General features: G+C 41.6%; 6 protein-coding genes across 10 annotated transcripts in view; 2 read left to right on the forward strand and 4 right to left on the reverse strand.

The window, feature by feature from the left end:
* slc16a10 (solute carrier family 16 member 10) overlaps positions 1 to 2063 on the forward strand; it is a 27747-nt gene extending 25684 nt beyond the window's left edge. The window contains exon 6 of the mRNA XM_085381434.1: positions 1142 to 2063. Within this exon, the coding sequence (XP_085237560.1) occupies positions 1142 to 1371 (230 nt within the window). The 3' untranslated portion in view covers positions 1372 to 2063. The remainder of the gene's footprint in view (positions 1 to 1141) is intronic.
* Positions 2064 to 6518: 4455 nt separating this feature from the next.
* slc60a2b (solute carrier family 60 member 2b) lies at positions 6519 to 17890 on the forward strand. The gene is made up of 4 exons (XM_085381621.1): positions 6519 to 7606; positions 11278 to 11446; positions 11532 to 11648; positions 13396 to 17890. The coding sequence occupies exons 1-4, from the start codon at positions 7328 to 7330 to the stop codon at positions 14646 to 14648; spliced, it is 1818 nt and encodes a 605-aa protein (XP_085237747.1). The 5' UTR covers positions 6519 to 7327; the 3' UTR covers positions 14649 to 17890.
* Positions 17891 to 17986: 96 nt separating this feature from the next.
* On the reverse strand, positions 17987 to 113260 carry rev3l (REV3 like, DNA directed polymerase zeta catalytic subunit). 2 transcript variants are annotated; one of them, XM_085381619.1, is made up of 32 exons: positions 112592 to 113260; positions 67241 to 67430; positions 66733 to 66807; positions 62463 to 62623; positions 59476 to 59608; positions 59194 to 59288; positions 57816 to 57917; positions 55856 to 55940; positions 45266 to 45408; positions 43883 to 44011; positions 43076 to 43313; positions 42685 to 42827; positions 37746 to 41517; positions 35091 to 36001; positions 34851 to 34936; positions 34524 to 34649; positions 33754 to 33946; positions 33531 to 33642; positions 33241 to 33356; positions 31402 to 31520; positions 30475 to 30593; positions 30169 to 30310; positions 28413 to 28657; positions 27828 to 27936; positions 27171 to 27377; positions 26856 to 26965; positions 21858 to 21972; positions 21554 to 21691; positions 21128 to 21318; positions 20410 to 20656; positions 19458 to 19673; positions 17987 to 19051 (listed from the first exon to the last, which is right to left on the reverse strand). In XM_085381619.1, exons 1-32 carry the CDS (start codon positions 112728 to 112730, stop codon positions 18911 to 18913), a joined length of 9048 nt encoding a protein of 3015 aa, XP_085237745.1. In that variant the 5' UTR covers positions 112731 to 113260; the 3' UTR covers positions 17987 to 18910. The 2 variants fall into 2 exon arrangements, with proteins under 2 accessions (XP_085237745.1, XP_085237746.1); XM_085381620.1 differs by lacking the exons at positions 66733 to 66807; positions 67241 to 67430; positions 112592 to 113260 and adding an exon at positions 66009 to 66184.
* Positions 113261 to 119325: 6065 nt separating this feature from the next.
* Positions 119326 to 124291, reverse strand: traf3ip2a (TRAF3 interacting protein 2a). The gene is made up of 11 exons (XM_085383054.1): positions 124195 to 124291; positions 123931 to 124037; positions 123705 to 123760; positions 123177 to 123608; positions 122253 to 122394; positions 121956 to 122140; positions 121749 to 121837; positions 121603 to 121671; positions 121409 to 121513; positions 120995 to 121069; positions 119326 to 120682 (listed from the first exon to the last, which is right to left on the reverse strand). Exons 3-11 carry the CDS (start codon positions 123718 to 123720, stop codon positions 120536 to 120538), a joined length of 1260 nt encoding a protein of 419 aa, XP_085239180.1. The 5' UTR covers positions 123721 to 123760; positions 123931 to 124037; positions 124195 to 124291; the 3' UTR covers positions 119326 to 120535.
* A 2052-nt stretch (positions 124292 to 126343) lies between these two features.
* LOC146652964 (putative G protein-coupled receptor 139) lies at positions 126344 to 128103 on the reverse strand. The gene is made up of 2 exons (XM_085381426.1): positions 128025 to 128103; positions 126344 to 127412 (listed from the first exon to the last, which is right to left on the reverse strand). Exons 1-2 carry the CDS (start codon positions 128101 to 128103, stop codon positions 126403 to 126405), a joined length of 1089 nt encoding a protein of 362 aa, XP_085237552.1. The 3' UTR covers positions 126344 to 126402.
* A 4218-nt stretch (positions 128104 to 132321) lies between these two features.
* fynb (FYN proto-oncogene, Src family tyrosine kinase b) lies at positions 132322 to 219401 on the reverse strand. Of its 4 annotated transcripts, XM_085383196.1 has the most exons (14): positions 219251 to 219401; positions 200705 to 200773; positions 168149 to 168405; positions 161180 to 161276; positions 155906 to 156004; positions 151336 to 151439; positions 150878 to 151027; positions 144593 to 144757; positions 144103 to 144258; positions 142759 to 142938; positions 138517 to 138593; positions 137454 to 137607; positions 135917 to 136048; positions 132322 to 133912 (listed from the first exon to the last, which is right to left on the reverse strand). In XM_085383196.1, the coding sequence occupies exons 3-14, from the start codon at positions 168393 to 168395 to the stop codon at positions 133704 to 133706; spliced, it is 1770 nt and encodes a 589-aa protein (XP_085239322.1). In that variant the 5' UTR covers positions 168396 to 168405; positions 200705 to 200773; positions 219251 to 219401; the 3' UTR covers positions 132322 to 133703. The 4 variants fall into 4 exon arrangements, with proteins under 4 accessions (XP_085239322.1, XP_085239321.1, XP_085239319.1 ...); XM_085383195.1 differs by lacking the exon at positions 144593 to 144757; XM_085383193.1 differs by lacking the exon at positions 144103 to 144258 and having other exon boundaries at positions 144593 to 144835.
* Positions 219402 to 223111: the final 3710 nt, after the last annotated feature.

The following is a 223111-nucleotide window of genomic DNA, read 5'->3' on the forward strand; positions in this document are numbered from 1 at the left end:
CGTATGCACTTATCTACACAGGGAAGAGGTGGCAGCAGGATGCATTATCAGACAAGCCAACAGAGGACATGGGACTCCTGGGCCAATTTTCTGCTGGAAACAGTTACGTGGGAGTTGCATTCCCAAGAGCATCTCTTAATATCACTGACCCCTTAAGGAGGATAATGCATTCCACCATTGGGAACATTGCTAAGAGTTCATAGTGTTCAGTTAATCTTCAGATTCCCCAGATGCTCAATCATGAGCACGATTGAGCATCTGTAGGATGCCCGATAGCTATGCTTTGAAAGGTGTGAGACATGCACACTGCTAGGCAGGTGGTTTCAGTATTGTGACTAATCAGTGTATGTTGTATGTGTATGTTTCTAGCTGACGCTGTTTACATGTGGATTTTAAAAAATGCGAGAGTTCTTCAGTGCTGAATGCCAAAGGTTCACCAAAGGTTTACTGCTAGCATGTGCATTTACTCATGTGAGCTTCATGTGCAGAGGGCTTCCTGGAAGACAATCAGTTGTTTTCAGTTTTCAGTTTTCAGTTTTATTTGTCATATGCAAGTTAGCACAAGGTCAACATTGCAATGAAATGTGTTTGACGAGCAGCAGTCACTCAGCAGCATGGTAAAAACTGTTTTTGAGTCTTGTAGTCCGAGCAGACAGGCTCCTGTAACATCTGCCAGATGGTAACAAAGAGAACAGCTGATGTGCTGGGTGGCTGTGGTCCTTGATGATGCTGTGTGCTTTACGGAAGCATCGCTGGAGATAAATGTCCTGAATGGCAGGAAGCCTCGTGCCAGTGATGTGCTCTGCTGCCTTCACCACCCTCTGCAGTGATTTACGGCTGCTGGCAGAGCAGCTTCTGTGTGTGTGTGTGTGTGTGTGTGTGTGTGTGTGTGTGTGTGTGTGTGTGTGTGTGTGTGTGTGTGGTAGAGCTGGAAGCCATCTTTATTAGGAGAGTTTACATATGTAAAGAAGCCATACAGGTGACAAAAGTCAATGACATCTTGGTCAGCACCAGCTGTTAATCTTGCGATGTTTAGGAGTTCTGACACTTGTGTTTCTCTTTGTATTTGGATGTGATCGTAAACATTGACCTTTAGCTGTGTTTATTTGACCGTTACCCCCCCCCCTTTATCTGGTTGCAGGCTATCTGAGGGACAAAATGGGATATTACGACATGGCCTTCTACCTAGCAGGAGTCCCACCGATCATTGGCGGGGCCTTGCTGTGTCTGATACCCTGGGTGGAAGCCAAGCACAAGAGAAGAGAGAAAAAGCAGGCCGTGAAAGGGGAGCAGGACGCTGACCAGAAGATGATGAATCATGAAAAGGCTCAAGAAGTTGTGCAACACAAAGCAGGAGAGTCTGTCCTCTAAATACCCCTAGAGAGAGACTGACAGAGAGGTGCAGGGGGTCAGACTGAGGCTGCTGCTGCTCATTGATAGTATTAAGATACTCTGTGCATATCTGTGTTTATGTGAAGACTGTTTTAAGTAGGAAAAAATGCCAAAGTGTTCAAACATATCAGAGTCATATGTTGAAGCTGAACGTAAATGTGATCCTGAAGAACTATGCATCAGACTGAACTAATCTTACATCAGACAAGCTTGAAATTGTAGCTGAAAATGGGGAAAACTGGACATTTATTTTTTTGTCACAATAAGAGTTAGGCATGCAGTACTGTGTCCAAGATCAACTCCGTCAGCAGCCATTCTCACTGGGCTTACTCTAATCTTAACATTGACTTTTCATCACTATCATACAGTTTTAGACATACAGTTAAAACATGTTGTATAGTATAACATACAGAAAAACATAGGAAACAATTTATGGTGTTAATTTACATTTTTGTATAAGTTCATAGTGAACCAGTCTGCCAAAGATTTATATTTAACCCTGCCATCTTTATGTCCTCCAGTATGCTATGTAATCTGTTTTAGGGGTGCACTGATACAGTGGTCGGGGTTGGTTGATACCAGCATTTCTGCAAATAAATTGGCATATACTGATGTCCTGCCTAAAAGTTAACAAAAGCTGAAAAAAAAAAACCCTGACACAAATGAAATAATATGCTATATTTGTTTTCCTGGACCAAACCGGGAACTAGATAACAACAAAAACTAATACAAATACTGTTATCTGCAGGCTTCCAGATGCTCTTTAAGACATCAATATCTGTATCAGTACCAGTATCTGTATTACCGTTGATATTTGTACTGGTATTGGTCCTTTTGACAGTCAGTGCATCCCTAATCAATGATTGGTGTTTAAAAAGACACACAGTAACTATCGGCTCAGAGAAGTGCTCTAAAAAGTCTAGGTTTTTCTGTCTGACTCTGGAATCTGAGCTGTAAAGGTGCTTGTAAGGATGCAGCTTTGGGAAGCACAATAAAATATGTCCTGTCAGAGATGCTGACCCAGCTTCCCTTCCGAGGTTGGATCTAGGAAATCTGATCATTTAAAGGCTGTTTAACTCACCAAGCAGAGCTTGGCACCCAAAAGCTCTAAGTTCACCTCACTGAGCCCGTAATTCTTTCCCTTGAAAAATTCAAAATAAACTGCACAATACATTTTTTAAATACCAGAGGTAGCAAATATATGGTACAAATTAAAAGTCATATAAGATAATTAAAATGTACTTAATTTTTAAACAAATTTGTCTGATGGTTCAGTAAACAAGAATTTTCTGCAATTATTTTATATTTCAGGCTTTAAGGGGTTAAGGTTATTATCCACTCTTGATCCCATGCTGTGGAGCATCCCAGAATTTATGCTGCCTGTGTTTCCAAAATTACCACTATTGAATTATCAATGATCACATTATACAAACATGAAAGCATAGAGAGGGTTCTATAAAGCCCCCTGCAACTGTGTCATCAGTTAATCTGGTACTGTGACTGATTCATTCAAAGAGGCTGCTTTAAATCAAACCTCCTCAGTGTTTTAGATGTTATATTTAAAGAAATAGTTTTAGAAAGTAAATATGTGGCAACTGGTTATCCTAAAAAAGGCACAGAGACTGGAAGCAAGCAGAAAATATTAGTCTGGAGTAGGAAAAATAGGACTTCTAGCCACTGTGAAAGTTCACTTATCATCAAGTCATATCTGTTTAAAACTTTGTTGACTGCTTTCAGCCTATCAGCACATAAGAAGACATTCACCACTTACATTAGCCATGCGTATCTGATGTACTGCATCAGTTTGTTGATTACTTTGCTCTTTCAAAGACAGCGGGATGAAGAGCTGAACTGAACTCTAGGTCACTGGCCAAGTTAGGGCATGAGTGGGTTTTGTTTTAGCAACATGCTGAGTGAGCACATTCAAAGAAATTGGAAGATGTTACCTTTTAATTGAATCCTCACCCCTTTGTTAAAGCCTACTGCCAGATGGGGACCGTTTTTGTTCATTTTCTTGTAATTTTCTCTCACATTTGAGTTCATACTTAAATTGTGCAGCATTCATTAACAGTTGACCTGGTTCATGTCAGATGATCTCTTAAATGGCCCAAAACCCCACAAAACATTGTGCATTTTCCTTCACCTCTGTATGATTTACTCACTCTACTGAATCATTTCAGAGACGCCTCTGTTTGAACTGTGGACGTGAGTCTAACTAATAATTGACTATGTGACCATCAGTCCCATTAATTATTAACTCTGTCCAGTTCAATGACATTCAGTAGAAAGGTATCTGTTTTGTGTTTTATTTATTTTTCACTTCTGGAGACTTTCATGTTGTTAAAAGCCTTAAATGAACTGACTGAAGACCAAACTGTGCACAAATGCAAATGTCTGAAAGTGTGTTTGCTTGCCCTCATTCGCCTCCCCAAAGCCCCCTATGTAGTGCCAGTGAACCAAGTGATGTCACCCATCACTGACTGTGGTGGACTGCATATTTGGAAAACTCACGCTGCCGGGGAAATGAATCTCCATCATAGAAATGCTGTGGGTCAGTGTTTTTTTTTTCCTCTGCAGACCTGTGACCCGCTACCTCAGATGATAGCAGAGCTCTGCTCCTTGTCTGTACTGTCCTGTCACCGTGAATACGTCTTAACTTTGCTCTTTAATGAAAAACATGTTGCCATTATTTTATTTTATTTTAATGCACAAAGTGACTGAAATCTTCAGCATTTCCAATACTATGCTTAAATCCCATGTCTTATCCTTATGATGTGCATGACTCTTTATGGTGGAGTGCCATCATAGTGCTATTCATTTGTGAGAGCCTCGAGTAATTTCTCATTGCCATATATGAATATGAATGCTTTGTTGTATGTATTCATTGCACTCTATTCGCGCTTTTACTTGTTTTTTGTAGCTGTTCGGTCATATGTGCCTCTAGAAATGATATGTGCCAACCAAAGAGATGCTTTGTTTTAAATTGCATGATTTATTTTTACTTGGTGATTACTATAGACCAAAATCGTTGAGACAATCTGCTGAAGTTAACACACCAAAGCCTAACAGTATTTAGTTGCTGTTATTTTGCCATCTAATCCAGCCACTGGCTTTATTTGCTGCATCTTTACTGCTTCCGTCCTTTTCCATGTATTCTCCCCAAAAAGTGTTCTTAAATATGAATGTGTCTACATTTCCTCTGTTGCAGGATGTGTTGTGAACAACAGTATATGCAATGTATGTAAACACAATTAATTTTAATCATTTTAAAAACAGTAAAAATATTTACTTTTAAGTTATCTGGGTTTTTTTTAATTTATGCCTATAGATCATAGAAAACACTGAAGTTCATTTAATCAAGATGTAAAATCAAGTGCAGTAAAACTGAACATGAACAAAAACACTTTATACCTTTGAACCTGTGAGACACTGACATGCCACTCCTTCACAGTTTTTCTCTAATAATCTTTATCTTCTTTTGACCCATGTGTGAGCGTGTGTGATTAGATGATTTGTCTAGATTTAGTCCTTCTGCACTTTTATTAGGTTATGGATCTCAGTAAAGGAACCAGGATTTCTTAACAGTCAGAAAGCACTGCCTGGGGGTGGGGAACACGTACTGATGTGGAGCTAATGAATGTCCTATATGTAGGAACCCTGGCGTCATTGTTGCCCAGGTTAGGACACATGAAACAAATGTAAATATTTGTCTGGACTGTTATTATTTAGTATCAGGCTCCCTGAAAAGCCTTCAAATGATCTAAAATACCGCAGCATGAGACCAGGTAGAAATATCACATTTGCCATATCGACTTCTCCTTATTGAGTCCATGTTAAACCTAGAATTGAATTTAAAATCCTCATTCTACTTTACAAAGTCATGAATGATCATGTCCCTTCATATCATATAGGCATCACAGTAACATATTATCCCAACAGTGTTCACCTGATTCAGTCAGGATTTAGAGTTCATCACAGCACAGGAACAGCACCAGTGTAGGTTACTCATAATCTTTTTATGGCCTCTGACGGTGGACTCTGTGCAGCATTCTATGCAGGGTCAGCATCGGAGCATATGGGCAACTCTGATAGAGGATTTGATACCAATCACTTTGCTATTCTATAAAAAAACAAAGCCATAAAAGGAGACTGAAAATTCATATCACAGCAAGTAAGAACCACCGTAGGTTCCCAACAGCTAGCACAGCAGACAGTGCTTGCGGTGCTCTTTATTTTTTCCTACAGTGCTTAGTCCTTGTTGTGCATCGTGTGTGTCCAGTGTGTTTTTGCAGCTGCTCTCCTTCTTGTTGCAAGCTCCTCTCTGAATGGTCCCAGCATGCTTCTGCATGAATGGGCGGAACTGATCAGAAAATATGTGACAAGTGTTCCAGACCTGCTCCCACAAAACCACACCATGCTGCCACATGAAGTACACCGCAAAACCTTTAAGATTTACATTTAAGATTGACCCCTGTATGTTTTCTTCTATGCTTACTTGTTACGTCAAGGCCAAACTACTGCAATTTCTTATTAGAACCTCTCTTATAGGTGTTCAGGCTCCAACATACCACAGTGAGAGTGCTACGTGAGGTATTTTAATTAGAAGAAGTTAATTTAAAGTGGAGTATTTTACTAAATAACTACAATTTCACAAGTATCTGTAATAGCTTTAACATTTATCTGAGAGCTATTGTTACCAATACCTTTGAAATTAAAAGACATTCTTCTTCTCGTTCTTAAGGAAATATAAGATTGTATAAATTGTAGTTCATAAATAAGGTCAAATATAATATTTATATGCACTAATGCATTGGCATTAGCAGTTATTCTACATAGCTGAGAATTTACGAAAGAATATTGGACTTGAAATGTTTAAGGGAGAAAAGGGGATTTTTAAAATTCAGGTCTTTGAAGTCAGTTCAGTTTTATTTATATAGCACCAAATCACAACAACATTTGCCCCAAGGAGCTTTATATAGTAAAGGAAACACCATACAGTAATACACAGAAAATCTCAACAATCATATGACCCCCTATGAGCAAGCGCTTTAGGGACAGTGGGAAGGAAAAACTCAATTTTAACAGGAAAAACCCTCCAGCAGAACTAGGCTGAGGGAGGATTGAGTGAAGAAGAAACACACAGTGCATCGTGGGATGCCCCCAGCAGCCTGGACCTATTGCAACTTTGCTGCCAAGTAATTAAAGTTCTTACACGCTTTGGTTTTTATTTGTGCTCAGCCAGTTTACTTGGTACAAACTCTAGATGGCGCCATGTGCTTTCACTACAGCCAGGCAGAAAAGGCTTCTAACTACGACTATGACAGGACACCGGCAGCCCTGGATCATTTGGTGCTCTTGAGCTGTGAACAGCCAGTAGAAACAGAGGTCTTACTCTGCCATGATTTCAGGGTACTGAAAAGCTCATAAACAAAGCGAAGCGATCGCCTGTTTTGGCACATGGCATTCTGGGTTTTGCATCGGTCCCAGGTCCATTGATTTGCAATAATACGAAAACGCACAGGTGAAAGTGATAACATTACAAAACAGTGCTTGCTGATTAATATAATTAAAGTAAAAAAAAAATTCAGGTTATTCAAAAGGAAGGTGTCTCTTTACACACGGAGTGAGCAACAATCCTAATAGATGATCTTTGCAAACCTTCAGCAGCCATACAGGCAGCAGCTGTTGACATATGGAGGGATTCCACAGCTGCAGCGGTGGTACCCTGCGGTCACCGTCGCATTAAAGATGTCCGACTCAAAAAATCCGTGTATTTAATAACCAACTGCGGCCTTCAAACACGAGGCGCCAGAACGGGAGGAGATAAAAGACTCGCTTTATTATCTGTAGTCAGTCAGCAGTTGTGCGGCGTTGTGACAGCTCACCATCACTCCCAGCAACACACTCTCTCTCTCTCGGTGCTAGACCGACAGCTATGTCTACGTCCGTCACGCGTGACACCGATATTAAAAAGAAGCACGTCCATTTCGCCAGTATGGAGGAGGACGACAACGACGACAAGGAGGAGGACACCCTGTTTGACAAGAGGAAGGACACTGGGCGAGAAATGAAGAACGCATTAAAGGGGGCGAAGAGAAAGACCACACAAAACAGCGACGACCGGGTGGAGGTGGTTGGCGGAGGAAGGGGCGGCCAAGGAGCAGCCGGCCGCTGGATGGTTACGCTCGCGCTCTGTGCATCTTGCCTGGGCTTGGTAAATAGTTAGGAGTGGGAAGTTAGCTTAAACCTGCCGGTTCATTAACCCTCTGATGCATAGTGGTCATGGAGTGGACAGCTACTAAAACGTACATATCTCTTTAATGCATTGGTTTCTATGGTGGAACTGCATATTAGCCTTTAGAGTGCTCTCTGCTGCCATGCTCCATTGAGGTCAATTCAGTGTTCAGTTAGTGCAACTGCAAGTAAATTTCCTCTGAATCAAAGATGGCAGACAAACTGTCACCCCTGCCGACCACTGCTGGCATATCCTGTCAATCCTTCTATGCTAAAAGAGCCCAACAGGTAAAAAAAATATGATGATATGCAGTAACATCTAGGGAAGGATATTATCTGTTTGGAATAAGAAATTGTTATGTCTAATATGTAGAAAACTACGATTAACCATGTGTCCACTGTAGTGGACATCATGCATTACCCACTATATTTTTTTAACATAAGTCATAAATTGTCTCACTGTTTTTTGGGACTGTTTTGGTTATAAGTAAGCATATAATTGTTACATTTATAAGCTACTCATTTAAAATATATATTTCTGTGCAGATCAGCTGTAGTTTGAGTTACTATAATAATTACTTTATCATATTTTGTAGACTTCAAATGCAGCAAAGAATAAGGCAGCGTACAGAATAGTCCAGGAAATTCCATCCAGCTCCAGTGATGATGATTTCATTGATGAGTGCAGTGATGAGGAGTTCAGTGATAAGTCCAGTGATGATGAGAGTGGCTGCCAGAGCAGAACAGAGACATAGGAACTACGGACAGCCTAGGTGTGATGAACACAGAAGTGTTTGGAGATGCAGAGACTAAGATGTCAGTTTGTGTTTTCTTCCAGCATGCTACTAAGGGCTTGGTAATACTGTCCTGCATCGTTATAGAACTGTGTAGACTCAAAAATGTTTCTCTTGTTGGAGATAGTTTGCCATATTCAGGTGTAGGATTCACAGCTAGGACTGTTGATTGGTTTTGTTATTTACGTCTAAACATTGGGGCCTTATGAGTTGAAAGTTCCAAAAAAATTGCTGAGATGTTTTTCAAAGGATACAAGCAAACAAGTGTTTGTATATTTACAATAGAACACAAGGTAATTAATTTTTATAGTAAATTCACAGTATTTCATGCTAAGTGCTCAGGCGCATGTAGTCCACTGGAGTGGACAAGTTTATAACTTTATAAAAAAAACATATTTTTGGGAAAAAAAGAGTTGAATATTTTTTTTCATGTCCTGAGAAGAATAAAAGCACTTAAGAAAAAAATCTTGACCAAGGCTTTCATAATTCATGCATCAGAGGGTTAAACAATTCTCTGACTTTTCTCATTCCTTTAAAAAGGAAATGAATTGGAAAATTTTAAATAAATAAATATAATGTGGTAACTGAATAGATTTATTAAGTTGGTTGGGATATCTACAACAGTTAACTAGTTGGCTAGCTAGGGTTGTATTAATGTTATCCGTTAGCATATAGCCATAAACCGCTAGCTTATCACGGCTGTCCAATATTCATTTGCGTTCTTTGGAATTTCTACTGAAGTCTACTCCAGGAAATGAATTTGAAATGTCAGAAGATCTGCAGTTACTTATATAGTGCCATAATATAGTAGATTTTTGGCCTGTTATGGTTCTGTCGAGCGTTGTAAACGAAGGAGACCTTTCAATTTAAGTCGTACTTTGTGTCCTTAGGTTGTTTTTGACTGGCCCCACATGTCGGTTGCCTTTATAGTTGTTATAAAGGTGCAACAGAATGTGAATCTACGTACACAAGGTGGTCACATGTGCTTGTAACTATTGAATAGTAAGCAATATTACGGTTGTAATAGTTCAGTGAATGCAGCAGTATCCTGCACAACCGGATTTTCATAGTTGTAAATCTCGCTCTTCAACCATTTATTCCGCATCAGATTAGTGAAATCCACCTGCACACACTGGACGACTTTCTCCTGCATTAACCTTTTCTCCCCCCATTGGGCCTGGGGAAGAACATTCAAGTTTTGTTGTTTCAGCATCAGATTATCCTGTTAAAAAAGTGGGGAAATGGAAACTTTTATTACAGTTATTTAAGGATTGATATCAATCAGCTCTGATTGATGCCAGTGTCAGCTCTGCAGTTTTTGTTGTCACTGAGTGTGAACTCAGTGTAGAGAACAAAAAACTTGGAGGCTCTGTGAGCAAAAGCTCCACTTCACTTTTTTGTGTGATGCGAAGCAGTTAGATAAGCATGCTGGCACTGGTAAAAGGAACGGATAAACTCTGAGGATTATGATTCCAATGTTCAGTTTAGATTAGATTAGCCTTTGTTGTCTCCCTTCGAAGAAATTTTGCTTTGTCATTCAAGAAAAACCATCACATAAATTAATCGTCATACCATTTCACATGCACACACTTACAGTTTACTTATTACTATTCAAGGTTCAAGGTTCTTTATTTGTCACATGCATAGTTATACAAGTATAACACACAGTGAAATGTAGCCTGACACGCTCCTCGACATGTGCAAAAAAATTGGGGGGGGGGGGGGGGGGGGTGTAGAGGAAGAACATTATATATATATATATATATATATATATATATATATATATATATATATATATACACACATTGGGTGAATGTGCAGTAGTAGCAATTCAATGGTTTGACAAATTGGAGCACTAAAGAAAATATAAATATAATTTGAACAACTCACAATTTGGTACCCTGTACCTTTTACCTGATAGTATTAGCTTTATATTCTCTAGGTTTTTGTGTAAACCGTGTGATTTATATCTCTAGGAATTTTACAGGCCACACTTTATTGCAGTTTCCTCTGATAGCACCTGGGGGAAAATGGAGGGAGCATGCCAGTGGTCTTTCCAGCCCTTTGCATCAAATTTTGAACCTTTGATCTGAGCTGACACACAGGTTACTAAACTGTGTAGTATTGCCAGAACAGATAGCAGATTCAGTAGTTAGCATATAAAATAAGTAAAGCTTTCATCCACCCCAGGGAGTTTAGAAAGTGTAAACTCTGGAAGACTAGTTCTGGCACTAATGAATCTAGTATACATGAGAGTCAAGGTGCGTGAACGAGTAGAACTGACATTTAACTGTTTTTGTGTTTTCATTAGAAAAGCCAGGTGCTGTCTAGTTATACAGGAGTTCACCTTCATCTATAGCATGGTGTTTAACAGTATGTGAGGGAGTGTAGTCTTAAATCATGAGCTTAGGTCCACAAACAGTAATTGTGCATAAGCTTAACTATTCTCTAAATGTTTATATTATATTAGTTATAGTAGTTAAACAATTATATGCAAATTAGCAGGGATCAAAAAAAAGTTTAGATTCGTTTAAATTTGTAAAAATTTTTCAGTCTTAATTTTTCTCAACAGAAATCCTAAAATAAACATTTGTGCAGTATGTGTTGATACGTTGCCACCTCTGTCTTCACCTCGTGTCTTGTTGCTGACAAAAACACAGGAGGAGGAGGTAAAGTTTTCATTGGGGGTGAGCAGAATGCACAGGGTTGGAAATGTTAGTTTAGTTCTCCTAGATCCTGATGCGATCATTTGTCATTGATCTCTCAAGGAGATGAGACAAGTAGGACAATGGAGGGAGAGGAGTGGGTCCAACAACAACAGTCGTGGCTTGCTCTAAGCTTTGTCTTATTTTCTTAGGGGATGTGTATCTCAGTTCTTGGCCCCACACTGGAAGACTTGGCTGCAAATGTGAACCAGGATATCGGCAACATCTCCTACATCTTTGTTGGCCGCTCTGCAGGCTACGCCGGCGGATCCCTATTAGGAGGCATTCTGTTTGACTGCATGAACCCCCATCTCCTGCTAGGTACCTTTCTAGCTTGTTGTTCTTGCCAGCCGGCCTTTACAGTCATTTTATGAGATTGATTTTGCCTCCTGTGGTAATCTTCTAGGTTTGTCCATGCTGCTCACGGCTTCTGGAATGTGTGCCATCCCTTACTGTAAGCAGGCTCTGCTCCTCACTGTGTTCATGTCCAGCATTGGGATATCCATGGGTGTTATAGATACAGGTAAGTAAACTATTGATATTCACTGTATCAGTGAAAGTTCAATGATTTTAACGGTCAGCCTCAGCTGATGAGTTTGTGCAGGGCTCAGAGCCACAAGTGGCTGTTTTTACCTCTTTTTCTCATCATTCTCTCGCCTGCTGTGGTGATGCATGTTTAAATGAGGGCATGGCTTAGCTGCAGCAGAGTGAATAAACAGTAGTGGAGTCCTGTTTGTAACATTGAGGGAGATGGTATGAGTAATTCAGTGCAATAGACATGGGCTGCTGGGAACTTCCCATGATATGATATGACATTCCTTTTGGCTCTCGGAGGAGGCGGACACACTTTTTCTCCTCTCTCTTATCTTCCCTGCTTAGTTCTTATGTCCTTGTCTAGTCTCGTGTTTTTTGTATTACTTTCCCTGGAACACTCTCTCACAGTCTGTTTCTAAAACCTAAAGAGAATTATGGATTTGATCAACTGGTCTCTGAATGCTATTGACACCCTTGTTGCTTTTCTGTGTTTATTGTGCTATGGTGTGTTGATATCTGTGCATTCCTGTATTATCCTTTTGTGTTACACATTTCGATGTTTTTTTTGCTCGCTACCTAGCCTGACCTGTCTCCCCAATGTGATGTTTGTGTATTGTATGTACGGTCGGCAAGGTCTGTCATCTCGGTTGTGGGCAAAAGACCAAATAAAGGCTATCTCATCTCATCTCATATACTGAGCATTTATTCTCAACTTGATTCTTTTCACTCTACATGTGTTTATCCACCACTTTAGATTTAAAGCTTCAAACCACATTACCAACTCGTCCACAGCGTGCCTTTCCTGTCTCCCTCTGTTCATCCCTAACTGGTGGCCAGTTTTTCCTTCCGACTGTTCCCAAGTGCTTTGTCATTAATGTTGTCTCATTGTGAGGTTTTATCTCTAACGTTGTAGGCTCTTTACCCTAAAATACAATGTGCTTTGAGTTGACTGTTGCTGTGTATTGGTGCATACGTAAATAAAATTGAATGAAAGTGAAACCGTGGAGAGAACAGGGCACCAGTGACAGACCTGCTAGTTCTGGTGTTCTGTGGTTCAGCTGTAAGAACAAAGGTCTCACTGAGGGACAGTGGGCCCTCATAGAGTTTGTTTCCAAAAGGTTGTTCAGAAACATGCACAAGTAGCATGCCGAAGGTAATTTGTAGCACTCTGGCAGTGCTTCTCCTGATCCTCCTCTCAAAAAACGAACAGATACTTGTCCTGCTGTTGGGTTAATGCTCTTCGAAGGCCCCTTTCAACTCTGCTTGTGTAACGTCTCCTCTCCTCTATACTCTTGACACTGTGCTGGCACACACAGCAAACCTTTCCTTTTCGGGGTGTTGTCTGGTTGTTGCTTCTTCAGTGCACCTCTTTTCACTTTGATGTGCACCAGAAGAAGTGAAATGAATTCATAGTGAATTATGTTTCCTTCCTGCAAATTGACCTATAAAGACCTTACAAAGACATTTACAAACTGTTTTGAAATCTTGTAAATCTTGCATGTAGTTAGTGCACCACGTGGTATTAGGCCTGTAGAATAATCCTTCATCTGCTTTTGCTAACAGTGGTAGCTTATTCTTAACATCATAAGAATGGAAACTTGCCGATGGAGTTATTTGGAGTCATTCCTTGTTTTGTCTGATTGTGATTCTTCTGTTAATCTTTTTTTTCTAGTTTAGCCAAAGCAAAGTGATGCTTGTGTCTCCATTCTTAACTATGTGTTTCTCCTGTGTGTCAGGTGGTAACGTGCTCATACTGGACACGTGGGGTGAGCAGTCGGGGCCTCACTTGCAAGCGCTGCACTTCAGTTTTGCCGCTGGGGCCTTTGTGTCTCCTATCATAGCCAAGCTGGTGTTTGGGACTGACTGGAAGGGCACTGAGGCCATAGCACCAACCAAGAGTACGCCTTCCACAGAGCCCCAGGTGACCAAAACCGTCAACACTCAGGGAGTCTCGCACAGTACCCTCAACTCCACCTGGGCCTACATCGTGATCGGTGCTTTTGTCTTTCTCATGTCCTTCCTCTTCTTCATCCTTTATTCTCGCTGCAGCGTGTCACGTGCAAAACCCCGCTCGGCCTCAGGAAAGCCCCTGGTGGCCAAATATCATGTGGCTCTTACAGCCCTCCTTTTCCTCTTCTTCTTTGCCTACGTCGGTGCTGAAGTAGCATATGGCTCCTTCATCTTTACCTTTGCTAAGGAGTACATCCACATGGCTGAGGCGAAGGCAGCTGGGCTAAACTCCCTGTTCTGGGGGTCATTTGCAGCGTGCCGTGGGTTAGCCATCTTCTTTGCAGCCTGCATGTACCCGGGAAACATGATCCTGCTCAGCCTGTTGGGCACCGCTATCTCCTCTCTTCTGCTCTGCTTCTTCAACAAGAAAGAGGAGGTCCTGTGGGTGTGCACTGCTATCTATGGGGCTTCCATGGCTGCCATTTTCCCAAGCGGCATCTCGTGGGTGGAGCAGTACACCACAGTAACGGGGCGCACAGCGGCAGTTTTCGTGGTGGGTGCAGCGCTGGGCGAGATGGTGCTGCCAGCACTCATAGGCTTCCTGCTCGAGAGGTTTCCAAAGCACCCGCTGCTCATGTACCTGTCACTCGTCACTGCCATCTTCACCTCCATCCTCTTTCCAGTCATGTACAAGCTGGCCTCGGTGAATGATGAAATTGAAAGCAGTGAATCCCAACGGGCACTGCTGGACTCAGGAGCTGATGAAGATGAGGATGAGGAAGAGCAGGATAATGAGGCCGATCAGTTGAACGACGCAGACTTTGAGGTCATTGAAATGGACGATACATCAAATTTTATGAATTCACCAAGCAAGATGTCCTCTCCCCCTGATGTCATGGCTCTAACAGACAGCCCCACTGCCCAAACCACACTGGTGTCAGAGCCTGCAGGCGCCACTTTCTCAGAGAGCATCTCTTTGGTAGGACACTCACCAAGACAGAACCTGCTGCTCTCTTTGGACCAAGAGAAGGGAGACTGAGAATGTCGGCTCAGTGACACGCCTCAACTGTCCATTTGCTGTCCAAGACCTGGAAACTCCAACATAGTTACTGTTTGTACTCTAGTAAAGGAAGCACTGACTAAGCAGTGCAGCTTATAAATCATACACACGCTTCCGCAGCTCAACTCAGTGCATCTTTTAAAGCTTTTGGACATCTGCTGGACAGTGAAGGATCAGATGTTGAAGTATTGCTATTTTCTTATAAATCATTTGACACTGTGTTCAATATTGTTGTGTCCTTATCCCCTCTGTAGTTAGGTAAAAGGTAAGGCTAGAATGAAAGTAAGAAATAGATCAGATATCAGCCTGATCCTGACCCAACGAACTTCACTGGGATCGTTGGCAACAGGTCAATCTATTCAGTTCAATTCTATGTTCTGTGTTTACTATGCCTTCCATCAGCAGTAGAGCACTGATTACAAACGGGAGAGCTAACATTTTGGTAACATAACATGAAGCCAAAAGCCAAGGGACAACAAGTTGTTATACTTCTTACATTTTGAATGTTTTTATGTTTGCAGTGTTTTTTGACTACAGCTAAGACTTCTCTGTCAGCTTCTTTCTTTGAGTTACTGGTATCACATTGGAGCTAGACAAACATGGATTGATGCATCGCTAGAATTCAGTGCCTTGTTTGAGGACGTGAGGAGAGTGGATGAGCTGAACCAGGGACAGACAGCTAGCCACCCCCTTAAAATAAAATCTTGCACTGCAAATACACTATATTGCCAAAAGTATTCACTCACCCTTCTAAATCATTACATTCAGGTGTTCCAATCACTTTCATGAGCACAGGTATATAAAATCAAGCTCCTAGGCATGCAGACTGCTTTTATAAACATTTGTGAGAGAATGGCTTGCTCTCAGGAGCTCAGTGACTTCAAATATGGTACTGTGATAAGATGCCACCTGTGCAAAGTCCAGTCAGGAAATTCTGTCACCATTAAATGTTCCACAAAATGAAAGTGATTGCGATTGACAGCAGCTCAGCCACATAAAATAACAGACTGGGGTCAGCAACTTTGTGCACAGTAGGGCTGAACGATATATCGCATTTGCGATAATATCGCGACATGATCAAGTGCAATTTTCTAACCGCAAAGGCTGCGATTATACTGCGATTATAAGGCTGTCCAAATTACTACCATATCCCAGAATTCATAGCGCGGCCCAGCCAAACTCCAGTTTCCAGCAATGGCGGCCGCTACTAAGTTTTAAAATTACTCATACTAATCTTTCTGGGTCACAAAATAAACTTTTAACATATTTTCAGGCGAGAAAGTAGTTGTGTAAACATCAAATATCTGCTCGGTTTATCAAGATATCCCATATTTGCAAAAGTGCTTCGACGTTTTCAGAGGCGTCTGCTACCCACCAGCTCGACAGCTAGCCGGGAGCTCGAGGATTACTGATGCGGCCGAGAACGGCACAACTCCCGGCACATCATTTTCAGATCACCGCGGAGTTTCGCTGCTCGGGTTAAACGTGATATATAAGTCACTTAGACAACCTAAAAATGTTATTGTTGGGCTTTTTTCAGTGTTTTGTTTGTTCGTGAGTAAATCGGTTTGGCTGAGATTAAAGTTATTAGATTAGATAAAATAAAACTTTATTAATCCCCCGGGTGGGTTCCTCCTTGGTTTTCACACAGCTGACTAAACGTCAAACAGAAAACTTATTAAACAGAAGTATGAGACAGTCGAGAATTTACACCAGTGTCTGGTTATATTTTAGATAGCAAGAAGCAGACGGCCGAGTTTATTAAACTCCACCGAGACAGCGGTGACGCTAATCAGAACTAGCCTTCTGATTAGCTAATCAGAAGGCTAGACCGTCCAATTTCACGCCTTTAAACTTTAAAGGCGTGTTTGTGTGTGTGTTTATACAATTGCTATTATGTTTGCACTTTATGTGTAATGTTACTGACTGCAGAGATCAGTAAGATGTGTGTATTTTTTATTTATTAGTTTTATTTATTTAATATTATTTTTTAATTGAATGACTGTCTAGTAGTTCACAGATGTCGAAAAACTGAGTGTGGTAAAGCCACTGATTTTTTTTTATGTATATTTCTGCAATCTGCACATTGTACTGACTTTCATTTTAATGTTTACACCAGGGTTCCTTGTCAGCACTTTATGCTCAGATGTTTGTAAGCTAAAAATAAACTATTGTGTATGTTAAAATATACTGTTGTGATTGAAGAAGTTAAATAAAAATGTCAGTCATCAATTCATGCATCACCTCATGTCATCATAACAGAGGTCTGTCTTCCAGGAAAGAACAGTTTAAAATTAATGTAATATAGTATTGGCCATACTATATGATGTATTGCTTGTCTTTGTTTAATAATACAGAAGACAAAGACCTTAAAAAATAATCGCATATCGCATCGCAATCGCAATATTGGGGCAAAAAATCGCAATTAGATTATTTTCCATAATCGTTCAGCCCTAGTGCACAGTCAATCACTGCAGACTTCTAAACTTCATGTGGCCTTCAGATTAGCTCAAGAACAGAGTACAGAAGGTTACAGAATTGCAAAGTGCAATGCAAAGCATCATATGCAGTGGTGCAAACTGCATATGATGCCACTGAACTCTAGAGAAGTGGAGAGGTGTTCTCTGCAATGACGAATCATGTCTACATCTGGCAATCTGATGGAGGAGTTCGAGTTGGCAGCTGCTAGAACAGTACTTGTTTGACTGCATTGCACTAAGTGTAAATTTTTTTTAATGGGCTTGGGCTTGCTCCCTTAGTTCCAGAGAAAGGGACTCTTGATAATTCAGCACACCGAGACAATTTCATGCTTCCATTTTTGTGGGAGCAATTTGGGGATGGCCCTTTCCTATTCCAGCACAACTGTTTCTAAAGACATGGACGAGGAAGTTTGGTGTGGAAAAACTGGACTGGCCTGCACAGAGTCCTACACCTCAGCCTGACAGAACACCTTTGGGATGAATTAGAGCATCCCAACATTGGTGTCTGACCTCACAAATGCACTTCTGGAAGAACACTTCTAAACCTCGTAGAAAGCCTTCCAGAAAAGTTGAAGCTGTTATAGCTAAACATGGAATGTCACTCAAGCTCATATGTGTGTGTGAAGGCAGACGAGTAAAGACTTTTGGCAATCTAGTGTGTGTGTGTGATGAGCTGAGCTGTACAGTGTATGCAGCTGTTTTCTGTTGCACTTTTGTGAAAACTGGATTTTTTTTTTCTTCTTTTTGGTCTTGTGCTGTAATGGGTCATGTCACTGTGATTCCTCTGATTTTTTCTTTTTAAGCTCCTGATTTAGTGAAAGAAAGAAGGCATCTTCATACATTGATTTTTTTATTTTATTATATCAATCTCAAACCTTCACCCACAGCAATGTCCATTAAAAACAAACAAAAAGGATCTCCTTCATTATAAGTTTTTACATTTTTACAAATCCACAGATCCTGTGTACGGCTGCATGGAGTGGGAGGGTTAAAGATCAAATTTTAATGTAGTTTGAAGACGGTTCGCACAGTAAAATTGGAAACGTACACAAAACCATATATCCACAAGGAAATAATAGACTCTTCATGGCATAAATTACCAAATACAGTATTGCAGCAGTCCCACATTTAAAACTAAAAAAATGGAGAGCTTTCCAGTTCCCATACTCTGTAGTATGAACTGTCAAATCTGCCAAAACAGACAAGGTTAAAGAAACAGAAAAATGGCACCTTCAAAAAGAACGCATCAAACTGCTTTGATTGTGTTCATGGTTGGAGCTGTAGTTGGTTAATGCACAGTGAGATTGGAGATGGATCTGTACAGGAACTATTTACAAAAAGACTGCAGTCAGTATAAAAAGGAGAAAAAGTCAATTAGTGGTTTGGGTGTAGTTCGTCTCTGAATTTATAAGATCTTTAAAAACCAGTTACAGTGAATACACAATACGACACATGTTCCATGATTGGACTGCACTCAGTCCCGCAACAGGCCGTCTGTTGCCGTGTCATCAAAAAGATCAGCTTCATTCGGCCCATAGCAGCTAATGGAGATGGCAGCAAACGAACACACGGCCTCTTCCACTGGAGGCATGAAGTAAACAGTCTCCATACTCAGAGAAATACTTTGAGACAAAATGAGAAAACCCGTCAGGGCTCAATCAAAGCACCATTTAAACTTTTACAACCAAATGGACAAACACTAAGATGGAAGGCCAGGAATTAGCACCAAATCAGTGGGTGGCTCCGGGACTCGGGAGCCAATCAGAACTGCTCCAGCAGCTGACGGAGGTAGGGGGCCTTGGAAAGTTGTCTGTTTACCCGGGACAGCTTGTAGAGGACGAGACAGTCGAGGGACACGCAGGGAACCTGCCGCTCAGCACTGCCACTGCAGTTCCTACAGATCTGTATGCAAACAGAAACACAAGCACACAGTGATCACACAAGGATGAGCTCTGGTATGGACACCACTCACAAACATGTCACTACTAGTCTGACCAGAGAAAAACTGTGGAGTCCGACATTGTTTAAGCAAAACTGCACACCAACTCAACCCGAGTGATTGCTGCCACCAGGCATCATAACTGCTGACGTCAATTGCTGTCTTAATAAATCTAGATTTATCGCCAGAAAGCAGTTTCCGTGTTCCTTCAGTGTCGCCTGCTTTGAGTCGTATCAATTGGGTAAATGTTTAAAGACAGTGCGACAAAAGCAGGAAGAAATAAATACCTGTAATCACAGAAGTTAATGGTCCAATTATTATTCAAAACCTTAACAGGAGCTCATATTCTGTGTGTCCTCAACTTCTCACCTTCAGCAACTGCTCTTGCTGACTCTCCCACTGCCTCATGTCCTGGTAGAGTGTAACAGCGACTCGCTGAGGTTCAGCACGACACCGTGAGCACACACCCAGCTGGGTCAGCTCATCACACACAGGGCAGTGAAGCGTGGTGAAGTACTGGGAAATTGTCCCCTTCCTCCCCGCTTCCTCCCCACCCACCACGGAGGAGCAGGATGCCTTCTGGATCTGGAGAGAAAAGAGCGATGTAGCTGAAAACACACGTTTGATTGATCACTGCTGCTGGACTATATGCAGACACATGGAGTTAACATGCACAGCATCTTCATGGACATAAAACAGTGTGAACTACGTGATCATGATACTTTTCAGGTTTGTTAAGAAGCCTACCGAATATCATTAGATGCTGAAGGATCAGAGATCAAAGATTCAATTTTTTTAATACAAATACACACATTCAGGATTTTGTGTGTGACTCTGTTTTCACTGGGAAAAAACAAAGACATAAAAGGAGTCAGTGGCACTGGAGCAGCAACCATTTATGTATCTGACTGTGATTAGTAGCTATGCCAGCAGATGGCGTGTGCACTCTGTCAGACTTCAGGAAAGAAACAAAGACTGAGGCAGCAGCGCTGCAGCTTGACTCATTTAGTCATCAGCAGGAAGCAGAAGAGATCTCTCTTCATCCTTTGTTCTCTCTAAATGACAGACTGCTTTTATTTTGACAAGAGTGGAAGCAGAGGGTGACCTCTTTGACTTGCCACAGTCAGTCAAAGGAAGATACCAATTAATCTAATTCATCCTCCAAACTCAGTATTAAGTTGATTGTGTGTCTTTATGATGTTCCTGGTTCTTTTTTTTGTTTTGAAGGGTTTCTTATCTCCACTGCTGCTGCTCTGCTTCTAAATGGCAGCGGTGAGACAAAAACATCACAATGGCCTGTATGTCTGCAAGTTGTCCTCACCCTGGGGAGCTCCTGGTACCAGCTGAACACGTCGACTCCGATCAGCTGGAACATACGGGCCAGTGGCGGCAGGATCTGCTTAGTGATGTAGTAGGTGGCATTGAGGCGCAGGGTGGGGTCCTGCAGCACCTCGGTGGGCCGGCGGACCAGCTGGATGAGGGGCACGCCGGGTGTGCCGTACACAATGACATAGGGCACCCGCTCACTCACGCGTGGCTCCAGCCTTCGGTCATAGGCCATCATCCGTCTGAGGCGAAGCAGAACAAAAATGAAGTGACAGCAGATGATGCAGTTATTGTTTACATCACACAGCCAACATGTTCACATTAGCAGCGAGAACGTGTGCTGGTGCTCTGAGAGAGAAAACACAAAATAAAGCAGATGAACTGAAGCAGGGCTCATAAATGCTTCTTCCTTGTGCATCTAAAAATCACTTTTTTTTTGTCCTCCACTCGTTAAAAAACAGGTTGCCTAGCAACACTCAGGTACTGTACAGGCTAGTGCAGCCAGACAATGAACACAGTGAGGGAGGACTAATTGGATTCACGCTGGGTACTGTAACTGTAGCTGACAGCAAGCTCTTACTCACCATCCTGTTCTCTGCTGCACGCACACACAGACACACACAGAGCCAACCAGCAAACATTTATCCAAGCCACACTCCTGACTTCTCCTGTACTGTGACCACACACACACACACACACACACACACACACACCTGGTGAGTTCCAGCGCAGGGATGCAAGCTCCAGGTCTGTACGAGCCGCTGCCCCGGTACTCCTTGGCGAAGGTCAGATCCTGCATGCTTGCCCGGCCATCCAGAATCTTCATACACTGACGCTGCACAAACTGCTTCACCTGGCTAATGTCACGTGTCTCAAACAGCAGCTTGATGGAACGCTCCAGAATCTAAGGAGCACATGAGTAAAAGAACACAGGTATAAGAGGATGAAGATAAAATGATTTACTGGTAATCTAAGAGAGGTGTTGATGCTGTTTAATGTGCAAGCGGAAGGAGACGACCTTTTCCCTGACTGACACATGCAAAGCGGTCTGAGTAAACGGGAGCAGGAACAAGAGTGGCATGCCTGCGATTGGTGCACAACACAGTGAAAATGAGGGGAAAACATGGTTTGCCTGTTACCTTGGAAACAGCAGGGCAGCCGTCGCGGCGCACCGTCTCAATCCCTTTGGCATCAAACACGGGCTCCTTTTGGTCAAGGCTCTCATACATGTAGCCCACGTAACGCTTCTTTGTCTGCAGAACGCAGGGCAAGTACACCTGAGAGAGACACACACACACACACACACACACACACATAAATAACTACATCTAATGTGTGGAGATGGAAAAATCACAGTGAACAGATGTTAGAGAGAAGCCGCTACCTTGTCTTATTCGCTCCCTTTGTGTGTGTGTGTGTGTGTGTGTGTGTGTGTGTATCTACCTTCTCAAACTTGAGCTTGATCGGCTTGGGGTTGGTTGCAGTCACTGCTTCTGCAATCTCTTTGCCGATCTTGAAAGCCTGCTCTTTGGTGGCTCCTTTCAGTAAAACAAACATGCTGCCAAACACACAAAAACACACAAGGCTCATTACTAATTCTTATCAAACAACCCACACTACATACTACAGTGGTAAACGATACGCTCTCAGAGGCTTCGCGTTTGGCTCTGTGCTTGAACACATCCCATGTGGACGAGCGAGTCTGGAGGAAAGTGTGTCCCATATATGCAAAGCATGCTGCAGTTTAAAACTTTATGCTTCTTCTTCTATTTGAGACTCTGCAGGTCAGAAACAATCCAATTCCCTGTCTGCCAAACACAGCGGCAGCTCTTCTTTAACGGACTGTCAGAAATGAAAGCTGTTAGCTAATTGGTGCAAGTGTTCATGAGAACACGGCCCAAGTAGACTCAGACTTACACATCATCACAGCGTAGTGACACACAACAAAGCTGCTGGTCATGAATGGGAGATGCTGTATAAGGAAAAAAATATTGATAAAGCTTATGAGATTTTTTTAGGAAAATTTAAACTGTTATATAATAGTCATTGCCCAGTAAAGAAATATAGTAAAAAACAAAAATATGCAGAGTGCCCATGGATTACAAAAGGATTGCAAAATGCATGTAAGAAGAAAAATGCCTTATACAGAGAATTTATAATGAACAGAAGTACAGAAGCTGAAAATAAATACAAGAAATATAAAAATAAATTAACGAGTATTTTAAGGTCATGTAAAAAGGAATACTATGAAAAATTACTGATTATGAATAAAAATAATATTAAAGGGATCTGGAAAACATTAAATACCATCATCAAAAAGGGCTCGGGGGAGGCAGACTATCCTTCGTATTTCACAAATAATGATAGAAACATTACTAATATGAGCGATGTGGTAAATGATTTCAACAAATTCTTTGTAAGTGTTGGGCCAGACTTGGCTGAAACAATTCCTGATATGACAGATTCGGTAGAGAAAGAAACTAGACTCATTGACCGCAATCCTCATTCAATGTTCTTAACGGTGGTGGAAGAAATGGAAATCATTGATATTGTTGGGAAATCACAAACAAAAAACTCTACAGACTCTGACGACATTGATATGGAAATCGTTAAGAGAGTGATAGAGGGCATTTCCAAACCCTTAACACACATTTGCAATTTGTCCTTACAAACTGGTACATTCCCAAAACAAATGAAAACAGCTAAAGTAACACCACTGTTTAAAAATGGTGACAGACACCAATTCACAAATTATAGGCCTGTCTCTCTACTTTCTCAATTTTCAAAAATACTGGAAAAAGTCTTTAGTAATAGACTTGACAAATTTATAGATAAACACAAAATAATAATGGATAGTCAGTATGGTTTCAGATCAAATAGATCAACATCATTGGCATTAATGGAACTGATCGAAAATATCACCAACAATATAGATAAAAGACAATGTATAGTTAGTGTATTCATTGACCTAAAAAAAGCTTTTGACACAATTAATCATGACATATTACTTGATAAACTGGAGTACTACGGCATTAGAGGAGTGGTGTTAGAATGGGTAAAGAGTTATTTGAGAGACAGGCAGCAATTTGTGAAAATTGGGGAATATCAATCAGAGTGTATGGACATTGTTTGTGGAGTTCCGCAGGGGTCAGTATTGGGACCAAAGCTGTTTATCCTCTATATCAATGATATATGCAGAACATCAGATATACTACAGTTTATTCTATTTGCAGATGATACAAATATTTTTTGTACTGGAGAGAACTTACAGCAGCTTTTGGAAATTGTCACACAAGAAATGATTAAACTGAAAACATGGTTTGATAGAAATAAGCTATCATTAAATTTGGAAAAAACTACATTTATGTTATTCGGAAATTGTAAAAAAGATGCAGGAGCAAAATTATTAGTAAACAATGTTGAAATAGAGCAAGTTTCGGATACAAAATTTCTGGGTGTGATAATAGATAACAAAATCTGCTGGAAACCTCACATAAAGCATATACAAGCCAAACTGTCAAGAAGCATCTCCGTACTAAGTAAAGTTAAATATTTTTTGCCTTCCAAATCACTCCGGGTACTTTATTGTTCACTTATATTGCCATATTTGGAATACTGTGTGGAAATTTGGGGAAACACATATAAAACTGCACTTCAACCAATATGTAAAATTCAAAAAAAAAGCAATCAGGATGATTAATAAAGCAGGATTTAGAGACCATACTAACATCATGTTTTTGAAATTAAAAATACTGAAGTTTATGGATCTTATAAAATATAAAACTGCAAAAATTATGTACAAGGCCAGATACAATATGTTACCAGGAAATATACAGAGGATGTTCTATGACAGAGAAGGAGACTATGAATTGAGGGGGAAATTGAATCTAAGGATTCTTAAAGCACGGTCAAAGGTTAAAACCTTTTGTGTCACTATTTATGGGGTAAAACTGTGGAATAGTTTTACTATAGATCTACAGCAATGCTCAGGAATTAGTAAGTTCATGAAAATACTTCGAAAACTGATTTTGGAAGAATATGATACCGATAAAGATGATCACCCATTGTATGTATAAAAATATCAAATTATATCCAAATTATATCAATCACGGTAGCCAAGTTTATATAGGTTCTCCTCATGTATCGTGTGGAGTATGTGATGATGGGAATTAGGTGAATTATGTGGGATCAATAAGATGTTGAGTAGGGGTAGGAATTAATAAGTATGTTCATACTTCTTCCTACTCCTTTTCAGACCAAACATTGTTACATTATGTCAGACGATTTTGTTTTATTTCATTATATATTTTTTGTTTATCTGAACACATACGTGTGTGTGTGTGTGTATATATCTACATATATATTCGTATCTGTAAATGAAAATATATGTAGTGTGTATATATTGTTTTATATGTCTGAAACAAATAAAGATACAATACAATACAATACAATGTTCACACTCGAGTGAAGTTATGAATTTGTCAGTAAAGTTGTGCAACCTGTAAACCTGCCTGTTGTGCAGATAATGGAACAGTGACTGCAGGTTTCCCATGTGAGGACACAAACACTGATCAGGCCTAACATGATTACCACTGACAGTGAATAACACTTTGTACAGGTCTTACCAAGGGCATGCGTACTATTTATTTACTAGGGGTGCAACGATATTCGTATCGATATTGAACCGTTCGATACAGTGCTTTTGGTTCGGTACGCATATGTATCGAACAATACAAAATTTTTAATTTATTTTATCAACTTTCCTTCTGACGATGCTGTCTGTGTTGAGCGCTTAGTGGATCTGCGTTCGACTACTCCACCTAGGCTGCCCTGTGGAGCGCAGATCCACTGAGCGCTCAACACAGACAGCATCGTCAGAAGGAAGAGCGCAGGGCAAGCTAGCGAGACAGAAGTTAAGCTCTCCTTGCAACATTCAGATCTGGCGTTTGGAATTATTTTGGTTTTCATGTGACGTATGACCCTGAAGGTAAGTGAGTCATGGACTCAAGTAAAACAGTATGTTGGATGTGCCATGCAATGCTCAATTACATGGGTGGGAACTAGTGTGTTAGCGCAGTTAGCTCGTTAACGTGTTGGCCGTCTAGCCCCATGCGATCAGGGGTAGCTCGTTAACGGAGATTTGCCGTGTTATGGCGTTATGGTCATTTCAACGAGATTAACCTGAAAGCACTAGTGGGAACACAACGAATATGACTGCACATTTACACCGACATCATCCTAGTGCAAAGACAAGTGGAAGCAGACAAAAACAACAAGCATGCATGCTACAAACTTTACCCGGGTCATTTAGACAGCTGTTAGCACATGATTCTCCTTATGGAGACCTGATATGTTTAATGTGCTGCTGAGAATATAGCCCAGAAGAAGCGGATAGTATAGGTTTTATTTTGGAAAGAGACATTTCTCTGTAATAAACTCTCTTTTCCAAAGATGAGTGATTCCTCAATCAGATACAGGGCTCGCAATATCGCTAGCCCGACGTCCCGGAGCTAGCGATTTTTTCAGTCGGGCTACCAAAATCTATCTCTGCCCTGCCCATCGGGCTTTTGTAGGAAGGAAAAATATATGTCAATGCTTTTGCATTCTTTCAGAAATGTAGCTGGGTAATTATGTCATTGGCATCGGTGAGCCACTGTCAATATGTGACATATTGAAATCGCGTTTGAATTTGCGCTTGTTTTTTTGCTTTCACTTTGCAATCGCGCGAACTGTGTATAGAGAGCGACAGCACTGATCTGTGAGTGATGATAATTTGTGCACCAATTCCTCTGACATAGTCTTATCAATCGTTGGCTTACTATGCAAACCTGACAAGTGAAATCTCCCGCAGCAAGCTTAAACATGTGAGAGGTTGATCGCGCAGAGAATCGGTGAGCTTATGTGAGTGCGTGTGTAAAAGCAGCAGGATATATATTTGACTACGATGACCTGGATGACTGAGGACCTTCACAGACAGATATATATTTTAGTTCTGCTGAGCCAAATAAGACAGGTCAGGGTGAAGAAGTGACAGCCAAAGAAAAGCTTACCACAAAACGGAGAAGTTATGACAAATCAGACTATAAGGCAAAAAGAAAGTGCAGCTTTATGGTTTCATGGACAAAAGAATTTCTGTGGCTGCGATATGATGAGCTAAATAACCAGGGCTGCACATAAGTGGTCCGCAGGTGCGCATTCGCTGTCAAAATAAAAAACACGCACAAGGGTGAGGGTTAAATTTAAAAACTGTACTTTTGAGTTAAAATATATATTTATAATTTTAATAAATGACAAATTAAAAAGGCATGAACATTTTTTTGGATCGAAAAAATATCAAACCGTGACACCAAAGTATCGAACCGAACCGTGAATTTTGTGTATCGTTGCACCCCTATTATTTACATCTGAGAAAAAGTCAAAAAGTCTTGTAAAATTGCTTACCTGTCAGTGTCTCCGTACACAACACGCGCTCCCCATTTCTTCGTGTCATTGACCATCCTGATGGCTCTCTCCAGGGTCTCTCTGGCTTTGTGGACAATGCTGTCTCCAACCTGGACACAGCAGATTTAATAAATATTGGAGCAAAGGGGTTACGACTACATTCACAGCAACACTGACTCAAGGTAAAGGCCCTACAATAATACAGAGAAAATAGTTTGATTGACAAAGCAACAACAACTATTTTCATGGATTATAGTGGTATCGTACTGGGAGTGCACAGTGCAGAGACCATATAGCAGCTGCTGCTGAGCCTACCTCCACACTGGGCATGCGCCCAGAGTAGTTAGCAGCGGTGTATCCAAAGGTGACGTTGGCGATGAGCTTGAGTCCGAGCTGCCGTGCGTCCAGCAGCTTCGTCAGGGATTTGTCCTGCTTGTAGGTTTTCATGGACTGCTTCACCATGATCCTTGTGTTGAGGATTTCCTCCAGCATCATGGGCAGGACACCTTTACGCACTGAAGACTAGAACAAATAAAACACAGATCATTTAAAACACAGATTTTTTTTTTTTTTTTTTTACAATGAAGAAACATAAAGTAGGGTTGCACCAAAACTCTAAGAAGGACCTAAAATGGGCCTGATCTGCAGCATGGGGAAGCGCTGTAACTTAGAACGTAAAAAGCAATTTAGAAGTTTAGCTTTAGGCCCACAATATCTCTCAGTGTAAATAACAAAAATAAAGATGTTCCTGATCTACTGTGAAAGCTGCTTAAGTAGCACAACAGGGTAAAAACGGGCAATGTGGAGCAATCAGGCAGTGAATGAATGGAAGCACAGAGATCACAAAGTGGGTTTTCTTAGGAGGCACTGGCCCTTCACAGCAACTAATGAGACAATCCATCACAACGCCAACACTAAGAGCTTGGTGAGGTCTCGTCAGAGACAACGGTCATGATGATGAGGTTGCTGTACCTTAACGAAGGCGATGCCACCAGGCGACACGGTGATGTCGTTGCGGAGCTGGTAGAGGAGCTCGGGAGGGACTCGCAGGGAGGTGCAGCCAAACTTAAACTCATCAGGCCTGAGACAGAATGTGAACAAGAACACCAGTTCAATCACTTAACATTATTCTTGCAATGTGAATATTACTGTCTGGAAAGACAGCGTCAGGTATAAGTGAGAAAAATGCCCGTGTAGAAATCTGAACTGCACCCCACTGAGCTGTCTCTGCTGAGGATGAAGCCTGTGCACGCCTGCCACAAACCACTCTTTTTGTGTTACTTCAATGTAGCAGACATATGCATGTGGAAAGAAGTGTTCATGGCTCCTTGCTGTTGCTATGCAACCACACAAATCTCACTGAAAACCTGAACTCAGTCTTAAGTTGCGCTGCTCGCCGCCCTGAGCTGTGAACAACATGCCGAGCTCTCAGCGTGCCTGTTCCATTAAAAATAATGAGGGGAGGAAGCCGCTGCCAGAGGGAGATTTTCCTGGCAGGCGTGCAGTCTGAGCGAGTTCTCTACATGCTGTAGCTGTGTGGGCCTGTCATGTCCTTACGTTCCCAGGTTGTCCACATGGCCGAGGCAGGTGGAGAAACAGTAGTTGTATGCGATGACAATGGAAGGGTAGAGCGACTGGAAGTCCAGCACAACCACCGAGTTGCTGTAAAAACGGGACTCGGGCTCCATCACCAGAGGGATGCACTGTGGAGCCCTCTGCTGGGCACGCTGCTGTATGCTGGGCGTCACTGGGACGTAGTTTAGGGGCTTGGCCACACGCAGCATCATGGACTCCACACGGTACTAAAGACAAGAGGAGGAAACAAAGTTTGACTTATTATTCCTTTTGTTCCTTCACACATCCAACTGGAATTTTTACCACCTGCAAACAAAACTCTTAATGACGTCTTAATGACAATCTCATCTGGAGCACGCTCGGTGTGTTTAAGTAACTCAGAGTTTTTAGGGTTTTTTTACTTTTTAGTTCATATTTGGCAGGTGGAAGCAGCAGCATTGGGAAACATACAAAAAGCTGCAATCAAGTCAAACAGATTTCAGCTGCATTCAGTCTGTACAGGAAGTCAGAGAATCACTCATACCCTGCTGGAGCTGATTCAGATTTAGGAAGGTGTTATCAGACCCCAGTATCAGGTTGTATTCAATCCGCAGTTGTTAAAATGTTTTACGGGCGCAGCATCATCCCTGTTTGCAGAGCAGATGTATCTGTCTCTCTAATAAGTAATATTTTTGTGTTAGTTAATATTTAAATCAAATTGTCTGTGTAACTTCTCAGTCATCCGTCATGGTCACCTTGAGAAATCGAGGAGGCGGCAGTTGGATGTTTCACCCTTCATCCAAGAGGATGCTTCATTTCATTTAAATCAAAACAGTCCAAGATTATAGGGCTTTGAAATCATGTGTAGGCAGTGATCTCTTCAACTAGAAAACATCAACATCAGCCACACATTTACTGTGTTAACAGATTAAATGTCATACTGTTTAGTCAACCTCTGAGGCAAACAGCTGTGACACCAGTTGAGAGCCTAGACAGTTTCCCATTGTGCTCTGAGGCTGTAACTGCATGATGTTAGCGCACGTCAGCATCAGTGTGCACAGAAATCTGTGCAGCAGTAAGCAGTGATCAAACCAGCACAGGCGGGGCTCGTCTACAGTGAGCTCAACGCTAAACCAGCAGAGCAGAAAAACACCTCCAAAACTGGATGAGAATTACTGGACAATTTTAAAATTACACACACACACACACACACACACACACACACGATCCATTGTTAACATCCAAATGCTGATGAGTGTAACTCTAGCACTGCAACATGATTTCATCCCACTTTCTTACCGCACACTCGTCAGCATTTTTCGATGTGAAGACGGTCATCAGCTGTACGACCCACTTTGTTACCCACTGACAGATTTCAGGCTGCACCACACAGAACTGGGTTTTTAAAATGTTCTCATACATTTTCACCAACATGGTTAAAACCCTGCTCACACGGCACTGAGACAGAAGCATGCTCTAAACTTTTCTCACCCCATGACTGAACCTGAGGTTTCAAAACAAAAAAAAAAAATCTGCAGTTATCTCACACAGAGAACATCAAAGGGACTTCATCTACCTGAACAGTCAACTATTAACTAACCAGGAAGGATAGACTGACCTCGGTCGATTTGAGCCGGTCGAACTGAACCACAAACTTGGATTTTCCATAGAAATGCCCTGCCTGTGTCTCCTACCAAGCTATTTGAGGACTGAACTAAAAATTATTGGGAATTGTTTGTGAGTGTGTGTGTGTGCATGCCTGTGATCCTCGGGTCAGAACGTGGAAAAACTGAATTCCAAACAGCCTGGCCAGCTCGCTGGTTCTGCCAATGATGTCATGTTGCTGCAGGAGCTGCATGCAGCCACGCACACGGCTCACGTAGTGATCCACCATCTTCCACCTAGAGCAACACAAACAGGATAATCATATAAGCCAGAGTTACAGAGCTGGCTTCAAGGGAAGAGTCAATTATGAGAAATTTACAACCATCTCTTTGTACTACATCTTTTAATTTCATGTAAGGTAATGTCCAAAAAGCTGGTTGTGTTTGACCCCGGCACAAACCTGTACAAGTCTGTGTTGTGGTCAAACCAGTCAGAGAGAGTGCGGGGACTGTAGAGAGGGAAGCGCTGGTGGAGCACATGGAAGGCCACGTTTTCAAAAGTGTAGTTGTTTAACGTCACCTGGAGGAGGAAAGAAAAAACATTTTCTAGTTCTATTTTTCAAAACTGCCTCTCTCTGACGTTTACACAATTTATGGATCAGAATCAAATAATAGCAATAACAGAACGCAAGGAAAAGAGTAGCACAAAGGGTTAACGTTTCCTCGCTTCAACTAAAACTCTGAATCTTTTACAAGAGATGTGTTAGCTTACTTAAATGTATACAAGTGTCTACATGTGACCACTAATCACACATTGTAGTCTTTTTGTGGATGAGCTGTAGAGATCTCTCTCTCTCTCTCTTTCTCTCTCTCTCGATATATAGATATATCTATATCTATAGATATATCTATATCTATAGATATAGATATAGATATATCTATAGATATAGATATATCTATAGATATAGATATATCTATATCTATATATCCTAGCTGACTGAGGGAATCCCCGTGTATTCTTGGTGAGAGAAAAAAAAAGTAGTTTTAATCCAAAAGCAGCAGAGCACACAGCATAAAGCTGCAAAACAACTGGACCAGTTCAGACAGCAGCAGCTCACAGTAAACAGAATCAAACAACAGGACAGAGAAAACTGGAGTCACAGGGGTTGAGGGAATGTAAAGACAATAATAACTACTTGATGATAACATTTTTTATTTGTTAATACGAGAGCTTCACTTTATATGAAACTATGAAAAAAATAAGAGTCACAGAAAAAGCAGCAGCAGAAAAAGTAAAGTGGGGAGAGCCGTGCTGGAAAAACAAGTGGAAAGACAGAAAGTAGGTCACGAGCTACAAAGCTGTGAGGAGGTCATGCCAGGACACCTGCCTCAGTTTTCATCACCCTCCACAGGTTAAGGGTGATGCGCCCGATGATGTTGATCTCTGTCATGGTGTCGGCTCCGTACTCATCCCTCTCTGCAGCAAAGCGGTTCTCTTTGGAGTCACCTGAGGACACGCACAGAGCCAGACAGGCAGCCGATTACAGAGGAGGGAAGCCGCCAGAGGCTCTCCATTCAGCTCGAGTACACAAACACACACACACACTCAAAGGGAATCACACATTCACACACTTATACAGGCAAACACATACACATACATGCTGTATCAAGACTCAGTCACAGGCACACCACAAAAATGGGGCTACACGTTTGCACTTATATTATCTACAATGTGTACCTACATTATGCACCAGATCCAGCACACACACCATGTACTGGCTTTCATTAGCCAAACTCACACTGTCAGATTCAATAACAGGGATGCACAGTAAAGTACTGCACGTGTTTAATATGTGGCTGCACATTTAGTGCCAGCTGCTAATTGTGGATCAACCCTGATGAGTCACAAGCACATTTTAAGAGGGAATTTCACACCTAGTGAGACAGGAAGATGGGAAGATGTATTCGCCCCCTTTGTCACTTTAGTTTTTTCCATATTTGTCACGTTCCGGACTGTCTAACATTAAAATCTGACAAAGACAACCTGACTAAATCCAAAATGCAGTTTTTAAATGATAGTGTCATGCATTAAGGGAAAATGTTCTCGAAGCCTACCTGCCCCCATGCCAAAAATAAACCTTTAATTCAGCCTCATTTGAGGGTTTTGGAAAATGAATGGCCCGTTTAAAGCCACGGCAAAGCATCTGAATTTGAATAGAAATCTGAATTGTGACTATGCCACGCCAAAACTTCCACTACACGTTTTTCTTCAGAGGCATTTCAGATCATTCTCCTCATATGTAACATCACTGGAGCTTCGTGCAATGAATTGATGGTTGGACATTCTCCTTTAGGATATTCTGTTGAGAGCAGAGCTCATGGTTCCATCGATTACAGAAAGTCTCAGCAAAGCAGCTCAAGACCATCACACTACCACTGATGACACGATGTTCTCGTAACAGCCAACTCCAGATGTAACAGGACTCAACAAGTTCAACTCTTCTTCCTTCAATCCACAGAATATTTTGCAGAGAATTTTGGAATCATTGAGATGTTTTTTTGCAAAATGAGACTAGTGTTTATGTTCTTTTTGGTCAGCAGATGGATCTCTCCCTTTATTATTGAGTCATGAACACTAAACTGACAGTTTTTGAGGCAAGTGAGTCTCACTGTCGTGTCCCATGGACACCGCCTTTCACTGGAGTCAAAAGCCTCAGAAGTGTCTTTGCTTACTCTCTTCATAGGTTGTGCACATTTGTCTGCCAGGGTCTGGCTGCCCACATGGAGGGGGGAGACCTTTCGGCAGAAGTGACCATAACTGTGCACTACTGTGTAACCCCGGCTAACCACCTGTACTGAATTATCTGATCTAGCTCCCTATGACTTCATCCACTTCCTTAAAAAAAGTAATCAAATTGAAGAAAGAAACATCTTTGGCCAAAAGTATGGATCAGAGCTGCATGAGAAGACAATCTTAAATTACAATCAGGTATGGTTTTTGATTTTATTCACCTACTTTCAGACTCACTTCTTCAGTGTGCCTGAGGGTGTAGAGGTTAAGTCGTCACTGTTTGTGTCTAAATCGAACATGCAGAGCTACCTGCTGAAAGCTACCAGCGGCTGAAAGTAGCTTCCTCTCAAAACCCCCAAATCTTTACTTCTGCGTCCCCTGAACTGCCGTACTGGGTACCACAGCAGGGACTACTTTCAGTGGCTCCTGGCTGTACCTGGCACTCGTGACAGCTGCTGGCACAGATCCACTCCAAGTGCTGAGGACCGCTGAAGGAGGTAGCCCCAAGAATGCAACTGCACCTCGTAGCCCACCAAGATGTCCGGGTCAAATCTGACAGAACAGACCGTGTTAGCAGATGGAGATCATTTCTCAAAACAAATCCCACCCCCACCCCTGTAGGAGGTGTAAAATCTACAATGAAGGCAAATTTAAATGATAGTAATGATGCACTACAGTTGCAGCAACTCTGCCCTTGGTTCCCTTTCATAAAACAGTTGCACACACCTCCTCATGATGGTGACCAACACGTCAAACAGCATCTTCTCATCAGCAGCGTATGTCACTTGCAGCCCAGAAACACCTGATCTGACCAGCAACGGCGTTCTTCCTCTGGATCCTGCGGGAGCGATTAGAAACAGAAAAAAAAAAACAGCCAATTATCTAGTGGCTTTAAAACTAGTGATCGAACCTTATGTTCTCGGAGGAAAACACCGCTCGCGTGCTTCACCTTGGCCGGAACCTGGATGGTCTTTATCTACCACGATGGCCCCTGTGAGCTGGGTGTTGTCTACATCAGGCAGGGGGGTATCTGAACTGAAGCAGTAGAATAAGGCACATATGGGGTCAAACTCGGGGTCAGGTTCGAGGTCACGGCGGGTTCTTGCATGAAGCTCCATGGTCATCAGTGTCAGGTGCTGGACCTGAAGATGGAGGCGGAAACAAATACATTTGAGGTTTAATAGACTAAAAGCAGCACATCCTGTCACCCTCTGCCTGTTAAACCACAGTCTTTTATTTCGTATTTAGCTCAATCATTAATATAAATAAATAAACCATCCACTCTAACAGAAATTACAGTATTCAAGAGATATTAAAGAGGCCTGAAACCATGAAAACATGACAAACCTCTCTTTGAATTTAATGAGATCTACGTGTGCTGGCAGTGATCTCAGTTACGTTCAGGCCTTTTTGGAAAAAGCTTGAACTTAATCAAATCTGTGCATACATTCAAAACACCTGTACTCAGGCCTACATTCAAAGCTGGGTGTGTCTTGGTTTTATTTAGTTGTTTTGTGTAAAGCATATCGATTTGGCGATAGGACAGTCAAAGTCGAAAGCAGGATGTTGTGATGATACTTGGGGAAATAAATCCTTCTTCCCAATCAGGTGGACACTTCCTCTTAAAAACAAAACAAAGCAAAACCAACATCTAACCAGAACAAAGCCATTTATTCATCGACTTGGAAAAGAGCTACAGGTTAGTTGCCCTAGACTTACCTCATGCAGAGCTTTGGCATCCTGTAGGTTCTGCATGCTGACTTTAAAGCCGTAGGAGTTGGCTATACTTGGCCCTTCGATCTGAGAGTTATCTTTCTTTGGCACATTCAAAGCAGCAAACTGATTCTGTGGGGGATAAAAAAAACATGACAAGAAAAGTTGGAATCAGGAGGAAATCACAGGCACATCAAACGATCAGCGACCTGAGAGACAGGACTGCTACATGCAATGTTCTGGAGTGATACTAAATAGTTGACTTTCTGACCCGTGCGGCTTGTAGTTTTTGTTTTAAAAGTCTAAAAAGAAAAATCACAATCAGTTTTTGACCTTCATCTGCGTGGTCAGTAACACTCTTCTCAGGGGGTCTGCCTGGCTCCGCCTCCTCTGCTGAAGTCTCTGAGAAACAGGATCCTCTGCAGCGGGAATTAGACCAGAGAAGGAGTGAATAACAGTGAATATTAATAACAGAAACTCCATGCTGAATTTTCCCAAGTTAGGATTTACCGCAATTCTTTCTAACAGTTGATGGTGTCACAACATCAAAGGAGACAGATGCACATTCCTTACCCTGAGATATGGGTGTGCTGCACACTGGATCCAGATCTTCTTTGCTTCTCCATCGCCTCCTCAAGAAAGGGGTGCTGTGAATGAGCTGGGGACTGGTTCTCCTCTCATCCCTGTCACTGACAGCGAGAGGTGAGGGACTGTGGTTCCCTCTTAGCAGCTCTGGGGAATTACAGCGCATAGGTGATAGCGGTTCTGGAGAGTCTTCACCTGGCTTGTTCTCACTGAGCTGTCCTTGGCCAGAGGGGCTTGGTTGATGGGACTGCTGCCATGTAGGCAGCTCTGGGGACTCTGGACAGGTGGTTTTATCATCATCATCCTCTTTATTTTTGTCCTCCTGTTCAAGACAGACACTGCCTTTATCTGAAACTGGACTTGCTTCTGTGGATTTACACCTCAATCTTGTATTCTCCAGCGGAGACAGGATTAAAGACAGGCTCTGTTTCTTTCTCCTTTGAGTTCTGGTACAGGAAAAGTTACCACAGAGCTCAACCTTCAAGCTTCTGTCAGCAGCTGGCAATTCGCTTCTCTCTGAGCTCCCATGTTCCTCCACCTCCAGACCAGCCCTTTCTGTCTTCAGCACCTCACACTCTCTCCTGCCTTTTTGTAGACTCTCATACTGCTTTCTAGCTTTTAGCCACACCTGCACACGCTTGCGGCTTGGTGGGTTTTTGCAGGGCAAAAGCACCACCTTCTTATCGCTGGATGAGGATAGGTCACCCTCTGCCTTTTGTTTATTTGTCTCTGAAGCCTCTGCTCCTTGACAAGATGAGATAACGGTGGTGGCGGGGTGCGTCATGGCCGAGAAGGCCGTCTTCCAGAAATGGAGGCCTTCCAGAGACAGGTCTCCACCAAACTCTGCAAGTTCCCGAGCTAGCCGAGTGCCCACTGTTAGCTTACGGCCACCGACCTCCCTGGAGAAAAGACGAGGAAAGGATCAGTACACTCATTTCCATTTGAATTACAATAAATCATCATGTAGACAGTATAAAACAGAGCCAGATCAGTGGATTTCTTTTTGAACATACGGAAATTTCAGACATTTAATGATAAAGGATTGAGTTTGCTGTAGTCTAAAACAAATGCTAAAACTCTTTCCTCACTGGACATCTATTCTCTTATCTGACAACCTTCCTTTTATTTATTGCAGTACTTTGTCGATTAAGATGTTTTACAACCCAATTAAAAAGCCTGTGAGGGAAGCTAAAAAAATCCCACAAACAAATATAAAACCTTACCAACCATCACAATCAGTTAGATCATAGGTGTCAAACTCTGGCCCGCAGCCTAATTACATTTGGCCCACAAAGCCATACCAAATTACTATTAGAGCTGGCCTACTGGTATTATACAGCTAATATATATATTAGGGGTGCAACGATACTCGATATTGAACCGTTCGATACAGTGCTTTCGGTTCGGTACGCATATGTATCGAACAATACAAAATTTTTAATTTATTTTATCAACTTTCCTTCTGTCGATGCTGTCAGTGGATCTGCGCTCGACAGTGCAGCCTAGGCGGAGTCGTCGAACGCAGATTCACTGAGCGCAGGGCAAGCTAGCAGACAGAAGTTAAGCTCTCCTTGCAACATGGCAAATTGAACCTCCCCCACCCTCATTCAGATCTGGTGTTTGGAACTATTTTGGTTTTCATGTGACGTATGACCCCGAAGGTAAGCGCGTCATGGACAAAAGTAAAACAGTATGTTGGATGTGCCATGCAATGCTCAATTACATTGGTGGGAACTAGTGTGTTAGCGCAGTTAGCTCGTTAACGTGTTGACGCCGTCCAGCCCCATGCACAGGGCGATCAGGGGTAGCTCGTTAACGGAGATTTTCCGTGTTGTGCCGTTAACGTCATTTCAACGAGATTAACGCTGACAGCACTAGTGGGAACACAACGAATATGACTGCACATTTACTCCGACATCATCCTGGTGCAAAGACAAGTGGAAGCAGACAAAAACAACAAGCAAGCATGCTACTAACTTTACCCGAGTCATTTAGACAGCCATTAGCACATGATTCTCCTTATGGGGACCTGATATGTTTAATATGCTGCTGAGAATATAGCCCAGAAGAAGCGCATAGTATAGCTTTCATTTTGGAAAGAGACATTTCTCTGTAATAAACTCTCTTTTCCAAAGATGAGTGATTCCTCAATCAGATTTTTTTTTTATTATTATTACTTTGTTTCAGCAACATTAAATTTAAAAACTGTACTTTTGAGTTAAAATATATATTTATAATTTTAATAAATGACAAATTAAAAAAGGCATGAACATTTTTTTGGATCGAAAAAATATCGAACCGTGACACCAAAGTATCGAACCGAACCGTGAATTTTGTGTATCGTTGCACCCCTAATATATATTGTTTAGTATTAAGCTTTGCTTGTTCCATATTCAGCTTTTCAGCAAAACTTGTTTAAGTCCATAAGAAAAGTTTAATTCTTATATCTGGAGGAAGATTTTTTTTCAATAAATATTAATGTTAGCCTGCGACAGTTTTAAATTTTGGCCCACTGTGCATTTGAGTTTGACACCCCTGAGTTAGATTCTGGCTCTTATGTGAAAACTTTACTAATACATTTATTTTGTTATATTTAGTAAATAATGCATGCTAGATGATGGTTACTGTTGCTGTTACTCTTACATTGGCTTCCCTGGGGCATCAGAGGGGTCACTGCAGAAAGGCTCCAGGAAGGTGGCCTCTGACATCTCCAGGTCCAGAAGAGTGCTGAGGATCTCCTCTCGGCTGGGAGGGGACATGAGGGGCTTGAGAATGTGGGCTCCTCCGGCCGCTGTCCCTCGCTGCAGCTGGCTTGCCCTCACCTGTGATAGCGAGCTGATGGAGCGTGGAGAGCTGCTGGGGGTGGTGGATGTTAGTCCGTCAATGCCCTCCGGCAGCTCACCTGTTGGTGAGCCCTCGTGGTCGACGAATGAAGCGGAGCTTAAAGGCAGTGAGTCGAAAACTGAAAAGAGCAGCTCTTTCCTCTCACAGTGAAAGTCTTGAAAGGGGCTGAGCGTGTGGGCTTTACCTAAAGAGAAGTCCCACTCTCTGCTCTTGAGGGACGTGAGGCTTGATGTAGGCTCGCGGTTCGTATGCCCATCTAAAAGGTCGGGGCTGTCCGGCCTTGCTCTGTTGCAGTCAGAGCCCCTTTGAAGATCCTCCCCAGAACAAAGCAGCCTGTCAAGTTTCTTTTCGGAGTCCGGCGCCTGAGCAGATACAGAATCCTGGCTGATGTCACTCAGGAATTTGACCGGTAAATTTTTATCAGTCACGACAAACTGACTGCCACTGTACGGACTGGAGAACTCTGTTTGATCGATAGCATTTATATCAAATGTGTAGTTGTGCGGGAGCTCTGGTGACAAGCTGTCCTCTATGAAATTGCATCTGTCCAGTCCCGGGTCTGACAGGAAGAGGGGACATTCATCTGACATGCTTCCCTCCTGCTTTACTGACAGTTTTGGCTGAGTACTGCTTGTCTTGCCTTTCCTGTTTCTCGGCCCCTTTTCTTTTGCTGTGGTAGATTTTGGGGCCCTGGGTTTCCGAGAAGTGAGGGTGGGGGCTTTTCTGGATTTAGTGGGTTTAGTGGTGGGAATTAGAAGTGCTGCCGCCTGGGCTATGGCTGTAGAGTGGCTTGCTGTACCAACCACTTGTATGGGAAGGGGCTGTCCCTTCTGCCTCGTCTGAAGAAGCTTCTTGAGGACAGCCAAGCCAGATGGGGTCTCAGAGAGAGGGGGGATCTCCCCGTTCTTGGGGCCTGAGTGTGGGAGACCTTCTTTTAGCTGGGCATCTTTATTGTGTTCCTGTACTGGAGGCAGAAAGTCTGTGCAATAATCCTGTGAATCCTCTGCCTTTACCACGGTGGTCTGACAAGCTTGCTGCTTCGTCTGAGCAGGTGCCGAAATGCTTTGGTTGACCTCCATGATGGAAGTCTCACAGTCTTCAACCTTTGGCTTGATAAACTTGGTTACTGAGTTCCTTTCTGGTGTAGATGGAGTCTGGGACGTGCTCTGGCTGTCTTTGCCCACCTGCTGTTGAAATGGAGGAACCTCTTGTGAAGAGTTCTCAGAAGGAGGCAACTCATCCTCTGGGAAAAGGAGTTGGGAGCTCTCTTTACTTAAGTCATGGCTTTTGGGTTCCTCTGTTTTCTTTTTACGAGACCTTCTAGGTCTTGTAGTGCTTGTAGAACTGTTGACAGCCCCTCCAGCTTTGATCCTCTGCCTCGAAATAGCAGGATTACCTTGTTTTGCCTTCTCAGTTTTAGGCTTTTCTGCAGACTTACTTGTTTTCCTTTTAGCATCTGACAGTCTCTTGGGTTTGGCAGTTTGACACTTACTACATGCTCCTTTGGCTGTAGACGATCTATGTGGCTTTTGGAAAGCAGAACTAAGACATGGGTCAATGTGTGGATTTATCAGCTCTTTTGAACTCCTGGTATTCATGAGGGGGTCACTTGGGGACCAACAGCGTGGAGGCGTTGAGTCTCTCGGGCTTTGGGATCTATCTGAGAGGTAGCCCAACTCTACCATGACATCTGAATAGTCAACATCATAGTCATGTGCCAACTCACAGTAACATGGTCTAGGGGGTGGCAGAGATGGCAGGACTGGGGCTTTTTTGCGGCCTTTTGGCCTCTGAACCCTTTCACCCTGTCTGATCAGAGGTTTGGAGGAGTTGTTGATAGTCTTTTTATTTGTGGAGTTAACCTTTGCCTTTCTTTTGGGATGTTTTTTGGCTTTTGGTTCAGTCACGGGAAACTTAACAGCAGTGGATTCTGGTACCTTGGGCCAGAAATCCTTGAGAGGAGCCAGTTTTTTATAGTGCTCTAGCTTGTCTGGCGTCAACACCACCAACTGCTCAGCTGCATTCACTTTGGACATCTTCACCAGCATGTTTTTCTCTCCCTTGAACCTGTTAATAATAATGTACTTTATAATAATAGGAGGTTCCTTCTTGCGTCTTCTCTGATACTTTACTTCTTGCCCACCTGAGACATCATTGTCCTTAAGTCGTTCTTTGACAGAAGCTAGGTTTTTAGAACGAGTAGCACTTGAGTGTTCCCCATCCTCTGAATCATATTTCATCTTCCGTTTGGTCCTCAGGGTGTATTTACTACCTGGCAGTGCTGACGGTTTAGTACAGGTGACTTTGGCAGACAAATCTTGCAGTGGGCTTACCACATCCTCAGTAGAGTCTTTAGTTTCCTCAGAAAAATAGGAATTGGTAGCAGAGCTGGAGACAAGGGGCTCTGGCTGTGGTTCTGCTTGTTCACCTATGGACCGCTCCTCACTTTCAGACTCATTTTTCACAATCGTTTCCTCTTTGATCAACTCGGCCTCTTGTAAATCCTGATGATCCTCAGAAATCAGCATTTCAGTGTCCGTAGTCACAGGACTAGCAGGTGTTACTGAGGTGATGCCGGTGCTAATCTGGCCATCAGAGGTAGAGCTTTGGACCATCTTTAATTTGTTCCTAGGTCCTGTCATACCTAGCCTTTTTTTGTTCATCTTTAGCTTAGACCTGCGAGGTTGGGCCTGTTCTACTTTACTGCAGGTGTCAGCCATTTTCTTGTTCCCAGGTTTCTTTCTGCTGAGGCAGTTGGAGAGAATGACACTGGGGAAAAACTTGTAGTGTGCCTCCTGCTGGGCAACAATAGTCCTCTCAGTCTTATTTTCCTGATAGTCCTCGTACCTGATTTTCAGCTCACCGACATCTCCTTCCTCGCCGTCTTTACCAATTTCGTCCTCATGAGGATCAAGAAACTCGTCCTCCTTCAAGGTCGATGGGGCTGATGTGATGCTCCTCAGAAGGGGGCTTTTATTGTCTTTTGTGTTCAGTTCCAGGTCAGTCTTAGCTGAGCAGTTTCTCAGCTCAGAATAACAGAGAGAAAAGCCCCTGTGGTTCTGAAGAATGGACAGACGGTTTGTTTCTACATTCTTTATACTGCTGTACTTCTTCCTGTCCTTGGCGACCTTTCCATTACCAAATGGGAAACTTTCAATATCCGTCTTATCCAAAGCTATCGAAGCTTTCTTATCGTAGGTGTACAAAGGTCGTAGTTCTTCTTTGTCCATGCAGATGGGAGACACCTCAGGGTGATTGGCTAATATGCAGGGAATAGGGTGCTTGACTGGCTGGATGTAGGGGATTTCTTTATTCACCTTGAACCCTGTCAAACATTCACTACTGCTGTCCTGACTGCTTTTTAACTGAAAGTGCTTGTCAAGCGGCTGCTCCGTGTCCAACACGTGAACTGGTATGTGCTCGGGATGCTTGCACTCCAAAAGGATCTTAGCTGTAGATGGTGGCTCAAGGTGGACCGTCTCCCCTGGGATGGGATTTCTTTTGCCCAACATCTTTTCAGTGGCCGTAAGCGAAGACTGCGTCATTGAGCCACTATCTGTTAAGGAGGAATCTATGGATACAGCATGTGAGAAGAAGAGGCATATCAGTTAGTATCCACAGCTGCAAGAAATTAACCTGAAATTCATCTGATCAGACAGCGCAATCACCCATGAATCTTAGCCCAAAACCCCAGGGTGAGATCGATCACTATTTTGATATATTTAAATTAGTGCTGTCAGCGTTAATCTCGTTAAAAGGACGTTAACGCCATAACCGCATTAACACGGCAATTCTCCGTTAACGAGTTAACGTGGATCACCCCAAACGTTTCACTAATGCGGCATCAACGCATTAGCACCATGCAGCCCTGCACACGTGTTAACCTGCTAACCGAGATTTGCCGCGTTAATGGCGTTAACGTCATTTTAATGCTATTAACGCTGACAGCACTAATTTAAATTTTAAAAAGTCAAACTACTACAATATTTCTATGCCATTATAACATGTTGAATGCCAAAATTCATAATTTAAGCTCAATAAGAAAGTGACCATCGCTCTACATAAGACACAGGGCAACTAGAACATCACTAACATGTGCATCAGCAGGAAGCTTGTCCCTCATTCTCTGCTCTGGCTCTTCTGATAATGTAGTTGTTCTGCTTTTGGCCCAGTTGAGCTACTGATAAAGTCATCTAATGCAGGTGGGGTGATAAATAACAGCTCAAATATGGTCATGCTATGGACTGATAATACTTCTATGTGAATATATGCAGACAGATCTTATATCTATAATGAGTTATTAAATATATAAAAACAATTCATAATAAGTATAAAGCATATGATATTCTTCTCGACGGTATACATTTCTCCTGTTTGTTATTTATTCCTGCACAGCTGGCGTGAAGTACCCATATTTTGTTGTCCATGTACAATGAGTCTATTACCAGTCTATGAAGTTGTAGTCATCTTTCCAAACACACATGCGCGCTCTAAAAACGGAACAGTTAATTAACCCCAGAGAGTCAGTTTTTACCCCCGAGTCTGGCATCAAATTGTAGCCTGTCAGGTCATAGAGCCAAAACTAAAAATCATACTAACTTTGTCTTCTGTAGCAGCTATCAGATCCCGTCTCCTGACATACTTGACAGAGCGTGAATCAGTGGGGGGTGTCAGATGGGCATCAAAGCAAGCTGACACTTCATGCTTTATCAGTACATCTCATCATAGGACAACTCACCGCTGCTCTCGTCTGCGGCGCCATCGAGCTGCGGGATGGACAGGTTAGCGAACATAGAGTTGTTTCCACTCCACTCCATGTCTTCGTCAGAGGACTCCTGCTGGGCATCACTGAAGCAGTTTTCTGTCTCCTTCATGCAGGGTCTGTGCACACACACACCAACGACAGGAACCGTATTATTAAAGAAAAATGCCCAGGCAGAGCTCACTGGGGATGACTCACAGATCGTGTACAGCGATCGCTCACCTATTTATTTAAGATACAACCAGAAACAAAAAAGGTGTAGCTTACACTTGTACTTATTACTAAAAAATGAAAACATTTTGATGCACAACATACTCTAAAACTGATGGTTATACTTTTGCCTTCAACCATGCAGAGATAAACATGCCTCTGAGAGGAAGCACTCTCAGTAGGGTTGCTGTCCCAACGCTGTGACATTATAACACTGAGTTCTGCCTCTTCCTTGTCCAGTTCTGGGCCTGCTTCCTCTTCATCACTGTTGCAGTTGTAGTTCGTGACACCGGGGAGTGAGCGGGACTGGGAATTCTGCCTAGCGGGTGTCCTGCAGAAACCATCGTCCTCCAGGCCTGCCAGCAAGTCAATGATGGCTTGGTCCCGGCTGCTGTCTGCATGGAGGACAAAATAAAGCACACAGACAATATCAGACAGCTGTACGCAATAACTTTCTCTCCAGATCAGCCAGTTAATCAAAGCTAGAAATGTCGTCTGCTTACAAACTTTTATTCACAAGTTTTTGGCCACCAACTTAGAAGAATTTAAAATGTAGAAGAGAACAAGAAGAAACTAAAGATGCTTTTTACTAAAGAAAACAACACTTGGACAGCTGTTAAGCATTGAGGTCAATATTTTCTCCTTTCAGGGTGTAGTGGCAGCCAAGTGGACAAGAACCAGATGTATATGGAGGAAAGAATCCACTAAATATCAGAAAATATGGATGGAAAGGGGAAAAAAGTGGCTTTTACAACAGGACAACAATCCAAAACAGCCATAAAAATCCATTTCAGAAGCTTCTGGAGTCAAAGTCACATGACCCGACCACTGAATCGGCATCTTTGAAATGCTGTTTGCGGAAGACGGCCTTAAAATTATCACCTAAAAATCACAGTTTAATCATGGGAAGCAAAATCGAGCATAGAAAATTAAAAACGTGCACGAATGAAAGAGGCTGTGTTACCTAACAGGGTCGAGTGGTTGGATGTCTGGGAGAGTGGGAGGAAAGACTGACTGTTCTCCAGGAGAGTCAGGATGGCCTCCTCATCAACGACAGCCTCCTCTGGGACTTTCCCACTGCTCCTCACATAGTCTGTGGGCAGCAGCAGAGAAGATGGAAACTACCGTTAGCCATACTTCGATGTCACACTTTGCTAACAACAGTTTCACCGAGATACCATATTAAAGCAGCACAGTTCAGCATTAGCTCGGTGACTACCATCTTTGGCAGTTTCTAGAGTACCAGTGAAACGTTTGGACACACAAGCACAGAGATTTCCTGCACATTAGCCCAATGTCAGTCTCACATCGTCACTCCTTCAACTCCCGGACTTGGGAAGGAGCGACAGGGTGATGAAACAAGTACTTCTCCTGCCAAACACACAGGCAGAATGAGAGAAGAAACAAATGCATGTCACAAGGGAAACCTAGTCCAACTAGGGCTTAAATTCTATGAAGGAAAAGGAAGTGTAGGATGCTAGTACGTAAAATCCAGAACTTCTTCATCTCCTATAGTGAATCAGACTACTTACAAGATGATATTAAAAGGGGATTTCTCTTCTGTTTTGTTCTCAGATTTAATAAGCTTATAATAATAATAATAATAATAATAATAATAATAATAATAATAATGGATTGCATTTATATAGCGCTTTTCGGGGCCCTCAAAGCGCTTTACAATTATAACAACTTTCATTTCTGATATTGGCTTTAAAGCCAGACAAAACAAATGTAAGAAAGAAATGTCGCTGTACATTGTTTTATGTGCACAAAAACTTATTCAACTTCCTAAAAAGTCAGTTTATTCAATTATATAACCCTTGATAACTACCCAAGAAAGAATAGAATAGAATTCAACTTTATTGTCATTGCACATGCACAGGTACAGGGCAACGAAATGCAGTTTGCATCCATCCAGAAGTGCTTTAGTGATATAGATATATTACAATATATATTAGCAATAATATAGATATGTGAGTATATTACAGAAATGGGTCTATTATGGTATGTTATAATGTACACGGTATGAAGTATGTTGTGAATATTCTGTAACTATAAGTATGTACAGGCTGTAGTGAGTATAAGCTATGTTCTCACTACAGCCTGTACAAAGAAATGACTTCCATTATCAAAGATACAACAGTATCTGGTTTAACCCACTTCATGCCACCAAATTACTGATGAGCCACCAAATAAAAAGTGTAAAACACCAAATCAGAACATAGCTTTGGTCTTTATTGGTTTCATAGCAGGTCAAACTATCCCATCGTGATAACTCTATATGATATAACTCAAAGCAAAATCTGCTGTTGCCGGTCTGTGAAACATCTACTGCAACTGTCCTCACCTGGCTGTGAACCCCTGTGCACCTCCACAGCGTTAGCAGGGGTACACGGCAGCCCGTCTGGGGTCAGGGGGTCAAAATGAAGTGTTAGTTCACCGGGGAAATCTTCTTGGTTCTCCCCATCACAAGCACACAGATCTTGTGTCCTGAGGAGATAAACAGACATCAAGTTTTACTTTTTACCAAAACATTTAACAGTGTTGACTGCATGGCTGTTAGCTGAATTAGAAAGCTGAGCACCTTGTGCAGCAGCCATGTTTTATTAGCATCTCTTTACAGCGGGTCTTAATCAGAGAAAGTGCTCGGTTTAGTGGGTGAAAGCTGTGTGTGGGACTGCACAAGTGTGCAGAGTGTCTCTTGTCTGGCAACTGTGTGAGGAAGTATATGGGTGTGTACAGCTAAGTGGTGTGTGTGTCTGTGTGTTGGCAGAGGGAATATGAATGGAAAACGGGCAGGCAGCCAACTGGGCTTTGTATCCCTCCGGATCGCCCTCAGCCACAAGCTGCCTATCACGCCCCCTTAATCGTGCTGCCCCTGCTGCATCGCCTGGCAACTCACCACTTAGTGACTCTGAAATATTGAAACAAAGACGAGGCGGGCGGCCGCCACTCGCACGTGGAACAGATTTCACAGGAGTGGTTTTGAGGAAGAAAAAAAACGAATTCCATTTTAGGCACTGCTCTGGAGGAGGTCTTTCAGATCTGGTGAAGATGGTAGACTAGAGTCTGAAGCCTGGCCACGAGTCTGACCATGTAAAAAGCCCTCAGGATACTAAACTGTTGCTCCTGTGACTGCACGGACGACTTCTGTAGCACAAGTTCAAGCTTCTTTAAACCTTCTGATGCAATATGTAGAAAAGCACGGGACTGACAGGTGAAGCTGGAGAACACCATGACTGAGCCCAGTCACGGCTCAGGGAAGAACACAAACACTCGTGTGGGAAGATGGCCAGACAGAGACAAATAAACAGCAAACACATCAGACAGAATAGTAGACTATGAATCACAGCCTTGTGGACACCCTCTAACTCACTTTAAATGATGAATGAGCAGCAGCGGCAGGCAGGAGGCTGATAAATGATGAATGGTTTTCAGACAACATGGCTGTAAAATGAAATCTACTCCAGACTCAGAGTTTAGGTTGAGATTGAGGGAGGTTTCATGACAGAGACTTCGTTCTGCTGGTGCTGTATGATGAAGAGCCTCCCGAGAGTCAGCGTGCACGTGCTACTGTCTGGTTGTTCTTAATTAGTCTGCCAGCTAACGACTTTAGAGGGAGCCAGGGAGGGAGCCTGGCAAGCGTCAGGAGATTTCTGCAATGATGAACACATTTTGCCACCAAGCCACGCCCTCTCAGAGTTTGAATGATGAGAAAGAGAAAGGAACGATAACTAGAAAGTCTTGTTAGCAGATATGTGCCTTTGTAAGTATATACTGAAATACAGACTCTGAGCCATTTGATGAGCCGTTAACAAGATTTAACTTAAGACTACTTGTTACATTAAAACTACCAGACCACACAGCTTAATCTCTGATTCAGATGTTCTTCATCTTACAAGTGTATAAAATCAAGCACCACATCTGTGATTGTTCTAAAGACTGAATTCAGGTGTGATACTGTAATAGTTTTTGAAACATCTTCTCTCGTCATTACTCCATGACCAGCTGGAAGTGGTATTATAGCAAAGTGGAACCACAGCAACTCCAGTTGCAGACCATATAAGTAAAGAATGGGGATGCCAAGCCCTGAAGCAATAAGGACTACAAATCGCCATCGCTCTGAAACTTAATAACGGCAGAGTTCCAAACCTCTTCCATCAACATTAGCACAAACACTGCACTGGGAGCTCCAGTGTGGGTTTCCATGGCAAAGCAGCTCCTCTAGGTGTAATATGTAGATGCACATATGATTTGCACCTTTGACTGTAATTTTCTATCTGCTGCCTCAAGACAAAAGTGTGCAGTTACACTAATTGTTAAGATAATACCATGCTGAGTGATGAAGAGCCACAACTGGCCACAGATACACCGATGAGGCATCACAAGTAAGAGCTGTGTTGTGAAGTTCAAATGACACAGAGGCTCTGAGGCTGACACTGCGATTAATACACGGGAGTCAGAAAAATAAAAAAAATGTAGAACTACATCTGCTGATGCTAATTTGAACAAACAGATTTGCTTCAGATGGCTTTGTTTAACACTTTATCTAACTGACAGTTAATGTCCCCACATCTTTATGCATTAACCCCAGGCCGTGTGGGGTAATCAAGTCTGAGCACTGTCCAAAGGTTCTCTTCCTGTCACGTGGCACACAGCAGAAAATGCTCCAAATTCTTCAGTGGGTTTAGATAACAAATGGTAAATGGCCTGTATTTGTATAGCGCTTTACTAGTCCCTAAGGACCCCAAAGCGCTTTACACAACCAGTCATCCACCCATTCACACACTGGTGATGGCAAGCTACATCGTAGCCACAGCCACCCTGGGGCGCACTGACAGAGGCGAGGCTGCCGGACACTGGCGCCACCGGGCCCTCTGACCACCACCAGTAGGCAACAGGTGAAGTGTCTTGCCCAAGGACACAACGACCAAGACTGTCCAAGCTGGGGCTCGAACCGGCAGCCTTCCGATTACAAGGCGAACTCCCAACTCTTGAGCCACGATCGCCCCAGATAACAATATGGCACCAGCATAGACAGGAGGCTAGAAATAAGACATCCAATTGACTTGGAGTAAATTCCCCATACCAATACCTGACTGTTAGGATGGCCTATAGGAGCTGGGTTCAAAGAGGAGGATTGAGGCAGAGATGAAGTGCAGACAAACCTGTTGGTGTTTATTCACCAACATTAAAATTCCAAAAAAAAGAGTGTAGGCCAGGGGTGGGACATGGTTCCTGTAACAGCCTCTGATGTTAACTAGCAGCCTTTTATAGACTGCGGCTAATTGGTCCTCAAGTCATACAATGATCTGGGGTTCCATCCATCCATTCTCTTCCACTTATCATTTTTCAGGGTTGCAGGTGGACTGGAGTCTATCCCAGCTGTCTTAGGCCGAGAGGCAAGGTATACCCTGGACAGGTCACCAGTATGTCGCAGGACTAACACACAGACACAGACAACAGTTACTCTCACAGTCACGCCTATGGGTAATTTAGAGTTACCAGTTAACCTAACTGCGCTAACTGCATGTCTTTGGACTGTGTGAGGAAGCCTGAGTACCTGGAAAGAACCCATCCAAACACGGGGAAAACATGCAAACACCACACCGAAAGACCCCGGCCAGGTGGTGGAATTGAACTCAGGAGCTTCTTGCTGTGAGGCAACAGTGCTAACTGTCTTACGTAATAACCTTTATTGATATCAAATCAATATTGTAGACATAATTAACATAATTGCAATTAGTAAATAAAATATTTCCCACTTGGCCTAACGACTACAATCTACAATAAACTAATATAGCTATGGGTAGCACCAGGAACCTTTAAAACGGCACTCGAGATGCCTGAGGACTCTTGTGGCTGGCACACCATCAAAAGAAAACAAAGGTAAGACAATCTCATCCAAAATGTAAGTGTTAAAGTACTGGTTTCCACCAGCTTAACCAAACATTCTATACTAATTGAAATCTCTTTTCCTAGGCAGACATTAAACGGTACCAGCTGGAAGACTGCCCACAAGGAAAACCAATAAAAACAAACTTTTGTATGAGTGCCCTTTCCTGTAATATAAATATTAAAATTACTCATGTTTATACAGTTAAGTAATGAAGATGACCTTCATTACACTGACCTATTCTCACATGACCTTGTATGAAGAGCGTGGCAGAACAGGGTAAAGGTTAATCGAGTGGGAGGACATTTCCAACCAAAATGAGGTTTAAAGAGCTATATATAGAATCGGATATAAAAGCCCTCCCATGGAGGAGAAGGCTGGAATCCAAAATCAGGGAAGCCCAGAAGGTCACTTGCCTACCAGAGAGTGTCATGAGAGACTGGTTCTGGATGAATAAGAGGTACAAAAATGTGTCCATAACTGAGGCTGTAGAAACTGCCAAAACAAAGGTTCACAGCTGAAGAATTGGACAAAATCCCTGAATTAAAAGAAAACCATGAGTAAAGGGAAATAAGATGTTTCCAAAAAGCAGCAATATTAGCAGTACATAGTAGAGTAAAGGAGAGCCAACAGACAGGAAGTGATAGGCTGCGTGAGAGTATTAACAGAAAGGGTGACTGAGACAGCCAGGTATTGGGAAAGAAGCCAGGCAACTCTGTGTGTGTGCGCTCCATCACTTAAGACGAGGCCGACTCTACACCGAAGGTCTGCGCTGCTCCCCCCTCCCTTTTGTTCCTGTCTGATATCAGGGGTTGGTGAATGGAAGCCATCTGGATGTGATGCAGCAACACACACACACACACACACACACACACACACACACACACAGTCGAGTCAACTGTACTTTATTTATAACAGGAAATACTTTCTAGCTGTACATCTGGCGATTGTTTCACCATCCCCCTCCCTTTTTTTCTCCACTACATCTGTTGCAATTTCACTTTCCCCATTTTATCCAATCTCTGATTTTACTGCTTCGCTCTCTGCCCTGAGAAGAAAAACACTGAGGCAGAAAGAAAATGAGGACACACAACAACTTCATTACAGCTCAATACAAAGAACTAAAAAACAAGAACAACTTGTTATTGATGTGGGCTGCCAGACTATGGGAGACTTTGCTCTCTAAGGCTGGGAGCATTTTGTCCCCATTTTCAAACACTGTTACTCTCTTGCATAAACTCCAACTCTGTGACAGTTACTCCAAATTTCATGACGGATCAGGGCTCTAGAGTGCGACCAATTTGGTCGCAAATGCGACCAAATTTTTCAGTGGTGCGACTAAAAATAAATATTTGGTTGCACAGGTGCGACCAACTGTTCCGGTAACAAAAAAAAAATCTCTGTAACTCTCCGTGTGGTCAACAACAGACACACATTATGCCCCTATCGTGGACTAAACCAATCAGAGATAGTCAGGGGCGGGACCTCTCTGATTGGCCGTGGTCCAGTTGAAAGTGCAGGTGGAAGAGAGAGGTGAGTAGCTTGAATAAAGCGATATCAATTCATTAACGGATTCCACACAAAGACCTAAACACGGAGCGGACCCAACACATCAGAATCAGCTTCGTCTTTCTCGGCTTTCTCACCCGACGGCCTGAACACGGACACGCTGTCGGAGCTTAGCGATTCTTCGGGTCCGCGCTGTGTTTACGTCTTTTTGCGCTGATTCTGAGCTGCAGGTTTTGCCTCTCTCCAACCAAAATTCACCGAGCCTGCAGCAAAAGAAGCAGCAAACTGCGCTTCACATTTGATCAATGTCGTCATGAATTCCCTCTGACTTTTGCTGTTTTGCTTCCACCACGATAAAAATCACACTTCCTGCACAGCTCTCTCTCTCTCTGTACTTCAGGAACAGTTTCCCGTCTCAAATCTGTTTTCTGCATTATTCATTCGCTTATTACCCACCAGTCTACCGTTGTTTACAGCGCTTTTTCTTTTTTCACTTAAATGACCTCGGACAAGAAAGCCTAATTTCTGCTGTTCAATACTGAAGAAATTTAAATTTCTTAAAATTATGCAAAATTGCAGAATATTTTTAAGGTTATCTGCTATAAAAAGCCAGACCAGGAAAATCTCCTTCATGTTTTCCTGTGTTTTATTCTCAGTTACTTTCACACAAAGGCATCTGCTGTGATTTTCACAATTCTGATGAAGTCTCATGTGTATCAGTACTGATAAATGATCAGAATTATAATATTTCTGACTGTCTGAGGCTAAATTGAATCAAATCAGGACTTTGAGAACCGGAATTGAATGGATTATAGAAATCAGTGATGATACTCAGCCCTAGTGAGCAGCCTAGGCCTGAGAGAAGTGGATGTAGCTGTGGGTAATAAGAAAAGATGAAAAGAACTATTGATAACTTTTTTGTTAAGTTAAGGCCTGATCTGTCTGAAATTCATAGCCAGTGCTCTGACACGGTGCCATCAATATTTGAATGCTGAAAAAGCACAGTGTATCCAGAAAACACATTATATGCTGCAATAAATGCACTGCCCAAGTGTCCCCTCTCCCCACGGCCTTTCAGCAGCAGACAGCAGCAAACAGGTCGTCAGAGGAGGCCAAGATGATGATTAAGTTTTTAACATTTTCTACAATATTGACAAAGCACTTTAAGCACAAGTTTGTTAGTTAATAATTTAGAAATTAATATTGTCTGTATGGACTTCCCCCCCCCCAAAGAAAGTGCATATGTAAAACTGCGGTGTTAAGCGATGCGGTTGAAAAATTTGAGTGCGCCTAACTTTTGTGCCGGTACGCCTAAATTTTTAAAGTTAGGCGTACCGGTGCGCCCATGTCAAAAAGTTAGTCTAGAGCCCTGCGGATATGGGACATTGACTTTCAGTTATTAAATTTTTAATAATGACAATAAGACAAACAAACAACAAACCATAACCTAACATGAAAAGAATAAAGTCAAAATAAGCACTCTCACACTAGGAAAATGAGATAAACAAATAAAAGAAAGGCAAACAAAATAGTTGTGCAAGAGAAAATCATGTTGGAACACTGTGCATGCCCACACTGACTTCAAAGGCCCTTTAGAACTGTCATGCCACAACAAAATTAGGACATCTGTGTTGAATCTGGCAAAGAGCGAGTAATGCATCATACAGATCAGATGTGATCTTGGCCATTTCACCATAGACCTCAAACTTGCAGACAGTGAATACCAATTTCTGTTCCAAACTTTAAATGCAGGTTTTGTGTAAAGGGGGTCATAACACAAGTGATGCAAATTACCAAGAGTCCCGTTTCCAAGCCTGAAGGCAGTGCATCACGTGAGAAGGGACACAATGCCTTTTTTCCTCTAGCACCTAATCGTTTCGCCACAACTCTGTTTCGGTTGTTTTTCATTACAATTCAATACCATCTCAACATGGGTGGGCAAGGTGGCCTCAAAGTCCAGTGATGTCATTTGCTTTTGACACAAATAACACAACAATAGTCTAACTCCCTCTTGGACTGTCATCAGGCACAAAAAAGTCTGCACCTCATTGTTAGAACATGGTGTTGGTTTTGTGTGTCGCCTTTTCCAGGATTCAAAAATGGTTGACTTGATTCTCGTGAAAGAGTTGCTTTCATAATTTATCCAGTGATATCACATTTGTGGCTCGGCTGAGCTCACTTGGAACCCCGGCCAAACTGGTACTAAAAAAATAAAATAAAAATGTACATCTACCTATTGGAAAACAGAAAAACCAAGTTGAGCCTAGTAGGTGTTAGTGGAGAAAGGCACATATTGGATATTAACAGGGTTGTGCATCATGAAAACACCACTGCTTGTTTCTACAGTAGTAACAGACCGTTGACCTCTGACATCAACAAGGCAACCAGAAGAACTATTTCTAGAACTTTGGGATACAATAGGCTCGCTCATGCTCGGCTCATTTAATTTTGCAATCCGGAACGGGTCTTTCCATAGAGACCAGAAAACAGCACTTATTACCCTTCTCTTAAAAAAGGGAAAGGACCCTCTTGAGTGCTCTAGTTTCAGACCGATATCTCTGCTCACAACTGATCTTAAAGTATTTGCAAAAGCTCTCGCATTGCGCCTGGAAAGAGTTATCCATGTTTTGGTCAATGCAGACCAGACAGGATTTATCCGAGGGCGGCTTGCATCTGATAACATAAGACGGCTGTTGCACATCATAGATGCCGCTAACAGCTATCAAAATCCATGTGCAGTATTTTCACTTGATGCAGAAAAAGCCTTTGATAGGCTAGAGTGGGACTATATGTGGATGGTATTAAAACACTTTGGGTTTAAGCAGAAATTTGTTGCTATGATTCAAACACTATATCACTCACCTCTTGCTAGTGTCTTAACAGGGGACCTGGTCTCTCCCCCTTTCACGCTGCAGCGTGGAACGAGGCAGGGTTGCCCTCTCTCTCCTCTCCTGTTCTGCCTCTCTCTAGAGCCCTTAGCACAAGCCATTAGACAGTCCACGATTTCTCCCATAAGAATTGGTGGTCATAATCATATCATATCTCTATATGCGGATGATATTATTCTGTTTTTGGACAACTATGAGACGTCCATCCATCCATTGATTAAAAACTTTGACCATTTCAGCTCTCTATCTGGCTACAAAATAAACTGGTCGAAATCTGCTTTGATGCCTTTGAACGATAAAGCTACGAAAGTTTCCTTACCCAGTTGTGTTCAGATCAAAAGCACTTTTACTTATCTGGGCATTTCAATTCATAATAGTATTCCAAAGATAATCAAGGAGAATTTTACTACTATGCTAAATAAGATCAAATCCGACTTTCAAAGATGGGACAATTTAAAAACTTCGCTTCAGGGTAGAATCAACACAGTAAAGATGAACATACTGCCACGGCTTAATTTCCTTTTTTTTATGTTGCCACTTTCTCCTCCTCTAACTTATTTTAAAGACATACACTCTGCGGTGTCTAAATTTATTTGGAATGGCAAAAGGCCTAGGATACGTTTGTCAACATTGCAGCGGCCCAAATTGTTTGGTGGCCTGGCAGTACCAAACTTTGAGTTTTATTACTGGTCATTCCAAATCAGGGCGCTTAGTACGTGGGTCAACCCAGAGACTACTACTGCATGGAAAATGATCGAATCCGCCAAGGCAGCACCGCATAGACTACAAGATCTTCTGTTTGCTAATGTTCCCGCCAATACGCTCTACAACAACAACGAATTTGGACCTATTATTGCCAACTCTATACAGGTATGGAGGAAGATAGAAAGGTGGCTGGGTGCTCCAGTTAAATTTTGTAAAAGCTCACCACTCTGGCATAATTTAAAATTACTATGTGGCAGCCGACCATTTGTTCAACCCTCTTGGTTCTCACTCGGGATAAACCTTTTTGATGATCTATTCAACGCCCAAGGCCTTTGCTCATTTCAGGACTTAAGGACACGTTTTTCTCTTCCTGCATCTTCTTACTTTGTATATCTGCAGCTCAGATCAGCTTTAAAAGCATACGGTGTCCCCTGGGACTCTCCTCTTCCCTCTCATCCCATGTTGGACTGGATCCTGCCTAAATCTGGCAGACCCTCTGTTTCCAAAATCTACAACAAATTAGCTGAACATGGTATGAAGTCCCTGCCCATTGAATCTATTTGGGTCAGGGAACTGGGAGAACTACAGGTTAATATAGACTGGGATACAGTGTGGTCTAATCTGAGTTTGACTTCTAAGAACCTGGCGCATCAATTAATTCATTTCAAAACCATACACAGAACATACATTACGCCCTATAGGAGGTTCCAGATGAAACTACAGGCTACATATTACTGTCACATCTGCAATGATTCATCACCTGGCACGTTTTTGCACATGTTTTGGGACTGTCCTGTGGTATCCGATTTTTGGGTCTTTGTGAACTCTGTGTTATCTGAGGTACTGGAAGTTTTTTATGTTCCCAATCCTGGTCTTTGTCTCCTTAATGATACCTCTGAAATCTCCTTAAAACAAATGCAATGCAAAATGTTGTTCGCTGGATTTACATCCGCAAAGAAGACTATTACAAAGCAATGGTTCTGTCCTGACATTTGTATGGAATCATTCTGGAGACGATGTCTTATCCGTGTTATTGGTTTTGAACATACCACAGCAAAATTAAATAAAGCTCGACCCACGACTGTTGACGCTTGGAAAATCTTCTCATCCAGAGTTATCTCCTGGAAGAGGCAATAATTGGTTTTAACTTTGTGTTTTTGTGTCTTTTCTTTGCTGTCCCTATGCCTTGTTTGCTAATGTTTGCTTTGCTACTGCAGTTTACAGTTGTGCTGTATATGTCTGTACCCCCCCAAACCCCGTTTTAAATCAATAAAATGTTGATCACAAAAAAACAAGGCAACCAGAGAACTGCCACTCATTGGACAGTTTCTTGTTTTCAGATCATTCTCTGTAAACCCTAGAGAGTTTCTGAAATACTTAGACCAGCCTGGCTGCCAAGAGCAACCACATCACTTAAAAGCCCATCTTCCTTGTTCTGATGCCCAGTTTGAATTTCAGCAGTTCAGCTATGCCTGCATGCAACAAGGCGCTTTATATTGTACGGTAAAAATGCTACAATAATACAGAGAAACCCCATTAATCAGACAACCCTCTAGGCGCAAGTCCTTTGTGATAGTGGGAAGAAAAAAAAAACTCCCTTTTAGCAGGAAGAAACCTCTGGCAGAACCAGGCTCAGGGAGGGGCAGCCATGTGCCATGCCCGGTTGTGAGTGAGGGGAGTGAGAGGAGTGAGACGTGACAAAAGGCTGCCATGTGATTGGCCATATGAGCTGTACAGGTGTACCTAACACCGGTACAAAATATACACAAAGTGCTACAGCACTTCTAAGCGAAGTGGAAGCGTTAATAAACGGTTAATATGTGATGTGATTATGAATTTTCTTCGTGAACAATCTTAAGGATCAAGATTCGTGCAGTCTTTCAGATATCATGTACCCTGGCACTACCAAGATAAATCAAAGGAAGGAGAATGAACTTACACATCAAACTCGTTCTCCTTGAGGATCTCCTCGACTCTCTTCATGAAGATTTTCTCACTCTCTGATGAGGTGACAAACCCACGATCTGGAACACATCAGACAAGCAATTTCAACACTGCACTTTCTGGCGCTTAGAAACATTCTTCAGACATAGAATTCTTCGCTACAATTAAAACATTGTGGTCAGTAATAGCTGTTAAGCATGCTGCTGTTTGGCTGGGTAATTTTACTGTCAGTCTGTAATAAACTGTGACCTTAATTCTGCATACCATAGTCTTTTGTCTTTGCACATTGTAAATTGTTTTGTAGGAGCTATAATTCATGGACATTATCTCAGTTCTTCTCTCTTCACTTTTCAAGCTTGGGAACCCCGTGTGCTTATGTGCTTGGGTGTAGGCCTGAGAAACTTTTTGTCACAGTGCAGCCATGCTCTGATTATTTGGCAGCCTATTTCCATGACAGCTGTGTGTGTGTGTGTGTGTGTGTGTGTGTGTGTGTGTGTGTGTGTGTGTGTGTGTGTGTGTGTGTGTGTGTGTGTGTGTGTGTGTTTCGGGGAGAATCAGACTTTGGCAAGATTCAAAGGGTTTGCAGTTTAAAGACAGTGCTTTCCCACCGATCATATGGACAGCTCTTTGAATTATAACTCTGACTTGTGGAGGTAATGGAAAATTCTAACAAAACTAAGACAGATGCCACAGTTGGACAAAGAGAAGCATAACATGATAGAAGAACACAGTGAGCCACAGTCTACACTGCCTCCAGACATTCTCAAAACTCTTTCACAGTAACCAGAAACACTGGCGCCACTGAAATGAGACTCCCCGCACATTAGAACCGAAGAATTTTGCATCCAAATCAACGTTTCAAAACATCTCCTCTCCTCTGAATTGAGAAATTCAAAAGTTAATTTACAATTTGTCATGTTGGTCAAACCATTCCTGAGCAGTATGAACAAAGCACATTTTCCTGCTGAAACCTCTGCATCAATTAGATTAGCGTCGGTGAAATGATGTAGGTGGCCTGTAACTATGTTTAGTAAGTATTACGCTGCAGAGCATCATACTGGCCTTCTTTAAAAGCGAATCATGCAGGCCAGCTCTTCTTTCCAGATAAATGAGACGTGCGCCCGGCCTTTGGCATAACGTCGAAGAAAATGTGATTCACCAGACCAGGCTGCATTCTCCTGCTGCTTCGTGGGTCACTTCTGACGCTCGCTTTGCAGCTGCTGAGGGCAGTAGCCAGCATGGGTACTGTGTCACATGGCCAAAGTCTGTGGCTATGCAGCTCCATAAACATTAAGCTGTGATACGCTGTGTTCTTACACTGTTCCAGCATAGGCACTGTTTACGCTTTCAGCACTAGCAATTCTGGGGGATGGAAGAATCGCCAAAAAAGGGCAATTCCTCAAGAAGTAGATCAGATGCTGGGTGCAGCATGGGTGATTTTCTTTTTAAAACTAATCCAACTGAATACTGATAAGGTGTGGCTGTTGTTATTGACAAGTGTGCCAACAGAAGTCTGTCTAGCCAAAAGCTCTCTGCCAATTCCATTTGCTGGACCTCTACATCACATTTGTTCTTTCGATGCCTGATAATGGAATCACCTGACAAACAACACAGCCTGCTTTGTTTCATGAAAATATGTTTTACTTTGCACTAATGAGCAGATTTGTGTCCCTGTGCATTGCACGCGTTCAGTTTATGAGCCTCGCTTGATAACCAAGCCTGCTAGCTCCAAAAACAGTCACTTCTGGCTCCAAACAACCAATGGGAATGACCCAAATGGTGAAACTGAAGAGTTAAGAAATGAATGGGTGACAGCATAGTGACTATGACCATCTTTTATATACAGTTAACCATACTCATACATTTTCCATTATTCCCAGATCGCAGAGAAATTAAACAGAAAACCATAGACTGACTTAGACAAAGCTAAGATTTTCCATGGTGAATGCCTGTACCTTGTGACTCGGGGGTTTCAATCTGGGAGGGCTGGTTCTTCTCTCTCCTCTGCTTCTCATCCTCCCAGATGGCCTGCAGGCCAGGATTCCTGCCAATTTGATCTGGAAAAAAATGGAGAATTAAGCACAAAAATACTCAAACTCTGTACCCTCAAACACGGTGTTTATATAAAGCTGTGCTTAACAACATCAACTCATAAAGTTGTTTTTAACTGCAAGAACTACTGCATAGTTTTTTGCACATGTTTCCACAGCAGGACTTCTGCTCTGTCTGTATAGCAGTCATTACACAGTCATGCAGCTCCAACACCGCAATTAAAGAAATAATGTGGAAAGAAGATGAGGTGCAGAGTCATTATTTCATCCAAAACCTGCAGCCTTAAAATAGGAAGCAGGAAGAACAAAAGCAGTGGGCATCTTTACACACACATATCACAATAACAGCTTTATCAACACACAGATAACTTGCACCTGACAATACACATCCTACACATCCCACAGACCAGTTATTATATACCAATATTATGTTAATAGGGTGAAGCAGTGATTCTCTGGATAATTTTTCCAGAGAATGGTTAACCTCACCTCCAAGCCCCACTCTCTCTTTAACCCTTACATCTAAACTTATCAGTTCTCATTCAGTCACATTGTTAGGACTTTCCACAGAACTTTCTGAAATCTTCTAGTCCTAATCTGCCTAATCTTTGCTGTTTTTAAGACACAAGCAAAGCTTAGAAGGAATCTTCTAGCTCCCAGGAAAATAAAGTTCCTGAGAAAAAGCCCTGGCTTTACAAACTGTAATAGTTCATAAGTGCAGAACACACGCACTTGTTGTCTATCACGGCCTCTCTTTTCACTTTAAGACAGATTCTTTGTGTGGTTTAAGCTTGTTAGGTCCCATCTGATTTCAATGATAAAACTCAAAGCATCTTTACAGCCCAGATGGAAGGACTGCTTTTAAGACAACACAACGTTCAGCAAAACTGGCACCGCTCAGATTGTAAGTGCAAGAATGACCTCTCTTTCTTTCTTTCACACGCTAAAACAACAGATCCAGATGTGTGCGATTAAAACAAATCTTTCAGGAACAAAAGCTGCATCTGCTCTGGCACTACATTACTTTGCCAGATGACAGCATCTGTCTTTATTGTCCCTGGTTCGTTTTAACCCTCTATCCCATCCTCTGTACGTCTAGCTGCTCCCCTGTGATTGGACGGATTAGGTCAGATCCACGATGTTTGTATTTGGGGCTGATAACAGATTCGATGTGTGGCAGCCGTCAGAGCAGTCCGTCACTCTTCTGTGCTTTAACTTGAATTTCACATTCCCCCACCCGTTGCTTTCTTAAGTTTGTGGCTACAATACTGAGTGAACTTACTTTCGATTTCGAGGCGGTTGAGAACATCCACAGCAACAGCATCAACCTCCAGCTCACAGGTGCTCTGCCTCTCCACCTCATCCAGGACTAAAGAGCTACAGTCAGTGAACATAAAAAAAAAAAAAAAAAAAAAAAGGGGGGGGGGGGAATAAATGAATAAAAACAAGCTACCATTTTGGTTTTCAATTATCTTTACGGAGAACTAATATCCACTGCAGCTCGGACATAAGCCAAAAACAGTGCATTCAGATTCTGCTTAGACTAAGATGTGGCGAGACTCGCCTGGGTATGGCGTTCTCCTCCCAGCGGACGAATGTGCCTCCTATGGTGCTGTCGTTGAGCTTGGACGTACAGGGAGCCTTCCAGGGGCTGATGCTCCTGAACGCCGATCCTTCTGGGTCTGCCTTTGCTTCATCTGTTAACCATATACAGAGATATACATAAGAGGCACATGAGAGGATCACAGTAACGGTATTTGGATAACCACAGGGTTTTCATTTCATGCAGATTGATTAACTGCTCAGTGCTGCCATTTCTTAGCAATTAAACTGCGATCCACACTGTTAGAGAATCTGAGGTATAATGAATCATGATTATCCTCCTTTCTTTAATGCAGCAAAGGTAAGCACAATAAAACATTGTTTTGTTACATGGAGAGTTCTTTTGGTACCTGTGACACTTTTTAATCTCAGTATTTAGGAGGCCAGAGTGTTCAAGTTGTTGAATGGACTTCAAAACACATTAAGGGTTTCATTTATCTTGAATTGGCCCATTTTACCAGCTCAGTCTATTATTATTCTGCTGCTTGATCCCAGATTAGGAACTTCCTTTCAAGTTGGACATTGAGGGGAGCAGAAAATGTAAACTGGTGTACCCATTATTGGAGCATTTTGGTTTCTTTGTTGTAAGGGGAACACTGGAGCCCTTTTCCATTGATTGCATCAGTGTAGAGGTGGATCAAACACGGGAACTGTGCTTTTGTTGGAGGACAGTCAGGCGTGAGGACTTCTATAAAAGAACTTTATTAAAAGAACAAGTGTGGAATTTCCTGTCTGGAGTCTTTAATGGCCTCACAAGTGAAGGTGGTCCTGCTGGGCGGGATGCTCTCTGGGAGTGTGGAGAGAGGTCTGATTGGGCACGACGACCAGAAGGCTGAGTTTAGGCCTAAACTCAGATCAAACAGAGTTGGCAATCAGGGGTTTTAGTGCCTACGAGGGGCGAGAGGAGTTGGGTAAGATTCACCAAAGATCTGAAGAGAAACCCCCAGCGTGACACTACCACTGTGAGGTCCAAGACACTGCTGAGCTTCAAGCCCACACACTACCACCTCTCTCCAGGGGTTACGTGAAGCAGATCAATACAGAGATATCAAGAGTTCAGCTCACTGTAGCACAAATCATAGATACATGTAGGTCCACAAGCTTTGGAGAATGACACATTTTTTTGGTTCTTCAGACTTTATTTGTTTATATACCGCTTTGTATTTGATGACTAGATATTATTCAGCTCCTGCTCTCTTCCACAGTGTCTCTTCTGTCCCGTCTCCCTCCTCTCACCCCGAACCTGTTGCAGCAGATGACCGCTGTTTTGCAAGCCTGGTCACACCACAGGTTTCTTTTTGTTAAAAGGGAATTTTTCCTTCCCTTGCTGCCAACACAAATACAGGGCTATAAAAATTAAGCTAATGAAATTTCTAAAGCTTGCAGTTCTTCTAATGACCACTAGAGACTGAGTCAATCCCCATAGACACCCATGTAAAGTTATCAAACTTTACAGCATTAAAAGCTTTTGAGAAGCCAGTATAATATTTTATAATCTGGGTGAAAGCTGTAGCTAGCAGCCCTCTGTGCTTCATTTTTAATATGTGAAATTCTATTTCATTAGTCAGTTAGCAATAATTAGCACGTATGTGTGTCTCTGTGATGCACCTGTACATTTTATGGATGTAGCTTGATAAGATAACTAGCAGTAGCTGAAGACGTAGGTCACCACCTTGTCATCCAAATAGTCACTTCTGGCTCCCAAAATATATAAATAAAAAGATTTATGTTAAAAAAACCAAAATCATGGTGGCAGTGAAAATTCTCACCCCGAGTTGTCCGATGCAGACTGCAGAACCCAACAGGAAACTGGTTCTTATGTTATCTAAATTAAACAGCCACATCAGTCAGCTGTGTACTTCTCTGCTAAGCGGATAATGGCAAAAGTAAACTACAAACTTGATGGTAGCCGGTGAAGAAAAAGGAGGAAATACTGTTTTTCACATTGGTCAAACGCCACTTCATGTGTAAGAAGACACAAAGAAAGACAGAAGCAATGAACATCATTCAAACCTGTTGTAATTCTACAGGGTAAATGGTTTATTTTTATAGAGCTGCTTGCAGTGTGGCTAATATTAGATAAAGACAGCATGAAAAGTGTCTCCCATGTTTTGCTTGTTCACAGACTGTCACATCCAACTTCTGCTATGTATTCACCTTATAAATCAAACAGGAGCCAAAACCTAGAGCAGCTGCAGCAGGTGTCTAATCTGTTACTCTGTAGATGTGACACGGCTCCACAGGCTACAGGGAGCTCAGACAAATAAAATGAAGAGTCTGAGACTGCGGGCTACTGATCCCCAGTATCTGCTTGCCATTCCTGTCCTCATACTTTTCCACTTGTTACTTTCATATGGAGGTATGCGTCCTCTGTATTTCACCTTTGGCCATTAACGAAAGGAACAAGACAGAAAGAAAGACAAAGAGGTCAGAAAAAGAAAGTTCAGAGAGAAAGAGAGAGAAAAGAGCAAAGACCACAAGACAAAACATGAAGGGAAACGTGAGGACAACATTAGGGATGAAAACAGAGAAAAAGACAACAGAGGCATCCTGAGGCTGAGGGGAGATCAAGACTAATTCAATATGACATAAGGCATGGCAACCCTTCCCTGGCCTGCTCTCATCCCTGCCGAGCAATGAGGGAACAATCAAGTAATGAGTTAAAAAAAAAAAAAAAAAAAAAAAAAGGCACTGCCAACTGATATAAAAAAAAAAAAAAAAAAAAAGAGCAGCCTGTCCTGCATCCTAAAGTACACAAGGGTAAGTGTCAGATTAAATCTATGGGTTTTTCCAAGTATGAGGAAAATGTTTATCGGTCAGTACTACAATCAGATGCTAAAATTAGATTTTGATGACAAGGCACGAAGAAAAAACTGACAGAAAACTCAAACAAAAAAAGAGAAGAAGACAAGATCGGAAATCTGTGCTCTCCCTGTCCAAATCCCTTACCTTTTTTCTGGCTGCTTCGAAACTTGACAGCTGCCAGGTTAACCAGGTTCATGCCGTACAGGTTGTAGTCTATGAAAAGCTGCAGCAGGTAGGGGATGTGGCCCTCATGAGGCTGGTAACTCTTGTTCATCACGGCTCCGCTTTGCAGCAGCTCGCACACTCTGCAGCAAACACAGATTGCTCCATTTAAAATAAAAAGATACATGTGCCACTTGGTGTTTAAAGAAAAAACATTCAACCGCTTACACACAACTGAACAAATGCTCCCCCAGCTCGAGAGAAAGCGTTTTTGGTGGAGACCAGACACAACTGCGGTCTGCCTTGAAATCAAGGATTGCTACAAGTTGTATCTGATAAAGTTTTCTCAGCAAAGCTTAATCATTTTGTTCCTTTTTGCTCTGAGGGCATGCTCTGAGGATGAGAGAGAGATCACAGAGATGTCATACCACATTTTTATCAAGCTGCACAGCAGAGGCCAAAATGTCAAGGACTGGCTCATATCTACATTACCCCACTGTGAAATTAGGAATGTTTAACTACACAAGCTTCAGAAAATCAAGCACATTGATGTTTGAGACAGGCTCCAAGTACATGTAAAGTGGGGCTAGTAAATTCAGTTTCACTTAGGCCCAGAATTTTAGTTTATTGGCATGCTTTAATTTAATATAAAATGTCTACATCTTCATATACTTTAGTCCACATACAGCCCCAAGAAAAGTTTAAATGTTTAGAAGTTTTACCATTCAGTCATACGAAGACAGAGAATTACTGATTTGTCTATACAAAGGCTTCCATACAGGCCCCTCTTACATAGTCTGAATATGACAACTACTGGAAATACTGGGTAGTTAATCTAATCAAACTTTACTTAATCAGTGAGTGAAACTCTTGAGATTTACAATCTCTTTTCCAAGAGTGTCCGGGGCTAACATCGGCAGCATTAAACTTGCATGTTTTCCAAAGGCAGGAGAAACAACAGTTCTTAGAGAAAATGGGGGAACATGCAGACTCCACATACAGGGAGTGCAGAATTATTAGGCAAATGAGTATTTTGTCCACATCATCCTCTTCATGCATGTTGTCTTACTCCAAGCTGTATAGGCTCGAAAGCCTACTACCAATTAAGCATATTAGGTGATGTGCATCTCTGTAATGAGAAGGGGTGTGGTCTAATGACATCAACACCCTATATCAGGTGTGCATAATTATTAGGCAACGTTCTTTCCTTTGGCAAAATGGGTCAAAAGAAGGACTTGACAGGCTCAGAAAAGTCAAAAATAGTGAGATATCTTGCAGAGGGATGCAGCAGTCTCAAAATTGCAAAGCTTCTGAAGCGTGATCATCGAACAATCAAGCGTTTCATTCAAAATAGTCAACAGGGTCGCAAGAAGCGTGTGGAAAAACCAAGGCGCAAAATAACTGCCCATGAACTGAGAAAAGTCAAGCGTGCAGCTGCCAAGATGCCACTTGCCACCAGTTTGGCCATATTTCAGAGCTGCAACATCACTGGAGTGCCCAAAAGCACAAGGTGTGCAATACTCAGAGACATGGCCAAGGTAAGAAAGGCTGAAAGACGACCACCACTGAACAAGATACACAAGCTGAAACGTCAAGACTGGGCCAACAAATATCTCAAGACTGATTTTTCTAAGGTTTTATGGACTGATGAAATGAGAGTGAGTCTTGATGGGCCAGATGGATGGGCCCGTGGCTGGATTGGTAAAGGGCAGAGAGCTCCAGTCCGACTCAGACGCCAGCAAGGTGGAGGTGGAGTACTGGTTTGGGCTGGTATCATCAAAGATGAGCTTGTGGGGCCTTTTCGGGTTGAGGATGGAGTCAAGCTCAACTCCCAGTCCTACTGCCAGTTTCTGGAAGACACCTTCTTCAAGCAGTGGTACAGGAAGAAGTCTGCATCCTTCAAGAAAAACATGATTTTCATGCAGGACAATGCTCCATCACACGCGTCCAAGTACTCCACAGCGTGGCTGGCAAGAAAGGGTATAAAAGAAGAAAAACTAATGACATGGCCTCCTTGTTCACCTGATCTGAACCCCATTGAGAACCTGTGGTCCATCATCAAATGTGAGATTTACAAGGAGGGAAAACAGTGTCTGGGAGGCTGTGGTTGCTGCTGCACGCAATGTTGATGGTGAACAGATCAAAACACTGACAGAATCCATGGATGGCAGGCTTTTGAGTGTCCTTGCAAAGAAAGGTGGCTATATTGGTCGCTGATTTGTTTTTGTTTTGTTTTTGAATGTCAGAAATGTATATTTGTGAATGTGGAGATGTTATATTGGTTTCACTGGTAAAAATAAATAATTGAAATGGGTATATATTTGTTTTTTGTTAAGTTGCCTAATAATTATGCACAGTAATAGTCACCTGCACACACAGATATCCCCCTAAAATAGCTAAAACTAAAAACAAACTAAAAACTACTTCCAAAAACATTCAGCTTTGATATTAATGAGTTTTTTGGGTTCATTGAGAACATGGTTGTTGTTCAATAATAAAATTATTCCTCAAAAATACAACTTGCCTAATAATTCTGCACTCCCTGTACAAAGACCCCAAGTGGGTTTGAACCCAGGATGAACGCTAAGCCAGTGGTTCCCAAACTTTTTTCGCTAGGCCCCTCTTTGTTTTACAAGAAAAATGCTCGCCCCCCCGCGCGTGAGCGCACACGCACGCACAAACACATCCTCCAACCACACACGCCCATATTTTGCTCCATTGCGGTTTATTTCACACCTCAAACATTTAGTAAACAATTAAGCAAATACAAGTAAACTGCAATAAATTACAGGTAGTAAGAAAATAAACTACTAACTCTTTTACGCTACGTCCGCACCTACACGGGTATTTTTGAAAACGCAGCTGTTTCTATGCGTTTGGACCTTTCGTCCACACGTAAACGGCGTTTCGAATCACCAAAAACTGAGATTTTTTAAAACTCCTTTTTTTGCCTTTACGTGTGGACGAGGAATACAGAGTTCGTCACGCAACGTTAAAGGTATGTGCCTTTTTTCACGTCACGCTGTGCGCCACGTTATTGTTTACATGACATGAATTGCAGAATGGCAGATAGTCAGATTAACAGTATTTTGTCTCTATCTTCAGGTTTTACACGCTTACACATGAAGTTACTGTCCCTCCATTTAGAAAGGCAGAGGCGTCATGGTGTAATTTGTTTTTTTTCCTGTGTAATAATATTCAACATTGCTATCAATACATTTTTCAAAAAATGTCTCTCTGTGCAAAATGGGTTTAAAAACAAAAACATAAACAGCTGTGGGATCCTGTTTGTCCGCGATTTGAACCGGGGGAACAAATCATGGCAGGATCAGCCTGATATTATTTGTATCCCACTGTAACTTTACTGTATAAAGAGCTAACATCTCCAAAATGTCAGGAGTAGTTAGTCATTACAACAAGTGTTTGTGAACTAAAAATCAAGAATGTGGGACACTGTTTGTCCCTGATTTGGAGAGCCCAGTGCGTGCTCTCGACGAAGGGAAAACCAATTCTGCAGGGGAGACCTACCTTGGCACTTGTGCAGGTGAAGCCAAAGGGCAGATATGCTTCACCATATTTTCTAGTCTTTGGCTTAGAATGAAGTTGGTTTGGAAACATATTCAGCAATGCTTCATCTCCTGCTTTGCGTTTGTGGAGGCGCCCCGTGCTAGCAGCGTCCAAGCGTTGTTTTTTGTCGTTGTTTTTTTCCCCCCTTTCATACCGCGCCGGCCCCACACTTTGGGAAGGTCTGGTATAGCCTAAATATATATATTCACATCCAAACATACATGTAATTACAAATAAAATTTGCAGTTTCACCTTAAAAAAAATTTATTTTGACATCTGGCAAAAATGCAACCAAACCTTAAACATACTTACACACATACAAGGCCAGTCTACTTTTCCACCTTCCTTCCTTCCTTCACCCCACCCCTCCCCTCCCAGCGATACATCATTCGTTCCTCCAGCCTGTCCCTCTCTCTCTAACAGAGTTACTCGCTCTCTGCCAAGCCTCAAATCAGTAGCTCCACTCACACTTTCAACACCAACACTGATCACTCTGGCAAATAATTCACAGTCTTCCCGTGTGCTTTCATGCATGGACACACACTCAGCCAATCAATGAGTACAGCTGAATACGCAGCGATCGATTTCAGTTTAGTAAGCTGGCAGACTCGTGCGCACAGTGTGGCATTCAAACAACAGGAGGCTGGGATGATCTCTGCTCACATTAAACTGCTTCGATCCTTACCTCTTGACCATCTGAGGATTGTATAAATAGATCTTCATAAAGAGCTTCTCCTTGGCGTGATAACCATAGTAAGGCCTGAAAGAAAAGAAGAAGAAAAAAAAAAAAAAGGCATTCAATATGTAAACCTGCATCACATACACATGTTAAAGTAATGTATACATACACATATAGACAGGTCACAGAAAGTAAAGGTTCTCTGGTGCACAGTGGTGCTTGTCCATGCAGAGCTCTAAAAGCTAAAACCACAATCTTAAAGTGGACTCTGAACCTGACGAGAGTCTGAGTAACTGAATTAGCAATAATGTGACATGAAAACTTAGAATACGTATATCTGAAACTGAGTGTTTAGAGAAGTCTTAAGTCACAATTGTTGGCTCACACACCCTTTGTTGTTTCAGAAAGGCTGTGTTTAACAACAACCTTTACCAAAGTGTGCAGTCAAGCTGCTTTCTGAAGCAAATCTCAGCTCAGTTGTGTCGGTACAACACAGCAAACACAAGTTACTTACATGCCGGAGACCAGCACCACCTTGAAGACATGTTGGTTGTTGGAGGTGGGGTTTCCCATGGCGACGTTGAGGGCCCTGTCGATGCTGAAGGCCACTTGCCGCAGGTAGCGCTCTGGCTGCTGCCCATAGTTGTCGTACGGCACGTAGATGTAGGGGAACACACCGTGGAGGTGGAGACACGTCTTCTGGCCTGCAACGCAATAAGAAACTCTATTAAAGCAGGATTACAATTAATTATCATGTTTTCCAAGTCTCTTACATCGAAATGCACATCAGACTATAATGTAAGCTGCTGATCATTAGAAATACGTTCTGTACAGCTCATCTCTCTTCTGGGAATCCGAAGATCAGTGTCCAATCAGTGCCAGCGCTCAATTGTGGTGATGGTGTTTATGCAAGCTCTTATTCTTAGCAGTTGCACTGCTTCATTACAGCTGATAATTGTATCATTTAAGAAAATGTTGGGATAAAACCAAAGACAGTATAAAACTTGGACAAAGCTTCTAGCAAAAAAAAAAAAAATTAAGCCAATGTGGAATTGCCTTAAATCTCCTATCTGAAGGCCACCAGACAGTGAGAGCTGTGGTTGTAAAAACACTTCCAGTAATATTGGAGTCTAAGGGAAAACAGCTTTAAGTACTGACATATGTAAACATTTTCCTTGTCAGTTTATTAAATCCAGCTAATTAGCTGAAAAACTCCACAGAAAAAGACAGGAAAAGTGTGGGAGGAGTGCAGCACAGAGGTCGATGTGAAGTTAGGAATACTGCAGCTCTGTGCCGGCTGACCCAACGGTGTGACACAACGCTGCTCCATCATTGACAAGCACACTGAAGTTATCAGAGGTGATCTGTACTGCAGATGCTCCGATTCATTCTCTCGCTGCGATTATCAGCCTGGGCCAGAGCTTTTATCTGCTGTCTTAAGCCTCACGTAGAGAATAAGAACAGCAGTGTGAAAATTAACTTACAACGAAGGCAGAGGGTGGTAAGGCTCATCCATGCCAAGCCTCTTTCTGTCTGCTTATCTTGCATCACTGACAGGCTGACAGGCAGTTGGACAGGAGGAGGCAGCATTGAGCAAGAGCTTGACTCTTGCCCAGACGTGTCTGCACATGCCCAGAGACTTCCCCACAATCATCACAGGGAGAACAGAGGAGAGTGAAAAGGGGAGCTTCTGGCATTCTTCCTCTACCCCACACACATATACCCACAGCTTGCCAAGTCTCCATCCTCATTCTGTGTTTGACAGATGCTGTGTATGATGCAGTGCCGCAGTCCTCGGGGCACCATTGTCGAGACCCCCCAAGATGGCACCTCAAAAAAAAAAAAAAAAAAAAAAAAAAAAAAAGCAAAAGAAATATTCCCAGCATTTTCTGCACCAAGATACATGTCAGGGCATCTGAACAGGAAAGGGAGGGTGATGCAAGATGGAACGTGGTGCTGAAAGACAATGAGATCCTCAGAACATGCCAGAATCAGGCATCTACTGTGCTGGAGCTCATACAAGCAGAGCTACTCATAGTGACAGGAGATATGGATGTGTTTACAATGATGCTTGTAAGCCCGCACTGTTTCCCATTAACAATGATTAGATACGCAACAATTATTGGATTTATCAATTACTTGATTGCTAGAAATACTTAAACAAAACTGTGCCTGTGAGGCACTGATTGTCAAAGTCTTTTCGTAAGCAGAAAGTCAAACAGCTGATTTTGGACTGTACATTACTGCTCTTTATTAGGCAAAGCAAAAAATTTGAAAAACGTTTGTTTGAAGGACATGGCGGTGAGCTGGTATGACATGGGCATTGTCAAACTGGAACACTGTCTACAAATAATGCATCGGCCGAAATGGCAATAATGTAGAAAAATAAATAATTCTTCAACATTTGAAATGATGTCAATATTATAAAAAATAAACAGTTGTTTGTATTTCTTTCTTTTTTTTTTCTTTTTTTTTTAAGGAGAGTAAGTAAGTAAGTAAGTAAAATTTATTTATATAGCACATTTCACAGATAAAAATCACAAAGTGCTTTACAGTAAGATCAGACATACAAGTAAAAATTAATTAAATTAATTAAAAGCCCGTTTGTATAAAAATGTCTTCAGCTGCTTTTTAAAGGAGTCAGTAGAGTCTAGACAGCGTAAAGACAACGGCAGAGAGTTCCACAGCCTAGGTGCCAGTGCCTGAAAAGCTCGATCCCCACGTGTTTTAAATCTAGAGCTTACTTTTGGGATTACCCTGTAATAATCCAAGTGCTAGAACTGCAGTTTGTGTCATGGCTGTTTGAGAATCGATCAAAGACTCCCATATTAAATGCCATTAAGTCCATCTTTTATATAAAGTATATGCTCGGCGCTAACTCTGTACTTATATTCAGGTGATTCTGTCAGCTACCTTAAGTAGAAGTGAAAAGGACATGGAGCAAATATTTGTATATATGAGACGTGAGCATAACACAGGAAGACATAAAGAAGTCACTGATTCCACAGATCACCATGATCACGGTTAGAATCGTAATAACAAATTTTTGTGATCTTGAAACTCAAAATAAAAAGGGAAAAAAAAAAAAAAAAAAAAAAAAAAAGGAGAAGCAAAATTATATTTTCATCCAAGGAATGAAAATTTCACTGAATAAGACAATCAGCTGATCACTAGTGAAAATGTGGATTGGTGGCTCGTGGCATGCAGACAGACTGTGAGATCGGGAAGTCCCAGTCTTGTTTGTACCATGTGTTTGTGTGTCTACACTAAACACTGCTAAGGTTTGTGTAAGTGTGCCTACTCTGGAGTCACAAAGGCTGGCGACCACTTCTGCGCCGAGGGAGTGGTGAGAGCGGCGTGTCTGTCCTCAGCCTGCCGAGTCAACATGGAGTCTCTCTCACACACACACACACACACACACACACACACACACACACACACACACACACACACACACACACACACACACACACACACACACACACACACAGTCTCTGTATAAGCAGCCAATGCCGACTTTTGCTGCAGTTGCTAGGCAACGGTGACAGCAAAGCAAAAGCCCCTGACGGGCAGCAGGGGAGATAAACAAGTGATTCTTTCCACCCAGCTGGTCAGGCCACAGAAAGAGACAGAAGGAGAAGGAGTGAGAGTGTGTCTAAAAAAGCAGAAAGAGAAGAGCTGACAGGCATGAGGTGTGTGTCTGCATGAGAGGAAAGAGGGGGGGGACAAACACCAGGAAAATAAAAAACAAAACAAAAAAGAATAAAATGAAACAGAAGGACAGAAACTAAGATGAGAAACAAAAAATGTATTTGTCAATGGAAAATTGTACGAATTTACGATAACGATATAACTGACGATATAATTGACACTAGACAAAATACTTTACAACTCCACAACTTTATTAGTGCAAAAAACCCATCAATGTATTTTCACTTAAACAAGCAGCTGTTTTTTATGTGCATTAAAGTTATATAAAAATGTAACAGTGCAAATGCAAAATTCTTGCTGACAGTTTAACCAAAAGGCATTTCCAGTGGAAATTGGCCGACAAATCTTCAGCATAACCATGTATAATATCCACAAAACTTAAAAAGAGGTTATACACACAATACGGTAATATTATGTTGAAGCACAGTATGTATCACTCCGCAAGGCTCCTCCTTATGATAGCCGTAATGCTCTGACAATCCATCAAGCGGTGCGGGTTTGTAGCTTAGCAAAGTCGTACTACAACATTTGCCAGATTTTCGAGTGCCATGTACCCCATAAAATAGTTTCAAGGTCAGTAAACAACCAGAATTCCTACATAAGGCACACGGGATTATAAAGGGCACTGTCGATTTTCAGAAAAATCAAAGGATTGATTTTAGGTGCACTGTATTTTCCAAAAAACACGGTAATAACGACGGCCCGCTAGCATGCTCAACCAAAAATAGTGCTTTGTTGTGTATCTGACGGACGAAAGCCAAACCAGTTCCACACCACTGAAGTTTTCGCATTTTTACAAACCAATTCTGGTTCATCGGTTTCATTCAACGATCCGCTTTCGCCCTTCTAATTCTTCGTCGCCACCGTGCTTTTCCCGCCATGTGCGTATGAAAACAAAGGCACTGCGCATGCGCGTTTTACCCATATTCTATCGCGATATTTCATTTTCGTATTGTTGCCCAACATTATACCGGTATTACCGTGAACGGTATGATACGGCCCAGCCCTAATTAGAAGTGCAGGTTTTCAGGAGCTGAAGAAAAATAAGAACAACAGGAAGTAGAGGGAGTGGGGACTGAGCAGGGTTTCAAAGAGGAAAAACATCTGACTCCTTTGTGCATTTAACTAAGAACTTTTTCTTCCTCGATCCATCCTGTTAAGCTGAGGTAAATTTCTGCAGACATACTGTCGGTACATTGAAGTGCTCATCCAATTAAGGCATCAGAAAGAACAAAACCTGCGCACGGCTAATCTACATCTGTCAATCAGGCATCACAAAAATCACTTCATCCTCAGGATTCACCACACTTTTTCTCTGATTTCCATAAAATAAGAAAGTGCTCTGGCTTAATTCCAATGTAAATTGTTCTTTCTGACATTGCTTCTATCTGCAAAGGCAAGCCACGAAGAGAACAAGAGAAGAAGGAAGAGTTTGTAGTTTTCCAGGTGCCTGAACATCTTTCATTACACTTCCCACATTACAGAGACAAACAGTCTGTCTTTCTGTCATATCTGACTTATTCATTTTTCTCCCGATAAACACAGCTGCTGTTTTTAATGGACACCTGATTCCTCCCACTCAGGCCAGCCTGTGAAGAAGAGCTCGTCTAGGCTTGTTAGCTTTGAAATGTCAGAAAAATATTTGTGTTAACCTCAAGATGAAAGAGCCTGACGTGACCAAACCCCAAAGGTATACAACCTGATATACTGAAAAGATAGAAAAATTATGAAGTTTGTTTTCATTACTGGTGAAGTGACAGCTCCCACACATCTCAGCTGTTCCCAGCCAAATGTGCCGTTTCCCATCTCCCTTCCTGCTGAGGAATTGTGAATGAGAACAGTAGGGAGGGAGGGGCTGTGACAGCTCTTGGGTGTTATCTTTGGGGCAGGAGTGCTGAGACAGTGAGACAGCACTCTGCCAATGGCCTTCCTCCACTCGAGCTCTTCTCCCCCTCCTCCAACCTCCTTGTGGTAACTGAAGCTCTATGACTCAGCACTGGCACAGAAGCCCCAGACTACTGCTGGGACAGTAAAATGACTACCAAGCAGTTCAGCTATAAAAACCAGCCAGTAAGTGAGTCTGAGACAGCGGAGCAGCCAAGTGTTGTTAACCACCCTGGGACAAAGACAGACAGATATTCTAACAAATAAAAAGACAGCGCTATGTGCTATTAAGTAATTTATTTATTTTTTTACTATTTTGGTTTATTGTTTATAAAGGATTCAAGCAACAAGCTCCCTATGGAGAAGTTAAAGTAGATCATTTATAAGTTGTGACAAAAAATGGTTTAAGGCTTTGTTCACAATACCATTTAAACGTTTCCACACATGAACTCCAGAAAATGTCAGGACCACAGAGAGCAACCTCCAGGGTTAAAAAAGAAAAACGACGTGCCAAAACCTGCAGTTCCTTGTGTGGCCACTAGAGACTGGCTCCAAAAGAGTAAGTGCCCCTAGACATTCATTTTAAAATGCTGTGTTTATAGCCTGGTAAAAAAATAAATAAATAAATGAAAACAGGTCCTGTAATGTCATTGACATTAGCAGTGAAATGGGGGGTTTGAAGTACTAATGCTTGTTGCTGTATATAGGAACTTGCTGGTAGGGCTGCTCAATTAATCGAATTTGAATCACGATTACGATCTGGGCTTTCAATGATCATTAAAAATGACTGAGCCGATTATTAGCCCCTCCCTCGTGCTTTACTCTCGCGCTGCTCCGTGTGGCAAATCGAGCGCACCTCTCTGCATTTCGAACAGCGTCACAACAATTAAGAAGAGGACCCGAGGGAAGCTCGGAAAGCTAAGCAGAAGTTATGTGGAGAGGAGAGTGACTGCCGTTGGTGGTGTGGAAACATTATGGGTTCGCGGAGTCAGACGTGGATCAAGTAGACACAGTGTGTAAACTTTGCTATGGTGTAGCTGCACCAGAGCAACACTGCAAAGTTCACTAAACATAGATGTTTACATTTTTTATTTATTTCTTATATTGCAAACATTTGCACTGCTATCAGTATTTGCACACTATTTTATATTATTTTTTAAAGTCATTATCCAATACATTGTTATTGTTAACCCTTTAAAGCCGGTCAGAGCTGCACGCTCCGTTTTGTGTAACTATTTTTAAATCCCTATAGAACCGGAACCGCGTAAGCTAGCGCAATAATTTTTTTTGCATATGAAACCAGAGGAGTTGTACTTGCATCTCATGCCATCAGCTTGTCCTCGGTCACGGTTTCCTTCCACATAAAGCTTTGCAAAAATTGCATAAAAAGCGCTTGCAGGAACAAAAACATAATATTCCAGAAACACGCTTTGCCGATCCGATCAGCTGTTTGTAACACTTCCCACACTGAAACAGACGTCAGAGCGAACTATCGCATGTCCGCCATTTTCGCGGAAAATAGTTTTTTACTTGTAGGCCTTAAAAGCCTATACTGGTGTTTTTATAAGTCATGTTTGACTTTTCTGAATAGTTTCTGGGATGCTTAGAACTCGAATTGCACTGCTGGAAATGGTTTATTTTGATGCACCTGCTGTTTTCTTTGCAAATTTGCATCATAGGATTGTTTTTTTTTTCCTGCAGTATATAAAAATTGCTGCATCTCCAAAATAAAACTATGAAGACACTCAAAATAAATTTCCTGTTGTTGTAAACTATTTTTTGCAACTTTTTTGTATTTAAAGTTTTGAGGGATAAATCTCTTAAAATTTCTCCAAGTAGAAATATATGTAAAAAAACAAAAACGATTTTCAATTTTTTTGTAGTTTATTGCACTTTTTTTGCAATTAATGTAGTTACTATGGACTTAATGCATACATATTAAAATATGGGCTATAATAGTTGTATTGATGTATAGCAACTTGAAATGCTCCCACAAATTGCACTACAACATGTAAAAAAATAATATAAGCTCTGGCGGACTTGGTTCTATGGTAGGTCTTAAAGGGTTAAATAAATATCGTCAAATAATCGAGATCTCAATTTCAGTGAAAATAATCGTGATTATAATTTTTGCCATAATCGAGCAGCCCGACTTGCTGGTTAAAGAACATTTATCTAGAGCCCACAGCTCTAGCTCTAACAGGGTTAACTGATGGCACGACCATAGCTGGACTGGCCATCGGGCATACCGGGCATTTGCTCGGTGGGCCGATGGTGAATTTTCATTTTTATGGGCCAATGTTTTTTTTTGTTTTTTTTTGTAACGGTATAAACAATGAAAGGTGGTGGATTGGCCAGATGCTGGCTGATGTCTAAAAATAACTCAGTTGTTTGGTGGTGGTTATGGCGGAGCTTCCACAGATTCAGTAACATTAGTAAGTGGTGGAGGCCAGCAGGTGGATGAGGGAAAGGGGAGGCAGGAGGAGGAAAGACCCGAGGCGGGGCCGGTCCGAGTGTCAGGTGAACTGAACTTCAGGTAAGAATTTATGACCTGCAGTCTAAACTAACCAAGTTTAGGTGGAGTTTATTTTCGTTGTGCTAACTTTTTATAGTCAGTTACAATAACTCGTACTGCGTACTAGATAGCATGACGGAGTTTCTATACAGCTGGGTGGGTGCTATGATTTTACTGATAGTGAACTTTATTTTATTCATAAGGTTAATTATTAGAGTTGCCAACCGTCCCGTAAAAACGGAATCGTCCCGTATTCAGAGAAAATATTACACGTTTCGTATTGAGCTGAAAAGAAACACGATTTGTCCCGTACTTCAGCTAGAATAGAAAAAAAAAAAAAAAAAAAAAAAGACAAAGCTGGACTTATTCTGTCGTTACGCTGCAGCTGCCTCTTCTTCTCTCATTCTCCCCCTCTCTCTCCTGTTTCTACTTCAATCATGAAACTGATCAATGATCAGCTGATCGGCTTTTCTCTCGTTTGTTTATCGCTCACTTTGCGCCAGAAAGCGGAAACCAGCGGATGTCGCGCTAAACAACAGCAGCACGTTTAAGCTTGATCAGCTGTTGTTAGAATTTATTTAATATTAATTTCTACTATCAGCTGATGTTTGCTGGAGCCACAGCTGCAAAAAAGCTGCTGGTCATGATATGGTTTGGTTATCTGGTGAGAGGGAAACATGAAGATGAAACCAGGAGATGTCCTTACTGGATCATCAGAGCTGAACAGGTGATGGAGAAACAGGTTTACCTTTTAGGTGACATGAATGAGTTGAAGGGAAGTTATGAACTGTTTCTGAGAGACAAATAACACCAGGATCCTTTTCTATGTAGCTGACAGCTGGTAACTTGTGCAGGGGCGGGTCTAGCAAAGTTTTGCCAGGGGGGAAAGGGGGGGGGGGGGCACAAAAAATACTTTCTTATTTTCATTTAATTATCCACCTGCTCATTAAAGATTTCTGGTTTGATTAGAAAAGAAAACATTGGTCCACACACCTGAAAGTCCCAAAAATGCATTGTGAATTCTGTCTCGACTCTTCGGATGTATCCGTGTATTTCCACGGTGCTGATGCTGTGCTGAGCGGAAAGCTCCTGAAGCTTTTGAAGTGTCGGAATGTGGAAAGCTAACAACGTCCCCCTCACCAGTAGACTAAATTATTTTTAGCCAATTACAAGTTGAATCTGGTAGTTGGGGTTGTTAGCTAAGATACCATCATTAAGAAGCGGCACAACTAATATGTCTATGCGAGCTGATTTGCGATGTACACTGCTGGCGTGGCCTTTTTTTTTTTTTTTTTTAATGCACCGTCTCAGATTAATTCACTGCGTGTCGTGCTCAGGGCATTTTGGCTAAAGACCGGCCCACCAGGTATTAAAGCCATAAAGCCTTTGAATGAAAACAAACACTGTTGTGACAGTGATGTACAATCTTGTTGGTATATGTATGATTTCTATACATTTTATGTCAGATAAAAACTTTGTTTGTAAGCTTCAGAAAATTATTTAACAAAAGCCAGACATTTTAAGTTAATGCAACATTGAAGCAGCTGGAATCCATAGCTGTGCGTGTTCATGGAGCTTGCATTTTCACATCACTACCTGACAAGTTTGACTGTCTTCAGAACATTGCAGAGGCCTTATTGACAGTATTTGGCTCTACACATCTGTGTGAGCAGATTTTCTCTCACATGAAGAGTTTCCTCAGGTAGCCGTCTGAATGCTGGACCAGAGATCAGATTAACATGTGTATTAACAAACATGCCATATTGGCTCAGTTTATTTTTCTTATCATTGTTGTGAGGAGACCATAAATAGCATTTGCATTTTCTGTTGTACAGTTCATTTGCTGTTATGGAGTTCTTGTTATGGATAAAAAGTGTATTTTTTTTGTTTCAAAATAGCTGATAACTATTCGCTGATAGCTGCCAACATCTGCAAACAAATATAATTCTATAAAGTCGTTCTATATAGTGTGTAACTCTTCATATAGAGCGTTATTAAATTTATTGCTAATGCAATCATATGGCAAACTGACTTCTGAGGAAATTTTAGATGGCACTTGCCATCAGAAAGGTTGCCTACCCCTGGCTTAAAACAACAAACAATGCTTGTTATGGCGTTTTAAAGCATCAAATTTCCCTCCCTTGTTACAACCATCATATCTTTAAGCTCCAAATACACAGTGTCTGCTGCAGCAGAGAAGCAAAAAGACACTTAATAATAATAATAATAATAATAATAATAATAATAATAATATCATCATCCTCTATGAAAGGTGAGCTTTGCTGAGTACAGGTCCCATTTTCCAGGAACTCCCCGGGGAGCTCACTTGTCTTTGCCTTGGTGGCATCAGCCATTTTAGCAAACCTGGTTTTCCATTTTAAGATAAAACCTCTTCTCACCCATACTCTGGTATTCGTCTCCTTTTTTATGTTGCGGCTTTGAGCCGGGTCGTCACACACATATACATTTATACACCTGAAAGCTCTCTACAACCCAGTTATGTTTAAATCCATAAAAAAAATAAAATAGTCATATTCAAAACATTGCTCTAAGTTATGTCACGAGAATGTCAATCCTTTCCCCCCCCTTCCCTCTCCTACCCAGTTTGCGGGTACAGCTAGCCTCCTGCTGTAATTAAACAGTCAGCTGCCACCGGGAGGAGTGGAAGAAGACGTTAATAAAAGCACTGCTAGTATTAATTAAAAAGGCCCAATGAGAACTGTGTGAAATCTAGGACTGAGTAGCCACTCCCACTGCCTGCATAGAAAATGTCAGAACAGCAGAATACGATGGAGGAAGAAGATTATGACAGACAAAATAGTGATGATAATTCCCACGCCTTTAGGAACTTTAATCGAGGTGCATCTGTGCAACGGTTTTTACCTAAACCTGACAACAGGGTACGTGAGGGCAAAGCACACACGCAGTCTTGAGAGAATTAAAAATAAACAGAATAAAACGCAAGTTAATCTGATGCACACAAACATGTTGGCAGAGTCACCCTCTGGCTCACTGAGCAGCCTGGCAGAGTGCCAAACAAATGAGACAGAGGTAGAGGAGGTGTGTGGAAGGAAAGGACAGAACCAAGCAAAGCAAGTCTGTGGTACAAAGGACACTTACTGCTTAATGCTGGGTCTAAAAATGTGCTGTGAATGGCTTTGTTTTTATTTGGAAGAAGGACATTTTGAGAAAGAGACCGATCATAACAAGAGTCCAAAAAGAAGACTGAGAAAGATTGTGAAGACAAGTATGACCAGTTTACTCTTTGCTACGCAGGTGTCTTGTAAAAGAAAGACCAACAAAGAGGAATGTAGATTCCTTGTCAGAAAGATGAAGCCAATGCGCTCGTGCTGCAAGTGTTCATTCTCAGCCCCCAGTTTTAAACAAAAACAATGATAACACAGCAGCGGTGATGACGCTGGCACAGTTTAATGTGGAGTCGGAGCCGTTACTGTTACTGAAACTGTGAGCTCAGGTTGAGTGAAAGAAACTATTAGGGTTCAAAACAGCAACACTGTTCCATTAAAACATTTATTGGGAAAAAGCTAGGAGGATTTTTACATCAAAGCATGGGAAGAAAAGCAAACTTCGTAGCTGCTCCATCCATCACACTTTGTTTTACACAGACTCATACTAATCATGCTACCACTAGAATTCCTACTATAGAAGATTAAATGGTTCCACCAATCAGGGAATCACCACGTCGTATGCGTTCAAGTTACTGAACCCCCATTCTCTGACAGAAAGTCAATTTCACTTTCTGACAAAAAGTAGCTGCTGTTATAATAACTTTGATTTCCTGTAAATGGCTGCTTCCAAAGAGCACTTCCTGATATAGCTCCACTTTGTAAGATTTCATGAGTTGCAGACATGAATGCACTCACACATCTCCATCAAACTGCAGAAATGGCTTAAGCAATCCAATTTTAATATTTCTGGAGGACAACAATGATGCAGAATCAGCTGCACATGAACAGAGTCACACAGACATAGATGATCGACAACCTGCTGGGACACTGTGGTTGCTAGGGAAAACAGTGTATTCCACGACTAGTTCGTGAGTAGTTGCCGTTCAAATTAAAAACTCAATAGGATTTATTATATGGAGTTTCATCTATTGAGGATGCCCTCTTACAGTTGATTTTACATCCAAGAGGTTTTGTATCTGGCATTGTTCATTGTGGCATGGTTTACAGAATTTGTGTTGCCTGAATATTTTTTCAATTCATTCTTTCTGTTGTGACTGAAATTTACATCTTAAAACCATTTATACTCAGATGGAACAGTTTGATCTTGAACAGGGCCTGTTATATAAGACTAAATGTTTAATAAGGTTCATGGTTGGTAGAGACCACAGGTTGGTTTTGAAGTTTTCAGCTGCTCCTTCTTAAAAAGGATAATCATATGCCCAGCTAGTTCATTGTTTTGAGTAAGGGAGTGGTGACTTGTGGGTTTAAATGTTTTCATGTGTTAATGTTTCTTTGTTTTGCCCTATTAGTGGTTGCCATGGGCTCAGTACAGCAAACTCCCTCTTACTTTTTGTACTGATCTGATACAAATGACATATGGAACAAACAAATTTATTAAATATGGTTAACATATAAATCACAAGCTAAAATGAAGTAATTTTAGAGATTAAAATAGCTTCCTGCTTAAAACCTATGTTAAAAACAGCTATTTGACAGAAGAGATGACTGAGTAAATTGCAACATACAATAACTATTTTTCTAGAGTGATCTGGCAACATGGGATGCTAATAATGCTTGTCATGAGGCCTTGACTGTGGTGATAGAGGTGGGTCTAGTGGCTATACAACTTAGTGACCAAGAGCATAGAATACCCCTGTACGCCGGCGACAGTTTTTCCTAACAAACTTAAAATTTAAAGTCTTAAAATTACCCTTGATAGTAAAATATTTATCCCAGGGACCTAGGAGCATTGATTTGTGAGGTCAGGGAGACATCAGACAGATGACTGCCTACATCAATGTATAATCATGTGGGTCAGAGCTACTACAAATCTTCCAGTAAAACTGTTCTTATATTCTGTTTTTATATTCTTTATATTATACACTCAAAGGAAAAATGGGAAACCTTGTCCTTAGAAAATACTTTCGACATATGGTACAAAGTGGCATATTAAAGCTACTTCCTCCGTATCATCTTACTACCCTATATGCTGTAATGAATCCTTTAGGGCTGGAAGGACAGATTGTGGCTTCAAAATCTGGGTGGCATTGGGTGACAAACATTTTCTCAAGTATCTGCAATTAAAAATGTCAAATTCTTAAAATACAGACGTATAGCATCTAATATCTGAGCTATCACTATCCCACCTTGAAAACCTTATTGTTGATAAGGAAATTTAGATTTCTTTAGTTTATACAGCATTGCTGTTGCATGAGAGCAAATCCACTATTGACATGTTAGAAGCACAGAGAAAGGATGTTCAAGCAAATACAGATGAAAAGAAGTGAGGAAAGGCATGCCTAAAAGTCCCAAAACAAAAACAATCAATCCATACAATAATGAAGATGTTAAAATACAAACGGTGATGAGGACCTATATCACCCCAACCAAGTTTAACTGATGGTCTCCTGATATTTGTGACACATGTATCAAGTGTTTGGAGGGAAAACAGCACTATTTCAACAATATTGGAAAACTTTTCAAATTATGTCAGACATGCTAAATCTAGAGATTCCTTATCAAGCAAAAATGAATGTATTGGCATCTACCCCAAAAAGGTACTTTTGTTTGTGTTTTAATATCTCTTGTACATTCAGGTTTTTCCACTTAATTGTACATTTTATTGTCAATTGGGGTCCATTTGCAATGTTTAAAATAAAAACAAAAAACAAAAACAGTATAGGTTGCAATACATATAGACATAACAGTAAGAAAGACAGACTGCCTGTACCTGTAACTACAGTGACTACCTATACCATAGCTACATCAAAACATATATTTGTCAACCCAATATGTTTTTTTTTCAGGAACTTTCCTTTCTCATATGCTGGAAATATCAGAAAAACACAAACAGCCTCTACACCCACACATAAATTCTTCTACAATATTAGATTGTTTGTGCCTTACCCCCACAAAATGAATAAATATATTTAGTTCAACACAGAAATAGCCACTATGCATGACAAACATAGCCAAACAATGACTTCTTAGTCAGCATAGCAGCCCTGACTAGGGATGGGTACTGGTACCGGTTCTGACATAAACGGTAGTAACCAGACCGAAAAGCAGCGCACATTTTTTTTCTTGAGATGTCATACACTTTGGATTCTAGCCAATTATTTTACCTTTCCAAGGATAGTAGGCGGACCCACCCAGGTACGTACATTCTTTTAGAGCAGAGCTACAGATTAAAAACGCCCAAGACGGAGCGCTCGAAAGTCTGGCTGTACTTCACAGCAAAAGATGCAAACTCAGCAGCCTGCAACAAGTGCTTTAAGGTGATACTGTGCAAAGGAGGTAACACCTCGAATCTGATGAAACACCTGGCAACGCATAGCGCTTTTTTAAGCCGAGAAATGCACCGTATTTTATAGCTTGCTGCAAGACCAAGCACCGAGCACATCTACTGCGGGTGTGGTGCCTGTTATCGGACCCAGAGTTAGCAACATCCCCCAAGAACTCGGAGAGTAGAGTCCTGGCCCCTAGCCCTGCCAGTGTAGCAGAAATGATGACGCATGATGACGGCAGCAGCAGCTGTTCTTCTCTGCGTGAGTAGCTTAATGTTGTTCGTGTGTAATTTATGTTGAGTAGGCTAACCACGTTATTACATTAATGCATGTAAGGTGAACTAGCAAACACCGTCGTAGTTACATGCGGCTGTCTTCTTGTGTGATAGAGTGATACCATATATGCCCTATAGCTGCAAAAAAGGCTAACATTGTTATCTTTTTACAAGAAAAACAGCCAAACATGAGAGGTTTTAGGACAAAGTTTGTGTTTTCCATTGTTTAAGCACCGGTTCCAACCAAAGGAGGTATGTTGTATCAACAGAAAAGGCTAACTTGGTTATCATTTTGCAGAAAAAAAAGAATTCTAAAAATAAAAACATAAGAGGTTTTTGGACAACGTTTGTGTTCTCCATTCTTTAAGCACCGGTTCAAGCACCGCTTAAGCACCGGCACCGTTTCAAAAGTACGAGTTTGGCACTGGTATCGGATAAAACCTAAACGATACCCATCCCTAGCCCTGACACCAACTTTCATGGTCACTGCCATTGTTCTAATCAATTAACAGCTGTCATTAAGTGTAGTTATGCCCCTGTATGATGTTGGGGGTCATTCTGAATTGATTCCAGGAAACATTAGTGGAGCACAGCACCTATACTGCGATGCTTTAAATAAGCCTTTGTGTAAATTCACTGAGGAATAGTGAAATATCAGTCAAATATGCACACAGCCACACAGTGTAGCTTGATGCTAGGGGTGTGTGTGTAGGAGGAGAGCAATAAGAGGAAGGGGAGTGAACAGAGGAGGGTGACGACCTGCTAAATCACAGCCTTTCTAATAGATTCATTCGCAATCTTGTGCTCCTTAAATTAACTCCTGGAGAGAACAGAGGGGATGTATTACACAGATGAGCAGCAGCGCCATGTCCCCGATAATTCCCCAATATAAACTTTCACATGATATAAAAAATGTCATATTTTTTGTGTTAAAACTGTGTGTTAAAACTCCTGAGTACACAAATAAGGCCAGGCATGTCTGAAAACAAGATTTGCTTGTAAGCCTCTGATCATTATTTAGTATCTAAAAACAAACAAACAAAAAAACTTCAAAAACCTCCAAAGCAACACAGTACTTGGCAAAATATGCAAACATGTTGATGTGTTTCAAACTCTTTCTATAGTTTAATGTAGGCTCTTTCTAGAAACACACTGGAAAGGTAAATGAAGACAACTGCCAAGAACAAAGAACGGCCGCACACTGAAAAGATCTGTCAAAGGGATGTGGTTTATCGATTACAATGTTTCCTTTTTATCTTATCTTCATTAAGTAACAAAGAGACACACATATCAAGAAATTTAACACAGGAGTCGATGCTGAGTCAAAACAGTTTGCCACATACTAAACAAATACTTATAGTACAGCAAGGATCGGAAATGTTGGGATTTTATCTGCACTGCGACCACGGCTGATGTTGCGTACTGATACCAAGACTTTTTGTATTCGTACTGATGGTATTTTGTATGTTTTGGAATAAGATATAACATTAGTTCTGCCTACATTTGAAGTGACACATTTCATATCCAGTATGGTTCAGACATACTGGATATAGGATTTCTAAGACTGATACCGATATTTGGTGATTAAAAAAATGTCACTACTCCCATAAATCGGCTAAGTTTTTTTCCCCCACATACGATTGTTAAAATGGCTAACCACTGAGGCTGCCATGGAAATATTAAGCTGTCTGCATGTGATTCACTCTGAGTGGTTTTGGTATTTTGCGAATGCATAATTAATCCACCCTCTGAACCAGAAAACCTTCTGCGCTGATCACGCGTGTTTATCTGCTACCAGATAAGGAAAAATATGGCGCCATCGTTTGGATTTCACAAGGAGGATGTTGAACAAAATCTGGTAATTTGCAAAACATGCCATAAAACTATTGCCGCTAAAGGTAGCAGTACCACGAAATTAGTCCATCAGCTTAAAAGTCATCCACTGCAAAATAAAGACTTTCTTAAACTCCACATGTCAACATCTTCCCACACACACACACACACACACACACACAAAAAAAAACTTTAAATAAACCAGCTGTGATACGAGCTACAACGCCTACTGGCGAGAGAAACAGAAAAACGGCACAGTAATTCCATGTTATTGTTTATTGAACGTGAAGCACATTTATGGTTTCTTTGCAGCTGGTTCAGTAAACTTCGGTCAGAGCGTGACAACACTTGCAGTTTTAGCCGTTTGCTTGGTTCCATGAAGTTGAGTGAGTTTGTGGCTTCGTTGGTTGTGTTTAGGCACATTTGGCAAAATTATGTAACTGCTCTTTAATTGTTTGTCGTTTTTGCTGTTTGGTGGTTGTAGAAATGGTTTATATGTGCTTTTAGCTGAGGTTTCTGTGGATACCACACATGCCGATATTTACATAAACTCACAGAGGCTTAAACTGCAGCTCACCCCGTTTGCCCCCAGTACCGGAGATGCTAAGGCTCAAGACATTTTGTGATATATATTGTATCGCAATATAGCAAAAACATATTGCGACATTAGATATTCCTCATATCACCCAGCCCTAATTTCGACTACTTTTTTTTCCATCTCATTGATGTTGAAGATGCAACCTCCGAAATTACAAATGCCTAAACATTAGCAAATAGCCAATATCAGACTATAATATTGGCCAGTCGATAAATTAGTTGGGTATAATAAAACAGATGCGGTATTAAGAATACACATAAGTGACTCTATTTTTAAAAGTTTTTCTTCATAGTCTCTTCAGCAACTGTGTTAGTGTTTGCAATTAACGGAAGTAAAGATGAACACTGGAGGCTTTTAAACTCTCCACATCCAGTTTTCATTACAAGACTTTTAGAGGAAATGCTATAAGTGCACAATACAGACTTTTGAATGGTACTTGTGCCACATGCAACATCAATTAAAAGCTGAACATCAAAGAGTGCTGGCTCAACAATGCACTTGCACAAACACAATAATGCTTAAAAGAACAAAAAAAACCACAAGTAATCAATGTCAGAGATTCATTCCCACTTACGACACATTATGTTAACACAATCTTCCTCTTACTGTTATCTACTGCTAGCTAGTTTATTGTGACGGTGCTGTTTTTTATTATGTTGCTCTTTTTTTTTTTTTTTTGTTTGCTTTCTCTTCTGTTTTTTTTTCTCCATACAGGTGATCCAGGTGTTTTGTTTGTTTTTCTTTCTTTCTTTCTTCCCCCTTTCTCACCGTCTCTTCTCCCCTTTGGTTTTCTTTCTCTCCCTCTCTTTCTTTCTCCCTGTCCTATCCCCCAGTCATGTCTGTCCCGTTTGCAGCAACCGAAAATAAAATAAATTCATAATTATGGTAAATGGTAAATGGCCTGTATTTATATAGCGCTTTATATTATTATAATAAAGGTCAATCAAATGGACCAAGGCCATGATGATCCACTTGGTAAAATAAATCCGCTTGGCATCTTTCTTGGCCTTAAGACAACAATTCTGATGGCTAAAGATCCAAACGGGACACACAAAAAAAAAAAAAAAAAAACCCACAATAGGGCTGGGCGATATGGCCTAAAATCAATATCACGATAAATTGAGCAGTTAACCTCGATAACGATAAATGGACGATAACCACCCCAAGTGCCAAAAAAAAAAAAAACGTTTGTTTTTTTGTTTTTTTTTTTCATTTGATGGGGCTGTGGCAGGCAGCATAGTTCCTCCAGTTATTTTGATAATATTATTCCCCCTAGACCTATTCATTGCAATTATATTATTACCACTTTAAAGGACTGTAAAATGTCACTGAAAATAAATGAAGACAATAGTAGTAAGTACTTTTAGTGGTTAAGATTTATTAACTGAACAAAATAAAAAGTGTAGGATACAATATGTAACCATGCTCTCTAAAAAATGTGTATCCCTTGTAAACAAAATAGTTTAATAATAAATATGTTTCACATTGGCTATTCACAAAGTAAACAATGATTGTGCAAATGTAATGCCATCATGGACAAAGGCCTATCTCTGCTAAGGCCTTGAGGTACTATAACTTGTAAACAAATAATGTCACAAACACAAATGTCAATTGAACACAGAAAAAACTATAATAAATACTAAGCACTGCCATGTGACTAGTGAAAACTATAAACTCTTAAACAAAAACTTGTGCTGCAGGTGGTGGAAGAGGTTGGTTGTGTTACCTTGACTTGACGCAACAGTCTTTTTGCAGAGTTTACATTTAACAATTTTTTGATCAATATCATCCTTGTTGAATCCAAAATGTTGCCAAACGATTGATGATGCATTTTTTTTTGTTAACAAGCGTCTCCTCTTCCTCCTCCACCAGCTCTACCTCCGTCGCTGCTGCTTCAACATTTAAATCGTCCTCCATTTGTTCACCCGTGTCTCGTCTTGTTATGCTGGGCTTACACTGTGCGATTTTTGGCCCATTTTGAGCCGATTTTTGAGTCGTGCGACCGTTTTGGCGATCGGCCCGATTTTGGCCTTCATCGTGCGTCATGCATCGTATAGTATACGTGGGGTAACGAGAAGCGATTGACACCTCACGACGAGCTCCCGATCATCAATCGCTTGGTCGCGAGGATTCACGACCGTCGTGAGGGTGTCACCGCAGTTTGTCACACTGCGCACGCGCAAACACAAATGTCAGCGAAAAAGACGGCGCAGCACGACAGTGCAGCGTGTGATCTGGACACAAGCGACGGAGGCACAACTTGTAGAACTTTGGAAAGCTCATCCGAGCCTTTTCGATGTGGCCTAACAAAATGATCACGACCACAACAACCGTGAAAATAGTTGGATCTACACTGCTGCTCAATCACAGCTGCCTGATCAATGTTTTTCATTAGCAATTTAGCAAAGTTGATGGTGGTGGTGTGCGTGTCTGTGTGAGTGAAAGACAGAGAGGGAGAGCGAGCGACAGAATTTCTGTTATAACCTTCATTTTATGGACGCACAGTGTGAGCACTCAGGTCGTATCAGAGCATCGGGCCGTATAGTGTGAGACCCTGCATCGTGACCTATGAACTTCTAACCCCTGCGAGTCAACCGTACAGTTTGAGCAGGAGCTGAATCGCGCGACTGAAAAAAATCGCACAGTGTCTGCCCAGCTTAACAGGTAGTAGAGTCATGTGACTCCACCCCGTCAAGTCTGTAACGTAGCACAGCGTCTTAAAGGGACATGAACATCGCCAACCTGCACATGCCTTTTCTTTTTTTTAAAATACCGAATTTACCGACATGGGCAAAATGACGTCGATGAGAGTCATAAATTTCGGTAACGGTAAATTTTTGATATATCGCCCAGCCCTACCCCACAATCTTCTTCATTACGAAAAATACCACAAATGAGGCAAGAGCCATTGTTGTTTTTTTAAAGACAAGAAATAATGTAGAAAAAAAAAATGCTGTACAATGGCAAGCTTGGGCTGCAGCAGTGATACAGTGTTGGATAGTAAATACAAGAATTTGGTGCAGGACTGAAGAAGGACATTTCCCACATGCTTGATGAATTACAGAGTTTAACAGCAAACAGATAATGCATAAGGGATACTTTAAAATCATGCATACAAAAAAAATGTGTAGTCCCACGCAAGCTCAATACTTTACAGTTACTCCTCTAAAACCAAATGAGGTGCCCAGTGGGTGGCCATTCACGTACTTAATTCAAGTGGTCGGAAGAAAGTACACGCTACTCTAATTTCACTACTAATTATGGTTGTGGAATTGCCAAAGTGGGAGTGAAAAGCATCATGTAGCCAAGGGGCAAATTCTAAAAAACTTGGCAGGATTATTCCAAGGAGGAGATGAAATGATGCTCTTCACAGTGTAGATGTTCTGCTTTTGTGGCAAAAAGAGATCAGTCAACTGCTATCGTGAAAACACTGGTTAAAACACAAACAGGAGGAATCCAAAATGGTAGCGTTGACAGGAAACGAGTAGCTATACAAATAGTGAACACAGCAAATCCATCATCTTTAACCTGTGTGTGGTGACTTTTGAAGATGATGTGCATCTGTTATTATAACTGCAGCAACTGATGCTGCATGCTACACGGCAACTAAAATTGTCATTTGGAGCTGAGATGAGGCTGTAACAGCATCAACCATTTTGCCTGGTGCGATGGCTACAGTGTGTTTGGTGTTAAGTCAGTGAGGAAGGCCGACATCCTTATTGGGTTAGCTGGATTGTCCTCTCTAGGAAGTGAATAAGGGTGAGCTCATATGGACAAACAACTGTAGCCCAAGTGGACCCAACATTACAGCACTGACCAGTATAGTCTGGTACCAGATGAGACTAAGTGTTTGGGACTCCAGTTCCAGATACTTCCCTTGGACTTTCAGGCTGATGAGCACCATCTACCTATTATTCTATATAATTATTCTGATTTTAAAAATGCAATGGCAGTTACCTGTTGGTGGTAAGACTTAACAACTCCCTTGCACTTTCTCTCTCTTTACACACTGAACTGATGTTTGCTGTACATCAATTAAAAGCTAAACATCAAGTTTTCATTGACATTGCAGATCAGAATATACATCAGAACAGACCAGGCACAAAAGCCGGGCCCCTTACTTTTCTTCATCTGTAACTCATCAATTTTGCACATGAACCTTTGAGGGGGGAGTATCAATCACTCCTTCATTCTGTATCACTATTCAGTCAGAACAAACTCTACTGACTCTGAATCCACTCAGACTTAACAGAGCCTGATAAAACAATGACATCTCACTGCATTGTTCTCTGGGAGAATGCAAAAACACCAGTCTGTAAAGATCCACGCACTCTCTATTCCAGGTTCACATTGAAGGCTTCAACTGGCCACTTTAGTGTTTTTATCAAGTCAATATTTAGTGGATAAAAAAAAAAAAAAAAAAAGAACAATGGACATTTTTTTTATGTTGGCGCAAATAAGAGTAATTTCCTTATACTACAGCTGCACAATTATAACTTACTAACAAAGTATCTCTCAAACAATTTATGTTGTAGTCTGGAGTGCTGCTAAGAGATCGTCCAGCTGGCTGGGTGAGGCTCCCTCTTTGGCTGTGTCTGGGCTTTATTAACGGGACAAATAAGCAGGCCCTCCCCCGCTGCTGTACAGCCAGGACTGTCATGGCTGTATGCCTGAGCAACAAGCCAGGGTTAGAGGAGAGAGGACTTGCTGGCCTGGTTAGTCCCGAACAAGCTGTGTAAGGCCTGCTTACAGAGCTGAAAAAGTGGCAATAGGATTTATGCTGTGAACTATTCATGACTCACTGCCCATCTTAGTTTGGACCTGAAACTGCAGAAAAACCTGAGTAAAATCAGTGTCATTTTAAACTTAACCCCAATTTTAGTGCGTCTCATTTCCCAAATGTAGTCAAATGTATTTATGACGGTGAAGCAGGTGAACACCATCCAATCCATTATTCCTGGATCCCAGTTTCGTGACTGAAAGCAGATTCGGCTTTGTATTTCTCTTTAATGACCACTTTGTAAGCAGCATGTCCCCATCACTCTGCTGGAAGACGGATGCAGATGCCTCAATTTGAGCCAAGCCGAGCAGACAGACGGCACACCAGAGCTGGTCATCTGAGCAGACAGGTTGAGTCTTACCAGATGGTGACTTGGAAGGTGCTTCATGCAAGACCTTCGTGAAGCAGACAAAACAAGGCTACACTGATCTTTACAAATATGAACAAGGAAATTGTTGGCCCACATATGATCAGATTGCCCAGACCGGCCTTCCTGTCATTCATTTATGATATGATTCCTGTGTGCCTGGCCTGGCTGGTGAAAACAGAGCAGATGGAGGCAGCAGACTCCACAGATTTGGACTGGGTAACAGATGGATCAAAAGCAGGATGGACAACTTGAACAATGCCACAAAAAACAGGAGAATGATGGGCTTCTCTTCTGGCAATAAAGTCAAAATGTGCAATCTTTAAACAGCCATAATGTGTAGCATACAGGGACTGTGAATGAAATCCCCATCAAAGTAGACAAAGACTGAATGCCCAATTTATGTCAAGCTCTAAACAAGTGTGCATAACACAGTACTGAACGCCTACCCCACAATCCTGAAGGTGAAGTGAAGTCTAATTAGGTGATTACTACTTTTCTCCTCTATGCCTGTATGTGTTCAAATCTGTTTTTTATATGTATAAAAAGGAACTAGTTCACTTGATTGCAGAGTTGCCCAGCTGTAGTTCAATCCGGTCTTTAAGTCTGACATCATTAGCCGTGACTGGGCCCAAACTCCGCTGCAGGTCCCCAAGTCACACAATCACTGCGGCATCACTGAGAGTTAAAAACTGTCTAAATCCTTTCACCTGTAATAAAATGATCAGCGTTGCTGCTCTACCAGGTGTAACAATTAAGTTTACCACCCAGGCATCTATGAAAAACGAATTTATGAAATTTAACGGAGTTAGACGTTAGCAGGAAGTTAGCTCGCTAGATTCCATCTAAATATAATATAGCATGTTCTGACAGAGATTTCCAAAACAAATTAAGACGTACAGCTCTACTGCCATTTCCATAAATGAAGACAGGAAAGTAAACAGCAGTGACATTTGTAGGGTTACTGAAGTTTGGCTAACTGTTATGTAATGATGTGCTACGTGATCACTAGCGACACAGCTATGTTAGCATAATATTAACAGTGAAGCTGGATGAACGCTAACTTTTTTTCCATTCAATAAAAGTTAACGCAAGGGTTCCCGAAGGTTCGGGACAAATCCAATCGTATGGCAGGATACTGTAAACAGACCAAACTTCAGTCGGGAGAATAACTGAGATAATCCATCCACAATACGAGGTTAGTTATTAATACAGTGGGGCAAAAAAGTATTTAGTCAGCCACCGATTGTGCAAGTTCCCCCACTTAAAATGATGACAGAGGTCAGTAATTTGCACCAGAGGTACACTTCAACTGTGAGAGACAGAATGTGAAAAAAAAATCCATGAATTCACATGGTAGGATTTGTAAAGAATTTATTCGTAAATTAGGGTGGAAAATAAGTATTTGGTCACCTCAAACAAGGAAAATCTCTGGCTCTCACAGACCTGTAACGTCTTCTGTAAGACGCTTTTCTGTCCCCCACTCGTTACCTGTATGAATGGCACCTGTTTGAACTCATCATCTGTATAAAAGACACCTGTCCACAGCCTCAAACAGTCAGACTCCAAACTCCGCCATGGCCAAGACCAAAGAGCTTTCGAAGGACACCAGGAAAAGTATTGTAGACCTGCACCAGACTGGGAAGAGTGAATCTACAATAGGCAAGCAGCTTGGTGTGAAAAAATCAACTGTGGGAGCAATCATCAGAAAATGGAAGACATACAAGACCACTGATAATCTCCCTCGATCTGGGGCTCCACGCAAGATCTCATCCCGTGGGGTCAAAATGATCATGAGAACGGTGAGCTTTGATCCCAGAACCACACGGGGGGACCTGGTGAATGACCTGCAGAGAGCTGGGACCAAAGTAACAAAGGTCACCATCAGTAACACACTACAACGGCAGGGAATCAAATCCCGCAGTGCCAGACGTGTTCCGCTGCTGAAGCCAGTGCATGTCCAGGCCCGTCTGAAGTTTGCCAGAGAGCACATGGATGATACAGCAGAGGATTGGGAGAATGTCATGTGGTCAGATGAAACCAAAGTAGAACTTTTTGGTATAAACTCAACTCGTCGTGTTTGGAGGAAGAAGAATACTGAGTTGCATCCCAAGAACACCATACCTACTGTGAAGCATGGGGGTGGAAACATCATGCTATGGGGCTGTTTTTCTGCCAAGGGGACAGGACGACTGATCCGTGTTAAGGACAGAATGAATGGGGCCATGTATCGTGAGATTTTGAGCCAAAACCTCCTTCCATCAGTGAGAACTTTGAAGATGAAACGAGGCTGGGTCTTCCAACATGACAATGATCCAAAACACACCGCCCGGGCAACAAAGGAGTGGCTCCGTAAGAAGCATTTGAAAGTCCTGGAGTGGCCTAGCCAGTCTCCAGACCTCAACCCCATAGAAAATCTGTGGCGGGAGTTGAAAGTCCGTGTTGCTTGGCGACAGCCCCAAAACATCACTGCTCTCGAGAAGATCTGCATGGAGGAATGGGCCAAAATACCAGCTACTGTGTGTGCAAACCTGGTAAAGACCTATAGTAAACGTTTGACCTCTGTTATTGCCAACAAAGGTTATGTTACAAAGTATTGAGTTGTATTTTTGTTATTGACCAAATACTTATTTTCCACCCTGATTTACGAATAAATTCTTTACAAATCCTACCATGTGGATTCATGGATTTTTTTTTTCACATTCTGTCTCTCACAGTTGAAGTGTACCTCTGGTGCAAATTACTGACCTCTGTCATCATTTTAGGTGGGGGAACTTGCACAATCGGTGGCTGACTAAATACTTTTTTGCCCCACTGTATACTGCTGCATGGCCTGGGCTGGAATTACATCGTAAGGTTTTAAAAACTGAGCTTTAAAATGATTAGCGGTAATAAAAACCGAGAGAGGCCGACAGTGATCACTGACTGTTTTTAGGGGCTTGTTGAGATTAAATAGAACAAGATACAAAGCATTAAAACATGTAAAAAAAACAAAACAAAAAAGCCTTATTAAACGAGTAGTTTGGGCCCGGAAGCAGGATTTATCACGTCATCACTTAAAGGCCGGATACAGTAAACTTGTGGGATACACCATCAGTGTGACATGTTTAAATTGGTCAGCTTGCTGAAGGTTGACAGCAGCCGTCCCACTTTCTGTCCCGGTGAGGGCTAGGGCTGCCACAAACGATTATTTTGATAGTCGACTAGTCACCGATTATTTATGCGATTAGTCGACTAATCAGATCATCATCCACTGGACGTAAAACTACAGCTTATTGCACCAGCAGCATCTGCTCTTATATAACTATCATTAGCTTACAGCTTTAAGCTTTTAAGGTGCTAACTAAAAATAAAGACAAGATGATAGTTTATTGAATTTTAATGAAATTTGCAGATTGTTTCGGTGAAGATTAATAAACTCCTTGCTATCTAAAATATAACAGGACAACGGAGTATATTCTGGAACATCTCACACTTCTGATAATCAGCTGTCTGCTTGACGTTTATTCAGCTGTGTAAAAACTATAACTTTAATCTCAGCCAAACCGATTTACTCAGGAACAAATAAAATACTAAAAAAAAAAAAAAAAAAAAAAAAAAAAAAAAAAAAAAAAAAAAAAAAAAAAAAAAAAAAGCCAAACAACAACATTTTTAATTTATCTAAGTGACTCATATATGTTTAACCTGAGCAGTGAAAGACAGCGGTGGGTTTGAAAATGATTTGCCGGGAGTCCGATGTTCTCACGGGCTCTAGTGAACCTTGCCCCTGGCTAGCTATCGAGCTAGTGGGTAACAGACGTCTCTGAAAACGTCGGAGCGCTTTTGAAAATATGTGGTGTCTTGATAAACTGAGCAGATATTTCAGGTTTATACAGTTACGTTCTCGCCTGAAAATATGTTAAACGTTTATTTTGTGACCCAGAAAGAATAATAAGAGTAATATTAAAACTAACTAGCTGCCGCCATTGTTGGAAACTGAGCTGGGCCGCGCTATGAATTCTGGGACACAGCTGCTTCTTCTTCTTCTTATTCGGGGTTTAACGGCAGCTGGCATCCTTGTACATGCAGTGCTGCCATCTTCTGTTTCAGTCCGTTATTACACTCTTAAATCCTGCTACTTATTCCTGCGTCTTTTGGGATCTTACAAAGCTTCAAACGACGCGTCGACTATTAAATCAGTCGTCGACGATTTTGATAGTCGACGTAATCGTGACTAGTCGACAAATCGTGGCAGCCCTAGTGAGGGCATAGTGTGTGAGTGTGTGTATTTATTGTGTACTACCTGTGAGGTCAGTACACAAACCGACACATGCCGTGGCTTGGCTGAGGCATGGGACTGGGACAGATACATGAAAATGTGTTTGGTGCATTGAGATGGGTTTTTACTCTGTGACAGCGATCTTTGACAGCCAAAGTGCATCATTCACATTAATCTATGGGAAGAGTATGTATGCGGCGAGTGAGACATGACCTGCATGAGAAGCACAGCGCGGTCTAATAAAAGGACGCAGGCTGATATCAAAACAGACATGACAGTTTGAAACTGTGGCTATGGGTCAGCACACTAGCCATTCCTCCCGTGCTTGAGGCTACCTTGACTCACTGCAGTTCACAGCTGATACATGTTGATGCTAAAAAAGAAAAATATCATCTCAGATCAGGTTTTCAGATGAACTTTCCAAATGTTGCCACAATCTCTATCTGTGCCATCTGAAAATCCTTAACTTCCTGAAATTATGTTTCACAGAAATATTCCACAGGCTCTTACACTAATAGCAGTGCACTTATGTTTTGCTGTCACAAAATCTAACAAAAAAAAAAAAATCTGTGGCTTTGCAGCACTCAGTCTGGTACCAGCAAAGTACAAGCAAAACGAGTAATGAAGTTCAGTCCTAAGAAAGAGCGTGTGTGCTCAGTAGGGATGCCACGATTAGTCGACTAGTCACGATTATGTCAACTATCAAAATCGTCGACGACTGATTTAATAGTCGACGCGTCGTTTGAAGCTTTGTAAGATCACAAAAGACGCAGGAATAAGTAGTAGGATTTAAGAGTGTAATAACGGACTGAAACAGAAGATGGCAGCACTGCAAGTACAAGGATGCCAGCTGCCGTTAAACCCCGAAGAAGAAGAAGCTGTGTCCCAGAATTCTTAGCGCGGCCCAGCTCAGTTTCCAACAATGGCGGCAGCTAGTTAGTTTTAATATTACTCTTATTATTCTTTCTGGGTCACAAAATAAACGTTTAACATATTTTCAGGCGAGAACGTAACTGTATAAACCTGAAATATCTGCTCAGTTTATCAAGACACCACATATTTTCAAAAGCGCTCCGACGTTTTCAGAGACGTCTGTTACCCACTAGCTCGATAGCTAGCCAGGGGCAAGGTTCACTAGAGCCCGTGAGAACATCGGACTCCCGGCAAATCATTTTCAAACCCACCGCTGTCTTTCACTGCTCAGGTTAAACATATACAAGTCACTTAGATAACTTACAAATGTTATTGTTTGGCTTTTTTAGTATTTTATTTGTTCCTGAGTAAATCGGTTTGGCTGAGATTAAAGTTATAGTTTTTACTAGAGATGGACTGATCCGATATTACGTATCGGTATCGGTCCGATACTGGCGTAAATTACTGGATCGGATATCGGAGAGAAATAAAAAATGTAATCGATCCATTAAATATCAAAAAAAAAAGCACCTCACAAAACTTGCGAAACGGCGTAACTCGGCTCATAACCGTAGCACTCGGAGCAGTATGCCTCACGTGATAGAGCGGCTGTGTGCATTTGTAGCCTCGCTACCAATCCGGCATTTCATCTTCGAGGAAGTTATCCCAGAGAGAAGTAAAGCAAGTGTGTAAGTTCATCTCTGAATGTTTGTAAAGCATTCCCATGTTAAGCTTAACAATCGATATATGGAGCGACTGCCTCTCTCTCTCTCGTGCTGGTACTTCAGTCGTGAAAATGCTTAATGATCAGCTGATCGGCTTTTCTGTCGCGAGTCCGTCTCTCTTCTTTGTTTTTTTGCCCACTTCGCACCAGAAAGAGGAAACCAGCAGCTGAACAACAGCAGCACGTTTAGGCTTGATAAGCTGTTGTTAGAATTTATTTAATATTACTTTCTACACCAGGATCCTTTTCTACGTAGCTGACGGCTGGTAACTGTGCAGGGGCGGATCTAGCAAAGTTTAGCCAGGGGGGCCAATAGGGCATTAACAGGGAAAAGGGGGCACAAAGACATACTTTTCTTTCTTATTCTCATTTAAAATGTCTAATAAATAAAAGCTTTTAGTAAATAATTATCTGAATCTTAAACCCAAAGTTTTAATCTGATGTAAAATGTATAGAATTCCATTACTGTATATAGTAACTATTAAGTCCAATATACCCTAGTAAGCTATAGTACTTTTTCCTTTGGAAAGATACCATCTGTGCAGTCTGCAATTCTGTTGAAGAAAGATGTTGAATCTATTTAATTATTGTAGAAAAATATTTTTTTTCTGTGTGTTTTTTTCACACTGCATCAAATTAAAGTTGATTACGTTGATCAAGCATCATGAGGTGGAGGGTGGTTCCCTATTTTTTATTTATTTTTTTTTTTTGCTGGGAGTTTGCAACCCTATTAGTTAGGTTGCTTAATATTTCTGCTAAGTACTCTTTAAAATACCAGAATAGGGAGGATGGTGTAGGTTTAAGTTTATTAGATTGATCAGTGTTGCTGAACTATGAAATATTTTGGGTGCAGTGTATTTTTTATTTTTTTTTTTAAAACAGAATAGCTTTAGTGTTGTTGTTTATTTAAACTTGAGTATGAACTTATACAAAATGCAGCAAGACATTAAAAAAACAGTTTTATTAATTAAGAAACACACTGTATCGGATTTGTATCGGCAGATATCCAAATTTATGATATCGGTATCGGACATAAAAAAGTGGAATCGTGCCATCTCTAGTTTTTACACAGCTGAATAAACATCAAGCAGACAATTCATTATCAGAAGTGTGAGATGCTCGAGAATATACTCCGGTGTCCCGTTATATTTTAGATATCAAGGAGTTTATTAAACTTCACCAAAACAATCTGCAAATTTCATTAAAATTTAAGAAACTATCATCTTGGCTTTATTTTTAGTTAGCACATACCGTGAACACTTAAAGCTGTAAGCTAATGATAGTTATATAAGAGCAGATGCATGCTGGTGCAATAAGCTGTACATTTTACATCCAATGGATGCATGATCTGAATAGTCGACTAATCGCAAAAATAATCGATGACTAGTCGACTATCAAAATAATCGTTTGTGGCAGCTTGTTACGTTCCCCTGAGGGGTCTAGGCGGCTAGAGCTGTAACACAGCCCTAGTGCTCAGTCAACTTTCCTGGGATAAAAGAAAAAGACGGGGGGGGGGGGGGGGGGGGAATCAGTTCACGTCAAAGAGTTCACAGCCTGCATGTCTCTAGTCACCTGAGTCAGAGGAAGGGCAGCGAAGACATGAATCAGTAACAATCAATGTAGAGAGGAGGTCCATCGCAGAGAACAATGTGCAGAGAGATGCTTTTCTTGTGGCTCTTATGGAGCTTACTGTCAGAGCAATTGATAAAAATCAATTCCATTTATGACAGCTGACATACATCTGGTAAGGATCCACTGTTATTAAGAAATTAAAGCAAATAATACCAACAAAATAAACAACAAGCATGTCATAAATTATCAGAAACTGCCATGAGCAGGTGAAATGTCTGATACAAAAAATTACAAACATTTTAGAAAACCACTTGAAACTTTTAGAACTAATATGGATACAGCCGGAGGGCCGAGAGAGGCCAAAGAAAAACTAGAGTGTGGACAGAAACAGACAAGAGACAGAGAGAAAAACAGTGCAAAGAGAGTAAAAGTGAGAGTCAGAAGAAGAAAAAAAAGAAAGAAAAAAAAGAGTAATCAGAAAGGGGGGTGCAAAGAGAAAAGAGCAGTCCATCCAGTGGGAGAGTAATTAGCAGGCTGAGAGTTTACAGGAAGAACCCTGTGAACTACGACACTTTATTCCCACATATCCTCAGCTGAACTCCTCCTCAAAACAGAGAGAAAGGGAGGAGGGGAAAAAGCAGATCTCTTTGGCGAGAGCACTGTGCATAAATATGGGGAGCATGAGCGTAGGCCATGTAGGAGAAAGCACAGCCCTGGGGGAGGGCTGTGCTGGGATCAGGGAGCCCTGACTCCTGGAGCAAAACAAGAGGAGGAAGAGGAGGAGGGGGTGAAAATGTAGGAGCAGTATAGTGCAATTAGGCTGCACCAGCATGCAATGCTTAATAAAGAAAAAAAAGTTATGCAACAGAGGAGAATTGAAATCCAATTAAAACCTGGCTTCACTGCACACAATCAATCATAGAGCAGAGAATTTATATTTATTTTTCCACTCATGTTCCCTGTCAAAGCAGCTACCCCACACCCCACTTCCACAATGAGAGGTGCAAAAACTACAAGAAAAACTTTTATTTGTCTGTTCTGTAGTCTTAACTAGACATGTGATGTTGATTACTGATACATATTTTGTATTTGACTCTTGCTTTTTGTTTTGGGTTTCTTTACGTAAAGCATGAAGTCCAAGTAAAGCCCACTGACCCCTCTCAATTAGCTCCTGCCAATTTAGATCTCCACCACTTTATGCTCAAGCAAGCGTGTGAGGCAACGAGATGAAAAGAGGTGGTGGCTGTTGAAGGGAGAGTGAGATTTAAAGTTGTGTGTGTGAAGCTTTGAGTTCCGGAGGACAATGGAAAGGGGATGGGAGAGTTGACAGGGTGAGAGAAAAGGCCAAACTTGCTCTGGTTGTAAACACTGCCTCCGTGTGTGAGGTGAAGCGGCTCTCCCTCAGCGCCACTCCAGGACAATCTGAGAGCAGAGAGAGAGGAGGTGGGAAGGACAGCGGGCAGAAATGAGAGGAAACGCTGATGTGATTCAGGCAGAGAGTGAAAACCCTCGAAATTAGGAGAGCACATCGAGGAAAACAAAAGAATGTAAGGGGCAGCAGTAGAGGGAGGAGGAGGAGAGCAAGAGGACAACAGAGAGTCAGGAACCATGACAAGTGGAGGGGAAATCCTCAGAGCGCCTGCAGCTATCAGGACACACATGGAAAGATATTCTCATTCTCTCACACACACACACACACACACACACACACACGCGCAAAACATAACAGCAAGCACAACTCTTTGAAGGTGAACACAAAGACAGTTGGGTTGCAGCCACTATATGCAACTATTTAACACAACTCTAAACGAAGAGTGAATCATTAGGGGATATCTACTATGTAAGGACCTACGTGTTGCATTTTACAGGCTGAAAGAAATAGTCAGGTGCAGTTTTTGGCTTTTTGACCTGAAACCATCTTTACATGAATTACATGTGAAATACTCAGCCTGCATAGAGTGTGCAGGAGGAAGCATACGCTACACCCACTATGTTGCTGTTAAACAATGGGTGTAGTGGGATGGACACAAATGGCCATTATGGGGACTTTGTACTAGAAAGCTGACAAGTTAAAGACCATTTAATGTGTGCTTTGACATTTGCATTCTCACATAGAACTCCACCAGGTGACGTTTAGAAAAGTTCAGACCTGTAGTAACTGTGAGGAAATGGCTTTATGGTGACAAGAAGGCTTCTGAACGCTGCACAGCAGTCTCTCGTCCTACTGACAGCCCAAAAGAATGTGATTCCTCCTAAACCAGTGTGTCACTTTTTGCTTTCCACAAAAGGTTGAACTAATTAGGATCGAGAACATTTAGAGATCTCATTCAGTATATTTTGGGACTTTAGACTACATCGCCACCTACCTTCTAAACACGTAAACGTAAAACGGCAAAGTGTTGTTCTAGAAACAAGTCTTGTTATTCAGCAGAAGTCATGTCAGGCACTTTGGCTACGTTCACACTGCAGGCGAAAGCGCATTAAATCCGACTTTTTTGACCCTATGCGACCCATATCCAATCATGGTATGACAGTTTGAACAGCACAAATCTATTTGATATTTTCAAATCCGACCTAAGTCACTTTCGTATGTGGTGCTGAATCCGATACATATCTGATGTTTTAGAAAGCGACTGCTGTTAGAATGGTCATTGAATCAGTCTTTTACGTCACTGACACAAGACAGACGCCAATTATCTGCGCCGGAGAAGACAAACGAGAAAGCATGGTGGCCATTGTTAAAGCACGGGCGTTTGCTGTCACATTTTATTTGTAGTGTGAAAAACCAGACAAAAAAAAAAAAAAAAAAAAAAAAAAATCGGATTTGATCAAAAAAATCGGAATTGAGCATTAAAACCTGCAGTGTGAACATAGCCTTATTTGGACAATCGTTTCGAAACGTCCACTACCAAAACTCATGCACAGAACTGCAGGTCAAATCTCATTTAAAAATAAAAACCAACAGTTTCAGAAACGTCTGCTGACTCATGCAGGCTTTTTTCCCCGTTTTAAATTATATGCCTTTCACCATCTTTGCTGTTGTGGAGTTCGACCAAAGACTTCAGTGCAGGTTTCTTAAAATGCCGTGTCTCTCTTCTAACATTCTTGCTGTTAATCTTATTTGGGCTGTGGTCAGCTTATGCAGCTGAACACTGCAGCTGCACAACCCCTGTGTGTGTCCAGAGAGGCTCACTTATCAAAAGGGCAGCAATCTCAAACCAGACAACTGAAATGATTTCCAAGCACTGCCTGCCCTTAAACCTCACTCATTTATATCCAGTGTAATGAATAGGGTGAAAAATGTATTGATTACTGAAGAAAAAGAAAAATTCAGACAGCGGATGAATTGAGGGCTGCACCAAGTCGTAGTATATGATCAATTTTGACTATTTTGAATGGTTTTAAACATGCAAAGCTACTTTAATAGACTAATAATAAAAATGTTGCAGCTGGATATGACGAGTTTAACAAAACAATAAAATATGAAAAGAAATCAAAATGAGACTCCATTTCAGGGAAATGGGAGAAATCCTATAAACAGTCGGATTACAGTAGGGCTGAACGATATATCGCATTTGCGATAATATCGCGACATGATCAAGTGCAATTTTCTAACCGCAAAGGCTGCGATTATACTGCGATTATAAGGCTGTCCAAATTACTACCATATCCCAGAATTCATAGCGCGGCCCAGCCAAACTCCAGTTTCCAGCAATGGCGGCCGCTACTAAGTTTTAAAATTACTCATACTAATCTTTCTGGGTCACAAAATAAACTTTTAACATATTTTCAGGCGAGAAAGTAGTTGTGTAAACATCAAATATCTGCTCGGTTTATCAAGATATCCCATATTTGCAAAAGTGCTTCGACGTTTTCAGAGGCGTCTGCTACCCACCAGCTCGACAGCTAGCCGGGAGCTCGAGGGTTACTGATGCGGCCGAGAACGGCACAACTCCCGGCACATCATTTTCAGATCACCGCGGAGTTTCGCTGCTCGGGTTAAACGTGATATATAAGTCACTTAGACACCTAAAAATGTTATTGTTGGGCTTTTTTCAGTGTTTTGTTTGTTCGTGAGTAAATCGGTTTGGCTGAGATTAAAGTTATTAGATTAGATAAAATAAAACTTTATTAATCCCCCGGGTGGGTTCCTCCTTTGTTTTCACACAGCTGACTAAACGTCAAACAGAAAACTTATTAAACAGAAGTATGAGACAGTCGAGAATTTACACCAGTGTCTGGTTATATTTTAGATAGCAAGAAGCAGACGGCCGAGTTTATTAAACTCCACCGAGACAGCGGTGACGCTAATCAGAACTAGCCTTCTGATTAGCTAATCAGAAGGCTAGACCGTCCAATTTCACGCCTTTAAACTTTAAAGGCGTGTTTGTGTGTGTGTTTATACAATTGCTATTATGTTTGCACTTTATGTGTAATGTTACTGACTGCAGAGATCAGTAAGATGTGTGTATTTTTTATTTATTAGTTTTATTTATTTAATATTATTTTTTAATTGAATGACTGTCTAGTAGTTCACAGATGTCGAAAAACTGAGTGTGGTAAAGCCACTGATTTTTTTTATGTATATTTCTGCAATCTGCACATTGTACTGACTTTCATTTTAATGTTTACACCAGGGTTCCTTGTCAGCACTTTATGCTCAGATGTTTGTAAGCTAAAAATAAACTATTGTGTATGTTAAAATATACTGTTGTGATTGAAGAAGTTAAATAAAAATGTCAGTCATCAATTCATGCATCACCTCATGTCATCATAACAGAGGTCTGTCTTCCAGGAAAGAACAGTTTAAAATTAATGTAATATAGTATTGGCCATACTATATGATGTATTGCTTGTCTTTGTTTAATAATACAGAAGACAAAGACCTTAAAAAATAATCGCATATCGCATCGCAATCGCAATATTGGGGCAAAAAAATCGCAATTAGATTATTTTCCATAATCATTCAGCCCTAGATTACAGCGAGAACTGCAGAGAGATGCTACAGATTTCATAATGAGTCTGGGGAGAACTGGCTAGAGCCCAGTGGTTGCCACGGTGCTAGAGGATGCTGTTTGCGTGTGTCCAGAGCAGCTCGGTTATCAGAGGGCAGCAATCTCTCGCCAGACAACTGGAGTGATTTCCAAGCGCTGCTTGCCCTCCTTTTCTCAGCTCTGACGAAATTTGATATTCACAGCATGTCTTGCTCTTGCCACACATCACGAGAAGCAGGGACGGCAGCTCAGCTGCTGCATTGGGCGAGCAAGGCTCATAAATGCCTATTCTCTCTCTTTCCTCCCCTCTCTTCCTCTCAGCGCCATCCCCCTCTCCTCCCACTCGCTCGACATACACAGGGACAGCCATAACGACACATGCAAACACACCAAATTGCAGCTGAGCTATTGCTATGATGGCAACAGATTACAGTCAGAGAACAGAGAGCAGGTCTAGACACAAAACCTTTTGTTCCTCGAGGAACTAAGTTCTCAGATGGGAGGCTGTGTGTGTCTGCCACAAATGCAGAACCACCTCACAAACTGGAGACACTCAGCATGCACTTAGAAAGAGTTGATGACCAGTTAAACAACAGCAACCAGAATGTTGTCTAGTCACACAGAGACAGGGCTCAGTCACATTGCAAACACACATGCCCTTACATATGTACATACAAGCTAGGCTATTTTTAGAGCTTGGCTTGCAAAACGTCCCTCCCCCCTCCCCTTTTTAATAAGCCTGCCCTCAAAATGACTGTGCAGTGCTATGGAATTAAAAATTGATCAAAAAGAACCCTTTCAGTTGGAGCTGTGCAGTTGTGTATGAAAAAGACTGCAAGACTGGTTTTTGTTTTTGTTTGCTCAGTGTTGTTTGTTCAGTGAGTGGCCACCAGTGGATGGATATCAGCTGAATAGATAAAGCTGCATTAAGTCGTAGCATTTGCACATTTCACAGAACCGTTTTTATATATGTAAACACAAGAATTAATTCACATTAGCTAACTGAATGGCTCAAGGTTTTGCCTTAAAATTTCCTGGTGTTTAAGATCAGGGTAAACTTGGTCTTGTCTGTCGGCACATAAGAGTGGCTGTAAAAAACAAACAAACAAAAAAGCCCAAATGTACAAACTCTAAATCTGTTGGAAACACTGAATTGAATCCAGTCTGAGTTGTATAAAAACTAGCATCAACCAAAACAACACAATTGGCTTACTGACATTGCAGAAGAATTTAGTTGTTTATATCCTTCCATCCCATCTCACTGGACCCGATCTAGGACTCTTGGCAGAGAAGTATACTGCATTACGTGATCCCAAAGCCAAACTATAATTCAATTACTACAGACAAACAGACAAAAAAAAAATCCTGTAAATTCTATCACTGAACAGAAGGTGTAATAAGAAAGCTTACACGCTGAAGCAACAGGAGGCTACTCCACCCCGAGCTGCAGATATACCCATCGCTACTGGTACAAACTTATCTGCTTTATTTGACTTTGTAAGTGCACGTGCGTACACCCAACCAACACACACATACGCACGCCTCATTAATATCAATGCTGAATGGCATAGCATGGTAGGTTCAAAGCATTCCTCCCTCCCCCCACCAGCAGTGATTCAAGCTTTCTTCGGCCTGCCAAATTCTTTCACTCTTTTTCAACAAGGTCTTAATCTGCCTTGAAATGCTGCAGAGTTCTCTTGCAGTAGTGCCAGTGGCCCTGAGGGAACACAGAGTGGGAAGTCTCCCACTCTCACAGGCTGGGTGCACAAAGCAGGGCCCACCCTCTCTCTCCCTCCCCTCCTTTGAGGGGACAATGGTGCAGGGAAAGAGGAAGAGACCGACGCTGAACCGAGGGCCTAAAATGACCCAACAACACGTGCCAACGTGGTCCCTTTTCAGACCACACAGAACCACATTAAAGAAACGACCTGCTTTGAAAAAGAAGACATGGTGCCATACTGAAGAACTTGCCCTTCTTTTGCACTTTACATTAAATGTTGTTTTTTCTTTCTCCATAGAGCCAAACTGAGAGGCGACGACTGCCTGTGAGCCTACCTCTCCTGCCTCTCTAGTAGGTATCCATCTCGTCACAGAGCTAAATCACATTACCTCGCTGGCAAAGCCATCTGGCAGCTTGTGCAGCTACAGAAAAACAACAACAGCAGCACCACCAAGGCCTCGCACTGTCACAGCCTGCGTGCCCTACTGACTTGGACAACAGACAGGCCGAGTGTTCTGATAAGAAATCAGATTGAAGAAAAAAAATTGCTAAAACACCTTTACAGAGAGCACAACAAACAGGGAAATGCACAGAAAGACATTTTTACTTGGTGCTGACTGCTTGCCTTTACAATTTTAACAATCTGTGCTGCAGATGTGCTAATATTCTATAACTTACAAAAATCAAACATGAGACAATTGGAATAAAGTGATTACTTCTTAGCTTTCCTTATTGCTAAGAAGCCATCTTTTTGGCTTGTATAAATCATACATGGGTCTCCCCCGACATAACAGCAAGCTTCCTGCAATTTAGAAGCACATTATCTTTCCATATCTCTCTTTTAGTTGAATTACAGAGAACCTCCTTAAAACGTTGCTCAAATAATGCATGCTGTAATGGTACAGCCCTTGTCAGGAATGTTAGAAGGCAGTCAACATGTGTGTATTCCATCTGTGTTAACTTTGGCAGTGCTGCTGGCTTCACTGGTTAGAGAATGAGAGGAGACAGCAAAACAAAGCTTTCCAAGTGCTTACTGTACTGCTGCATACATGTCTGTGGGAATGACACTGAGTTACAGTGGCAGCCGAGCAGGTGCTTTAAACTCACCGTGAAGGAGCACACGCTGAAGATAGATTCTTTTCAGTGGATCGATGCAGCATTGTGAAAAGAATATTAGGGGGAGGGGTGGCAGGGTCAGACTTGAACAATAGGAACTACAGTACTGATCTAACCTGTGGGGCGAAAAAGAGATATCCAGCAGCTCTGGGTGTTAATGTAAAGTCACCTCTACTACCTCAGCATGAATCGAGGTGAAAGGGAACAGAATGTGTTGGGGACAAAGTATGCTGCAGTGTCAGGCTTGTGCCCTCGACAGTGATGAGTTCGGTTACCCACAGAGAAGCCGGAGGGAGCTATTACAGCCATCAATCAGGTTGTCGCAGCAGCAGCAACAGCAGCAAGGACACTGAGGGAGCCTCTGTACACTCACAGCTCCTTCAAGACAAAAGCAGACCAAGCTGAGGAAACCCCTCATCCAGATCCTCACCAACTGAACCACTCACTGCAAGTCACACCTCGACTTTCTCTTCTCCATATTCCCTGTCTTGTTGCTCTACTGTCCTGCCAATCAAGGCACAAAAACCACCGCCTGTCACCGTGTAGTCACGACTGACTGCGGCTGGTTACTACAACTACTCTGATAATCTTTGTCGAGTTCCAAGTACACTGCAAAGAATTTCAACCCCAGGGGCATTTCAGATGTTTACTACTCTGAAGTGAATGCTTGGAACTTTCTTTGGTTAATTAAGTTGCATGAATTGTATTTGTTTAGTGTTTTCTGGAATCACATAGAAATTAAAGGCTGACACAGCATCGTGGTCGTGTTACATTCATAACCATAAAACAGTTATTTTGGTCAATTTAATGTGTGAGCCATATGCTGGATTAGATGCGGTGCCTTCCACTTATTGAGCATTTTAAAAAAATTAAAAGGATCTGGAAAATTGCCAAATGTGAATTACACTCGAGCAGTAACACATCACAAAGTTGAATGACTTCATCACCTCTGGCTAGATGTTCCTCATTAGCTGCATCTATCCAGCCTTTCTGTCTGTATTCCACCACAAAGACCAGCTGTGGTACTCTGGCATTCAGACAGAGACAAACTCTCCTCCGTATCCATATGTGACGCTCACAGGCCTATGTGAACTGGAGTCAGAGGACTTTGCCTAGGGCTGTGCGATATGACGAAAATCTTATATCCCGATAACGATATAAATAACAAAAATTTAACATTTTCTGTAAAATCTGTGAATCTCAGGCACCTCGTCTTGAGTGAAGCGTTTCCAGCTGGGCGTCGTGTACCTGGAGTCGAGTGTTTTAACCAATGCATGAAACTATACATTTTTAGACATAAGTTGTAACAGCCGCCGTTTTCTTTGTGAGTATTTATAACACGGCGTGATGCAGGGAAAAGCCTGTTCTAATGTTTGAGTCTAAGGTTTATTTTTTAGCACATGACGGCTCTTTTTTGCTTCTCATCCATAAATACTCCGCATACTCTTTCACGTGATTCAGTTTATTTTGAAAAGTCCCAACAGGATCTTGAGCTTTATTGTGAAAGGTTTATGTGGAAAATAAACAAGCGGACACGCGATGGTTTTACCGTCGTTGTTGCTAATGACAACGCATAAAAACAACCGCCTGCCCGTCCATATTTTGGTTATATTAAATACAAGAGAAAGAGAGAACTTTAAGAAATTAATATAGCCACTACAGTGACCATCAAAACGATGAAAAAAAAATATTGCCGTAAACAGTTTATTTTGCGACACCACGAATTAAACGATAGATGTTTTTATATCGTCATCAGATATATATCGTTATATCGAACAGCCTTAACTTTGCCTGTTTACTTATTAAAGCTCTTCATCGTGGCTCCCCTGGCTGCTGGTTAAGTCCCTCTGAAACCAGACAGCACACCCCAGAGAGGATGTCAGTAGGCCGCTTCAATGGAGATGTTACAAAAATGGTAGTACTACCAGCAGACCATGAGTACAGAGCGACTGCTAGTGTGGTGACTTGCCTCTGGAGTGAACTGGAAATGTGCTACAACTAATGTGCATGTGCACTAGGGCTGCCACGATTTGTCGACTAGTCACGATTACGTCGACTATCAAAATCGTCGACGACTGATTTAATAGTCGACGCGTCGTTTGAAACTTTGTACGATCACAAAAGACGCAGGAATAAGTGGCAGGATTTAAGAGTGTAATAACGGACTGAAACAGAAGATGGCAGCATTGCATGTACAAGGATGTCAGCTACCGTTAAACCCCGAAGAAGAAGAAGCAGCTGTGTCCCAGAATTCATAGCGCGGCCCAGCGCAGTTTACAACAATGGCGGCAGCTAGTTAGTTTTAATGTTACTCTTATTATTCTTTCTGGGTCACAAAATAAACGTTTAACATATTTTCAGGCGAGAATGTAGCTGTGTAAACTTCAAATATCTGCTCAGTTTATCAGGACACCACATATTTTCAAAAGCGCTCCGACGTTTTCGGAGACGTCTGTTACCCACTAGCTCGTTAGCGAGCCGGGGGTTAGGCTCACTAGCGCCGTGAGAACACCGGACTCCCCGCAAATCGTTTTCAAACCCACCGCCGTCTTTCGCTACTCAGGTTAAATATATATGAGTCACTTAGATAACTTAAAATGTTATTGTTTGGCTTTTTTTTTTAGTATTTTATTTGTTCCTGAGTAAATCAGTTTGTCTGAGATTAAAGTTATAGTTTTTACACAGCTGAATAAACGTCAAGCAGACAGCTGATTATCAGAAGTGTGAGATGCTCCAGAATATACTCCAGTGTCCTGTTATATTTTAGATAGCAAGGAGTTTATTAAACTTCACTGAAACAATCTGCAAATTTCATTAAAATTGAATAAACTATCATCTTGTCTTTATTTTTAGTTAGCACAGACCTTAAACACTTAAAGCTGTAAGCTAATGATAGTTATATAAGAGCAGATGCTGCTGGTGCAATAAGCTGTAGTTTTACGTCTAATGGATGATGATCTGATTAGTCGACTAATCGCAAAAATAATCGGTGACTAGTCGACTATCAAAATAATCGTTTGTGGCAGCCCTAATGTGCACACAAACAAACACACACATTCGTTAGTATACGAGAGACATTTTCCAACAACTGTTAAATCATCTACAACCATAGATGGACAGATATGGAACAATTATAAATGCAAATCTGTCCTCAGAGAAGTTAGTCCTGGTTACAGCCCTAGCAGTGAGTTAAGAGTGAAAGCCAATGAAACAAACACAGGAGGCTGGGCTTTGTCACTTCATATCAAGGGCAGGCATGGAGCAAATCTTTGGAAACAGTCACATTCACTTCAATAAAGAATGACACGGGGGGGGGGGGGGGGGGGGGGGGGGGGGGGGGAGTCCTGAGTATTGTGATTATGAAGTCAATGTTGTGGAAACATTTGACGTCAGATACGCGATCAGAAGAGTCAATAAGTCAAACCAAAATATATAACTTCTAAAAGCATTAGTCATTAGGGGTGGGGGAAAAAATCGATACTGTGTAGTATCGTGATATTTTGTTTGCTAATAATGTAGCGATACAGGGACAGCAGAAATCGATATTTTGTTACAAAAAAAGTTTTTGTGGACTGGAACTCTGACTTCAGAGCATGTTGATCCTTTTTCTGAGCAAGAATCCTGACATTCCTTCACTGTCCAAATGTGTTTAACTTGTTTTTTGGCAGCAATAAACATGACAGTTTACTTATTTTAATTTAAGACATGTTTTATTTTAATTAAGTTTAAAACTTTTTTATTTAATGTAAAATTATATTTTATTTTAATTTACTTTCAAGTTCTTCAGTTGCTGAATGGGCTGCATAGTTTTCATAAATTGCATAGTTCAGAATAGCTATAATTGTACCAGATGGTTGCATTCAGTTAAGTTGGACTAGACTGTAATACAAACCGTTCAGTTTGTCAACAATAAAACTGATTGAAATGAGAGAAAGACTGAGTGTGAGACTTTGATATTAGATAAAATGAATATTGATAAAGTTTACCTTTATGTACAGAATCTGAATATCGCAAAATATTTAAAAAATTGCAATAATATCGTATCGTGGGATGTATGGTGATTCCCACCTCTATTAGTCATACAGGATTTATAGATTAAAAATAATAACATACCTTTTTCTTAAAACATTAAGTCACTGTACATGCTCTCCAAACATACTGGTAAAAAGTAACTGCCAGTACTGCTAAAAAAAAAAAAAAAACCAAAAAACCCAAACACCTCCTTTGTCCTCTGCATGTAGAACATCAAGTATTTAATTGATTTTCAAATGAACAGTAACTCTGTGTCCCCACATCGAAAATACTCTAAAATGTTTCTTCCTCTATTGAAGATTCAAAAAAACCCTGACAAGAAGCCGGGCCTCATCTGAAGGGAAGGAAGAAAAAAAAAAAACATCACAGGAGGAGGATTAGTGCAGAGCAGCCTTCGGTCTTCTTTTGTGTTTCTACTCTATCACTATGGTAAACCTGCACTTAAACTTAAACAAAAGTGTAAAATCAGTGGGGGAAAAGAACGAAAGGCAACTCCAGAGAAAACCTGTCAACAACTAAACATCTTAATCATACGATAAGTGAACCCTGGTTCGACAGAAAGACAGGAGAGTAAACAGTAAAGGGAACAATGACCTTCTGTTTAATGAGCCAGTCTCCTTTCTAGTCTGCCTATTATCCTATTAATGGATCAGGAGGAATTCCTTCAGATGGTATTAAGGGTTCCCCTGGAGAGTGCTAAACCTGGGAAGGAAAGGGCCAGAGTAGAAAAAGAGGCCCTCATTTTTACCACCCTCTGGGCTTCAATGCTTGGCCCTCTCATTCAGGTCAATTGGTCATGCACTTTCTCCCCCTCTCCGCTCTCATGCGTACCCAACAAACACTCTAGTGTACACATCCAAGCGATGAACCAAAACAGCGTGCCTCCTGTTGCCACGAGGACCAGGCCCCGTCAGCGTATCTAGATCTAGCTTGTCAGCTTCAAGCCTGGAGATGCATGCCCTTAAAAGGTTTCCGGCACCTCAACAGCACCAATAACTTTTATAACGAAAGGATTCCTTGTATTGTCTTCCTCTTGAGCTAAACCAAAGATGGGCATGCATGTACAGTATGTGTGCTGCAGAGGCAGGACAGTCTCTGAATGCTAACAAAGAGTGGGGAGGGGGAAAAAAGCAGGAAACTTGGCATCAAATTACACAGTGGGAGTGTGCGTTGCTTAGGTCAGGGAAGGACAGGAAATATGAGGCCTGGGGTTGTGGAAAGAGCCACGTGGTGTGGATGCGCTGTTGACCGCTTACACCAGAGTAAACACGCTAATGATAAAGGCACATGAACAGTCTGAGGAGTCAACGCAATGAAACCATAAAAGGCAAAGTGAAATCTGAAGAAGAAAAAAAAAAAAAAAAAAACTTTCTAGTAGGTGTGGCTTGTTTCTAAGCTGCAGGAAAGGAAGAAAGAAAGAGATCCCTCTCCACTTCAATGCTTTCCAGATGGTGATGTAATTTTAAATCTGAAAATGTGGCCACACAACTGATACATAAACTGAACGAGAGAGGGATCCGACTATGAGAATCTGCAGGGCATCGACCGCAATGCACAGACTGCAGACAAGATACTCTGTCATTACTGCAAGTGGAAACAACACAGAGCCCGATATTCAAACTGCAGATACAACACGCACAGCAGAGAAACGAGGCTTGTTCGTGTGCTGCTGAACCTGTAAGGACTCAATCAATGAAAGCTCTTAATGCTCCACTGGGATCCTCGCTTTTGTTTCACTGCTGCATACTCAAGAATGTTAACCAATCAGATAGGATCAGAGGCATAGGCATTTAGACAAGTGTGTTGGCAAACACACGTGGGTCAAACCAACCGTATCGACAAACCATCATTGTTATGACAATTATGTAGCTGGCTCTTTTTCACTGCAGACATTTGTGCATGTCAGAGCAGGAAAAACACAAGTGGAATGTGGCTGGATATTATTCAGCTGAGTGACCTGCACCAGTGCACTTGTGTTTGCTACAGGTTTTTTGGCAAATAAGAAAAAAAGAAAAAAAAAAAACTGTACCATTTAGTTGTTTTAGTGTACACCTCCCTTCAGATGCATACTTTTGCACACGTGTGTAGCCTCCTAAATCTTCCAACACCAAAAACATTAATATATTAGTTACTGTCAACCACATTTTATTAAGAGGCCATCAAATTATGATGACTTCTTACAGCCCAAGGTAACAAAGACTTATCTGACAGGAAGCCTAGATTATGCGGTTCACTATCACAGTTCATATCAAACAGAAAGGGGAAATAAAATTGTTTGACAAAAAAATGTTTAAAAATTACTTAAATGAACCATTAACGTTCAAACAATGGATCTGCTTATCACTATCATTACTACTACTACACTTTGAGACGAGAAAAAGGTATTAATTAATAACATACAGAGAACAGCCACAACAACTGCTTTGACTTTGTGCCACTAAAATAGCTCTTCCCTCCATAACGTACACAAGACGTCTGGGTGTCAGGCACTGAAACATTGGAAGCAAATTTTCTGGATTCTGTGGTTTGCTACGCGTAGAACATCCATGGAACGGGCTTGTTCTCTGGTGGAAGTTGATTTGGATAAGGATTTGGGGAGTTCAGGGGCCGGGTCAACACACTGGTCTCTTCATGTTTGTTGTGCAGATAACGGTCCTGCTGGAGGATACCACTGGTGGATAGAAGTCACATTATCTGAGGCAAGTTGGGTGGTAAAAATCAAACTACCGTCCACATGACTGGCAGGATGCAGGGTTTCCCAGCAAAACAATGAATGTTATCCACACCACCAGTCACTTCAGGTTTTAATATTGGACCTTATCATTCACACTAAAATTCACCTAACAAGCCATCACTGCAGTTTCTGGGTCTGTATACTCAATTTGCATGAGAAGCAATGCATGTGAACGTGCAGACCTGAACACAAACAGGGCCAAACCACAGCAGACACCTTCCTCACCATGACCCGCTGTCCCCCCCCCCCCCCCCCCCCCCCCCCCGTAAAGCCTTTAATCCTCACTGAGGGCACATCCTGCTGGACGCTGCTCCAGGTCATCCTGCGACCCAGGAGCACTGATTGGGCGAGGGGGCAAGTGTAACTCACCATTTCTCCCCCACTGGGGACAAACCTTGCTAAGAATATCTATAGTCACTACACTGCAATGTGTCTTCACCCATCAAACAAGGTTGAAAAGAGGGCACAGTGATTGCCGGAGGATTTGGCACAGGTTGCTAATGCTATGCCATTGTACAGGAAAACCATTCTTTTGTTTTGTGGGGATTAAAGTGGCCAGAATGCCTGGCTGTAATGGCTTTACCGAAGAGCAGGGCATGTGGCACAGTTCAGAAAAAACACACATCTACAATAAATATCTGCAACACATTTGTCCTGTATATTTTATCTAAAGCAGCACCTGCAAGCCACGATAGTTACTCCACATACTGTAGGGGTCTTGTCCAGGCTTGTAGCGCTGAACATTACACACTCACACAATGCATGTTCCGTTTTGTATACAATGACAACCTCTGTTGTCAAGGCTATCAATGTAAAGTCACGACTGCCCTGCTTTATCAACACATGATACAGTAATTATTCTATACATTTTTCTTCCACCATATAATACTGTCACCCATTTTACAGTTAGGCAACAAAATGGTGTTATCCTTTCAACCCCCCCAATAAAATAAATAAATATATATATCTGCATGCCAGCCACACTCCACAGGTTGCCATAAATACAATAAAAGCATCGCAGGGGAAAGGTACCAGTTTCCCTGAATGCCACATGTGGCAGACAGAGACACAAGGTGTCCGCCACCGCACCACGATGGAGCGAAAACAAAGCACAGCGGAGGGCTCCCACTGCTGCAACAGGGCTGCATGCCGCGTTGGTAAAACGTGTCAACACCCTACAACATCTTCCTGTCACATACATAAAACACCCGTTAGGTTTCCTCGGAACAATACAGCGCGGATGTGTTTGTGCGCGCGTGTCCAAACAGCAGCAGCAGCGAAGGCAACAAACCTGTGACACGCCGCGTGCAGCAAGCTTTAGCTTACTGAAGAGTCAACGAGAATAAAACACAGGACAAGGCTAACCTGCTGGTGTTGCTCCAAATATCCGCACCACCGGCACTTTCTTCACATCGCTCTCCCTGAATTCAGAATAGCAGACGTCCAGGTCTTTAATGGGACTTGTCAGGTAGTAGTCTGCGGTGACGATTCGTACAGCAAACATGACTGCCGCGTCCGTCAAATAAGCCAAAAAACTTTAGCTGCTAGGAGTCCACAAGATGCAGGGACCACGGTGGCCAGTCGATACCAGCCGAAGACTGCTGCTGTCACGGCGGTAACACAACGGCAGAGCGGAGGTAAAGCCCAGTTGTGTCCCATGGAAGAAGGGAAAAAAAGAAGAACGGGAAAAAACGCGAACAAAGATTCCCGTTGGCTACAACGCTTCCCGAGGTGCCGTCGCCGTTAATGTCCAGCTGCAGCCACGGGGAGCTAAACTCGACGGTGGCGGGTTGTTAACAGGCGCTCCGCAGCTGTCAGCTTCATGTTTTTAGTAGTGATTGCGGCTGTCCCGTGATTTTAGCTATCTCTGTGGTGTTGTAAGCCAGGAGGACATTCCTTCCAGTATGTAACGTTATCTCTCGAAATCACCCCTCAGAACTAGTCCCAGCCAGTCCGCTTTTCTCAGGTAGACCCTCAGTCTTCCTCTTGCTCCCTCTTCTTCCATATCAGGCTAGCCCGCGTTAGCTAACCTTTCACAAAGCTACTCAAAATCCAAAGAGTTGTACTTCCGTGTGCACACTTCAGAATAAAATGATTTTTGACTAGTCCAGCGCAGTGATACAAGACACTGGAGTGAGAACGACCATTTTATTTTGAAAGGCTCAGCCATGGCATACGTTGTTTATGGGCTACGTAACTGGGAGGCATATATACTTGGTTTTTTGGACCATCTCTCCGGCTAAGCGCATTAGGCCACAAAGCTGCATCTGTTTGGAAATTCCCATCATTCAAATAAGATTATTCCGCCAGCAGGAGACAGAATGTGCTATCCCTCAGCTTCTTAGTGTGTAATGGTTGCAGAAACCTTCAGGTTAGAACGTTTTATGTGGCGAGTTGTCCTAAAAATACCCTAAATACCCGAAATAAGCATGTCACAAATCAAATGCACGAAGTCACCGGTTCTATCCTGTTACATCCCGATTGGCATTTTTTTAAATAATATAAATATGAAAATAGACGCAATTTTTGCTAATACAGATCCAAGATTCAATATTTGTTTTTACAATATAAGTGACAGGAATTAATTTTTTTTGAGCTCGCATTGTTAGGTGAAACCTTTCACCTAACACTGCAGAGTACTTAGCACCACAAACAAACATTGGCAAGAGCATTGTTATTATAGGTGTTATATCATTACACTGTGTAGGTATGTGTGAATTAGGGGAAAGGGTAATATCCTATTTATCTTATTGTGAGGAAGGAAAATTATCCTAATAAGACGAGGATGATGATTACATGTCCTGTCTGTGAAGCATTTTTGAGACTTTACATGGTACATTGACCTGTACAAGTCCAATTGACTTGACTTGACTTTAAGTTATAAGGGGTAGGAGGAAGTATATTTCTGAGTCACATGAGAACAATGAGCATATGAAGTTATAGCTTATGAAATGTCTCTTCTTTTCTTTTATTCCAAACAGCAAAGAAGAAGAAGAAGACGTCTTGCTTAAAGCTGATTCATTTCATGTCAAAATATTTGTTTATACAGTAGTATTTTAAAACTATGAATGTAGCTTATGGCTGTGAAATAAGAAACCAATGTTGGTGTTCACATGTTCTTTATAATGGTCTGGAAATAGCGCATTGATCAAATACCTTCAATTCTTGGGAAATGTTTCAGAATTACAGCAGATCTCAGGATCAGCGGATGCTTCTCTGCTTTATTGCCTATTAGGCTTGTCCTTGTTCCTTATGGTATCAACAGCATCCTGTTGTTGCAACACCTCGAAACAAGTTGTTTTTTTGGGTTTTTTTTTTACTTTTAATGCACTTTCTATGATTTAGTGTGACCAGCACTCACGGGTGCTTTTTATGGATGCCTATAACAAATCTCCAAGCTCTTCATCATTCTGCTCAGATTCCTCGAACAGCCAGTACATGGCAGGCAGCAGTGCTGGATGTGCTGAGCTCACTGCTTTCTCCTCTCCAGTGACAGAGCCATAACCCTCTACAAACAGCTGGTTCGGTCCAGTTCATGCTGGGGACACGGCAGTCAACGACTCCCCGATGATAAAAATGTTTCATTAGCATTTTCATCAGCACACGCTCCAGCAGACAAAGGGAGCCTCTGTCTGCTGGAGTGTGCGCTGACCTTGAGTAAGAGCCTGGCCCTCTTAATGAACCAATCGGCAGTCGTATGCTTGCATTTTCCAGCAGCATGCCCGAGGTCTGAGAGCACTTATCAAACAAATCCAAAAATATTATGGATGCCATATTTAATGTAGTGTTTGGTGGGAGCTTTTAGCTAAAGTGCTTTACAGTGCTAAGTGCATACATTTTTAGTATGGATGAGCCCAGTGGGAGCAGAGCCTAAAACTTCCTGCTTCATAGGCAATCTGTTCTTAAGGATTTGTTCTCCTCAGTGAAGGAGAGGAGGGAAACGAGTGACATCCTTGAGCTGTTTCATATGTCTGCCATCAAGGACCTTGAGCTCTTACGTATTCTTCTGTCAAATCGACGTGTAACAGTTATAACTTTGAACGTGCTTTAATGGAAGTGGGTTTGTACATAGATCATAAATTTGGTTCTTTTGCCTTGTATCTCCAAAACTTGATGTTAAACAATTCTCACTATCACAGACTTTATTTCTTCCATTACTGTCAGTTCTTTTGCACCAATCTCTACCCTTTCAACATCAGTCTAAGGTAGAGCCATCTCAAGTAGAACACAGGAAGACCTTTATTTCTCACCTGGTTTTAGATGTGTTAGTGTGAGACAAGTTGGTTCAGGTCCTTCTGATATCAGCCTGCTTTGCGTCTCCTGTTTGGCGATGTCACCTTCTTACATGCGCATGTCCCACCTGTTCTCATGTAAGTGAATAATCAGTGGAATTTACCATCTCCGATTTGTTCAAATCTAGCAACATTTGTGGATATGTTCAGATTTGGTGTGTGTTCAAAATGTGTTGCACATTTCTCTGTTAGGCGATGAGTCTGAAGAATCATGTCAGGTTTTATTTGTTTCTGATGTTTTCTCTGTGCCTTCTGTGTTTATTAGGGTTATTCTTTATGTGCCAGGGTTCTCTGTTTGGTTATGTCCATGTTTTGCTTTGAAGATTAGTTCTAATGTGTCTCCTTGTAGTTTTACTTCCTGCTTACCTTGCATGCCCACTTTTGTCTTTGTCTGCCCCGCTATCATTAGTTCCACTTGTGTTTGATGGGCTTCACCTCTGTCTAATGCTATATAGTCCTGCCTTTCCCTTTGTCAGTGCATCTGTTTGTGCGCCATGTGTTCTTGTAGCATTTGTCATGCATTTAGTCTGGGATTGCTGTTTTCCTTTAGGCTATGTGTGTCTGGATTTTAATCAGCCTCTTTGTCCTGCATTTGGACTGTGTGTTTCAGTGCTTCCTGGAACTGAGATAACAATATTGAGTATGTGTGGAGGTTACTGAGATTACTGTGAAACATTCACTGGTTGCATGAGCTCATTCTTTAATGTAATGTTTTAGGGGGAAAAAAATCAATAGATAGATGTGTGTGTGTGTGTGTGTATATATATATATATATATATATATATATATATATATATATATATATATATATATATATATATATATATGAGAGAGAGAGATGGATATATATTGGAAGGGTAGCTTAATGGTCAAAGTTTTGTTGATGAAATTGTTTTTATTTTTAATTGTTGCACAGGTCATGTTCTTGCCATTTCACCTAACGTGGGCAAATACACATTAGTGTTTTGCCCACATTATCCTGGGAAGGGTTTGGATCTTGGGTTTTACAGCATTCCCAATAATGGTAACACTTGAGGAAAAGCATTTTTCATGAACAGTCTCTTCTAAGAATTCTGTAAAATTTGCAAAAAGCAGGCAATGCAGGCAAAAGACTGACAGACCTCTCATTGAACATATTAATGTCATTTTGATTCCCCATAGTGCTTTTCTGTAAGATTCTCATGTATTAGATGTAACTTCATGCCGTTTAGGAAGAATACGTGCGTTTGGCTGCTTTGGATCCACCAGATAAGACTGAGTGGAGTGGTGTGCAGGTCCTGAAACAATAACAAACAGTGGATTTATTGGTTCTGGCTGCAGCTCTGTTTACACGCAGGCACCTCATGCAGGAGCTGATAAAAGCTTGGACATCAGCAGAGTTCCCCACAGAGACGCACACATATGTGAGCAACATTTTTTTTTTCCTTTTCTGTCAGGTTTGGTAAACAGGCTGTGCACACTGACAGAGTAAAATGAAGTTCAGAGTGAAAATCTGGCAGTTAAAGGTGCCCCACACAATGCTGGCTTATCAGGGAGTCAGTGGTGGAACATATGGACCGGATGTTTTTACCAGACTTCCTGGGCCCCTGTCTACATGTTTTATCACACTGATGCTTTATGACCGACATTTTTTTTCTTTTTTGTAATCTGTTCAAAGTGAAAGGTGACCCCAGTTTAAAAATAAATAAATATACATTTTTACATGTATTTTTTAAATAAAAAAATAATAAAACAATGTATAATTGGAGAAGACATTGGCGCTTTCACCATGAACAGATGACTGATGCTGGGTGTTATTGTTTGGTACATGCTGCCATCTTCTGGTTCTTCCAGTTAGCCTTTGCATTACACCAAAGTACTTGGACCGTCTACATAACCATCCAGGGTCACCGTAGACTTTGCGGTACTGCAGACTCGACCTCTGCGAGCATGTGGCTATCTGGAAATGTGCTGTTTACTTTAAATAAGCGCAAATAAATAAGAACAACAGATTCAAATTGTCCTGTGTTCATAATCTCATTTTCTATTTCAGAATTGCAACATTTTAAATAATACTTTTCAAAAACCTGCATTATATATTTATAGCAAATTTGTGTTGAATTGAGAAGACAATTATCCTGTAATTAACATTGTTTCAGTGCATCTGCGAGCATCTCCGCTTTACCTCTCCAACTTTGTCTCCAACCTACTCAACCTGATCCGTCCCTCTCATATACTCATTTCTAATCCCATTGATTCTTGTCACTCCCAATGAAAATCTTAGTATAGTCAACTCAGTACCACCTCCATCCCCTGTCTTTATGTTAGTGCAAACACGTCCAAACCATACATTTTAACAGGTCTCATTATTATCATGTAAACATTTTTCAGTCTCGCTGCTATCCCTCTGTCACCGATCCCACCCTGACACCCCTTGCTTTGGCTCTCAAACTTAAATGTATCCACCTTCACTACCTCCTGTCACGATGAGTTGTGTGGCTGTTAGTGGCTGGACCCACGTGCAGGACTCGGAGACAAAACATTAACTTAAACGGCAGCTTTATTTGCTGGTGAGACAAACTTGGCGATACATAAACAACAACTTAAACTAACTAGACTGGAGACGCAAATGACTCTAACCTGAAGGCAGACAACGACGAACACGCACACAACAAACATGGAGGGAAAAACACAGAGCTAAAATACATACTGAGGTGATTAGGGAATGTGAAACAGGAGGGAGACACAGCTGGGAGAAATTGGGGCTAACAAGACAGGAGGAGCAAAGCTGGACATACTGACATAAGACACAATCTTTCAAAATAAAACAGGAAACAATACACAAGGACGCAGACTAAGAAACACAGACTTAACACAGGCAGACCTAAACATAAACCAGAATAAGCCGGAACATAGAACATCATCATCAAATATATCAAGAAAATAACCAAAAATACAAAATCAAACTAAAACATGAAAACTCAAAATACTGGGTCAAAACGCCCAGAACTGTGACACCTCCGCTCCGTGTAGCTTCACTGTTACACTTCTCTCCCTCTCAGCTGCATGATTTCTGTCTTGCTTTTATTCAGTTTAATTGCTTTTCTCTAGTGCATACCTCCACCTCTCCCAGACATTACCTACAAACATCATAGTCCACGGAGACTCCTGTCTGACCTCATCTATCAGCCTGTCCATCACCACTGCAAACAAGGAGGGTTCAGAGCTGATCCCTGATGTAATTCCACCCCCAACTCGAACCCATCTGGCACTCATACCGCACACCTTACCATTGTTTTACCGTCTTCATAAATGTTGTGCGCCATCTTTACATACTTCTGTCACTCCTGACCTCCTGACTGAAAGTAAATGTTATGTGTGTAATGCACTTTCTTGGCAGGAAACCACACTCAGGCTTGTTGATGATCCCCTCTCTTCTTAACTTAGTTTCAACAACGCTTTCACATAGCTTCATGGCAGGGCTCAACAACTTTATCCCTGCATAGCTTGAAAATCAGTACCAGTTCTTCCCCATTCCTCAGACATGCTCTCATGCTGAACACAGATTGTGTTAAGTAGTCTTGTTTAAATCACTTTCCATCTCTTGTAGACATCTCAGCACTTCTACAGGTATTTGGACCAAATGCATTTTTATTCATCTCCCTTATTTCCTCCTTACTAATTCTCTGCACTTCCTTGATTCTCTTTCCTCAATCCACACTCCTTCTCTAATTTTCTACATTATTTCCTTGAAAGCTGTGCCATGTAAAATATATATTAAAAACTGCATGGTTTGGTGGTAATGAATGAAGACAAGACAACATCAAATATTGAAACAGAATTTTTTTACTGTACATTTCTAAAAACAACACACTGTGTTTACTGGGGGAGACCCAGGAGTACATGTTGCTGTGAAAGCAAAATATTTTACAATCTTTGCTTAATGAAGGATTTCAACTGCTCAACAGTTCAGGCATTGGTGCTATGCGGACCAATGCCCTCCATACCATCATACGTGCTGGCATTTGAACTGCATGCTGATAACAAGCAGGATGTTCACTCTCATCTTTACTCCAGAGGGTAGAAGTATTCCTGGATCATAGTGGTGGTCTGTGCGTTTGCGTGGTTTTTGAACGTGCATTTGTAAATGCAGTCAGATATCACATCCACGGACTCTTTCAGAACAAATCCTTAGCCCATGCAGTCTACCGCTGAATCACGTCTTGAAAATCATAGCCGCTCAATATCAATTTTCAGCTTTTTCTATTATGTACAGAAATATGTTAGTGATACTTATTTACTCTAGATCATGAATTCTCTAAATGCTTTGCAATTTTACATCCAGAATTTTTTTTTTTTTTTTTTTTTTTTTTTTTTTTTTTACAGTCCTACTTAGCACTCCTTTTTTGGTTGATTTTCTATATCTCTCTATCTCTATATAGTTTTTTTTATCATTAGTAGTAGTAGTGGCCTGCGTTGCCTTGTGAGCTGAAAGATATTTAAAATAAACACACTTCTCAAAATATACTAATGCTTCTCAGTTTTGAGATTACTCTTAAAGCACTGTACCTGCCCAGCACTTAACTGTACACTGTTAGGAAAAAAATAGATTAGATAAATAATTATGTGGCTGAATATCCAGATATTTGTAAGTGTTGGTGAAGACTAAGCCAGATCTTTCACATGCACAAAATCACAACTTCAGATATGTACTAATGTTTCTAATATAATAAGCTAGAAAAAAGCCTTTCTGCCTTCTCGTAGACAAATATTGGTTAAATTCATTTGAAGTGTATATTAAGGAAAGAATAAGAAACCAAAATGAAACCTACAAAGTAGCAGCAAAAGCTCTGATTGGCCAGTGTAAAAGCAGATTTGTCGGAAATAAACAAGTACGTTTAATCTACCTGTAAAGGTTAAACGTGCCACTTCATTGATTGTTTATAACTGAACACTGTTAAAGATCAGTAAATCTGGGGTAAAGTAAACAATTTTAACTATGCCACATATTTTGTCCCCAGTCCTCTTTTTACTGCTCTCAGACAGGACGGAACGTGAGGGTGAGGTCAGCACTCCGGTGTGGGATGATGTAGCGCTCCTCCCTCAAGAGACGCAGAAGCAAATCCTGGGTGTCCTGGGGCCAACGGTAGATTCTGGTACTCTGAAGCCAGCTGGGTACATGAGCCTGTAAGAGGATACGAGGGGTAGCCGTGGGTTAACATGCACAGTCAATGTACGTAATCCTCTGGATTCATGGGCCTTTTACCTGGAACCTAACTGCCCTCATCTCTTTCCTGTTTATAGTCTACGCAAAGCTGTAAACTTTATTTGTCCTTTTCTTTTCAATCAGTTTTATTGGAGGGTTTTATTTCCTCACATAGGTTTTACTTATGCTTCCAATGCGGGGTGATGGTGAGTGGTTTATTAAAGGGTCAGTTCACACAAATCACAAAGACATGCCCGTCCGTCCCCCCAATCATGTGTTGATCAGTCTTACCTTGGCTGCATTGGGAAACATCACAGGAACCAGTCTGAAGTTCAGGCAGCCTTGCTGGATGTACTCATTTTGAATCTGTGCCATTGTGAAAGGATAGTCAGTGATAGAACTAAACAAAGGCTTCACTCATGAGTTCAACCAAAATGTATTTTCCTTGTCACCTAACATTGACACAATTACACATTGTGATTGATGCTCTGACAGAAAGCAGAAGAATTTGACTGCACTCTGCTCTGGCACACTAACACAGTGAGGAATCTGGGAGGAACGGCTGTTTTCAGTTCCTGGGAGGTATTTCCTCATTCTTCCATGCAATTGAAATGTGAGAGGAGGTACTATAATGATACAGAAAAGCCACAAGAGGGAGACATTGTGAGAAAATATTTGCTTCTCAGTTCCTAAGAGGCCATTTACCTGGTTGTGGATGTACTTTGTGTGTAGGCCATGCTCATCGACTCCATCTCCTTCCACATCCGCTTTGTACTTGGGGCTGATGGCCACAATGATCAGCACTGATTTCTGTCAAAACAATCCTCACTGTCAATTTTTCAGCACAGCTGTGATAAGAGTTGAAGAATTGCCTAATCAAACTCAGCCGTCACACTTACATCATTCAGAAAACGGTCCATCCATTGGTTGATACCCATGCTTCGGATTGAACTGTCAAACATGTCGAGCTGAGGAAAGGCAGAGCGAGTGAGAACATTTGAAGTGGAGTGAGCATCTGCGGGAAATCAAAGGCTGATGGACTTACTGAGGGTCTAAAGCCTTGGTCCACGAGAAATTTAACAAACATGAACATTTCCTTGGCTATGTCCACTGAATATGTGATAAAAACTCTTCCTGTCAATGAGGGAGGGGAAAAACAGAAAACAAAAAACCCATCAGTCATTATCCTGAACAGAAGGGAAACATGAAACAGAAGGGAATGATGCATGCTTTGGCACATGGTGGGACTTACTGCACTCCTCAGGAAGACTGATGGTCCTCCTGATCTCCTTCGTGCCTGATCCTGCGCCTGCAAGGTCAGAGCAACCCACGCTGACCTCATGCATCACGTCTAGAGGAGGTGTTGCATAGGGAGGCGCAGAACCACAGTGACCATTAAGAGCACCTTTAAGTTGCTGCCCATTTTGAGAGAGATTCCTGTGGAGGGAAATGATGAGAAATAACCACAGAGTGACTCACAACATACGGTATTGGGGAAAGTATTCCACCAGTGAACCAATGCTGGAATTAGTAGATCATAATGACAAACATTTTCTGGTGAGGTTGAGGCTCCTGGTGTCGGGCTGCTGGGTAACCCGGGTCTTGATGACAATAATTATCGCGTCCGCGCAGGTTTGCTGGAGGCCAGCACGCGCGCTGTTTCAGACAGCTTCCCTGCATTGGCATGTGGCCTGCAGACAGACACAGAGGAGCAGACATAAGTTCCTCTTTCAGATGGTTTAGCAGAAATGAGATGCAGATTGTCCTGCTTCTGGAATGCAATAGCACATTTACTGTTTGTTCTTGAGTGCTAAAATTATGGTTTTAAATGATTGCTGCCTACAACCAATTTTTTTCAGTGACATTCAATATCATATGTCAAATTCATAGTCACAATATGACCAATTATAGTTATCATTTGTTATGGGACACTCGATGTTTCCATGTTATTGAGCGCCAGCCGCAAAGTAAAGATGTCTTAAAGTGGGCATGAGTTTGGTGTTTTAGTGTCCTATGACACAGTATCAACAAACAGGGCTGAAAAAGGAAGCTAAAAGCTACAGTTCACCAGCTTGTCAGTCCCTATAGAATCCCATTTTAAAATGCTTAACATTTTTACAGCCTGTTACAATGTGGCACAACAGCGCTGACTTCTGTGTGAATTTGTTTTCCTGCTCACCTGGTTGGATTTTTTTTTTTTCTTCACAGGCCTAAAGTTGTGGGTGTGATTGTTTATGCTGAAAGGTTTCAGTAAACAGTAGAGAAACCTATGGATTACGTATTTTTTTGTTTTCCACGTAAATCTGTGGACTCCAAACATGTCAGCAAAAACTGAGACATTGTAAGGGATTAAGGTACAGATTATTTTTCCTTTAATTTGTGACCTCTTTTACGGTGTTCTGTGTAAATATTGGATAATTTTTCAGATCTACTTAAATGAAACAATCCAGTGGTAATTCACTGACATACTCACATGGCATATGTGGAATTGGCATTTTAACATAGTTGATGCTGTTGAAGTCCGATTTGAGCGGTTGGGGGGGCTCCAAGTACTCTGCATTGTCCACAGAGTGGCTCCGGTGCTGGCTTGAAGGGCCTATGGGGTCTTGCTTATACTGCACTTTCTGTCTTAGGCTAACATGCCAAAAATCTTCCATGAATGGGGCATTCACGTGTCCCGAGAGTGGTGCTGCTGGGGAGTTAATGCGAAACTGGTGCTTATACTGGTTCTCAGGGAATTTACTCAAGCCCACTTGTTGTGCTGCCCGCTGTGGAGGCTCAAATTCACGGGCCTCTAGCCTTTTGACGGTCTCTGTGTGTGCGTTACACTGTTCACATGGGGGGAGCCGTTCCAAGTCCAGAGTCTCACCCATTTCAACAGGAATGCTATGATGGGGACAAGGCCCTGAAAGCAAGAAGGAAAAGATCAACAGGTTTTTACTCACTTCACTTAAAATGGCATTTTTGGCAAGCTGATAGCTCTGTGTCTGTGCCTTCCTACCTTTATAAGGGTCCATTTTTTAATTTTATTTTACCAATTAAAAGTGTCTTTGGCCTCTGTGGTGAAAATGAAAGCAGTGTTAAAATAATCTGTTGCAACATGGCACCTTAAAGACAGACACACAAAAACACACGCACGCACATACACACACACACAGCAAAACGCCCTACATAAAATCAACATGGCGGTTACAAACCGAGACTAGAACCACAGGGAAAAGCATTACCCTTAATATGGCAAACGCTTCTCGGTAGAAGTATTCATGTGTTCTTTTATTTTTCACACTGAAACAAGTGAAAACGGAGGATCTCTACAGGTGGGTTGAAGCGTAACCTGATCGTGACAAACAAGTACAAAGGTCAGAATCATTCATCAAAAGCAATGCCAGGTATTTCTTTTTAAACAATAACTAAAAAAAAAAGAGTCAAAAGTTAACATGGTGTTTGACATTACAAGTTAAAGAACAAAGCCAATGTGTTTTCACACCTACCTTCGCTTAAAGCTGCTCAGCCTCAGCACAAACCTGTTTTGTGGCAAACAGGAAACATTCCCGCTGCTTGTTCCTTCCTGTCTTATGCAAATCCTGGAAGTCTCGTGACCCATTTATGCAAAAGGTGTGGAGCGTGAACTCCAGGGCTGCCAATCAGGTTGCTTCTTCAACCAGGTAGGCAGGCTGCAGCTAGCCACATTCAACTGTTTTGTTGGAAAGGTGTCATGTTTTGTTTTCATCACACATTGTGAAGCAATGAAATTGAAGCAGCAGGGGGGAAAAGGATACACAGGACTTGACAGGTAAAGAACATATACTACAGCATGTATAAAACGGTACAGTGACCCATTTTCAAGGCCATCAAACAAGAACATGTTTTTGTTTCATAACTAGACATGATCCATATCACACCCAAGTCTGATTTTCCTTTTTTGTTTTATAAATAAACTGTATTGACAAAGGCCCACAGTCGGGCAAAAGGTTGTATATAATGGTTCTTTGAGCAAAATGCATACCATGTTTTTGTGTGGATGGGAAAAAATGCAGTAACTTCTGGGTCTGAAAAGAGAACTAGTTTAATATCTTAAACTTGCATTCTTTCTGATGTTCAACACTGGTCATTCCTGTGCTTGGAAGAAGAAACCAAGAGGGGTGTGTCATTAAGCTAGATTACTAGGTTAGCAAGAAAGTCTTGTTTTAAGTTGTTTGTCATGAAAGTGGCTTTCTTTCTACCTGACTAAAAAATTGTGGTAATTTAACCTGAACAGGAGCGGGTTATGTTCAGGATTTCTTTTTACAAACGGCTGGACTTGCATATGATTTTTTTTCTTTGCATATTAGAATTTAAATTGTATCTCTGTATCATGGCTTTTGTACCTCACTGATATTGCAAATGAAGCGCAGCTGTACAAACGTCACAATGTTGCTGGAATATTCATCTGATGATGCAGAAAATGTGTAAATGTTCATATACTTGATTCTGATCTGCTGCTCTTTTACAGCGCAGTTAGTAGAATGCAGAACACACACAAAGAGCACCTGTCAATCAATAAAATTGATTTAACTTCTGCCAACAAACTAAATTTCCACATCGCCTTTATTAAGGTACAGGCCAGTTTTAAAGTTCCAGAGCTCTACTGTGAATGATAGGCAGAATTCATAGGGATAATTTTGTATGGAAAAAGATCATATGACACAGCAAAGAAAGGCCGCCTCAACAGAGAAAGTTGCAGAAATTATAGCGTGATATCTCTCATCTCTGACTGGGGTTTTAGGTTTTGTCAAGTCAGCTTATACAAAGAAAGCCTGACTTATTTCCTTGGTAGTACACCCTTCAGTAGTACAGAAGGTTGATTTTAAAACAACAAGAGTGCCCAAAATCAACCTTCTGGGTTAATAATGTAACTTTAGTAACCAGTGACTGTTGGTGACGATGTCAGTAGATGTACTTTATATGTTGGCATCACATACAGTAAAAACATAGACGTAGGACCCCGGTTGGAAAAATTCAGCCAATATGCAGTTCCTTAAACCTGCCTTCTGTCTCAAGTCCACCTGATGACGATAGCTGTGAATGCAAAAGGACTCCCAGTCCCATAGAAGTCCATGGAAAAATGGCTTTCTGACTTAGAAGGAAAACGTTTTGAGAGGTTAAGTTTATGGGCTCAGTCACTCATTTTGGGTCATATTGAATACAAAATAAATTTTTAAATCTCAGTCATAATTTTTTTTTAAGAAATAGAGGCTTATCTGTGGCATTAATTCACAAAATATCTGTTTATCTGTTGGATTCAGCTTTTTGGGACATATGTATAACTTCATAGCAATCAAGAAATTGTTGAGGTGTTTCAGAGCAGGTCATCCATCTGTCCAATTTGGGCTTTTGCTGCAATCTAATATTGTTGTATGTATTGAGAGCCATGACACCAACATAGGTATTTCAATCTTTCTTTCAAGTCCTCTCACTTCATTTGACATTTTGACACCTTTTCAGAATTCGTCCCAAGTATCTGTTTTTGCAATATATTATGTTAAACAAGTTTTTCATATACACCATCTGCGTATATGCTGATACTGTTCTACCTGTGTAAACCAACCAAACACATCATTCTGGCTTTAGGTTAATATCGAAGTTGATGAGTTTCCGGGGATACAGCCTATAAAAGTAGGTAAGTGTACCTTGATTCACGGCTTGATTCACGGTTCGTTCTATTCTGTAGGTTTTAAACTGGTTAGCACCACAGACACAGGGTTGCTGGAATATGAAGCCTTATGATCCACCACTGAAAAAACTTTCATGGTAGTATTTGTGAGGACAGAGCCCAGTTCAAGTGCCTTCTCATTACAAGTCAGTACCTGGACCACCTCTTGCCGGAAGCGGCGACTGACCATACAGTAGAGTAGGAAGTTTGTGGTGGAGTTCAGGTTCTGCAGCATGTTGGCAATGTCTCCGGCAACGTTGATTGGAATGCTGTAGTCATTTCTATTAAAATTCTCATTATTGTAGTTGGTCCTCAAGATGCAATACGTGACAAAACGAGGAAGGCTAAGCACAACAAAAGCCATAGAGACGGTTCCCAGCAGGAGAATGGTCCTCCTCAACATGCCCCTCGTGCTTTTACCCTGCATGACACGATACTCCTCTTTAGTGAAGAGCTTACTGGCGTTGCACAAATGGTACCCAATGAGGTAATTGAAAATGATAACCAACACGATTGGAATTCCTCCTGAGAGGAATGTAGTTATCCACACTATAACAGTAGTGTAGGTCTCATTGCGGTATAGACATCTGGGCAATGTGATGTTCTCTCCATCCACTGTGAGGTTCACAGGTGTGACAATATTGATCCAAGCCAGAGGCACAGAGACCAGGTGGGATACCAGCACAATAGCTATGCAGGTAAGCTTAGTGACCCTAGTTTGTGACAAATGCTGTTTGACAGCCGTGCTGCGGAGGACCAAGTAACGCTCGATGGTGAACACCACCACAATCCAAGAGGAGCTGTAGAGTGACCCATACTGCAAAAATCCCAGAATGCTACACCAGGGGTAAGAGTGCCAGAAGGGCTGCAGGGTCCAGAAGGCGAGAGTTAGGTCAATAAGAATTACCCACACCAAGTAGAAAATGTCAGCAATAGCTAGACAGCTGAGGTAGATGATGGCTGTGCTGGACATCCCACAATTACGGAAACAGATCATGTAGAATGTGAAGAGGTTTCCTAGAACAAAGAGTAGGAACACAGGCCCACACTCGTTTATTGATCATTTGGTCAAAGATAAAAGCTAAAACTAAGGATGCATATGATATTGTACACATCCACAAGATACAGTAAGTAGCAAAATTAATCTGATGTCCAGTTTTCACACATTTTTAACTATTCAGGAACTATTTAGGAAACTTCATCTCATGGATTTCATCAAGGATTTGGTAGCTAGCATACATCAGTTAGCTAATGTTGTTGGTTACAGAGTAGCTGTGTCCAAATTCAGAGGCTACATCCTCCTGAGGCCGCATTTGTAGGCCGATTACATCACAACGACGCGACAAAGGCTTGAAGACTGAGAAAAAATAATTCAGATGACTTTTTTCTCAGAATTCTGACTTTTTTCTCAGAATTCTGACTTTTTTCTCAGAATTCTAACTTTTCTCAGAATTCTGGAGAAGAAGAAAAAAAAAGATGTGCCCACTTTTTCTTTTTTCCAGTGGCCCTAATCCTCGTCCGCAGCTAAATACGCAATGTCATATTTCTATTTCTACTTGTCTTGTGCATTGTTATATTTTGATGTCCATTATTCTTGATAGATCGTGGAAAGCCAAACGCAATACAAACCTGGAATGCCGATGACACAAAGTAAAGGGTAGTAGATCTTCTGGATAGTAACAAAGATGGATAAAGTGGCTCCCTCCATTGTTTGCTCACATGCTAATACCTGCAATAAAACCACTGGATGTACAGTAAGACAAATAATGTTCAGGGCGTCACATTGTGCAGCTTTTTAAGACCTACTTGGAAAGTTTTAGGTGTAACTGTTAGGATAACATATTGTACATGATGACAACTGTTGAGTTTAAGCTGCTAAAAATAGATTTACATTTTGTAGGCTACTTTGTTGTAAACTCAAAATAACTCTACATGAAAGCTGGCCTACTGTGTTAGGTGGGTTTCATCTGGGTGTAACTAAAACAAAGCATTAATGGTTTCTGAAGAAAGTTATGTTTTCTTCAAATCTCTGTCACTTGGAAATTGCTTGTCTGCGGCCCTGTGTTACTTGAGAGAAGTTAGGGATCCACTGTAATCTTGATGACATACAGAACCATACATATAGCTTTATTCTTTCATCCTTTTTTACCTTTTAGAAGCTTCAAAACTCTGTATGAATATAGCAGTCTTTACTATTAAAGTGAACTAAATTAGACTTACCTAGTTTCTGCAGGATGTGATTGCTGTGCTCCTTTTAGCTATAAAGTTGCCACATAAAGGGGAGTTTTTCCACAGAGATGCATCCCAGCTGGTTATGAGTCCACAAAGACAATGGTATTGATAATATGAAGGAGAGATACTGAGGGAGCTCCACCTGCTGCTCCAATAAGGCTTTGGGAGGGGGGAGTCACACCACCTGACATACGGTTGAAGGGAATTTTCCTACACAGTGGAAGCTCATTTCTGGCAGCACTTATAACACACGCCTTTACAAACCAAATTAAGTTACTGAAATGACCCCCCTCCCACTCGTGTGTTTTGAATGAAAAAACTTCAAGCAAGAAAAATAGACAGAATTTATTTCTTCCTCACTATGCAGGTTTGTGAAACCTTTTCATTGGACAGCTCCACTGAAATAGAAAGTCATATGAATTTGAAATGAAACTCTGAGATTTCTGATAATATTTTGTAAATTTACAGTGAATTGCTCATCACAATTACTCTACAAGTTTATCCTCTAACACATTTACATCTTAAATCTGGGACTCTCCACCATTATAGTCTTAGAACTGAAGAAGATTCTCAGATGAGAGGTGAAACGTTTCCAAGCTCCTTAGACTACGATGACCTGGATGACACAGGCACATTTACATCTCCTTTTTTGTCCTAATCCTTGCTTTTTGGAACATAACTTTTCCTTTGACTTCCTCTGAGTATGTTGTCTCTCTAATTTTGAAAAACTTGAGAATACACTTTAGGACATTATTGTGTGCTTTGCATATTACCATTGCAGTGCTGAGCTCAACTAAATTGCAAAATTTCAAGGCAGATTTTTCTTTTTAAAAAGATGTGCCTCCCTCCTTTTGAATGTAGTACTGATTCTGCAGCTGGTGTCCGTCTAAAATGGTAGGTTGCACATTGATGGAACATCAAAGCTGCTCCCATTCCTCACTGGCAGCATTGACTTTTTAAGCTCTAAACTCTCCCAAAGTAAAATTAGCAAATTATTTTGGATGGTGGTGCTGCTCAACTTTAATTCCACTCACAAACAATCATATATTCAACCCACCATTACCTGTGATCCCTGAGCGTGTCGGCATAAGTGGAAATTGGAGCGAGAGTGGCTGAGGAGAAGTGAGTGTGCGTGAGAAAAGGAGTGGCGGCGTTTGGACTGAGTGAAGAGCGAGCATGGATTTCCTCCCCTCTATCCCCTGGAGCCCTGGACCCCTGCCCCACTCACTGTATATATAAATCACTGTGGTTTCACTCTTGTGTCAATAATTTGTCACCTTTATTGCTTGCCAGAACGCTGTCTGCGCTTGAATCCATCTGTTAGCCATGACAAGCTGTACAGTGTGATTAAAGTAATTAGAAATAAGTAACATAACTTGTTTTATAAGGCTGTGATCAGGTGAGATGTGGTGCTACTCTAAAACTGCTTTTTTGTGAATTTAGCCAATTAAATTCAACAAGATTTAAACAGATGTTTCACAAGCTGTATGGCTGATTTATTTATTGATTTTTTTTCCAAAAAGTTAGCAAATCTCTTTACTGTACTCATACTAGCTGTCCTCTTTTCTGCCTTCAAATCCTACTGATCAATAAATCAAACAGCAGTGTACAAACAGAATGCTTTAGCTGAGTTTGGAAAATTTGTTGTCATGGAAAAGAAGTGATACCTTTCACATAGAAGACATTGATTTGTCAAACATAGGCGCAATAATCATTAATGGCCATTAATGGTAGTGTTACCAGTTGGTGAGCCAGAGACCTGCACTTTCAGTGACTTTAATCCAGGGGTAGGCAACCTTTCTGATGATGAGTGCCATTTAAAATTTCCTCAGAAGTAAGTGTGCCATATGATTGCATTATGATTCACTCAGATATACACCTGGTTTATATCTGACCCAGATAGACTGCAGGTCATAACTTCTTACCTGAAGTTCAGTTCACCTGACACTCGGACCGTCGGCTGCCTTGGGTCTCTCCTCCTCCTGCCTCCCCTCTCCCCCAGCCACCTGCTGGCCTCCACCACTTGTTAATGTTACTGAATCTGTGGAAGCTCCGCCATAGCCACCACCAAACAACTGAGTTATTTTTACACACCGGCCAGCGTCTGGCCAATCCACCACCTTTCATTGTTTATACCGTTCCAAAAAAAAAAAAAAAATCATCGGCCCACCGAGCAAATGCCTGGTATGCCCGATGGCCTGTCCAACTATGGTCGTGCCATCAGTTAACCCTTCGGGCATGCGTGTCTAGGGTTGCCGACCCCTGCTTTAATCCTACTTATATATGTAAGTTTTTGAAAAAAATCTACTTCTAAAAGTACTTTTATTGCACCATGTTTATTCACTCATGAGCTGCTGTAACATCAATTAAATGGCTGAATTACCACATCAGGTGTTTATTCAGGTGTGTTGCAGCAGGGACACATTCAAAAGTTTAAGGACCCCATCCCTCAACGACTGGAGTTTGACACCTGTGACCTAGGGGAAGCATGTATAATGCAAACAGAACTGGTCCTACATGGAACCCTGTGGAACTCCAATATTAACCTTAGTGTGTGAATAAAACTCCCCATTTACATGAACAAACTGGAGTCTATTGGAGAGAGATATGATTCAAATCAGTGCGGCACAGGACCTTTAATACCTGCGGCCTGCTCTAATCTCTGTAATAAAATACGGTCAACAGTATCGAACGCTACACCGAAGTCTAGCAGGACAAGCAAAGAGATAGGTCTATTTGTCACAGGTCATAAGAAGATAATTTTTAACCTTCTGAGTGATGAGGTCCTAAACCTGACTGAAACTCTTTAAATAAACCATTCCTCTGTTGCTGCTTTACAACAATTCTTTAAAGAACTATTGAGATAAAAGGAAGGTTGGAGACTGGCCTACAATTGGCTAAGACAGCTGGATCAAATCTTTTTGAGTAATGGTTTAATTACTGCCAGCTTAAAGGCCTGTAGGGGTACATATTAATGGTACATAGCCCACAGACTTATCATATTTAAGATTGACACATTATTTAATGGTAGGACTTCTTTGAGCAGTCTTGTAGGAATGGAATCTGACAGACAGCCTGGTTGGATTACTGAAGTTATTCACTGCATACCAGGCAGAATCGTACGCAGTGAGAATGTCACACTATTAACATGATAATCAGGCATAGAGCAGAGCAGCTACCTAAACTAAACTCCCACGGTGTTGGCACATTTCATTCAAGAGGATAACAGCAGGCGGATTATATCCTTGACTTAGCTACAGCAATTTCAGAAAGACATCTACAGTAATGTAATGTATTTGCTACTGCTGTGTAATCCATGTTTTTAAGAAATTATCAGACAAATGAAGGTTTTCAGGGAATACTGTAAAATCTTTAGTTTTTAGAGTATATGTCACAACAAGATCCAGAATAAGATTCCTCCTCCTGCTCTGCTGCTAGCAACAGCAGCCTCCTGTGACTGTGAGGGCTTGTTACCAGTTGTGCTGGTACTAACATGGCAGTTAATTTGTCACATTTTGCTGCATCTATTTTTAGTTTCTTTTTCTCTCTTTTCAGCTCCACCTTTTGACCACTTCAAGTTGTGTGAGGGCACAGGGAAAGTAGGGCCTGGCTGCCACTGGCTCTCTTGCTCTGTGAGCATGCAGTTTCTCTTGGTTTCTCAGGCAGGTGCACACACACATGTAAAACACTGGCATTGGTCATAATAAGTGTCTTGGAAAGAGTGTAAAATGTTTATTGGTCTTTTCTGAGTTCCAAATGCCAAATCACTGAATTAACAAAACGAGTCATGTTAATAAAAAATGGAAATGAAAGATACAAAGGAGAGAAGTTAGCGACACTTAAAACCCATTTAGCTGTACAACTGAAAAATGAGGATTTACCAAAGGCTTTGATACCATCTGCATTAAGACCAGACCAGACCAGAGCTGGTTTCCATTTATTTTCAATGCGTTTCACATTCAGACTCCTGTCACATGAACTGGTCCAGAGCTCCCCTGATCATATACTCCAAATGTCTCTCGAAGGATCACCTAAAAGGGTTAAATAAAATCAAAGACTCAATATAATCGTGTCACTTAAACATAAAAGAAGAAGCAGCTCAGGAGGTAAGATGGTCCTGGTTCAGGTGCAGCCTGTTGATCCTGCAGGCTCGGGTGGAGGACGTGCAGGAGGAAAAACCCCACGATCTGTTTCCAAATGAAGATTCTCAATCAAAGACATTTATACTCTTAAATGAAAATCTTTCTTGTCTCCCAGCTACAAAATAACACACCAGTGGTATAAAGACAGAAACATTTTCACCCAAATAGCAATGAGGGATATGTCAAAATCCTTGTACGTTGCTGTGATTTACAAAAATGTGGCAGATCGTTTGTAAAAGAACCTGCAGCAGCAGCAGCCTAACTAGAAGCTTTTGTGACGGGAAGGCAAAAAAAAAGAAAAAAAAAGTGGACTGTGTCATGCTCACCAGGAGAAACTTTATGCAATAACACGTGTAACTGAAAAGTAGAGAATAAAGCGATGAATTCTCTTTTATAGGAAATGAGAAAAAAATATAGAGCCTTCCAATTCAATCTCTAGAAAATAATAGAGAAGCTACAGTATAATACACATACAGATTAACTGTGCCTCCTCAGGTACTTGACTTCCTTTTATCATTATTATTACTTTTGTGCAGAAGAAAATAAAATCTGAAACGGAAGCAGACAAACTAAAACAAGCTTTTCTTATTTACATTGAATACAAGGAACTGCATTAGCACAACCCCCAGTTAACCCCAGTTCCATCAGCCTTGTTAACTATGGCATTTACAGAGTTCAGACACTAGGGGGGCGTGTCGGAGACTGAGGGCGGTGTCGTCAGGGGGTTTGTATTGGAACTCAAGTTGAGCTGAGGAAGCTGTACACATCCCTAACATAAAAAGGCCAGGCTGAAAAGGATCCATAGTTTTTTTGTTTTTGTTTTTTATATAGCACTGCTGTAGCTAATCGTGTCCAGGCCTCGAGCTGACCCCGAGAGAGAGAGAGAGACAGAGAGAGAAAGCAAGAACAGGGTGTGGGGGGTGGTAGCGGTGGGTTAGAGGTTGTCCCCGGGCTGGTACTGAGGTTCGGTGGCTGTGAAGTAGTCTTCCAAGAAGGCTTGCAAGTACTCAAAGGTGGGCCGCTCCTCTGCGTCCTTCTTCCAGCACTGTAGCATCAGCTCGTGCAGCGAAATGGGGCAGTCCTGTGGGCACGGCATCCTGTAGCCCCGCTCCACCTGCTCCAGCACCTCTCGGTTGTTCATACCTGAAAATTAAATGCAGGAAGCAGGTGAGAAAGAGCGCTCGGGAGCTCTGCCTGGGATCACGCAGTGATCAAATTCAAAAAATCAGTTCTTAACGTGCTGAATCTGCAAAGGGTTGTTTAATGAAGATCTGTTTAATTAAAACCTCTAACTGAAGAAAGCAAAATCTACAAAATAATGTTACTAAAGTTTTGAAAAACATGGCCTAGTCTGAACATGTCGTGCGTTGTCGGTCTTAAGTGCTCCTCAGTAACATTCAATATTCACTATTTACTGGCACTTATGCTTATGTTGGTTGCTGCTGTGGTCTCCCTACTGTGTTCTTCTCTTTTTGCTTATTTTCTTTTCAGTAGGTGATCAAACAGACACACAGCAGTGGATGGAAGCAGCTACAAAGTTTGCTTTTCTTCACGTTGGAGGTTGTTAATCAGGTGCTTTGATGAAGGATTCCTGTCGGCTTTTTCTCAGTAAAGATTTGAATGTTGATTACAGCTGGTTGTTCTGGATGCTAGAAAACCCCTTTTTTGACTCCACCTGAGCTCACCATCTTTTTGAGTTACTCAATGCATTGTTGCAGCCTTATATTGACCAATACAGAACAATGGGAAAGGACAAGGAACTCAGTGAACATCGACGAAGAATTGTAGATTTATACAAGTTGGGAAGGTCTTCTGGAGCCATTTCTAGACAAGTGCTGATTCAGATCATCAGTTGAAACAACTGTACTCAAGTAAAAGTTATTCTGATGGTCTAACATTGGTTAGGTTGTTTAGGAACAACTCACGATCCACTGTGGCTCGAAACCTGCCAAAAACTGGAATCTGCTCAAACACACAGTCATTGTCCTCAGTGCTTGACTAAAATTTGAAGCCAAATGCCTTCTGGAGAAAAGCTTTATGGTCAAATGGGACAAAGAATTGAACTAGTTGGCCACAATGACGAGAGATATTATTGTAGTAGTAAAGATGAGGCAAAGCTGAACTCTGTAACAGTGTCAAGCATGGTGGTGGTAGCGTCATGCTCTTGGGATGTTGTGCTGCTAGAGGCTCGTGGTACATTGCACAAAGTGAACGGAATAATGGACTACCTCCAAATTCTCCAACCAGACAGCCAGACAGTTGAAACTGTGTTCTAACACAGAGGCCTTCCCAACACACCAACCTCATGCCTATTAAAATTTGTGGACTATGCTTCATGCCAACCTACTTCAATGAACAGTCAAATATCCAGTCTGAAGTATGCTAGAAGCTTGTTGTTGGCTCCCAAAAGTGTTGAAGTGAAACTTGCCACGAGACATTTAACCAAATTTTACTGATGTTGTATAATTTTGACCCTGAGATCAGATAAAATTCAATATAAATTCAAATGATGTCTTTTCCCTTTTTAAAAACAGCTGAATTCTACGGGGTCTCTTTCCAGATGATCTGAGAAACCTTCCAGTTTTTAACTGAATCTGGCAATAATCTTCATCTCAAGTGTCTCCTGGGTAGGATAGTTCTCTTTCTTGAGTCCATTTTTCTGCTATTTTGTCCACTACCTTATAAAGCTGTTAAGGTGCTGCTTTTCCCTCAGCTCACTTGCAAGCTAACCATCCTCACCTGCTCTCTACAGCAGAACCAGCCCACCAGCACCATCTGGTCAAACATGTTCCCCCTCCCTGCATGGAGCTGTATACGGAGTACGCCCCAGCCTCTCCCACTCTCTTTCTTTTTGTTTCTGTGTAAAATGTATCTTGTCCCACAGGGCAGCAGAAGTAATTAAGGGTTAGCTCATATTCTGGCAGGGAAACGAAGGTTACCCAAGCGTAAAGGAACATTTTAATCCCATAAACAGCAGCAGGAGCTGCCTGTTGTGATAGCTGTGTGTACTTTGGTAACTGCTCAGTGTTTCGCAGTTCCCCTTTATTGAGCCCCTTAATCAGTGTAGACTGACCGGCTCAAGGTGAAAGCAGCTGAGCGAGCAGACCTTAGCTTCTACTGCACCGTTTGATCCTTCCCCTTCCTTACCTGGGTAAGGCACCCGACCCTTGGTGACCAACTCCGTCAGCAGGATGCCGAACGACCACACGTCTGACTTGATGGTAAACTTCCCGTACAACGCGGCCTCTGGGGCGGTCCACTTGATGGGAAACTTTGCACCTGAAGGAGAGCAGTGAGACCACATTAGTATTAACGAGGAGAGCATGTCTACACTTCAGGTTTATTCAGTTTAACATGATCCTTTTTTCTGTTATACTGGGCCTTCACAGTCCCTTATCATTTTAAACTAGCTTGATGAATTTATCTTTAAAGTACACACATATACACATATACATATATATACATATATATACATGTGTGTGTGTGTGTGTGTGTGTGTGTGTGTGTGTGTGTGAGTGAGTGTATGTGTGTAAATGCATATTATTGTATATGTGGTGGCCTTTCTCTTTTAAGTGAACAATGCTAACATGTACAAATTTGATACCAGCAATACAGCCTGTAAAAAAATTTACAGGATAAAAAGGAACATTCACGTTTTCTCTTAGGTTCCCCTTCACACGCTGTCATTGATTGTAACTGATTAAACTTTAAAAGTACTTCCTGGGAAAAGTCAGGAAGGAAATTAGAGACCAGAGATTAAACATCAGAGGTCTGACTTTTAAAAGTGAAGTGAAGCATCTAGCAGAGAGCAAAGAACATGTGTGCAACAAAATGACTTCATTTGTCAAAGGGAGGAAAGAAATTACAACATAATGACAGTATCTGCTGAGCACATAGAAATGGCATGAACAGCTGCTATGAGCTTCAACTAACCAGCTGGGAAATGACGATATTTACAGTATTCTGAGTGCTGACACGTACATTTGTTATAAACGTTAATCTAACATGACCCATAATTCTGCATGAAACTGTCTTTCTGCACATTTAAAGTTCAAATGTGGAAGAAAATGTTCCTTTGTTGAATTAAAAGGATTAAACCCAAGAATTATTTTATGAGGGCACAGCAACGTTTTGGTGTCTCTGAGACAGACTGGTGATCTGTCCAGGCTGTACCCCATCTCTCACCTACGGTAGCTGGAATAGGCTCCACTTTGTCCATGACCCCGAATTGGGTAAGCGGATGAAAATGGATTGATGGATGAAATGGCAATTAGATCAGAAAAAGGTCTGTGGATATTTATTTATACTTCCAGAATGCAGAATGTACAAATATGTTTTCTCCAAATCAGGGAACAGCTAGCACAACCTGATATCTGAATATCTCAAAGGCTTCAAGGGTCAATAGTGAAGTAACATGATGTCCAGTTTAAAATCTCTCTGTGTCTCTGGGGCAGGGAGTGTCTTCCCTCAATGTCTGTGTTATTGAGAAAAATATTTGGAGCTGACTGGCTGTGCTGGCTAGTCATTTTCTTGTGGGTGTAATGCAAAACTTGCAACTCCCAGAGCGAATTTCCTCCATGATCTAATGCAGTCAGGCAGCATGTGAGCTTGTGTGAGTGGGAGCATTAAGTATGTGCATTTAACATCGTTTCTGAGCAAGTTGGAAAGGAGTTAGAAGCCCTACCTTGTCGAGCCGTGTATTCGTTGTCTTCGATGAGCCTTGCCAGGCCAAAGTCGGCGATCTTGCACACCAGGTTGTCGCCAACCAGGATGTTAGCAGAGCGTAGGTCTCTGTGGATGTAGTTCATCCTCTCAATGTAGGCCATACCTGCTGCCACCTTGAGAACAGCACAGAAGGCAACAATAGCTAAAGAAATTTCTGTCTCAACTGTGAGTTGCTCTCACTTCACGAGAATACATTTAATAGCATCTATATCTATTTATCTATATCTATATCTAATGGTAGGTAAAGCTTGTTTTTTGATAGGACAGCCCTCAGTAAGATATGTCGTTGCAGTTTGGATTGGTTTGATTCAACTTCTCTCTCAATGACTCTCTATTTGCTAAAGATTTGGGTCAAATAAAAAGAAATTGACAATAGAAGCCCTCAAGTTATCTCTTAATGAAGTCCTCTAATCACATGATTAGAGCAATCATAAAGTTGCAGTTTTGAAAAGAGGACAACAAGAAGGGTACACTGAAACCAGTGTAGAATCATATTTTATAAAGAACAAAGCTGTAGAATTACTGGCACAAGTTCTGGGGTTGAAAAAGTAAGCCAATGCAGAAGTGCAGTTTCTGGAGTGGCCACTAGAGGCGGACTTTAGCCTTTCGTTGTTCTAAAATGCTGGAGCAAGAATCCTAACAGAGAATACTAGAGAGAGCGTATTTCTCCTGTACTGGCTTCTCTTCATTGGATCCCTTTTAAATCCAGAATCAATTTTAAATTTATTCAAATATATCACATATATTCTAATCTAACCAATGTCAGACCATATTCTAATCACATATTAGAATATATGTGATTATATTGAATAATCAGGCCCTATCTTAGCTTAAAAGACTTCATAGTACCACATATTGTAGGGTGTACATTTATATAAATCAAACTGAATTGAATTGCATATTTACATTTTATTCAGTGTCCTAACGGTTTTGGGATGTTTTGGAATTTATGGTTGCACAAACAGATTTTGCTGCCATAGCAGGACCATTTTCAGGACCATAACCTGAAGTCTGTGGCATACCTGTGCAGCCATGTCCACCAGGTTAGGCAGTTTTAACCCTCGTCCTTCTCCATCCTTTAAAAAGTCCAGTAAGCTTCCTGGAGTAGGCATAAAAACATGTTATGTTGCACACATGTGCACAATAAAATAAATAAAACACAACTTTATTAAATCAGTTTTGGTTTCCGTGCCCTGTGCAATACAGGAACACAGGAAGTGTTTGTAAATCTGAAGTAAAATAACCTTGAAGAAAAATCAGGTGAATATCTCTTAGAAATAAGCCACAAAAAGCTCGCCAGCTACAAAAATAAATATTGGATTGGTGGACCTAAAAAGATCCCCACATAAACTTCTACACTCATACAATTCCACAGTGGATCGGCTCTTTTAAAGGCACTCCTCTCCAGCTTAATTGGCTGACCTAGATATGGCAGGCTCTGCACGCAGCAGACACAGCAACGTACATCAAAGTTTCCATTCTTGCATTCTCTGGTGATTAATGCGCGTCCACAACGCTTTCTTGTGGCATCTCTGAACCCCAGTGTTTTGAAGGACTGTTTTGCAGGCCTTAATCATCTCCACTCTCTTTGAAAGGCAGGGTTTGCCATTCCAGAGCGCTCACTCTTCAGACTGGAATGAAACAAAGTGCTTTGACAAACATTTTTTTAACTGGCCACAAGTTTCACTTTTAGGCCACAATATATGCTTTTTATGGCTTTAAAAAAAAAAAAAAAAACACCCAGCACGCCCCTGCGGGCGGTTTATCCTTCAAGCTCGGGTCCTCTACCAGAGGCCTGGGAGCTTGAGGGTCCTGCGCAGTATCTTAGCTGTTCCCAGGACTGCGCTCTTCTGGACAGAGATCTCCGATGTTGTTCCCGGGATCTGCTGGAGCCACTTGCCTAGCTTGGGAGTCACCGCACCTAGTGCTCCGATTACCACGGGGACCACCGTTACCTTCACCCTCCACATCCTCTCGAGCTCTTCTCTGAGCCCTTGGTATTTCTCCAGCTTCTCGTGTTCCTTCTTCCTGATATTGCTGTCATTCGGAACCGCTACATCGATCACTACGGCCGTCTTCTTCTGTTTGTCTACCACCACTATGTCCGGTTGGTTAGCCACCACCATTTACACAGCCTGCACCTGGGGTCTTGCCTAGTGTGATAGACCCCAGCCTCTATGGATCTTGTGCTCAGAGCTTGTTCTTGTGCTGCCATGATTAGTGCCTCTGTGCTGTCTTTCAGTCCAGCTTTGTCCAGCCACTGGTAGGATTTCTGGATATCAGCCACCTCCTCTATCTGCCGGTGGTACATACCGTGCAGGGGCCTGTCCTTCCATGATGGTTCCTCGTCTCCCTCCTCTTTCTTGGGTTTCTGCTGCCTGAGGTATTCACTGAGCACTCGGTCAGTTGGGGCCATCTTCCCAATGTATTCTTGGATGTTCCTTGTCTCATCCTGGACTGTGGTGCTGACACTCACCAGTCCCCGGCCCCCTTCCTTCCGCTTAGCGTACAGCCTCAGGGTGCTGGACTTGGGGTGAAACCCTCCATGCATGGTAAGGAGCTTTCTTGTCTTTATGTCAGTGGCTTCTATCTCCTCCTTTGGCCAGCCTATTATCCCAGCAGGGTACCTGATCACGGGCAGGGCGTACGTGTTGATGGCCCGGATCTTGTTCTTACCATTCAGCTGACTCCTCAGGACTTGCCTGACCCTCTGCAGGTACTTGGTGGTTGCAGCTTTTCTAGCGGCCTCTTCATGGTTCCCATTCGCCTGCGGGATCCCCAGGTACTTGTAACTGTCCTCTATGTCTGCAATGTTGCCTTCTGGTAGTTCATTCCCTCAGTTCTGACTACCTTCCCTCTCTTTGTTACCATCCGACTACACTTCTCCAGTCCGAACGACATTCCAATGTCATTGCTGTATAGCCTGGTAGTGTGGATCAGTGAATCGATGTCTCGTTCACTCTTGGCATACAGCTTGATGTCATCCATGTACAGGAGGTGGCTGACAACTGCTCCGTTCCGTAGTCGGTATCCGTAGCCAGTCTTGTTAATGATCTCACTGAGGGTGTTCAGGCCTATGCAGAACAGCAGTGGGGACAGAGCATCTCCTTGGTAGATCCCGCACTTGATGGTGACTTGTGCTATGGGCTTGGAGTTGGCCTCTAGTGTTGTACGCCACATCCCCATTGAGTTCCTGATGAAGGCTCTTAGGGTCCCATTGATCTTGTACAATTCTAGGCATTCCAGTATCCAGCTGTGGGGCATTGAGTCATAGGCCTTCTTGTAATCAATCCAGGCAGTGCACAGGTTGGTCAGTCTGGTCTTGCAGTCTCGGCTGATTGTTCTGTCTACCAGTAGCTGGTGTTTTGCGCCTCTGGTATTCTTGCCAATTCCTTTCTGTGTCCCGCTCATGTATTGACCCATGTGCCTGTTCATCTTAGCCGATATGATGCCTGACAGGAGCTTCCATGTAGTACTGAGGCAGGTTATTGGTCGGTAGTTGGAGGGGACCGGTCCCTTCTTGGGGTCCTTGGGGATCAGGACCGTCCGGCCTTCAGTTAGCCATTCCGGGTGTCTCTCGTTAACTAGCAGCTGGTTCATTTGTGCTGCCAGACGCTCGTGGAGTGCAGTCAGCTTCTTCAGCCAGTAGGCGTGAACCATGTCGGGCCCTGGTGCTGTCCAACTCTTCATACTGGAGACCCTTTCTTGGATATCTGCCACTGTGATGGTTACTGGACCCTGTTCAGGGAGGTCGCTGTGGTCTGCCCTCAGATCCACTAGCCACTGAGCATTGCCGTTATGGGTTGCATCCTTCTCCCATATGCTCTTCCAGTATTGCTCCGTCTCCAGCCTTGGTGGTGCTGTTCTCTTATTGTTCCCTTGCCACTGAGAGTACACCTTTGCTGGTTCTGTGGAGAACAGCTGGTTTATTCTCCTGCCTTCTATCTCTCTGGTGTACCTCCTCAAGCGGCTGGCCAAGGCTGTGAGTCTTTGCTTGGCAGTTTCCAAGGCCTCAGGTATGGACAGCTTGCTGTATTTCTTAGGCACCTTATTTGTCGCACCTTTCTGCAACTCCGTTAGTTGGCTAACCTCCCTCCGTGCTACTTTGATCTTGCCCTCTAGCCTCCTTCTCCATGGAGGGTACTGCCCCTTGTCGCTGTTCAACTTGTAGCCAAGCATCTCACTGATCACTGCTGCCGTATTGTAGATCAGCTTGTTAGTGGTTGTAGGTATTGCCCGTAGTGCTGCATTAACATCATCTAGCAGACCTTCTGAGGGTACTTCACGTAATCTTGGTAACCGGCTACGGGGGATCCAGGTTTCAAGCTTGGCCATGATCCTATTTTTCAGGTCAGTTCCTCTCGCACTCAACGATCCTTCTCCTATCGCACTTGGGGCTATGTACCCAATCTCGGGTGGGGGTGATGATATCGCCCCCCTGACCTGGCGTCCTGACTCCTCCTTGCCGTAGCATTTGTGTTGTACCTCGTCAATCTCTAGCTGTGAGAGCAGTCCCTTCTTTCGAATATTGGAACACTGAGCTACTAGTTGTTTCGCCGTCATTGTGGATGTTGGGTATCGAAGAATCCATAGGTCCCTCATCCTATTCATGTAGCCCCTTCCGCCGGGGTTACTTTTTACTGAGATAGTGGTCAGTGAAGACACATACAGGGGCTTGGACTGAGCTGGTCACACAACCAACATACAACATAACATAGAACTTTAAACTCTTCTACTAATGGAAATTAACTTTGCTTTGCTTTGCAAAACTTGGCTGTGTTACGTTTTCTGAGTCTGCAGCTTACGCACAAAACCATACCAAGAGCTATTTCTCTTGTTTGGTGTTAGTCCTTTCCTCTCTCACACTTTGTTTCTGCACAAGGGTGAGAGAGGCAAACTCGCTGACATGCAACCAAAAGCAACGCAAGGTCAACTGCTTTACAACCCATTTTTGTCACACAGAGCTTTAAGCTTGTGTCTCCATTATTAGTTTTCTCTTTCAACAGAAATTCTGTAAAAATTCATCTTTTTCGTAATTGAATGGTGATGACAAAATTCTTCTATTCTTCTTCAATAAAATCACTCTACATAGTATAAGATGCTTGTAAAAGCGAGAGAAACTGCATATTTTGAAACAGGAAACTGTTGCATCAACTCTTATTTTATAAAAATAATTATTTTTTAACAAGTGAATAACTAGCACTTTTGGGGTGCAATGAAAAACGCAAGTAAGCAGCTGTGGATTGTGGGTGTGTTCCATCTACCTTTGCCCATGTACTCTGTGACGATGTAAATGGGCTCCTCAGACACGACAGCGTAAAGCTGCACCAGCTTATCATGACGGAGTTTCTTCATGATCTGAGCCTCCTCCAGGAAGGACTCTGGGGACATCGTGCCAGGCTTCAGAGTCTTCACTGCCACCTTAGTGGTGCCATTCCACGTTCCTGGTACACAGAAGCTGGCATCAGTACAGTGGGAAAATGCATTCGTGTCATTTCAAAGTCAAGCTTGACAACCCTGTGCTCTAACCCGAAGACATGATTGGCAGGTGTGAGGCAACTGTAGTTTAAAAACATGGGGAAAGTCTTGCTTTGAAATGACAACGAGATAAACATGCAAGACAGGAAGCGATCGAGAGACTGAGGGAATAATCTTTCATGCACAGTGGTTGGGCTGAAGGATAATTAAATGTGTACGGGATTTGGAGCGGACATTGATTTGAAATGGCTTTTAAAGGCTTGGAGAGAGATTCAGCAGGGCTTTAAGAGTCACAATACGCCAACATGGGAGCGGATAATCCTTTGTAGGATGATCAACAAAGGCAAGCCTGTAAGCTCCTCACTGGTTACATGTCAGTGACTGTAACACAGCACGGCTATGCCTCCAATATGCACTCTATCAAAATACTGTGTGAATGTAGGTAAAGGTATGGATGACTTCAATTATTTTATTGAAGCAGTACCTTTTTTATATTATTTTTTACAGTAAACATACAAGAATCTTAGGAAAGACAAATTTGACCTACTTGTTTATTTTAAGGGGCTTAATTTAAGATTAAGCTCATATATCAGAGTGGGCTTCTGTAGCATCGTGACTGTGCTTTCAATTTTGGAAGTCAGGACTGGTAACCTGCTGCTACAGTGGCCCAGAGAGGTCAAACATACTGCAACTGAGAAACCATCAGCAAATAGAGAAATACTGCAAAAGCACACAAAAAGTATTGTTGTGTGTGTTTGTGTGTACTTTTGCTGAGTATTTTCTGTTTGCTGGTGTTTTCTTAAGCTGCAATGCATTTCACCTTTCAGGGCCACCTCAGTGTTCAACTGGAATATTATAAGAATGCAAACATACACTGTGGGGTGGAAAACTATTCTTATAGGTATCAGCTGATTTTCAAAGAGACTTTATAGTTTATGTCTTAAGAAACTAAAACAAAAATCCTGTGGGAGTGCTGGAGAGGGATAAGAAAGCTCCAGCTTGCATGTGAAATGGCAAAATAGCTTCTTGGCACAATTATGAATACATAGATGAGCATAAAGGAGACTCCACGTGTACTTGTGGGATGGGCCAGAGTGAAAATTTCAAAGTTTGGTTTTGAATTTTCTTACCATAAAACACATCGGCAAAACATCCTGTTCCCAGCTTTACTTCCAACTCAAGTGCGTCTCTGCTGATCTCCCAGGCATCATGACTCAAGCCCACAGTGTCAGGGATGTAGTTCACACACACGCCCGTTAAATTAAAGCACAAACCATCCGCACTCTCTACAGGGGAGGGGGGGAGGTAAGGCAAACAGGGTTAGGGGAAAGGAACATGCAGTGAGGTACACATGGAAGGAGGCCATCTTTAGGCTGTGAGAGTTTCCTGACACACTGGATGATTTTTCCAGATTATTTTGGCAGAAAAGTTTGGAAAACAAGGACAATTTGACTGGCAACACCCTCAATCTAAGAATTACCAACATTTTTGCCCCATGTTCTCATTTGATCGAACCCATCAGATTATTGGCCTGTGTTTTGGACTGTGTCTGGTGTCTCCGTCAGCTCTGTGTGGCTCCTTCCGAGTGGCCCCCTTACTAGGAGGCGACTCGATCCGTACCCATCCAAACCTCCCCAAACTGCCCATTCCCGAGACGCTTGATCAGCTGCAGCGACTCCCGTGGGATCTCCCACACGTCTTTGGTTTTGACGGACAGGTCAGCGAGGCGGGGCATGCCTTTGTGGCAGGGAACCACCAAGCGACAGCAGAGCCCCGCGGCTCGATCTGCACACAGCACACGGCAACGCGCAAAAAAGAGCAGAGACAGAGAGAGGGAGATGTACAGAGGGTTAGCGCAGCACCCTGCAGGAGACAAAGACAAGCTTCAGAGTGGCACAACAACTGGAAGCATAGTAAACATCAAAGCTGAGAACCAGCGCCTCTGTTTTCACTTTCTGGTGGGCACATGAGCTGATTACAGGTGAAAAGATTCAGGATGTGGCCTCTTTCATCCATCTTGATCATCAGATTAATCAGTTTGCTTACAAGTCACACGCGTCTCATACTTATAAAATTAGAGCGTTGTGATGTAGCACTGGCGGATGAACTTTTCACAACTGGCTTTTTATGTAATAACTTGTTAAGTATATTCTTCCTAATAGCCAAAACGAATAGAAATCTATTAAAATGTTCTCATTTTCTATAATATGATTTCAGAGCATAGTTAGAGTTGGAAGTCTACCCTCTGAACTCCCAACAATCTGTAAAACAAGCGAGTAATGATGTATAGACTGTTGGGTGTTGGGTGGTGAAGGGGTTAAAACAGCAGCCAGAGATACAAACGCCAGCTCTGACATGTAGCCAAACAGCCAAACTGGGGGTCGGTTGTCATTTCAAATTGTTGGCAGTCTACCTCTGAGTGTGCTATAAGTTCACAAGCATCATCTGTTGCTGGAAAGCTAAAATAAAACAGTACCTAGCTCTGCAGTTACAGCTGAAATTTAAATGACTTTAATGGTTATTTCTGGCCTGGGTTGGTAGAGTATCACAGTATAACAGTAAAAGTCTTCAACACTCAATAGCAACAAGCAGAACTAAAGACTCTAAAGGCTTCCTGTGGCTAAGGGCATGGCGACGTGCACACGGTTTATGATAACAATGGCCATTTACGTAAAGAGATAGCTGCACGGTAAAATGTATATATTTATAGTTATGTAACGTTAAATCATAGGTACTTTGTGTACTATGAAAAGCATTATCGACCATACTTGTTTAGGACGATGAGTGCCCTTTCCATTTAGATTAGGCCTGTTTGCTGTCACTTTAGCTGATAACACCACGACATCTATGTGCTCGTTCAAATCATTCTTTCTTATACTCTGAAGGAAGTCTCATGTTTGCCCCCGACTGATTAAGCCAGTGGATTAGGTCAGAGTTTCCGCAGGCATCCTCACGCTGATATTTAGATATTGCCTTGACAGCAATGATAAAGTGACCCTTGGTTTTTATCCTCACGGTCACTGGTAAGACCCCAGGGTGTTTGCACAGGGCAGTAAAGATGAGATAAAGGCCCGCGTCTCACCCACAGGAGTGTTAAACCTGGAACACGGCCATCAAAGCCCATCTGGGCCACCTGCCTGCTGCCACAGCTGCTCCGCTCAAACATCAATACGGCTCTGTGTATTCTCCACTGGCTGTCATAAAAGCTGTCAATATGTGCACCGTCTCCACGGAGAAAACACAGAAGCAGAGGGTGTTTCACAGAAAGAGGTGGCGGCTTAAAGTGTGGAAAGCTCATTTTATTTTGAAGACCAAGTTAGTCTTTGTGATGCTGCTGAACTCCATTTTGCCTGCTCATAAATGTGTTATTGCTGACAGTTATTAAAGTTTATGTTCTGCTCTCTAATCAATTACAAACCTGAGCAATTCCCAACACCTGGTTTTGGTAGAATGATGGTAGGATCATACACAAATCCATTCAGTGCCTTATCACATCAATTTATCACGAAAAAAATAAATAAACAGAATATAAAAGTAGACAGGGCTAGCTTGTTAACCGTTTTATAATCGCAATAAATCATTTCAGAGGATTGTTTCCTGGTCTTCTCTTGGGTCAGTTGCCTTTAAAGACATTATTACGCAACCAGAATGTGAATGAGTGAGAGCAGGTAACAACACTCCTACTGTAATTTGTTCCCCTGAAGCCACTGATTCTATCAATGCATTTTAATAAAATGTTATTTAAATGGTACCAATTCACAAGAAGGCATTTGACCTTATAAGGTAAAGACCAGAGAGTGATCTTGACATCAGTGGAATGCAAAAAGCAAAAGCATCATCATGAACTGCAGCCATTTATTTGTAAAAACACACTTAAGGAATCGGATTTCTACAACTAAAAAATGCAAAACGATAAAAATTAAAAACAAAACAACAAACAAAACTCAGTACTCCTTGAAACTGACTATTTTATTTCATCACGTGCAGCTTTTAATTTTCTCTCTCGTGACTAGCAGAAATGTCGTTTGAACAGAGTAAAGCTAGGTTTGATTCTCAGCCTGTTAGTGAATTTGGCCAGATTAGCAGCCAAGAGTTATTGCTTTCTGACCCCTGCAGGTGATGCGAAGAACAGAACAACGCTCTACGATGCCCGATATGCTCCTCGGCTCTTCAGCAACATGTAAAATAGAAAATAGCGCAAAGCAGAAAGCAATAAAAGCATAAGCCCTGCAAAGAGTCAAGGTTATTTGCAAAGGTGTGCTCCATATGCCATTTAGAGTGGCGATAAAGTGCAGGACGGACAGCCTCTCTTCACATGTTGCCTCCTGTGAGATTCCTGACACCCCTCCCCCACCCATCACCTTCACTCAATACCAGGTTGAGATGCAAATGAGGAGACTTCACTCAGGCAAGTCTGCTGGACCAGACGGAGTGAGTCCCCTTGTCCTCAAGACCTGTGCCCCCCAGCTGTGTGGAGTCTTTCATAAACTGTTTATGCTGAGTCTGAGTCTGCAGAGGGTCCCGGTGATGTGGAAGACATCATGCCTCGTCCCTGTACCAAAGACGCCTCGTCCCAGTGGCCCCCAGGATTACAGGCCCGTGGCACTGACCTCCCACATCATGAAGACCCTGGAAAGGCTCATCCTGGACCAGCTGCGACCCATAGTAAGACCACATCTGGATCCCCTTCAGTTCGCTTATCAGCCTCGTCTCGGAACAGAGGACGCCATCATCTACCTGCTCAATCGTGTCTACACCCATCTGGACCAGCCGGCGAGCACTGTGAGGGTCATGTTTTTTGACTTTTCCAGTGCTTTCAACACCATCAGGCCGACCCTCCTGGGTGATAAGTTAGCAGCGATGCAGGTGGATGCTTCTCCGGTGTCCTGGATTGTTGATTACCTGACAGGAAGACCACAATATGTACGTCTCCCACAGTGTGTGTCTGACAAGGTGATTAGCAACACAGGGGCACCACAGGGGACTGTCCTCTCCCCCTTCCTCTTCACCCTCTACACCACAGACTTCAGCCACTGCACAGAGACCTGCCATCTTCAGAAGTTTTCTGATGACTCTGCGGTGGTTGGATGCATCAGCAGGGATGATGAGACAGAGTACCGGGCTGTGGTCGACTCCTTTGTCACGTGGTGTGAGCAGAATCATCTGCAGCTCAACGTGGCAAAGACCAAGGAACTGATCGTGGACTTCAGGAAGACCAGGAAACACCTGACCCCTGTTTCAATCCAGGGGGTCAGTGTTGACATTGTGGAGGACTATAAATACCTTGGAGTACACATTGACAATAAACTGGACTGGGCTAAAAACACCACAGCACTTTACAGGAAGGGCCAGAGTCGTCTCTATTTTTTGAGGCGACTGAGGTCCTTCAACATCTGCCAGAAAATGCTGAGGATTTTCTATGAGTCTGTGGTGGCCAGTGCGATCCTCTATGCTGTTGCATGCTGGGGGAGCAGGCTGAGGGTCGCAGATGCCAACAGACTTAATAAACTGATCCGTAAGGCCAGCAATGTTGTGGGGATGGAGCTGGACTCCCTCAAGGTGGTGTCGGAGAGGCGGATGCTGTCCAAGATAAAGACAATGTTGGATAACACCTCCCACCCACTCCATGACATGTTGGTCAGTCACAGGAGCTCGTTCAGTGAGAGACTGAGATTACCGAAAAGCACCACTGAACGACACAGGAAATCATTCCTGCCTGTGGCCATCTCCCTGTACAACGCATCCACTTAACACACTGTTTGCTGCTACAGCTACACATGTTTCTTTTCCAACTATTTATTTATAAGTGACTTATGTATGTATGTATGTATGTATGTATGTATGTATATATATGTATATATTGTACTATTCTTAGTTAGCGTATTGTCTGTCTTGTCTTAATGTTGGTTTAAAATGGAGCACTGTAACAAAAAATAATTTCCCCCAGGGATCAATAAAGTATTCTGATTCTGATTCTGATTCTGATTAATGTGCCATGACGCTAACGCATACAGAAAATCCATGGCACTGATTTTAGGACTTCAAGAGATCAATATGTCAATGACAACTGGAGCGTGACTGGAAAAGCACCGTTCTTAGTCAAAGGGACGCAGAATGAGAGAGATCAAACACAACAAATGAGCACGCTTTCAAAGAAGCACAAGTAGAAGCGAGACAGTGAGAAAATGCTGAAAAACAGAATCCGTGTTAACAAGTAATAAGTAAAACATATATGTGTCAGTGCACCAGTGGGGTGTCCGTTTCCAATAAGCTCAATATGAACAGCAGGATGGGCTCACAGTGGCTCTTCAGGGTGTCAGAGTGCTCTCTCTGTGGCCTCTTGTTTGCTGCATTAAAAATTAATGTGAATCCAGTTGCACGTGAGACACAAACTAGCAGGTATTCCAACACAGGCCATGTCTTTGTGTCTCACAGTACGAGTCATCTTCTATTCCTGTATGTGAAAATGCAATAACAGCGTAACAGTGTTTGCTTAATGCATGTTTGATCAATTCACGGAAATGGACACCACACAAAACACTTTCCTATTTGGGCTTGTGAAAATGGGGTCGCAGTGTCAGTGCTCTGCATCCACCGACAAATCTGTCTACGGCAACGTCTGTCTGGAAGGCTTTTAAAAAAAGAAAAGGCATTTCTCCCGTTTGATCTGCTTGTTTTCAGGCCAGCGATGCACTTTCTTGACATCTGCATCATACATTCAGCATTTCCCAGTACAGCATTAAATATTACCAGATTATTATCTGAACTTAAATTTATGTGATCATTCCTGTCTACCTGGACTGAAGCAGAAAGTACCAAGCTGAATTTCCTAAGTCCTGGTGGAGAAGTGGAGCATGTAAAAAGGATAAACACATTTAAAACTGGACGATTTTTGTTAAGATCAACCTATTTTATTTGTTTTTTTCTAGGTTCAAATTGATTCTTATTATCTTACACTCGGCATTAGTGAGGCTGTTTTAGCTCTGTTCCCTCTCCATTTAGACTGACTGACTGGTTGTCCATCTTAAACATAAGCTTTTAACAACATATATATATCTATATGAAAAAAGGGAAAACTAATAGCTTTAGTGGAAGCATTGTACTGTAAGCATAGAGTTTAGATTATTAGATATATTAGATAATATTAGAATATTATGAACATTATTTAACACATAGTGAGTCAGAAAGGTGACTGAAGATCATGGGAATCATCCAGCAGCCTACATCTACTGCAGCATAATTAAGGGAGGATTCAGGGTCACCTGATCCAGCCCTAACTATATGCTTTAGCAAAAAGGAAACTTTGAAGCGGGAGACAGATAGTGTCTATCTCCTGAATTAAGCTGGTTCCACAGAAGAGGGGCCGGAAAACTAAACGCTCTGCCTCCCATTCTACTTTTAAATACTAAATATATAAGTATATATACTTTAAATATATAAATATATAAGGATTAACACACAAACGTAGCCCTATACCTCTACAAACATATAAAACCATATTGTATTATCTCATAGTATATTTTGTCCTAACAAAGAGGAGAAAATCCAAACAGACCAGAATGAGAATATTTTGAAATTCTTCAAATTTACTTGAATAAATAATGACAATGGCTCATATTCAGCGTTTTCTGAAACAAAGAGCTCTACACCTGCACAGACTCTTCCTTTAGCCATTCTCCACCTCTCCATCAGCTTTAATGACATTCAACCAAAACGGCACTGAACGCTGTTGTGGCTCATGTGGAAGAAGCAATTACAATCTAAAATCATTCAAACTGAACAGTCGCACATTTACAAGAACAAACTGCAAAGCTACCTTTTTTTAAGTCGACCTTAAATACACAACAAACAAAAATAGTTACAAGTTTACACAACATGACAAATTATAGAATCTTTGTATTTTACCTGAATAGTGCTGAACCAGCTGCTGCAGTGTTTCAAACTGAGCCCTGGTAGTGATGTAGTAGCCGCCGCTGTCTAGCTTGCGGATCTTATAATGCTTGACGTGGTCGCCCTTGAGATCATCCCAGTCCCGTATGGATAAGGAAAAGGCACCTGAGGAAGACAGACCAGGAGGTTCGAATCACTGAACACCAAGTTCCCATTCAACACTTCAGTACTCACTTCTACCCATCCAGTTCTGCTGCTATTCAAAAAGCAGAGGCTATCACACTACACTTTTACTACAAAAGTCTTATGAGAAATATGAGAGCTTAGAAAATACTCCATGCGTTCTACTTGTGATTACACCATCAGGCAGCTGTGAACACTTCTTACTCCTAAGTAGTAAATCTGTCATGGCATAAACACACACACTTACAGGTCGATGTGTGTCAGTGTGTCTGTTTTGTGGTTTTTTTTACCCTTTGTGGTTTCACTTTCTCGGATGAGATAGGTGCCTCGAGGGTTGCCAGTAGACAGTAGCTGCCTCTCTGCATCCTTACGGCCCAGTTTACCAAAGTACCAGCTGCAAATATAGGAAAAGAAGTCAAACACAGACACACTGCAGTCACTGTGTTCAAGTCATGCATAAGGTCACATCATAGTACTACTATTTCCAGGGGTATTGCCAAAAATGGTTCTGACAAGGAATCAGAAAATCCCGGACAGTATCGTGGAGCTTTTTAGTCTGATGATGCTAAAAGACTGTTAAGATAAGCGTAATTCTCAAGAGGCCATTCATTTGTCCAACATTTGTCCAACACTGTTGGACAAATGTTGGACAAATGAATGAGGCCAAAATGTGTATGATAGCACTGGAACACGGGGTTTGCGATGTCATCACTGAGAGCCCTGCTGCCAGCTGACCTTTTAACATTATGTAACACATGATGAAATCAAGTGATGATGAGACGGTCAACACTGATATTATGGATGGAGAGTAGAGCTGGGCGATATGAGATTTTTTCATATCACGATATGTTTTTTTCATTTCAGGCGATAACGATATCTATCACGATATAAGCCAAATAACTATATTTGTAAGATTTAAATGTGCTGTTGCTCACAAGTAAAATGTGAAATAATCAGCAGCTTGTTTTTATTTAAATATTTATTTCCCATAATAAGTTCAACAGGGTAGATGTACTTAAGGAACATGAGACTTTTTCAGATAAATAAAGGCAAATATTGCAAACTACACAAAAGGCAGCCGCTAAAGCGTTTAAGTTTCAAAATAGAACAAACGAAACAGACTAAATTGTCAATTCCACTTAGAAACAAAATATTAATTCTAAAAATAAATCTTAGTTTGTGTTACAGAAGAACAGACAAAACTGACTAACTTTTGTCAATATCAAATAAACTGAGAACTAAAAGGAAATTCTCAATCTCTCCTTGTTGTATAGCTGAGCTTTTCAAACAGTTTTAACAGTTACTTTAGTCTGACAAAAGCCGAATGACGAATTAGCGCTTCCAGTCAGAGACTGAGGCTACGTCCACACGTACACGGGTATTTTTGAAAACGGAGATTTTCCGTTTTCGTTTTAAAAAATAATCCCGTCCACACTTAAAGGGAGAAATGAAGGAAAACGCTGCTATGAACATGCCAAAGCAGCAGGTGGCGCTAGATTCCTAACCGTGCAGAAATATTGGCCAATCAGAAGTCTAGAAGCCTCGGTGGGAAAAAGTAAACAAAGCTGGGGCATAGAAGCAGAACCGAGTCGTATGTGTGGACAGACAGTAACTGTGTGTATATGTAAGCATTTAAACACTGCAGAGAGTAGAATTAACAGTATTGTAGAAATTCATTTCACCGAAACAATAACGTGGCGCACAGTGTGACGCATGCACCAGTTTATTGTATTTCCAGACTTGCTTTCGGCACAATTTACAGTGCACGCTACTCTGTTTTTTGTCAGACTTGAAATAGCCGAAATACCTTCACACTACGGAACTTCTATGGCTCTTCCGTTCGACAATCTCTCCGGCGTTGGAACCATTATCTGTTTTCTTTTCGGTCACGCTCGGTTGATTTTTCTAGTCGGCACACTCATTTCCTCCATTACCCGCTGGCTGCTTCCCAAACAAACACACGTGCCGCTTGGCACTTGTGCCGTACGTTACAAGTCACGCGACGTGACGCTGCGGCTGTGATTGGTTCGGCTCTGCGCTACTTAATTTGGATTGGCTGATTTTTTATTTATTTATTTATTTTTTTTTAAGAGGACAAGAGCGGCGAGGTCTATCGCGATAGCTTAATTTCTCTATCGAGTAAAAGTTATATCGCGATACATATCGTTATCGTTCTATCGCCCAGCTCTAATGGAGAGTAACACTGACAATCTACATTCCTACATTACATATTTGTTTCGAGTATCACAACATGGCAACTAGAGGTGGGAATCACCATACATCCCACGATACGATCTTATCACAATACTTAACGCACGATACGATATTATTGCAATTTTAAAAAATATTTTGCGATATTCAGATTCTGTACATAAAGGTAAACTTTATCAATATTCATTTTATCTAATATCAAAGTCTCGCACTCAGTCTTTCTCTCATTTCAGTCAGTTTTATTGTTGACAAACTGAACGGTTTGTATTACAGTCTAGTCCAACTTAACTGAATGCAACCATCTGGTACAATTATAGCTATTCTGAACTATGCAATTTATGAAAACTATGCAGCCCATTCAGCAACTGAAGAATTTGAAAGTAAATTAAAACAAAATATAATTTTACATTAAATAAAAAAGTTTTAAACTTAATTAAAATAAAACATGTCTTAAATTAAAATAAGTAAACTGTCATGTTTATTGCTGCCAAAAAACAAGTTAAACACATTTGGACAGTGAAGGAATGTCAGGATTCTTGCTCAGAAAAAGGATCAACATGCTCTGAAGTCACAGTTCCAGTCCACAAAAACTTTTTTTGTAACAAAATATCGATTTCTGCTGTCCCTGTATCGATACATTATTAGCAAACAAAATATCACGATACTACACAGTATTGATTTTTTCCCCCCACCCCTAATGGCAACGTGAGAGCAATAATTTGGAAAACGATTCGTGCTCAACACTACCCAGCAGCTGTCTCTGCTCCCCTCACAGATTTCTGAGTGCCCTTTCAACTGATGGATGTACTACAACCCTAAGCTCCATCAACAAGAGCATCAATTACTGCTTTGTTAGCTACATTTAACTACATTTTTTATAGAAAAAAATACACTGCTCAAAAATCTTAAGGGAACACCTGATCATCACAGTATAAGTTAGTCAGTTAAACTTTAGGGATATCAATCTGTCCAGCAAGGATGCATAAACTATTGTGAGTGGATTCTAAATGCTTTGGTGTAAATGAAAATAACAACAGGTACAGTATAAAATCATCAACAAGACTGTCACGGTCCTGGGTCGGTGACTCAGTGGTTTTGTATTTTTGAATTATTATATAGTTTCTGAGTTCATGATTTGTCCCTGCTAGTCTCCTAGTTTTTGTCTCAGTATTTCTAGCTCCCTAGTTTTTTAGTATTTGCTGATTTCAGGTTTTGTTATGTGCCTTCCCTGTGTTCCGTGTTGTGTCTAGTCTGTGCCTTCCTGTCCCACGTTTCAGGTTCATTGTGTTAAGCTTACATGTCTTGAGTTCAGCCTGTGTGTTTCCTGTTTTACTTTGATGGTCCTGGTCCTTTGTCAGTGTAGTCTGATTTACTTCCTGTGTCTCGTTATGTCAGATTAATCCCAGCCGTGTGTTCCTCCTGTTATGCATTCCTGCCTCGTTACCTGGTGTGTATATAGTGTGTGCTTTCCTTTGTTCAGTTTGATCGTCTGCGTTTCCTCCTGCATGTTATCATCCTCTGTGGTTCCTTTGGATTACCTCTGTCCTCGTGTTTCCAAGTTTTCTAGTTTCAGGTTTGCGTTATCTTAATGCTTAGTTTTGGTTAGTTTTCTCTGTGCCACCTGTTTGTACTTTTGTTCAACCATCAATAAAGGCTTTTGTTATCATCCACCTTCGTCTCAGTTTGCCTCCACTTGGGTCCTCAGCCTCATTCCTTCCATGCCAACTGCCCCGGCAGACGTGACAAAGACAACCTCCAACAAGAGATCGTCGTTCTCTCCTTGTCCCCCTGACTCAATTTTCTTTCGTTTTTTGTTTTCAATAGGATCCTTGTCACTACTGGTAGCATGAAACAGTACCTGTAGTCCATTCAAGTTGAAGAAGTAGTCTGGCTCTTTTAGAAAGGCACATAGGGTTTTCTGCATCTCCTAATACAGTCTCACAAGTGTTCAGGAGTAGCAAGAGACATGAGAAGAGCTGGGCAGGGATATATACATGCATTAACCCTGAAGCTGGACCAGTATGTACTTCTTTGTGTGAGCAGGGCATCATTACCAGAGCCCTCCAAAATGACCTCCAGTGATCTACTTGTGCATGTTTCCCAACAACATGTCAGAATCAGATGCTATAAGGTTGACATTAGTGCCCTTTATCAGGCCCTGTGCTGACAGACCAACACCATATAGTTTGAATGGCATTCGCCAGAGAACACCAGAACTGGCAGGTCTGCCACTGGTGCTTCATTCTCTTGTCCTATGTGAGCTCGTTAGCTTACCACTGTATGAAAATGCTTCTCTACAAAGCTAAATGCACAAGAATAATATAATTCTTCACAGTGAATTGACTGAATCTTGATTCAGAAAAACATCTGTGTGGAAGATTACAATAATCCAGCCGTTTGATGTCTGAATCAAACATAATACTCTTTATAGTGTCACATAAATGCCATTTTATAAGGCCAGTAGAAAAGCTTGCCTTGAGTATAAAGTATAAACTGTTCCTCTCTCCTGAACTTCCTTTCTCAGAAGGTTAACGTGCAGCTGTCAGTCTGAAGCTTCACATCCACTAATCTCAAAGTACTTCAGAGCACATTCTCTATGAAAGTCAGCGGGTATGAACAAGTGCACGCTCACACACATATGCTACTTACTCTTCAGCCTGGATAGAGTCCACTGGAGCCACATAATTACTGGGAATGTAGCCGCTGCCACCGGTAGTGAGGGAGCGAGCATCCCACCAGTCCCCTTCACTGAAAGACAAAAAGAGGAATAGGGTGAGGAAAGGAGAACATTTATACAACTTCATTTTATATGAGCTGACATGCTCTGGTCCACTCACTTGTGCAACATATATAGAACTCTATAATCCCTATATAAGTTTAAAATTAAGAAACAGCTAAAAGAAATGCACGTTATCAAAGAACAGCTCAATGAGTTCAGGAGAGCATATTTTAGCCGCTGAAGTAAGAACATAATGACGATATAATAAAGATGTATTTTTTTGAAGGTGTATATTATTATTTCCTCATCATCAGAAAACACGTTATAAAAAGCTGAAGCTGGTCCTGATGTTTCCTAACGAGACGAGGAAGAAACTGAGATTCTGGGTTCATCCAATCCTCATGAGAAGGCAGCAGCAAGGAGACTTTCATGGTTTAAACCAGGAGTTCGAGTTAAAGCACCACATCTGGAAAAAAATTCACAGAGGCTGAGGTGAAATAGTACTATACTAATAATTATAATATATTATAATAATTCAACCAGGCTGCATTTTGAGCTACAAGTACACTCGTTGCCAAATGCAGTCATCTGATTGGTCAGTTCTGTTTATTTAGACCTAAAAAATCTGAAAACTTGAGCTTGGCTTGGCTCAAAAAATGAAGTGTTCTATAATGTTCTACTAGAAATAATCTCCAAGGACAAGCACTATATCCCCCAGTCCTCTGAAATGTTTGTTGAAAAACTACTGCTGGCCTCCAAGTTCTTAAATTAATAATAAATGGTAAAATGGTAAATGGCCTGTATTTATATAGCGCTTTACTAGTCCCTAAGGACCCCAAAGCGCTTTACATATCCAGTCATCCACCCATTCACACACACATTCACACACTGGTGATGGCAAGCTACATTGTAGCCACAGCTGCCCTGGGGCGCACTGACAGAGGCGAGGCTGCCGGACACTGGCGCCACCGGGCCCTCTGACCACCACCAGTAGGCAACGGGTGAAGTGTCTTGCCCAAGGACACAACGACCGAGACTGTCCAAGCCGGGGCTCGAACCGGCAACCTTCCGATTACAAGGCGAACTCCCAACTCTTGAGCCACGATCATCCCGCATAATAAGCAATCAATTGTAATCAAATAATAATTAAAGTTCTAAAACAGACGTCTTGATATGAAGACTATAATGTCAAAAAGGAATTTGACATTAATAACGTCCTGCACTATAGTTTCATAAGTAGCTAAATCAATATTTTTGACCCATATTAAAAATATAAAGACAAAGTATGGAGATCACAAAACACTGAGAGGTGGAATCACACCAGTAGTTTAGAGTTTCAGATTGGATTTGCCAACAAAAGTAAAAATGTACTGTAGTACAGCGGTCCCCAACCCCCCGGCCTCGGACCGGTACCGGTCCATGAGTCGTTTGGTACCGGGCCGCGAGAGTTGAGGCTCAGGTGTGAAATGTATGGTTTTCAGGGTTTTTATCGGTTTTCAGCGTTATTTTGTTATCGTTTTTATCATTAACTCGGTTTTCCTGGGTCTTTTCACGTGTGTTATGAATAAATCTTCTTTTTTCCGTACCAGTACTAGTTTTATCCGCGACACCTTAAAGGCCGGTCCGTGAAAATATTGTCGGGCATAAACCGGTCCGTGGCGCAAAAAAGGTTGGAGACCGCTGCTGTAGTATCTAACAATGTACCCTTCGTCTCTCCATCTCTGTGCTAAAACCGTGCCTCACTGACATGCTGTACCACTCTGCACTTATTACTATCATGTCCCTTACACACTGGGAAGGAATGGCTTTAGATGTGTGTGAGTTTATCTATGCATGAGAGAGACGGTTATAAGACAGAGAAAGAGACAGAGAGAGGGGAGTGGAGGAAAGGGGAGGAGCGCAGAGGCGTTGCTGAGCCTTCATTTATTCTGAATAAAGCCATGATGAGGATTGCCTGGGGACGACATCCCAGGCAGAAACAGACACGCTTCCCTTTGTTCAGAGGGGATCCCTTGGGAAGGGAGGGAGAGAGGCACACATGAAGTCTCAACAATAAACCTTCTGAGGGTAAAAAGTATGCAGCAGTAAGAGGATGTGTTTTTCTGTGTAATGTCGATATGTGTGTTTGCATGGAACCGGGGAGGCATAAACAGACGGGGTGGGGTGGGCCCCAGTCTGTCCCGCTGCCTCTTTTGTCTCCTGAAACAAACCCTTTAAACCAACTCTGCACCACCACAAAAAGACTGAAAACAACAACGAGAGTAAACAAGGAACCTCCCTCCTGTCTCCAAATGGATTCAAATCCTCTTTCCCTGTGGTGACTGCTGATGAGAGTATAATTAAATACAGCACTGTGTCGACTGAGACGAGTGGTACAGACGGCCATTCACACCACAGCACGTTTATTCATAGCCTGTGGTCGGATCAGAACAATTCAAGTTGAATTTACTAATAGTGTAATCGTGTAGTGTAGGATTCTTTTTCTTTATTATGTCTGATGAAGCTACACAATAACATGCTCAATGGTGGCTTACAAAAAACCTGAGCTGAAGGGAGTGGCTTCTAAACATTCAGAGATGTTTCCTTTAGGATGCCATCATGTAACACAAAGGAGACACATTGCCTTCTGTCAGCTGAGACTCTCCCAGAACTAGTTTGTTGCCCAGGCAGGCGGGGGCATCTGTTAGTCACTGCCAGCTCTGACAGGCTAGAGCAGACGAAGGCTTTAGGCAATTTTACTGCCTTTCTCCACCAGGGGTCAGTGTGGGCAGCTGAAAGGAGCCCTGACCATACTTGAGGCGTGGGTGGATGGAGAGAGGTGGAAAGGAGAGAAGTAAGGGAGTAAAGATATAGCAATCTATGTTTCATGCTGGGGAGAAAGACATACAGAAAGGAGGAAGAGGAGGGAGGTTGGGGCTTTAATGACACTTTTTTCCTGCTCTGGCTGGAGCCCTGGAAAGGCCGAGGTGTGTTGTGGAATGTGCAAGACGGCGGCTAAGTGGGTGTGGTGAGAAGGAAGGCTAACCTTGTTGTGCCATAAGGCACTCATGTATGGACAAGAGGCTGAAAATGAAAATGAATCAGAAGAAAACTCACATGGGAACTGCATTACCTTTTAACAATAGAGGCTTGTGCTTGTTTATAATATAGTATCAGTAAGACCACCAATACAAACATCCATGTTACTAAAATTAGCAGCACTGACTCACTTCTACAAGGAATCACGGGGAATTTGTGAACTTCTTTCCCATTTTTGACCTAAATTTAGTCTCTAAGGTTTATATAGATTGCTCCACCGTTAGAATTTACTTAGAATTTTCTCTGAAACCAAAAAGATAAATTTGTGCAATTTCCACATTATTTCTAACAAACTACTTCAAGCTGCTGCCCGATTAATTTGACAACCCATATTAGCATGTTGATTTATTTATATTTATCAAGGACAATGGAAATCAAGATTGTAAAAGCCAAAAGCTGAAAACTTAGCGGTCCACCCTCTTAACTCAATATGGTCACTCCAAAACCAGTGGGTGACAATTACCATTTATATACATTGATCTCAGTCAGGGAAAGCAAGGTAGCACTACTTGCCCAGTGAAATCAAAAAATAAACATCAATTTCAAAGCAAAAGATTTCTTTCCCTTTGCATCTCAAACAGCGCTCTTCATCATAGCCTGTCTCATCTCTCTCCGTCTCTTAAAAATTACTGCCATATTGTTGTCGCTGGAAGCAGCCTTAACTCTGAATGACTATGAGTCCAGTGAAATCTGAAGTGTGTCTCATTTCTGCTGGTGTATCTGTCCTGATTTAAGCTTGTCACAATGTAAAGTCAGCAGCTTTTTCTGGTGTCTATGTGTGAGCATTGTGGATAAACCTCTCGTATTTGACAAGAAACTGATAAGAGACAAGAGACTAGCGAGGTAGACAAGCTGCTGCTGGCTCTGCTTTCACTGCTCTGAGATCAGTTACCATCTGCACCTACTGTTAGCAAGTAAACAAGCTTCTGTGATTTCTCATCTTTGCATATAAGTTTGATCTTATTAGCCTTATAAGGAAAACTGAAGTCAATATCAGTGTTATACACTATACAGTGTTATATACTAGATTGATAGAAACTTTGTTTTCATGGTTGCATTCTTCTTACAAGTAATAAACCCAACTTTTCTCTGAAAAATAAATATTCAATTTTGAAATCCAGCAGCAATATACCAGCAACATAATACTGTCACTCCACTGTGTTCATGTGCTTAGAAATCACAAAACTAACAGCAACACTCACAGCCTACTGTTTAATTCTGAAACTATATGGGTCTCCTCTGCAGTGCTATTCTGCACATGTACTGAGCAACCTTATTACAATGAAATGTGAAGGAGAACAGGGTCACAGCGCAGTCCCAGCAGTGTTCATGCTCTCCTCAAATGTCAGCGCACTGCCGCAGGAACCCAAACAAACAGAGGCAGGCTGAGATGCAGCCGGATGCAGACACAAAGACAATGAAAACCATCAAGGATAGTTAAAGAGCTGGCAGATGATTGTGGCTCTTGTTCAGTTTCACTCACACTCACACACACACACACACACACACACACACACACACACACACACACACACACACACACACACACACACACACACACACACACACACACTTTGCTGCAGTTCTGCTGACTAGCAGAAAGGCAAGCCAACATGACTGTGGGTGTAACCTAGGCACTTCCTGTTCAGAAGGAAGTCTTGAAGTTACACTACACTCATCACTGCTGGTTGGAGATCCTGCTCCACCCTCTGTAAAATCATGACTGTCATATTGCTTGTTCAAGCCACCACTTTTACCTCATGTGAAAGGCTCTGCACCCTTTAATGCCATACCCTATGAAAAGCTGCTGCCAATTCTGGCTTTCTCAACCAGCTACTGTGGTCTTAGGTCTTATTTCATGGTTTGAATAATTGAGTTTTCAACGCTGAGGTTGCCAGAGCAGAACACAGCTTTTATGTTTCACAAACTGAAGCAGTAAAGCAGGCTTATTTTGGGCTCTTTCCTGCTCTACATTATGAAACCAAAACATTTCTTTTTCGTGTACAAGCTGCCACTTTCGACTCATCTGAAAACTTGTCTGCACCTCTCCAAGTAGCTAGCGCCATCTTCTCATAGACTTGCATTTCTCCTGAGTGTGGACAGACTGATAAGCAGCTGCAACTTACGTGCTGTTGATAATCTGGAACCTCTCTCCCTTCTTGAAGCTGAGGTCATCTTCTGTCCGTGCCTCGTAGTCATAAAGTGCCACAAAGAGGGTGACTCCTGCAGGAGGGACCAAACCATAGTGTCAGCGCTAGGAGGATTAGCAAGAAAATCCAGTTTAAAATTACACTCTGAACTGAAATGAGCTGCAACAACAGCTCCTTCACAATGAGGATAAAGGAACAACTGTGTGAAGTACATTGTATGGTAGCAGATCTTTTTAAACTTTTAAAATCAGAACAACATGACTTTTTAGATGCAACTCCTAGAAGGTAAAAATTAAAGATCTTGTACAAGAACTTCAGCCGAATGGGTGAAGACAAAAGCAGAAAAAATGGAACTATTTGATTGATTGTATACTATTGTATGGTACTAAGGAGGTTCTTAAAATATATTAAAACTATTTTTTGGTTGGCAGTTGGAACTGTTTAGCCTGAGGTAGTAGAGACTGACTGTACATACACTAGGATAGGTTCTGCTGTAGCTCTGTAATGTCCGTTCAAAGCTTTTTCTAACATAGTCACGATCCAAATCCTCTTTAACATGTTCAGTGTTGATGAGACTCCTTCTACACACAAGTACTGCCGTCACTTTCTGTGTATATAATCAAGTGCTCTTTGAGGATAGACTGTTAGAATGTTTAGCCTTAACTCCCTTCGCAGCATTAATTTCACCGATAACCACAAAATGCTGAAGATTCTTGAAAGAAGATCAAGGAGGAGATACGATGCTGCCAACCATGGCTAAATTGGAAAGAGCGATGGACAACAGCACCGTCCATCTTTCCAGAGAGACATTGATCGATTGCACTGGGTTGAAGTCCAATGACTAAATCAGAAACAGACAAAAACGAGCTAAAAAGATACAAGTTCAGTTTCTGTACAATCATGGTGTGTGGTGGATGTGAATACTGGATCATCTGAAAGATAAAACATAAACATTGAAATATCAGATAGAAACCTTGTTTTATAATGGTTTCAAACCATCAAACCGACACGTCAGACACAAACTAAATCCACCAGCTTCCTGCAGTTTACCACAAGTTATATTTATGACCTTCTAATACCTTTGTTAATGCCACTATGGTTAAGCAATTTGACAAAGCAATAATATTTGGTTCATGTAGTTCATTGCAGGCTTGCCCATGTCCTTGTCACCGTGGAAATCTTGTATGTAGGCTATCAATTTAGGCTAATATGTTAGAGCTGCTTGACCTGGAATTGCTGCTTTTCACTGATTTGATTCCTTCTGTGCCAGGATCGAAACCCTTGAGCAATATTTTGAGATTAATTTTAAATTGTAATGTTAGAAGAAAAAGCTGTATGTTGATTCCTGCTTCTCAGGTCTTAGCATTCTGAATATTTGAAGACCTGATTTACCAGTTAAGTCCTTATTTTTAGATTATTGTCTTCATCTTTTTAAGGATTCGGGAAGGCTTTTAGTCTAAAAGAACCAGCGAGTCTTAATCATACAGATCACGTTTACTCTGTGACACTATATGCTTTATATTTGTAGACTAACTTTTGCAGAATCAATATTCTCCTCCACCAGTTTTGTTAATTTACCTCTTATCACAGATGTAAGAAAGAACAGTATCCTTTAAATATCTATCTCAGCACTGTTTTCTGACCCTTACACACCTTTTATAGAATATGTTATTGGATAACAGGAGGTCAACAATAAAAAGAGACTAAGGAAGAAAGAAATTCAAACTGGTACAGTAATAAAAAAGCAATAGAAGAAACAATCAAAAAGGCATTTTGTCTAGACACTGGCTCAGTCAAATTCTGGCAACATTGTGACATGGAGTGATCTTTGCTTACCTTTAATTGAAGCTAAAACCCACACAGAACTGCTAAAACTGCTACAAGATAGTTTCAAAGTGTTGGCAAAAGTTCAAAATTGACCTTACAAGCCAGAGCTCCTGCTTGCCTAAAGCAAATCCACCACTTCAATTAGATAAAGCTGACAGTAATGTGAATGTAGCAGCAGGGCAGCCAAAGGTCTGACATTGAATTGTCCAGTGACAGAAGCTTGAATATGGACTTACTTCAATCCAGCCTGACTCCCATCAGACTGGCTAAAACTCGAGATAAAGACCAGTGGCCTGCAAAACCTTTTCAGCCATGCCAGCATTATCTCAACGACTCCACACAGACAAGACTAAAAACATCAAGCTGGCTGAAATAGAGCAGAACTTGTTGTTTTCCCTTTCAAAAGCCATTACAAAGTGACTTTTATGAACAAATCTCGAATGCCTTTCTGCTTCTCTGTTTGTCACACCAAACTGCAATAATCCTGACAACAAGGCAGGTGTTGTGGAAAGTTCAACTGGAAAACCTCGCAATGTGTGAAACGAAAGCAGTTATGTAATGCTTTCAATGTCCAAATAACGATTCTACTGACTGGGACTGAGTCAAATGAATGCAACGACTTGGATAAGTGAGAGCAAAACAACCTGCTTATACAATATGAGTACTTATTAATACAGTGTGAAACCCTTACTCTGTCTTTACACTGTATTTGTAATGTTACTTATAACAGATACAACTTCGAAATCTAAAGTTGTTAACAGTAACATCTGAAAGGTTGAAACATCATTTTTATAACAGGCTTTACATGGCAGAATCTGTAATCTAGCTGTGTTTGTATTTTCTATAACATTTTACCACAAATAAAACAGATTAAACAGTTACCTCCTCCTAACCTGCTGATATCATTAGCTGCTATTAGCCCATTCTGCATCTATTAATGTGGGTATATAATGCTTTGATATTTGCTGAGTTTACCCATTTTTTGGTTAACATTACATAAAGCAGAAAATGATACTTGAGGTAATTTACAAACAACCCCATAATTTGTACAGAAAAGTAGCTGTAGCTCGATTGCACCATCTGGAGCACAGTTGAACACACATGCGAGTGGCATAATATGGCAAGTTGGTAACTACTTTGTGAAATACATTGATGGAAAGTTTTCCTCTTTCAATATTAGGTGAACATACTTCACGTAGATATGCAGAGAAAAAGCAAAAATCTAGTTCTGGTAAGTTATAGAAAGAAAATTGTTTTCTGCTGACTTTTTAGTGGATATATATAATGTCACTTACAGAGCGTGATATTTTATTAATTTCAACATATTGGCGGATGTTCTTTTTTCTTGAAACACATAAAACATAAAGGTAAGTGTAGTTCTTTATTGTTCCAAACACATATGCCACCAACAAGGAAGCCCTCTGGTGGACAAGCTATACAACGTCAACACACATAACATAGTTGAAGGGTGTTTCTTATTTCTTCTTTTTTTTTAATTTAATGGCTATTACTGATACTGATAGACTGACAAACAGATAATATCAAACAGACCATTTTTCAATGCTATTTGAATGATTGTCTTTCGCCAATTAAAAAACTACTGCGATGACGGAGATACCTCTTATGGGAGGTTAAAGTACAGACAAGAACATGTAAACAGCCATACGTTACCATACACATGCACGCAAAGCTCCTGAAAGTTGAACAAGAAAGTTGGTCTTTGAACTGGAATTTATCTTAACGACAGACAAAAACTTCTCTGATTATCTGGATGCTCATCTTTCTTCCACCATTTCATCAACTGTAACTGTAATGATATTATCAATAACAAATGATGGCTCCAGTTATGAAAATAAGACCCCAAATCAAATATTATCTTTTAACAGCTCGGAAATCCAATTTTAGTTTCGCTCCATTTGTCTCGCCTCGTAACAGGTCTCAGGTCTGAGACGACAGCAGCTGTTTGATGCTGTGGAGTGTTTGACATATGAAAGCTGAACAGGCAATTCTTTAGAGTCCACTTACACCGGCTTGATAATTCAAGTAATTTCTCATCAGAGTCTCATCAAACGGATTCTTTGTCAGGAGGCAGCAGTGATATGAAGAGGCTTGTTGTGGCGCTCTGGGTGATGGAACTGCAGATAAAGAGGACCTGCTGTTACTTATGTGAAAAACCAACACAGATGTGAGAGGAGACCTTTAAAAAGAGTGTTTGATTGAAACACTCGAGTTCTCCAACCGAACAACATCAACAAAACCTTCAAGCCAGAACAGCTGTTTGTGGTGTTTGAATGTTCGATTAGGTCAGCAGAGGTGAGCGCCAACTATAAACTAGTTTATCGATCAGAGTTGTCTGTTGCGATGCCACTCAATTAGTTACATAAGACCATGGTACTAGCCGAAAGTTTCCATTTGGGGAGAATGACATCAGCAAAAGATCAACTGATCAATAAGATTTCAGATACCAGCTCCACTGAAGGGGCTGACTGGGGCTGAGGAGAATGAGCTAGGCAGCTGCGTTATTACAAGGCTTTAAAGGGAAGGCCGGCTTACATCCAAATTTCTCCCACCAGGAGAAAATTAAAGAGCTAAACCCCTCTCTGCTTCTCTACCACCGTGTGGATTTGGATTATACAGAGCAGAAAAATAATCCACACTTTCAGGGAGTGTTCTGCTAAGTTGAGTGGAAATGCAGAGTTCCTCTGCATAGCAGCCTGGACTCAATCAAACACAAAGGATATCCTGAGTAGGAATATTCCCTACCTAAACAATGAAACCGGCACACAAAGGCCGGTGCTAATGCCAGTCGGACATTCCTGACATGGCCGGGCTGGGGTCGGACTGTCGAGGTTTTTGGGATGTTATGGGAAGTCTTTAACAGCAAGAGAAACCCCTCTTAGTTTGCTTTTGCATATGGAGGCGTATGCCTGTGGGTGGCTGTGAGCACAACACTATTACTAGGCCCAGTCAGCACCTTAATTGTGTGGGACTGAAACAAAAAGAACTAACACTCACACTTCAGGCTGTGATGGAAATCCTTCCCGTCTTCTGTCAAGCAATAAAGAGTATTTTCTCCAAGAAATTTGTTATTTACTCCCTCTATGTTGCTTGTTTGCAAAATACCATTTGTCTCTCAGCAGCATTGTCCTCACACTTCACATGACAGGACTGCTCAGATGCGAAAGCAAAGATGGAACAAGGATATGATCAGTTTTCTGCTTCTCTTCTGCAGTGATTTTCTAAGGGAGAGTTGCTCTTTTTATATGTCACACTATTCCCAAATGGTAACTAACAACTACAAACACAGTCTAATCTGTTTGCCACTGAGCAGATCTGCAAAAGAAGCTGAATATAAAGGTTTTTTTGCCCTATATCACAGCAGTGGTGACAGGCAAGCTCTGCTCTTTGTTTTCCCATTCTGTTATCATCCAAGTCCAGGGATCAAAACTGGCTGTTGTGAGCAGAGTCATCAAAGTCTTGATACGCTTCAAATGAACTTGAATTGTCTGGCATCCTCATGGCAGAATTGCAGTGGGAAAGTGGTATTCTTTGTCCCACTTGTTAATGTTAATGATACAAAGAAGTTCAAAAGACACAATTCATGGAGATAATGGTGGCCAAGGGAGGCGTTTTCAACCCACAGTGAAAGGGACGACTTTTTGTCTTCCCTGTTAATGTGCTTTTAGAATTTAGAAAATATAACTTATAAAATATAACTAAATGCTTTTTAAAACTGAAGAGAGACATTGCAGTCATATTTGTTGGGATCCTAAAGTCTGAAGCACCGTTGGATTTTATACTTCACTGTTGTAAAAGTTCAATTAGCTTCAACTCTGACTTTGTTTGGCGTTGACCTTCCAATTTGCAACTAATAAGATCACAGCTGTCCACGATGTAACCCGTGATAAACTTGTGATAGATGAAAAGGTTATTGTCTCTGTGTTTGAGTCCTCAGAAGCCTACGACAACACCGTCATGTTCTGCCACGATCTTAGCTGGAACTATACAGCATCCAACAACAACACTAATACCTGTCGACAGACATACTAGAAACTTCAGTCAGTTTCCTTTGCAGGGTAAATTGGCATACCAGCACTGTGTTTAATCACAAATTTAGGGCAAAGTTTTAGAGCACATGAAAAAATGTTTTAATAAAAGATTTGGTAATTAATGGAGGGTTTATGACTGTACGGAGATGAAAGGAAATAACTAAGGCTTCATTTATAATTTAAAACTGAACCTAAACCTTTTGTGCATAGGTAAAGCACAGGTGTAGTGTAAGGACGGCACTGGTACAATGTAGGTAAGGTAAGGTGTAGGTACAGCACAGATAAAAACAGTCAAGGCGCAACAGGAGATGTATACATCTGTGTACTTGCCACAGCACTTGCCACTCACTTGTACACCACTTGCATTTAATCATCACTTATTGTTATTTTTTTCCCAGCCTCCCGACCCCAACCACCAGCAGGTTACGGCTGATTGATGTCCCTTCCTGAGCCTGGTTCTACAGGAGGTTTCTTCCTGTTAAAAAGGAGTTTTTCCTTCCCACTGTTGCCAGTGCTTGGACAAAGAGGGCCGTCTAATTTTCTCTGTATTACTGTAAAGTCTTTACCTTACAATATAAAGCTCCTTGAAATGACTGTTGCTATGATTTAGCCCTTTGTAAATATAATCACATTGAATTGAACTAAATTGAATTGGTAAAGCTCTGGATATTGATAAATCAACCTTAAGTACCAACGCTCTTTCATGTCAAAGTTGTTTAGACATGCGAGGTACCCTGCTGGCCTGCCTGTGCAGGTACATTCATTAGTACTGTGACAAAGTGGAAAACCCATCAAGATGAGGATGGCAATATAAATTAGGTATAAAGAAGGGAATTTTGACAGCACTGCTTAGTCTCCCTACACTGGGATCTTCAACAAATGGATCTACGTTTCTGAAGCTAACATGCACGTGCTCAGGGTTTATAGCTCAGGGAAAAAAACCCTAATCAGGACAGGTCTTACAGCAAATGCTAAGCATACTGTATATTACTGTGCAATTAATATATATATATATTGAATCACTTTTCATTACTTTCACATTCAGAAATAAAAATTGTGATTCCTTTACCTGTTCCACCCCGGGTCCTCAGCGTTCCCGTGTGTGAGGAAGTGCTGACTCCCCCGAAGACGGTCATCCCCTGTCCTACAGGAGCATGGAAGTTGTTGTAGTTGGGGATGGCGGTGACCCCGAAGTTGGGGTAGTGCTGTGGCGTGGGGTCGGCCCCATAGCGGTAGCCCGCTCCCTGGGAGATGCTGTTGTCTCGGTCATCTGTGAGTTTGGTTGCCTCCTTATCCTTGCATTGCACACAGCCCATTATCTATAATCTGTTCACGACACAGAAACAAGAGGCATTTTTTGAGTTTGGATAATAACTGTTGACTGGAGTGACAGGTCATTAAAAACAAAATGACTGCAGCTAACCAAAAGAAACCCATCCAACTGATTATATAAGTAATAAGGAATGAAATGTAATAATGAGCAAGGGAAATAAACACGCTACAAGAGCCTTAATTCAGGCAATAAATAAAAATTATATACTTTCAACCTGATGGGTGGATCGATAGGATGAGCTGGAGAACAGAGCTTAGCCACACTCCACAACAAACAGAACTGAAGCCATCGCTCTGTTAAAAGGTTTTAGTTCACACCATTTTCTCTACAGCTGAGATCCTTCCACTGATTAGCACTCTGGTCTGAGACACGGGGACCTTTTTTTTACATAGCCTGACATACAGCTTGGTCTCTGGATGAGTCACACAAACAGTGTTTCTCTTTTATGGCCAGGAAGAAAAACAGCTCCTATCACATTAACGGTGCGGAGGCACAGAGCCATGCTGTCAATGTCACCTCGTCAATCTTAATGGATAGCTGTAGGAGGATGGAGAGTCGGCGATTGGACGCTAGTTTTATCACAGAGCCTCCTAATCAAAGTCAGTAACAATCTTCACCTGTCTTTCATGTGCTCGAAGATTTCTGTACCTATAAATCTCAGTTCATGCATCCCTGCCTCTAGCTTACAAGTAAGATTGGTCAGTATTGAAAGCAGCTCACTCTTCTTACCCAATTTAGTATATTCCTAAATAAATAAATAAAAAACATCTAATTGTTTCCTTAAAGGAAAAAATCTATAAATATAAGACTATTGGAATGGAACATAAGAAAGAATGAGCAATAAATCTTGTCTCTCCTTGGAAAACAAAATCCTGATCAGGCCTTAAGCTCTGGCCTGTTACATGAAAATATATATTCACTTCCTGTTTCTTTTTAAACCCTAGTTTCCTTCTGTCTTTTGCCTCCAGTGACTGCAGAAAAGAATTAAATTTATTCACTTGTGAAAAGAGAATATTAAATAAGGAGTGTAGGATTCCCCTCCTTCTTCCCATGATCCATGATCTACAGCAGGGGTGGGGAACTCCAGGCCTCGAGAGCCGGTGTCCTGCAGGTTTTCGATGTGTCCTTGATCCAACACAGCTGATTCAAATGACTAAATTGCCTCCTCAACATGGCTTGAAGTTCTCCAGAGGCCTGGTAATGAACTAATCATTTGACCCAGGGTGATATCTAAAACCTGCAGGACACCGGGCCCTTGAGCTCTAGAGTTCCCCACCCCTGATCTACAGCAGCAAGTGGATCACAGATCATAGGAAGGAATATGAGTCTTCTATCAATCGATAATGTCCCTGATAAACAGGATACTGTGACACAGATAGACAGAACCACATCATGAACCATTATAGCCAACGACTAAGAAAAACTGCTGAGGATATTTAACTTTTCTAGGAGAATAATCTCTTGCAGTTTCAACGTGTCTCCCAGCATCACCTTCACACCCGATTTGATGTGAATTTTCCTCATCTGCTTAGACAGAGTGTCAAAAAACTTGTTGAGCACATTCATGTTGCCTAGGGGAAGAACCATTTTCACTTTGAACTGATAATGACCTTTCCACTGGTATTCTACCCCAGGACAAGTTTACACTGTCAGTCTTATTTTCATGCTTTTGTTGTTTCTGCTGTTCAGATACCAGGGTGCTTTGATACTGCCTGTCTTGTATCTCACTGAGGGTTGGATTCTGACAGATTACTGTTAGGTTTATACCTATCACTGTTCATGGATATGAAAAGTTAAAACTGACCAAACTGATCCGTGAGACTTGAAAGTGACAGTGAAGTGACTGTCTGAGCTCTAGAACAATGGACATTACAAAATTCACTTTCTTTCCTTAAGCTCAGGGATGCCCAACTCGAGGCCTTAAGGACTGGTGTCCTGCAGGTTTTAGATACCACCCTGGGTCAACACACCTGAATCAAATGATTAGTTCATTACCAGGCCTCTAGAAAACTTCAAGACATGTTAAGGAGGTAATTTAGCTATTTAAATCAGCTGTGTTGGATCAAGAACACATCTAAAACTTGCAGGAGACGGGCCCTTGAAGCCTGCAGTTGGACAACCTCTGCTTAAGATGCTCTACCAGGCACGTACTGTGTCCGTGTTCAGTTGCAGCTTGTTTGCTGGTCTCTCTTCCTTCAGTTCTGCCTTCAGTAAGCAAAAATCATGCTCTTTTGGGATGAGATCAGGTCAATGAGTTGGTCATTGAAGTATATCCCATTTCTTTGTCAGTAGCCCTTAACAATGACACACCTCCTTTAACATCTCCTTAACTTCTCCTTCAAAACCAAAGAAGAAAACTGTCTATTGTAGTCTTTCAGGCCTTTTGGCGCTCTTGCCAGTACTTTTGAGAATGTATTAGATGGTTGATATTCCCAGTCAAAAATTTCTACTATTGGTCTGACGGTTGTTGTTGGTGTTGCGTTCCCACATAGCAGACAGGTCTGGCCCGGATGTAGTGTCAAGCCAGCACTGCTGGCTGACTTCTGGCATGGTACGTGTGTTATGTCATCCAAATAGGGGCCAGGCCTGGCATAGATGGCACTGTTTATGTGATGGCATGCCACAGCTGGCCCGATTGTAGTTTGGTTTATGTGGCCCAGGCTCATAGAAAACAGGTCTGGCCCAGATCCGGCATTAAGCCTTCTGACTGACTGGTGTCATGGCAGGGTGTATGTCAACCAGATGTGGGCCAGGTCTGGCAATGATGACACTGTTTATGTTCCGATTTTCCTATTTCAGTTAAAAGACCCAAATACCACGTTGCAATACTATACTGCTATGGGCCAACATTTCAAACGCAGGTTTGACAGGTTTGTGAGTGTACACTTTTTCCAAAACGTAGTGAGGGTTTACTCATGTGTACCACCGGGTGGCTGTAACTCAGGAGGTAGAGCAGGTCATCTACTGATTGGAAGGTTAGTGGTTCGATTCCTGGCTCCTCCAGTCTGCATGTCAAGAGTATGAATGTAGTTAGGAAGCGCCCAGTTTAGAGAAAGTGTGTGAATTTGGCATGTTGTATAGAGCACTTTGAGTAATCCGGGAGAGTAGGAAAGACCTATCTAAGAATCAGTTAATTCAGTGTCTAAACAGAGTTTTGTCATGTTACTTTTGTACTATTATGTTCCGGCACATGTTGTTATTACATTGCTTGACACACATTAGGCTGACATCTGGGGCCAGAGCTGAAACTGTTCTGCGCCAGCACAGGGCCGTCATTCTTTGTGGTATGTGTGCCATGTGTAAGCACATTGTGTGGGCCAGATCCGGGCCATACCAATTTTGCTATGTGGGTTGATGTTGGTTTTTCAGAGTATGACCTCCTTCATTTGCATCAACATCTCTTTAGACCTTATGTATAAAATACCTGTAATCCCCCAAACAGTTAAATACTTTTATTATATCTTTTTAACTACGGCTGCAAGTCTGCATCTAAATTAAGTCTTGACTGTTTTAAAATCCAAAAACTGTACCTCGCTAATGACATCAAATCAATTTGGGAAGAAATTCCTGTGATAAAGATAGTTGCACCTTCCTAAGCTTTTTTTTTTACTGTTAAAGGGGATTTCTTCCTCTCTACTGTCACACGGGCTTCCTCACAGGGGATCATATCATTAATTTCACCCTAATATTGCTGGGCCTTTACCTTACAATAGAAAGTGCCTTAAGAAGACTGTTGTAAACAGTTGTTTTATAAATAAAATGGAATATTCAATCTATGCTTTCGCAATCATGTGGATGCTACATCGGTCCACCGTTATAAGGAGAGAGCTTCCAAGTGCTACCCTCTCCTGGGCTTGACTCTTTGTTGATGCCAGAACAGTGACTAACCATTTAGAACAGGTGCCTCATGCTGACTGACACACTGTGACTATTCTCTTTCAACATAATTATAGACCAGTCCCTCAGATGGCACCAAAGTGCAGACAGAGGCCGAAATGCCTGTCAAGACAATCAGAGGTTGTCACAGCAAGTGGAGGTGTAGAACAGAGACCAGTCTTACTGTAATATTGGTTTGCGTTTAACATCTTCGGCAAAGATATGCCTTTCAAACAAAGTGTTCTGTTTTACTCTTTGTTCTTTCTGTATTGTATTGTATTGTGTATTATTCATATTAATCAGAATCAGAAATACATTATTAATTCCAAAGGAAATTTTATGCTGTATAATGCCAGATATTATACAAAACACGAAGTGTGGACATCTTCGTTATGTAAGGATGAAAATCAGGAGTGGACAATACCCTTTTCATCCTCTGGCTGAACTTGAGCTGACCTATGCTAAAGCTATGAAACCAGCAGACAGAGTGAATAGAAGGCTATGCATGAAGAAGCAGTGCACCAGCACACTCTGTCAGGGGACGCTGTAATGATCAGTGACAGGACGCAGGGAAGGCAGGGAAGGCTAGGCGACAACAGCAGCAACACTACGCTCAGTGCGAGCCTGTAGAGCATCTCTAATCGTACGCTCCCAGCAGAAGCCAACATCAACTGCTGTGTATTCCGACCCTCTACATAACCCACACTTGGCAGAGGCAGAATCAGATTTTATAGAAGGGAAACCGATGTATTGATCCCTCTGAGCTGGATGGAAAGCTGTTCCTGCTGTTAAACGCTAATCTATGGAGGAAGGATGATGACAGATCAGGTCTATATTCCAGAATGGATGGCTTAGCATTACAGCTGGTCACACAGAGCTCGATGCTTTTGACACATTTTTGCTTCTGATTAAAGGCAGATAAAGAGCGATGACACAGAGAAAAATAGACTTGTAAATGCACCCAATGATGCACACACAGAGCATCTCTCAACATTAATATGCAATATGAAAGCACTATGAAGGCCCTGCTGTCACTCAGAGTGGTAGCAGAAGATACAGACAGTGTAAAGTCAGAGGATTGTTCTTCTATTCTACTTCACTCTGCTGGGATAGAAGCAGCCCTGGCACCTCTTAATTGTTTAGGTTACCTTTATGTTAAATATGTTAAAAGATCCTTTACATTTGAACTTTGCAGGCCGAGTGGGTGAAATAACGTTAATTTATTAAATTAAAGCAATTTTAATCATAGAAATCACATCACTGTTTTAAGATAAACACATGTTTATTGTTGTAGTCATTAAAAAAATGAGAAAAATAACTTTTATAAATAATGGATAACCATAGCTTATGTGTTAGCCAGCTAGCAACAGCAATGAAAAACTTTACAAAACTGAATCTGCCACCAGGTATAAGTATCTCGTGGAAAAATGGTATATTGCCCAACACCAACATGAAGAAAAAGGCACTTACATTGGGCCTTTTTAGCTATATGTTGCTTTCCCCGTGTAGCTGAAATAGCAAACTATGGGATTCCTACTGAGCAGAAGAAAATGGTTGTCTATTTCCACTGGGTACTTTTTTATGCAGTAACTTTTTAATCTATTGGATGTTTATTGCAGTCAGCTGGTAATATATCCGATAGTATATCAGGTGCAAATGTCAGAAATGGGTTTTCCTCGAAGGAACTCGGAAACAGGGTGAGGAGCTCAGTCACTCAAGGGATTCAATTTCAATTTTATTTATATAACGCCAAATCACAACAACAGTCGCCTCAAGGCGCTTTATATTGTAAGGTAGACCCTACAATAATACATACAGAGAAATGTATTATGATATGGTACTACAAGGTCATTGAGATAAGATGGAGCCTGATTATTTAAGACCTTGTATGTGAGGAGCAGGATTTTGAATTCAATTCTGGATTTAACAGGGAGCCAATGAAGGGAAGCCAAAACAGGAGAACTATGCTCTCTCTTTCTGGTCCCTGTCAGTACTCTTGCTGCAGCATTTTGGATTAGCTGAAGGCTTTTCAGGGAGTTTTTAGGACTTCCTGAATATAATGAATTACAGTCGTCCAGCCTAGAAGTAATAAATGCATGAACTAGCTTTTCAGCGTCACTCTGAGAGAGATTTTTATTTCTAATTCTAGAGATGTTGCGCAAATGGAAGAAAGCAGTCTTACATATTTGTTTAATATGTGCATTGAAGGACATATCCTGGACAAAAATCACTCCAAGGTTCCTTACAGTGTTACTGGAGGCCAAGGTAATGCCATACAGAGTAAGAATCTGGTTAGATACCATATTTCTAAGATTTTCGGGGCCGAGTACAGTAACCTCAGTTTTATCTGAATGCTCAGAGACAAGTTGCTGTTCCTCTCCGTTGAAAGGAAAGTCTAGGTTGGTTGGGTATTTGGATAGAAGGCCTCCTAGAAACCTCCTCGCTGAGGTGTTTGGGATTATCAACCACTTAGGAACCCCCGGGCAGACAGAGGACACACTGTCCCTGTGATGACTTGGGAATGCCTAGGTATCCCTCCCACAAGAGCTATAAGCTCTGGCCAGCGACAGGGTGGTTTGGACTGCTGCACCTGTGACCAAACCTGAGATAAGCCATAGAAAGTGGATGGGTGAAAGGTTGGTGGTTGAACAGCTGTTAATTTCATTCAGGTTTAACGATCAATGTCTCATTTACCAGCTGTTCAAAAAAACTGCCAATTATTTTCATGCAGGCACGCTGCCTCTGGCCAGACGTTTGATGCCAGACGTTTGGTAGCTGACAGTTTTTGATGCTCCAGACAGACATAACAAGGCTCGTGGTGACAAATGAAAGAAAAAAAAAGTCTTTGTAACGTGTCAGTTAAAAATGAGCTTCAACAAGATCTTCAGTTCTCCTTGTTATGATTACTTTTTTTTATCCTATTCCGAGAGTACCTTCACTTCTTTGAACGATATTCCCTCATTAGGTATTTTATTGTTATCGAGCAGCCATGAAACTTTGTTTATGTTAAAAATATTTTTAGGCCACAATGCAATTATTCTGCTTTTCTTAAAACTCAAATCAATTAGACCAATCACTGATGCAATCGGATTGCTGGTTCCATGCTGAATGTACTCTGCGTTCCTCCAAAGACAGCCCTGTTTGTCTGGGGCCTTCCTCCATAGCCTGCTGCAGTGGGCCAGGCTCATCACTGACTGCTGTCTTTGAACTGAAGCCCCTTTCATCTCTTTCTTTTCCACTTCCTTCCCTCCTTTTCACACTGCCCGCTCCACTGATTAATTATTCCTCCTCCACAGAAAAAAAAAAAGTCACCTGCTTGCCATAGGGGCTGTTTTGCTGTTTATTCCCTGCAGTCTCTCTTCTCCTCACCCAGAGTGAAGCAGGAGCTGCTATAGAGGTGCCTAATCACTGCCCACCACCAACACAAGGCACTTCTGCAAAATGTCTCTAAAATTTGTTTATTCAACGCAAATTATTTGCCTTTAAAATGAATCTTTACAAGAAAGCAATACAGTTCTCCACGTCCTTGCATGCTACACATCAGACTAAGCACCCCTTCTATATTTCATCCTTATTCAACATGAAATCAATAAACTCTTGGTGAAAATCCAATTACAGAGCAGAACATGACCAGTAGTGGAGTTGGATCTATAATTAGTTAACGCAAAAGGCTATTCATTGGATGGTCAAAATTCATTAGGCTCTTTAATTGGAGCCAAAGACCTAAAGCACCTAAAGATGTGAAGAGCATCATTAAAGGAGTTAAAGGAATGAATATAGATTAACTCGGTGTGAAATATGATTCCTGTTAAAGAAAAGATGGGGGGATAAAGGAGGGCACTGGGGGCTTTGACCAGAGGCACGACCAACCGTGCACTTGGGTAAATAATTCATTGGATGGCTGTGCAGGCCTGAAGGTATGTCACTGTGTTTGGAGGCATCCATTGAAGGCAGCGCTCCCTGACTGCATTCATATTTGATGGGGAGGTGATGGATTGAGGTTCATTAAAATCAGGAGAGGAGGGAGAAGGCTCTGAGTGGTTGAAGTAGATGGAGCTGGAGGACACAATGTTACATTAACCCCTGAGGGAAGGCTTTTTCCTTCCCCTTGAATACTGAAGGGCTTAGGTCAGATCCTAGTGAAACTGTCTAGACTAATGATTGAGAAGAAAGGAAAGTGGTGACTTCTCCAGAGCAAGAATGCGAGCTCCTGTACTTACTCAGTTTAAGGGAGAACAACAAGGAGTAGTCACTCTCTTTTAATGATGACTTATGAAGGAGTTGATAAAGGTAAAAGTGCCCACGACACAACACTCAAGGAACTGGAGTTACCTCCAAGAATGACTGAACTATTACTTTTATTTCTCTTATTTCATATTCCACACATAATTTATATAGGACGGGGATGTAAGCATTCAATAAGTAGAGCCAAACCTTGTGTTCTTTCTATTAGCCAATAAGGGGCAACTAGTTACAAAAAAGAAGTCATTCTTGAATAAAAGTCAGTCTCATTTAATTTATAACCTCACTATTCCCATTTTACTAATGAATTAGGATCTCAATCGCTACTTTTATACTCTTCTTTAATACTACTGAAGGTCATTATGGATTTTATAATACGATTTAGAGTCAGCTGGATAATCATGATAAAGCAGGGTATGATTTAGTGTGTGGCAACTTTGCTATTGTCAAACTGTAGAGGAGTGCACAGCACTTTCCCATTGATCTCTCACTCGTTACTTCTAGCATCAAAACATGAAGATGGCAACGGCCTAATTAGAAATATCAGGCTATAAAATAATTGTCATTTATATACGGTGTACATATTTAACATAATATAAGCTCATACTTAAAGCTGACTCTGACTGCAATCGCACCCTAATATTTCCTGCCTGCTGTGGTTAAATAAAGGCAAAAAGATGCTCAGGAGAGTTAGTGTAAACTCTCTAATCTGACCTACAGTTTATATAGAAATTGCACAGCCAGCAACAATAAAAGTCAAATTAAAGTGCGTTTGCATGAGCTATTTTTCTGCCCCCTGTTAAAAACATCAGTTCATGCGCATTAATACAGCGTGCAATTTCATGCAAATTCATTTTTAAGCTCCCTTGACAATGCTGACCTTTGAGGGAACACAGAGACCCAGAAAGTCTAAAATGTAGGAGGTGTCCGTGACAGCTATCTGACACCGCCCACAAGTAATATGAAGTCCCAACACGAAGCTGCTTGCACCACCTTTTTCTGCAGCTTGCACAGGTTGGTCACTGATCATTCAACCAAATGTTTAGTTTCTCACTGTTGTAGAACAGACGACACATCACAAAATAACTGTCCACTTCACATCATCTGTGCCCTGAATCAGAGAGACATAGAATCAGAGGTGGGCATGGAGTAATAATGCAGAAGAAAAGGATTACGGGGCCTGGAAGGAGGGCATGAAGCAAAGGAGGAAGAACGGTGGCTCAACCACTGGAGGAAGATGGGGGAGGCAAGTGTGAGACGGAGCTGAAGTGAAGGAGTGAGTCGACAGGGGAGTGGAAAAGAAGGTGGTGAGTGCTGAAATGAATAGACAGAAAGAGAGGAAAATATACGTGGGTGCAGGGGCTTGACAAAGGAGCAGGCTAATGATGGGCTCGGGCTGTCACATGCTGCGCCCGTCTCTGCTGGGGGAAAGCCTTGTCTCTGCCCTCGCAGCGTGCCGTCCCACCGCTGTCATGCAGCGCCCTGTGGAGGGAGGATGTCTGTGCTGGTCAAGGTCAGTCGCTCACACACAGACAGATGGAAGGATGTACTCCCAGGCCTCACTCCATCGCTTCCTGTCTGATTTATTGATATGTACACCAACTATAAGAGTACACCCCTAAACCTGCTTCTCACTAAAGCTGCAGATTACCAAATGCAACCTATCGGGCATAAACATGTGAGCAGCCTCCCGATTTAAGAAGCCAGGTCACTACACTTGAATCAACAGTTCAACCATAATATTTACGCAGCCTTAGTGTCCAGTCACTCTGCTTTTACTCTGCACAAGACTGTGTGAAGCTGTGAAACACTGTTCACTGACGAGGATCTAAGAATAGCCCGGCTGAATGCTCGGCAACCTTAGAGAGTTTATCAGTTATTTAACAGCCGCAATACTGTGTGGGGTTACTGAAAAGGTCCGGTTAAGAAAAATAAATTAGCCATTGCATAGCAAGAATTTGCTCTTGTAAATGCAGCGACCCCAAAATTGCCAGAATCAAAATAAATCAGTGAAGGAAAACTCAATCAGTATTTGTTTTTTTAAATGTATTGCACCAAAAACCATTTTTTAGTTGATATTCTTTCAGTTGGTAATGATTTCATTCCTGAAAACCTCACACTAATTATTTCAATTTAATTTGCTTCTGTATTAACTTACCTATATATTAATTATCCTGTATGTATATACATTAAATTATGAATAATTGAGTTGTTTGTTTTTTTTTTAAATTGTGTATTTATTCCATAATTTACTTATGGCTTTTGTTTGTTTTTTTAAATTATGTCAACTTTGCATTCTAGTCTTTATATTTGCTTTTATTTGATCTGGATCGTCAGTAAAATAATAATCTAACCTTGCTAAAGAACATTTGTTTAATAGGAGTAAAAAAAATGGAATTAATCCCATTCTAATTTGGCAATCAATATGATGGACTTAAAAATCACCATGTCTGTGTGGCTTGGAGCTTGGTAGTCCTTATTCAGCTGTGGGTTCACTGAGGTCACCTGCCACATCACAGAGGAATCAATGCTGACACAACAGCACTGCTGCAGCATCTGCGGTCCTTTCCTCCCCCAGCTGCTTAGAGGGTGGCCTCTGCCCAGGCTGACCAAACCATTTCACACAGAGCAGGCTCCGTTTTCTAAGGAACCAGGGTATCAAAGGAAAAATACACACAAGTGACCAAAGACACTTCAGCTGGTCGGGTTTCAAAAGGAACACGTGGAGAAAGCTACTTTTAGCTGGCAATGACTCGGTTATGACTACAGGCCCTGATTAACGACCCAGGAACAAAGCAAGGCAGGATATGTGAAAATATATTTTCACTTGGCATGTGCAGCTGCTACTAGCTTCCCCATTTAAAGAGGTAAACTCTCCATTTTGCCCTTAAGTAAGTAGTCATGCAGCGGTTTGGCTTCAGTTTATTTTAAAGAGGTTGGGTGGAGCAGAGTCTGGAAAGCAAAGGGCTTCATAATCGTGTGCTCAGCAGCACTTTGTCTCTGCAGGAGGTCTTCCAGAGGATGCCCCAACCCCCCTTCATTAAAAATCTGACTATCTTGTGAGCTCCTCAGCCTGAACAGGATAACGCCATAGAGGATAAAATGCACTGCTTCGTGGTTCATTTCAGGGTGCAGTATCTCCGCTCTGGTTGGGATTATGAGCTGTGAGCTGTCAAAGCAAGAATAAGCCTTCCTCCTGCCTCTGCTGGGAGAGAGCTGAGACGCAACATGTTTGTCTGCATCCCTTCCTGGTGGGTGAGCGTAGATCACAACAACACAGGTCTCAACTGCATCTCTCCCAGCACTCTCCACATTGTGGAAAAAGGTACATGTCTCTGTCCTCCCTACTCCTGTCAGCATAACCCAGGCTGGGTGGAGCACGCCGTGACACCATTGTGTCAGGGCGGCTCAGCGTCAGAAGCACCGACAGTGATGAAGAGCTGGGAGAAGATGACAGTCGACACCTTGTGATCCTCCAGGGTGGAGACAGAACTCTTAGACTTTGTTAGAAAACGATTATTTTGCTCCAGACATGCTGTGTCTTCAGGTAGGAGCTGAACCTACAAACCCTGAACAGCAACTTTAACAGCAAGTGATTCATCCACTGATCTGTGGATCGCAAGAAAAATCTTGGGTTTTTGTTCCTATTAACCAGGTATATAGGTGTGTAATTTATGTATTTTAGAGAATATGAATGTGTAAAATCCCTTATTTAATTACAACCCTATAATTTATTCATCTCAATAGTCGTAGGTGCTCATTCACGACACTGCATCTTATATGTGTTTTTATGGTTCAGTAATAAAATCTGTTCCAGATGCACTGTGTTATGTGCTCCTTGTGGTCTGCCTCTGCTTTATTGAACAAGAAAGAAAAAGTTCATGAACCTTCATTAAATGGCATACAAGGTTACAAACATCCCAGCCGCAGGCTCAGAAACACAGGGAGCTGCTTGATGTGAACCCTGCAGACGTGCTGACAGCTGACCTTCTGTTAATAATGCAGCTGTGTCCAGGACTTGACCTGGCAGCCCCCCCACTCGTCCCCTGAGCCCTGAATGAATCAACACCAACACGAGATGCTACGTCTGCTCTCCTCATTGAAATATTCCTCGGCTGCTTGGAGGAAACTGTCAATTAGCTTTCGGTTTTATTCAAGTGCTTTGCTTCAACTGAGCAAGGTAGAAAACCTAACATGTAAATTAGAGATGGACCGATCCGATATTACGTATCGGTATCGGTCCGATACTGACCTTAATTACTGGATCGGATATCGGAGAAAAATAAAAAATGTAATCCGATCCATTAAATATCACGAAAGCACCTCACAAAACTTGCAACACGCCGTAACTCGCCTCAGAACGTTAGCACGTCGGAGCAGTATGCATCATGTGATAGAGCGGCTGTGGCATGCGGGACCTGTCGGTGGTCTGGATAGCATTTGGAGCTTCGCTAGCAACCTGGCATTTCATCTCCGACAAAGTTATCCCCGAGAGAAGTAAAGCAAGTGTGTAAGTCCATCTCTGAATGTTTGTAAAGCATTCCTGCGTTAAGCTTAACAAGCGACTGCCTCTCCTGCTGCTACTTCAATCATGAAACTGCTTAACGATCAGCTGATCGGCTTTTCTGTCGCGAGTCCGTCTCTCTTGTTTGTTTTTGGCCCACTTTGCACCAGAAAGAGGAAACCAGCGGATAAACAACAGCAGCACGTTTAAGCTTGATAAGCTGTTGTTAGAATTTATTTAATATTACTTTCTACTCCAGGATCTTTTTCTACGTAGCTGACGCTGGTAACTGTGCAGGGGCGGATCTAGCAAAGTTTAGCCAGGGGGGCCGATAGGGCATTAACAGGGAAAAGGGGGCACAAAGACATACTTTTCTTTCTTATTCTCATTTAAAATGTCTAGCTTTTAATAAATAATTATCTGACACCCAAAGTTTTAATTTGATGTAAAAGGAATAGAAGTCAATTACTGTATATAGTGACTATTAAGTCTAATATATATACCCTAGTAAGCTATAGTACTTTTTCCTTTGGGAAGGTACCATCTGTGCAGTCTGCAATTTTGTTGAAGAAAGATGTTGAATCTATTTAATATTTCTTGAAAAATAATTGATTTCTGTGCATTTTTTTTCACACTGCATCAAATTAAGGTTGATTACGTCGATTAAGCATCATGAGGTGGAGCGTGAGGGGTGGTTCCCTATTTTTTATTTATTTATTTTTGTTGTTGCTGGGAGTTGGAACCCTATTAGTTAGGTTGCTTAATATTTATGCTAAGTACTCTTTAAAATACCAGAATAGGGAGGATGGTGTAGGTTTAAGTTTATTAGATTGATCAGTATTGCTGAACTATGAATTTATTTATTTTTTGCATACAGGTATAACAGAATAGCTTTAGTGTAGTTGTTGTTTTAAACTTGAGTAAACTTAAACTTAAACTTAAAGTTCTTTTATTGGTTTTTAAATGTCTTAATGGTCTTGGGCCTTCTTATCTCTCAGATCTGCTTTTACCATACGAACCCTCGCGGACCCTGAGGTCCTCTGGTACTGGCCTTTTGATTGTCCCTAAAGTCAGGACACATACTCACGGAGAGGCAGCTTTTCAGTGGTATGGTCCTCGTCTGTGGAACAGCCTGCCGGAGGAGCTCAGGGCCGCAGAGAACGTACATGTTTTTAAGAACAGGCTCAAGACCCACCTTTTTAATTTAGCTTTTACTTAGCGTTTATTTATTTTTTATGCTTATTTATTCTATCCTGTTATTCTATTATTAATTTAGGATTTACCTAATATTTCTTGATTTTATTCTTATTCATTTTTTAATCTTCTTACTCTATTTATATTTATATTTATATTGTATCCTGTTCTTATTTATTTTATCATTTTACCCTGTATACATCGTATTGCGTCATATCTCCAGTGTTTCCTCGGAGGGCGCTCTCTGCACCGGGGCTGTTATTGACCGTGGCTGCTGGGTCTCTGGGGTCCTCTCAGCCTGGTTGGGGGGCTCCTTTGCCTCCCTCCGGCTGTGTGCCCAGCCCGGAGGCTGCGGTCTGTGACCGGCTCCCGGTGCAGACGGCTCTCTGTTATAATGTTTCCTCACTTGGCTCATGCGAGCCCAGCCCAATTTTTACTCTTTAAGTGTGCGCGTGTGTGTATGTGTGTGTGGGTGGGGGTATATATGTGTACTGAGAGTGTGGGGAGTGAGTTGGAGGGTGGGGTGGGCTGCTTTTAACTATGTAAAGCACTTTGTGCTACATTTTTTCTGTATGAAAAGTGCTTTATAAATAAAGATTGATTGATTGATTGATATGAACTTATACAAAATGCAGCAAGATGTAAATATGTGTTTCAGCTTTACTTTCCTCCCATAAGAGTTCATCTGGTAAAGAAAACAACTGTGAAAATGAAAAACATCCAAAAATCCTGACTCCTTAATAAGTCACAGTTCCTCATTCACTTCACAAATGTCACTGTGATTTTGTCACCTCAGACATATTTTTGTGATCATGTGATAGGACTGAGCCATGTATATATATATATATATATATATATATATATATATATATATATATATATATATATATATATATATATATATATATATATATATATATATATATATATAACACCCAGCACGCCCCTGCGGGCGGTTTATCCTTCAAGCTCGGGTCCTCTACCAGAGGCCTGGGAGCTTGAGGGTCCTGCGCAGTATCTTAGCTGTTCCCAGGACTGCGCTCTTCTGGACAGAGATCTCCGATGTTGTTCCCGGGATCTGCTGGAGCCACTCGCCTAGCTTGGGAGTCACCGCACCTAGTGCTCCGATTACCACGGGGACCACTGACGGCACCCTGGCGACAAGTGGGCTACTGGAACAAGAAGGCATCGGTGGGCAAGAGACGAAAACAGGGCGTTGTTGGAATGAATAGGATATATGTGTATATATATATATATATATATATATATATATATATATATATATATATATATATATATATATATATATATATATATATATATATTAGGGGTGCAACGATATTCGTATCGATATTGAACCGTTCGATACAGTGCTTTCGGTTCGGTACGCATATGTATCGAACAATACAAAATTTGTAATTTATTTTATCAACTTTCCTTCTGACGATGCTGTCTGTGTTGAGCGCTCAGTGAATCTGCGTTCGACTACTCCGCCTAGGCTGCACTGTCGAGCGCAGATCCACTGAGCGCTCAACACAGACAGCATAGTCAGAAGGAAGAGCGCAGGGCAAGCTAGCGAGACAGAAGTTAAGCTCTGCTTGCAACATGGACCTCCCCCACTCTCATTCAGATCTGGCGTTTGGAATTATTTTGGTTTTCATGTGACGTATGACCCTGAAGGTAAGCGAGTCATGGACTAAAGTAAAACAGTATGTTGGATGTGCCATGCAATGCTCAATTACATTGGTGTGAACTAGTGTGTTAGCGCAGTTAGCTCGTTAACGTGTTGGCCGTCTAGCCCCATGCACAGGGCGATCGGCGGTAGCTCGTTAACGGAGATTTGCCGTGTTGTGGCGTTAAGGTCATTTCAACGAGATTAACATGAAAGCACTAGTGGGAACACAACGAATATGACTGCACATTTACACCGACATCATCCTAGTGCAAAGACAAAAACAACAAGCATGCTACTAACTTTAGCCGAGTCATTTAGACAGCTGTTTAATATGCTGCTGAGAATATAGCCCAGAAGAAGCGGATAGTATAGCTTTTATTTTGGAAAGAGACATTTCTCTGTAATAAACTCTCTTTTCCAAAGATGAGTGATTCCTCAATCAGATACAGGGCTCGCAAAATCGCTAGCCCGACGTCCTGGGGCTAGAGATTTTTCCAGTCGGGCTACCAAAATCTATCTCTGCCCTGCCCGTCGGCCTATTGTAGGAAGGAAAAATATATGTCAATGCTTTTGCATTCTTTCGGAAATGTAGCTGGGTAATTATGTCATTGGCATCGGTGAGCCACTGTCAATATGTGACATATTGAAATCGCGTTTGACTTTGCGCTTGTTTTTTGCTTTCACTTTGCAATCGCGTGAACTGTGTATAGAGAGCGACAGCACTGATCTGTGAGTGATGATAATTTGCGCACCAATTCCTCTGACATCGTCTTATTAATCGTTAGCTTACTATGCAAACATGACAAGTGAAATCTCCCGCAGCTTAAACATGTGAGAGGTTGATCGCGCAGAGAATCGCTGAGCTTATGTGAGTGTGTGTGTAAAAGCAGCAGGATATATATTTCAGTTCTGCTGAGCCAAATAAGACAGGTCAGGGTGAAGAAGTGACAGCCAAAGAAAAGCTTACCGCAAAACGGAAAAGTTATGACAAATCAGACTATAAGGCAAAAAGAAAGTGCAGCTTTATGGTTTCATGGACAAAATAATTTCTGTGGCTGCGATATGATGAGCTAAATAACCAGGGCTGCACATAAGTGGTCCGCAGGTGCGCATTCGCTGTCAAAATAAAAAACACGCACAAGGGTTAGGGTTAAATTTAAAAACTGTACTTTTGAGTTAAAATATATATTTATAATTTTAATAAATGACAAATTAAAAAGGCATGAACATTTTTTTGTATCGAAAAAATATCGAACCGTGACACCAAAGTATCGAACCAAACCGAACCGTGAATTTTGTGTATCGTTGCACCCCTAATATATATATATATATTCAAGTATTCAAGGAGCTTTATTGTCATTCGCATCACATGTTTACATGAGGTGGAACGTGGAACACAACATTGAGTGCTAATACCAACTCTCTCATGGGGCATTAAAATGTCCATCTTGGCTAAAGGATCATTTTTCAGTAACAGTAATTGCAGGTCGGGGTAGTTGGTCAGCATGTCAGCGATATCCTTAGAACACACACTTGAGGTTCATTATTAAAATAAACCCATGAGTGCAAACTTTTTATTTTTGGCAGTGGTTGTGTATCATAAGTGGTCTAAGTAGTTTGAGGCCAGTGATGAAGAGAGGGGCTATATCAATCCCCAGTATGAAATAACTACACTTTTTAACTGTGAATTATGCAAAGTAGAGTCTAACAATAAAAATATAGAGAAGGAAAGTAGAAAATACATTCAAAGTATGTGAGTCCAATCGTAACCCGTCCTGTAAAATACAAATTAAGAAAAAAAAAAAGTTGATCGCTTACTACTAATCAAAGTCACAATGCAGCCTAACTTTACTCCTACATCACGAAAACTGATACTTTAGAAAATGTAAAAAGCAAAGGCACTTTTTCTTTGGTACTGTAGATACCATTGCTAGTGTACAGCATGTACAAGTGTTCTACTCTTGCTTTACATACTGAAGAAGAAGAAGAAGAAGAAGGAGAAGAAGAAGAAGAAGAAGAAGAAGAAGAGGGAAGCCCACAAGCACAAAAAACTACAGATGGCATAGTAACAACTACACGAGGAAGATGGCTACTCATGCAGCTGCTACGATAGTGCTGCTCTGACTCATTGATAGGAATGGCAGCGTATGGAAGTACTTTGTGTTTAAGGGGGACCCAGGGATGACAAATGATTCTCAAAAGGCATTATGGGGTCTTTTGGAATAAGGAAGGAAATGCTTCCAATTTAGCAAATCACCTAATCTCCAGATCTGTCCGAAGACTTCAGTTGACAGTAAAAACATCCAAAATATCATCCTTCTTACATCATCCTAAACTGCATGCTACCTTTTTGTTTGATACATCTAGCACTGCCATTGTCAGGTCACGTTTTGTACACCAGGCTGCAATGTTTGCAATAGCTAACATAACATAATTATGCTAACATAATGTAATTAAAACAGTAGGATATTCTGCAACCATCCTAACATTTGAGTCTGTGTCCTGTAAATAAAATACAATGTTCATATTTTAAATAAATGTTCTGTCACCATATCTACATGACTGCTAAACTTCTAACAACCCTAAATCTCCCTTGTAAGTGGCTTTCTGGTGACCTGCTGGAGGTTAAGAGGTTATTTTTGCAGTAATGATAATAAATTGGACACATAGGAAGTAGAAACAAACACTCCACCTAACCTGACCCTATTACAATGACATCCCAAAGAGAGGATTTGAAAAAGACTGTCTACAGGCCGTGACTGTCTGTCATGTACAGATGAATGTGTTCTGTGTGATCAAAGTGTTCTCTCAATGCTCTGCACCAGAGAAAGAAATTCTGCAGATCAACACTTCTAGTGCCCTGCACAGGAAAGCCCTGCTGTCAAGACATCCTCGCATTAGCGAGCACAGCCTGAAGCTGCTGCTGCTGCTGCGCTGACTGCATTCTCAACAGGAAACAGGAGGAAATAAAACATTGTTAGAGCGTAATGCTGCAACTTCCCCAAGTGCTCAGCATCCAAGACAGCACGACAAATGCTAGCAGTGTCAGGGTCATGCTCTCTATTCAAATGCTATTAATAGAAAAACAGCTGTATGGACGATGATGAGGTAGGGGCTTTTACTTAGACTACAGGGAAGCAATATAAGGGCTTTTGCCTGATATGGAACACATTCACTGTGATAAAACCTGGCTGCTCGTCCTTCATGGGCAACCAACACATCTGAGCACACTGAGGAATGCTGTATTCAATTTAATTCAATGCAGTTTAGTTCAATTCAAATTTATTTATTTAGTGCAAATCACAACAACAGTTGCCTCGAGGTGCTTCATATTGTAAGGTAAAGACGCTACAATAATACAAAGAAAACCCCCACAATGAGACAACCTCCTTTGAGCAAGCACTTGGTGACAGTGGGAAGGAAGAACTCCCTTTTGACAAAAATAAACCTCCGGCAGAACCAGGCTCTGAGAGCAGAGCCGTCTGGTGAAGGCAGTGAGGAGAGGAAGACATGACACAAGATGTGAGAGCGATCCAGATATTAATAATCACTAATGATTAAATGCAGAGTAGTGTATAAACAGATATGCTCAGTGCATCATGGAAATCCTCAAGCATCCTGGGCCTATTACAGCGTGAGTAAAGAATGATTCAGGTCAAAAGGATCTACAGACTTCTGAAGGTTTCCTGGTTTATGGTACAAAGATGTCACCAGTAAAAACACAAATTAGATAAACTGAAACAAAGAACTTTTCTTGAGCTGCAATTAAAAACAAACTCTTCAACATCTGACCATTGGGCGGTATAAAAACACAGACGTCTGAAGGTAAGTTTAACAGTTTCCTTGCTCTTTATTTGATCTCGTTTAATAAGCTAGATGCTGTGTTGTGACACATTTGGGGCAATAGGTAAAAAGTCTGTTCTAAAACCTGCTCTAAAACTAAAGAGCTGCTCCATACAGCGCCCTCTGCTGCAGATCAACAATGCATTTCTCCGTTGGGAGGCTTGCACTCAAGACTTTCTGCTGCCTAGAAGATGCCTATTCAAGTAATGCATACCATCAGAGGTGTACATTTAGGAGATAAGCCAGATTCAAACCTTCCTTTACATTCAAAACCCATATCCTGCTACGCTACCACGATATCACAAATCAGACAGCAGAAGCAGTTCTAGTCCTCTGGAGAATCCCAAACAAGTCCCTTAAAAGAAACAGTCTGCTCAAATTAGCTCATGAATACTTTGACCATAACAACACAACAACTATTCAAATTTGGCTGATGGTGACAGGCAATAATGGTTTGATTCTTGTTATAATCACTAAGGCCCATTTATAGCGGTTCACTATATCACACCATAGCATGCTGTTGTCACCAGCTAATACATGTTTTTTAAAATCTATGCGAGATGTCAATAGTTTTGTGTCTACATAATACTTTGAGAAACAGAAACCACTGTATTTTAACAGCTGATATTCACTTTAATACCAAGAGGAAATATTTTGATAGAAGAAAATTTAACAAAAGGTCAAAACTCACAAAAACAACCATGTTTACTGTAACTAGTGGGTGATGCACCTTCCTGTAAATGTAAAAATGTGAAGAAGGTGCAACAGTCTGCTGAATCCTCCTGGCAGAGCGCTATAACACATTGACAGCTAGCTGAGCATCATCACATTATGACTGCTAGCAGGATGTGGTTAAAGCCCCAAATATACCTTAAAGCATGTAAGCTTGTAAGTTTCCATTCATGTCACTGACAATAAGGTTGTAGGGGAGCTACGTAATAATGGCTTAGGCATGAAAAAATATACTGAAAATAACTATTCAGTTCTTCCATTTGGAGGAAGGCAGTTTTGCTGAGGAAATGTCTTACCCGTCATTCTAAAAATAGGCCACAGAGGCCTACGTGCCCTGCTCTGAATCTCTGCATTTTACCTTAGCTGAACAGGGGTTTGACTGTGGCTCTTGTAGCTCGTAAGGTGTTTCAGGCAGCTGACTGACGTTTCTGTCCAAAGCTTGTATGGTATTCCTTCTCCATCTCATATGGATCATATGTTTTAGTACAAAACAGCAACATGCATGCATCATGTTGTACACAGAGGACACATGAGTTTGAAAAAAGTAACAGATCATATAAAAAATACGTACATACAACCGTAAGAGTGCACTGAGTAAAACGCATTCTCATTGAAATGCAAATGATTTAGCCTAATTTAATTGCTGTATATAACTTCTTCGTATTATTTATACGTATCAGATACTTTAGCTCACTTAATGGCTGAGGCTTACATCATAAACAGCAAACAAGCTGGCGTTCAGGCCTCATTTTTCGCTCTCTTTGTCAGATTTTTTTCAGCTACCGCAAGATATATTTGGTTGTATATTTGCAGTGTTCGTTGTGGCATTTTGCCTAGACTGATGCTGCTTTCAGGGTGAGTGTGGCTGTCTCAGTGCAGCCACAAGTCCACCTTACACGGACGAGCAGATATGTGGTGGTATTTGTGCCACATCTAGCCCACAAAGAACTTGATGCCTGGACTACATTTGGCGCAGACGACACTTGTGAGAGCCTCAAGTGCCAGAAGCCGAAAACATTAGACCCAAACGATTATGTCCATTTGGGTGGCATCATAAGCCTTTATGATCTAAGTACAGAACAGACATGCATGGATTGCTTTTCAATCTGTGGTATCAGACTTGACAGCAAAGAGAAACCAATAAAAAATTCCAGACGTATGAATGACAGCTGAGGGTGACTTCCTATTTAGAGGCAGGGTTTTCCTTTAAGCAGACGAGCCACAGTCGCCCATCGCCAACCTGATCTGTCTCTCCGGCCCTGTTGCTAGGTTACCGCATTCCAGAGCACACTCAGTACTGTGTGTCCTTGCTCTGCCGCCAGAGTTGGGTCGGAAGAGTCTGGGACTGCAAATGACACAGCAACCGCGATGCTTTAGGAGCCTGTGAAAGAAGCCGACCCACAAAGGGATATTTTTTGGGAGAGAGTGTATAGAAAACTGCACGCAAGCGTTTCTATCCGAGTGAGTTTGTTTGTCACTGTGGCTGGGCGACTTCTGACATGAGATGCTGTGATCCAGCTGTGACTTTTTGCGCCAGTGTGTGCAGCTGTCTGGCTTAGTACAGCACGTTCCTCCACACACAGCTGAGCAGCAGCAGCGTCTAGACAGCACCCAGACTCAGATACGCCCCGCAATGCACAGCGCCTCCAAAGAGGATTGTGTTCCGGCTGGGGATAATCTTTGAGGCTCATCATTCTTTGTCTTTGCTCGCTTTATGTACGTGGCTACACGCTCAAACATGCACACACAAACAGGGTTACACACCAAACTGCAAGGGTGCCTACAGCACATGCTGACAGTTTCTGATTAAACAATTTGCCTTTAAGCCACTTTGATCACTCAACAAAAACAACACACCTATGTGTATAGACCCTAATGACAAATTGGGGTCATTAGGGTCACTAGGTCTTTATATACCTCTCTGCATTTAATTATTTGTTATTATTAATTTCCAGCTCTCTTCCACAGAATGTCTTTGTCCTGTCTCCATTCACTCACCCCCAACTGGTTGTGGCCCTTCCTCAGCCTGGTTTTGCTAGAGGTTTCTTCCTGTTAAAAAGGGTTTTTCCTTCTCACTGTTGTCAAAGTGCTTGCTCATAGGGGGTCATATGATTGGTGGGGTTTTCTCTGTTTTCATCGTATTATTGTAGGGTCTTTATCTTACAATATTACAATTACAATTTCTTAAAGGGTAACTTTAAAAGTACATTTCTATTAAAACTTTATTCTCCTATATGTTAAATGCTCAATTGAATTTATTCCTCTCTGCAAACAGAAGACATTTTGCCTATGATAACAGGCCAGTCAGTTCAGTTCAGTTTATATAGTGTCAAAACACAACAGCAGTAAGCACAAGGCGCTTCTTAGTAAAAGGTAAAGACTCTATAATAACAGAGAGAAAACCCCAACAATCAGATGACCTCCCTGTGATCAAGCACTTTGGGAACAGTGTGAAGAACAGGAAGAAACCTCTGGCAAAACCAGACACAGGGGGCAGCACCTTGAGGTTAGTGTGCACCCAGGGATATTTGGTATACAGACCAGAGCAGCTAGGGATCGAACCACCAATCTATCAGCTTGGAAGCTGGAAGAAAACCAGCAAACACCTGCACTACCTCCTGAGCTAAGAAGGCTGATTAAAACCACCAGCCTAATGTTGTACCACTTAATGCCCTTACAATACATCTGACTAGTTGGGGATGGAAACCGGGCTCTTTGAAATGCTTCTTGATCAGGTTGTCAGCATTGCTTGGTTGCACAAGTGGAAACTGATGGCATATGTATTAATCACAAAACTGCATGTCAGCATTTATTTCTTTAGGCAACACTGCCGTATCATGTTTGAATTGTTTGAGGGCAATGCTGTAAGAGCACTGAAAACCCAACACTCACACAAATGCATACGTTGATGAATACAGGGTTCAATGTCTTACTCAAGGATTCTTGGACATGTAGCGTAGAGAAGCCGGAGATCAAAGCACCGTACATACTAATATTTAACACCTAGCAGAATTATAGTGCACTGGAGTGTCGCAACGATGACCTGTTCTTTGCAGTTTGAGGCTACATCAAGCAATAGGGCAGTGATGCTGAGTGACCGACTGACATCACTCAATCTTCAATCATTGTTCAATCTTTGATAAGCCGTATGGAAACAAACACAGGAAGTGTAGTGGACCTGGCTCTCTGGAGATGCCTAACCTTAGCTCAGTTGGAACAACATTGGGCATAGCCAGCCTCAATCAATACATCTATAAATGGGTATGTAAATGAAGCACAGATACTTTATAACATTATGGATCACTGTGCCAGTTTAAAAATGAGTTTCATCTCTCTGCCATCTGCATTTCACCTCAGAATCAATGTACCCTGTCTGGTGGAAGCATTAGTTCTGCCAAACCACAGCTTCCATTTTTTGAGGCAGACTTTAGGTCACCACGGTAAGTAAAGAGGCCAGAAGCAGGCCACAACTAATTTGCCCCCTGTTGCTTGCTCCATGTCTGCACTGAGGCTACCACACAGCACAGTGGGTGAGTTCTATTAAGATCAATCCACTGATAATGTCTAAAGAGATGCTGATGTAGCAGCAACTGATAGATGGGAGTCCTTTGGAGTGGCGAGTCAGCTTACTGCACTAAATATACAGTATGCATTCATTCTGGAAACACATGCAGTAGAAAACTGAGAACAAAAGACTGATATTGTCTTCAACTCAGAGGTTAAACTCTGCCTCACATCCAACTTCCCTTTCCTTCAGTTGTTTTCTCTCCCCCTTAGTGCAAAAGACATAGTCAGGGTTTACCACAATGCACTGAGCATTTTTTTTTCACTTCTCACTATCTTTATGTTATTACACCTTTCTGCACTCAATCATTGAGCAGCTGACCTCTCCCATCAGTCAAAACACTGTGGTTAAAGTAGCACTAATTCCTGCAGGGCTGCTTATTATTAAGCTGTGGGCTGAGTCCCAGGGGGCCCGAGGCCAGCATATGGCTGGAGACCAACAGCCATCTTTATCCCCGCCCCCATTATAATTAAATCTACATCACCGCACTGATGGAAACTGTGGCTGATTACTGACAGGCCACACTGGATAGCATCATATCAAATTGGTCCTTTCTTAGTGTTTGACAACCACTAACCACTCAATGACCCAAAGTCAGTAAACTGTTAAATAACCCATAATGAGAAAGCTAAGGAGGACCTCGGGAAGCTGTAAGGAATGATGTCCCATTTCATGTGCTACATGTCGATAACTGAACCTCTGCAAAGTGATCTCTACACCCATGGAGACTGAGAGGTTTCTGCCACAGAAGTTTCCTTTGTTGGATCAATGCTCGTCTTGCCTGGGTGGGTTAAGATTAGGCTAATTTGCAAACCAGAAATGTTTCCAGCCCTGCCAGTGTAAGGTTTCCAGCCCTGCCATGGCCGACTGAAAGACTCTATTGTTGGCCTCCGTGAAGACGGGTCCATAATAAGCCCTTCGAAATGTGAGGGAAGGAAGCCCTGTTAAATCCAGAGCGTCCCACAGTTTCAGCCACAATATACCTGTCACAGCTCTCAGTGGGCTGGGCAATAAGTCTAAAGCTTGTCAGCAAAGAGCTACAGCTGCTGTTGTTTAGGATGTGTGATTGCCCCACCCTGCTTATTTTTAAACTAGCCCATAAAAAAAAAAAATCAGTGTTCATCTTCTGGCCATATGGTGGCCTAGTCACTTAATCTGCATGCCTACAGACAAGGAGCTCTCCCAGTTCTCTTATTTCTGTGCTTATCCGCCACTACATGCAGTTGAGATTAACAAGAAAGAAAAGAGGGTGTGCTGACTACGTCATCACGAAAAATACCCGTCTAATTTCACAAGGAGATGCGGGAAATAGGTGCGAGACATAAATTATTTAACAGATCCAGGGCAAGTCATTAGCATGCTGCAGCAGATGTGCTTTTGGTGGGCTCTTTAGCAAATTGGCCAGTCAGTAAAGCAGGATGAGGTTATGTTGCTATACCATCTGCACAGTAGGCGCAGCAACACACTGCTGCCAACATGCATACACAAGCTTTAAACTTTCCCAGTCAAACAAACACGACTGATCAGTTTAAGGAGACGCACTTCATAAACATCTTAATCCGAGACGAATTTCAGCCTTCTGCTTGTGGCCCCTGCCCACATGCCTAACCTCGATCACAAGCTTGGCTATGGATAGATGAGGGGTTAAGTAATATCACTGAAATGTGTTTCCAACCGACACTGAGTTCCACTCAAGTGAATGAGGGGGTGAAGCATCAAAAGAACTTTCTGAGGAGGTCGAGATAAAAACCACTCAGAACAGGTGGTCAATCATTCCACCTCTTCTATGGTTGTTTGATTTTCCACCTCCTCCTGCTTTGTTTGAAAAAAGAACAAAAAATAAGAAACATTTCAGGGTAGGCAGATGAAGAATGGACCAGAATGCATAAAATTCTGTGCAGGCAGTTACTGGAAAGCAAACCTGTATTTTTGGTCTGTTTCACTGTTTGGGTGTACATCTCTCTCTATATATATAACTCTTGATATTCCTGTTACATAGTTCTGTAACCGTACGGGGCAATGCTGCAGTAGCAATAAAATGCACCAGTTTTTCCACAGACCAGAATAAAACACATCATCCTTCCCCGACACGTAGTAAAAGCACCCTGTGATCTCTGGGAAACGTAGGAAAGAGTCTTGAACAATAGAACAAATTATTTTCATAAGTAAGAAATGCAGTAAGTAAGAAACACACAGACTTTACTTGGCCAGTCCAACCAGGTATATTAATAAACAACAACACATATAGGGAGAGTCACATTATCTTTTTAATACATCTGGAATTGATTTACTGGGCTGGAGAAGTTCAACTCAGTGCCTGAAATTAGCCGACACCTGAAAGCCTAAGGTTGACAGTTTCGAGATGACTGCCAATCCGCAGGGAACACACACCTAACTCCAGGTGGATGAGTTGTAAAATAAGAAAAAAATACATCCATGTACAGCAGTTCTGAAGTGGAAACTATCCATAGAGGCCCAAATCCTTTTTGTACCAGGCTGTAAACATGCTTTAATGATGTAAAGTTGGGAACCTTTCAGGTCCTTTTGTAGCCAGGGTCAGGGTTGGTCTACAGGTCTACATGATAGGCATATATATATATATATATATATATATATATATATATATATATATATATATATATATATATATATATATATATATATATATATATATATATATATATATAGGAGGGGTCCAACAATACTCGTATCGATATTGAACCGTTCGATACAGTGCTTTCGGTTCGGTACGCATATGTATCGAACAATACAAAATTTTTAATTTATTTTATCAACTTTCCTTCTGTCGATGCTGTCTGTGTTGAGAGCTCAGTGTATCTGCGCTCGACAGTGCAGCCTAGGCAGAGTAGTCAAACGCAGATTCACTGAGCGCAGGGCAAGCTAGCAGACAGAAGTTAAGCTCTCCTTGCAACATGGCAAATTGAACCTCCCCCACCCTCATTCAGATCTGGTGTTTGGAACTATTTTGGTTTTCATGTGACGTATGACCCTGAAGGTAAGCGAGTCATGGACAAAAGTAAAACAGTATGTTGGATGTGCCGCGCAATGCTCAATTACATTGGTGGGAACTAGTGCGTTAGCGCAATTAGCTCGTTAACGTGTTGACGCCGTCCAGCCCCACGCACGGGGCGATCGGCGGTAGCTCGTTAACGGAGATTTGCCGTGTTGTGGCGTTAACGTCATTTCAGATTAACGCTGACAGCACTAGTGGGAACAAAATGAATATGACTGCACATTTACACCGACATCACCATAGTGCAAAGACAAGCAGACAAAAACAAAAAGCACGCATGCTACAAACTTTACCCGAGTCATTTAGACAGCCGTTAGCACATGACTCTCCTTATATGTTTAATATGCTGCTGAGAATATAGCCCAGAAGAAGAGTATAGTATAGCTTTTATTTTGGAAAGAGCCATTTCTCTGTAATAAACTCTCTTTTCCAAAGATGAGTGATTCCTCAATCAGATAGATTTATTATTTTATCCCTTTGTTGTTTCAGCAACATTAAATTTAAAAACTGTATGTATATATCTATATATATATATATATATAGATATATACACACACACACACACACACACACACGTATTAAAAACAGGTACAACGCAGTGAGACAACAGGTTTAAAGTTTGTGACATCAGGGCTGCAGGCTGGAGTTTAGTCCAAAGGCATCAGATAATGTGGCTGCAGTAATGAGCTGTTTTTAGCTGAGTTTGACATCCACATCTTCACTTCTTACCCTTTTATTGAACAGTCTTGTATATGTAGGTTCCTTGGGCTTTCTTTAAAAAGTAACAAAATTACATCTCCCATTTAAATCAAATGAGTACAATTATATTTGTTCATCGTCAGTCGTATGTTTACATTTTAAAAACAACAAAAAAAATTCCCCACATCTTTTTAAAGAAAGAGTATTTAACCTTAATCATAAAAGTACATTTCCCAATGCTAGAAATTTGGATAACATAGTAGCCAGGTTTTCAAATGTGGTCTAGTGACGGAATCCGTGATTTGGCTATGCCGTATTTTGCCTGTAACAAGCAGTAAATTGTGTTTTTTTGGTGAACTTTGCTCAATTGGCTTGCAGCTGTTTAAACTTGTGTCACACGGTCCTACATACATATTCCACCAACAGAATCTAAGTATGTGGTTAAATCTGGTCAGTCAAGAATGATACTGATACAAGCTGCTGATGTAATGTGAGAAATAAGAGGTACATTTCCGTTAAAGCCCTAAGGTCTTGCTCAGATTGCGCGTTCATTCCACTGCAGGGCAACCTGCCACTGCATGTGGCGAATAAACTTTGAACTTGAACTTGAACTTTAGTTTGATCAAAATTCGAAAACCAGCAAACAGTCCTATTCTAAAACCAAAAAAGTGTTCTACATATCTGGAGAGTCCATAACAAGTTTGAAAAGGCAGCCACATTCCCCTGATGATAATTACATTAACTGATAAACACATGAGCAGAATTCTGCTAGCACGGTTTCTACAAAGCAGAAGCTAAGACAGATCTCATTACCTGACTGGTACTGACTGATGATCCAAGGGTCCGGCGCACCTAGCTGACGCCTTAGTGTGGTCGAACACTACTGCTGCTGCTAATTCACTGACATCTCCTCAGACACAGCACCTGAGGAAAGTTCTTTCTGTAAAGTTGGATAATTGACAGCCATCGAGTGGGCAAAAGAAGTCTGAGGCTGAATCTGCTACTGACGTATTATACTGAGGTTTCACAAAGTCACTTCAAGGCTGGTTAACAAGCTCAGAGAGCTAGTGTAGAGTGCTTCCTGTGTGTTCTACAGTGGGTATGCTTTAGTTTGCAGCCCAGATCACTTAATTAGGCTGAGGACGGAAAGCAAGCGGATGAAAAATGCCACCAGATGTGTCAATATAATAGAGTGGAGCTTAATGCTGTTCATTAGCGCCACCACTTCCACCCCCAACTGCATCTCCTTACCATCAGAAAAACTGGAAACCACAATGGAAGACTGAGGGCAACACCGACATTTCAGTGAATAGCTGCCCAGCCCACACTGGCATGGCCAGTAACAAGCTGGGAGGAGGAGCGGTTTAACAGTTAGCTCTTGAGATTTAAAGGCTCAAGGCACAAGTGTACATTTGTTCCATGGCTGCAAGTGATTGCTGAAATGCATATCAATGTCTGGGACGGGGACGACGTCACGATAACATGCTGTTGTAGCTCGCTTCTCTGTACAGTGCAGAAACTCTCTGAGAGACAGAGCAGAAGCTTGAAAACACGATTGGAATTGGTGACTCATTTGCTGTTTCTCACCAGCCTACAATCACACCCACTCAGCAAGAACACTGAAGCACAGACACACTCGCGAGCTCCATGCTCCCACCACGAGGATGCTCTTGATGTGCTACAGTTGAAGCTCTGCACAGCTTCTTCTGACGCTCGCTGCATCGCTCTTTCTCACATTTCAACCACCGCCTCACATCTACAGCAGAGGTTCTAAACAGAAAATGAAAAAAAAAGACATGCCAAACTGTGACTCCGCTCTCCGACAAGCCCAGGCTGTACGCTCCATCGAAACATGCCGAAGCGTCACAGGAAACTGGGGTACACAAAATAAAGGAGCTATCAGAGTAAATATGACTGAACCTTGCATAATGAATACACTTGCTCAGCTGACTCCAGTTTCCTGGAAGAATGCCCTTGTTAAGTGTTTTTCCACTCAACCATTGATGAAATTTACCCCTAAAACCTTGCTCTCCATTTATAGCTACTCTTCTCCTGCTCTTCTGTTTTGTTTTGTTTTTTGTTTTTGCCTTTTTATTACAATGTGTCTCCTTTGTGAAAGGCTGGCTCTGGATTGGAAACTCCAACGAGGAAGAAATCACAAAGTCAAATGTTCTGGACGAGTCCAGGCATTGACATCTTTTCGGTACTAATAGTAGGTCAAGAACATCCTGTGACTTCACAGAAACTGCCCTGGAATATAATTTTTAGCATTTAGCACAGATAGGCCTTTGACACATTGTCTCAACCTCCACAGAGGATGAAAAAATACTAGTGCAATCTGATTTTCCACTCATCCCATAACTAGCATCACCTATTTGGTACAAGCTTTTACACAAAAGCTAGAAACATCAACTCATATCAGCCTACTGTTCTCATTACTCATCTTTACACATTAAAAACAGCTTTTAATATAATAAAGTTACATAATAAAGTATTTCTGTAGTTCTGATTTGACACCAGATCTTAATGTAACTGTGAGTTTGCAAAAAGACAATGACATCTCCCCTCCTCGACTTCTTTTTCCACCCGTGAAAAACTGGGTGTGAAACACTTGGCTTGTAAGTAGGGGACACAGTGAAATATTGAGACATTTTATATTAGCAAGTAAAGCTACAAGAAAAAGAAGAATATGTAAAAAAAGTTCTCTGTGCATATATGAATAAAACTTCTGCAAGGTCAAACATCCACCACCGATGTCATTTAAATTAAACTAAGACACGGTGACTGGCAAAGTGAAGATCAAGCAGTGCAACTGGCTAACTGGGGAAATGCTGAAGTTCAAGAGTAATTCTAGTATTTCAGTCTGTGAAATACTAGAATTTCACAGACTGAAATACCATTAATTTAGCCTTAATTTTCGACTTCCATTGTGGTTCATTTAGCTTCATTTAGGCTGCAGGTAAGTTTCCATTAAGATAAAATGACTTTCCGTTGTCTTCTTAATGATCTACAGGGTCATCCACTGTTTTTACATATTGAATTTCTACAAAGCCAGTTACAAACAAATTTGCATGAGTATATGAATAGGACATGTTAAGGTCAACAGTGAAAAAATTCCTGTATGGAGATCCTCAATTAAGTTGAAACAGCTAAATATATAAACATATATTTCAATTGAATTGAATTTAATTTTATTTATATAGCGCCAATTCACAACAAAAGTCGCCTCAAGGGGTTTCATATATTCATATATGAAAAATTTCCAAGTCTATCTTAAGTGGACAGTGAAAAGTTAAAGGATAAAGCATTCATAAGAACCATTAATGGGAAATGCAGCAACCTGAATAATCATGTAAGGCACATCCATCTGAATGCTACAGAAATCCTTTGATATACGCCAGTCCTTCCATCTTTATGTTTTTATCCTATTTTCATGCTCCTCTCTGGTGGTGCTATCCACTACAAAGTTCTTATAAATACTAATACAAAGGGTTTTTTAACCTCTGGACCTCCAGAACTACAACTTCAAGACATAAACATGTGACATTCAACCCTTGACTTAAACATTTGTGATCACAGTAGGAATCCCAATGAAGTACATGCTTTAAAAGTCAACTCCTGTCCTTTGTCTCTGCAGATCCTGGACTCCTGAACATCAAGGTAGACATAGACGTATGTTTCTACGCAGTACAATGGACTTTGCAATGTTTCTTCTAGATTTCAAGAAGCAATATCAGGTTTACTGTTTACAAAGTTTTACTGTTTATGTTAAGTGAAAAGCATTGAATAAATTAAACAATTTGAATTCTGTATCAGTCCAGTGCGGCCAGTTCGGTCCAAGTGTATGAACGAATAACGACAACGGTAACAATACTAGAGTACAACTTTTATTGCGCCATGCATCTCAGCTCAGTTATAGTAGTTGGTAGCCTCAGGCAACCACAGTACAACGTTAAACAATGATCAAAGGCAGAGTCTAATGTCAGTTATGCTCTTTTCTAACTCTCTGTCATACATGATGGGGGCTCTCTTATCAGCACTTTCTACCATTCCCACATTGTCATTTATCAGATCCCTCCTTCACAAAACCCACACAAAGGAACAAAGTGCATTTTTTATGCAACATTGTGCTCACTTAAAAAACAAAAAAACAAAACGTATCACGTGCTTGTGCACTGTGGACTCCAAGAAGGAAACAAAGAACACAGTGCTGCTGCTGGCTGTCGAAAACCAATCTAATATAAGTGCCGTCATGTTCCAGTCTAACCTAGCAGCCACACTCGGATTAGGAAATAATGGGAACATGTTTTTTTCCGCTGCAGTTTTACCCCCGGATATATGCAGCATGGGACTAAGAGAACAGACACACACACACACAGGACTGATGTGTCAGAGCTGAGGAGAGGTTGCAGTGGGCACCGGCTGACCTTACCTTTACTCCCACAGGAATTTTTCAGGTTGACCTTAGTGCTGTACTGCGTATTAAAGATGGCAGCAGCAGAAATGGAGGTCAAGAAGGAATCCAACACTTTAGCTTTTAGCTGGTGGCAGCTGTTGACCTGCAGGTCAGACTTGTAACAACATCAGTGGCGCACCACTATTACGCTGCACGCCCCAAGCTAACGCACCACAGGTATGAGCGCCTATTTGGAACAGCAGGTTAGCTTGTGGCAACTATCTCCGCTTCATGTGTACGCATGTGCTTTAATGCATGTGTGTGCGCTTGCTCTAGTATCCTTATGACCCACATCCATTGAAGGAAAATCCTCCAGAATGAGCAGGTTTTGTGGGCCATCTGCTATGAGGTTATTTTCACATGGCAGTGTGTGTGTGTGTGTGTGTGAGCAAGAGAGTAAACACGGCCGAGTTCATCCACAAGTGTGTTTGTGTCAGCTTACAAATGTCCAGTGGAGTGTGAAGACTCATACCTCGGGTTTTCAGCGTATCAGGATCTTTATTTCCTCCACATTGCGTTGTGCTTCGCCAAAACAGAGGCCCTGCGGAGACACACAGAGGCTCAATTATTCATTGTTGCGATTCAATAAAACATGAATATCAACTGCGTATGTGCCAGACCTCGTCATTCACGATAGTCTGCGGAAAATGGGTCTTATACACATACACACACACAAAAGACACAAAACAAAACAAAGCAGCAGATGTGTCCAGCTGGAATGAATGACCTCGATCCAATTAGCAGAACAGAAACTGCAATCCCCCCTTACACAGCAGCATGGCGGCACTGTATTTGTGACATTCAACTAGTCAACAACAGGTTAGTGTGAAGGGTGCAGGAACTGCTGGCTTTAATCACAGGCCTGTGTGGTGGCCCCATTTCTGACAGCCTCTCCAGCAGGTGCATTCTGGAAATCTATTCATTCACTCGTCCAGGTGCAAATGAGACGATGCTGCTAAATGTAGGACATCATCCCTCACTGCCATCTGCCACTGAATGAGGCTTGACTGCATTCTAAGCATGAATGATGCTGGAATAAGAAAATGTTGCTTATAATAATACAGTCTAATGCAACTTTACTAGTGTTTGTAGCTCTCACTGCATTTTTTAAAGTTACAACTTGATTTCCACTTTTGTTCTGTGCTTCAAACTGCCTCAGAGGAGGGATTTTTTTAATGGGGTAGCACAGGGTGGGGAGCACAGGAAATGAGGAAATAAATGCTATGTAGAAAACATAACATTTATAGTTTTCTACATGCCTATTTACGTCCACAGACTAATAAACCTTCACTCTTCATGTGAATCCAGCAAGACAGGAGGAGGATCTGACTTTTTGGGCATCGCCGTCCTGGGATTGGCTACGATTTTTCAGGCTCCTGTGCCCTGTTATTATGTAAAGAGTGCCACTGCTTAAGCTACTGAAATTATTTTCTATTGAACAGCTTTTGCAACAAAAGCAACTTAAAGTGCCTAAAGTAAAACACACATACAGTACTGTGCAGCCACCTCTCAATTTGGTAAATTTTATGCAGTTATTTTATATAGGTGCATTCCACGTGTTTGCATGTTTATTAAATTTAGGATGCATAATATAGGGCAAAATAAAGGTTGTACAGAAAAGAAAAAAAAGGTTGTACAGAAGAGCTTGAAAGTCCATATTTGATATATTTAAAGTCTGTATTATAACGGAATACTTCTCCTGGCTTCCCTAGTAGGAAATTCTGCTCCTTGTCATTTACAGATGGCTTTAGACTGAACATATGTACAATTTTCCCCTCTTAATAGCTATCAGGGAATCACTTTGTTGGTGCAAAAAATACAATTTCAGTGTCAAATTGCATTACTGTTTGCATTTTTCATAGATTCAACTTGCTAGATTTTCTGTTATGTGTTGACCAGATGCTGGTTCATTGAGTTGTCAATAACAAAAATACAACTCAATACTTTGTAACATAACCTTTGTTGGCAATAACAGAGGTCAAACGTTTACTATAGGTCTTTACCAGGTTTGCACACACAGTAGCTGGTATTTTGGCCCATTCCTCCATGCAGATCTTCGCGAGAGCAGTGATGTTTTGGGGCTGTCGCCGAGCAACACGGACTTTCAACTCCCGCCACAGATTTTCTATGGGGTTGAGGTCTGGAGACTGGCTAGGCCACTCCAGGACTTTCAAATGCTTCTTACGGAGCCACTCCTTTGTTGCCCGGGCGGTGTGTTTTGGATCATTGTCATGTTGGAAGTAGAGCTGGGCGATATGAGATTTTTTCATATCACGATATGTTTTTTTCATTTCAGGCGATAACGATATCTATCACGATATAAGCCAAATAACTATATTTGTAAGATTTAAATGTGCCGTTGCTCACAAGTAAAATGTGAAATAATCAGCAGCTTGTTTTTATTTAAATATTTATTTCCCATAATAAGTTCAACAGGGTAGATGTACTTAAGGAACATGAGACTTTTTCAGATAAATAAAGGCAAATATTGCAAACTACACAAAAGGCAGCCGCTAAAGCGTTTAAGTTTCAAAATAGAACAAACAAAACAGACTAAATTGTCAATTCCACTTAGAAACAAAATATTAATTCTAAAAATAAATCTTAGTTTGTTTTACAGAAGAACAGACAAAACTGACTAACTTTTGTCAATATCAAATAAACTGAGAACTAAAAGGAAATTCTCAATCTCTCCTTGTTGTATAGCTGAGCTTTTCAAACAGTTTTAACAGTTACTTTAGTCTGACAAAAGCCGAATGACGAATTAGCGCTTCCAGTCAGAGACTGAGGCTACGTCCACACGTACACGGGTATCTTTGAAAACGGAGATTTTCCGTTTTCGTTTTAAAAAATAATCCCGTCCACACATAAAGGCAGAAATGAAGGAAAACGCTGCTATGAACATGCCAAAGCAGCAGGTGGCGCTAGATTCCTAACCGTGCCGAAATGTTGGCCAATCAGAAGTCTAGAAGCCTCGGTGGGAAAAAGTAAACAAAGCTGGGGCATAGAAGCAGAACCGAGTCGTATGTGTGGACGGACAGTAACTGTGTATATGTAAGCATTTAAACACTGCAGAGAGTAGAATTAACAGTAACAGTATTGTAGAAATTCATTTCACCGAAACAATAACGTGGCGCACAGTGTGACGCATGCACCAGTTTATTGTATTTCCAGACTTGCTTTCGGCACAATTTACAGTGCACGCTACTCTGTTTTTTGTCAGACTTGAAATAGCCGAAATACCTTCACACTACGGAACTTCTATGGCTCTTCCGTTCGACAATCTCTCCGGCATTGGAACCATCATCTGTTTTCTCTTCGGTCACGCTCGGTTGATTTTTCTAGTTGGCACACTCATTTCCTCCATTACCCGCTGGCTGCTTCCCAAACAAACACACGTGCGGCTTGGCACTTGTGCTGTACGTAACAAGTCACGCGACGTGATGCTGCGGCTGTGATTGGTTCGGCTCTGCGCTACTTAATTTGGATTGGCTGACCTTTTTTTTTTTTTTTTTTCTTGAGGACAAGAACGGCGAGGTCTATCGCGATAGCTTAATTTCTCTATCGAGTCAAAGTTATATCGCGATACATATCGTTATCGTTCTATCGCCCAGCTCTAGTTGGAAGACCCAGCCTCGTTTCATCTTCAAAGTTCTCACTGATGGAAGGAGGTTTTGGCTCAAAATCTCACGATACATGGCCCCATTCACTCTGTCCTTAACACGGATCAGTCGTCCTGTCCCCTTGGCAGAAAAACAGCCCCATAGCATGATGTTTCCACCCCCATGCTTCACAGTAGGTATGGTGTTCTTGGGATGCAACTCAGTATTCGTCTTCCTCCAAACACAACGAATTGAGTTTATACCAAAAAGTTCTACTTTGGTTTCATCTGACCACATGACATTCTCCCAATCCTCTGCTGTATCATCCATGTGCTCTCTGGCAAACTTCAGACGGGCCTGGACATGCACTGGCTTCAGCAGCGGAACACGTCTGGCACTGCGGGATTTGATTCCCTGCCGTTGTAGTGTGTTACTGATGGTGACCTTTGTTACTTTGGTCCCAGCTCTCTGCAGGTCATTCACCAGGTCCCCCCGTGTGGTTCTGGGATCTTTGCTCACCGTTCTCATGATCATTTTGACCCCACGGGATGAGATCTTGCGTGGAGCCCCAGATGGAGGGAGATTATCAGTGGTCTTGTATGTCTTCCATTTTCTGATGATTGCTCCCACAGTTGATTTTTTCACACCAAGCTGCTTGCCTATTGTAGATTCACTCTTCCCAGTCTGGTGCAGGTCTACAATACTTTTCCTGGTGTCCTTCGAAAGCTCTTTGGTCTTGGCCATGGCGGAGTTTGGAGTCTGACTGTTTGAGGCTGTGGACAGGTGTCTTTTATACAGATGATGAGTTCAAACAGGTGCCATTCATACAGGTGGGGGACAGAAAAGCTTCTTACAGAAGACGTTACAGGTCTGTGAGAGCCAGAGATTTTCCTTGTTTGAGGTGACCAAATACTTATTTTCCACCCTAATTTACAAATAAATTCTTTACAAATCCTACCATGTGGATTCATGGTTTTTTCTTTTTTCACATTCTGTCTCTCACAGTTGAAGTGTACCTCTGGTGCACATTACTGACCTCTGTCATCATTTTAAGTGGGGGAAGTTGCACAATCGGTGGCTGACTAAATACTTTTTTGCCCCACTGTATATATATGTGTGTGTGTGTGTATTGTACTGAAGAGAGAGCTGAGTGTAAAATGGAAGCTCTTGGCTCTTGATTTACCGGTCGATCTACTTCCCTACCCTTAGATTAGATTAGATTAGATTAGATAGAACTTTATTAATCCCTCGGGTGGGTTCCTCTGGGAAATTCGATTTCCAAAAAAGCACAGCACCGACAGAAGTTACAGAGTTACAGAATATTATATATCTATCTATATATATATCTATCTATATATCTATCTATATATATATATATATATATATATATATATATATATATATATACACACACACACATATATATAAATACAGAGACACCTTAGCTATGGTCACGAGCTGTGGGTAGTGACAAAAAGAATGAGATCGCGGATACAAGCGGTGGAAATAGGTGGCTAGCCTCTCCCTTAGAGATAGGGTGAGGATTTCAGCCATGAGCGAGGGGTTCAGAGTAGAACAGCTGCTCCTCCACATCAAAAGGAGCCAGTTGAGGTGGTTCAGGCATTTGACAAGGATGCCTCCTGGGAGCCTCCTGGGTGAGGTGTTCCAGGCATGTCCCATCGGCAGGAGGCCCCGGGGCAGACCTGGGACACGCTGGAGAGCTTAAATCTCTCGGCTGGCCTAGGTATGCCTCGGTGTTCCTCTGGACAAGCTGGAGGAGGTGGCTGGGGAGAGGGAGGTCTGGGCTTCTCTGCTTAGGCTGCTGCTCCCCTCAATCCCAGCCGGCACAAAGCAAGAGCCAGAGTACACCTTGGACAGGCCAAAACAGAGACAGAAAACCATTCACATTCATAGCTACAGCCAACTTTGCATCTTCAGTTAACCTAAGCTCAGGCATGTCTTTGGACTGTGGGAAGAAGCCAGAGCAGCCAGAGAGAGCACATGCAGACAGGGAGAACACACAAACTCCACACAGAAAGGGCCTGGCCAGATGGTGGATTCAAAACCCAGACCTTCTCGGCAGTGCCACTCAGTAATAAGTATTATAATATGGGTTTTGGTAAGTTTTGTGAAAACTCAGCCTAAAAGTATTTAAAATGAGTTTTTATCTTTTAAGTCAAATTTAAATGAAACCAATGAATGAAATCCATGGAAGCCATAAGTGGAAAAATGTAATACAACAGCTTTAGACTTTCTTGTCACCTCCAATCATTCAAATTCACTTTATTCTGTTCCTCTGTCTGTTTGCAGCTCATTTTCTTTTTTCTTTGGTCTTAGCTACATATTGTCCCCAGGTATGATAAGGAGAGGAGCGTGACCACTCACACAGACTGGTCCACATCCAATACTCAGATCTACCTTTGACTTGTCTTAATACATTAGATACTTTTGAGGTTGCTGAAGTTTATTATAGTTCCACACAGCGTACTTTCCTACCACCTGTAGTTAAAGAAAAACCCATGTATTTTGCTCACACACACTGGTTATAAAAGAAAACAGAGGCTCTCTTTTGTATCTACAATGCTAGCACCAAGCTCTTCTTGCATTCATTTGTTAACTCAAAAGTGCAGGGAGCAAAAGTGCGAGAAATAAAGCACACACAGACCATTTCTGACACGCTACTTTTCTTTTTTTCCCCCACAAGTTAATCTCCACGCGGGCGTGAATAAACTTCGCAGTGGTTGCCAGATCTCTGACTGACAGCGGAATTACACAGTGGAGTGATTGTGTGGCAGCAGGGCTGGGGTTAACTGCGTGGCGCTCCTCCTAACTGCCCTTTATTTACAAAAGACGCACTGTTGCTGCTGCCAAAATATGTTAGAAGCCATTAGCTGCTGATCTGACTTTAAAGCTCAGTCCTGCTAATCTAATTTAATCTGCCTCTGTGGCTTTGCTGATTGCTGGAGCGGATCAACGGTGACACTACAAGTGCAGGCGGGCTTTGCTGATGTGATGCAACTGTTTGTTCTGCAACAGCAGACGCCCACGCTGAACGGTGCTGCTGCTGTTGTTGGTTTTTTGGGGGGTCTCTTACATGAACACTTCCTGTCGTCGGTTGAATTAGGCCTTCACGGAATGTCTGAGTGGTTTCTCTGGTGATAGTCAGCTGCTTAAGATCAATAAGCACGAAGCAAGGTATGATGGGAAATGACCTGAAAAAGATGCATTCCTTAATGCGCAGCTTTTGACGTTGTCTAGATAAAGTGCAAAAATGTATAAGGGTAGATATTTATCGAGGACAGCCTGGTGTAACATCTAAATGGTGTAGGCGTGGGTGGAGGTGGGTGCTTTGGCTACTCTTTCTTGGCCGATACAAAAACAGAAAAAGAAGTAGCCGAAGAGACAGGAAATGAGAGAAAACAAAGATATGAGGACAACAGGATGATGGTTTGACACTTTCTTTCCTGTGAAGTCTCAGGTTCTCACAGTCAGCAGCAGCACGGCAACACAGCACTTGTCCTAGAAACACAACTGTCTGCACTAATGTTTTTCCAGTTTGGGTGATCTGTACATAAAACTGCGAGGGAGTCTCAAAATACTCACGATGACCTTAGCGTGTAATTGAAACCTGTGATTTAAGTCTTCTTTACCAGCACAAAATTGCAGTGTTCCCACGAGCGACATGCTTCACCATGTCAGGCCCCAGAGAAAGCGAGCTGATTCTCTTCCTTCAGCTGCAGCCCACCCGGCTGAGGGGGGGGGGGTGTTAGTCATTCAGCCACACGAAAGCTGTCACATGACTGGCCGGGGCACAACAGCAGTCATTCTGCTCCTTCGCTGCCACTTGGCTAGCGGGACACATGAGTGGGCCGCTAAAGTGGCCGGACACGCAGCGGGATCCGGATTCAGTGTGCTGAGCTGCCACTCAGGGACAGGGGGCTGAAATACATGCGCTGCATGTACTGAGCACGAGAACAAAAATCAGGGTTTGTGCTGCTTTTGTTTTTGTACTTCATCCAAGTGAGCACAGTCAACAGCGGCTCCATATGCACATCTATTAATGGTCACAAGTCTTCTATTGTCCTTTAAAAACTTTTCACATTCTTCCAGTCCTCGTCACCCGAACTCAGCAACCACACACAGCTACACACCCAAACACAACAGCTGCCTGTTTAGAAAGCATCCGAATACTGAAAGTGTTCTTATTCTGCTCATTTCCTGCTCCATGGTATATTCTGTGATTCACAGTTCAGCTGGACCTCAGTGCAACCCCATCACCTCTGACACACGCTGGTTTTCACTTCCATGGTCGTTGCTTTCTGTTGTTAGCCCTTAGCATCTAGGTTTAGCAATGATACAAATAAGATAATAACCTAATTACAACCATGAACTCATGTTTATGCACTGTGCAGTGCACCTAGGGAATAAGCAGTGTAGTAACTGTACTAGACTTAATTTAGTATACTTCTTTTTTAGACAGATTTTTAAACAGATAGTAAGAATTGTAAAGAGGTGTAGCTAAACCTGACCCTTTGATCTTCATCTTCTTATTCTCTGATAACAGCACAATAACATTAATAATAGCTTCATAACTAATATAGTTGGTTCAACTATTTGTCAAATATTACCAAGCAATAAATGTTTCAGTCTTATTAAGAGCATGCCAACTACTCCTTAACTACCAACATTTCCTCTGAATTTATAACTAAGATATGAGCCACAGGGTTATTGTTCTGTATTGTTTCACACTGTCCGACTGTCTTCTCAGCAGAAGAGCATCCACCATATAGCAGGAATTTCTTTCAATTATATAGTAACCTTTATATGCTACTATACAGAGTCTGCAATTGGTAAATGTATACGTCACAGTCGAGAAGTGAAGAGTTACAGCCCAGATGTCCAAGTTTTCTATCTCGCACTTGAATATAGCACACATTTGTGGATTTGTCTCACAACCTCATTTACATGTGATATGATCTATGCACACAACTCATGCAATCAGTGAGTGAAAAGACATTTGTGCTGAAGTGAGGTTTTCAGATTCAGACATATGCATTTGTAAAATAGAGCAGATGCTCTTTACATCTGTATTTGTATCCAAGTGATAGGCTTGAGGATCATACCATACATGTTTGTAACCTTTTGGAGACTCATTTCCTTCCATATTTCCTTGATTCCTCCAGCAAATTATAGCAGGAGACAAGTGCAAGTGTAGAAGGAGAGGAAACATAGAGGAAGCCACAATTCTTTGGGGACCCTCGCCAAGCTGGAGGGACCCCTGCTGGTAAGTGAACCCAAGAAGTTTCTGTTGTGGTGGGCGACTTTGTCTTTCTGACTTGTATAGTTGAACATATAGCTCGCTGTCAGCCACCCACTTGTGGTTCATTCTAGGGCTAGTCTCTAAAGGGTAAGTAGGGCACTTTGCCATTTCAATAATAGCTGCATTGGCAAAGCTTACAGCTGCAGGCTGTAGCCTTTACATGGATGTGGAGCAATCTTGCAGACAGTGTGGTAGTTCAACAGTGATTTTATATTCAGCTGTGTGTGTTTTGTCCTCCAACATTCTGATACAACTCATGGTAAAGACGTACCACGTTACAACATCCCGAATATTTCCCTCAGAGATTTAATTTGATTGACTGACCAGCACCACCAGTGAGAGTCTGACTGGCATACGCTGTTGAAGAGTGGATTAAAATGAACCATTATCCTAACAGCACATTAGGCCTCCTCCTCTGGGTTTCCGCATCCTTACATCAGAGAAGGATTTGCCAGGTGATTAAAGTGAGAAAAAAACTGAGGGTGTTCATAAGAAGAGAGAATTAACAACTGATCTTACTCCCACAGACCGCACTGACAGCAGAGTGAGGGAAACTCCAGAATGACTGGTAGACAGAGAGTGGGTGATATGGAGGATGTTGTATTTTGTGTTATCAGGACATACGCTATATGGCTAAAAGTCCTAAGGTGCCTAAACAGTATACCTAGAGGCGCTGCTCGGCCAGCTGTGTGCCATGACGCTTCATGTTGATGTTAATGCCAGGGGAGGTTTGGAATGCTGCAGTTCTAATTCCACTAAGTAAGAGAATGGCCTGAAAAGGCAAAATAAGAGCCAGTGTAAGATTATATTCAACTGAAAAGCTACTCTAGTACAGTATAGATAAGCTGATATGGTATCTAAAACAAGCCAAAATGATCTCCTGTGACCTGAAGGATCGCTCTGACCGGAACTTATTCTCTTGCCATGCTGAGCTCAACAAGGACCAACAGACTGCTGCTTGCTAACTGCAGTGCAAAAAGGCATCAACATATTATTATTTATTTATTTTAAATAGTTAGAGAGGAGATTTTTAATGGTTTTATTAAATATGCGAATGAAGCTGCGCATACACACAGCAGGAGTGAAAGAGAAGGTTTAAAAGAAGGTAGTGAGACCTGCTATGATGTATGGTTTGGAGAAAGAGGCACAGATAAAAAGACAGGAGGATAAGCTGGAGGTGAGAGAGTCAAAGATGTGAAGTTTTTCAGTGCAAGTGAGCAGAATGGACTGAGAGGAACAAGTCAGGTTGATTAGAAAGGTAAAGCTGCGATGGTTTGGACATGTGCAGAGGAGAGAGAGTGGATATACAAAACATCCATGGATGTCTGATGTGTGATTGGAGGACACAAATGGGACCCTATGTTTGGGTGACAAAACTGAATGTGAATTGAACATTTCATGTTTCAGCTCGAGTGCTGCTCAGTTTCACATCTCTTTCAGTCGGGGTCTTAGAGGAGCATCAGTGTATGGCAGCTTAGGGAAGATTCAGCTTTAGATTGAACTTTTCAACCCTGGCCGCAGCCAGCTATGCCAGCTAAGCTATGTGACTCATTACCATGCAAATCTCATTGCAAACGATTCAGATCCTTTCGATTGCAATATAGTGCATTATTCCTACGGGAATCTGAGAAATGATAAAAATCCTATCAGCATATGCTGATTCAAAGCTGTGGAACTCATTTAACATGTGCCAGGGTGTCCTGAAGATAAAGCTCTGTTGCTCTGCCAGCAGCTCTATCCCTTGGCAACATCACAGCCATTTAATGGGGGCCTGGTGTAGGCCTTGGCCTGGTGTGCCAGTGCACTGCTGCTGCCAGGGTGAGCAATCATCTCCTTTGTCAGCATCTTGCAGCTGCATCAGCAATGCAGGGAAATGACGCTGCACAGTGAAACGTAGACCACAGCGTAATACGGACAGCACACGGATCAGGGGGCTCTATATAGTGGTGGAAACTGGCTATAATAGAAACCTCCATCCATGGAGGAGTTTGTCACAGTTGCTAAGACAAAGGTAAAGGCTCAGAAACAAAAGCTTCCACACAGAAACACTCATTTGTCCACCACAATCTGACAGAAAGTCTGTGGGCACAAAGCAAAACCATAAAGTCTGCATTTGAAATTCATAGAGACCATAAAACATAATTGCTTCTCTGCTATGCAGATTTCAACATGTGGCACAGTAAGGCTTTGTTGAGACAGAATCCAGCCTTTGTCCCACACGTGACATTGGACGTAGCAGGGAAAATTCACAGCAACTTAATAATGCATGAAAACTCTCAGTGCCGTTAGCGTGTGTACAGAAAGCACTTTTGTTTTAGTCAAAACACAAACACTCGTTATCAGTCTCACGCCACCACCATAAACATATCATTAATAAATAATAAAGCACAGCGAGATGTATCACGCGCCTCAATCGTCGCTTCGATCAACGAAGATCAACGCCCACATGATTGCTACTTGTGACTGGCGGAGAAAGAGCTCGGAGATGCTCATGCTAACGCTCTCTGGAGAAGCACCGTCCTTGTGAATTTACAGCAAGCCATTCCTTGACCCAATCCAATGAATGCATTCACTACACATAATCGGCCTGACACATTGGATCATTTTGGGAGCCCCTGTGACGAAATGGCTGCATACATTATGCTGACTACATCAAGACTCTTTGCTTTGCTTAATGTCTAACACATTTCATGCAAGAAAGATGCCCCTGTGCCCCTGAACCAGTAAAAACATATGCTGGGAAAGTTGATGGGCAGCTGATGGTTTTTCCACCAATCACAGCTCACCTGTCAGGCGCTGAACAGAGCTCTAACATCTAGCTTTTTTCTTTCAGTCAGTATTATAGCAATAAAAAACAGTATAAGAGGAAAGAGAGAAAAAACGATTCTGTGACGTGGAAAATACTGTACAAAAGTGACAGCGCTCGGTTGTGTAGCACGTATGACTAAAATAGATACGTGCAGACTATAAAACATATTGAGAAGCACATATACAAATAAAAAACAGAAGATTCAAATCAAGTAACCTCACACACCAAACAACAGTGTGTAGTTTATGCTAGCTCTGCAGCCCTTTCTTCTCTGTCTGTCTTATTGTAGAGCTGACAGCAGCAGTTGCTGTAATCAAATCTATTCCTTAGTAGGTGAAAAGCCAACAAGAGTCATATGAAACATCGTATTCAACAAGCATAAGCATGAAGTAAAGCGATCCTCTCACAATCAGCACAGCTGACTTAAGAACAAGCTGTCTGCATGCAGACAACTCCTAGCTTTGTGTGATGTGTGTTTACAAAAAACTCTGAATTTAATCATGAGTTGTTATTAATCAGGCTCTCTTCCATCACCACCAAGTGGTGCAGCAGATAGCTGTCCCTCCCTGAGCCTGCTGCTGCTGGAGGTTTCTTCCTGTTAAAAAGGGAGTTTTTCCTTCCCACTTTCACCAAGTGCTTTCTCATAGGGGGTCGCTGGATTGTTGGGGTTTTCTCTGTATTATTGTAGGGTCTTTACCTTACAATATCAAGCACCTCGAGATGGCTTTTGTTGTAATTTGGTGCTGTACAAATAAATTCAATAAAAAATGTTCAAACTTTTGTGCAGGATGACAGCAACCATCCCAACTGACGGGTAGCAAAGCATTTACTCCACTAAATCTAATAACTACTGATGATACATTATTACAGATTGAGTTTCTCTGTAGTATATGGTCTGCAGTAATGAGCTTTATTTTATCTGATTCTTTGCTTGTTTCTTGACACGCCTGTTAAAATATGTGTGGGGCCTGTAAAACTCTGCAGACCGCACAACCTGTTAAGAGTTTGAACAAATCTGGAATTTTATTACATAAGAAATATGCTGAATATATGCAGTTTTCCCGTGTATGTAACTGTCCCTTGGTTACTGCAAAACTACACACACAGAAAAACTACTAGGTGTGATATTTTATAAAACATACAATTAATAGATTGTATGTTTTTGTATTTTTGTGACTTGGAAAGCAGGTTGATATGTGGGTTGGTGCTGGCTAATTAGCTAATATTAGAAAACAGCCCGCACTGCTTATAATTAAGTTTCTCCACTGATGTCAGAGGAAATGATGACATGTCTTGAATACAACTTTGGCTCTCTGACAAATAATTTCCGAGAAAATGAGCAAGCAAGCAAACAAATTCCAATACAAATGTTAAGATCCCAAAATATAAACATATCTAATAATACGTTAAACCCAATATTATTGCTTCACTTGGTTACTTGAGTTCTCTCTAAGTTCTTTTTGTGCACAAACCTGCTTCGGCACTTCTTTACTGGCCTAAAACTGACTTTTATGTAACGACTGATCTGCACACGCTGATGCTGATACTAATATCCTTCCTTGTTTTTTGTTATTTCTTGAAACCAAGAACTCTTTATAAACATAACTTATATGTCAGATATGAGATTAGCCACCATAGAATTGGCATGACAAACATACAAATCTTGACTGCTGACATCTATAATAATTTTATACATAGTCAGCATCGACTGGCTTTTTCCAACAAAATATTTGAAAATAGTTACAGAGTTACAAAGTCTGAGGATAACTCATTCAGTCAATTGTATCTCTGTGTAACTGCCGAGAGGCTAGCGTATGGCTGAAGCCTGGTAAAGGAACCTATCTCTGTCTTTCCTCTGCTCCAGCTCCACTGTAAAAACTCTGGAGTGGGGAGATGGCTGGCAGAATTAAAAGATTTCTGCTCGATTTATTCAGTGGTGAGGTTTTTAAATATAGACCGAGGAGCTCCAGTGCACTGCTGAACTCATGAATAAAGGCTAAATGGACTTGAGAGCTAAATGGAATTGGAGAGATTAAAAGAAAAAAAAGGGGGGGGGGGATTAAAAATGGAAAATGTTGAGCAGGATATGAGAAGCAGCCATGCTTGCTCAAATTCTCTTGCTTTGCCTGCACTCCAGATGTAAACGAGCGAGTGTGAGATTTTTTTTCAGAGGAAATGAAGCCACATTTAAGCACCGCCGACCGACTTTGTGCATTTTAAGTACTCTGTGAGCAAACACAAAGAGTGTGGCAGGTTGAAGTGGACTGTCATGATGCGATCGGCATGATAGGATCCCTGTATTCCCCGGGTCCTTGAAGCAAGACAAATAACTCCCACTAATTGAATTCCTTTGAAGAAACACCCCAAAGATGGACATCTCCACGGGCCCAGTTTTGACAAGCTTTTTCATGCCAGTGTATCACTTTCACACATCGTTTCCTCCCTTGACATGGCTACGACGATGACCCAGTGGCAATACGTTTGGCTTATAAACATGCCTAATTCATTAATGAAGCTGATGGATTGGGGAGACAACAAAAGCAGAATAGCCTCTGTTTTTAATTCATGGGGGACATCCTAGAGGGAGTGAAGGCCATCGTGTGATCTACAGCTCGGCTCCCACGTGTCACCGTATGTCCCCACTGGCTCAGTCAGAGCCTGCATTCATACACGGATCAACATTTACTCAAGCGTGACAATAATTTCAGCCTGCAAGCACGTCACAACCCAACCACCAGAGCAAAGAAACAAATAAGAAACTAAGAGGAAAAAGGCACATTTAATTGGTGTGAGGTTGAGAACAGATGAACGGCTGTCTAAGATTGTGTGAGCCTGAACAATCTGACCTCCATGTGATGACACGAAGTCCTGCATTGGTTTTTCTACACACAGACACCACTCAGCTGTGCTGCTACATCTGTTAATGGAGGGCAAAATATTCCCTTAATTATGGAAGCATTTAGCTGTCCTACCACGAGAGTTTCTCCTCTGTCAACATGTTAAAAAAATATTTATCCTAATCTTGTTTCATCCATAAATAAATTGGATTGTTGCATCCCAAATTCAAAACTGTACCGTCTTGAACAGCAGCAGTGGAAGTGGGCCTGGAGGATCCCTATAACCAGAATCTCCAGCAGGTGGAAAACTGGTTCATGTGTCACTTGACTGAACTCACCAGAACAAGTATTAGCACTGCCAGCTGAACTTTAAGTCAATCTGTGGGATGAAAGACACTCACTGAAGAAGCAACTTGTTTTCTTTTTTACTAAATAAATATTATCTGTAGGTCCATCCTGCAGAATTTAGCTACTAAGGGTAAAAGTCTTCCAGAATGTCTATTTTCTGTCAGAAAAGTGTATAATTGTGCAGTAAGAGATTAAAGATTACATAAGATTGCACAAAGATGAGGATTAGCATTAGCCTTGATGCTGTCAGCTCCCCAAATCTACTCAAAATGGATCTAGCCAAATTCACTGTGCACAGACAGGAACCAAAAGGATAAGAGGGAATGACAACACCCGAACACCCTCCTCAAGCAGGAACACTGAGCACAATGAGAGCGCATCTGGTCCTATGTGGGTCAAATCCCAGGCTAATTTCATACTATCAGCTTCATCTGCAATAATAGAGCAACTTACCATATAATACTCTCATGATACATTCACCAGAATTACTATGGTATCATGATTCAGTGATTCTGCTATCCTTAGATATAATGAGCAGAGGCCAGTTCTGACTGACCAGCCTCATACTAATCTAGTCCTTATTCCAAGACCAATCCTAGCATAATCCCCTTTATAACTCTGATAACTATCATAACGCATAAAATAAACATCATCATCACAGTATGATATGAAAACAGTGACTGAGCCCATTAAATCTTTGAGAAAGTGTTTACTTAAGTCTATTGAACTCCACACAAATGGAACAGAAAGGAGTCTCCCCCCACATGTTGTAAAAAATATGGGTTTAAGAACTTTTACTTTGGCTTCACTTTTTAGACCCTGAAGAAAATGAACAAAACTGATCAATAAATATTTGTGTTTTGTCTCCTGGTGTGTCTGTGGATATGCTTCAAGTGTGAAATGAGATCTTAAATTCATAGGTGTATTTGATTCAGATCACCACAGAAGCAGTCCAATTAGGCTCTCGAGCTGTCTCACAGTTAATTAACCCTCCAGCAATTAAGTTAAATCAAGAGCTTAAAATTACCAACTGGGATCAGCTGTGTATATAGGAGTACCTACAGTACGTGGGTCCTACAGTACGTTGTTTCCTTCAGAACAGATATTCTTAAATGCTATAATGTAGTTCATTATGAATTTCAATCATATTTATGCCAAAAAGGCCAATCCTACATTATACTCTGCTGTGGATACGGACAGCTGGAGACCCCATGGCCGGGTAGTCATTCTTGTTATACTTCTTTACTCAGCCCCACCCTGGGCTGCATTGTAATCTAAGTTCCCCACGGAATTCCACTTCGGAGCGGTCACATTTACTGTCTGTTGATGAAATTTACGTCACGCGGATCCCAGCACACTTGCAGATGGAGAGAGTATAATGTGCACATTAGGGTTCGGCTAGAGACTGCTACAGCAGTGAATGCTTCTTGCGTCTCTCAGGCTGTTCAGTTCAGCCGTAGTTCAGTGCAAACTTTACAACGAAGAGCTGCAAAAATCAAAGCCTGTATTTTCACTCAGTTTCTGTAAGCACACAAAATCAGTGTCCAAAATATTTCCTAAAATTGAAAAACTTCTAGATTATCATGAAATTTTCTATGAATTGTTGACTGGAAGATGTCAGACTGTGACCATTCTGTGCATTACTGTAGGTTAGTGACAACCATTAAAGAGACAAATAGTCACTTGCAGTACGTTCATCAAACATTAAACTTCTGATAAAAACTCCACCAGCTTTTCAAGACACTGTCATCTGATCACAATCATGCAGCATTATCACCACAGCATAAATACAGAAACTACTATTGGGCCATGTTGCACCCCTAAGTGTGTGTGGCTTCACTGAGCCAGGTTTTTACCCAAACAGCCTCTGAGAAGTTTGCTGGACAGGAATTTGGTGCACGCATAAGCAACTGTTTAATAAACTGCATTTTCAGACATAGTTTGGAGAGTTGCTCAGTCTTTTTGCACAACCCACTGTCATTGTTGCATGTTTTTTGGCAATTTTTGCACGCTTTGCGCTTTATATAGTCCCGTGCTGACTGTATGTTACATGTAGCACCATGGTCTTGGAGAAATGCTGTCTTGTTTCACTGTGTACTGTACCACTGCACACAGCTGGTATTAAAACATACTGATATTATAGATTATTTAATGTAGGCTGATGGGACAAACAATATGAATTGCTTGAATTGCCAAAGAAGCAGCCAAATACAGTGCAAAGACAACAACAGGGCTTTACCCTTTTTTTCATTTAACAAAATGTGGGTGTGTCTCCTTTTGCGCACATCCCTGTCCGCCGCAGACAGAATCGACTTCTGTGTGAAATTCTGCACTAGTTTGGATTTAATCTTCAATCTTTGGAAGCTTGAGGCGAAAGCACTAGTCTATGACTGCAGTTATCCACAGTTTATTATTGGCAAAATTCACTGCAAACACTCCTCTTCTCCTGTTTTCCTGACCTGATCACCTCTGTGTGATAACCTGCCTGATCAGATCTCCTGGCAAAACAAGCTGTTTAAAGCTGCCTCACTAAACATGAGTGACTTCCATCAGGGACTCATGTCTCATCTGATTCGGTTAAGACAGAGTATTAAAAAAAGCGCCCCTGAACTCAGCAACGAGTCAGACGGCGACATGTGCAATCTAGAACTTTATTACAACGACTGGCATGTTAAACAAATTTTTAATTTAAAATTGGTAAAACAAATATTTCTGCTGATTTACAGTAATGATTTAGATCAGCAGAAAAAAACCTGAAAGCACTCTGGTTCCAACGCTCTGTTTCCAAGACTATTAGCTGTGAGCAGATATCTGATATCATCCTAGAGATACATCCGTCCTCAGATGCATATACTGTGCCTTTACACAGTGCACCTGCAGAACCTAAACTCAGCAGACCACATCCCAGCTTCTTCCTCCTACTGCAGAAATCTTGCACTCAGTGCAGGCGGAGGAGCTGCACACCAGCTGCTGGCATGCTCAAAACCAGAGGAAGCTGCCTTTCTGCAAACAGGCCATAATAGTACTTCTAAAAAAACGAAATAAAATCACACATTACAAGGCCCTCTAGTTTCTGCACTTTCCCTTTAAGTGCCACCAAAAACACATTGATTACAACTCTCGCAAATAGAGGGTCATTCATTAAGGATTGCTAATGACACATATATATACTGCACCCATTTTGCTATCAAAACACAGGGAACGTATGGCTGCCGGTCAGAGGTATGCAGTTTTATGGTCTGAAGTCAATAGATGGAGGGATGCTCATCATTGTTTTAAACGGAAATAGAGGTGATGAGTGTTTAACCCCAATTACTGAAGTGAAGGAGGGAGAAATCAGCCTGAAATGCAAACAACATCATCGGCACAGAGCATAAAAATCCACAGGTACAGTGAAAGTAGTCACCGATGGAAAGTAGGAAAAAAAGACTTTCCAACCAACCGCTGAAAGAGACAGAGATTGCTTGGATCGGCATTAACAAGAAGCGAATACACTCGAACAGCTGCATGGCACTGCGTGCACGAATGCAGCCCGCTCCTCAAAGTAAACAGAGCAGCCAGGCTTCTCCCTGAAGCACACACAGAAAAAGCATGGCAGAAAACAGAGCCACTGAATCATGTGAGGTTATGTCCTTCATCTGACTTCACTGAGCATCAATGGAGAGGAGAGGCTGCTGCTGCTGAGGATGGGAGAAAAGGGGAGGGGGGAATGGTAAACAAGCGAGCTGGAGTGAATCAAAAACGAATGCGTCAAGATGCTTTGAAGCCCCCTGCATGTCAGAGGCTCGGTTTCCATCGGTGACTGTGGATAACCTACTTGTTTAATTAGCTTCGGGTGCTGTTTCTTCATCCCACTTGTACATACTGGATGTGTGTATATTTATTCTACCATATATAAATCGGTTATCACATTCAAACAGCCTCACCTTAGCCTTTCTATACAAACTGAGCGGTGGAGCTAGCGAACGGGCTAAGCACGTTTACGTTCCAAAACGTCAATAATAATATCACCTGGGGAAAAGCAAAAAAATCAAAGTAATTCAATCGGTTTGGGAAGCAAGAGCGAGAATGATGAGCGAAACGAAAAAACGGTGTAACTTACCAGTTCAGAGACGTCTAATAGTCCGCGGCACTATATTCCATGGTCGTTATAATAAAATAATATGACAGTAATAAAAGACTGCACTGCTATGGTGGCCCTGCTGTCGCCGTCCTGCTCGCCGTAGCCGCTTCAGTGTGATGGCGTTGGCTCTGCAGGGCCACAATGAAACGGCTGATGCCTTCACGAGCCGTCGGATATTGTCGGCACAGACCAACTAGGGGAAAGAAGACTACATGGATCATTTGTATGGTAGAACGGGGGGGAAAGAAAGAAAGAAACTCCGTGACATTCTAAATATCTTCTGTTTAGTGCTACACTCACAGGACGTAAGACATAAAAAGTTACGGTGATGAATGTGTTTGCAAATTCATTTAATGTTGTTTCTGGAGTAGTAGATGACCGTTGGTTATTTTTCAAAGAAAAAAAAACACTGACTAAACGCTGGTCTAATTTGTGAAGCTTGTCACGTTTGTTTCGTACTTGTTTAATACCTTGGTGTTCTTATTGTGGCGTTTGAATAATCGATCGTTAAAATTCCGTATTTTTTAAGAGGCTTCGAAGGGCACATTCCGAACCCGGCGGTTTGACTGATAGGACGTCCTTCCAATCAGAGGAGAGGAAAGGTTTTGGAGGCGGAACAGGGAACTGTCCGTATATAGATTTCTTCGACGAACGTTTCATCGTGACACACTTCGAGAAAATTTTTGTTTACACCAAAGTTATTGAATTACAGTCTTTTATTAGAATGTTAAAGCTCAATAAGGCAAAAATAAAATACATTTGGGAATAGTTAGAGACAGTGAAATAATGTGGGGCCTTTGTTGTTAAAATTTAAAATAAAAATCGATTTTTATATAATAAAGTGCTAGGTGAATGACCTGCCATGAAGTGTTTGACTTTACAAAAGAAGAGACACATAGCTGTTTGGGATGCTGTGGAGGTTTGTTTGTTTTGTTATATTGTTGAGGCGCCATCTTTTGTCTGCACATGGAGCAGCACTTTTTATCACAGTTTTTTTTTGTAATATTATTATTCCTTTAGTTGCTTCTTCTTTTGAAAACAAAATAATATAAATATTTGCTAAAATGTAACAGTAGAAATATCTTCCATGGGTATAGCGACATTAAAAACAGTTATTCAGTTGTATTTACTTATATTTTGACTAAATTAGCATGAAAAGCTAATGAGATTAGTTCTTTATTCTGTGTAATATCCCTATCTTTATTTAACCTATATGCTATAATATCTGCTGATATTGTAGCTCACTGGGCTGACTTACTGGAACAACAAATGAAACGGACCCACTGCCATCCATGCTTCTTTGAAAATGTTGAAAGGGTAGGTCAGATACTCATAGATCGCCATGAGTCAGTGATGTTATACATAGCCAGTTCTTAAAAACGCCTAATTTTTTGTCAGGTGGTAGAATCCTTCCAATTTTTACTACTTATTCTATGCCAAACCTCCTCTAGTGCTTATCAGCAGAGAAAGGAGTCTCCTCAAAGAGGCCATTTCATTTTTTTCCCCTGCTGAGCACCGTGGCCTCACACATGGAGGTGCTAATGCTTGTCCTTGCTGCTTTGCACCTAGGTACAAACAGCCCCAGTCGCAGTTTCAGATGGAGGTCAGCGCTAAACAAAGCCAGCAGGGACCCATCATCTGCAAAAAGCAAAGATGAGACCAATAGGCCACCAAACCAGAAACCTTCCACTTGCTTTGTATAGGTAATCTGTTATTAATAGAACTGTGACAAAGAGCAAGCTCTGGCATAGTCTAGTGCCGGTTAGGAACGTGTGTGGTGCTCTTGATATGAATATATAGGGACCAAATTGCCTATAACAACAACCCTGATGATGCACAATCTCAGAGCACCCTTCTCCCAAACTGCACCAAGGGATACATAGCATATCTAGACTAGTCACACACCTTTAGATGTCCTCAAGACGATGAAGAAATAGTTAAGTGTTCCACACCAGGATGAAAACTGCACTAAAAAATACATTCTGTAGACCTTTCTACAAACAGGGTGGATAAAAATGGGAATGCAGTGACACAGGCTAACTGTGGAATCAGGACAGTGGTCTAGTCTTGCTCTATACCCTTTGCTTATTTAGGTTTCTGCTTTCCAGTTGATGTCTGATGTCTTAAGGCTGATGTGTCAGTGATGACAGCCACTCTACCCTCTGCCAGCTCCTTTCAACTTATATCCTACAGCTGTTCATGTTTGGCAGGATGGAGTAACACACTGAGCTTTACTTACATGCTTCTATGTAAGCAGCCCTGACATCCCATACATCAAGGAACCTTTGTCTGTCTGCTCGTCACCTATCTTAGCAAGGGGACTAGAGTAAATGGCATGTTGAGTTCAGCGGTCTCACTTTTGGGGTCTTGATAACATCATAAAAGTATGTCATGTCACAATTGTTTATGACTGCATTACAATGTCACTAGTTCAGATAATAAACCACACCTAACATGTTTGTGACACTACATTGACTATACATGATGTACAATCACCAAAATCCAGTATGGTCGGGTCATATTACAACAACTTTATCTGTCAATACCCTAGCATTATAATGCTCCAGCTGCATCAGTTCATGCTAATATACACAAGTGTAGTATTGTAGACATTAGTACATACTAATCACCCCTAGTTCACCCCTTCCCAGCATCATTGCAGATTAACCGTGGCTAGATTCAAGCATCATAAATAAGTTACAGCTAGCTGGTTAGGCTTGGCCTGCTTGTTTGTTGATATTATTAATTGGGTGTTGTCCTGACCCAAACACTCCTGGAACCCTCATCTGCTCTGTCCTCATCTTTCACAAAGGCCCAGAAACATGAATGCTTTACTTATGGAAAAGAGCATTTATGTGTCTAATAGAAACGCAGTAGTTATGGAATACTACTGGGGAAAAGAGGAGTTCTGCTACACTGGCACAGCTGCAGGCCTCACTATCTCAGCACTGGCACGGGATCCTGGTATAGACAATGGAGTGCTTCACGAGCTATAGCATGGAGGATGCTTTTGTGCTTTCTCTCTCACTGAATAGATGTCGTCTAGCCTTTAAATACAGTAGGAAACAACTTTTTTCACAACTTCTGCAACATCACTCACTGTGGATATGAAGCTCACCAAACACATGTAGTGACTGCAACTCTCCCACGGAAAGAACATTTAATAATTTCAGATCAATTCAATTTCAATTCAATTTTATTCATATAGTGCCAAATCAATAGATGCTTTATATTGAAAGGTAAAGACCCCACAATAATACAGAGAAAACTCTAGCAAGCAGATGACCCCCTATGAGCAAGTTTGTTTTTTTTCAATTTGAAGGAAAATCACCCTTTTAACAGAAAGAAACCTGCTGAACTGGGCTCAGTGAGATGCAGCCATCTGCCTAACTGGGTGAGGGTGAGGGGCGAAAGACAGGACAAAGACATGTTGTGGACGAGTGAGAGAGGGAGATTAATAATAACTAATGTTTAAATGCAGAGTGATGTATGAACACATAGTAAAAAAAAAGGTGAGCGGACAATAAACAGCTAACATACTAAGGGTTGTGCACACGCAAAACTTGTTCATAACTATCAGTTAGTTCTGCACAGACTAAAGACAGCTGATGTATAACACAGTTTGAGCTTTACTCTTAAATAATTTGTTACACATGAGGCTGCTTCATCAGAGTGGTCAGAATATTTTTTAATTGTGAAAGTGTTTTCTGTACTAAAAACAAAAGTAGATTTATTTTTCTGTAAACTATGTAAGAATCTGCAGTAGTGACTATGGTATTCTAATTATTGTACACATGTGTTTAGGCCAGGGATAATGTAACTATAACGTCACTTACTGGG

Source organism: Rhamphochromis longiceps, linkage group LG15 (assembly GCF_057381845.1).
Source record: "Rhamphochromis longiceps isolate RC_006_pf linkage group LG15, R_longiceps_female_GT1.1, whole genome shotgun sequence".
In the NCBI taxonomy this organism is placed as follows: Eukaryota; Metazoa; Chordata; class Actinopteri; order Cichliformes; family Cichlidae; genus Rhamphochromis; species Rhamphochromis longiceps.

Bases quoted from the DNA above. Each gene is read 5' to 3' on its own strand.
- slc60a2b (XM_085381621.1), top strand. From the start codon at position 7,328: ATGTCTACGTCCGTCACGCGTGACACCGATATTAAAAAGAAGCACGTC. The intron at 11,447-11,531 runs GTACCTTTCTAG...GTAATCTTCTAG, and splicing joins GAACCCCCATCTCCTGCTAG to GTTTGTCCATGCTGCTCACG. The intron at 11,649-13,395 runs GTAAGTAAACTA...CCTGTGTGTCAG, and splicing joins CATGGGTGTTATAGATACAG to GTGGTAACGTGCTCATACTG.
- rev3l (XM_085381619.1), bottom strand. From the start codon at position 112,730: ATGTTTGCTGTACGAATCGTCACCGCAGACTACTACCTGACAAGTCCC. The intron at 57,918-59,193 runs GTAAGTTCACTC...ATTTTTTTCCAG, and splicing joins CAACCGCCTCGAAATCGAAA to ATCAAATTGGCAGGAATCCT. The intron at 34,937-35,090 runs GTAAGGAATGTG...TTCCCGCTGCAG, and splicing joins CAGCACACCCATATCTCAGG to AGGATCCTGTTTCTCAGAGA.
- traf3ip2a (XM_085383054.1), bottom strand. The intron at 122,395-123,176 runs GTGAGTATGTCA...GTCTGTCTGCAG, and splicing joins GCCAATTCCACATATGCCAT to GCCACATGCCAATGCAGGGA. The intron at 121,514-121,602 runs GTAAGTGTGACG...TTGTTTTGACAG, and splicing joins TGGACCGTTTTCTGAATGAT to AAATCAGTGCTGATCATTGT.
- LOC146652964 (XM_085381426.1), bottom strand. From the start codon at position 128,103: ATGGAGGGAGCCACTTTATCCATCTTTGTTACTATCCAGAAGATCTAC. The intron at 127,413-128,024 runs GTTTGTATTGCG...TCTTTGTTCTAG, and splicing joins TTGTGTCATCGGCATTCCAG to GAAACCTCTTCACATTCTAC.
- fynb (XM_085383196.1), bottom strand. From the start codon at position 168,395: ATGGGCTGTGTGCAATGCAAGGATAAGGAGGCAACCAAACTCACAGAT. The intron at 144,259-144,592 runs GTACGGATCGAG...CCTCCCCTGTAG, and splicing joins GTTTGGGGAGGTTTGGATGG to AGAGTGCGGATGGTTTGTGC. The intron at 138,594-142,758 runs GTAGATGGAACA...TGCCTACTCCAG, and splicing joins CACAGAGTACATGGGCAAAG to GAAGCTTACTGGACTTTTTA.